Source organism: Balaenoptera borealis (genome assembly GCF_965194805.1).
Source record: "Balaenoptera borealis genome assembly, chromosome: 12".
NCBI classification, from domain to species: Eukaryota; Metazoa; Chordata; class Mammalia; order Artiodactyla; family Balaenopteridae; genus Balaenoptera; species Balaenoptera borealis.
The window spans coordinates 100,376,841-100,665,198 of NC_138869.1; the positions used below are offsets into that span (position 1 = coordinate 100,376,841).

General features: G+C 39.1%; 2 protein-coding genes and 1 long non-coding RNA gene across 14 annotated transcripts; 2 read left to right on the plus strand and 1 right to left on the minus strand.

Moving 5' to 3' along the window:
• Nucleotides 1–270: 270 nt before the first annotated feature.
• On the minus strand, nt 271–146,259 carry HIVEP1 (HIVEP zinc finger 1). Of its 11 annotated transcripts, XM_082344481.1 has the most exons (13): nt 142,154–142,673; nt 141,908–141,998; nt 141,191–141,318; nt 139,683–139,813; nt 138,981–139,123; nt 69,369–69,422; nt 68,630–68,689; nt 31,902–37,870; nt 28,558–28,691; nt 27,672–27,847; nt 22,962–23,063; nt 3,613–4,124; nt 271–2,020 (listed from the first exon to the last, which is right to left on the minus strand). In XM_082344481.1, exons 5-13 carry the CDS (start codon nt 139,018–139,020, stop codon nt 848–850), a joined length of 8,220 nt encoding a protein of 2,739 aa, XP_082200607.1. In that variant the 5' UTR covers nt 139,021–139,123; nt 139,683–139,813; nt 141,191–141,318; nt 141,908–141,998; nt 142,154–142,673; the 3' UTR covers nt 271–847. The 11 variants fall into 11 exon arrangements, with proteins under 11 accessions (XP_082200607.1, XP_082200610.1, XP_082200614.1 ...); XM_082344484.1 differs by lacking the exon at nt 141,191–141,318 and having other exon boundaries at nt 139,683–139,764; XM_082344488.1 differs by lacking the exon at nt 139,683–139,813 and having other exon boundaries at nt 141,191–141,296.
• Nucleotides 146,260–155,212: 8,953 nt separating this feature from the next.
• LOC309606874 lies at nt 155,213–179,192 on the plus strand. Its single transcript, XR_014232095.1, has 2 exons — nt 155,213–155,274; nt 155,789–179,192. It is a non-coding gene; the product is annotated as an uncharacterized lncRNA (long non-coding RNA).
• A 52,489-nt stretch (nt 179,193–231,681) lies between these two features.
• Nucleotides 231,682–240,660, plus strand: LOC309606869 (uncharacterized protein). 2 transcript variants are annotated; one of them, XM_082344567.1, is made up of 4 exons: nt 231,682–236,485; nt 237,079–237,141; nt 238,529–238,655; nt 239,167–240,660. In XM_082344567.1, the coding sequence occupies exons 1-4, from the start codon at nt 236,444–236,446 to the stop codon at nt 239,238–239,240; spliced, it is 306 nt and encodes a 101-aa protein (XP_082200693.1). In that variant the 5' UTR covers nt 231,682–236,443; the 3' UTR covers nt 239,241–240,660. The 2 variants fall into 2 exon arrangements, 1 of the variants encoding a protein (XP_082200693.1); XR_014232091.1 differs by having other exon boundaries at nt 231,682–237,978.
• The last annotated feature ends 47,698 nt before the right edge of the window (nt 240,661–288,358 follow it).

A 288,358-nucleotide genomic window follows, 5' to 3' on the forward strand; every position in this document is an offset into this window, starting at 1 on the left:
ATGTATACTTACAGAAAATGTTCTCAAGTACTGAATCTCCTCGTAAGTTAATAGCTACAGAATTATTCCTCACAAGTTGGAAAAATTGGTCACCTGGCTAAATGGATTTGAGTGAGTTTCACACAGCAGTAACACCACTATAAAGCCCCCATTTCTCAAAAATACGGGTGGAGGGGGGCGAGTGTGGAAGGAATGTTAACCTAGGGCTATCTCCCGAATGTTGGTTGCTGGCCCCTACATGACATAAAGAAAGCACAACTAAAGCGATAGTAAAGTCAGTAAACGATATTTTACTGAAACATAACACAGAAACTCTGTCTGAAGTGTAAAGTTACTGTCTTACGCAAGAAGGACAGACCCATTTTCAAAGACTAATATGAATACAATAAATATGGAGGTCACGTACTAATTTATACACAGAAACTCTGTCCCACAGCCATAAAAATTTATATTTAACAGTGCAACATATAATTTAATCATTGGATTTATTTGACAGGTTTTTTTTGCTAAACACAAATAACTACCTGGTTTTCATATACATATATAATATATATTTTATGTATATAGATATTCAACAATCTGTACAGTTTCTAAACATAAAACTCCTAAAAGGCACAATTGTCTATACAACATGTACAAAAATGGCTGGAGCTGACACAAAACAACAATTATTGGTCAAAAGTTCATGATTGCACAAAGATTAGTCATGAGTTTATGTCAGAAAAATGTGCTTTAAGGAAAGGAGGGTTTTCAAAGAAACCTGTAAGTGTTCTATAAAAAAAAAAAAAAAAAAAATTCCAGAAAACCAAAAACCAAACAAAACCCCAAACCCTCAAATAAAACGCCCCTAGGTCGCGATCACGAGCCTGTCCTCGTCCTCGTCGCTGCTCACATCGCTGAACTGCGCGGCCTGCCTCCGGGCCGGGGGCGGGGCCGGGGCTGGGGGCGTGGCCGGGGGCCGGGCCGCGGGTCCCTCCCGGTCCAGGGGGCGAGGCTGCCGGCCGGACGGCAGGGGCCCGGATGCTGGTTTGCCCGGCGCGGCAGGGAGTTCGTGCCGGGGCTTCGGGAGATTCCCGGAGGCGGCCGTCCCCGCATCCAGGCGACTGGAGCCGTCCCGCCTGGCGTGGTCTCTGGCCGGGGCAGGTGGATCTAGACCCTTCGGTGCGTTTTCCCGCGGGACTCGGGGCGAGCCCTGCGGCGACGCGCTCCCGCCGCCCGGGTGCGCACCGGCGGCCGAGGGCTGCTTGGGCGGCGCCTCCCGGGCTCTGTTTGGGGGAGCGGGCCTCTCGGGGGCTCCCTGGGCGTCCACGGTGACCTGGCCGACGGAGGGGATCAGCGTGGGCAAGGCGATGTTCAGGATCTGGAGGCCCGGGATGGGCGCCGGGGGGGCGGGGCCGCTCTGGGAGGAAGGGTTGGCGGTCACCACCTGCAGCCCCACGGCGGCGTTCAGAGCGAGCCCGGGCGGGCGCACCTGCGGGCCGAGGTTCGCGCTGGCCAGGCCCAAAATGTTGACCGTCTCCATGCTCAGTGCCGGCAGGGGCTGCAGGGCCGGCGGACTCGGGTTCTGCAGGCCCGGCACGCGGATTTGGCCGATGGGAATACAGGGCACCACGCTGCTCAATTCAGCCACTCCGGAGGGGCTGGTAGCGCCGGACACTTCTGCGGTCAAGTCCCCGGGGGTGCCCAACGTTCTGTGAATGACGTTGACAGCGGGGATCGTGAGTTGCACTGGCCCAGCTTGGATGGGTACGAACGTGGAGTACGTGAGGCCGGCAGGGACCGCCTGGATCCCCCCGACCGGAAGCATATCATATGGTGTCCTTGACTGCAGCCGGGAATGCAGAGGCAGGTGGCTGAAGAGACGCGTCTGGGGAGAAGGCAGCCCTGGAGGCGGATGGACAGTGACTTGCTGCTTCGGCTCCTGAGCGCCGGGCCGAGGCGAGGTCGCGCAAGGAGGTGCCCCTCCCGGCTGAGGGCTGCGCTCAATGCCCCGAGGAGGAAGGCTCACGGATGACGGGCCCTAAAAGACAAGACGGAACGGTCCTTGATGGCAGAGCTTCCTTATTAGTCCCTGAGCTAAAATTTTTAGCTCCCGCAAAGCCTATTCCTCCTGAGGTAAAAGTATGTACACTTGTATTTTATAAAAATGATAAGCTTGCTAAAAGTTGTATTTTGATTTAAACAATAAATTTCCAACTTAAAACCTATTACACTCTCCATCTCTTTACAAAGGTCAGCAACAAGTTTTGTAGAGTACTTTACATTTTTCAAACAAATTTCCTGGATATCATCTCAGTTATACCGAAATTAACCCTGAGAGGGGGCCATAATTCTTCTTCCATTGTTGTTGTTTTTATTATTGCTGGCACCACCAGCTCCACCCTATTTTAGAGATTAGGAGTTATTGAGAAATTTTGAGATATTAGTTGGCTATGAGTATCGACTCAGGGGGAAAAAGTAACTGGAGGACTCTTCATTTATGAAATAAAGAGCCGCCATTAACGAAAAGGTCTGCAGTTTTCATTTGTTCATTTATTCTAAGTGTATGAAATGTCTACTGAAAACCAGATTTCCAGCCATTGGCAGGTGTGTGAGAGATTTGGGGACAGAGAAGGTTAGAGCACAGGTGACTAATATGAAAGTAATGAAATGTGAGTAGAAGGGATATATCTCACCAATGCTCCCTTCCACCCAAGATTATCATATAAATATTAGCTTTTTCGTGATATATCCGTATTATAGAACTACATTAATGTATATACTAATTTAATTAATGTTACTTAAATAGGAACGTAATTTAATTAAATTATATTAACGTAGGATAGGCTACAGAAATCCAATCTTTTCACAGTCTTTTTAGTTTTCTCCAGTGTTACCCAGCAAACCAAAATCTGCCGCATTTAGAAATAGATCCTATTACAATTATCAATCCATACCAGAGGTAAAAGAACTGTCAATGAGAGAGAAGAAAGGATTCCTCACAAGCCCACCAGGGTTTGTAAAAGCAGGAAATCATTACAGCACACATGGAGGGTGACTTTCCAGAGGCCTGAGTCTGGCCCTGAGCTAGTTCTTGGGCAGGAAGCTTTCCTAAGCTGTCACAGCAATTTGATCATTCAAACAAAGTGAACTTCTTAATATGTTTTTTGGGTCACATTAACTTTGCCATGGAAACTGGTAGCTGCCTGCTAACAGGGGCAAAATGCAAAATGTTCAGATAATTTAGTGCAAATCCATCACATCGATGCCAGTGGAAGATCATCTCAGAGGAAGCCGTGGAATACGTAGGCCCCAAGACTCACATTCTCTGTTGGCACACACGTATTTTTTATTCCAAGATTTTTTTTTAAAAAAACCAAATAATAACAAATGAGTATACTGTAAATATACTGGTTCTTTTACAGACTTATAATACAATATACGAACTCTGACTGAAATACCTAACAAGAATCCGAAGGACAAAAATGTCCTTTGGCCTTAAATCAAACAAAAACATAAGGTTAAAGAAACTGACTTAGCTATAAATGAGTAATTTAAGTGCATTGATTTCTTAAGTCATTAGGTTCCCCATATTAAATAGGTTAGACGAAAAGAAAACCACCAAGTTATTACCTGTGTTAAAGCAACAGCCTTTCCTGCCACAGAACTTCCCAGGATCTCTTCGGATTCGGGATAGTCTACAGACATCTGGTGACACGGGGACCTGGGCGCAGCCTCGGGTGACCTGGCAGAGTCTCCAGGAGCGGCCACCTCACCCTCGTCCCCCGCAGCCCGCTGCCTGGTCCTCACTGGTGACCCCGGCTTCCCGCCGTAGTCTGACTGCACCGTGCTAAGCACGGTCATCTTGGTGGGCAACGCTCTCGGGAGAACATCCATCGGGTCCGTGTGTCCCCCAGAAAAGCAATCAGGAATCCTGACGTCCTCGTCAGCACCCCGACAGTCCTGGAGGCTGCTTCTGGCCGGAAGGTGCTGCGGGCTGGCCGTGGCCGAGGGGGCCGCCGACAGGACCGACTCGGCCTGGCTGTCTTCATCCTCGTCTTCGTTCTCGTTCTCGTCCTCATCTGGGCCATCGGATTCTTCAAGGTCATATCCAGACCGCTCGTAACTGAATCTTTGTTTTTCATCTGATAAAAACAACCGAGAGGGTATGTTATAGAATGCAAGTGGTCGAATGCAATCTTCTCTTTTTTATAAGCTTGGCAATACTGTGAGGAATGTTCAAGGCAAGGGCTCTACCCATAAAAAGCCTACAGTTTAGTCGAGGAGAATGACATGGGGAGGTCAGTCTGTGCAGCAGGAATCAGAGGAGTGAGGCGCCGACAGAGTGGGGCGTGGCCAGGGAGGCTTGTTAAGGATGCAGAACGTGAAATGAACCTCATGGGAGCAGACAGGCAGAGGGCGATACACAACGAAAACCAGAAATAAAGGCCTCAAATATTATACTCGTAAAACCTGCAAAAGAAGACTGAACTATATAAAGAAAATTAACAAAGAGTTCACTGCAACTCTTTTTCTGAGCTCTTTTTCTCTATCTACTTGTTTGCATCTCCCTTTTATTGAACAAATGAAAACAAAACCAAAAAAATGATGGTATTTCATATTTGCAAACAGAATAATTTTCCTTTATATTTGAATAGTAGTTTAGGCATATTTCCACTGTCCTCTGAGTAGTAATATTCTGTAATATTTAATCCTTGTACTTTTTTTTTTTTTAACTGAGAAAGGTACTAAATTTTCCCATCATTTTTTTCTATAATGACTCAACCCACTTCTCACAGGAAGGGGAACATTAATTCAAAGTCATTAATATCAGCCTTATAATGTCATGTGAGACTATGTTTAACAAGGAATATTCAAGATAATCCAGGGAATAGTTTCAAATATCTCATAAGCTCACGTGAAATTTGATTTAAAACCTTATCTATTCAAAATCTTGCAAAATTAGAGGTACTTTCCCTTAGAAAGCTAATAAAGTTTAAAAAGTTAAATGGAGGAGGAATGCAAAATCTCTACCCCAATTCATTGTCACTGGGCTATAATAAAGAAGGCATCAGACCATGTTCAACTTAGCTGTGATACACACTGCATTTATATGTTCTTTTTGAAGAGAAAAAAATGTAAACAGAGAAATAATTAATAGGTATATCTCCTGGGTTTTCCAAATGGTTTGCATATTAATTTACTACTCTTTCTATATTACAAAGATAAGTTCTTAGAGAAAAGTCTTGAAGCATCAACACCAACACATTTGAGGATGATTATTTCTAGGAGATAGAACAGACTAGAACTTTTATTTTTTTTATCTCAAGCATATGTTACTTTTATAATTAAAACATTCAAACACAAAACATACACATATAGATTCCTTTAATATGTGATTTCATGTCTTTTGATTTATGGGTTCTACTATTTTGCTGTAAAATCATACATAAAATAACACCAATCTATTGAATCCCACCAGATGCCCATGCTGGACATGGAATGGGTGATTTCCGGGTAGATGCCCTGCCTCCTGCCTCACAGATCCCTCTCTGATACCTTGTCTGATGTTTGAAATGCTAAAATTAGAGAGTCTTTCCCCCATATATTTTGAATTTGCCACATGAATGCCGAATCAGATGTATTTTTAGAGATTTTAATACGAGAAAAAATTTTTCTTTCGAAGGAGAAAGTAGAAAAAAATCAAAACAAAACAGAAGAAACCGGATGACTGACGAGAGGGAACAGGTTACTGGAGAGGGAGGCTGATTTCATCAGAGCCAACCCTGCCACAAAGCCTGACTAGGGTGAGACTTGCTTTATCGTAAAAGCTATTACTTCTTTTTTTTTTTAAAATAACAGGCCTAACTTTAAATTTATGACTTTCCTTAAACCCATCATAAGGTTGAAGTCCCAGGCAATCAAACAGCCCAAACTCTAGAGACAGTGTCTGTAGGAAGAGAGGAGACACATGCTTGTGTCATCTGGGGCAGATGCAGCAGGACACGGGTCGGGGGAGGTCAGCTAAATGGTTGACAGACTGGTTAGAGCCAAGCGTGGGCTGGGAGGGCTGTGTGACTCCTCTGGGGCTACATTCTCTTGCAGGCTCTATGTCATGAACACCATATTCAAGCACTCACAGAAAAGGGCACTAAGTATCCATTGTGGTCCAGATCCGGGGGAGAGGAGCAGCATTTAGGAGGGGCAAGGAAATCCCCCTAGGTCCATCTCCCCTCTCTCCACTAGGGAACAAACACTTGGTCCTGTGAAGAGGAGGGCAACAAGCACTGCTGCCCTTGGGACTTTGGTGAAAACTTACTGCAGTAGGGAAAGGGAATGAATAACAGAAAAAACACAACTCTACTCCTTAAGGAGGGACAAGGTTGCCAGCTGAGTCCACCACAACAGCTGAGCTAGGGAAGGAGAACAAGAGGGCCACAGTCCAGAAACCTGAGAACACGGTGCACGTAGAAGGCTGAGGCTGCATCAGAACAGAGGTGGCATCCCATCCTCCTCTTCACCCACTAATGCCAAGTTAAGGAGCTTGAAATGAGAGGTAACAGCAAAATACTACTGGAAGAGGACCAGGAGAAGAACAGAATGTGTAGAGCACCCTCTCTGAGGCATAGCACAAAGGAAAGACCTAAAACTGGAATGGAACAAGCATTTCTCTTATAATCCAACCCCCACCCCAAACAGGAAGTGACTCTATAGGAATCTGAAGCCTTTGGTGCTCTGATGGTAACCTTAACAACAACAAATCTCTCCAACCCAGTCCAACTCCTGACTAGAAAGGCTCTAACTCCCACACAAAGGGCCTTGCTAGGCATAAAAACCATTTACATTAGTCTCTATTGTCTTATGCAAGATGTCTAGCTTTCAACAAAAATTACAAGGCATACAAAAAGGCAAGAAAAAACATACACAGAAGAGGAAAAGCAATCGGAACCAGTCAGATATGATACAGATGTTAGAACTTTCAGAAAATTTAAAATAATTGACCAATATGTTAAAGGCTCTAATGAGAAAGGTGAACAACATATACTACCAAGTGGGAATTTCATCTGTGAGATGAAACTATGAAAAAAAAAAAAAAAAAAAAAGAAATGCTAGCAATGAAAAACACAGTAACAATGATAAGAAAAGAAAGAAAGAAAAAAAAGAAAAACCAAAACCAAAAAACCCCAGAATTCTATGTTCTATGCTCATTGAAAATAATTTTCAAAGATGAAAGAGAAATACAAACTTTCTTAGAAAATAAAAACTGAGGAGATCCACTGCCAGCAGACCTACTTGATGATAAACGTTAAAGGAAGCTCTTTAGGCACAGAGAATATGGTATCAGATGGGAACTCATATTTACCCCCCAAAAAAGAAAAGCAACGGAAATAGAATAAATGAAGATAAAATTTAAAAAAAATTTTAATTGCTTGTTCTAAAAGATAATTTAATGTCTACAGTAGTAAAAATGTACTATATGTTTATAGCATGTGTAAATGTAAATGGTATGACAATAATAGCACAAAGGATGAAAAGGAGGAATTGTGAATACACTGTTATATAAAGTCTTTACACTACATGTAAAGTAATGGAATATTATTTGAAGGCAGACGACTAAATTTTCTTAAAAGACACAAATAAGTCAACAGAGGAGAAAAACAGAACCATAAAAATGCTTAATTAGGGCATAAAAAGAAGGAAAAAATGAAGCAAATAGGAAACAGCTGGCACGTGATAGATTTTATTCCAACTACATGAAAAAGAAAAAGAAAAATAAAAGGAATGGTCTAACACATGAATTTAAAGGGAGAGACTGCTAGACTGGGTAAAAAAGCAAGTCCCGAATATATATTACGGATGAGAAATCCATTTTAAATATAAAGACATAATAGATTGAAAGTAAAGTTTGGAGAAAGATATACATTTAAAAATTAACTAAAATACAGCGGCAAAAACTATATGCTAATATCAGAAAAAGCAGACATCAAAACAAGGAATATTATCAAAGATGAACAGGAACATTACATAATGATAAAAGGGTTACCATTCCATGAACATACAACAATCTTAAATGTGTAGCAATGAAACCAGAACTTCAAAATAAATGAGGCTAAAACAAAAAAGCAATAAACAAATCCACAATTGCAGTTGAAGACTTCAACACTCTACCCTCAGTAATTGATGAAACAAATATATAGAAAATCAGTAGGAACACAGAAGACTTGAAAAATACTGTCAACCAACTAGACCTAGTTAACAGTTACGTTCCACCCAAAGAGCAGAATACGCTTTCCTTATAAGTGTACGTGGAACATTCACCAACGTGTATATTCTGAGCTACAAAGCCAACCTCGACAAATTTCAATGAATAGAAATCATACTTACGTTTCTGCTTGAAAACAGAATAACCTAGAAATCAGTTACTGGAAGATATCTGAACAATCCCCCAATATTTCAGAATTAAATAACACATTTCTAAATAAACCATGAGTCAGAAATGAAAGTCTCAAAGAAAGTCAGAAATATCTTGAACTGGATAAAAACCAAAATATAACATTCAAAATTCGTGGGATGCAGCTAAAGCAGTGGTTAGTGGGAAATTTATTGTATCCAACATTTCTATTAGAAAAGAAGAAAGGTCTCAAATAAATAATCTAAGTTCTCAGCTTTAGAAATTAGAAAAAGGCAATCAAACTTAAACCGAAAGCAAGGAGCAGGAAGGAAATAATAGAGGTATCTTTCAAGTGGCCAGTGGCTACGAAGCTATGGCACATCAATACGACGGAATACTACTCAGCAATAGAGAGGAATGAACTATTGACGCCCACAAAAACATGGACAAATTCACATGTATTCTGCTAAGTGAAAGAAGCCAGACCCCCAAAGCTCCTTATTTTGATTCCTTTCATATGACACTCTGGAAAACATACGAATACAGGGAGGAAAAGACATCAGTGGCTGCTAGGGGCTGTTGGGCGTGGAGAGGTGTCCATAAAGAAGTGGCGCAGAGGAATTTTGGGGCGATGGAACTGTTCTCTGTGGAACTGTGGGGCTGGACACACAATTGTACACATTTGTCAAAAACCACCAAACTGTGCACCCTAAGGTGAATTGTAGGGTGTGTAAATACAAACATAACCAGGATGTGGTGGAAATCTGAGATGAAATGCAAGCTGAGACAGATGGCTGAGTACAAATGAACTCCACAACCACGACCTAGGTAACCCTGGCAAAGGGGGTTCTGACCAGACAATGTGAAGGCTAAAGACAAAAAGAGCTGCACACAGACACTATGCTGTGATTGTAAACCTGTTTTTCACAGGTGGGTCAGCATTTCTGGAACTAGTTTATTGGTATGCTAGAGCTGAACAAATAAGTGAACATACTGTAGATGAGAACCAGGTTTCCCACTGTTGGTGAAAGAAAAAAAAAGGAAATGGAGCAGGCTAAAATAAACTCTGTGGGACTGGACCAGAACTGGAATTATCAGTGTGGACTCACGTTCTCATTTGTGTGTGTGTGTGTGTGTGTGCGTGTGCGCGTACACATACACAGATACAGAAATAAACACAGATGTACGTATATGTACGAGTTAGCATAAATATGCATATTTCCCAGCTCTATCCAACGAGAGGGGCTAGAAGCAGTGACAGGTTAGTAGCCAGAAACACACCACCTAGCGGCTAGATCTTGGTTCCTAAATACCATTCTCCAGTAAAGTGAACCAGGGGTCCCTGGGGAAATGGTGAATTCCATGGCTGGAACATCTTGGGTGTCAAAAAGTAAGGAACTGGGACTTCCCTGGTGGCGCAGTGGTTAAGAATCCGCCTGCCAATGCAGGGAACATGGGTTCAAGCCTGGGTCCTGGAAGATCCCATATGCCTAGGAGCAACTAAGCCCGTGCGCCACAACTACTGAGCCTGAGCTCTAGAGCACACAAGCCACAACTACTGAGCCTGCATGCCACAACTAATGGAACCCACACGCCTAGAGCCCGTGCTCTGCAACAAGAGAAGCCACTGCAATGAGAAGCCTGCACACCGCAATGAAGAGTAGCCCCCGCTCACCACAACTAGAGAAAGCCTGGGCGCAGCAACAAAGACCCAACACAGCCAAAAATAAATGAATAAATAAAATAAAAATTAAAAAAAAAAAGTAAGGAACTGCTTAAAGAAAAAAAAAGCAGCCGCATGTTGAAAGGGCACAGGAACAGACCTCAAAGAGCTCTCAATGGTCAATGAGAACTTGAGCTACACAATAAATAACAGAACTGGATTATAACCCAAAGAATAAAATACATAACCTTGAGTCCATACTGATGTAAATGAATGAATGGATGAATGAACTAATGGAGAAATGGTAACTTTTCCTTGCAGAAAAATTCTAATTGATAAATTAGAACACCATAGCAATACTTACCACAGGCAAAATCCATCAATGCATAAATAGGGTATCTGCATAGTTTTAAAGTATCTCCGCAAATATTTAATATTTATAAAGGGAACAACAGTAAGTTTACAGTAGCTAGTCCTGGCAGACATCACCTTAGCCAAGTAAAGAAGGTTAACATGACCAGTAATACATACTGACATACGGTACCCCCGATATGATGCACTAAGAAAAGCATAACCACCCTATGGCGCCTCCCCAATAATGTATAACCTCAATCCAGCCGTGAGCATTTATCAGAAAACCCCAAATTGAGAACATTCTACAAAATAACTGATCAATACTCTCTATAAATGTCAAGGTCATGAAAGACAATAAAGACTGAGGGGACACGCTGGAGGAGCCACGACGACTAAGTGTGATGTGGGATCATGAAGGAGAGCCTGGGGCAGGAAAAGGACATCAGGGGAAAAACTGGGAAGTCCTATGCTTTAGTTAGCAATCCTGAGCTGAGGTTAATTTCTTAGTGTTGACAAATGTTCTTGGTTATGTAAGATGCTAGCACAGGGGAGGCTGGGTAAAGAATATACAGGAACTCTACTAGTTTTTTGACTTTCTACAAAGACCAAAATAACCTTTTAAAAAATGACATCAAGAAAAAACCTATTTGCCAATGCTCCAGGACCTTTATTTTACTCTACTGACACCAATATTCTGTCTCATTCAGATAAGCCTGCACAATCTCCATCTCCCTGCTGTTCTTATTATACTCATCAAGACTTCTCTTTCTGACAAGCAATTTTTTTCTTTCCCGTTATTTAACAGGAAACTATTAATTGAAACAAATTCCAACACTTCTCTTGTTTAATTTAAAGGCACAGGTAATTTCTCCAAAATACATCCTAACACACACACACACACACACACTCTTTAAATATCTGGCACCTAACACTATTCTTACCTTGTATCTTGTACCTATTCTTGCAGTTCTTATTCGGTTGTACGTATGACGCCTGAATGCCTCTACTCCGGTTCTAGCCATCGAGACTGCGAGAGCACCCGACTTAGTACTACAGACAGACCAGCGCTATCTGATCACAACTAAAACAAGGGCTAATTAAGGACCTGACTTTTTCTCAGACAAAGATTTTTTAAAAATTAAAAAAGCAGTTAATTATTTTAAAGTGTGAAGCCCGCAGCTCAGAAGTGTCAGAGCCAAGATTTAAACCCAGGTCTCCGCATTCAGATGTCATATTATAAAAACCTAACCACAGAATGATCTGAAAGAAGGTCAACAATGAATGACAGTCAATAACCTAGCTTATAAATATGCATGAGTGAGCTGAATATTTACAGGTACAGACATTAAAAGCTTCAAGTAATTATTTCATTATGAAGAGTGGAACATATAAAATACAATCCCCAAGGAGAATGTAAATAACCTTTTTAATTTCACAACAAATACACTGTATTTTACAGTAAGTATGGAAGTTTAAGAATAATTAGTTATACTATAAATCTTTAAAGTTTTTTATTTTACATATAGATATAAAATTTCAGTGTATGCAACTTATGAGAAGGATTTATAAAGAATACCATATGCTTTTTAATGGGGAAGGGGGTAAAACGACTTGGTTGCATTTTCATGTTCTTTGGCCTTGATCGTCCCACACTTCAGATCAAGGTTTGCAATATTATGGGTGGGAAGACGCACAGGCTGGTGTCCCTGGACCTTTCTTTCTCCCTGGACAGAGCCACATGCCTACAGCTCACAGAGGACTTGAGAAGAGCTGGGATTCCTTTCTACAGTTTTCCTTCCCCAAGATAAGGACTGAATAATGTTTCTCTCTCTACGTGCATTGGGTCGTAAAACTCCTGAAGGGGAAGAACCCTGTCAAAGTTTGGGAACCTGAAAACGAATTTTGGGTCATTACATATTTGTTAAACAGGGTGGATATTCTAGAGTGACCGGAACAAGATACAATGGATAACTTAAATGAACCTAAGACAATGGCATCCTTTTAAATATCCACAGCACCAAAACAAAGCCCAGACACCTCTGCTCTCTGGATTCATGCTAAGAAAAGTCCTTTCGTATTACTGCCCTGTCCCCTTAACCCCTAGCCCCAAAGAAGACTGTTACTATCCGGTCAGAAGTTATGCAGGGTAGAAGACCCAGAAAGGAAAAGTGACCTGTCCATGACCACAAGTCAGCAAGGTCAAGAACACAGACTTGTTAACTACTCCAGAACTTGCCATCTCTGACTTTGTGACACTGCTCGTTTTGCTACAGCCTGTTACTGAGCATAGTAACTACGATGGCATGCTACGCTGAGTTCCTATTGTATCAGGGGCTGCCAAACCATAGCTGCTGGCCTCACGCGGCTCCCGCCTGTTCTTTTAAATAAAGTTTTACTGGAACACAGCCAGGCCCATCATTTACATACTGTCTATGGCAGCTCTCCTGCCACACTCACAAAGTTTAGTTGTCATGCCAGAGACTGTGTGGCCCACAAAGCCTAAAATACTGATTATCAGGCCCTTTACAGAAAAAGTTTGCCAACATTTTACTCTTTATGTTTAAACCTAACAGCCACTCGTGACAGAGCTGATACCAAACTCATTTTACACAGGAAGTTAAGAGACTTAAATACAGCTGGAAAGCATCAAAGTCAGAATTTGGAAACAGGGTTTTTTTGTATTTAGGAGTCTTGTCATTATTCCAGTAAGATATACTACATGACGATTGTTCCTTCCTTGGTTGGTACAATGTAGACTGTACTATTCCAGCAGGGTGAAGGCTGTAGCTCACCCCTCTGCATCCCCCAAGGACCCTAGAACAGGTATAAGGAACCCATACTTACTTAACAAATTCATAAATAAATGGCCTGTAAAATTTCTATTTAATTTCTGTCCTCCTAGGTACATTCCCAACACTCATTGTAAGTAAAAATTTCTACTACTCAGTACAATTTTACGTATGTGTAAAATTAATTCTTCTATTTTCTGTGAATTTAAATTCATGAGGGAAAAAGAAGGTAAACAATGCGGCAATATTGTTTTTCAAAAGTAATTTACGTCAAACCACTTCCCTAAAGATGTGTTTCAAAATCTGATTTCAGTTGGATGAACCGCGGGCTGCCCTCCCATCGCTGCCCGACAGTGACCCCTGCTGGCCGAGCCAGGCGGGGCCTCCCTCAGACAGGCTCCCCTGGGAGGTCAGCAGCACCTCCCTCTTCAACATTCTGCTACTGCTGTAATTTGTCTGCTCTTGTTTTCCTCATGTTTAGAAAAATTACTCTGAAATCCAGACAAACAAGGGAAACCTGGGGAAAAAGTCTTTTAAAGCATGCAACTACTGCAGTAATGCGTTTTTGTTTCGGGTTTTTATTAAACTATGTTTTCATCTTAACAATATAATGAGCCAGGGTTTAACGTTTGTTAACTTTAGGCAGTAAACCAAAAGGCAGTGGTATCTGCATTGTTCATTAACGACATACACACTTCTTTAACTGTAAGTCCCAAGACGTATCATGGTTTCTTACTGTGCGTGGAAGTTTCTCTTAAAAGAACTAATAATGTTTTCTGTAAACATCCCAGTGACAAAAACATATTCTACAGGTTTCATTTTGAAAGCACTTCATTTAGAAAAATTCATTAAATTTATTTTAAGGGTAAATGTGACACAGGTTTTAAATCCTGTGATCTAACGCCATCCTCTTACACGCATCATCCTAAGTACTTAACCTCCAGCGGGAACCGTGTTTCCAGTTGCACCTTGCCACACTGAATGGTTCTCCCAGTCTGGCAGTGGAGGGCACATGTTAACATTCCGAGCAGTCTGCTGACAAAAACATTCTTCGGATCAAGGCATGAAAAGCAAATAGCCAGCAGCATGACTTTTGACACAAAAGGTGAAAAAGAAAAAGTACTTACTAATACCCCAAGAACACAGGGACAAAATTCCTGAGACTATATAGTTTTGCATGGCAAGAATACAGGGACATGTGCAGCTGGCCGGAGGGATTAGACTTTTCATGAACACCTACTATAACTACAGCTGAGTGGCTAGTTTTAAACTACACGGAAACTTCTTTGAGATGTCAAATGTCCAAATTTTAATGGCTGCCTTAGATAAGTTTACAGTCCCCTCTGCTTAATTCAAAATAAATGTTTCCCAACGTCTCTAAATTTACTCCATTTGGAAATTAGAACAAGAATTCATCTGCTGAAGGACGAAATGGGCAGCCATACGGCCCACTGCTTTAAGGGCCGTGAAGAATCAAAAACTCAGGGGTCTTTGCGCCTTCATCACATCATCGTCACACTGACCTTTCATAAGCGCTCCATCCACCAGGGAACATGCACATTCTGCTGGTGAATGACATTCTGAGTATCAAGTTGGTAGAGAGTAGAAAACAGATTTAGGGCATTCAAAAAAAGAAAAAGATTGAAGATAATACCAGGAAAAGAAATACTGTAGATAAGTAGAAATAAACCTACAGTAAACCTTTGATGAAAATAAACAAAACAAGGCAGATATTAAGGAAAAATTAAATATGAACATGGAACAAAAAGACTTGGACTTTTCCCAGAAAACCAGAAGTTGACCAAGACATTACCGAATGGTAATGATTTTTCAAGAATAAATATGGTGGGATACTCTGTAGTAACACTGGCCTTTGGAGAGCCTTTAACAAATTTTGTTGAATAAATGAAAGCTCAGAGATGATATTTCTTGATGATTATGTATGTGCTACAGAAAAGATCAAACGACCAAGCCCCCCAGTTTTTCCTATAAACCTTAAAAACACTCTCCTTAGGTTTCTGGTTGCTATTCTGCAAAGCCTGGCATTTAGAATCAGGGCTCCCAAATAATATCCTTGTGGGTTTTTTTTCTTTAAAAAGTTTACCCCATTTCCCAGATGTCTGAGATAATCAAGGTGTAAATATCTGGAGCAAGTTCTTGCATATCCTGTTAGCACTGGCTGTTGAGGTGTATGTGACTTTCATACAAGTGTGATGAATCTAATAGTCCTTCCTAAGGTGCTGTAGGACTCCACTTCTGACAGAACTGCCCCGCTGTCAATGTGAAACATGAAGGTGGCTACCAAAACTACTTAAGAATTTTATTCAGTATCTAGAGAAGACTTAATGTCACAAATTTTCATATTGATCAAGACGATGTGTCAGTGTACTGGTTTCCCAAGAGACACGTGGCTCCTGAACTTGGCTACTTATTTTTCTTTAATCACCGTTATTTGGTAGCCATCTGTAATCTAGCTGCATAATTAAGTGAGAAACTTCAACTGTGTTTAGGAAAGCCTAGGTGACAAAGGAGATTCCGCTGATAAGAGTTTACTCAGTAATTTCATACCTGCATATTTCATATAGTAGATCAGTAACGCCCCTGGATAAATGCAGCCGTGGGGGCAAAATGAAAGGCATCGGAAGAGCCACTGGAATCACTACCTTTTGGGACACAGGTAAGAAACTGCTGTGACACCTAACTGCTGGCCAAACCTTAGCATTTTCCTGAATTTTTATGTAGACACGCAGCAAATGGAATTGCGGTGCGGTTTCTAACAGTGCACTGTGCAGTGGGCTTAACACCAGAGGTACATTAGATGAAGAGTACGAGAAATGACAGTAGGACCCCAGGATGCCACAAAAGCACTTGATAAAACTGCTCATCATTGAGGCTTCCCTGGTGGCGCAGTGGTTGAGAGTCTGCCTGCCAATGCACGGGACACGGGTTCCAGCCCTGGTCTGGGAAGATCCCACATGCCGCGGAACAACTGGGCCCGTGAGCCACAACTGCTGAGCCTGCGCGTCTGGAGCCTGTGCTCCGCAACAAGAGAGGCCACGATAGTGAGAGACCCGCGCACCGCGATGAAGAGTGGCCCCCGCTCGCCGCAACTAACGAAAGCCCTCGCACAGAAACGAAGACCCAACACAGCCAAAAATAAAAATAAATAAATAAATAAATAATTAAAAAAAAAAACACTAAACTGTTCATCATTAAAGGGAAAAGACAGCAAGTTATGTGTGGAAAGACCCTATATTACGATGCAATTTCATCACTTATTTTCATTAGTTGGGCCAGGAAAATAGGGAGTACACTGTCAGGCAGCAATCTCGAGCTGGCGGCTGAAGTCTCAGAAGGAACCGCTGCCATGAGCCTGATCCCGGAGAAGGGGGAGGCTTCCAGGTGTGATCAGGGAGGCGGGAAACTCCTAAGGGCAGGGAGGAAGCAGGGGGAGAGAGAACCCAGCATGTCAGATCACTCGGCACTGACCTGCTTCTGGACCCCAAGCTTCCTTCTACGAACAGATGTACACTTCAAAGATTAAAACTATGATAGCTGAAAATATTTATTCTCCCTTCTGTTTTTTTTTAAAGTTAGTCACTTCTTCTACTACTACTATATGGCTAATAATTTGTATTTTTCCTTGGAAAATTAAATTGATAGTAAAATGAAACACTTCGTAACATACGCCACTACTCCTTACAACATCCTTATGGAGTTGATAAGGGCAAGGTTTTAAAACATGCACGGAAACATTAAGGTAGGAAAAAATCAAGTCTTTATCTTTTATGATAGTCTATTCTGTGGAGAAAGTTCTACACCTTGGTGCTGCTGGGTCAGAGTAGAAATGAATTCCAGGAGAAATAATGCTCCCTAATTTAATAAATGAAGAGCAAGATTTCTAAATGAGTCATTATACATATATACATACAAAATTGGGTGTCACAAGGGAAAAATCGTACCAGACTTTCCATCCAAACCTGTAAACTCCATCTGGTAGAGAACGAGAGATGCTGAAACCTTAAGATACTTTGTTTATAAAAACACCCTTTCAGAAAAATATTTTTTTAAAAAAAAATATTTATTTATTATTTAGCCACGCCGGGTCTTAGTTGCAGCACATGGGATCTTTAGTTGCGGCATGCGAACTCTTAGCTGTGGCATGTGGGATCTAGTTCCCCGACCAGGGATCGAACCCGGGCCCCATGCACTGGGAGCGCAGAGTCTTAGCCACTGGACCACCAGGGAAGTCCCCCCAAAAAGATTTTTGCTCTATGGTATTATTTATTATTGTTGCTGCTGAATGGGACTAACCACTTAAAGGAATCATGCTTCTTTTAGTCATTATTGTCTAAATTCCCACCATAAAATAAAACAGCAGCAGCAGAAAAGAAAAAACAAACAAAAGCTCAGCAATGAAAATTCCTGGGGACACAAATAAAAAGCCCTACTATTTGTTGTTTCCTTGTTTAAAAAACATTTGAGAAAATAATCCAGATTAAAAGTCAGATGTATATGGGACTAGAGAGGTAGTGGCTTTAAATTACTTTAGATGATACAAGAAAAAAAGAAAAAAATCCCTCAGACTTTCTTAAAGGAAGGTGCTAAAACTCCCCTGCATAGTAGGACCTGTCCCCCAGCGCCCTGCCCAACTCTCTCATCCTGCCCCATTTATACTCCTGATGCCCTATTCCCCTCTCCCAACCTCTGGGTTTTTGCTCAACAATTCTCTCGGTCCAGAGTGCTTGCCCTCCTTTACCCCACCCCCTCATCAATACTTTTTCAAACAAAGCAATATATGGATCATTATATTTTGATATATTTCCTTTCTTTTCGTTCTCCTGGGATACCCTTAGTCATCCTTCTGTTCCAGACGAGGCCATCACTGTCCTTCCTAGATCCCAGCCTTGAGGAGTGAACCCTGCCAAGTCTGAGCTCACTCCAACGTCCCCACATCACAGCCACAGGCGAGGAGCTCCTGAGGGCAGTGACTGTGGACATACTAGACAGTTGCTGCGGTGCTAAATAAATAATCAGTCACAAAGAGAATAAACTCTTCTTCTCTGGAACCACTGAAAAATGGAACAGATATTTATCAGTCTGCACAGATCATTACTGAGGATGAAAAAACGGAATCGTCAGGATAACTTAAAATATCTCCCAGTCTTCTGATCTAATAACCAATAAATAACAAATTAACAAATGAATGGCCATCATCACTTTGAAAATTCCTATATCGACCACGGCCAAACCATGTAAACACTATTCACAGGTAAAGGCATTAAATACTGTATTACAGCTACCATTTCATTGTAGTGAAGGAATTTAATGGAAAACTAGTATATCATATTCTAAAAACAACAATGTTGAATGATTTCCTGACAGATTATAGGTCGCTTTTTTCCAGTCACCCACTCAATCTACAACTATTTACTATCTATGATTTGCCGCTAGCCACAATCCCAGCAAGTGCTGACGATACAGCAGTGACCACAGGGAGATCGCCGTCCTATGTTCTATTTTCTAGTTGAAAGGAACAGACGATGAATACACACACTCATCTGTAAGTTGTAAGTGGCTGTAAGTGCTGTACGGAAAAATAATGCCGGCAGGAAGAGGGTGAGGTGCTCTTTTCTCTAGGGAGCTTCAGGAAGGCCTCACTGATAAGGTGACGTCTGAGCACAAGAGCACTGAGAGATGATGGGGTGTCTTGCAGCACCTGGTGGAGGGCATTCCAAAGGGAGGAAAAGAGAAAAGGCCCTGGACAGGGGCCAGCTGGGTGTGCTGCCCACTGAGCCAGGCGATCAGGGTGGTTGCAGCTGAGGGGAAGGGGAGGAGGGAGTGGAGCCGAGTTTCAGAGGCGTGGTGCTCGCAGGGGACACAGACCACGGCTCCGAACGAGACAGGAAACCGATGGAGGGTTTTAAGCAAAGCCATGACGTAACTTTTAGAAACCACTTTGGCTGCTGTGTTGAAAGCAGGCTGTAAAGAGGCAGGGGCTGAACCACGGAGACCAGTGAGGGGCTACTGCAAGCAACTTAGAAGACGTGATGATAGCTTTGACCAGGGCTGGGAGGAACAGGTGGTTCAAAGCGGTAGGTTTCCGAATACATTTTGAAGGAAGAGCCAAAGGTTTTACTGGTGGATTGGAGCCAAAGGACACCAAGTACGACTTCAAGGTTTTTGGTCCAGCAGCTGGAAGGATGGGAGAAGGACTTCAGGGAAGCGTGCTTCTTAGAGTCACATAAGGGGTAAACCAGGAGTCTGGGGCACGTCACACTCTAGATGCCTATTAGACATCCAAGTGGAGATGGTGAGTAGAAAGATGGACATGCAAGTTTGGATATTGGAATCCTCAGCATATAGATGGTATTTAAAGTCGGAAGACTGGATGAGACTACCTGGGGAGGGAGCATAGACAGAAGAGATGAGAGATTAGAGACCACAGCCCTGGGCACTGCATTTAGAGGCTGGGGAGATGAGGAGGAGCCAGCAAAGGCGAGTGAAAAAAGAATGCCTAGAATATTCTAGGCTGGTGTTGGGCTAGAAAATGGTACACCTTGCAGACAGGCAGCATCACATTGTGGGCTTCTGCGCTTTCCTCTCTAAAAACATAGACATCTAAAGAATTGCTAAGCAAGATCCCATCTCTAACTACCATCAGTTTAATAGAGTGAAACTTCTTCCCAAAGAATAGTAAGATCCAAACTTAGGCTAGCAATCAAGAAAATATAAGTAAAGACAGCAGACTATCATCCATCAAATTGGCCCCAAACTAAAATGCGTGTAGTATCAGGTATAGTTAAAGGTGTACAGAAATAGGAATTATCCTAGAGAACGATTTAAAATTATAAAGCAAAATTAATTTTCTAGGTATCTACATACAAGGTGGTACTGTTCATGCAAATCTGGAATACAAACTTAAACAAAACCACATGCTATGTGTGGATATACACACGTATGTTAAATGAGTAGAAAGAAAACCCCTAAGTGCAGTTAGTGTTTGCCTCTGGGAGGGAGTGCGACGGGCAAGGGTGAGTTAGAGATACTGCACCTAATGTGTAATGCCTTACTTAGCTTGTTTTTTTTCAAAAATACAAATTTATGAAAATACAATTTTCAAAAACACAATTTATGAAAAAGACTTGAAGCAAATGTGAGAAAATGTTTATAATCCCCAACTCTGGTGTGAATACATGAGTGCATGTAATAAAACTCTTTGTAATCTTTCTGTATTTTTAAAAAACATCTCAAAATATTTTTAAAAACACAAAAGACAATAATAAAGGGAAAACAAGACCATTTGTTTGAAACAACGTTCGCCACATTTATGCCTATATTCCAAGCCTATAATAAAGCAGAAGTGGAGGAATATATTTTGTTGGCATATTATAAAGAACTATGAGGTATGACATAGCACTTGGCAAAATCCACCTATGTGCTATAATTTACTATTCAATAAAAACCGTGAAAAAACTTTAAGTATACTACTGATAAGTACAGTAATTTTAAAAAAATTAAACAGAAAAAACAGGTAAAATTACCTAGAGTTTTATCAGAGGATCTCATCTGAATTGGGAATTAGGCTATCAAGTTTGAGTTATAGTCTAAGACCTGCTTCAAGCGTTTCTGGAATCAGGTGAGAAATAACAAAAATGAACGGATAGATATGTAAGTCCATCAGTCAGTTGTCCAATCTAAACGATGCATGATAATTAATGGAAACTACACTTAATTCTCCTATGTAAATTTGGGATATAAACACTACCTTCCCTTGACGGTTTAGAAGATTCTACATTTTACTTAATTTTTATAAGACTCATCTTCTTATAGAAGTAAAACACCTAAGAGTATATATTATAATAATAATGCTTTTAATGTTTATACATTTTTCAGAAATTAGTATTTCATATTATAACCTCTACTTTGTGCCTTTTCTAGTCTCTGGGTAATAAATATACTCACTGAAAGCGTTACTCATTTTTCCTAGCTTTTTAATTCTGAATTGCTCAGCGTAATAGCAATAAAGCAAATAAATAATAAAGAGGGATTTTTTTTTCACTTAAATAGTTATGGTAGTTAATTTACTGCATGACTACTAAGAGCAGAAAATAAATCAAACAGACTATTTACATTAGAAGTAAATTAGTTAATTAATTTTATTAAATGTATGTCTTTATACAAAGACATCAACACAGAATTCAATTCCTAGCCATTCAAAAATCAGTTTTTAATACGTATGTTCCTAGGACAAAAAAGTTACACATATGTTAATTTGATATATACTTTTAAATCCTGATATTGCCATCCCCGATATGTATCAGAGCATCAAAGTGTCTATGAAGCACTAAAAACCTCCTGATTGTCCTAAGTTTGTTATGATTGTATTTTCCTTCTACTAATAATACATCCACTTATTTCCCAAAATTAAAGTTAAAGGCAATCCTTTCCTTGTGCTTAAAATACGAAATCATATCAACTGTAGCACTTAAGATGTGAGTCACTTCTCTTGCATATTTAGAAACAAATTCAGGCTGATTCATTTAGTGTGTTACTGGTTGTCAGGTGGAATGAAAAGCATTTGCTTTTTCTACCTGTATTTTCAAAGATGTCCTCACCATTTTCTCTTTGGAAATTTTTTCTACATCAAACTAGTACATACTAACTAAAACATAGCAAGCAGGTAAATGTTTAATTTAGGGTGTTTTTCAAAAAAGCAATAGGACAACTTTTTTTTTTTAACTTATCTCTTGTTGATAAATTCTTGGGTTAAAACAAAAAGTCTTACAAGAAAATAAGTCTATTGTCTGATTAGTCAGAACAGATGAACAGCTTTATTTCCCCTCAAAATTGGTTAGAGATAAATACTTCCACTTGTTGAGTTAACATCGTTAAGGAAACAACCAGTTAACCTTTTCAAAATAATAAACAATTTGGGGAAGCAAACAAATGTTTTTATTCCCCAAATATTTCCAGAGCAGCTGCCACGAGCAAGGCACTGCGCTGAGGGCTGCGGGCGCAGCGAATACTACTCAGGCATCAGTTCTACTCATGACCCGCTTGAGAATCAGCAAAGAGGTAAGGGAGGAAGCATGTAAATAACAACAACAACAACAAAAAAGTTATGGCAGAAAGGGATCCAATACTCTCAGAGAGTGAACTCTAAAATATTACAGGTGTTGAGAAAAGGGAAAAATTGCTTCCCGCAAGTGGTGTGGGAAGGGAAAATCAGAGAAGGCTTCATGATGGCAGTGGATTTGAGCTAGATCTTGAAGGAAAATAAGATTTTGACCAATGCAGACGGGGAGCCACGTTTGTGTGGGGATTGAGGGTGAGGGCTTTATAGGCAGAGAGCCGGATCAGTGTCATGTAAGCAGGAAATTCAAGCATTAGGGCAGGTGAAAGAGAGAGATGAGGGATAAAGGTGAAGAAGTAGGCAGGCATCAGATTATAAAGGATTCTGAGGAATTACTGGAGGTCAAGTGGCTCATATTCTATTTGGTAGGCAAATGGAAACCAATGGAAGACCTGGAGCAGAGGAATAGTATGATCAGACACATGCTTCAGGAAGATTAACTTAACATCAGTGGGGATAGATGCAAAGGAAGGAAGACAAAGGAAAGGTGAGAAAACTGATTAGGAGTCTATCACATAGTATAAATAAGAGGTAATGAAAGTAGGAACTGAGCAGCATCAGTGGGAATGGAAAGAAGAGTATGGATGCAAAGAAAAAAAAGAGTACATTGTAAATAGCATTTATGAAAAATATGGAATAAAGCCTTACCTGATTCTTCTGTATCTTGTTCATCTATTAAACCTACTGAGACGCCTAAATCCACACATTTCTTGCTATGTGTCTTGGACTTCATGTGTTTTGTCAGATTTCCTTAAGGGAAAAGAATGTTTACTAAGCTTACATAGTATTATTTTGCTATTGCATTTGTCAACACTGGCAAATTCCATTCCTATTTCAAGTGAAAGTACAGATTGTGGTTATACAATTCCAATGACTAAAATTTGCTCAAAAAAATAATACTGGTATCTATATGCTGTAATAACCTTGTTATTAGTAATAATCTCTTTTTTTCAAATCTGCCTCCTCTACTTTGATAATGTCTACTTTTGCCTTATGGTTATCATTCTCTAGTCCTTATTTATTTCTTAGAACATTTTATATACACTTAAAGTCCCTTTCAGATTGCACTATGCTCTGTGGTTTCTGAATTCTCCACCAGTTGTGTCCGCTGGCTTTCCCTCATAGTACTTTATTTCCTTGCACATTTTTTAGTTTTTATTGTAAACTTATCTTTAGCAAGATTGGTTTCCATGGAGTCTTAAGTACCCTGGGTTGTAGACACATCTCTATGGGTCAGCCTTCCAATTGCTTCTGTCTGGGACCTTAACAGTTTCATTCCACTAATTCTGGATCAGTTTGAGGTGTTTTTTTGGCATGGCACAGGTATAGGGTTTTGCTTTTTAGCAGGCAGCTTTTTCCCCACATGGTCCAAAGTCACTGGACAGGAGAGCCATGCTTATTTCAGAGGCCTCAGATGCCATTCCAGGGCCAGTATTAAACCCCAGGCCTGTGGGCATATATCTGGCAGCATTAAATCCCAGGCCTGTGGGCATATATCTGGCAGCATTAAACCCCAGGCCTGTGGGCATATATCTGGCTTGATGTCCCTATGGACTTTTTTTTTTTTTTTTTTTTTAATATCTGTTCACCATGCTAGTTTGGAGTTTCCTTATTTTTGGTGGCTGGGAATCTTTCTTTCTAAATTTCAAGCTTGGTTATCTATTTAAAACTACAGTTGGTTGTTGTACTATAAATAGTATTTCTGTGTGTTTGGAACAAGAGAAAGAATTTCCTACATTAATTTTACTTCACCATACTTACTACAAGTCTCATAATAGTATCCCTAGAGGTGTGTTTCCTCTGGCAGCTGGTGTACACCTCTGTAAGTATCACCAGATTAACTGGGAACCATTGGGCATGCTGGCCCCAAGTGATCATTAATGCAGGGGGAGAGCTCAAATTCTCTTGAGGATACCAAGCAGCTTGAGTAGATAATGCCACACACACAAAATTGCCAAGAAGGGAAAATCATCTCTTTTGAAAATAAAATCTAAATGCTGAGTTTGGCGAGCAGGGCAAATTAGTATTTCAGAATAAACCTTCAGAAGAGCTACAAATGTTTGAATCATTGGTCCAGATTTGAGTCTGTGGTAGCTGAAAGACCTGCAAAATTGCAGTATTTATAGAGCCTCACCTCCACTAAAACTGCACTAAGCCCGTGGGACTGGTCACACCCGTTTAGGCCAATTCTTGCACTAGTTAGTATGCACAGTATCCCAGAGCTTAGTGCTTAAAGGGTTCAAGTGTAAGAGAGGGACCGGACCAGATAATGTCTAAGATCCAGCAAACCTTGACCTCTGTGATTCTAGAGATAACGCCCGGCTTAAATGACTTGGCCATGTCTGACATTTACCTTAAATACACTTTAAAAATAAAATATGAAGCAAATATGGCAAATTATTAACAATTATTAAAACGTGATGGGCATACTGGTGTTCATTATGCAAATATCTACTTTTCTGTATGCTTCAACATTTTCACATTAAAAGTTATGAAGAATAGTTTTCCCATCTTATTGTGGCTGAAATTTCCACTTATTAGTCAAAACACTTTCTAGTATGATGACAATATTATAAACCAAATCACAAGGTCCACTAAGTTCTTTCAAAATGCTTTTGTTCCCTAAACAGACAGCCATGGAGGTCATTTGCTTTCTGAGAAGTTAATGTATAATTGTTAACTAGGCAAATTTGGGAATATGAGTTTTTAATAAGCATATTTTCTCATAACTTGAGCTATTACTTATTATTAACCAACTTCTTAAATAATTTATAATAAAACAATTTGCATTTCAATATGCAAAATATGCACATTAGAATGCAAATATCCCCTAGCAAGGCTGTAAGCTTTGTGCATTAACTTAACAGATAAATTTTTCAACAGATTTATTGAACATTAATATAAATCCTCTGGAAGGCATGAACGATTTTGTTTCTGGGTTCCTATAGCTATATATAAAGTCCAGCTTTCTGTGCTATAAATGGAACTAAATCCTGCAGAGATGCAAGCTCACTGACTGAGCTGACTGACCTTTAAAGCAGAATAGTGAAAACAAATCAATTAAAATTATTTTGAAAATGCATTCATAAAATAAACCGAGAGGACAACTGATGAAGTACAGACTTACAAGCATTACCATCAGAAGCATCAACTTCTAGGAGGACAGATCATTCCTTTGATAGTACCATGCTATCCTTGCAGACTCCTATTTATATAGCATGCCATTACATCACTATTACCTTCTGTTAATAACCAGACACATTCAAGAATGGGACAACAAAGTAAATCAGAGTAGGGCAAAATTTACAGCCTAATCTAAAAACAAGTCTTTTATTATTTAGCTACCTTTACAAGGTACTATGGAATCTGTTTGGCATATATTCATAAAAGGTAGACTTCTACAAGGAAGCGACCATAAAAAAGAGAACTGCCATGCCGAGAATAGGAAAATACTGAATTTCTAATATTTTCTTCACCAGTCTCCTTAGCTAGGGTAGCTTTCTTCAAATAAATATTTATCACATAATTCCAATGAATTATCTGACAAAACAAAAAATTTAATGTAAATTCAGGTATGCAGCATATTTGAGAAATGAAAGACATGAAAACTGCTAACATATACTGCTCACTCTTCAAAGATCACTATGCCCTGTCCACCATTTAACAAACATTTATCTAATATTTTACATGATGTTGGCTTGAGTTATTTCATTAGGATTAATACTTGATGATTCATAATATTTTTCTTTGCCAAGAAATCTCTGTAGTTTCATTTGTTTTCCACATTAAAATTTTCCTTCCTTTCTTTGCCCTTACTTTATAAAATATCCTGATTCCTTTTCCTCCTTCTTCTGAGAAACACCCATTTCACATCATACCTGGATCCTCTTTTGTTTGGTAACATCATTCTGTAACTGGTAATGTTTTATTTGTAATATTGGCCTATTACTGGTCTCCTGGTCTCACACTGTAAATTATTTAAGACGGACGTTTCTTAATCATAGGATCAAAACCAGTGTAAAAGCAGTAAGTTGGGTTAGAAGATCAAAGCACTTAATCCTATCAAAGCCTTCACATAAGATCAGGAAAATCATCCTGAAATGCACCCTCCATTTCCAGAAGAAGGTTCCATACCACAACCTAAGAATGACAGAATTAGGGTTCCTTCTGACTTATGATTTCTTGAAACTTTAGAAATATTCAAGGCTATCTGAAGAACAGTTTTGTTTTTTCCCCCATCATTCTTGTTTCAGGTTTTACTGGCATTTAAGGAGAGCTAATTTGAAACTATTTAGTTGCTACATACTATAACTGTTTAAATGCCAATAAATACTGGCCAAAAAATATAATAAATTTTGCTGAAGAGTTGATCAATCTTTAAAACAAAAACTGCAGAGACAACCAATATAATCAGAAAAAAAAGCAAATGTTAACTGAAAAGGGATAAAAATAATGTAGTTCTATTAAAAAAATTGATTAAATATTTTTCACAGATTTTCTCCTTTCAGACAAATAATTTTATGATTATATTGCTTTGTATTTGCGAGATTCTTACTTTCTAAAGGGTGGTATACGAAATTAAAGTCTCAAGCAAGAAATTTTTGTATAATGATTCATAAACAAGGAACCTAATGGAGAAAGCAAACATTTTATGATAGTGTATTTATTCATTATATGTCACAGGAAATTTGTAGAGAGTAAAATTACCTTAACTATAATAAAGGCTTACAATTTAAATAAAAACATATAAAGAATACAGAAATGGTACTAAATATAATTTTAATTACTAGTTCTGAGTTCCACAAACATTAAATAGTACAAAATTTAGAAATTTTTTGAAGCTGATATTCAACAGTACTTCAGTAAAAAAGCTTCATGGGAAAGAAAAAGAAATGGCTATGCATGACTAAAATTAGATAATAAAACATGAATGTAATCAGTATAACTTTACTGTAGTTATTATTTTAATTTTTTCTTTAAACTTTTAGCACTGAAATACATCTACAATATGATCATGAAAATTTCTTTTTTCTTCTTTAGCTCCAAAGTAAGTATTTTTGAAAACGTGTTAGTCATCATGTTATACAACTCTAATTTGGGAAGTAAAAGAAAAAAGGGCAGTTGCTCCGTTTCAAATGTCATATTTATTACATATATTCTAAAAGTGTGTAATTAAAAACTTTTTCTCAAGAGGTCTAGAAATATATAAAGAGATAAGACTACGATGTTGACAAGATGTAATTCATATTATTCTATTTTAGCTACTGCTTCCTTGGTCAAGGAATATGTAAAGTTGGGTCTTAGCTCTACTAACTCAATGCATATAATAAAGGACCATGAAGCGATGTCATCTCATACCTTTAGTCTTAAAGGAGAAGTTACAGTAAGTGCAGTGGTAGGGGCGGACATCTGTATGGGTTCGTATGTGTTTCTTTAACATACTAGGTTTCTTACAACGGATTCCGCATTCTTCACAAATGTACTTTCCTCTTCCCCTGCCTCGGACATATACATACTCTTCATTTGATTTATATCTAATTTAAAGAAAAGGAAAATGAATAGGGCAATTGGATACTATGTCTTTGAGAAAATACTGATGATTGAAATTCAACCTAAAAAATAAAAGGCACAATTTTTACACTCAATCAATATAAATGTTATGCACATGTAAGTAACAGAATATTCCAGCTTTTCACATCAACACAATATTCTAATAGCTAATTCTAATCAAACAACTTTATTCAATACCAGGTTTAATTTTAAAATAGTTCCTCTAAGTGACTGCTTTAAAATTTTCTTTATTGTTAAATTCAATCACAGCTATAAGTACTGAAATATTTCTGAGCTTCATTTTAACTACCGTTGGCTTTTACAATCTTTCTCACAACCGAATTCACTAAAGACATCAAACAGGCAATGATTCATCTCTTTTAGAGCAGATTTTTTCAGGTCACTCCTTATTATGAATCAACGTGAAACCCAGGGTTCACTCTGAAAACTTAGTGCTTAGCTGCCTCCTAGAACCTACAATGTTTTCTAAATAGTTGTCATTTTCTTGATCAAAATGGCATTATTTAACATAATACCTAACATGTATTTTGTCATGAAGATTCTGTTAATAAGCTGAGAAACCTTGCAACGTTTATATAAAATCGGCACTGGTAAGTCTTCATTCACATGAAAGCAAATGTACATTTAAAAAGTAAGTTTAAATGTACATTTAAGAAGGAAAATTTGTACTTGCCCTCCATCAAATATTTTAATTCTTCTTGGTTCACTTTTGATTAAGGAATTTTCTTTATCTTGCTCACTGTTAATTTCAGAGGCATCTTTATTGCTGAATTCAACTACTGTGGACTTTTGATTACCTAATGCTCTCTGAAAGGGAAAAAAAAAAAAAGAGAGAGACACTAATTTAATAAAACTGAAAACACAAACATGCTAGTGTTTCACTTGGAAATTAAAACATGGCAGAGTACAGTGCATACGGTTAGCTTAATGGAAGGCGTTTCAAGGACGTAACAGCTTTAAAGGTCATTGCTTTATCTCCTCCTTTATCTGTCTGAATCACAGCAAACTGACACATCTTATGCTACTTTAAAATCCCACCACATTCCACTGACACCCCCAAATAAAGACTCTACAACCCTCCACCCTGGTATTCCATGAGTTTAATTTTAGGAACCTTTTTTAATAAACTAAATAGTCTTTCTTATAGCTAACCAACCACTCATACTACAGTTTAAGTATACCTGTTAAAGAGTTTATTATTTAAAGATGGAAAAGAGCTAGTTACCCCCTTATGGTATAATGTCTCATACTCCTGAAAAACATGACTAACTTCCCTTCAACATCAATGCAGTGTAAAGTTAGAGCCAAAGCTCCATTTCCCAATATTTTATTCTCCCCTTCTCCCATCATTTTAAACCATAGTTAGGTTTCCTCTCTATATCCTCTCAAAAGTTCCTGAATACTGATAACTGTGAATTATAGGTCAGGTCAAAAGTTAGGTCTTGGCCTGATAATACTTAAATCTCTAGAAAAAAGTAGTGAACATCAGAATAATAAACAGTGTGTGCTTTTCCTACAGACACTCTGTAGTGACGCGACATTATGATTTTATACAACCGCACTATTTACAACCTCTTTTCTCACTCCCAAGCCTACTCTGCTCTCACATATCCTTGTGAAGCAGCCAGCACTGGTGGATCACATCCCAGTGAGGAAGGACACGCGTAGAGTTAAGTCACTTGTCCAACGTCAAGTGTTAACAGCAAGGGCTCAAACTCCAGTCCTCTGGCCAAGCCCAACACAAGGCACAACTTTTCTGATCAAGGTCCTCTTTGTTACAAACTTCCTTTAAAAATTACACCACCAAGTAGACAGCTATCATACTGCGATGACATAATAACAGTAAGTGACAAGAGAGTGTGTGCATCATGGACCCAGGGGCCTATGTGGCCTCGGGAAGAACCCCCTGGGAAGGCCCTGTCCTTACAAAGCCAGGCGTAAAGAAACGCTGCTGGCCTGAGTGTCTCAAAAAGGTGGTGTGAAGAGGTAATGACACTGACCCTGACATGTACACATGCAACTGTCTCCTCTTTTTCTGGCAAACACATCAGGTTTGGAATACACACATACCTTTCCTTGACATTACACCTCTAACAGTAATCCTATTTCTTACCTTCTTCTCAGTACCAAATTCCCACTTATCTTTTGCTCACTTTCTTGCTATCAAATCTGACTTCTATTCTCCAACAAGCTAAATGCCAAAATCTTTACTATTTCCTTAGTTTATATGCTTGACCGCTCTATACACTCTATGTTGTTGACACCTTGCTTCTCTTAGAAATGCTTTCACTTTAGCATCGACCTGTTCTCTTCCATTTTGAATTATAAATACATGCGCATTTGGGTTGTGAGTTAACAGTCAACCCAGTACCGAGTCCTCCACGGCCACCTGCCCATATAACTCATGTCTCTGGGACATTAGAACCCTTCAGTCCAGAAACCATGTTAGTCTTCATCTTTGTTTGACCTCTTGGCTTGAACAACTCTCTTTAAAATACCTTCTTCCTTTATCTGTGTGATACCACTTTCTCGTAGTCCCCCCCCTCCTTCCTTTATGAACAATCTCTCTCATTTCCTATGTGGACTTTCTTCATCCACTCAAGCCTTTGAATAGTAGGGATCTCGGGATCCATTCCAGGCCCTTCTCTCTAAAGACCTCATTAATTGCACCTATGCACTGAACGATCTCTACACCTTCCACCCGGAGCTCTCTCCCAGCTCCAAATCCAGATGTGCATTTCCCAAGGGATTTCTACCAAGGCACTTGGTACTGAAGGAGAGCCACTTTTCATAGGCACTTCAGGAACATACAAACATGAAGCGCTGTTTAAATTCTCACGCTCAAGTCTCATGTTCCATCTGACTTAGTAGATGTAGAGTCTGAGCATTTAAAAATTAAATTCTGAATGGTTTGGATGCACCCTCCTCCACTGAGAAAGTACCAAAGGCTCTCTACCACCATGCATATTCTTTGGTCTTTATCTACATTTCCAACTTCAAACTACGTCAGTGTTTCAAACTTCCAACACCTTCTAGGCATGTTGGACTCCTCGGGGCTCTTTAAATGAACTAAGTTCATTCTCACTTCCACATCACTTGACAGACTACTAAAATTTCTCACTCTTGTTTGCCTGAAAAAAAATCCCTATTTCTTTTTTTTTTCTTTTTTAAAGACTCAGCTGAAGTATCACCACTTATGGAATATCTTCCTTGTATCCATACCTCCTCCTCAAGTTACCGGCAGTGTTAGAGACTTCCTTCTTTTATTAAAGTTGTAGGCACTTCTATTATAATATTGATACTGTGATATTTTCTTATTGATAAATAAATACTTATGAACCTGTATCATGTGCTTGTGAGCCTGTAGAGATCAAGAACTTAACCTATAATTCTGAATGTCCAGAGTCCAACCTAATACCCTTATCTATTTATTCTTAATCATTTAAATGATTTTCCCCATTTTATAAAGCCAACAACTCTAATTATAGTTTTATTCCACAAATAACCCAAAATTATAGTTTTACGACCTTACTGTACAAATCCTGACCAAACCAACTTAATTATCAAGTATACAGTTATTTTGTGAATCTTCTCTCTAGTACTAAGATGATTCTCAGAGCTACACAGGAAGAGAGCTGGGATCAACATGGTGAGGGGAGAGTGGTCAGATTTGCATAAAACAAGGATGAATGGGTCTCTGCTTATATTTTAAAATGAAATAGAACAATCTCCAATATTCACACCTCTGTTCCCCTTCATTAGCAGGGATAAAGCATAAACATAATCTTCTCTCACCTAACAAGAAAATCAAATCTTAGAGGACTCTGGGTAATCTTTATCAGTATAACGCCCTGGGTAAACTTATCATTCTTTCTTTCAAATAACTGTCCACTTAGAAAGCACAATTTGTCATTCAAAATTAAAATACAACCTCCAATTGAAATCTTTAAAGGCATCCAGACATGTTGGAACTAACTTGCACAGACTATTTTTGAAGATAAATGATATTTCAAGTACCTTGCTTAAGCTGCTTTTCCATTTGCTTGAATAGACCAATAAATCTGACTTGAAATGTGTCGTTATTGCTTGACAATATAGAGATTTTCCGGTCTTCTGTTTTGAGTTCAGGAGAGAAAGAGCCACTTTGGTAGGCAAGCTGAGTGGATTTGGATCACTGGCGTTCACGGTCCAATCGGTGTAGGCCGAAGTTTTTTGGTCGTTCTGGGGCAGGTGCAGGGCCTTCTGCCTCAACAGGTAACACCACGTGAAGCTGGTGGCAGTCTTCAGGCTGGGGAAGGACGGCTGCTGTGTGTCACCGGCCTTACACGCGGAAGGAGTGGTGGCTGCGGACTGACTCTGTTCTTGGATGTTCGCTTTGTCGCCTGGATTTTTAACCCCTGGTGACTTCCTTTCTTGGTTACTGTCTACATGTTCCGAAGGAGAAATGTGAGTTTTCTCTGCAGGGGCAGCTAAATTTCTAACTGTCAGAGTCAGCGATGTGGCCGACGGGATGCTTTCAAATTCCTGCAATTCTTTTATAGGTTCTATAACCACAGGCTTGGAGGGTCCTGGCGACAAATTATCAGCTGGTGAAACATCAGTCAAATGCAGAGCCTCACTACTAACTTCAGGGTGAGAAAAAATATCCTGTTCCAATATCACAGCTTCAAGGGGCTCCGTGGTACAAACCTGCCTCACCAGAACAGGCTTCTTCTGCTTACTAACTTCAAGAGCTCCTGAACTCAGTGCTTCTAACGGTCTAGTATCTGTTGCACAAACAGCTCCATTTTCATCCTTGGCTCGCTTCTGGTGCTTTTCCATGGCAATGTCTAAACTATTTGCTGGGGACAACATCCTTTTACTTGAAGCTGAAGATTCTTGCTGGGGGGAAAGTCTACCAACAGACATTTTCTGAGTTACAGGCAAGGATTCTGATGGAGATGAATTTTGGCCCATCTCTGAAATAACATTCTCGCAGACAAGTTCTCCCTCTGGGTTTGGCAAAGCATTTCGGTGATCGTATTGCGATTTTGGCACGGAATTTTGTTCTTCGCTGATTGGCACCATACTACAATTAGCCTGGCAAATCGGCTGACTGGTTAGATCTTGGGTCACTAGGATCTGTGGCAGAGCTGTGGCTGTGGTGAAACAGTACGCTGGGACCCGACTCTGCAGATGCAAGGGCAGTGCAAAGGACGCTGGCACCTTCGGTACCTGACTGCCGAGAGGCCCGACCTTCAGTGGCGGCAGAGGACACGAATCAGACGTGGCTTCTACTAACTTGGCTGGTAATGTCAACGAGGTCGCACGATGGTTGGCCCCAGCTGGGTCTGAAAGAACTTGCTTTGGCAGAGGATGTACAGGGTTAGAAGTGCAAGGCTGGGTCGAAGGGACCACCTGACACCGAAGTTGGTACTTGGGAGCAAAGCAATCCTCACTTTTAGAAGATACATGTCCACCAGGGCTTGCATCTGGTTTGACACTCTGTGTAGACACCTGCAGAGACATCTGTGTGTCTGGGAGGCTAAGGGGCATGTGGATTTGATTTAACAAATGGATACCAAGAAGCTGTTGAACAGGAAAGATGTTTGGAGAGTTGGAACTTGAAGTTTCTGCTCGCAGGTCCTTAATCTGAGTCTGGGAGTGCAAAGTATTTGCAGGAAACTCAGCTGAAGGTGCGTGAGTGAGCTGAGGCCCCTGAAATGGCACTGTGTTCACACCAAGACGAGCGATAGTTTGGAAAGAGGATGGGTTCCCAGGAGACAGATGACTCTCTGGAGTGATGTTTAAAGAGATCTGCCGTATCAGTGGGCCTCTCCGTCTTTCCAAGAGAGGCACGTGCCCGGCGACCCCCGTGCCAGAAGGGGATGTCGGAGGCTGCAATTCAGCAAGTGGGGCTGGCTGAGGTGGAGTGATGCTTCCACAGTCGAATGATTTACTTCTGAAATCAGAGACCTCCATCGACATTTGCAGGCAGTGAATCTGTTCCGATGCGGCGCGCCTCATTTCCCGGTGACTCCCAGGAACGTTCAGGGTATTAGAGGCAGGTGGAATCATGAGAAACTCTGCTTTATTCGGAAAATCGATTTTGGGGGAGGCCTCAGTCTTAGAAACGTCCTCTACGTCTAAGGAAGCAGAGAAACTCGAAGTGTGCGACAAACTACTCTCCCTGCTTAGACTCCTGGAGAGAGTGGAGTCCAGGCTCGACTCGGCTGAGGAGTGCTCCATCTCGGCAAGACGAAGCCTCTTCTTTTTGGGCGGCAGTTTCTCCGTTGGCAGTTTGGACAAGGTTTCGCTCCGCTGAGGCCAACTGAACTTCTCGGACTTTTCCTGATCGTGGCCTTGGCCTTCCGGGTCCCTATCTGGCTCTTCTGTGACCAAGATTTCTGGGACTTGGATGTTGTGCTGCCGAACGAGTCTTGAGGGCTGTCCTAACACGTGTCGCTCACCTGAGATCTTTTTGGAACCTTCCTGAAGTTCCCCTCTCACAGCATCTGACAGTGCAAGCTCGGCGGGCTGAGACGTGTTCCGGGGCGGGCGGCCTTCCTCTTGGGAAATCCCTCTTATGTGCAGAGACCCGGGCTTCCCTGTTCTCAGCTCCTGGAAAGAAACGGGGGAAGCGCCTTCATGAGACTCCAGCTTGTCAAGTGCGCCGGGTCTGCTCAGCGAGTTCGTATGCTGGATGACGGAGATGCCGGCCCCGTGTCTCTTGGGCTCTGTCCTGTCCTGGGCAGCGGAGCTCATTTGCTCTTCCACGGCGGAGGACGGCTTCGGGTCCGGGGGCTGTTCGGGGCCTCTGGCCACAAGCTGAATCGGGGAGGTTTGCAGCTGGATATTTCTAGGCGGCTGGTCACCAGTTACGGCAGCGTTCTGCTGAGACAAACTGGGAACCGAGCCCATCGCGCTCTGAAAGCGGAGGCCCTCGGAGCTTTGGGGAGAAGCTCCACTTTCGTTTTGCTGAAGTTCGTCGTCATCTCCGACGCTTTTCATTTTCCTCCTTTTTCGTATCTGGGGCGTCTGCTCCCAGACCCCGGTGGCGCTGGCGACCCTGTAGTGCAGAATGGGAGGCTGGGCACCACTGGGCACCGGGCTGTGCTCAGGGTCCCTCAGAGCTACCTTGGTTTTTGGCCCGTGCAACTCTGAACAGTAAAATTTCTTATGGTTTTCGAAATTTTCCAGTTTCCTATACCTGTTTCTACAGGTCTCACACTCAAACATGGTCCCTCGCCCCTGATGAGACTTCTTCTTTTCCAAGTGTGAACCCGGGGCCGGGGGCTTGCTTCTTGCCACTGCGGTCTCACCAGCGGGGCTGCCTCCGTGATGGCTCTCGTCCAAGGACTGCCCGGCACCGAGAACATGATTTTCATTTGCTGAAGAGTCTTCTACTGCTGCTTGTCTGACAAGAGTGCGGGGATGTCCATTTTGGGGCACAGAAGCGTTAGGCCCTGGTACAAAGACATCGTCGTAGAAAGCGCCAATTTTGTCGTCAAAGGACTGACTTCCTCTCAGTGGGTGTGGGGGAGGGATGACGCTCGCAGGTACCGCTGAGTACCCTGTGGTAGGCATAGAATTACTTCGGGTGATGGGCAGACAGTCGAGGGAAGGTACAGACAGAAGAAACACTTGCTTTGATTTCTCTGTGGGAGTGAAAGGGGACTTTGGTATATCAGAGCTTGAACTTGTTCTCCGTCCCATTGGTTTTAAATCAAACTGGAAAGAATCCTTAAATATGTACGATTTGGGGGAATCGATGCTTCCCCGTCGTGAGAGAGAGGTTCTCCGTGGCTTCACACTATCCAGTTGCTTGTCATCTACCAAGGCTTCATTGTCTGAGATAAGCTTTGATATCCGTTCCTCAAGCGTTTTTGTCGCCAAAGGTGGGCGCATCTGACCTGGGAGGAGTGACGCTTTTTCACCTGCTGGAAGAGCCGAAGCTGCTGCTGTGCTGACACGAGGTGCAGAGGCCCCATTATTCTTGCTAGAGTCCTGCTCTGGGGCGGGTAACGTCCTGGCAAAGGGGGTCGGTGGACCCACTGTTTGGTCGGCACTTTCAGAACGTGAAAAGTAACCAGAATCCGTACTTCCTAAACTGCGAGGACTCAGGAGAAGTTTTCCTTGCTGCTCTTGGGAGTAATCGGTGGCCTGCTGCCTTTGTAGCTGGGCATGTACTGTTCCCACATGAGATTCTTGTTCTCCCTCTGGCTGACTCACGTCGCCCTTCTGATGGGACTTCTCATCCATCTCCAGGGAGGATGCCCAGGCTGAGTGGGACCGTGTACCGGTGACCTGAAGGTCTTTCTGTTTCTGTGCACTAGGAGGTTCACGCTTGGACTCCGTAACCTTCGGGCTGTCAGCTTTTAAAGGGGACACACTGATGGGGTGGACCACAACCTTTGGCAACTCTGTCACAGCCTGTGGTTCTGAAGATCTGTCCTGTAGTGAAAAGTCACCTACCGCAGGATCTGGATTGCTTGGAATGGAACCCAATTTTGGTAAAGCTTCCGAGCTGGATACCATTTTCATTATCTGCACGGGCTGCAGGTCCATGGAGCCCGGGTCGTTCTGCCTTTCGTCAGCAGCGCCCTCCTCTTCGCTCTCCCCACTATCTTCCACATCCGAATGGACACTAAGTGCTTTGGGGGACTCGTGAGACATGAACAAGCCGCCAGCATCTGGCTGCAAGACGAGACCCAGTTTGATAGTATGTGCATGGGATTTTTTGTGCTTGTACAGGTTACTTTTAGTCTTAAATGAAAACCCGCAGGTCACGCAGGGATAGGGTCGCTCTCCAGTGTGGGAGCGGATGTGCTTTAAAAGCACACTGGGCTTTGCACAAGCTCGATTGCAATACTCACAGATGTATTTTCCTTGTTTTTTTGGCTTCTGATCTTTCAGAAGAAGATTGCACATTTGTTCCACGCTGTGATTAACGACAGAGGCGACAGGAGTTGAGTTGTAAACTGGCGTGGGGGGTGACCGCGTGGAAAGGGCGGGGCTCACTGACAGGGGCGAGGCAGCATCCACTTGCTGGTTTGGAGGAGAAACCTGAGTTCTACTGGAGGGTGAAGTCACACCTACGGATGACATCACTGCTGCGTTACAGACGTGTTCAAGTTGGGCGTTCTCCTGGTTCTGCAGACTCGTGAGTGATCTGGCGAAACTTGAACACGCTGGAAGCTGCTGATTTTGTTGGCCAGGTTTAGAAACAGAGTGTTCGTGTGGATTATATGAAGGAGAAACGGCCTGAAGCGCCGCTTGGTCGTTCTTCTGAGCGGCAGACACGTGCCCGGCGTATGAGGTCCGAGGAGGCGGCTGTGATTGGGCGGCCGGTTCTTGCGGGGTCGGCTCGGGGGCATCCACTGGGCTGTTGTTCAGGTGAGAAGGGGGTCGTACAGTTTTATTTGGTCTCAGTTTTTCACTCTTAACCGCACAAGACGAGCCCTTTTGCGACAAGGTGCTCAGTTCTGGCTCCATGGCCTTCAGTAAGACATCGAACGCGGTGTTTGCATACGAGGAGGGTGGGGGGCTGCAGTGAGAGGAGATACATTCACGGTGGTCAGTCCTGCTTTTACTGGACAGAGAACTGGAGTCACATTTTCCCTCGGGGACGCTGGGCTTGGCGGGGTCCGAGCCTTCTGACCTCCACCGGCGCGGCTCGGACGGGTGCTGCAGAAACGAGGGCTTCTTCGGGGAGACAGACTCTTGCGATTTAGAGGCCTCGGCAATTATCCCAGGGGTTTCTCCGTTGTGTTTGGTAAACTGCTTCCCATTTTTTACAGGACTGTGATTCTGTTTCTTGTGGGACTCCGCCGCACTCTGAAGAATGGCAAAAGATGACTCTTCTGTATTTTGTTTGTGTTTTGCCTGAAGAGGATTTCTCAGTGGGGATTTTGGTATTTTTTTCAGGTGATTCTCAGCTACAATCTTTTTTCGTTTCACACCTTTAAGTGATTCTGAAGTTCCTTTAATACCAGCCTCTAAGATTTCTGTTCAAAAAAGAATAAAGAAAACCAATTGGTAAAATGGTATGTACACCAACTATGATTTTTTAGATTAACATTACAATCACAAGGGTGTTATGACAACTGAAGAAGGCAATTTAAAGGAAAGCCAGTTTGGATAAAACTGCATTCCTACATTCTGGCAATATTAAGAATGCTGGCCATCAACATCTGTTGAAACAATCGTGCGAAGACCTTAGTGTACATTTCTAGAACATTGTGTTCCTTTCTTGATCCCCCTATCTCACCACAGTCCTGGAACCTGATGTTTCAAAACTAATTATCCTCCCCCTTCACCCTTGCAGCTGAGGACCCTACACAATAGTCTTAAGAGAGCTGGCCCACAAAGAAGAAAATTCAACCTTTTAATGCTGGGTATTTGTCTTATCACATTTAGTATCTTTTAAAGCAAACTTCTCAGCAAGTTTCTACATAACAGTATTGCTCCAAAACAGGCAATACTGATATTCTTACGAGAACAAAGGTTACTATACAATAATTTTTAGACAAAGATACCTCAGATGATCATGGGATATTCACTGATAGAACCGTGAAGAATTGTTAATATAGCAGTTGTATCAATAAACAGAAAAATATGAAAGTAAAATAATACACTTACTTGTGGTTCTTCACCAACAAAATTTTAAAGTCATAATGTTGTAATGGCCCTTAGTTTTAAAATAAAAATCACCGTTTTAATTGAACAAAATATTCAATGGCTATGTTTCTTTGCCATTAATGATAGGTGAGTAGGTAGACAGACAGAACTTATAACAGGAGAGAAGAGATGAAACCGTCTCCATTTCTTGCTGTGTTGAAATAAATCACCATTTAAATGGCATCAACCACCACAATCTCTGTCAACTATTGTATTTTTGAGCAATAACTGCTTGCCATAATTTCGTTTGTTTTGATTTGTTGGATCCTCGGGCACGTAAACAAAAATTATTCAAGCTTATATTACTTACTTGTAGAAAAGCCAAATACTCTAATTCCTCATTATTTTCAAATAGCTGTTACAATGTACCTATTAAAAATTCATATTAGACCAAAATGTCTATACCAAAATAACCACTTTGCATTAACAGAAGAATTTACATAAAATAAAATATTCTGGTCCTCTTGTGACATCAGTTTATGTGCGTTCATGTATTAATTTAATGAAAAAAATTGCATACTAATCCACTAAAGATACATTTACCCACCATAATCAGAAGGGCAAATAAAAGGGTGTGTGTGTGGGGGGGTCTCATGATGAAACTATTTGAGCTAAAGAAAAATAGAAAAAAAGTATCAGTATTGTTGATACCGCTACAAAATGATGTTAAGCAAACCTTCCTTATTCTTCAACCCACTCATTTATAAAATGATGTTTCCCCACTGGTTTTCCCTCTTCAGGACGAATGCAATGAGGTCAGCGATGTACTTTATGCCTCTCGTTAACTATACAAGCAAGCAGGCGAAACGAAAAATGATGATCAGCATCTCAGGTGCGTAGTTTCCCTACTCACTTCCCGGGAGCTTGGAGGTGGGTAGAAACAAAAGTGAGAGCCACTAGGCTGTTAAAATAAATACAAAAACAGAGCCCAGCAGCCACCTGGAGGAACGGCAGTTCCCAACTCAGGCAACTGTCAGAGCAGAAACACAAGAGATTTTTAAAAAAATCTGCCCACGCCAAGCCCAACCACAACCCTATGCAACCAGAGCCTTGGGTGGGGTAGACAGGTTCATTTCGTTATGTTTTACACACTTTCTGTAATAAGATTTTATTTTTAGGTAAAGTTATGTGTAAAAAAAAAAAAAAAAAAATTAAACAATGGCTTACACGCCAAAGAAAAAAAAAGCAAAAATTCAACCCACAGCTGAAACCAGAAATACCACATTAAGTTTTAAAGGGAACATTCTATGTCTTTTTTTTTTTTTAAGAAGTACAATTCAACTTTGTACTTAAAGAAAATGAAGCTGAAGTGAAAAGGAAGGAATGACTTAAGATCCCTATTTCTTTATAGACATAATTCCTCTAAAGTTAAGAATTTGAAAAAACACATTTTAAACAGATTTTACGAACCATGTTTCAATTTTAAAGGAAGACGGACTCATCTCTCTTTGATGAATGTTTATAACATTTACATTCTATTTGCATAGTTGTTTACTCTTCGTTCTCTATTTGAATTTTAAGACCTGGTGCTAATATACCATTTCTTTCCTTCAAAACTTTGCACACTCCTTGAAGCTTGTAAAGAGAAGGCTGCTGCCAGCCTGACTGGTAGTTTCTCCTCCTTGAGGTGACTTGCCTTTTTTCTGCCAGCATGTCTGCAAAAACCTTTATTTTCAAAGTCTAATAACCTAACTAGTAGTCAGCTCAGAGTTAACCGCTGTACAACTTTTCATTTTTTCCCTGGAACACAATGACCTCTAAAAGGAAATTCATTTAGTTTATTTCAGAAAATTTTTCTCTTATTATTTCTTCAAATACATTTTCTGGCCAATTTTTTTCTTTGGGGTTGGCTCTTTTACTTTACTGACATCAACTGTCTTTATGGGGCTTCCCTGGTGGCGCAGTGGTTAAGAATCCACCTGCCAACGCAGGGGACATGGGTTCGAGCCCTGGTCTGGGAAGATGCCACATGCCGTGGAGTAATTAAGCCCGCACACCTAGAGCCCAGTAGCCCCTACTTGCCGCAACTAGAGAAAGACCGTGTGCAGCAACGGAGACCCAACGCAGCCAAAAAAAAAATGACCTTTATGCGGGACCACCCTTATGATGATCTAAATCGCTTCAATCTTTTTGTTTTTCTCCTTTGCTCTTTCTAGAATTATCTAAAGCTTCTTCCCTTACATCAGTAATTTGATTTTCAGGCCATTAAATTCCTTGCAGTTTCAAATTCCTTTATTAGTTTTGGACTGACGTTGCTTTGTTCTCATTTTGTTCCCTAAGTTCCGCATTGCCCATATCATCTCGTTTTACTGTCTCATACTATATTTGAACTGTTGCTTTAATAAATTTATGTTCTTATTAAGTTCAATGCTTAAAAAAAAGCTTCTGTTTCTGAGGTAATATTTCCTTTAAGGTTGAGTTTTTGGTCTGTCTTTTCACGTTCTCTCTGCTTTTCTATTGCCTGAGATCATGGGGAATCACAGGGAGTGGCATTCAATGGAGAATATGTTCCCAACAGTGTTTTTCTGAGTTGTGTTCACTCTTCTAAGATTTGTTGGATCTCCTTTATCAGGGTTCACTCCCCTCGTTCAAGGGATAACGTCCATTCCATCATGGGTGCTTGGAAGGGGATGACCTTTGATGCTGGATTAGTCTCTACAGGTAAGGAGCTTGTTGCTGTTGCTGCTATCAGGAGGGGAGAGGGTGGTGGAACAGATGAGACAGATGTAAAGAGGGAAGGTACTAGGCACATCTGAGGTGAATCCCACGTTATCATTCTAGAGGTGGAATTAAGGCAAGGTACATGTGATTGTTACTCTCCATCCCTTGGTTGGCGTGCACAGAGTGAATGGCTAAACCTTCTGGCTAGGAATCAGAGATACAAGCCTCCTCTTGGGAACCAATGCCCTGAAGTGTGAGGTAGGAGACCCTCGGGTCTTGGAGAATCATACACTCAGGATAGTTTTTTCAACTCAACTTAATCTTGATTAATTTCAAACCTATCAAAGCGTGACTGGGGTTATTTTCTCCCGCCCCCTTATGTACAGGAAAGAATGTAATAATCAAACATTGTGGCTACGTCGACAACATCTGGTATACAGTTACCATAGGCCATGGAGTTAAGAGAGGGTATAGACCAGAATGCCTCAAAGCAGAAATACAGCTTGGGGTGGAAGATGGGAGGGGAGCAGCTCTTTATCATCCAATGCTTAGGTTTTTCAATACTTTTAATGGCAATTTGTTATTTTGGTAGACTAACATGAAAATAAATTAGAGGAAGCAGAAAGAAAGACCGTGAGACAGTGGTGGAAGGCATACAAGGATGACGCCTTTTTAATATGCTCACTCTCCCACCTCCCAGTGCACAGGCCTTCCCTCTGCCTCATGGTACAAACGCTGCTTTATAGTTAGCACCGTATGATTCCAGAGCTGCTGCTTTTTACCAACACTAGGGCTGGACATCCTTGGGGGCACATAATCCTCTTTGTGCGAATGATGAAGTACAACCCTCTTTCCTTACACAGTGAGAATGCACGCTCAGATCAGGAAGTGGGTGGGAAAGGCTCAAAATCAAGGTCGACCAACTGCTGAAAATTATATTCTGGTCAGCATGCTACTGGAAATGGCTGACAATCAGGCAGAAATTCTGAGCCATCAACAGGTCAGAAATCCAAACAGGAATTCATTTAAAAGACACAAATCGCACTTAGAAGAGGGACCAAAATTGGCAGCATAGCCACTGTCAGAATCCCTGACTTGTTGGGCTTTATAAGCAAGCCAGCTCTCCATCAAGTAGGAGGTCGAGAACAGCTTGGAGAGATTGCAGAGGCCACTTGACTGGAAAAAGGTGAATGGTTAGGGAAATAGGAGCTAAAGTATGACAAAGGATATTCTCACATTTGGATATTCTCAAGTATGGTGAGCTACAATCTAACAGTGTGTTTATTAAAACCCTGTCTTGACTGAAGGTGAATCCTTTTTCCAATTGACTCCAAGACACATCAGTGTGAAAAACTTCAGATCTCTCTTAGGTCTTGGGGACACAAGGACCACCTGTTTTCTAACAATTGATGGCATACTGTGTCAGAGAATCAAGAAATCAGAGGTAGGGGGACCGTTTAGAAGGCCTTTCAGTCGTTCATGCAAGAGTTAAAATGCTACCTTGAACTCATGTAGTGACAATGGGCCTCTTAGCTGATTCAAAGCAAGAAAGCCTGAGAAAGGTTTGCCAAAGATTCTGCTGAGGTTTCCTGTCTCTCTGGGAGGACTGAGCTAGTTTGGGAGGGGAAAAAAAATCAACTCACTTTCCATTCCACCAAATCTCAAACTCAATATCCATGTGTAAAATTATAAATTGTAGCTGCAGACCCTGGATTAGAAATTTTCAATAGGGAAATGGTTAGGCTAATTATGGCAGAGCCACTTAACATTATACATCCATTTAAAATAATTACAAAGATTACACAGCAATATGAAAATTATGATATATTAAATATATATGCATATTCTTTTCTTTACCTAGAGAGAAGTCTGGGCTAGAGGCATAGATCTGGGAGTACATAGTGAGTGCTGTTTTTATAAAAGTACAGAAATGATAAGCCACAGAGAATATACAGTAGAGAGAAGTCTGGCATCAGAAGCTTGGGTAACCCCTATATTTAAGGGTGAGCTAGAAACGACAAGAAACAGGGAGTAATAAGAAACATAAGTCAAAATATGTGACAGTGAAGTGCTCAGGAAGCCAGGGTTTAGAGACTTACAAGGAGGAAGACGTGAGCAACAGTGTTAAGTATCACATTCAGATAAACAGGACGAGACACGAGGCTGCTGGGCTTGGGGGGCTGTTATCTCAGAGCAGTCGTCACTTGGGTCCGGGGGGTAAAAACCATATCACAAAAGGGGAAGGAGTGAGGGAGGGCCTGCGGAAGAGCGGGGCCAGCAAATACAGACCACGTTCTGGGAATGTGGCTGTGAAGGGAGAGAGAAAGGCAGGATGCCGGTACCAGAGGAGAGGAGGTTACAGCAGGGTTTCTGTAGGATAAGGGGTGTTGAGAGTGCTTATAAACAGGAAGTAAAAGTCAGCAGAGAGAAAGAGACTGAAAATGCAAGACAGATAACAAATAAATTAATGTGCAATGAAGAACCACACTACAAGTATAGCAGCCAGGGACCGACCCGACCACGTAAGATATGGGAACAACTGATTTCACTTAGCAAGCGACAGAAAGCCACATCCATCTCCAAGTTCTTCCCATTCCTCATGGAATGGAATTCAAACATCTAACTTGGCCAAAAGACAGCATGGTCCTCTACCCAGCTTCCCAAGCCCCCTACACACCGTTTCCCTCTCCTCACTGTGCTTCAGCCGTGGGTGAACTCTGATGCCTCAACAGGCCTGTCTCCTTCCTGCCCCTGGGAACTTGGACTTGCCATCTCTTCAAAAGCCTTCCCTACTCTCAACTCTAAATGCCGGGATCACTTTCAACCTTTAAATCCTAACATCAGTGTTACCTCCTGTCTACCTGCCTACATTAGTTGCCCCATATTGCCCAAACCCTGCTTATTTTTCATAATTATGATCACAATCTGAAATGCCCTATTTATCTACTTATATGTTTTGTCTACCTTCTGATTAGAATATGAGATTTATAAGATCTTATATTTACTATTCATCCCTATACATCCAGCCCTTAATAGGTGTTAAAAAAATATTTGCTAATGAAAGAATTCTCCGAGTAAGAGAAAATAAGGGATGAATTTAATATCAGGCAACCCATTGATATACTTCACCACATCAGGAAGAATAAATGAGAAACTCACATGACCATTCTGAATAAGAGTGAATGATATTTAATAAAATTCAACATCCATTCTTGCCTGAGGATATAGAAACTCGAAAAGCGTTGCCCTGACCCAAACAGTAAGAAAAAGCCAGAAATATCACAAAAATCAGAACTTCTCTTGAGTTCACCATAAAGCAGAATCACAAGGCAACCAAACAGCCTGAACTCCACAAAGGGATGTGTGGACCAGCTCTGCTGGGGCAAGCAGGGGGGAGAATGTGGAGGAAGACATGCCAGCCTCGCGAACGAGTGAGAAAGCATCACCCCAAATTGCAACAAACTGCTGGAGGCTGAGCATGGGGTGGATTGGCCTGGCCTTGGACACAGGGGGCTTCACACGCACACCCAGGCTCTGTTCTGTAGGCCTCCCCCAGGTGCTCATGGCGGGCATGCGGGAGGGGCTCAGCTGCCACTGCAGAAAAGGCGCCAAGCCCCAGGCCCTGCCTGAACGCTTCTCTGACATGGAGCAAAAGCCTGAAGGCTTAAGCTGCTGGGAAAAGAGCAGCAGCCTTGGGTAAAACCCACTGTGACCGGAGGGAGAGTAGATGAGGAAACCTCTATCCCAGGGGAGGTAGGAAACTGTCCCGGGACCAAAATCCCATTCCAGTACAATGAGAGGTCTGCTACCCTGGGAGAGCAGCAGGGAACATGGAACTGCCTCCGACTGAGGCTGCACCAGGATAAAGAGCAGTCCTCACCTGCCTGACCACAGCCTTGCACAGCACTCTACTACGAGCAGAGGGGCAAGGAGGGGGAGACTCCAGATCCCAGCACTGCTATAAGCACAGGGAAAGGGCAGGCCACTGCTAGAACTGGAGGCCAGCATGGTACACTGAAGATAAACACAGTGAACCAAAATCCTAACGCAGCCCCACTCCTGAGCAGGTTGCCTCAACTCCCCGCCTGATGACCTGACAGAAGAGCAGTGCCCATTTCCAGCCATTAAAAACTACTGAACTCAGTATCTACTGTGAGGCACGCACTTCCCAAAATTCAATAAAAAGTTAAGATATGTGCACTATCAACCCACTGTCAAGAGACAGAGCAACCAAAAGAACCAGACTCAGAGATGATCCAGATGTCAGAACTCTCAGACAGGGAAGTTTAAATAACTATAATTAATATGTTAAAATATCCATGGAAAACGTTGACAGCATACATTCACAAATGGGAATTTAAACAGAGTGGGAGGGTCACACAAAAACGCTAGAAATAAGACAAAGTAATAAAGAAAGCCTTTGATTGGCTCATTAACAGACTCAACAAAACTAAGGAATAAGTAAACTTACAGATAGGCCAATAAAAATAAACCAAACAGAACACAAAGAAGAAAAATAACATGGGGGGGGGGGAAACAAGAACAATACATCTAAGAGCCACAGGACAATCAATATCAAATGGTCTCATGTATAATTGGAATCACAGGAGGAGAAGAAAGAACAAACAGGGAGGTAGAAATATGTGAGAAATAATGGCCAAGAATCTTCCAAAAATAAACAACAAATCATAGATCCAAAAAGCTTAGAGAACCCCCATGGAATGAATAAGAATAAGAAAGATTAAGAATGAGGAAAGAAGGTGGAAAAGAAACAAAAAAGCAATAAAAGTTAAAAAAGAAAAAAAGAAAAAAAGAAAAGGAGAAAAACCACCTAGACAAATCATATTCGAACTGCTGAAAACTAAAGGTAAAGAGAAAAGCTGGGTAAAGGCACCCAGAGGGTAGAAAAATTATACAGAGAATCAAAGATAAAAATTAAAGCCAAATTCTCAACAGAAACTATGGAGTGACATTTTAACACCACTGAAAGAAAAAATAAACTGCTAACCCAGAATTCTACATCAAAAAATAATAGCTTTCAAACAATGAAGGCAAAGCAGAGACTTTTTTTGGGAAAAACAAAAGCTGAGAGCATTCACTGCCAGCAGACCTGTACTGAAAGGTTAAAACTTTAATGTGGAGCTATACATATAAATAAAGAGCTCTGAAAATGATAAAAACGAAAGGAAATTTTAAAAAGAATTTTAAAAATGTCATTGCTTTAAAATATAACGCCACGTAAGGTTGTAGTGCACAATACACTAGTTTGGCAGGCGAAATAATGGCTCTGTAAAAGTCCACCCTAATCCCAGGGACCTTATGATAAGCCCTTTTACGTGGCAAAGGGGACTTTGCAGGTGTGATAAGGTTAAGGTACTAAAATGGGGAGACTATCCTGGATTATCACAGGACCCCTTCAAACTTAGTCAATCGACAGAAGGGGCAAGAAAGAGATTTGAAGTATGAGAGACTTGACCTGCCATTTCTAGCTCTGAAGATGGAGGAGGGGAACCAGGATCCAAGGAACTCAGGTGAACTCAAGAGGCTGGGAATGGCCTTGAACTGAGAGGAGGAACTCAGGCGCACACAAGGATTTAATTCTGCCTGATGATCAACGAAACAGATTCTCCCCTAGAGCCTCCAGAAAGAAACATGGCCCTGCTGACACCTCGACTGCAGCCCAGTGAGACCATGTCAGGCTTCTGACCTACAGAACTATAAGATAAGAAGTGTTTCTTGAACTGGTAAGCTTATAGTAATTAGTTAGACAGCAATAGAAAACTATCATAGGGGGCCACTGGCCACATATGACTATTTAAACTTAAAAACAAAGTCTGTTGCTCAAAAAAATAACTTTCTATGTTCTCTGACCACAACAAAATTAAATGAGAAATAAACAGCCGAAAGACATCAGGAAAATCCCCAAATATTTGGAAATTGAACAACATATTTCCAAATAGCCTAGGGGTTAAAGAGGAAGTCATAGGGGAATTAGAAAAATCAAAACAAACCTTCAGAGCACTAGGAAAACACAATAAAGAATATTTACCACGCCAATGATAGGCAATACTCAAAATCAAACACAAGAGAAATCCCTAAAGTCTGGGACAACTAAAAGATTCTTGTAATAATCTCTATGATTTTTAATCATGTCTCCAGATGATCTAGCTAATACAATAACAGAATAAAAAGAAATAAGATACAAATGATGGTAAGGAAGAAAACAGCATTATTTGCTGATAGCATAATGGTCTCCTGGAGAACCTAGGAAAAGTAACTCAAACTCTACTACATCTAACAAGAGTTCAGTAAGTCAGCTACCCACCCAAAACATACATATATCAATCTTTTTGCTTATACCAAAAATAGTTAGAAGATACAATGAAAAAATATTCTATTTATAACAGCAATAAAAATAGAAAAATGCCTAGAAATAAATTTAGCACAAAATATTCAAAACATACAGAAAATTAAGAAGTCTTCTGATATGATTTCAGAAGGTACTTACAAAATGGAGAAACACACCATGCTCCTGGAGAGAATCAATATTTTGAGGATATCAATTCTTTTCAAATGTCTAAATTTTATACAATTTCAAACAATTTTTAAAATTTGCTTTTTAAAAAATATGACATGACTCTAATTTTCACCTGGGAGAATAGATATTCTAAATTAGACAATAAAATTCTGAAAAAGAATTATATAAAGAAAGAGATTAAATAGTAAAGTATTTTCTCAAAATTAATGGTTAAACTAAAAATCCACAGAAAGACTATATATGCATTTAGTATATGAAAAAGTGGCATATTTCAAAATCTTGGTAAAAGGATAATGTAGTTCTAAAATACGCAATGCAGGTTTCACAATGAGACAAAAAAGTAAAGTAGATGTTAAGCAGATACCACGTTCCAAAATAAGTTAAATGAATTCAGTGTAAGAAATAAAACCACAGAAAGAACTAGAAAAATATGGATAACTATTTAGCTAATCTTGAGAGTGGAAACACGTTTACTAAGCAAAAACACCAAAAAAAAAACACCCCAAAAAACAAGAAAAAAAACAAGCAAAAGAAAAACCACTTTAATATATAAAAGTTAAACTCTCTCAGCGTATATCAAAAACACTTCAACATAAAAAAGCAAATGGCAGATAAAAGTATTGCAACATACAGGCTGACAACGAGTTAATATTCTAACTATAATAACATCTATAAGGGACTCCTAGTAATGACAAATTAAGTAAATCAAATGATCCTCCCTGAGAACAGCAGAATAGTTAAACAAAATATGAACATTATCAGTTTAAAGGCACCAAAACATTAAGAAGGCAATGAAAAGGTACTCGGCCAAGATCTAGGGGAGGATAAAAGTCCAAAAAGTGAAATCAGCATCTGGGGCTCCTTTTGCTCAGAGAGGGTTTGCTTAACCAGAAGGAGCGAGGAAAAGCTGAGCAGCTCTTTGGACAATCTAAAGAAGTGAAGGGTATAAATGATAGAACCCAGGGCAGGCCATGCATGGAGTCCCTATGAAAACCTACGTTTCCAGTTGAGAGCCGGAAGGGCTTCATTCTAGGAACGAGAGAACTGATGTGGACCAACCTTCGCACAAACTGTAACTCACTTCCAGGGACCCAGAAAATCCACAAACCCCAAACTTGATTAAGTTGATATTGTATTGGCTAGTCCTCCTAGGAACCTGGTAGAAGCAAACTAAAACCTTCTCTGGAGGAAGATATCATCAACTTAGGCATCAAACTATTTCATTAGTTTTTCAAATAGAATGTCTAACTCATATTCAGAGATAACCAGGCACCTGAGAAGAGAATTCAACATGAAACAACCAACATTACAAACAAACTGACAGGGGTTCAATATATTGGAATTAATATAGAGACTTAAAAACAGGTGTGCTTACTTTGTTCAAGGACAAGCATACTGGAAATTCCAGAGGAGAACTGAGAAGTATAAAAAGAGTGACAACATATTTGAAAAGCCAAATATAAATTACAGAACTGAAAAAATACAATCAAATTTAGACCTCACTGGAGGGATTTAAGTTCAGAATATAACAGCTGAAAACAATAGGAAACTGAGACATAAGTCAAAAGAAACAACACGGAATAAAGTATTGGGTTGGCCAAAAAGTTCGTTTGGGTTTTTCCATAACATCTTATGGAAAAACCCAAACGAACTTTTTGGCCTACTCAATGCTAGGAGACAAAGGAATGCAAAATTCAGGAGCTAGACCTAAAACAAAGAGGATAAATTTCAAAGGCTGGAAATGGAATCTCAGAAGGTGAGGAGATAAATAATTGGGCAGAAGTAATATTTGAGGAGATAAGGTCTAAAAATTTTCAAAAACTAATGAAACACATGAATCTACAGATTTGAGAGTACTATAAACCACAAGCAAGATAAATATAGAGAAATCACACCTATGCAGCACATCACTATGAAGCTGCAAAAGTCAGAGACAAGGCCAAAAGTCTTAAGAGTAACAGAAAATTTAATTATAAAGACAGATTACCTTCAAACAAGCAATAATTAGGCTCACATGTGACAACTCAACAGCAACAATGTACTCAAGGAAATAAACTGCCAAGCTAGAATCCTATGCTTCTGTACTCAGAAAAAGTATTTTTCAAGAATGAAAAAGAAATAGACATTTTCTAATAAATGATACTTGAAATAATTTGTCATTTGAAATGTCACAACAGACCTGCACTAATGGAAAACTAAAGACAATTCTTCATGTAAAATAAAATTATCCCACATGGGAAACTAGAGACGTAAGACGAAATGAGTCCCAAAGTGATTAATGCGTGTAAAAAATGAAGATGAATAGCAACTGCATAAAAGTAATAAAAGATATATGTGGAATTCAAATACATGATAATAATAGCATGTAAGTCAAAAGCAGGGTAAATGGACACACCCATAAGAGAGAAAGGAACAAATGCTATGACTGCAGAGCCCCGAAAGCTTGGAGCCAGTATCTGACACAACAGCAACCTCTCGAAGCATCACTGTGCTTCACTAAAGGCACATGGAAAAGAAGGTCAGAGTGGTTCTTGCAGCATTTAGTGAAGAATAAGTTTAGTTTTACTAACCAAAATAGATTCAAAGCTTTGACAATATTCCTAATGGGGGAAATACACTGCAAAACAATCAGAACATAGCAGCAACTCTGAACAAGAACCACAGCCCTGAAAAGAAAAGCAGGAATGGGATAAAAGTGGAATTTGAGATCAACTCCTCCAAAGTAACAACAAGAATCATTTAGTCAAGGGTTTAAACAATGCAAGATACAACATTAAACTTTTATAGCATAACAAATAGGCAACAGAATACATTTTAAAGAACTGTTCATAAGAAATAGAAAAATAATTATGGGGTGAGGGAGGGAATCTGAATTCACCATTAACAGGCTATGATGTAGCAAAAAAAAAAAATCAGGAAACAGGAAACAGAAAAAGAATATAGGTTTTAACAGAAAAGGAAAATGTAGTAGAATAAAGACATACTAAATTTTATACATTACAAAATCTTTGTTAAAATAAAAATTTCATTAAGTTTCAAAAAAATTAAAACACTATGGGACTGGGGTTTAGAGATGGCATATCTCTGTCACCTGGAGTTCCGTATTTTTAAATTCATCATGCACAGGTATTATTCACATACAAATAAACGTGTAATGAAATACTCAACCCCAAAGCAGGTAGTTAGCAAATTAAGAACCCAACAAATAACTGCTTATTTAACAATAATTTAAAATATAGACCAAAATCTAGCAGATAGAGACAAAATAGGTACTCAAATATTTGTGTTATTAATCATTCAAAGGCAAATAAATACTGCAGAACTTTTTCATATATAAAATAAAATTTCTTAAGCAGTCAGTATAATTTCAGAGAAATAATTTTGACTATAGGAATAAAAAATAAAAACAAAAATAAAATCAGAGATAAATCAAATTGAAAAATTTTTAAATAGAATAAGTAACAACTATGTTTGAAATTTTTAATTAAATAAAAAATCAGGGCTTCCCTGGTGGCACAGTGGTTAAGAATCACCTGCCAATGTAGGGGGACACGGGTTGGAGCCCTGGTCCGGGAAGATCCAACATGCCGCGGAGCAACTAAGCCTGTGCACCACAACTACTGAGCCTATACTCTAGAGCCCATGAGCCACAACTACTGAGCCCACACGCCACAACTACTGAAGCCTGCACACCTAGGGCCTGTGCTCCGCAACAACAGAAGCCACCGCAATGAGAAGCCTGCGCACCGCAATGAAGAGTAGCCCCCGCTCACCACAACTAGAGAAAGCCCACGTGCAGAAACAAAGACCCAACGTGGCCAAAAATAAATAAAATAAAATAAATATATTTATTTAAAAAATCAATCTAATCAATAATAAATGTCCTCAGAAAGGAAAAAGGGGGGCTTCCCTGGAGGTCCAGTGGTTAAGACTCCGCGCTTCCACTGCAGGGGGTGTGGGTTCGATCCCTGGTCGGGGAACTAAGATCCTGTATGCCGTGCAGTGTGGCCATAAAAAAATAATAATAATAAAATAAATAAAATACATTTTTAAAAAAAGAAATGAAAAAGGGTAGGACATAACAACAGAAAAAAACTATTTAAAATTATAAGAGAAGGTTATACTCCATCTTAAAATATTTGGATCTTGTATAACATATAGAATATAAGAAGTTATAAATACAATCAACCCAAGAAGGCACAAACTTGAACAAGCCTCTAATTAAGGAAGAAAATAACAATACATCTACTGAAGACATATACATGCTCTTCTTCCTTTGCAAACATTCAACTTTCAAGTAACTTACAGTAAACTTTCATATTAAACATAAGGAAAACCACCCAACACAATCAATTAAGTCCTGACACATCAAAACAGATTTAACATTACAGGCCAATCTCAGTGCATGGCACAGCAATTCCAAAGCCAGAAATTATCCTAGATCCATCCTTCTCTTGTACCCAGTGATCACTGCTGCTTGTTCTTTCACCAAACCATCATTACTCAAATATGTCCCCTGGTGGACTTTGGATAGAAGAAAGTCTGGGTTTAAGTCCTGGCTTGACCACTTACTAGCTATGTGACCTTAGGTAAGTTCTGTTACTGTGCTTCATTATTTGTAAAACGCACATAATGGCACCTCATGGGGTTGTGAGGATTTTTTGAGATAATACACGTAGAAAGCATGGTGTGGTGTCCAGAACGTCAATTTTAGCTAATTAATATTGCTATTGTTGATGATATTATTATTACCATTATTATTATTATATCATCATCATCGGTTGAATTGTGATACTAGAACAAAATACGTAAACCAGTATTTTAGCATTCATTTTCTATAATACCAAACTGAATACTGAATAATACTGATTAACACTTGTATTTTAGCTTCAGTGAAACTAAATTTTAATACTCTTCTAATAAAAAATCATAAACATATATTTTATTTGATGTCTTAGTTTATAAAAGAGCTAACATTATTCTAATATGTTCCATGTATTAGAATATAAAATAAGAATTATTATTTGAAATAAACTGAACACCATTAAAATAAAGAATATTAAATGAACATAGAAAAACCAAATTATACCTCTTTCAGTAGTATATCCTTAAGAAATGACAGGGTAACCAAACTGGGTCACAAGTTTATTTTTCTGCTAAAAGTTTCAGCAGCTAAGATGTTCTGACTCTATCTTACTCAAAAGAAAAGAGATGAGAGAGTTCCAAATATATTTCTCTGGACTGTAGAACCAAATAATCCCTTTCTTGCTACATTACTTAAGGAAATGCTTTAGAACTCTATGTTCTTTTGGAGAAATTGTAGTCTTTAAAAAAATTGTTAAAGCAAGCTGTATTTTTGTTTCAAAGAACGTATTTCCAGTGGGCTTTATCTGTGTTAGCTTCCTCATGTGTAGATAGAGAATCTAGTGTAGAATCCCTTTTATCAATTTCATAGCAATGTTCAGTCTACTTGTTTTGAAAATCTTTGAATCATCTGCACGTAAAAGTTTTACTCTGCTGACCACCATAGCATCAGAAGAACTTTTTCAGATAAGTACAATTTTTGTTATTGATTTCTAATTTCATTCCATTGTGGTCAGAAAACAAACTTCGTATTATGTCATTCCTCTTAAACTTACTGATAAAAATTTTTATGGCCTAGGTTATGGCCTATCCCAGAGAATGTGCCATGTACACTGGGGAAGAATGCGTACTCTGCTGATGTTGGATGGAATGCTCTATGGATGTCTGTTAGGTCTGCTGGCTTATTGTGTTGTTCAAATCTTTTATTTCCTTGTTGACCTTCTGCCTAGTTGTTCCATCCATTATTGAAAGTAGAGTACTGAAGTCTCCAACTGTCCTATTCAATTGTCTATTTCTCCCTTCGCTTCTGTCAGTTTTATCTCATATATTTTGGGGCTCTGTTATGTTTATAACTGTTGTATCTTCCTGAGGGATTGACTCTTTTATCATTACAAAATGCCCCTGTTTATCTCTAGTAACATTTTAAAATTTAAAGTCTCTTTTGTCTGATATTAGTATAGCTACTTCAGCTTTCTTAAGCTTACCATTTACATGACATATCTTTTTCCATCCTTTTACTTTCAATCTATTGGTCTTTTCCATCCTTTTACTTTCAATCTATTGGTCTTTTTCAATCTATTGATAGTTGTGTCTTTGAATCTAAAGTTTGTCTCAGCATAGACAGTATATAGTTGGATCTTGTTTTTTTATCCAGTCTGACAATCTCTGCCTTTCGACTGGACTGTTTAATCCATTCACATGTAATGTTATTATTGACATAGTTGTATTTATCTCTGCCACTTCACTTTTTGTTTTTAATACATGTTGTGTCTCTTTTGTTCCTGCATTTCTGCTTTACTGCTTTATGTTACATTAGGTGATATTTTCTAATATAACACTTTAATTTCTTCAATGATTTTTTTTCACTTTTTTTTGAGTTATTTCCTTTGTAGTGCTTCAGGGCTTACCTTACATTTTAATTTATCTAACTTAATTCAAGTGAGACATGGAAACATTACAACTATATAGCTCCTGTCTCTTTTCCCCTATTTCTGTAGAATTATTGTTATACATATCATATCCATAAACATTACACTCCAACAATACCATGCTATAATTTTTACTTAACATAACTCTGTCTTTTAAAGATACCACTAAGAGAAGGAGAGCAAGTGCATACTTAGAGCATTTGTTATTTAAACCTTCTTATTTGCCATTTTGATAAGCACTTTCAACCTGACTTTTAAGGAGCACCTCAGAGAAAGTGGTAAGAACAACCTTGTACTTCAGAACAGGTCCTCTTTGGCTATGTTCTAGCCAAGTTAGCAAAGAAGGCAATAGAAAATTGACAACAATTGAGATGAGGTGTTACAAAATAAGTATATTTTCTATTTTTATAACTTGTTCTGATGTCTTATAATATGGTTTGTATGAAAATAGTGAGTTGAAGAAACAGAAGATAAAAATCTGAATGTTGCTAACAAGATAGCTGACACTAATAAAAACCAAATATTCTGATATATTTCTGCAGGTTTAAAAAGATTACCTGGTAGAAAGCTGATTCAGACTTTGATTCAAACAATAAATTTACAAAATAACAATCATACTTCCCTGACTAAAGAGTAATACAAATTCATATCCTTTTGCTTTGTTTTCATTGAGAAAGATTCCAAAAACCTTGGTGATTTTTCTAAGAAAGTTCCTCAATTCTTCAGAACATCACAACTTCCCACCAGGTTAACTAAAATGTTACATCAACATTATAAACTACACCAAGAGTAGTCTTAATCTTAGTGTTCAGAAAAATCAAAAGAAAGGATTCATTTGTACGAGAGGTCCACAGTCTCTACTAAAGATTAAAGAATGAAGCTTTTATTTTTGTTAGAGAGACATACAGAAATGATTTTTATATATCCCTGCAGATATATACAATTAAATTATATAGATTAAATTATGGAGATAATTTGATATAATCAAACAACTTACTTCAGATATGCAGTCTAGATTACAGCAGGAGAAATAAAATATATCCATTTAAACACACTTCAAAAACAGAAGAAAGTAAGAGTATATATTGTTTAAAAGCCATGCCTAACGGAATCCATCCTTACCACAGCCCCATCCACCCACCCAGCCATCCATCTTCATTTATTAATAAATATTTGCCAAATGCCTACTGTATGCACTAGGAACCATAGAAGGTACCAGTATATCATGTTGGGCAAACTGAACTGGGGCATTCATGAGGACACTTGTGTGGCAGCGGTGAGGGGAAGAGCTTAAGGGATGAGATCTCATAGGCTGTGTTAGGGAGCTTTGTCTTCACACTGAAGAGACACAGGAGGTTTGTTAACAGTTACTAAGTGGCTAACTTCATGCTAGGCGGTGGGCTTCAAGAAATAAACACCCATAGCAACACCCCCATTCTTGGTTCCCTTGCAGAGCTATACTTCCAATACAGTCTGTCAAATCCTCTCCTCACTAGCTAAACATCCAACTATGCACACGTTACTATATACATTTGCTCTCATTTAAATTTTCTTCAGTCCTCTTCCTGCCTTTTCTCACTCATCAAGAGAGTCTCATTTTCTTCTTCCAAATCTTTTCTTGAATGAAATAGCTACTATTGTAGCTTGGTGGTTAGTGCAAAATTCTAAATTATCATCCTTAAAATTTGATATTCTTCTTATATATAGCATAGCCCAACAAAACACACTCTGAATACTGAAACAGTAGCAAAAAAATGCCCTATTTGGGTGAAATGGTACATTGTTGTTTCCATAGCTGTTTGCTTTCAATTTTTTTAAGATTTAATTTCTAGAATTTCACACAATCGTTTACCTATCCTCAACTGATTCTGCCTCCCCCTTGCTTTTATTTTCTATTCTTTCTTCCCCAGAATTATATCCCTGACTTCCATGCAACATGTGTACTGCCTTCTCTGATCTGAGTAAACATGAGAAAAAAGAACAAGTCTCCACGTAGGCAACAAACATCTGAGCCCGCCTCTTTTTTTTTTCTTTCTTTTGCCCCATACATATGTTACAGAAGCAAAGCTGGAGAAAGGCTTAAATAAATCAACAGTAGTACACATTATCCTTTTAAGTCACCCTGCAACCCGATTCATATAAAAAATAATACAGAGGCATATGCATGAGGTCAATTATCTAAGAAAGTGAAGATGGTAAATTAAACATAATCTGGGTTTTCTTCCTTATCATTCTTCCATGAGTCCCCAAGTGAACCAACAGAATGAGACCCATTTCTTTGTTTTCCACAGTCCTGAGAGATGCTGTCCTCAAAGCAGCTCAAATCCATACATCATAATCTGAACTATTTCATATCTCTCTTGTGAAAAAATGAAGCGGTGGACATAAACACACACTTTATAGAATCTTAAACAAATGTGTTTTGAACGTTTTAATCTCCCTGAAACCCTGGTGCACCTTCCAATCAATTATAAAAGCACTGTGTCCTGACTTAACTGGCGGTGACTTTTTCCATTCCTAAATGGTGCATGAAATCACTTTGCATCTTATAATCAATAGCATTTTGAAGTCAACAGAATAGGCTATAAAACTGTAAAAGAATGCAAGCCTTTCAATGAATTCTATAAAAGTTAAATCCTGCTAACTATTTTAGCCTCTAATTTAATAAATGATTACTCTATAGAGTGTAATCAGTAACATTGTTAGGAAATATACTGAGGGTTTTTGCCTCTCATAATTCGTAGGAAGCAAAGGTTTACTTTTTGCATTTAAACACCATGAACAGAATACTTAAAGACATTTATTTTACATAAATGTACTAAAAGGTGCTTTATCATTATGCAAATCATCTTCTATAAAGCTGGCACCAGTCTAGTTGCAAAGCAATGATCTCTTGGGATTTAGTATTTTTAAATCTTGAAATATTGACAGGATTGACATATGATACCTTTAACTCATATTCATGGCACAAATAATTAAAATAATACTAATTTTCCTGTTACGTGAGCCATTGGCATTGCCTATTACACTAAAAAAGAACACTTCAGGAGACCTGTATATTTAAATTTGAAATTCCAAGTAATAGAGTATGAAAAGAAAAAAGAGATGACTTTCTTTTCTAAAAAACAGAAAATCTGTTCCTGTTTTCCCAAGGGAAATTTGTTAGGCACTGCTGCCAGACTACAGAAAACCTCATGAATTTTGATTCTCCCAATTCAAATTTTATGATAATTTGGGCAAGAGCTGAGTTAAACAGGTTCCGTTAAGGTACAGACTTCTTCTTTCCTATCTATTTCCTAGGGCTAAAAAGAATGGATGATGCATAATAAAAAATTACTGAATAAAAGAATGAACTAATAACAACTTTACAAGGAAAACATGATAAAAAATTTTTTGAGCATTTAATATTAAAAAGTAGAATTTATAAATATATTTACTTAAAATAAACAGCCATTGAGCTCTACCAACCACCAGTCCCTCCCATCAGGAAGCTTGCACAAGCCTCTTAGATAGCCTCATCCACCAGAGAGCAGCCAGCAGAAGAAGAACTACAATTCTGTAGACTGTGGAACGAAAACCACATTCACAGAAAGATACACAAAATGAAAAGGCAGAGGACTATGTACCAGATGAAGGAACAAGATAAAAACCCACAAAAACAACTAAGTTTAGTGGAGATAGGCAACCTTCCAGAAAAAGAATTCAGAATAACGATAGTGAAGATGATCCAGGACCTTGGAAAAAGAATGCAGGCAAAGATCAAGAAGATGCAAGAAATGTTTAACAAAGACCTGGAAGAATTAAAGAACAAAGACCTAGAAGAATTAAAGAACAAAGACCTAGAAGAATTAAAGAACAAAGAAACAGAGATGAACAATACAAAAACTGAAATGAAAAATACACTAGAAGGAATCAATAGCAGAATAACTGACACAGAAGAACGGATAAGTGACCTGGAAGACAGAATGGTGAAATTACTGTGGCAGAACAGAATAAAGAAAAAAGAATGAAAAGAAATGAAGACAGCCTAAGAGAACTATGGGACAACATTAAACACAACAACATTCGCATTATAGGAGTCCCAGAAGGAGAAGAGAGAGAGAAAGGACCTGAGAAAATATTTGAAGAGATTATAGTCAAAAACTTCCCTAACATGGGAAAGGAAATAGCCATCCAGGTCCAGGAAGTGCAGAGAGTCCCATGCAGGATAAAACCAAGGAGAAACACGCCGAGACACACAGTAATCAAATTGACAAAAATTAAAGAGAAAGAAAAAATATTAAAAGCAACAAAGGAAAAACGACAAATAACATACAAAGGAACTCTGATAAGGTTAACAGCTGATTTCTCAGCAGAAACTCTACAAGCCAGAAGGGAGTGGCATGATATACTTAAAGTGATGAAAGGGAAGAACCTACAACCAAGATTACCCACAAAGGATCTCATTCAGATTTGATGGAGAAATCAAAAGCTTTACAGACAAGCAAAAGCTAAGAGAATTCAGCACCACCAAACCAGCTCTACAACAAATGCTAAAGGAACTTCTCTAAGTGGGAAACACAAGACAAGAAAGGAACCTACAAAAAAAAAACCCAAAACAATTAAGAAAATGGTAACAGGAACATACATATCGATAATTACCTTAAATGTGAATGGCTTAATTGCTCCAACAAAAAGACACAGGCTTGTGGAATAGATACAAAAACAAGACCCATATATATGCTGTCTACAAGAGACCCACTTCAGACTTAGGGACACATACAGACTGAAAGTGAGGGGATGGAAAAAGATATTCTATGCAAATGGAAATCAAAAGAAAGCTGGAGTAGCAATACTCATATCAGATAAAATAGACTTTAAAATAACGAATGTTACAAGAGACAAGGAAGGACACTACATAATGATCAAGGGATCAATCCAAGAAGAAGATATAACAATTATAAATCTATATGCATAGACTGTATCCAACATAGGAACACCTCAATACATAAGGAAACTCCTAACAGCTATAAAAGAGGAAATCAACAGTAACACAGTAAGGGTGGGGACGTTAACACCTCACTTAGACCAATGGACAGATCATCCAGACAGAAAATTAATAAGGAAGCACAAGCTTTAAATGACACAATAGACCAGAGAGATTTAATTGATATTTTTAGGACATTCCATCCGAAAATGGCAGATTACACTTTCTTCTCAAGTGTACACGGAATATTCTCCAGGATAAATTACACCTTGGGTCACAAATCTGCCTCAGTAAATTTAAGAAAACTGAAATCATATCAAGCATCTTTTCCACCCACAATGTTATGAGATTAGAAATAAATTACAGGGAAAATAACGTAAAAAACACAAACACATGGAGGTTAAACAATACATTACTAAGTAACCAAGAGATAACTAAAGAAATCAAAGGGGAAATGAAAAAACACCTAGAGACAAATGACAATGAAAACATGACGATCCAAAACCTATGGGATGCAGCAAAAGCAGTTCTAAGAGGGAAGTTTATAGCAATACAATCCTACCTCAAGAAACAAGAAAAATCTCAAATAAACAATCTAACCTTACACCTAAAGGAACTAGAGGAAGAAGAACAAAGAAAACCCAAAGTCTGTAGAAGGAAAGAAATCATAAAGATCAAAGCAGAAATAAATGAAATAGAAACAAAGAAAACAATAGGAAAGATCAATAAAACTAAAAGCTGGTTCTTTGAGAAGATAAAATTGATAAACCTTTAGCCAGACTCATCAAGAAGAACATGGAGAGGACTCAAGTCAATAAAATCAGAAATGAAAAGGAAGTGACACGGACACCGCAGAAATACAAAGCATCCTAAGAGACTACTACAAGCAACTCTATGCCAATAAAATGGACAACCTGGAAGAAATGGACATATTCTTAGAAAGGTATACTCTTCCAAGACTGAACCAGGAAGAAATAGAAAATATGAACGGGCCAATCACAAGTAATGAAATTGAAACTGTGATTAAAAATCTCCTAACAAACAAAAGTCCAGGACCAGATGGCTTCACAGGTGAATTCTACCAAACATTTAGAAAAGAGCTAACACCCATCCTTCTCAAACTCTGCCAAAAAACTGCAGAGGAAACAACACTCCCACACTCATTCTATGAGGCCACCATCACCCTGAGGCCACCATCACCCTGATACTACAAAAAAAGAAAATAACAGACCAATATAAATGATGAATATAGATGCAAAAATCCTCAACAAAATACTAGCAAACAGAATCCAACAACATATCAAAAGGATCATACACCATGATCAAGTGGGATTTATCCCAGGGATGCAAGGATTCTTCAATATATGCAAATCAATCAATGTGATACGCCATATTAACAAATTGAAGAATAAAAACCATATGATCATCTCAATAGATGCAGAAAAAGCTTTTGACAAAATTCAACACCCATTTATGATAAAAGCTCTCCAGAAAGTGAGCACAGAGGGAACCTGCCTCAACATAATAAAGGCCATATACAACAAACCCACAGGAAACATCATGCTCAATGGTGAAAAACTGAAAGCATTTCCTCTAAGATCAGGAACAAGACAAGGATGTCCACTCTCGCCACTATTATTCAACATAGTTTTGGAAGTTTTAGCCATGGCAATCAGAGAAGAAAATGAAATAAAAGGAATACGAATTGGACAAGAAGAAGTAAAACTGTCACTGTTGGCAGATGACATGATACTATACATAGATAATCCTAAAGTTGCCACCAGAAAACTACTATAGCTAATCAGTGAATTTAGTAAAGTTGCAGAATACAAAATTAATACACAGAAATCTCTTGCATTCCTATACATTGACAATGAAAGATCAGAAAGAGAAATTAAGGAAACAATCCCATTCACCATTGCAAGAAAAAGAATAAAATACCTAGGAATAAACCTACCTAAGGATGTAAAAGACCTGTACTCAGAAAACTATAAGACACTGATGAAAGAAATCAGAGATGACACAAACAGATGGAGAGATATACCACGTTCTTGGTTTGGAAGAATCAATATTGTGAAAATGACTACACTACCCAAAGCAATCTACAGATTCAATGCAATCCCTATCAAATTACCAATGGCATTTTTTACAGAACAAGAACAAAAAGTCTTAAAATTTGTATGGAGACACAGAAGACCCCAAATAGCCAAAGCAATCTTGAGGGAAAAAAACGGAGGTAGAGGAATCAGACTCCCTAACTTCAGACTATACTACAAAGCTACAGTAATCAAGACAGTATGGTCCGGGCACAAAAACAGAAATATAGATCAGTGGAACAGGATAGAAAGCCCAGAGATAAACCCACGCACCTATGGTCAACTAATCTATGACAAAGGAGGCAAGGATATACAATGGAGGAAAGACAGTCTCTTCAATAAGTGGTGCTGGGAAAACTGGACAGCTGCATGTAAAAGAATGAAATTAGAATACTCCCTAACACCAGGCACAAAAATAAACTCAAAATGGATTAAAAACCTAAATGTAAGACTGGACACTATAAAACTCTTAGAGGAAAACATAGGAAGAACACTCTTTGACATAAATCACAGCAAGATCTTTTTTGACCCACCTCCTAGAGTAAGGGAAATAAAAACAAAAATAAACAAATGGCACCTAAGGAAACTTAAAAGCTTTTGCACAGCAAAGGAAAGTACAAACAAGACAAAAAGACAACCCTCAGAATGGGAAAAAATATTTGCAAACGAATCAATGGACAAAGGATTAATCTCCAAAATATATAAATAGCTCATGCAGCTCAATATTAAAAAAAAAAAACCCAATCCAAAAATGGGCAGAAGACCTAAATAGACATTTTTCCAAAGAAGACATACAGATATCCGAGAGGCACATGAAAAGCTGCTCAACATCACTAATTATTAAAGAAATGCAATCAAAACTACAATGAGGTATCACCTTACATGGGTCAGAATGGCCATCATCAGAAAATCTACAAACAACAAATGCTGGAGAGGGTATGGAGAAAAGGGAACCCTCCTGCAATGTTGGTGGGAATGTAAATTGATACAGCCACCATGGAGAACTGTATGGAGGTTCCTTAAAAAACTAAAAATAGAATTACATATAACCCAGCAATCCCACTACTGGGCGTATACCCAGAGAAAACCATAATTCAAAAAGACACCTGCATCCCCAATGTTCATTGCAGCACTATTTACAATAGCCAGGTCATGGAAGCAACCTAAATGCCCATCAACAGATGAATGGATAAAGAAGATGTGGTACATACATACAATGGAATATTACTCAGCCATAAAAAGGAACAAAACTGGGTCGTTTGTAGAGACGTGGATGGACCTAGAGACTGTCACACAGAGTGAAGCAAGTCAGAAAGAGAAAAACAAACATCGTATATTAACGCATATATGTGGAATCTAGACAAATGGTACAGATGAACTGGTTTGCAAGGCAGAAATAGAGACACAGATGTAGAGAACAAACGTATAGATGCCAGTGGGTGAAAGTGGTGGGGTGGGGGAGCGGTGAGTTGAATTGGGAGATTGGGATTGACATGTATATACTAATATGTATAAAATAGATAATTAATAAGAACCTGCTGTATTTAAAAAAAAAAAAAAGAATGGGTAAGAGGTCACAAACCTGAAAGGAAACAACCACACACACACACACACACACACACACACACACACACACACACACACACTTTCTCTCTCTCTCCCTTACTCTCTCTCTCTCTTTCTCTCTCTCTCTCTCTCTTTCCCACTAACCAGAATTTATCTCACAATTGAAGATAAGAAATATTGGGGATTAACCATACTTTTGGTTAGGTTATAAAAATAAAATAAAAAATAAACAGCCATTAATGCTCATTTAATTACATTATTTCCTGGTAATTAATTTATAAAGTAGCTAGCATTATTATAATACTGAAATAATTAAACTGCATTCCTTTAAAAAATTCAGTAGTTCAGACATCTCACTAATATATTACACTAGCCCTTCCATTGGCTCTATCCACGTGAGCTTTCATTTTATAAATTGCTAATGCCTTTCCAAATTTATAACGTTTTAAGTAACCCAACCAAGTTTTGTTTTATTGCACATACTTCCTCCCAGGCTGTTTTAAAACATTTTAATCTTATCTTATATTTAATCTTATCTTAACATTATTCATTTTAATTTAATAAAAATCAGTCCAACTTTTCCAGTATGCCACCTAAAGTTTAGTCTCACTTAGGAAGGACTTCATCATCCCTAATTATAGGAATATGCTCTTGTATTTTCTCAAGTATACTTAGCAGAATTCCTAAGGAAGAGAATGTCACTGGCATTAAAGCATAACCTTATTAACATAAAATACTATTCCAAATGAACCTTCATTTCTTTTTTTTTAATATCACATGTGCTATTTAAAAAAGAAAAAAAAAAGGGAGTATTTTTCACTTCTTGCAAACTTATTCATATTATAAGGAGCTTAAAAAAATTTAAGAAAGTAGGTGAGCAAACTCTGGCTTTCATATTTACCCACTAATTAGAGTTCACAATCTAGTTTTTTGCTCATTAGTCTGTCACACTCACTTCTGAATTACTCAATCTAGTTTTACATAGGAACCTAACTTCCCTCACGCTTCCCCAGATAACAAGAGGGTAATTCCAGGCCATTCATTATGCCTATGTTAACAAAAATCCTACTTGTCAAGTGACTCCTTGGAGCAAGTATGAATATCACAGAGTTATTTCAACAGGACAGATTCCTTAATGTATTTCTTAAGCCATAAACTGCTTATATCCTTAGGACCCATTACTCTCATATACGTGGTAAAATAGATGATTAACTGAAATTATTTTTTAAATAAAAATTTTCTGGTGGCTAGAGTATATAATTTCAGAGTGATGGCTGCTAAAAGGAAACTGTAGGTATTATGGTGGTGATTTCAGGATTTTGCTGTTTGAGACAGAATAATATGAAATATCCCAATGCAAGCTGACCTAAAATCTCCACCTTTTTCTATACCCATTGTTTGACTCCTATTTTTTCCTGAATCATTACAATATTCTTTTAAAAGGTGATCTCTTTACTCAAAGGCTTAATTTAGAACAGGACTAACTGTACTACAGATGCAACTCTCACTGGAATACAGCTCTCCTCCAGTTACGATGCAGAATAATATTAGAACAACACAGACGTGAAAAGTCCTCATGCCACTTGCTGGATGCAGTCCCTGGGATAAGGTTATTTAACAGTTTTCAACTTCAGCTTTTCCATCTTTGTAAAATGGTGAATTTATCTGTAAAATGCTGAATTCTAAATTTCTAACATAAATTCTAGGAGCATTTTTATAGAACATTCCCTGAAACTTTTGACTATACTGTATTCAGAAACAGAGAGCAAATTATTTTAGAAATACAAACTGGTTTTAAAATTAACATAACAATGCAATTAAGTCAGAAATCACTAACAAAAAAATAAATAAAATCCCCAACCATCCCCAAGGGAAAAAAATTCTATCAAGAGAGTGAAAGAAGAAACCAGCACAGAAATTAATGAAAGTAGCAAACATGAAGTCATGTTTAATATAGCTAAAGCAAGGTCTACAAGGAAATCAATAGCTTTAAATGATTCTAACAGGAAAGAATAGACTTAAAAATGAATAAGCCCAGTTTCCAACTTAAGAAATTTCATAACAGAATAAGCTCAGAAAAGAGGAAGAGATAATAAAGAGCAAAATGTAATGAAATGCGAAAGTATGATACAAGAGAATATCAAGAAACTCAGAAGTTGGTACAATAAAAGGGGACTGAAACAGACAAACCTCTGGCAAGACTAATCAAGACAGAGAGAAAAGGCACAAATGCACAATATTAACAGTGAGAAAATGGAGACACAACTACAGATCCAGCAGCAATGAGAGACAGTAAGAGAATACCATGAATGACTTTTTGCCAATAAATGGGAATAGTTAATAAAATGGATAAATTATAAGAAAAATATCTGATTGAAGAGAAAAAAGAAAACTCAAATAATCTCATATTATTAAATACATTGACTTGGTCAATTAATCTATGACAAAGGAGTCAAGAATATACACTGGAGAAAAGACAGTCTCTGCAATAAGTGGTGCTGAGAAAACTGGACAGCTACATGTAAAAGAGTGAAATTAGAACATTCTCTAATACCATATACAAAAATAAACTCTGAATGGATTAAAGACCTAAATGTAAGACTGGATACTACAAAACTCCTAGAGGAAAACATAGGCAAAACACTTTTTTTCATAAATCACAGCAGTATTTTTTTTGGATCCATCTCCTAAAGTAAAGGAAATAAAAGTAAAAATAAGCAAATGGGACCTAATTAAACTTAACAGCTTTTGCACAGCAAAGGAAACCATCAACAAAATGAAAAGACAACCAACTGAATGGGAGAAAATATTTGCAAATGATGTGACCTATAAGGGATTAATATCCAGCATACATAAACAGCTCATACAACTCAACATCAAAAAAAAAAAAAAAAAACCTGATTAAAAAATGGGGCAGAAGAACCGAATAGACATTTTCCCAAAGAGGAAATGCAGATGGCCAACAGGCACGTGAAAAGATGCTCAACATGACTAATCATCAGGGAAATGCAACTCAAAACCACAATGAGGTATCACTTCACACCCATCAGAACGGTTATCATCAAAAAGAACACCAATAACAAATATTGGTGAAGATGTGGAAAAAAGGGAACCCTGGTACACTGTTGGTGGGAATGTAAATTGGTGCAGCCACTGTGGAAAACAATACAGAGGTTTCTCAAAAAACTGAAAATAGAACTACCATATGACCCAGCAATTCCACTCCTGGGTATACGTCCAAAACACCAAAAACACTAATTTGAAAAGAAACATGTACCCCAATGTTCACAGCAGCATTATTTACAATTACCAAGGTATGGAAGCAACCTAAGTGCCCATCAACAGGTGAATGGATAAAGAAGATGTGGAATATATATACACAGAATGGAATACCACTAAGCCATAAAAAAGAATGAAATTTTTCCAACTGCAAATAATATTTTATTTTTAAAGCTCAAACTCAGACAAAACTAAAAAGGATATTGTTTGAGAATACACAATTATTTTTAAGAAGCACTAAAATGATGATGTAAACTTAAGAACAGTTAAATATCTCTACCAAGCAGATAGTGGGATGAAATGGAGACTAGCATGTAGGTTGATACAACAGTACCTATTAGCAATGTGCCAGTTCTTAAACTGGGTATTGGAATCAAAGATTACCATGTTATTCTTATGATTTATAATAATGCATATTACATATACTAAGTATTATGTATTAAATGTACATGATAATATATATTACACATTATATATATAATAATATATGATACATGTGATAATATATGATATTACATATTACATATGTAATAATATATATTACATATACTTACATATATTATTTTATGTGTCAAATATTATGTGATAAAAATTTAAAACAAAGTATTAAAATTAAAGTTTATTCATGAGACAGCATATAAAAGCTTTCCTAACTGATCTATTTATTTCTTCCCAGTTTATTTCATACATATTCATCACTACATCTGTGACATTCACTATTTATTTTATTTAAATCTCGTGCAATAATTTTAGAAATAGTGTCAAGCACAGTGGATGTTAAGACCAAGTAAATAGTGCTGTAAGGAAGAAAATAAAGACATTATAGAGAATTGTATGAATGCTGCATGCTATATTTATCCCCAGATTGGTTAAAATCAAAATAAATCACATTCTAGTCATCTGACTTTCATTCATAAAAAGAGAGAAAGAATAAAAAAATACATTACCATAATTTAGTGCACTTCTTTATTCTATTGGTGTATAATGAGCCAAGTCAGTTTCTTTGCCACTGTATTATACTAAACAGATGAATCCTTCCTTAAAATGTGAGAAAACAGGAAAGATATCTTTTTTAATCTACCAATAAGCAAGGTTTGTTTTCCTTAAGAGCCTACCGGTATGCTAAATGCTTCTGAAGATAAATTAGTTACTTGTCCTAATGGTTAAAAAAAGAAGAGGGGGGGAAAGAACCTTGAATAGGTTAAGGACCACAGCATCTTCAATGGAGGTGAAGCCTTAGAAACATGAGCAATGTAGAAAAAAAGGCAAATGTAGAAAAAGTTAAAATTTCAGGGGAAATAACCAAAAGCATGTTGGAAAAAATAGTGGAAATGTGGTCTATTCTAGATGACTTATCTTAATCAATAAAAACAATAAATAACTCTAAATTTTTAAAGTATATTCTTCAAAAGAAGAAATGAATTTCCTTTCATCAAACAGACAGCTCAGCAAGCAAAGATCTGAGAAATCTCAAGACGTTTATTACTCAAAAATTTTATCTCATGTTGTTAAAGACGAACTGATGTTACTCCTCAATTATATTTTGGAGGAAAACTATTTTATTTTTAATTTGCCCAGAATGCGTATGTAAAAATGAAAGCTGAGTAGAAATTCTAGGCAGTGAATTGCACAGAACACCGCTCACTTGGTATTCATCCTAGGTCTTAAATAAGTGTAGCCTGCCAAATGCAGCCCACTGGACTATTTTCAACCTCATTATCCAATTTCTTTTTCTAGAATCTCTGTTCCATTTCCTCCTTCCTATCAGACATTTAGTTCATGGTTTTTAAAGCTCTTTGCCACAGGGGTAGGAAAGAGGGAAAAGGAAGACAAGAACACATTTATTTTCCTAACTGAAGCAGCTCTAAACCATCAGTAGATGCGGAAAAGATTGACCGTGACAAAGAACTTTAAATTGTTAGGTTCTTATAGCCTGAGTGTCTCAAATGCTTCATGATTTCAGCAATGTGGGAAGGGATATTTAGTCAACCTTTCAAAGGAACGGTGTGGCTGTGGTGACTTCTCTGCTCTTCTTAGACTTGTGTTTCTGCAAGAGTGTCATTAAAGGGTCATATTTGATATGGGCCTCCCAGAGATCCCATGGTGGGTGAGGGGAGAGAAAAAAGAAGGAAGACACTTTAAGGTGTCCGTGCATCACAGCGTCACTACTCAGACCAACCCCAAACAACCCTGGAGACTTCACGGGCTGGTCCAAGGGATAGAGAAGCTGGACAACCGGAAATTATTTCCACTAATGATACCTAGTTAGGAACCTAACTAGATTTAAAAAAAAGACTTTCCATTGGAATCCTACGTAGCTAAATTACTCTGCCAAAATATCCCACTGTAATTAGAAGATACAACAAGGATAAAGCAATAATAAATCATGAAATCTAAATGTCATAAAGAGAACCGTAGATCCTTCTATTCAATTTTACACATTAACAGAGTGTTGGAACTCTACCCACCTTCCTTTCTTCCTCCCCTCCCACAGGCTGCTGTACATCGAAAGCATTTTTTCATATTACCTGGGAAAATAATCAGTATGCTTTCTGTGATGAAAACCGATTTTTGCTTTTAAGCTTTTTATTCTTTACACAAAATTTACCCATTATAACAAGTGAAAGAACAAAATCCAGATAAATAAAAGTTAATCACCTTCCTCTGCTCCTTTTCTCACCATTGCAACAAATCACCACAGTCAACTGAAATAATTAACATTTTTTAAAAGCTGCATAACATCCCAAAATATGAAGGTACTACAATTGATGCAATTATTCCCGCAATGACTAACATTTGGGTTATTTTAGTTGTCTTAGGTTTTTGTCATTTCAGAAAGAATACTGCACCACGTGAACACACATATGCACACACATATGTGAACACAGTACCATCAGTACCCATTATACTGGTAACTTGATTGCTATGGGACAGTCTCCCAAACAGGACTTTCAGAAAAGCTGCAACAATCTTTCATATTCCCACCAGCAAAATAGTAATATGTGGGAAACAGTTACAGAATATGCTATGCAGTTAAAACATTTCATAAAGTAAAGTCCATAGACTTTTAGGTATTAATCAGTTTAAGGTGATTTTTAACTTTGGGATATGTTTACACTGATTCATTTAGAGAGGTTGCAATAATAAGATATTTATACAGGAATCTCTGCAAGAATAAAGCCTATACTGGGGTTGATTTTAATTTACCTTTTTTTGACACTTCTGCCCCATTGAGTTCTTTTTGTGCTTCTTCAATTTTGTCTAAGAAAAACAGCAACAAAAAATTATAAGTCAATTCATCATACACAAATAAGAATACAGTAAAACAAATATACTACTTATAAACAGTACCTGATGCATAGCAATAAATATTTGTTGAATGAATTATTTGAAACAAATATGTGTAAACTGTTAAAGTAATAATAAAGTCCTTTTAAAAATTATACTTATAATTTTAATTATGTCTTAGTCACAAGGACTGCTTCCAATTGTTTCCACAATGCAAGTAATTAGTGCATTTTAAATACTGAACCATAGTTTAAAAATGTTTAGCTGATTAATTAAAGTATGTAAACATAATTCTTTCTTTATGAAGACACACAGATTTTATTAGAGAGATAGAGCAAATGCCTACTGGCTTAGAAACAAGTCTAAGCAAAGTTCATAGATGGCCTCAGACCTAAGCCAAACATGGAAGAAATAAAAGAAAGGATGGAAAAATGAAGGAAATGATGGGCTGAAGAGCAGCAACCCAGTACCCATCACTTTTGCTAACCCCTGATTACAGAGCAGTTATCCATGAAGTGTGAGGGTAGAACACTGCATTAAAGATACCAGATAAAACTAATGACTACAGAAGTGCTATATATGCACGCAGTTTTGAAAGAAGCAATAACTAACGAACAGTTGGGATGGCTGCCTCAGGAGCGGATGGGAGAGGGAGGTACGTGGGCCCAGAGCCTGTAGGTCTCCCATGTGAGCTTTGAGCACAATTCGATTTTGTAAGTAAGCACATGTTCTACTTTGGTAACAATTAATTTAAATTTTATAAGGATATATATATTTGACGATTATGACAGCAACCAATTCCAAATTTAATACAGTGGTCTAAGTGCTAATTATAATGGTAAAAGTAACAAAATTCCTAGGGTACTATTTTCTACTGAAATGAATACAGTAACCATACTTATGCAACCTTTTAGATAGTCCCTTGGCGTATAGTTTAAATGCTTTCAAAACATTGGTATGTCAGCCATTCATGCCTCCCAGCGTCCACCAGCAGCTCCCAAAATGCTCTCCACTGGCCGTGGAAGATGCAGCCTCCAAAATGGCATCCTTCCCCAACTAAATAGGGCACAGATCCCACCATATGCCCTTCAAGCTCTGGTTCTATCTGCCTTTTCCCCATCAGCCTTTCCAGAAAAGCCAGAAATCCACAGAACCTTCGATTTACTGATCAAACTTCTTTCAGTTGCATATCGATCCATCCAGCCTGCCATATCAAGGGGGAGGGGGAGCATTAGAATAAAGGAAACAAGCAATGGTTAATCGTAACTACAGCTTCATCCTGACAAACGCACTCCCCACAGCAATGTCCTATTGGCTTCCTGCTAATTACCAGGTCCAGGATAAGATTTGAGGGGAGAAGAGACAATCTTTGGAAATAATACAATTTTTTCTCATTTACAAACTTTAGTTATTTCTCATGAAATGATGAGTGAAATTGGAAAACAGTACTGAAAAAAAAAAAACCCTTATTAAATGCAGAAAGTAGATCCTGCACTTAGCAGTACTTTTACTTCAAAAGGAGAATTCCAAATGTATGGATGAAATCTGTATTAATACAAGTAACAAAAAGACAAGGCCCACTTTTTCAAAAAATAAAATGCACTAAGTACATTGGAGACATTCAAAATGTAAATAAATATTAAATACACAGTCTTTGAGAAACATAAAAATGAAAAGCACTATTATTTCTATGCCAGCAGTTTGTCCAAACTTGAGAACCATAAATAATATATACATATATATTATATATATTCATAGTAGTAATGACTGTGTTTAAGAGTTTATGCACACATAATTTGGCATTATACAATAAAACAACTTTTTATTAATAGAACCAACTGGGGCTCAAGGCAGCAAAAACTCATGACTTGACATATATTTAAAGAATAGCTTCTATTTAGTATATTGAGGTTTGACCACCTTCTGTTTGTACTTTAACATAACAAATTCTTGCAAAAATGACCTCAATTTATATTTGTGTATAAATCAGTAGATTTAGGATATCTAGTGTGTTAGGTATAGGCATCTACTTAAATGCCTTTACCTGGAGCTCCAGTTCAATAGGTAAATACAACCTTCAGTGAGAGAGCTTATAATAGCCATTATAAGATTTTGCCTCAATTTTTAGAAAAAGTCCTGTTTATAGTTAACCTATGTTTTATAATTCTCCTGGTAAAATATGATGTTTTAAAGACACTCTCAAAAACTACAGAGAAAGTACTCATTTATTATATGCTCTTAATTGGTTCAGACAAGGCAATTTACTAGTATTTAAAAGCAACATTTATCATTTTTTTCACTATGACCCAGAGTAAGAAAGATATTTTTATATTCCAACCAATTACACATGTGTATCTATATATATTAAGTGTATACATAATTCAGAAACCAACTTACCCACACTCTAATTTCTATCCTTTCCTAGTAAAAATGGAAAATGCTGCCTTGCTCAAATACACTGATTTCACAACCCACTGCTGGAGCAAACCTGCAGCTTGACACTCACGGATAGAAAGGGCAGTTCTCAACCAAGGGCAACACTTCCCAGCCAGGACATATCTCATTGTAAGCCCTGATTGGCAGGGGGGTGCGTGTGGTTTATAACGGGATCTCAGATTCTGAGACATCTTCCGTCATGCCCTCCCCAGTGTCACTGTTATCTGAGGTAATAATTTCACAAAGACTACACATTCAGAAATAAACAGTAGTTTCTCTGTTGCTTAATAATAAAAACAGATATACATGCAAAATTGACATTCACACCAGTGGTAAATCTAAAATAAGTAACATATTCTTACTGTAATGAGTTCTTACCGTATTTAAATTACGATGTAATTCTAATTAATTAAGTTTTTACTAAATACACTTGGAGTTGTTGCCTGGAAAAGATCCCAGCAACACGTGAATGGATCCATAATTGTCCCTAAGATCCAGAAGGGCCCGTGGCTGAAAGAGTGGCAGGCCGAGAGGAAGGGTACTGACAGTGTAGGTTAGATTTTGGCTCTGCAACTATTAAAAATGTACACCCTCTTACAGTTTTTCTTCTCTGGTAAAGCACAGAAACTATTTGTTAACGGTAAAGGCTATGAACAATCTTCTTCAATGCCTTACATATTTTAAAACTCTTGTTTGTACAAGAAAACAATGCAAAACATTTTGTTTTCATCATAGGTAAATAATTGTAAATAAAGAAAAAAATGTTGATTTGTGAAGCATAATCTGAAACCACTGAGCCAAAAAAAAAAAAAAAAAGTCCTGGAGCCCTTGGGAAACCACCGTTCTTTTGGGGTTCTGGGAAGAAGACTAGATAATTAAAAACAAATCATTTAGAAAAATAAAGCAATCTTCAGATGAGCAAGCGCCTGCTCTCTGACCCTTTGCACCCTGCGGTGAAGCGGGGGCGATGGGTCTCCTGTACCATCTCAGATCCTCGACACCACTCCTCAAGAGCCCTGTGACTCAGGACATAACATCATAGCTTTGGGGACCAACCCATTAAATTGTTAGGATTTCGTTCAACAACTGCCGAGGGTTTTATATTGCACTGAATGTCCACCTGGTGTCAGGTACAAAAGGAAGAACCAGAAATGTAAAGCTAAAAGAATGGCTCCCCTGGAGGAGCTTACGGATTATTCTACCTCTTAAACAAGCATTTGAACATCAGTTTGATGGTAAATATAAAGCCTGATCCCCTGTGCAGCGAACACAGGTCTCTGGCATTCATCCCAGTCCCTCCTCTGCAGCTCCGGCCACGCCCCTGCGCAGGCTCCCTCGGGCCCCTGAGACTCCTCCAGCTAGCTGCCCGCCCACCCCATCCCTTCAGGATGTCACCTCCTCTAGGAAACCTGCTCTGACGCCCTCCTCAGAGCCACTGCTTCCTCCTCTGTGCCACCACCCCTGCATGTAGGATCCGTCTCTCCACAGCTATGTATCTGGTGATCATTAGTAACAACGACAGTAAGGCGGACTGAGTGATTTACTGGTCTTAATAATGCTGACGATAACCTGCCAAGTGACACACAGAAGCACGCGTGCATTCTGAAAAAAGGGAAAAAGGAGTATCTGCACACAAACTGAAACTGGCATTAGGTGGTTTCATGTAAGAGCCTGGCGTTTTATCTTCCTTAATGTTATAAATGATTTCTACATTTGGGAAATTGCATCAGTGCACTGAAAGCACCTGAATCAACTATTTATCACTCCATTAGATTATCAAGGAGTTAAGTGATCTCTACTCTAATTCTAGTAGCTCATCCTTCTCTCCTGCTGTTCTGATAGGCACCCATAACTTCTGCTCTGACACCTAGAGGCTCTCCTTCTTCACTGAGCCCTACAAACATAAAGTGGAAACACTAACAGTAAATTTTATGAAGTAGATCCTAAAGAACTGTAAAAGGCACCTCTATTTACTGAAAGAGATACCATCTGATTGAAAAAAGATCACCATATGTGACTGCACTATTTTTACTACTGAATAAGCCTAACTCCCATGTCCCTCATCACACGTCAGTACAAGCTCCCTATTCTCACTGGTAACTGCTAGAGCTATTTCAATTCGACTAAATATATGACAATGACGTAATGTTAAAAATGCATCCAATACCCATAACCACGTATGCATGGTCGTCTAAATGATGACCCCAGTGTTCACTACTAAATCAGCTAAGGAAACCTACCTTTGTTAAGTAACACGTTTTAACCTGTAAGTTACACATCTTTCTTATCTCTAGACCTATGTCTTTCAGGGAGTCAGACTCTACAATAATGCCCAAAATGATTGTCTAGACTAGTAATATTTCAAACTGAAAAATATTGCTTGAAATAAGTAAAAAAAAAAAAAAAAAAAAAAGGAGACTCAACTCGGCACTAATGAATTTGAAAACTGTGATTTACTAGTAAAAATTCTAGAAAAAAATAAAATTACTCAACTTGATCCAGAAAGAGAAAACCTCAACTAGAATAACAAGGGGTGATTGAGAAAGTTACCAGAGAATAACACAGAATTACTTTTTTAGAGGTTAAAGGCCAAGATGGTTTTATTATCAAATTCTTACCAATTTTGAAGAATAAGGCATTTCCTAAACTGTCCCAGAGCACAAGCTAACACAAAAGGTGTTCTAAATCATTTTTAAAAGCTGCTATAACCCTGATATCAAAATGTGACTGAAGGGGCAGAAGAATCAACACTCCACACAAGCCTCACAAATGAATATGGATGTAACAATCTACATCCAGAAGTACACTCCAAAATTAGAAAGCCACGTCCAAGTAGGGTGTACAACGAGCATGCAAAGACATTTCAGTACTAGGAAGCATGTTGTTATCATTTGTCACAGGACGGGGGTGAGGGGAAGGTAATTTAAATAATGTCCAAAATGTACTTGATTAAAACACCTATCTCTAGTGTAAACAAAAACAAAACAAAATACCCTCCACGATAAATAAAAAAGGATACGCTTCATCATATTAATGAAGTGGTATTCTAATGAACACCCTAAAACAGAGAAATTAGCCAATAACCTATCACTTCCTTTAGGAAGCCTTCCCTGACCCTTCCCCCAGGCCCTGGTCTGCGCCCCCAGCACAGTGTTCTAAGGCCCAGAGCAGCATTGATCACGGGATATTCCGAGAGCCTGCATGCTCACCCGCTTTCTTCATTAAAACTATATCTTATTCAACAGAGTGCATAAGTGCTTAGATCACTAGAGCCTCAACACATACTTGTTCAGTAAAGGAATCGCTACTGCTGTATTTACGGTAGCATTTATGTTAAATTAATTACTTGCGGACAATTTTACATGTAAAACAATAAAGGACTAGTTAAAGAACTATGGTACTTCCATACAATAGAATATTATTTAGCCATTAAAATGTTTTAAAAATACTTATTGATAGAAAAAATGCTCAAAGTGTATTACGTAAGAACATTTTGTGCCACACAGATGTACATGTACATATACATACACACACAGATCTATAAAGAAATAGGCTCAAATGTAATGATTATCTGATTATTAACAGTTTTAATGTTATTTCTATTTTCTTCAATTACTAAATTATCTATAATAAATATTTTAATATAAAAATAAATATTATTTAAATTTAATAAAAACTAAAAACCCTAAAAATGCGATCAAATTATTTTTTAAAGAAATGTCGGCTGGCTATAGGTTTTAAATTCCAAATTTCCAGATCATATGAAAGACCCTGGGTAGTTTCTAAAACATAAATACATTAATACAGTGAATGGTTCATTCAGTTCAGAATATATTTATTAGCTCCTGTGGGCTAGCACTAAGGATACACAAAGATGAATAATCTTATAGGTAGGAACTTATAGAAGTAAATGAGCAATCCCTCTACACGCGGTAACTGTGTGACTAAGTCCATGGGGTATTAGGGGAACACTGAAGGGTGTGAATGCAGCTGTCTCGGAAATAGGAAGACTGGTCCTGCAACACCTTCATGGAAGAAATAATACATGGGCTGAATACGCAGAGAAGAAAAGGAGAGATCTTGTCTAGAGGAGGAGGAAATTCAGGGAGGGGAGCGTGAGGAGGCTGGAGAGGCAAAGACGCAGAAAACAAGACAGAGTCAGGCACTCCCAGCAGTTTGCAGCATAAATCCGGAGACAACAGGTCTAAACACACAGGATCTGAGAGCTACCGTCTTACATAACTGGTTGCTAAAACCATACCACAGGGTAGGTGGAAGCAAAAATATAACTATTCTATGAAGTAATTTGGCCATAGGCATCAAGATCCTTGAAACCCATCTCTGTATTTTAATATATTGATTCAACTACTGGAAATCTAGACTGAGGCTATGAAAGGAGTGGAACAAAGGCTATTCATCAGAGTACTTTTCATAACAGAAAAAAACCTAAATAACCGATGGCACCCAGAATATAGTAGATGCTCAATAAATATGTGTTGAATACTTGAGAAATGGTTAAGTAAATTATGGTACCTTCATATAATAGAATATCAAAGAACAACTATATTATAGGCTTCTAGAAGGACCTACTGAATCAGAAACTATAGGAATGGTGGCCCAGATTGTATAAGTTTTGAAAGCTTTGCCAAGTGGTTTTAATGGGCCACCTACCCTCCAGTTAAGAATCCTTGGGATGAGAAGTAGAGAAACCCAAGAAAAAGACAAAAAAGAAAAGAAAAGAAAGGAAAAGAATGGCTGAAAAAAAATTAGGAGAACCAGAAACAATTTGGCCACAGAAGTCAAGAAAACAGTGTTTCATTATCAAATCAGTAGATGATGCAACTGATAAAGACTGAAAAAGCTTCCACTGGATTGAGCAATTAAGAGGTCCTGGTGATGCTTCCCGGAGCCTGCAGTGGAATGAGAGGGCGGAGGGCAGAGGGCTGAGAAAGTGATGGGACAGGAGGTGGAGGAGAGAACAGAGCACAACTGTCTTTCAAAACACTCATCAAAAAACAAGAGAGTGAATTTGGGGGCCAGAGAGAAACACAGGGTCAAGGGTGGGTTGTCTAATTTGATGTGTTTTTCAAAGATGTTTATAAACCCAAGGGAAGGAACCAATAAAAAGGGAGTAAAGATACAGGCGAGAGTGTGGGATGTGAAGGGCAAGGCACTGAAGAAAGTGGGGGCCAGCGTCAAGTCTGGGCGGAGGGCTGGTTCTGAATAGGGAAACACCCAGGGCGATTCCCTGAGGTCAGAGGGAAGAGAAGGAGAAGGATGTGTTGGGTAAAGTCTGCTGATGAGAAGGATGAGTTAGAGGGAGTTCATATCCAACTTTCACAATTTCATTGAGGTAAGAGGCATGGTTGTCTACAAGAAAAAGGAGTTTAGCGTTTATGTTAAGGGGTCTTAGAGACTGGTAAAAATTAGACAAGAGTTATTGATGGGAATGGAAGAACAGACCAATATTAAGGACAAATAAAAGCATTGATAAATAGCAACTAGGGATCCATGAATGTAGAAATCCACATTCTTCCTTGAGCCCCTCCCACAAATTTAGCAGACATAATACAGTCATTATCTGATGCATAGCTACGGGCACCTCTCATAGTTGTCTTTAATTTTATCTATTTTGTCTTATTTTTTCTTGTAAATTTTTATTTCAAAGGGCATTCTGTATTTCAAATCTACAAAGGTAGCTTGAAAGCCCTAAAGAAAGCCATAAATAGAGTGATGTTAGCCAACAAATGCATGTTCAAATATAATCTGATGATACCTAAAGAATATCTGGAAACTTAAAGCCACCAGTTAAAACAATTCTTAAAGAAATCTATTTACATATTTGACCATTTAAAAATGAACCAATAATGAAAAATTCTACAAGACGAAAAACCTGGTTTCTTTGACAAATAATCTTCAAAGAAAGAGAGAACTGGAAATGGTACTTATAGATCAAAGAAACATAAAAGACATATCAATCTACAGAATATGTGGACCTTATTTGCCCCAATTCTAACAAAATGTTTAAAAAATTGTATCACTGCAGAGAACTGGAAATTTAAACACTGATAGGATAACTGATCATATTAAGGAAATACTTTTCTTCAGTTTCATAAATGTATTGTGATTATGTGAAAAAAATATTCCTTGTCTTTCAGAGCTTATATAATAAAAACATATCAATGAAATGCTATATCTGAGGTCTTAAAACACTATGGGAGGGGACGTGCCCAGAGGAGGCAAGGAAACCAGACTGGCTATCAGGTGTGAACTGCTAAACTGGATGATAGGTAAGCAGAGGTTTATCACACCATTCTATTTGGAATCATTTTGAAACTCTCATAATCAAAAGTATAAAAAAAGGACAAAAGAAGGAGCCCAATCTGAAAATTTAAAAAACTAATTACCAAAGTATTCTTTACATATTGTTAGTGTTATAGTTCAAATAATAATCACAAGCCACAAATAATATAGAACAGTGGGAAGTAAATGAAGCTAAGTAGCTAATGGCCGAGCATACAGTAGGCCTTTTAATCAAGGTCACTGCCCCCAGACATAATTGGAGCCAAGGGGAAATTAAATAATTTCTAAGCTACCACTAGGAGTCCGGTTTGTACACACCAAAGTTGAAAAGGATAATAAAAAGAATAAATAATGATTTCTAGAAATATGATCTCCAGTGTTCTTAATTCCTTTTGGTGGGGCAGGGGGAGGGTAAGAATTTGAAGATTGTAAAGCTTTCCAAGATACAAAGTTAAAAAAAAAACCAAACAAATCAAAAAACAAAACCTAAGGAGCAGAACAATGTATACAGTATACATCTATTTGTGTCAAAATATAAAAATGGGTGTGTTTGTGTGTGTGTGTCTGTGTGTGTGGGAAATGATACTTAAATCACTCACTGCTGCTGGTGTTTACAGTCACCCCTGGGGAAAGGGAACCAGGTGAGAAAGACATATATTTCACTGTACTTTTTTACTTTCTTTTCTGTTTGAATCAGTTAACATCGTGAGATTTACTTTAGATCTGAAATTTAAACAATGATATACGGTACAAGAAGGAAACAGTATTTCAACCAAATTAACCTGAGCATACTGGCACCTTAGGTTCCAAGTCATTTTTCACATTTGTGGGCACACACACGCATATACATACACATACAAATACATACACATGCACATACAAACACATACACACACACTTCATACACACATATACACACCATACACACCCACACACATAAACCCACACACACATATACACATACACACCCACATACACATAAACCCACACACACACACACACACACACATCACTTTCTAAAATAAAATGACACAAAAACTATATGGACACTGTCTTTTTTTGTTTTAAAATTAGAACATCTCCAACCTATTCCAATACTGTTCCAATACTGATCCATCACTTTTTCAATTAAAAAAAGAAAAAGCTAGTTTACTAAGAAGAAAATGAAACTTCAAAATGTCTCTATTAAAAAAAAATCCATAATGACCATGTGTAGCCTCTCCTAGGAAGTGAATGATACACACACAAACACACATGCCCTTTGCACACAATCTTAGGAACCGTAGGATCTATGGAGACCCTAAATCCAGGTTCTGATAGAGACTTGATCTACACTGTCACTGTTCTTCTGCATTCTGGACGAGGATTCGAAGGTACATTTTCACAGTAATAATGAACATGTTTTAATTTTTTCAGTTGTTAAGTTTCTTAATTTCTCCCCAAATTATATAACAATGTATCTCTTACTAGTATAAACTTACTTTAGCCACATGAAAAAAAGAGGGGGACAAGTAGGTAATTGGAACAAATAATCTGTTCCTTTTCCTCATTTACCAGCCTGATTATATTTAACAACAGAGTGGAGGAGAGTAGACAAGAAAGAAAAAAGTACTGGTATCAATACATAGGCATTGTGCTCAGCACACTACATCTCATTCCATCCTTAGCACCTACCATGTGCAAAGCTTTGAGATATATGCAGTGTCTTCCCTTGACAACCCAGGCTCTAGTGGAGATGAAAATACACTAATGAAATAAAATATATTAGCGTATAAGTACCTCTAATGTACAGTAAACAATGATACCCTCCCAATAACAAAAGGAAGAAAGGACAAAGAAGCAAAGCTCTCATAGTACGTACCCCGCCATAATCAATCTACTTCTGCTCACAATGGTGTACAGTGGAAAGCACCGTAGTGGTGAGATCTCCCACTGGGCGTCCGTCATCCTGGGATAGCAAACTCAGGAACCAAAGGATCAGGGCGCTCTCTGATTCCTCCACCTTACCAGCCTGGGAGGCTTCCCAGAGTCTCTTAACTCTTTTAGACAACCATCTGCTTAACATTATAAAAACTTCCACTGATAGCAAGAAGGTATTATCTACTCATTTAGAACTTCTGGCTTCTGGTAAGGGCAGAGTGGCTTATATGGGACTCTCATAACAACACAATAAAACTGTGCACAAAATATTTAAATAAATAAACAGGAAGGTACTGGAGAGTGACCAAAAGCAGGCAAAAATTGGATGGGATTTGACCCTAGAGGGGTGAGAAGCAAATGACGTAAGACCCACATTTCAATGACTCTTTCCAGAAGGGCAGTCACCAATCTGTGAAGAGCACGCCTCAAGTAGAAAGCAGCAGGTATACTGGGCTGAGGAGGCAGAGGGAGAGTCTGGGGTGCTGCAAAAGCTGCAAATTGAGTGGAGAAAATCCCAGAAAAAGGGAGGCCCAGAGGAGAGTCCAGAATCTGGGAACAAGCCCGTTAAGTCTTTGGCTGAGTCTTGAACTGCTTGTGTGGAGGGTAAGACTCCAAGGAACTTGAGGGAAAGCAAACACAGGCAGGCTGAAAAAACTGAGCAAAGTATCAGCAGAAGCTTTCAGTATTGGTACAGAGAACACAGAATCTGGTATTCAAGTCTGGCCACGATAGACAGACCAGGTAAAAACCTTGTTATTTCCACTGAAATCTCAGAAGGCCACACCTTAAAATTAACATCTCATCCTGGAATCAGGGCAAATCAAACAGACTACTCTGAAAACCCTAAAATCAATCTTCTACAAGTTTCAGAAGCTCTAATAGTAATTCAACTGTCTGCTAAAACAAAACTCAGCAATCTTTAGATGAAGATGACAGAATCCAGAGCCTATAAAACATAACCAACCACACTGTTCTTTATATAATAAAAAATTACTAGGTGTGTGAATCATGAAACTGTGACACACAGAGTGAGAAAGCAGTAAAAAGAATTAGACCTGTACATGACAAAGATGTTGTAAATAATGACAAGAAATTTAAACTACAATATATACGGTAAAGAACCTAACAGAAAAAAAAAAAAGATGGATTTTGTGAAGGATAAGAGTAGAAGAATTTCAGAAGAAATATAGAAACTCTTAAAAGAATGGAAATAATATAACAAAAAACACAATATCTAAAATAAAACAACAAATGAAACAGCAAATGAAATACTGCAAAAGAAAAGATTAGTGAACTTGAAGACAAGTCACTAGAAATGATCAAACTGAAGCCTAGAGAGAAAAGACTGAAAAAGAACATAGTTTCAAAGACCCATGGAACAGTATCGAGTAATCTAACACACATGTAACTAAAGTCCCAGAAGGAGAGGAGAGGGAAAACTGGGGAGAAAGAAGAGCTGAAGAAATAATAGCTGAATTTTTCCCAAATTTGACTAAAAACATCAACCTACAGATTCAAGAAGCTTTGTGGACCCTAAGGAGGATGAATACAAAGAAAGCCACACAGAGACATGTGCAGAATACTTGGGGATGGGGGGTGGTGGTGAGGGGCAGCAACAGATTTTTAAACTGAAGAGAAAAAAATGTCAAACTAGAATTCTGTATCTAGCAAAATCATCCTTTAAAAATAAAAGCAAATAAAGATATTTTCACATAAACAAAAGTTGAGAAAATCTGTATGAGCAATGCTAAAAGTGGTGATTTAGGCCTGAAGGGAAATGACAACAAAATATGTATCTAGACTGGGGACCAGCAACCTATGGCCTGTAGACCAAATCCAGCTCATGACCAGTCTGTGTAAGGCCTGTGCATTATTTTAAATGTTAACAAAAGGAAAAAAAAGAACAAGAAGTACATGTGATGGAGATTGTATGAGGCTGCAAAACCTAAAATAGTTACTATCTGGCCTCTTCCAAAATAAAATTGCAAACCCATGATTTATGAGAAAGAAGAAAGAGATGGATGAAGGGAGGGAGGGGTAAGACAAGGCAAATAAAAAGGTTTTATTTTTCTTCAGTTTTTAAAGACAGTGGACTGTGCAAAGAAAAAAAATCCAGTGTATTATAGAGTTTATAATATATGTATAAGCCAAATATATGACAAAAACATCTACTTACCTAAAAATGTCCCCAAGCCCAAGGTCATCCCTAAATAATGAACTCACAACTCTGAATCTTAGTACTTTCAAGTTATTTCATATTATTTCAAATAAATCTTAAAGTACTAGATTGAAATGATTATTTTTTAAAAAACACAAAACTGAAATAGATGATTGTTTTTCCCCAGTCTACTCTCTAGTACACATTACAAATAGCAAGCAAATTATCAGCTCTGAAAATCTTCTGAAAAGCTGAAAGCACTCTTCTTAAAGTTCTTTTTAAATAAATTACTAATTAGTTCATCCTATTAAATACTGGCAAAGTGTGAGAGTTGACATAAACTCCAGGGGAAGTGAAAAGGCTTCTGTGAGGAAAGAGCATGAAGAAAGTTATAAAGTAGAACTAAACATATAATATATGGGACACCATGAGTAGGTGTTACATGGCAGAAAGTAAATATGCAGAGTGAGAGGAGAATGTGGTAAAAAGTCAGCATACTGAGTAAGAAATCAGAGAGTCTAAAATGACATGGGTAATTCAGGTTTTGATGGCTGGACCAAAGATGGTACTAGTCTATGTGACATAAAGGCAAATGACCCGCTTTCACCACCATGTATTCACACCTAGCACAACACACACATACGACAGAGTGAGCATTTTATTAACATTTAGGAATCATTCAATCACTTACTATATGAACAAATGAATAAAGAACCAAAACTGGTCCTTTAGGGATGAGAAGTCCATCTGCAGACGTGATACTGAATTTGCAACATGAGACCGAAGGGATTAGGGCTTATTCCAGGAAAGATGCTTAAAGAGAAGCCAAATAGAACACGATTGACTGGTTAAGGCTGGACATACAGATTTGGAATTGAGTCTAGACTTCTTTTTATTTTAATAGATTCTGGTTTGTGTTTTATCATGTTTGGTCACTAGAGAACACTGAAAGTGCTTTATTCTCATACTATTTCAAGTGCATTCTGTAAATAACACTATTATCAGTGAAAAAATTAAAAATCGGCAATAAACAGAAAAAGACACTTCTGGGTGAGAATAACTGGGTACCTAAAATCACACAAGAGGTTTGGGTGGAGCCAAACTTTATCAGTTCACTAGTAGACGTTTTTCTACGGTTATGGATTTTGCTTTCAATTTTTGCTTCTAACTGTGGGGATTTGGGCAATGACTTTTTGGAGTATGAGAATCTTAAATTTTAAAAAAGATCAGGTTCAGGTCAGTAGATATTATGTAATTCAATTTTTTGTGGACATGTGTGCATATTTTTAAAAATGATGTTGCCATGTCTGCATAAACACTTCTGAAAAAAGTGACATAATTAATATGGGTGGTTACTTCTGAGAAGAGGATAAAGAGCGGGGGCAGGAAAAGGGGGAAATGCTCATTTTTAAAACTGCATATGCTTCTACACGAGTTCATTTTTGAAATTAAGTTTATTACTCATATTGAAGAAGATGTATTACTTCCTCATTTAAATATATATGTATGTATAAAAATGTATGTATGCATGTATAAATATGGGTAGCCAAATCAAAAATAAAACTTGAATGCCTCAATTCCCTAAAAGTACATAAGTGCTTACTTACTTATATGCTTAAAAAATACACAGTATTACTTATGTGTGTGTACATATATATACACACACATATATCTGTAGATACATATGTATACATATGAATATATATGCATACTTTCAGATTCTTTTTTTCAATATTCTCACTTAAACTTTGTATTCTTTCAAATTATTTGATGCCTGTCTCCTCCTTCCAAATTGAGGCTATTTTAACATTTACCAAACAGCAATAATACCATTATAAATACTGCAATCCACTATTCTTTACACTTCAATTTATCCAATTCAACATGTTAAGTCAAAATATTCTGAGGTCAGTTACGAAGTCTGTTTTTTTAACTCAAAATAGTCCAATCTGCATCCCTTCTAAAGGGTAATTCCCTAACCAGCAAGAATCAGAATGTAAAAGGCTATGAAAAATTCGAAGTAGGTGGTGGAGGGGAAACAAAGTGAAAACAGACAAAGTCTAACAGTTTTAGTCATCACCCACAGATACGATCTTTATGGTGGGAATTACAGTCAAAATAAACTAAAACACCCTCACATTCTGTCGTTCATCAAGACCCTGTCAGGGGCCACTGCTAAGTAATTGTGTAGCACCTTACACTGTCCCTGCCACTGCGGTCACCTCATTTTACTGTGAGCAATTCTTGCTTTAAGGTCTGATTCCTCACCAGCCCAGCAGGCCCACGAGGGCAGGGCAGGTAGGTGCTAAGCACTGAGTCCGCACATCATGCTGGACACACAGCAGGTAAGCTGTCCAATACTCTTAAAACTGGCTTCAGATAAATGTCTTAAGTCCTAACCACTCTATACCTTATAAGGCTACTCAAAAGCAGGGAAGAATTAAAACTTGATAACCACAAGAAAAATAGACCTTAAAAAAAATCCAAACTCAAAAAGTTTAAATTAACTACATCTTTTAAACAATCTTCATTATCTCTTCTGTGCTATAGGTTAATAATTGGCCTAGAGGAACTTAGTTCCCCAACTTTTCATAGTTTCACAGAGAAAAACAGAAATAGAAGAAAATATATAGCATATAACTATTTCCAATTACTAATATTCTATGCTATAATTTTACATGTAAAAGATATGAACTACTGAGTGACCTAGTTCATCACAAAGACAAAATGTAAAGAAGTGCAGAAATCTATAGGTGGTCACCTGTGTGACCCACAATATTAATGGCCAACCATGAACTTAAAAGTTAGCTTTTTATCACTGACCAACACATTCAGAGAGAAAGTCCCTAAACTGATCTTCAGAAACAAATAACACTTAGAAAACACATCATTAAATCTGCTGATTACATTATATTAAATTTTATTTTAGGAAAATAAATTATTTAGGAACCATTCACATTACTGTTTGAGGCCATTAGCCTAAATAATCAAATAACAGTTCATACAATTTTGTATACGTGTGCAAGTGCACGTTTATAATGGATGTGTGTGTTTGTATAATATATAGTGTGTATGTATCTATTACCTGGTTGAAATATACCCACCACACCATTATATGTGTACATGCACATGTCCTCTATTTGTCTTCACTGTTACCTAGTATAAAAGCTCACAGAAGATAATAATAGCATTGGGCCCTTAGTACAGTTAAGTGGTTACGAACAAACATTTATTTATGATAAATTTTACAATGCATAAAATTCCCAATCTGCATCTCTACAAACCAATCAGTAAAAAAAAGCCCATATGTTTTCAGCAATCATCACGACTGAAACAATGAACAAATGTCATTTTTTCCACAAAGGAAGTACTTGGCTATACCTCCCCCACTGGCAAGGACTCTGGCCAAAAATAACAGTGGTTAGGCTTGTAACCTAGTATGTATGGATCTGATCTGGTCAAGCCAAAAATAGCTCTGGTCATTTATCATCTGCAGGCATTTGTTTTAGAGGCTAACTCTATCATACAGACCAAGTTACGCAAATTATGGTGAAAACACGCAGAAATATAATTGAGCTTGAGAAAACTTAAAGCTCTTTTCAACATGATTGAAAGCTCTTTTCAGTAACATTGTAGCACATGAGAATACCCAGGATACAATTATTTTGGACAGCGGATAAGGTTAACTATTTCTTAAACTCCCTAAAAGATATGTTAAACAAACCAGCAAAACAGAATTAACACGTTTACGCATTTCTGAAAGCTGGGGGAGAAACGACAAGTTACGCGTCCGTTACCTGTCCCGACGCATGGCTAGAATCCTTCCCCCTGAAAAGCTTCTTCTAAGAGGAGAAGCAGCACTGCCTTTGGGGGGCGCCCACCTGCCACCTGCCTGCCCCCAGCGCTGCTTCAAACTCGCGGGTTCCTTCAGGGACCCGCCTCCCCATGCTCCCCTCACACCTGCCTGGGAAGCCCTCATCCTCCTTCTGACCCTACCGGGGAAAACTCTATCAATAACAGCTAAAATCTAAGTGCTTGCTGTGTGCGGGCACTGCTCCAAGGACCTGACAGTACTCGCTCATTCAGCCCTCCCCAAAAAACCTGCCCAGGAGGGAGGAACCGCCCTTGAACTCTGACAGAGGAGCGAACCATGGGTCACGGAAGCAAACTTCACAGAGCTAATACGGGGAAGCCTGTCTGCCGCGTTTAAACCCAGGCACGTGGCCTCCAGGATGTGAACTTAACGCTACGCTATACTACTTCTCCGTATTATTTGAAAGGGTGTCCTGCCTGAGCTGGCAATTCCTCATCTTTCATGTTTGAGCTTGAACACCACGTGCTCTTGAAGCCTTTCCTGATCCCCCGCGGGGGCCACCCCAGTGTGTGCCAACAGCACCCTGGCTCCTCTTGCATTGAGTGTATGTGCCTGCACGTGTGTGCATGAGGTTGCTCCTTTCAGGCCTGTATCACCTGCTAAAATCATAAACGCCATGATAAACATCTATCACGGTCACCCAACATCCTGGCCTGCAGTATTTATCCATACCTTTCCAATTTTTCATGACCAAGCTTAAATCCCAACTCTCTGAAACTTCTATGCATAAATCCAGAAAAGCAACACTTTCTTACCTTCCTACACATCCCACAGAAGTTCATCTATTCCATACTACTGTATGGAATAAAGCATCTATTTAATGGTATTTAATTGTATCCCGTTTGCCCGTTGTTACTTGTGGTCTCACTTATTCCTTAAATTCTCGTGTAAATCTCTCTTCCATCTCTGAGATGTTTAAGCTACCTAATGGTAGGAAAAGGGAACCCCACATCACAAATGCAACCCTAGAAACACAGCACGTGTTCAAACGTGGTTGAATTCATATCTTTCAGAACAAGTGACCAGACTAAAAACGTCTCGACTACTTTTACTCAAGCCCACTGGGAGGATGGAAACTTGAGTTGAAAATGTCTTTTCCCAGAGGAAAATGAAGCAGCCAATAACTGATCTAACTGATCAATAGAAGTGGAGTAGGGGAGTGGAGGAGGGGAGGGGGGCGGAGAAACAAGACTCCAGGAAGCTGTCAGGAGACGCAGCCTCTCTCTCCTCTCGCCCCTTTGTCCTCCCTTGGGCTACAGACTTCACAACCGACAGGCCTCAGTTCTGGCTCAAAAATGAATTTCCATTTTACCGCGGTAGAAATCCCTGACAGACACACTCAGATACACACAATTTCAACAACCTAATTTCGTGGGGGAAAAAAAGGTCTTATCATCACTGCTGAGGAAACGGGCATTACAATCTTGTAATACTAACATTTAAGTTGCAACTACAAGTCAGCGATTTTACTCACTATTATTAACAAAAGATCATTAAATTACGCTTATGACGATCTTACTAAAATAGCACCATTAAACAGCCTGTTGAAGTTACCTGCTGTGGAAAGAGAGGAATTCCCATCAGGCTTCCCTCCATGCTGTGCCACAGAAAGGGCCTGGAATGCTCTGTTCTTACCACTCGTTAAATTTGGGGCATACACTGGAGCCACCATAGAGATGCACTGCTTTAAGGAATCTGTAAACTGCACAACTGTGACTCAAAAGCAAGATAATCATTTGCTGTCCAAAGAACTGACTGCGTTACAAGCGGCTGCACTTGGAGGAGAAATCTCTGGGGCCAGGACACAAGCCCAGGTAGGGACGGCAGGGGCGGGAACCCGGGGAGAAGCAGGAGCACGCACGAGGCATGCCACAGCCGAGCGCGAGAGCTCTCATCTCTCTCGAGAGCACATCTGCTCGGTGAAGCACGGCAAAGCGTTCAGGTTCTAAATATGCAGTCATTTGGCAGTCACAGACGGTAAGACTCATGGTTTCCAATATTCATGAAGGTCTAGGACATTCAGTAATTTCTAACTTGGCCGAGAAACACACGTGAGTCCCGTGCACAGCGAAGCAGGCACACAGGGTTCCCTGGCCGGTGAGTCAGCCCGCAGACTGCCCTGCGCCCACTCCTCAAACCTTATCGCTCTTCACCCTTTGTTGTTACGGGTGCGGTATTCCAGCAAACCCCGAGCCCTCTGACTCTCCCTTTAAAAACCTCTCTAGGGGCTTCCCTGGTGGCGCAGTGGTTGAGAATCTGCCTGCCAATGCAGGGGACACGGGTTCGAGCCCTGGTCTGGGAGGATCCCACATGCCGCGGAGCGGCTGGGCCCGTGAGCCACAACTACTGAGCCTGCGCGTCTGGAGCCTGTGCTCCGCAACAAGAGAGGCCGCGATAGTGAGAGGCCCGCGCACCGTGATGAAGAGTGGCCCCGGCTCGCCGCAACTAGAGAGAGCCCTCGCACAGAAACGAAGACCCAACACAGCCAAAATAAATAAATAAATAAATAAATAAATAATCCTCTCCAATCTATCAAAAAAAAAAAAAAAAACCCTCTCTAAACTGTCCACTGTCACCAGCGGGTCCAAGCCTGCGCCTCTCCCTGAGACCTCGGCCACAGCCTCCGCTCAGGCCTGCGCGCCTTTCACGCCCCTCCCTGCTGGACTCCACATGCAGCCACACCTGCCACAAATGCCAGTCTGCTCCCTCACTTTACTCTCAGTTACAGCATCTTAGTCTTGTCTATTAGCGCACTCTGTAATTACATTATGTTTACTCGTTTGATTAATGTCTACACAGCTCTAGCAGTGGTTTTCGGCCAGGGATGTTTCTGCCCCTCAAAGGGTATCTGACAATGTCTGGAGACTTTTTTGGTTGTCACAGTTGAGGGGGAGGGCTTGGCGTCTAGTGGGCAGAGGCCAGGCATGCTGCTACACATCCTGCGACACACAGGACAGTCCCTCTCAGCAAAGAGTTATCCAGCCCAAACCATCATCAGTGCCGAGGTTGACAAACCCTGCTTTAAAATGATACATATTCGTATGGGTATCTGAAAAAGGTTCAATATTACTTTAATCATATTCTCTACCCCTCTTTTATCCTAGTAATTATTTCCAAATGAAGTAATAAAACATAATTTGGATTACTATCTTATATTTTAACATAATGAATGATAATACATTATAACAGTAACTACTACCATGGGGGTGAGGGGAAGCAGGCCTCACATCTGCACTAGAACTAAAGTACTCACATGTATTCTATCGTTAAGTATCTATGAAAAAAACCCAAGGCACGGAGAGGTGCAACTTCTGCTATCACTTGGCTAAGGTGTGAAAAGCTGGGATTCCATCCCAGGATACCTGGATGGAAAGCTTTTCACACTATTCCAGGCTACAGTTTTAACATGCAACAAACAGTGTGGTGGTTAAAAACTTTCATGGGTTCAAATCCTGGACCACCCCTTCTTATCTCCATGACATCAAATTACCCTCTAGACGTCAGTCTCCTCATCTGTGAAATGGGTAAAAACAAAACAAAACAAAACCACCCGCCTCGCAAAGGTGTGTGAGATTCAGAAAAGACAACAAGCACAAATGCTTAGTACTTAGCTTGTAGTTAACATTCATTAAAAATTACCTATTATTATCTAACGCATATGCAAATATTTTACACCTCATCGCCCTTTGGCTTCCACGAGTACTCAAGAAAACTAATTTTGGTTTCCTGTTGAATAGGTGTACCTGGAAATTAATTTAAAAATTAGAAAAAATAAAGAAAATGTCAACTCCGTCAACATCTGTACCTAATAACTTATTAACTTTTATGCCTTTAAATATTATATTTAAAAAGTAAGGAAATCTATTCTTAATATATAATATTCCAAACACAAAAGAAGTAGAAGGTTTTAGTAAGCAAAATAAGGTTATCACTTAAGAAATAGTTATATATATATATATAATCTCTACATTTAGTGAACAATTTCTGAAATACCTTAATTTGAAGTGATACTTTCCAAGTAAATTCAGTAATAAAGCTGTACATCTTACAAACCTTTACAGTAGTACTATGTACCTCTATGTATGACACTATGTCTAGATTTTTACATAAATAACACTATCTTTATTAAAAAAAAAAAGACTTGGTTTGGCATTTCCTTCATGGATTTAATTAGGCAATTGGTTATCCTTCTTAAAATAAGTTGCAATATGCATTAAGCAATCGGTGACTATCACAGCCGTACAATGTATATTCACGCAAACCATTTCTGACTCAACTACTATAAAACAATCATTCAGATTTCATCAGAAAAGTGGGATGTCAAATCAGTTTCTTTATATTTGGTAAATTTAACATATTATAGGATTTCCTCAAGAGAAACATATTTTTATTTAGAAATATTTTAAACAGCAGCTCAGAGTTTAAAGCTAAAATTACCAATCGCATTTGTTTTTAAACAAAGGCGTTATCCACAATGATAGCCACGAGAAATCCAAAGACTAATATAATCATCATATTCAATTTACCACTGATGTCAAGAAAACAAGCCAGTAAGACCCCACAAAATGATCATACTACAAACTCATTAACAAGACTTTTCTATTTGACATAAAACTATTCCCAAAAAAATCTATTAACAGCAATGACAAAATTCCTAAAATTCATCTCTTAAGATACAAGCATATTTATCTATAAAACACACAACTGATTTTCTTCTACCTGTTACACAGAAAAATACTTATAACTTTCATTGTTCCATTTTTCTCATATTATCTAGCTACACGGCTCTATAACATCCGTTCACTAATGATTCCAGGTTAGTAACACATTCATTTCTGGTAACAGTCTCACCTACCATATTAGATCTTTCTGAGTGTATTATTCCCATCAGCATTTATTTGACTTGCTGTTATGTCATTTCTTCTTATAACAAGGGCATACATTTGGTTTAATATGTTTACACTCTTTTCATCAAATCTGGAGTGTAAGAAATCATGAAGGGTGGGAATACATACAACATTACAATCCTTTCACTTCACACAGAGAATCCACAGGCACTTCCACAAACGTGTCTGTCACCCCCAGGGGTCTCTGCACCGTCACGTTACCAGCCATGACAGGTCAGCCAGCCCCCATGATCTGTGCCGCTGGCACACCTGAGCTCCCTGCCCTGCGCGTCACATTCTGGAGCAGCAGCGCGGAGACGGAACTGCTCGCACAGGCTGTGGTCCTGGGAGTCCTCCCCCACTACCTCTCCATGGCAACGCAGCTACAGACAAGCCAGTCCACCTCTTACGCAAATGAAAAGAGGCCACAAATGTCAGCAGTCACAACATTCACCTCTTCCCTCCCTACTTAATTTCCTTCTTAAAGTAACAGCAGTGCATTCTTCTTATTTTTTATTTCAGAACACCTTCCACTATTTAATGGATGGGAAAGCAATTTAGGAAAATCAGAGTTAAAAATCCATCTGTATGACCACTTACATAACGTAACTGAGAATCCAAAGACGGTTATGATTTGCTGAGGTTCATTTACCGAGGCAGTACCTCAGCGAGCGCCCTTTTGTATCTGGGCATCCTAGTATTTGAGATAAGCATCCTTTAAGATACGAACTATCCTGTAATTTGGCTTCCTTAGAGAGAAAGACAGAGAAACAGGGAAAGAGAGAGGGAGACCATCCATTATGATTACCAGGAAACACTCAGCACTCAATATGCATTGTTTCTTCTGCAAGTTCATATTTATTTAGAAAAATTAAGGTTTGTTTTTACCTTTTGACCAAATAGTCAATTATCTATTAATAATGCTACAGAAGGGAAAAGCTGAACAGATTATCCTTCAATTGTTATCAGGTTTAGCTTATATTGTAATCCAACAGTTTCCTTTCCTAAATATATTTTAAAGAAAAAAATATATAATGGCTAGTTTACACTTCATATGGCTACAGAGATTGGAGAACAGAAGTAATTCTTGTCCATAAGACCATGACTAACAGCAACTGATAAATTTTAAAATACATGTTTTAATCCATAGAATGCAACAAAATATCAAATTCTGTCAACTGTCATCCAACATGTGATTATTTATTAATAAGAATTCCAACTGAACTTGCATGGAGCAAGCTCCCATTGGTGGTTGATGAAGAATAAAATGTGATTGCTTTAATATGTATTTAAAAGATGCTTTAATATGTATCTAAAAGATGTATTTTCCAAGGAAAAACAATACAACAGAATAATCAGTAAAAAATTTTAAATACACCCAGGTATGTGGAAACACTTTTACTGTCTCATGAAAAAGGCAGTTTTAAAACTTTTTTTTTTTTTTTCCTTTTTAAACATGAGGCATTTTCACGAAGGACCACTCTGGGGTGGTCAGTGCTGTCCCTCAACTAGACCGGCCCAGGGTTCTGGAAGATTCCCAAAGGCGAAGCTCTCGGAAAGAGGTATGAGTCCACAGCAGAAGTGGAGTCAAGAGGTTCTGGGCAAAGCATGAAGGCTGGAAACAGCACGTCAAATCAGCTGAACCACAGGCAGGTAGGCATTTAGCCTTTCTGAAGTTCAAGTGCAAAAGAGGGATCACAGAGAAGGATGTGGCGGCAGTAGTAGGCAAGATCAGGAAGGACTAAACGCCACAGAAAGGACCTGAGCCTTGATCCTGAGGTATATGGTCAGAGTACAGGATTTTAGAGAACACATGACATGATCAGATTAAGAACTACTCAAATGATCACTCCAATTGCTTTTGGTTCTAAATGTTTAGTGGGAATTCCTCCCCCATCCAAAAAAAAAAAAGTGTGAGATAAGAACATAGGAATGTCTATGCATCTCAGTGAAACAGCTGTTAAGTGCACAGAGCAAGCTACTCTCTGTTAGGTGCACAGAATCACCAGATTACTGATTCCTGGTGCTAAGTGAAATTTTCTTTTTCAAAGCCTAACAGGTCAACCCAGGGTGAAGCAGATCATCAGACGTGTGTCAAGAGACCAGGAATCCAGACTCAGCATGGCCACCACCACTACATCACTCCGGAGCTTACGAGCCTGGGCTGTCTGCCCAACCGCCGGAGTGACACCCACAGAACCTGGGAAATCCACCTCCAGCCTAAAGGTTCCATTCCATAACATACTATCCCCAAGTCAGCTCTTGATTCAGGTTATCTGTCTCTCAGGCTAGACTTTACAGGCAAGAGCCGTATTTTATTCATTTTTATAAACTTAACATCTAACAAAATATTTGCTCCATCAGAAATGTCCCAAAATATTTTGAAAAAATACTCTCCAGGTTCCTTTCAGCTATTAAGAGCAATGATCCTAGAATTTTATTTGAGAAGCAACCTCAAAAGAGCCAGCCAACTTGCAAGTGGGCCTAAAATGTAATTACGTCACCAATTGCTTTCTTTCACCTTCTTTTGACTATCTGTATTTCACTAAACACAGGACTGGGAGAACGCTATTTTCAAAAAACTAAAATTTTCAGAATTACTTGTAAGCACTTTATAAATGCAGTAAACGAAAATTTTACACAATGTTTTCCAACTCACCAGCAATACTGACAACTAGCACATGCTCCCAGATCAAAACCCCCTACGTTACAGCAGCATTTTGCTTTTAAATAATCTTCTTCCTACAATCCACGCATTTGGCTTATAGATTCTGTAAAAAGGGGAAAGGAATATACCCAGACATCGCAGAGATACGGAGGCATTTTTAAAAACAGACAAAATAGCTGTGAGAATATATCTGATGATATAGATTCCTTCCTTCCCACACTAAAAAGACATGACAATCCAACATTCGGGCTTCAGGGAGTTATTAACTCAAAACCTAATATTCTTCACATTTTACAACTACTATGTAACGACTATTGATTGTTAGGAAGGATTCTGAAGAAATACCAACACCCTTCCCATCCTCCAAAAATAAATTTCATATTCACAATTCTAATCTACTTAGAAAAGATAACTGAGATAACCTCTTAAAATCCCTTTTATGTCTGAGATTGTAGGATGTGCAGATTAACTTTAAGACCATCTTCTAGACAACAGACTCATAAGCAAAACTACCAGGATGAGGAGGGCAAGGGTGAGCATGAGACCTGCTTTTAAGTTCCGAGATTACTGATTCCCAACCATTTCGAGTGTGAGGACCCTTTTTTAACAAAAAATTCTGTAGTTCTCCCAGTGATCGTAGTTATACTTTTACTATCTGGTTGCTGTTGGAATCTTATCAATGATAAAAATATACAAAAGCAACTCTTAAATGGATCTGTATTTCACTAGTCACAACAGCATCTATATTCACTGATCTAATTAAAATAAAGTAGCACCAAAATATATTAAATGATCAAAAGATCATCACACCAAGTTGGATTTATCTCAGTAACGTAAGGATAGCTTGATATCAGAAAAATCTATCCCTACAATTCACTACACAGAAATAGTAAGGAAAAATATCACCACAGAAGTCAAAACAGTGCTAAAATTGCATATCAATTCCTACCACAAGGCCCAGAAAGTTATAATTAGAAGATAATTTCTGAAACTTCATAAATAATATGCACAAGAGGCTAACTGCAACCACTGTATTTAACTGCAGACTATCGGAAGCATTCCCATCTAAGTCAGAATTCTATCAGTGATACTATTTACTACTTTGACTAGAGGTCCTGGACAATTCAATAAAATAAGAAAAGAAATTTTAAAGAGGCATGAAAATTGTAAAGGAAGAAACAAAATCGTTTCTTTGGAGCTGATACGATAATCTAATGAGAAAAACTAAGAAAAGCAACTGAATTGTAAGAACGAGTAAGAATTCAGTAAAGTGGCCATATTCAAAGTCAACTCACAAAGACAGATAGTTTCAATGTACTTTCAAATGTACCACAAGCAAAACCAAAAATAGTACAGATAGAGAGAGATAAGGCAAATATGGCAAGATGTTAACAGATGAGCATTTGAGTGAAGGAAACATGGGGATTTAAGTAAATTCATCTTATTACTTTTTTTTTTTTTTTTTAAAGAAATTCACGTTCTTTTATTTATTTATTTATGACTGTGTTGGGTCTTCGTTTCTGTGTGAGGGTTTTCTCTAGTTGCGGCAAGTGGGGACCACTCTTCATCGCGGTGCGCGGGCCTCTCACCATCGCGGCCTCCCTTGTTGCGGAGCACAGGCTCCAGACGCGCAGGCTCAGCAATTGTGGCTCACGGGCCCAGTCGCTCCGTGGCATGTGGGATCTTCCCAGACCAGGGCTCGAACCCGTGTCCCCTGCATTGGCAGGCAGATTCTCAACCACTGCGCCACCAGGGAAGCCCCATCTTATTACTTTTAAGAATATCACACTCCTTCCGTGCAAGGTTCCGTACAACATGGGAAGTTTAAATTCAAGACACTTTCTTCCTCCTCAAATCTTCCCACGTTGCCCAGTTACCCTACTGGCAGTTTATTTATCCTGTTTTACCTCCAAATAAATCTGAGGGCATTTAAACTTATTTTCTGCTCTGTATTCTTCACTCTGGCTCTTCATTAACTAATCACTCTAGGTCTCAGCTTTTCTTCCAATTTTTGCACAAGATGGAGGTTAAATCTAATCTGGATCCCTAGAACCTCCCACAGTCTTTCTAATCCAATACATGACTTCTGTTAACTAAACTGCTGAGCAATCAAATTTATAATAAACCAAATGTTAAGTCATTCTTTCCTGAGTATCCACAAGGCACAGTTCCCCTAAAAGATGTACTGAGACCTCCACGTCTCACTGCATTACCTTTATAAACAGCACTGGTTTAATCGGATCCTCGCCTTAGGTACGTGTTTATCTAGGTCATTTTGCTCATTTTGTGTTTAATTTACTTTGTAAGCAGGTCAACGCTTTTTAATCATGATGATGAAATCTCATACTTCAAAACCACAATGCTGGCTGAAAGAATTCAACTTATACCCTGAAATTTGCTAACTCAGAGAATATTCCAGCTCAGAAGTCAAATACGCAACCAGAAGGATTAATGATTTCTTCTCCCCCAGACTGGGTATTTGGTGAGAGGAAAACACATAAAGTGTCTGCATTGTATCCTCTGGTTTGTGGCAGCTCCTCAAATCAAGAGGTTTTCTATTTTAAACAGAAGCCACAAAAGATAATAAAATTGGGCTTCCCTGGTGGCGCAGTGGTTGAGAATCTGCCTGCCAATGCAGGGGACACGGGTTCGAGCCCTGGGCTGAGAAGATCCCACATGCCGCGGAGCAACTGGGCCCGTGAGCCACAACTACTGAGCCTGAGCGTCTGGAGCCTGTGCTCCGCAACGAGAGAGGCCGCGATAGTGAGAGGCCCGCGCACCGTGATGAAGAGTGGCCCCCGCTTGCCACAACTAGAGAAAGCCCTTGCACAGAAACGAAGACCCAACACAGCCAAAAATAAAATTAATTAATTAAAAAATAAAAGATAATAAAATTAATAAGAATCATTTTAATTGAAGAATTCTCTTTTCTTTCCAGTTCAGATTCCTCAAGTGTATGTTCTAATAGCCCACTGTGACTTTTGGTCTGTAACATTTATTACAACTGTAATTCTATAATAACTTAGGCAATTACTTCATACTATACTTTCCCACCAGGCAATAAGCTCTACAAGAACAGGAACCTTGTCCATCTAGTTTTGCATTGTAGTCTGACTACTTGGCATGAAGACACTCAATCTGTATTTCATGAAAGAGTGGATGAAAGTACAATAGATCAAATGGAAACTAATAAAGATAAGTTTCTAAAACAGGTATTTAAAATACAAAGTATTTTTCTTAAAATTACTGCAGGATAAATACAGAAATGGAATACTACAGTCCTGAATCAGCTTCTCAAATGCTCAGACTTTTTAATGAACAAGAAGCAAGACATTTTTGATCAAATAACATGCTATGTCATGAAACCATGTTAATTAGAAAAGTGAAAAAAGAGGTTCCAGGATAATGATTAGATTAAATGGAAATAAACCAACCACAGAACAGCAAGAGAATGTTAATTATGGCAAAGTAATATGATGCAATATCATGTTACCATTTGAAACAATGTCTAAAAGGAATACTGATGACATTGAGAAATACTAGCAACAGATACCATTAAAGGGGAGCACCACAGAATACATACTATGTGATCCTAACTGTGTTTTAAAAGTTACACATATATAATTATATGTTCATAGCATACGTGTGTAAATGTGCATGTATAGAGTCTAGATACATGTATACAAATACACATATGAAATATATCAGATTGTTAGTAGTTATTTCTGGATGATACAATTATGAGTGACTACAATGTGTATCTTTCAAATTTTCAGCAATAAACATATCAACAAATAATATTTTTTGCTAACTCTACCTACAGAGGGAGAGAGAAAGATGGACTACGTTCTGTTCTTCCTATCTTGATTTCCACAGCAGAAACACTGGTATCAATCTAATTATTTACAGAGTCATCAGTCAAATGTGTGAACCAAATATATAATACTCTAAGATACCTCACCCTGGCATCACAACTGACTAAAGGAGCATCAGATTAAAGTTAACTGAATACAGAGCAGACACTTTATACTTGCTGCTGAGAGCTAAGAGCTCTAAGAGTTTGAAAGCTATTAGCTTTCAAGTATAGTAGACTCTTCTTGCAATGCAGAAAGAAAGATAACCCATTTTTTCTGATTTTAACAAGATGTAGCTCTTATTTCTAATGGGGAATGATGAAAATGTACACTCTCCTTCTGTTCCCCTACTTGTGAGATTCTTCCCTGAAAAAAAGTAACCTTGAATATGGAATCAGCACTATGCATCCACATATTCATCATATTTATTCTGGAAAAGAATGGGAAGCCACCACGTAACAGAGCTGTGTGTCTTTATCTCTTGTGTTCTTATGTCATCTCTTGTTTTGTTTGCGGTTTGGTAAAACAGGGAAAGGAAAACTGGTGTTTTATTTTCTCTCCAAACGTATCCTGGCTGAAGCAGTACATAACCCTCACACTCATCCCCCTACTGCCAACACACTAGTTTCAGTTAAGCCCTTACCTAGAGCTGTAATAGTCTGAGAATTCCCTACAGGGAATTAGAACATCTCCCCAGGGTCTGAGAACATGTCTATTGGTCTCTTGCCCTGAGACTTGCAGCATCTATTTATGTTTTCTGTTATATCCAAACATTTGGGTGAGTTTATAATTAAGAATGTTTTCCTATGATAATCTTTTTTTTCCAGAGCTTATAACACATTTCTATGCTACTTCTCTTATTTTTACCCTTGGTAAACTTTATCTTCTAACTTGACCAGGAGAAACCCTCACTCTCTTCTTTTAAACAAACCATAAATTGGTATCAGGAGATCTCAACGTTTAAAGAGCAGAAAATAAAATCTGACTAGACCTGCCATAGAAAATTCCAATCCACACACAAAAAACCTAGCACATTAGAAAGTATTTATAATAATTTTGTATCTCATCACAGGCAAATCAGTATTCTAAAACGCCATATACTTGAGACACATATCCTTTTAGATTTTCCCCAAAATGGGTATGTGAATTAAAGCAGTTGCACAGAAAGTCTTGTGATCTAGGGAAAAATTACAGCTGTGAAGTATAATGGGCACATGACCTAATTATAGGAACTATACAGCTTTTCCAATAATGAAAATGAAATTACTTTAAAAACTAGATTATTTTAAATATTATTTTTAAAATGAGAATCCCCACCTCTCACTCCAAGAAACTACTGTTTGAGTATTTGTTCCAAGTCTTCATGTAACATTTCCTAACCATTTTGCATGGTTTTTAACAACTGTTACGTCAACTAAATTTCTACCTAACAAGCAGTTACCTAATCTTAATCTGGTGAAATGAGATCCTTGGGTCTCATTTTAGGACAAGAAAGGAAAGCTGAGGCAACAGTGTGCCATGGGAATAGTAAGGGTTTTGTTTTCAGACAAACTGAGGCTCTATCCTGGCTCTGCCACCCACTGGCTGTGTGACACCAGGCAAGCAACTCTACACCCAGCCCCACACCTCAGCTTTTCCATCAAAAAACCAAACTAAAACCAAAACCCCAAAATTAAATAGTACCATCTGCCTCACAAGATGGTTTTAATTCCTGAACGAGATAACTGATGTAACATACCAGCCACCGAGGGGAAGAGCAATATACGTCAGTCAGCTCTTCCTCCCTTCCTCTCAAATACACATTTTATAAACTGTCAAATAACTTCACAAGCGTAAGGGTTAGACAATATTGAAACTATCTGATGTACCACGGGCAGTATATTTAGAACATTAATTTTTTAAAATGATGTTTCAGGAAGTTAAAAAGTATTCATAAAAATCAACAAATATTACATCACGCTACACAAAGCTATCCCTTTAAATATCTATCTGTCCACTTTGGGTGCTCCTGGTCAGACACATTTCATTACTCAGACCAGTGTCCTCACTAGGCAAAACAAAATCTAAAGGAAAAGAATAAACAAACACATTCATAATCTGAATGGATACGCCGTGGTTTTGTTACCATCAGAAGACAGTGCTTTGTTCTAAGAGGGAAGTTTATAGCAATACAATCCTACCACAAGAAACAAGAAAAATCTCAAATAAACAACCTAACCTTACATCTAAAGCAATTAGAGAAAGAAGAACAAAAAAAACCAAACTTAGCAGAAGGAAAGAAATCATAAAGATCAGAGCAGAAATAAATGAAATAGAAACAAAGAAAACGATAGCAAAGATCAATAAAACTAAAAGCTGGTTCTTTGAGAAGATAAACAAAATTGATAAACCATTAGCCAGACTCATCAAGAAAAAAAGGGAGAAGACTCAAATCAACAGAATTAGAAATGAAAAAGGAGAAATAACAACTGACACTGCAGAAATACAAAGGATCATGAGAGATTACTACAAGCAACTATATGCCAATAAAATGGACAACCTGGAAGAAATGGACAATTCTTAGAAAAGCACAACCTTCCAAGACTGAATCAGGAAGAAATGGAAAATATAAACAGACCAATCACAAGCACTGAAATTGAAACTGTGATTAAAAATCTTCCAACAAACAAAAGCCCAGGACCAGATGGCTTCACAGGCGAATTCTATCAAACATTTAGAGAACAGCTAACACTTCTACTTCTCAAACTCTTCCAAAATATAGCAGAGGGAGGAGCACTCCCAGAATCATTCTATGAGGCCACCATCACCCTGATATCAAAACCAGACAAAGATACTACAAAAAAAGAAAATTACAGGCCAATATCACTGATGAACATAGATGCAAAAATGCTCAACAAAATACTAGCAAACAGAATCCAGCAGCACATTAAAAGGATCATACACCAGGATCAAGTGGGGTTTATCCCAGGAATGCAAGGATTCTTCAATATATGCAAATCAATCAATGGGATACACCATATTAACAAATTGAAGGATAAAAACCATATGGTAATCTCAGTAGATGCAGAAAAAGCTTTTGACAAAATTCAACAACAATTTATGATAAAAACTCTCCAGAAAGTAGGCATAGAGGGAACCTACCTCAACATAATAAAAGTCATATACGACAAACCCACCACCAACATCGTGCTCAATGGTGAAAAACTGAAACCATTTCCTCTAAGATCAGGAAGAAGGCAAGGTTGCCCACTCTCACCACTATTATACAACACTGTTTTGGATGTTTTAGCCACAGCAATCAGAGAAGAAAAAGAAATAAAAGGAATCCAAATGGGAAAAGAAGAAGTAGAACTGTCACTGTTTGCAGATGACATGATACTATACATAGAGACTCCTAAAGATGCTACCAGAAAACTACTAGAGCTAATCAGTGAATCTGGTAAAGTAGCAGGATACAAAATTAATGCACAGAAATCTCTTGCATTTGTATACACTAACGATGAAAAATCTGAAAGAGAAAAGAAGGAAACTCTCCCATTTACCACTGCAACAAAAAGAATAAAATACCTAGGAAAAAACCTACCTAAGGAGACAAAAGACCTGTATGTAGAAAACTATGACACTGATGAAAGAAATTAAAGATGATACAAACAGATGGAGAGATATACCTTGTTCTTGGATTGGAAGAATCAACATTGTGAAAATGACTATACTACCCAAAGCAATCTATCGATTCAGTGTAATCCCTATCAAACTACCAGTGGCATTTTTCACAGAACTAGAACAAAAAAGTTCACAATTTGTATGGAAACACAAAAGACCCCAAATAGCCAAAGCAATCTTGAGAAAGAAAAACAGAGCTGGAGGAATCAGACTCCCTGACTTTGGACTATATTACAAAGCTACAGTAATCAGGACAGTATGGTACTGGCACAAAAACAGAAATATAGATCTATGGAACAGGACAGAAAGCCCAGAGATAAACCCATACACATATGGTCACCTTATCTTTAAAGGAGGCAAGAATATACAATGGAGAAAAGACAGCCTCTTCAATAAGTGGTGCTGGGAAAACTGGACAGCTACATGTAAAAGAATGAAATTAGAACACTCCCTAACACCATACACAAAAATAAACTCAAAATGGATTAGAGACCTAAATGTTAAGGCCAGACACTATAAAACCCTTAGAGGACAACATAGGCAGAACATTCTATGATATAAATCACAGCAAGATCCTATTTGACCCACCTCCTAGAGAAATGGAAATAAAAACAAAAATAAACAAATGGGACCTATTGAAACTTAAAAGCTTTTGCACAGCAAAGGAAACCATAAACAAGACGAAAAGACAACCCTCAGAATGGGAGAAAATATTTGCAAATGAAGCAGCTGACAAAGGATTATCTCCAAAATATACAAGCAGCTCATGCAGCTCAATATCAAAAAAACAACCAACCCAATCCAAAAATGGGCAGAAGACCTAAATAGACATTTCTCCAAAGAAGATATACAGATTGCCAACAGACACATGAAAGGATACTCAACATCACTAATCATTAGAGAAATGCAAATCAAAACTACAATGAGGTATCACCTCACACCAGTCAGAATGGCCATCATCAAAAGGTCTACAGACAATAAATGCTGGAGAAGGTGTGGAGAAAGGGAACCCTCTTGTACTGCTGGTGGGAATGTAAACTGATACAGCCACTGTGGAGAACAGTATGGAGGTTCCTTATAAAACACCAATTTATGAGAGTTAAATTTTGTTGCCTTTGTAGAAATTTTTTTCTGAATCCTAGTACTCTATTAGAGCCCCAAATGCCCACTCCATTCTCTGCCTTTGCTGTCCTTTACTTAAAATGTGGTTTAGTTTTTATCAGGTTCAAGTTCTTGATTATTTTTCTATTATAAGTAGTATGATTAAATAATCGTAATAATCAGAATAACAATAATTAATAATAATCAGAATTCTCTTAAGTGGGTTTATGATCAGTATTACTTTATTAAGAATTACCTTTCATTTTCTGTTTACGTTGTTCTTTCTGTTGTATAGGTAATATTTAATAGATTGTTATCCATGATTTCATTTTAAAATATTTTATTTATTTTAATTGATATGATGCATATATATTATATAAACATTTGAAAAGGTAACAAATATAGAGCAAATTGTTAACGTAAATAGTTGGTGCTCACTTGCATTTATGGCTTATTATCAGAAAGCAGTTGATAGATTTTACATCTTTGATACAAAGCACTGTCATATTTGTATTTTAAAAGAAATTTAGACCTGTTACGTGTAGCTCAGATTGATGACATTTTTCCTAGTTTGTGTTTTTATGTTTTATTTAGATTTTGCTTTTCTGAGCTGTCTTTTTAACTTCTAGCAAATCTTTTTAGTCATCTTTTATATACTTTTACCTCCACATGAAATAAATAAATGTTGTTCTTGTTAAAAAAAAAAAAAAGAAGAAGACAGTGGTTTACTCAAGCGCACCGCACACCTGGCAGGTAGAGTTTCCAAACGTGTCCTAACCCCAGAGGTTGCTTCCCAAGCGAGGAACAGCTGTGCGGCCCCCAGGGCGGGGCTGGCTGACCACACACGCTACGCTCACCGGCAAGTCCCCCCACGTGGGATCTGAACTCATTTGCACAGCAGAGAGGGCAGTTCCTCCTATAACTCATCTGGGCAAGTTTAGAAAAAAGGACAATTTTCAGAAAGCCACAGAGGTTCTCTCCCAAGGCTGCCGAAGTGTAATTATGGGCAAGGGTAGTGACGGAAAGAGAAGCGAACCACAGGAAAGAAAGAGCCACTCGGGAAGGGTTAGGAAGGCTAAAAACGAACAACAACAAATAAAGGCTTCGGTCCCTCTAATGAGGTGACTTCAAAAATACGGACTCATGCACTCCTCCCCCACATCGTGCCTTCCTGCAGGAAAAACAGACAGATAGACAGACAGCACCAAAAATGGTTACAGTCTGCGTGTTAACATGTGAAGTGTAACTAGGCTCGTTTCCTCTCCTTCGGAAATACAAAGCATGGGTCAGCGTACACACGTATATACCTACATTTTTATATTTTACCTATAAATTTTATAATATACACACAGTACAGACAAAAATGGAAGAACAAACCAGAATATTTTTGAATGGCTACTTACTGCAGGGGGAGGACACAGATGAGAGCTGAACTTCTGTGACAGTAGTAGCTTGTTTTCTAGTTTACACTTGGGAACCACGTAAATGTTTCATGTAATTACAAAAGAAAATTTTAAAATAAAACCATCCCCAAAATTCAAAGACAAAATGCAACAAATAAATTTCAGGATGTACTCAGTTGTGGCATAACCATACACAGAGGAACCAGCGATATCAAGAGACAATACATCAACGACATACCCCTAGTGATAGGTACCCTGAGGAAAAAGGAAAATGCAGAAACATGTTGATGGTGGTGTTGGCGTCATTATTCTGAAACTATCCTGGGTACATCGTGGGATAAAGCAAGTATGTAATTTTACCATTCCAGGAGTCACTGAGAATCAGGTTTCTCCTTGTGAGAGAAAGGAGATATAGACCTAAGATCAAAGAGGATAAGTAAAAACCCTACAGCCATGATTTTTGTCTTACACTATATACGTGTAACTTGTGTGTGTACACACACACAGAGTCTACCGAACAGGCCTGGGAACAATGGCCAGCCCGGCAGCGATGAACACACCCAGCACCCAGCCTGCGGCTCCCAGAGACTCCACCTTCCACCGCGTCTGGGGGTCATCAGCAGAGCATTTCAGCCGCTGGAGCCCAAGGGCAGGAGCACAGCGGACGGAGGAGAAGGACGAGCAGAGACTGGAGAAACTGAAGGAACACAGTCTGTCGGATGAAGCACGTAGCCCTGCCCGGCCAGAGGGTGTGGAGGCGAGGGCACTGCAGTGAGGCTGGTGGAGGGGAAGAACGTGGGACGGCCTGAGCTCCGGGACACGCAGCTCAACCCAAAGGGAAAAGGGGCGGGAGGGAGGGAGGGAGGCAATTCAGATTCAGCGAATACTCACCCACTCATTGTGCCGGCTCCTTCGAGGAACTGTAGTGTTCAACCCGCACCTGTGGCGGGCGGGACCCTTCCCGTTCACACACGAGGATGCTAAGGCGTATCTATCACTCGGACAGTAAGTGGGGGAAACGGGGATCCAAGCCTGAAGATTCCTGAAGACAGGGCTGTTCCCCCTGGGCTGGTGGGCCAGGCGCCCCGCGTTCAGGGCGGATAACGGGGTCACTGTTCGCACAGGCTATAGAGGCGAGAGGCCCAGGCAAGCTGACGGGACAGGAGGCTTCAGGTTTCTCAGGAGCTACGAGGCCACAGACGCTGAGGGTGTCCTGAGCTGCGCCCTACACCAGGGAGCTCACTGCACCCGGCGACACCCCACCCTGAGCACCCTCGCCACGGACGCCTGCGCTTACGCCCCCATCTGAACGTCACAAACCAGGCCATCAAATTTCAGTTTTCTCATTATAACAGTTACATGTTAAAAAGGAAGCAAAATTTCACAAAAGAAATGTTCCCTCATTACATAATAAAAATTGTTGAAATCCCAAATAGGGCACGCTAGAAAAAGGAAGTTTATTCAATAGAACTACTCAAACTTGCCGGGAAAGTATATACTTCTTAGTTAGACAACAACAAATTTAATTTGTTTTTAAGTAACCCCGAGTCATCTGTAAATCATACTTCCATCTTTTTTTTTTTTTTTTTCCTACATGTAAGTGGTATTTCTCACCCGAGGGAGCAGACAGAAAAATATCTTCTTTAGCTACTTGTGTTGATTTCTTTTAACAGAGAACTGGGTGAAGTTTATATATCACAAAGCACTTGCTAGATTTTTAATAGTCTACAGTCAGTGAAAGAGAAGCAATTCAGGCAGAGCAACCGACATGATGGTCTGTGAAAAGCCTTACGCACGCTCCTCCAAAGACAGAAAATGAGCACAGTCACCCCACAGCTGCCTGAGGACCTCAGATACCACTGGCTCCTCTTCCCCAGGGTGATGACCCGCCCACCATGGGAATCTGAGGGGGGGGAGCACAAAGAGAGCCGCTGCTCACGGTGAGGGGCGTGCACCAAAATCGCCTTTCACCTTAAAGACAAATGGATTCTGCCATAATAAGTGTCATGAATCCCCAACATCCATATACTGAAAAGATTCCTATATTTTAGCATCTGGTTCGAGGGTGCTCCTATTATCTGCTAATCTAACCCCATAATGAATGCTATGGTTATAGATGGTTTTGAGAGAATCACCCACCCCGAGCCACACACACCTTTTTTTGTATTCTCACCTCTGCCATCCTCCTTTGGACAACCAGGAGTTGGCTATATGTTCGAATCCAGAATCTTAAACACAATGGATAGCTATTTTAACATCCTTTTACTGACATTCTTGTTAAAATGCAGTAAGCAGCCAGTAGGCATCACATAAACACTTCAAGGCTTGATTCTGGTTTGAACTGAGCAGACAGACTACTGCTGAGAAAATAATACAAAAATGTTCCCAAGCAGGGAACTATATTCAATATTTTGCAACAACCTATGAGAGAAAAGAATCTAAAAAAGAATATAAATATATGTGTGTGTGTGTGTGTGTGTGTGTATATATATATAACTGAATATACATAACTGAATATATATATATAAAACTAAATCACTTCGCTGTACACCTGAAACTAACACAACGTTCCCAGTACCTGGGAAGAAAGCGTCACAAAGCAACCCCGGGTGCCGGTTTCTCAAAGACTGGGGACATTTTTATTTAAATAATATTAGAAAGGAGAAAAATCTGTTTTTAACTTCTAGAGTTCTTCAACTCAACCGGAAAGATATTTTGAAAAATAAGCATTCTATTTTGGACCCTGCATATTGCCTTTTCAGATAGAGAGGGTATCCAGGTTCCATAAACAACAGATTCAGATGCATGTTTTGAAACATGCTGTGAATCACAAGTAACATCTTGACGACTAAGAAAAAAACAGTAGGAATTTTGGGAGGGATGGTGGACATTTCCGGTTGGAAGTAGGCCAAGAGCTGTTTGTAGAGAGAGGAAGTATTGGGAATATAAGCCACCTCTTCCAAGTACTAAATGCTCATTTAATGTCTGGGTGACAAAGTTCAGAAAAGTATGATCATAATTCTTTATTAAAGCAAATTTTCATACCCTTATGGAAGGAAGTGGAAAAATGTGGACTCTTGGGCCTCTGTAATATGCTCTTCTCAGGAACAGTGTTGAGGTGCCTTCCACGGCTAGTCACACGCTCTGCACAGCCCACCTGCCCTCACCAGTGGACCCCGAGGTACCCAGAATTCGTGACTTTTAAGGGAAACAAATAACTGCCCCAAATGGGGGTGCCTGCTTAACAGAGAGCCTGGGAAAGGCTTAATACAGCCATGGGCACAACAGCTGGTAAGAAAAGGAAGTCCCAGGTGTATCATGACTCCTAAACGGGAACGTGAAGGGTAGGCCGGGCTCAGGGATAAACTCAGAGGGTCTCCACCATACCCCCAACTACACGAACTGCTCAGTTACTCAGGTGCAATGAACCTAAGACAGGGTCTGAAACTCTTTCCCGGCTGGCGCACTGAGACAGCTCCGAGTTTCCCTTGGCTGCAGGTGGAGAGAGCAAGTTAAAATGCTGCCTCCTTGGTGCATCCATAGGAGTGAGGCGGCCCGCGTGGAAGGACCCACAGCTCCATGAACTTAGGGGTGGAAACAGAAGGAAACACGTCCTCAGACACCGCCCCCAAAGCAGAGTGAGGGAAGGGCGGCCTGGGCAACAGCGATCAGCAACGTGACAGATGGAGAAAAGGGGTCTGGGGGAGACGCCTTCGTCTCTAACAATCCCGCCCGCCCGGCGCCTGAGGGACCTGGGACAGGTTCCCGCCACTGCCCAGGGCGGGGAAGAGCCTGCCTCCTCAGCACGGCGCCCGCACGGCGCGGGCGGCAACACGACCCACCTCCTTCGCTCTCCCAGGGAGGCCTCCCCAAACCCGGCTGCACCCACTGGCCAACTGTGCAGCTCCCTGATTCCTTTGACAATGATCTTGGCAAAGTGCCTCCAATTGTTTAAAGCTGCACTGTCTCTTGGCATCCTGGTACATCACTGCACGAGGGGTATACTGTATACCAGCACGTCCCCAGACTTAAATCTTATAAGACGTACACGTATCTCATAGGCATTCAGAGTTATGTCACTACTATGTCATTTATATATTATTGCAAGAAGTATCTGAATAGCATTTTATGCACTTAGAAGTGTGGCAGCAGTAAGATGAGGGACAAGGCCTTGGGTAGGACGGACCAGAACTCTACCTCCTGTCTCTGCTCTGCCACTCAGGCCCTCTGGGGGCTGCGGCTTCTTCCTCCTAAGCACCTCAGTTTTCCTCTTTCTCAAATGGTGACAAGCAAGTACGAACTTGCTACAAAAATTTCTTGTAGGATTGAATGAGGTAATAAGATTAGGACAGGTCTAGAAATACAGTAAGAACTCAATAAATGTTGGCCACCATCCCTAACAACATACACAAAATATTATTACCATATGGTTAATTTTTAAACTACTACTCAAGTTTAGAATACCTAGGTGTTTGAAAGTACATTTTAAAAAATTTAACACAATCCAGAAGTCTATAAAATCTACAGAAGTAGTTCAGATACTCAGCGCAACCAAGGAAAAATTTTTCTAGTTTCTATATGGCTACAATTATTTCTAAAAATCTTCTCCTAGTGAATTCTGGGTAATTTAAATTACTGTATGTATTTCATCTCTTGGGTCAATGTTTCACAAAAGATACTTAACATTCTTTTGAAAAATCACATTCATTCATAAAAAGAAACATCAAGTATGAAGAATACAATTAACTGCCGGATTTCAAATTGGTAGAATTTAACAGACAACTATAAAGCAGGGCTTCCCAATTTCTGCAAATGTTACAATCAAATTTTTATTAGGGATGCTTGCACCACTACAGGTGTTATAGAAAGCATTTAATAGGCATGCACTGTAAAAATCATAATGCATGTTTAACTGTTGTTTGAGAGGGGATGAAAAGGTGTTTACACGCTATGAACACACCCTCGGAGGCTCGGGTGGGTCAGTCTCCACTGACCACGGGACACACTCACTTACCAAGCATTAACTCAACATGAATTTACTGAAGAAATTAAGGGGCTACTTCCAGTCCCTGCCTGCTGCACAACCCCAGGGGGCACCATCCCCACGGACTTCTGGAGTTGACAGCACAGTACCCCTGGGACACCTTTCCACTCTGACAGCAGCTTGAAAAATGCGCCCAATTCATGACACGTTAAAGGATGTATACAAACCAAACAAATCTCCCTTAACATGTCAAATCGATTCAAACATGCTCCACCTTCCTTCCAGATTAATCGAACCTGTCAGGAACCAATTCTAACGTGGAGCAAATCTCCTGCTCCTCCCTCTACCAGGCAATTCATGGGACCCTCCCAGGACCAGGGACCAAGCTGCTTGTCTAAGACGGATGATGACAAATTTATTTGGATCCACACACACATATTCACACAATCTAACTTCTGACCAATGGTAGGTATAAAAATGCTCAGGGGACGACCAGGGTTAGGAACAGAGATGAGTGTGCCGAGAGCCACACAATGTCTCATCAACCTGGTGACCTCTCTAGTCTAGTTCCTGACAACTCTCCTAAATAGCCACAGAAGCCCTAGAACCAGAACATAAACGCTCCATAGACACTGACAGGTAAGCATCAGAGCGGAGGCTCCAGAACGACGGCACAGGAGGGGTGTGTCCAGTCTGCTTGGAGGGAGGAGGGGGGTGTGGACAGGGCAACTGAAACTCCACTGTCTGGAGTCAGAGATGTGTGGTCTGAGGGGGCGCTAGTGGGGCTGGGGGGCTCAAGCTTCCGGAGGTACGCTTTGGTGCCCCCACTGAGGCCCTAATTAAAATGCCACAGTTTCAAAGTTCAACTGAAAATCTTTTTGTTTAGAAATTCAAATATAGAGTCCCTCCCATCAGGAAACTTGCACAAGCCTCTTAGATAGCCTCAGCCACCAGAGGGCAGACAGCAGAAGCAAGAAGAACTACAATCCTGCAGCCTGAGGAACAAAAACCACATTCACAGAAAGACAGACAAGATGAAAAGGCACAGGGCTATGTACCAGATGAAGGAACAAGATAAAACCCCAGAAAAACAACTAAATGAAGTGGAGATAGGCAACCTTCCAGAAAAAGAATTCAGAATAATGATAGTGAAGATGATCCAGGACCTCGGAAAAAGAATGGAGGTAAAGGTCGAGAAGATGCAAGAAATGTTTAACAAAGACCTAGAAAAATTAAAGAACAAACAAACAGAGATGGACAATACAATAACTGAAATGAAAACTACACTAGAAGGAATCAATAGCAGAATAACTGAGGCAGAAGAATGGATAAGTGACCTGGAAGACAGAATGGTGGAATTCACTGCTGTGGAACAGACTAAAGAAAAAAGAATGAAAAGAAACGAAGACAGCCTAAGAGACCTCTGGGACAACATTAAATGCAACAACGTTCGCATTATAGGGGACCGAGAAGGCGAAGAGAGAGAGAAAGGACCCGAGAAAATATTTGAAGAGATTATAGTCGAACACTTCCCTAACATGGGAAAGGAAATAGCCATCCAAGTCCAGGAACCGCAGAGAGTCCCATACAGGATAAACCCAAGGAGAAACACGCCAAGACACATAGTAATCAAACTGGCAAAAATTAAAGACAAAGAAAAATTATTGAAAGCAGCAAGGGAAAAATGACAAATAACATACAAGGGAACTCCCATAAGGTTAAGAGCTGATTTCTCAGCAGAAACTCTACAAGCCAGAAGGGAGTGGCATGATATACTTAAGTGATGAAAGGGAAGAACCTACAACCAAGATTACTCTACCCAGCAAGGATCTCATTCAGATTTGATGAAGAAATCAAAAGCTTTACAGACACACAAAAGCTAAGACAATTCAGCACCACCAAACCAGCTCTACAACAAATGCTAAAGGAACTTCTCTAAGTGGGAAACACAAGAGAAGAAAAGGACCTACAAAAACAAACCCAAAACAATTAAGAAAATGGTCACAGGAACATACATATTGATAATTACCTTAAACGTGAATGGATTAAATGCTCCAACCAAAAGACACAGGCTTGCTGAATGGATACAAAAACAAGACCCATCGATATGCTGTCTACAAGAGACCCACTTCAGACCTAGGGACACATACAGACTGAAAGTGAGGGGATGGAAAAAGATATTCCATGCAAATAGAAATCAAAAGAAAGCTGGAGTAGCAATATTCATATCAGATAAAATAGACTTTAAAATAAAGAATGTTACAAGAGACAAGGAAGGACACTAAATAACGATCAAGGAATCAATCCAAGAAGAAGATATAACAATTATAAATATATATGCACCCAACATAGGAGCACCTCAATACATAAGGCAACTGCTAACAGCTATAAAACTGGAAATCGACAGTAACACAGTAATAGTGGGGGACTTTAACACCTTACTTACACCAATGGACAGATCATCCAAAATGAAAATAAATAAAGAAACAGAAGCTTTAAATGACACAATAGACCAGATAGATTTAATTGATATTTATAGGACATTCCATCCAAAACAGGCAGATTACACTTTCTTCTCAAGTGAACACTGAACATTCTCCAGGATAGATCATATCTTGGGTCACAAATTAAGCCTCGGTAAATTTAAGAAAACTGAAATCATATCAAGCATCTTTTCTGACCACAACGCTCTGAGATTAGAAATCAATTACAAGGAAAAAAATGTAAAAAACCACAAACACTTGGAAGCTAAACAATATGTTACTAAATAACCAAGAGGTCACTGAAGAAATCAAAGAGGAAATCAAAAAATACCTAGAGACAAATGACAATGAAAACACGATGATCCAAAACCTATGGGATGCAGCAAAAACAGTTCTAAGAGTGAAGTTCATAGCAATACAAGCCTACCTCAAGAAACAAGAAAAATCTCAAATAAACAATCTAACCTTACGCCTAAAGGAACTATAGAGAAAGAAGAACAAACAAAACCCAAAGTTAGTAGAAGGAAAGAAATCATAAAGATCAGAGCAGAAATAAATGAAACAGAAACAAAGAAAACAATAGCAAAGATCAATAAAACTAAAAGCTGGTTCTTTGAGAAGATAAACAAAACTGATAAACCTTTACCTAAACTCATGAATTAAAAGAGGGAGAAGACTCAAATCACTAAAATTAGAATTGAAAAAGGAGAAGTTACAATGGACACCGCAGAAATACAAAGCATCATGAGAGACTACTACAAGCAACTCTATGCTAATAAAATGGACAACCTGGAAGAAATGGACAAATTCTTAGAAAGCTGTAACCTTCCAAGACTGAACCAGGAAGAAATAGAAAATATGAACAGACCAATCACAAGTAATGAAATTGAAACTGTGATTAAAAATCTTCCAACAATCAGAAGTACAGGACCAGATGGCTTCACAGGTAAATTCTATCAAACATTTAGAGAAGAGCTAACACCCATCCTTCTCAAACTCTTCCAAAAAATTGCAGAGGAAGGAACACTCCCAAACTCATTCTAGGAGGCCACCATCACCCTGATACCAAAACCTGACAAAGATACTACAAAAAAAAGAAAATTACAGACCAATATTACTGATGAATGTAGATGCAAAAATCCTCAACAAAATACTAGCAAACAGAATCCAACAACACATTAAAAGGATCATACACCATGATCAAGTGGGATTATCCCACGGATGCAAGGATTCTTCAATATATGCAAATCAATCAATGTGATACACCATATTAACAAATTAACAAATTGAAGAATATTACACCATATTAACAAATTGAAGAATAAAAACCATATGATCATCTCATTAGATGTAGAAAAAGCTTCTGACAAAATTCAGCACCCATTTATGATAAAAACTCTCCAGAAAGTGGGCATAGAGGGAACCTACCTCAACATAATAAAGGCCATATATGACAAACGCACAGCAAACATCGTTCTCAATGGAGAAAAACTGAAAGCATTTCCTCTAAGATCAGGAACAAGACAAGGATGTCCACTCTCACCACTATTATTCAACATAGTTTTGGAAGTCCTAGCCATGGCAATCAGAGAAGAAAAAGAAATAAAAGGAATACAAATTGGAAAAGAAGAAGTAAAACTGTCACTGTTTGCAGATGACATGAAACTATACATAGAGAATCCTAAAGATGCCGCCAGAAAACTACTAGAGCTAATCAATGAATCTGGTAAAGTTGCAGGATACAAAATTAATGCACAGAAATCTCTTGCATCCCTATACACTAATGATGAAAAATCTGAGAGAGAAAAGAAGGAAACACTCCCATCTACCACTGCAACAAAAAGAATAAAACACCTAGGAATAAACCTACCTAGGGAGACAAAAGACCTGTATGCAGAAAACTATAAGACACTGATGAAAGAAATTAAAGATGATACCAACAGATGGAGAGATATACCATGTTCTTAGATTGGAAGAATCAATATTGTGAAAATTACTATACTACCCAAAGCAATCTACAGATTCAATGCAATCCCTATCAAATTACCAATGGCATATTTTACGGAAATAGAACAAAAAAATCTTAAAATTTGTATGGAGACACAAAAGACTCCGAATAGCCAAAGCAGTCTTGAGGGAAGAAAACGGAGCTGGAGGAATCAGACTCCCTGACTTCAGACTATACTACAAAGCTACAGTAATCAAGACAATATGGTACTGGCACAAAAACAGAAACATAGATCAATGGAACAAGACAGAAAGCCCAGAGATAAACCCACACACCTATGGTCAACTAATCTATGACAAAGGAGGCAAGGATATACAATGGAGAAAAGACAGTCTCTTCAATAAGTGGTGCTGGGAAAACTGGACAGCTGCATGTAAAAGAATGAAATTAGAACACTCCCTAACACCATACACAAAAATAAACTCAACATGGATTAGAGACCTAAATGTAAGACTGGACATTATAAAACTCTTAGAGGAAAACATAGGAAGAACACTCTTTGACATAAGTCACAGCAAGATCTTTTTTGATACACCTCCTAGAGTAATGGAAATAAAAACAAAAATAAACAAATGGGACCTATTGAAACTTAAAAGCTTTTGCACAGCAAAGGAAACCATAAATAAGACGAAAAGACAACCCTCAGAATGGGAGAAAATATTTGCAAACGAATCAACGGACAAAGGATTAATCTCCAAAATATATAAACAGCTCATGCAGCTCAATATTAAAAAAAACAACCAACCCAATCCAAAAAGGGCAGAAGACCTAAATAGACATTTCTCCAAAGAAGACATACAGATGGCCAAGAAGCACATGAAAAGCTGCTCAACATCACTAATTATTAAAGAAATGCAAATCAAAACTACAATGAGGTATCACCTCACACCAGTTAGAATGGGCATCATCAGAAAATCTACAAACAACAAATGCTGGAGAGGGTGTGGAGAAAAGGGAACCCTCTTGCACTGTTGGTGGGAATGTAAATTGATACAGCCACTATGGAGAACAGTACGGAGGTTCCTTAAAAATCTAAAAATATAACTACCATATGATCCAGCAATCCCACTACTGGGCATATACCCAGAGAAAACCATAATTCCAAAAGACACATGCACCCCAATGTTCACTGCAGCACTATTTACAATAGCCAGGTCATGGAAGCAACCTAAATGCCCATCAACAGATGAATGGATAAAGAAGATGTGTTACATATATACAATGGAATATTACTCAGCCATAAAAAGGAACGAAATTGGGTCATTTGTAGAGACGTGGATGGATCTAGAGACTGTTATACAGAGTGAAGTAAGTCAGAAAGAGAAAAACAAATATTGTATATTAACGCATGTATGTGGAACCTAGAAAAATGTTACAGATGAACCGGTTTGCAGGGCAGAAATTGAGACACAGATGTAGTGAACAAAAGTATGGACACCAAGGGGGGAAAGCAGCGGGGGGTGGTGGTGTGCTGAACTGGCAGATTGGGATTGACATGTATACACTGATGGGTATAAAACTGATAACTAATAAGGACCCGCTGTATAAAAAAATAAAATAAAATTCAAAAATTAAAAAAAAAAAGAAAAGAAATTCAAATACATTTTCCGTTAGAAAAACATTATCCATGTTGGTTGGTGTGTTGATCAGCTCATGAAAAGGGTCCATAAACTGGGGGCAATAATGAAAATTGAGAAACACTGATCATGCCAAATGAGTAGAGTTACAAATATAATAATATCAAAAAAGATCTTATTTAATGAGTTCTCATCTAAACTTGAGACACACAGCACAGACCTTGAGGCCATCGAGTTGGCTTGGACTCTTTCACCTGTTGTTAGGTATCAATTAAAACCGTTACTAGCTAGCTGTTGGTATAAACATCTAAACTATCAAATAATCAAATTCAAATGTTAAACTACCTCTGAACTATTAAAAATTAATCTCAGTGTATATTTTAAGCAACTCTGTTAAAGGCAAGTCTATATATCACTTAAATTTAGTAAGTATATTCAAATACTTTTCCCCAAAATATTCAAAACATGTCCAAACTGAAAATTTTCCAAGTTTTTAAGACAACCTTAAACATATTCAAACTGAAAATCCACTGTTGCTTGTCTTTACCCTGAGAATGAAATATTTACACTTTGCAGACCACGACCTACCCCCCACCTTCTTTCTACGCCACACTGATGGAAGATCAAATCAAGGGGCCTCTCCGTTCAGCAGCGTTCCCTCCTGTGCTGATTACAATCCTACTTGTCATTTGAGCCACATTACAAGACAGTTAAAGTGTGACATGTCTGTTAAGATACCCTTTAATCTTCAAAAATTTAAATCATACACATTTTCTGTCAAGCAAAAAGTTATAAAAATTGAGTGTTTCTGTCTTCTTAAAGAGCATGAAACAATCCGTATATTGAATTTATTACTACCTTTTCCCAGTTTTCATATTTTTTTTCCTAGAAAGAACAAAACAAAATAGTGTGTTACAGTCTCAAAAATCTATGGAAAATTTAAAGCAATGGCCAGCATTTAAAAAGTTATATAAATCCACTTATTTCTCCATGAAAGACAGAAAGAAGGCAAGAATCAGATCAACGATCCTTCATTATGTCGTAGAACTAAAGTCTTAAAGAAAGAAAATGATTTAATTTAAAATTTTTCTTGTCTTGTAAGAAGATTTAACTTCTGTGAACATCATAAAAGATTTGCACCACCTGGTGGAAAAGCAAAGATTCAAACACATTAAATCTCTTTATTATAGAGTGTTTCTTGGCGGCTCTTGGATCAAAGGCCCTTTTAGGACTCCGATGAAAGCCGTGGGTCCTCTCCTCTCCGAAAGCAGGCACGTGCATGCATACTCAGAGCAGGTACAGACTCAAACATACAAATCAGAGGCACTTTCAACAACCGCTGCATCCAGCAGTAGAAAACATTCGTCTTTCTTTTTGTCTGTACCTCCCCTTAGCTGCCCAGCATCTGAATCCTCACCCCACGGTTGGGGAATCCACCACTGGGTGAGGTCCTCCCTCCCCTCTCCAGGGCTACAGGGCCAGGTGCCTTGCCTCCCTAACTCGGGCTGCAGGAGCCCACCATGGGCTCCTGGACGCTGCACCCGCTGGGGCGCTCATTCACAGGGTCTCCCCACCAGGCTCTGTCCAGGGTCCAGGAGTGCCCTGCGTAGCAACCTCGTCACGCTGCTCCTCGCCGCGACCCTGCAGGTTCTGGCTGCACACACAGCTTCCCACCTGTCTTTTAAACACAGCTATCCGCTTGTGTGGGTGATTATGTGAGCAATCCAATATCCTCCCAATGAATTCCTTCACTGACTTGGAATGTGCTTCTAACCTTTGCAATCAAGAACCCTGACTGTATACTCCTACTTTATCATAAGCCTATGCCAGCCTTCCACCCAGCCACAATCAACCGATCCTATGGCCTTTTTACCAACTTGGAGCCAAAGGAAAAAAGAAGGCCTAAAGAGCTATTGGAAATGAAGATAAGGGAGAGAGGGTGACCAGTCCTAAAATGCAAGAGTATGGTTGTTGGAACTGAAGTGGGATTCCTACAACCCACCCCAAAGACAGGCTTGTTTACCAGGATAACCTCCATATCGCTCTAGCTGGTATTTGAGGCAACAGGCATGGTTTCAACCAAAGGTGACTGGCAAACATCTAATGAAAGAAAACTGGTAAAGAAAAGCCAGGTGGTATAGAAGCGAAAAATAATGCTCACCTGTCTTTAATCAACAAAAGAAAGATGTGTCTTCTTCCCGTTAGGGGTGTCACACAGAGACATGTACATCATTCCAATTTGAAAAAGGCAACCCTGGATTTCAAAATAATCTCATAACTTTTTTAGTTGAAGTAGAAAAAGACAAGTCTAAATCCATTTAGTTTAGAATAATACATAACAAAGACCCAGAAATGATAAGGAATTTGCCCAAGGACACACAGCTAGTTTCTGGTAAGAGTTAGGACCAAAGGTAACAACATTTCTTCTATGTGCCAGTTACCCCGCCAGGTATATTACATCTGGCATCTGTTTTAATCCTTATCAAAACTTGTGATGTATGTATCATGCCCATTTTGTGATGCAGAGAATGAAGCTCAAAAGTTAAATGTATCCCAGAGAAATGGAAATAAGAACACAAATAAACAAATGGGACCTAATGAAACTTAAAAGCTTTTGCACAGCAAAGGAAACCATAAACAAGACCAAAAGGCAACCCTCAGAATGGGAGAAAATATTTGCAAATGAAGCAACTGACAAAGGATTAATCTCCAAGATTTACAAGCAGCTCATGCAGCTCTATAACAAAAAAACGAACAACCCAATCCAAAAATGGGCAGAAGACCTAAACAGACATTTCTCCAAAGAAGATATACAGATGGCCTACAGACACATGAAAGAATGCTCAACATCATTAATCATTAGAGAAATGCAAATCAAAACTACAGTGAGATATCATCTCACACCGGTCAGAATGGCCATCATCAAAAAATCTAGAAACAATAAATGCTGGAGAGGGTGTGGAGGAAAGGGAACACTCTTGCACTGTTGGTGGGAATGTAAATTGATACAGCCACTATGGAGAACAGTATGGAGGTTCCTTAAAAAACTACAAATAGAACTACCATATGACCCAGCAATCCCAATACTGGGCATATACCCTGAGAAAACCATAGGTCAAAAAGAGTCATGTACCAAAATGTTCATTGCAGCTCTATTTACAATAGCCAGGACATGGAAGCAACCTAAATGTCCATCGACAGATGAATGGATAAAGAAGATGTGGCACATATATACAATGGAATATTACTCAGCCATAAAAAGAAATGAAATGGAGGTATTTGTAATGAGGTGGATGGAGTTAGAGTCTGTCATACAGAGTGAAGTAAGTCAGAAAGAGAAAAACAAATACAGTATGCTAACACATATATACGGAATCTAAGGGAAAAAAAAAAAAAAAAAAGGCCATGAAGAACCTAGTGGCAAGACGGGAATAAAGACACAGACCTACTAGAGAATGGACTTGAGGATATGGGGAGGGGGAGGGGTGAGATGTGACAGGGTAAGAGTGTCATGGACATATATACACTACCAAATGTAAAATAGATAACTAGTGGGAAGCAGCCGCATAGCACAGGGAGATCAGCTCGGTGCTTTGTGACCACCTAGAGGGGTGGGATGGGGAGGGTGGGAGGGAGGGAGATGCAAGAGGGAAGAGAAATGGGAACATATTGTATATGTATAACTGATTCACTTTGTTATAAAGCACAAGCTAACACACCATTGTAAGGCAATTATACTTCAATAAAGATGTTTAAAAAAAAAAAAAAAAGAAAGAAAGAGAAAGAATGGGGGGGGGGGAGCAAGAGAGTCAAGGAATCATTTCTGATTCACTCCACAAACATTGATCGAGTTTTACTAGTATGGACAGTTGTAGCTCTGGGTGTGAGACAGGAAGGGTTTAATCTCTTCCTGAATGAGAATAATAATACCAAAAGCATTATTTTGGGGGGATCTTCAGCCAGATCAAAATAATCAAAATGTCCCAGAATTTTAAAACTTTCTAAAGACAGTGGTTTCTTTTCCCCCAAAGCCCCAATATAAAGAAGTCCTAAGGAGGAGATATGGGGATATATGTATATGTATAGCTGATTCACTTTGTTATAAAGCAGAAACTAACACACGATTGTAAAGCAATTATACTCCAATAAAAAGGTTAAAAAAAAAAAAAAAAAAGTTAAATGTATCGTCCACATGATGAGGGTCATAAAAGGCAGAGTAGAGATTCAAAACTCTATTTGTTAATTTCTATAGCTCATCCTGGTCCCTTCTGTTCCTGGCTTTGAGATTTGAGGGATTAGGGGGTGGGGAGTTCTTAACGTTTTTTGTGTGCTGTACACAACTTGCAGTCTAGTAAAATCTATAGACTTCTTCTCAGAATGCTTTTAAATGCATAAAACACATAGGTTAATAAAAAAAGAAACCAATGATATCAAATATTTTAAAAATTCATTTGAGAAATTATAATATCTTTATGCTTCTTTATGAAGATGTTATATAAGCTCTAACAGAGCACGTAATAACTATTGCTATTTGCCTTCAACAGAAAGGACATCAATAGCTCAAATCATTAAAACATAATGAAGTTGCCTGACATTAACGCCTAAGAGATATATCATGTTCCTTAATTTTTTCTATATAGGACACTTTTAAAAAAAGAAAAAGGAAAACAGTAAATGTCAGAACATATTAGATATTAATGTTGAAGAATATTTTTTAAAAAACAGTGAAACACTCACTGCCTATTGCGTACACAAAATTCCTTCCTATAATATCCAATAAAACTTGTTTCCCAACCACTTAAAACCACATGATCCACAAATATGTTTTAATTTAGCTATAACCGATTACTCAGCAATAAACGGCTAAAGGGAATCAGGAGTCAGAAGATCTAATTTTTGCCACTGATTCACGTACAGTCTCAAGAAAATTATCAGGGCTCAATATAGGAATGACCGCAACAGTAAATACACAAAGAAACTTACACGGACAAGTATACTTTGATTCTGTGCACTTCACGGTATTTAGCAAATAGCCAGACAACCAGAAGTTCAACACTTAGGAGCATGGGGCACCACTAACAAGACAGGTTGCTCACGCTATACTCAGAAAGAAGAAGGAGCTGGGAGGTGAAAGTGAGGCAGTCCTTTCCAACCCTCACGACATATACACACCTTCCTTGGCCGGGTCCTCCCCACCCACTGCGTGCCCTCTGCACCGCTCCTCACTGTTAAATTCACCCTGGAGACAAGACGGTTTCTGCATAAGTACGCATCCCCCACGAGCTCCACATCACACCTTCATCTACACCCCTGAAACCTACTCCATGTCACCAACAGCAAATGATTACACCTGTTCCACACAACCTCAGGAGACCTAGGTGTTATTTTTTTTAAATACCAAATGCATTGGTAAGTAAAAATTATCTCTATCCCATTTTCACGTTTTATTACTGAGAGTAACTTTTCCAGATATTACTTTATCATTTCTAGTTTCCTTTGTCCATTTACCTATCATAGTTTCTTACGTATTAGAATAAGCTACCTTTAACATTAACTTTGTCTATCAGCTCTGAGATAAATATTTTATACTTTTATATCTGTCATGCTTTTCATTTGAATTCTAACTCTTCAAATCTGAGACTGCAATCTCTCCAGAGGTCTGACATGTTCTTCTACATTTCCTACTTTTTTTTTTTTTAATATATCTTGATTTTCTACATGTCCACTCTTTTAAATGTTGACTTGTGGGGTGAAGTTTCAGTACCTTCCCTCCCAAGCACCTTCTCAGTTAAACCCAACATCATTTTTAAATGATCCTTCTCTGTTTGTGTATATGCATTTATGTGTGTATGAAGAATAATTCCAAAATTGTAAATGTCAGAAAATAAGATGCATTTTAGAAATAGGTTTTAACACCCACTTTGCTGATATACACACGAGTCCACAGAGCAAGGGATACATGAAAAGCAAAATGTACTGTATGTAATTTTCCACTGAAATTACAGTCTCCTAGATTTACCTGTAAATGGGTCCTAACACTCTACTTCTCTGAACTGTCCTTATTATTTCATTAAAAAGGAAGGAAAAAAAGCATGATTGCAATCATGCCCATACATTTGAAAAGGGTAAGGCATTATTTAAATACTACTTTGTCTCTACTTTCTCCTATAGGCAGAATTCTGTAGAACAAATCCGGATACTCTTGGAAAGATTAAGCTGTGATTCCACTGAACAAATATACTACAATTTATTTTATTTTTCAAATAACTTGGGAATATACTGAACTGCCTTCATTGTCACTGATTAAACTCACAGATCAGTCTGAGCCAGGGCCACAGTGTCACACACAGATAGAATCTGCTACACACACACACACTCTTTATGCAACTGAAAAAAATAATATCCACATCCATGAGGTGTCAGTAGTTCTTCATACATTTGGTACCAAGGGCTTGATTCACACAAACGGTATCGAGTTGTTTTTCCAGGGTATTTGTGTTGAGATCCTGCACTTACAGGGCTTTTCCAGTGACATACACGTCATGTCAGACGCCACATGCAGCCTGGCCCATCAAGTGGAGAAACCACACCAAGCGTCCAAGCTATTCTCCTTAACCAAGTCTCTCACCACTGAATTCCTCTTTCCTCTCTTTCAGGCTCCCACAATGAAAGGAAATTTAAAAAAAAAAAAAAAAAAAAAAAAAAAAATATATATATATACACACACACACACATATATATTTATATACATATATATGTGTGTATATATATATATGTATGCATGCAGGTTTTATGCACTAAAAGGGACTTGGAGAATTAGTTCGATCTGGACACAGGAGGTAAAGGGAATTCTTGGGGTTCGGGGGTAGCCTCCCCTCTGAACCAGAAAGCACTGCCTCCCTTCCCAGGCTCCCCCAGCAGCTCCAGGGGCCCATGGCACTGACCACTTTGCACCTGTCTGCACAACTGGGGGCCGGTCCTGCCACTCCTCTTGAGCCATGGGGGCTGGGTCCTACGGGCCAGGGTCCCACTGGAACCCGCCACAGTGCTCAGCGGGCCAGCACCTTGCACGCCTATTCATCAAATGGTCACTGAGCGCACAGGACAGAACATCCAATCTACACAGAACAGAAAGTCTAAACTTTTACTTCATTTAATAAAACTCTTCTAAAAATTTTTTCACAGACACTGTTGCCAAAAATATGGTTTCTAAAGCCTGAAGGGAAAAAAAAAAAGTAATCATTTTTATAGACCTGTCTCCAGAGACACGTCTGTATCAGTGTTTAACAGGAGCGACGTGAATATATCACTCTGTCCTTTACCCCTGCAACAGATGCAGACGCTAAAGGACCATTTCATGTTTACAAAGCCCATTATTTAACTCTAGAACTTGGGCTGTATCACGTATGTCACAGGCACGTATGGGCTGTTAAGTCAGAACTCATATTCCAGGCAGCACACGGCTGCGTCTGTCAGCGGGAGGGCACTACCCATCCGGTGCCTGCCTGACCCTGTCTACCCTGTGACCAGCGGCTCCCTGACTTCACTTTACCGTGAGGGAGCTCTGAATCCTGGTTTCCTGTGTTTCCAAATCCTGCAATGTCAATATTGAAAAATTTATAGTTATCCAAGTAGTTTATTTCCAAGAATTACTCTTGATAAACACATTATCCATAACCAACATTCTTCAGAAGAAAATTAAAGAATTCTAAGAAGAGGCAGTGTCTAGAAATTTAATTTTAAAAAATTTAATAAAAAGCATTACAAAATATTCTGGCATAAGGTACTCTGTCAGAGCTAAGCAGAATGTTACACAAGAGGAATTGTTAACCTCTCGGTTATATGAATCATATGAAAGTACGGCTACTATCAAGAGGATCTGGATATGCCACAGTCCAATCACATCCTCTCTAAAACCAAAGACGACACTAAAACCTGATGTAACCAAAGTCACCACTTCCTCCGTATTAACAAAAATGTCACAGGACAGAGCCTCTGAGGTTGAACAGAGTGAGCTCTGGTCCAGCAAGATCCAAGAAAATTTCTCTGTAAAGGTCTTTGATACTCTCTACTAGAGACCTTGTTTTGCCCTTTCCAATCATGTCCTGAGAATGTCTAGATAATGATCTACTTTCTTTCATTTTATAGACCTCCCCACAAGATAAGCTTATATATACATATATATGTGTGTGTATATATATATATATATATGAGCTCATTCACAATAAAGCGGCTGTAAAAAGTTTCATGGTCACTTATAGACACATAAAGTTTAGATTTTAGAAAGGAAATCACTATGAAACACTGGGAACATTTCGATATCTGGAAAGAGCATTCAACCAAAATGCACTCTGAAAAAAATATATTGTACATTTCAATTACCATATAAATACCAAAATTATTCAATAAAAGGAGAAGAAAACTTAAGAAGCAAAGCTAAGTAAAGCAAGAAGCAGATAATCTGATAAAGAAAAACCTACCCAAACTACATTCCCAAGCACAAACCTGTTGGGTAGGAACAGTAACATTTACTGGATACCTACTATGTACCAGACCTTCTATCTGTATCATATTTAATCTTCACTATAACTCATCAGATAGGTACAGTGAGCCACAATTTAAGGTGAGGAAACATAGGCTCAGAGGGATTAAACAACATTCTGTAACTCATGGACCTAGTAAGTTATAGAATTAGGAGTCAATCCAATTTCACAGCCCCAAACTTGAAAGCCCTTGCTTTTTTTCCCCCCCACTAAACCACACTTTCAGTGATAGAAGCTTTGATATAAAAGTTATCAGTGGGCTAATATTTATATGAGTAGTATGGATTTAAAATATGAATAATGGCTGCAATAGTATCCTAAAAACACAATCATCTCCCTTTTTCTGTCTTTTAAAAAGCAGTTAGATTTTCAGCCAACTAGCTGGGTCTCTATGAGCAGTCAAGTAGAAGCTGGTTAGATTTTCAGCCAACTAGCTGGGTCTCTATGAGCAGTCAAGTAGAAGCTGGTTAAAACACATTGTGTGACTTGCCCAGGGCCCAGGGCAGGGCCTGACATGGGGGGACACTTAGAACACCTCCAGAGGAAATGCAGTGTCAGCAAAATGAGGAGGACGATAAATTCTGTTCCTAAACACAACTTTTGAAGCAAGACAAAACTCAAAACAACCAGTTCAGCACTCTGGTAGTCAATGAAAGCCATACACAAACAGAAATGCTTCTTCGTGAAAAGCACTGAACTTCAGGTAAGACCAGCACAATGCAAGCCCACGGCCGTTCTGCTCCGGGCCGCTCCTGTCCCCCTGCCCTCAGCTCCTATGGATGCAACAGTTTAGCCAAGGCGGGGTCAGTTGAGAAAACCAACAGCTTCACTGCCACTGCAGGCGAGGCTCACTAGATACGGGCACTGTCAGCTAAGGAGGTGATGCCATTAGCAAGAGAACACAAAGGCCTGAGGCTCAGCTAGCCTGAGGCTGAGGTCAAGGTGGGTCATGGAAGAGACCAGCAGACCAGCCAGGATTTCACGGGGAGTTCTGGGAGGTGAGGCAACTCTCCACAGACGTCCCAGGCTGACCAGAGATCCTGCACACACATCGCAGATGCCAGAGTGGACACATCCTCTCCCTGCCCCACATCCCCTGCTGGCACCTACACACACAAAGATGCGAGGGGGTCTGGCTGAAAGTAAAAGCCAGGCCGAGAGGATAATTGCCTGAAATCTGAAGGTGCTCCCTGCCCACACACGGATCCATCGGCAGAGAGCAAAAGCTTTCCTGACTCTAGGTCGACCTCTGCTCAGTCTTTGGCTGAACACAAAACTATGCTGCCTCAAGGGTGACCCCTGGGGAGCTGGGCTTAAAAGTAATAACAAGAAAAGAAACAAAAAAACAAGCTGAACAGAGGCACCAGCAGTCACACAATGTGGGAGCGAAGCTTTCGCAGATTGACTGCAGGCAAGTCACTAAACAAACCACTAGGGAAATGACAACTCTTGAGAAGACAAGAATTAGAATCCAGAGTTGCTACAATCTATTGTCTGAAATGTAAGATATTCAACAAAAAACTTGGAGACATGAAAAGAAACAAGAAAGCAAGACCCATACTCAGGGAAAAAAAAAAAAAGCAGTCAATAAAAACTATCCCTACTATCCCCAAATGTTGGATTTAACTGGTCAAGACTTCAGAGTAGCTATTATATGAAATATATATTCAAAGAACTGAAGGAAATCATGTTTAAAGAATTAAAGTATTGGGCTTCCCTGGTGGCGCAGTGGTTGAGAATCTGCCTGCCAATGCAGGGGTCACGGGTTCGAGCCCTGGTCTGGGAAGATCCCACATGCCGTGGAGCAACTAGGCCCATGAGCCACAACTACTGAGCCTGCGTGTCTGGAGCCTGTGCTCCGCAACAAGAGAGCCAGCGATAGTGAGAGGCCCGCGCACAGCGATGAAGAGTGGCCCCCGCTTGCTGCAACTAGAGAAAGCGCTCACACAGAAACGAAGACCCAACACAGCCAAAAATAAATAAATTAATTAATTTTTAAAAAATTAAAGTATTATAACTCAACAAATAGAGAATCTCAAAAAAAGAGATATAAATTGTAAAAAAAAAAAAAAAAAAAAGGGAACCAAATGGAAATTCTTGCATTGAAAAGTACAATAAATGAAATGAAAAACTTACTAGAGGGTTTCAACAGCAAATTTGAGCTAGTATAAGAAAAAATCAGTACAGCTGATGATAGCTCAAAGAAAATTAACCAATCTGAGGAACACAGAAAAAAGATCAAAGAAAAATAAACAGAGCCTCAGAGACTTGTGAAACAACATCAAGCTTACCAACATATTTGTAATGGGAGAAGGGAAAAGGGTGGAAGAAATATTTGAAGAACTAATGGCCTAAAACTTCCCAAATTTGATTTTAAAAAAAAACAAACAAACCATTAATCTCCACATCCAAGAAGTTCAACAAAACTCCAAATAGGATAAACACAAAGAGATCCACACCTAAACGCATAGTACTCAAGCTGCTGAAAGCCAAAAACAAAGAGAAAAACTTGAAAACAGCAAGCAAAAAATAATACATCATGCAGAGAAAACCAACACAATAAACATCTGATTTCTCATCAGAAACAATGGAAGACCGAAGGCCGTGGGATGTCCAGAGTGCTGGGGGGAAGGGGAGCTACCAGCCAAGAATTCTATAACCAGAAAACCACTCTTCAAAACGGAATGAGAAAAAAAGACATCCCATGACTTTTCGAAAAGATAAATTTATTGTTAGAAGATCCGCCTTACAAAGACGCTATATGAGTCCTTCAGGTTGAATGGAAATGACACAGACAATAACTCAAATCCCCAAGAAGAAACAAAGATTGCTGGAAGTGGTAAATAAGACTCTATTAATATTTTTTTCTTGTTTCTTACATTCTTTTTTTTCTCATTTCTTCCCTTAAATTCTTTAAAACATAGAAGATTGTATAAAGCCATAATTTAACACTGTATAGCTGGGTTTATAACATACAGGGATCACACATATATGACAATAATAGCATAAAGGGAAAGAAAGAGACAAACTGGAACAAAGTTACCATTGTTCAGTTAGCATGATTCTCAAGTAGACAGTGATACATTAAGATGCATATTATAATCTCTGAAACAACCAAATGACTTGGTCAAAGAAATGGACTCAAAATGATAATAACAACAACAATAAAAGCAACAGAGAAATCAAAATTGTACACTAAAAAATATTTAACACAAAAGAAGACAGTGACATAGAGAAAAACAAGATTATGAGACAAACAAAAAAGAAATAACAAAATGGCAGACTTAAATCCATCAGTAACAATTATTACATTAATGTAAATGGAATAAACACGACACTCAGAAGACAAATTGTCAGACTGGATAAAAAAGCAATTCCAACAACATGTCCACAAGAGACATAGCTTAGGTTCAACAAGCCAAAGAAAGGTTCAAAGTAAAAGGACAGGGAAAGATACACTACGCAAACAGCAACCCAAAGAGAGCTGGAATCAGAGATAATTGTATCAGGTAAAACATGTTACCAACTTGACCTAAGTGGCATTTAGAGAAACTCCAGCTAACTGCAGACTTGGGGATGACTGCTTACAGCAACATTATTCACAATAACTAAAAAATGAAAACCAACTGGTGAATGGGTAAATTAAATGTGATCTAGTCGTACAACAGAATATTACTTAGCAATAAAAGGTAACAAAAAACCAGATACACGTGAAATTCAAACACTTCATGCTAGTTGAATGAAGCTAGACATAGAAGGCTGTAAATTGCATGATCCCATCATATTAAATGTCCATGAAAGGCAAACGTAAAGAGCCAGAAAGCAGACCAGGAGCTACCTGGGGCCAGGAATGGGAGCAAGGACTGACTACTAAAAGCTCAGGGAAATTTGGGGGGTAGGATGGACATGTTCTATAACTGGATTGTGGTGAGGGTTGCACAACTCTATAAATGTACCAAATATCATTGAACTGTACACTTACAGTGGGTGAATTTTACTGCATGTAAATTATATCTTAACATATCTGTAAAAAAAAGTATATTGTATAGTGGTTTGACTGAGGCAATTATAAACTATTGTCTGGAGACTGACAAAGGCACCCTTTCCATGAAAGAGCATCAAATACAAACAATGCAAACTCTGGCTCGTCCAGGATGTTAGTGTGAACGCTAGGCATGTAACTTATCACTCATATGGCATTAATTTCATCAAAACACAACAAATCAACTTAAACTATCAACAAATAAGAGGCCAAATGATGCATTTAACCCTTGTCACATAGTCACACATCTGCTTATGTATGTTAATTGAGTATTACTTACATATTCACTCATCAGATGTTTGCACAGCTGTCTGAACTTGCATGTGTAAGCCATTACGGTCTTTAAATGTCTTCAACTATAAATTTCCCAGAAGACAGGGGCAGAGCTGTTGAACTCCACAGTGTGTCCCACACATCACAGCAGGGCCTGCAGAACTCCAGACAGAGGCTTCTGGGTCACTTCATGACCCTACAGGCTCTTCCTTTCACCGAGAAAGGCAACGCGTTAACAGTTCCCGATTCTCAGACCATTTTTGAGCCATGTGCTAACATCAGCTGGTACCAGAGTAAAGAGACTAAGGTTCCAATGTGTTTGTGGAGAATTGACAGTGCTTTCAAAAGCATTTCTCAAACTACTCAAATAGTTATTATGAACTCAATCGAGCCTATCCTTAACATAGAGTATTTAAACGTAAGCAAAATAAAATGAAACCAGAACACAAAAATACCATTTCATCTATTCACCCTCATCCTACTCACTATCCCAAACCAACAGAAATAAAGAATCACTTGGAGATTAGAGAAAGTGTTGTAGGGAATACCGAGAATTCAGACCCACCAGGTATTAATCATGTTCTCAAACACCCAAGCACAAAGTGCAATGCCTCACGTGTTAGTACAGTCATTGCTCAGATGACCTGTCCCATCCCTAGGTCCACTCACAAGTGGCAGGACTGCCTTTTCAAGCCCATTTTTCAGAAGGCCCTCCTCTCACAGACAGCTCTGTTTCTCTGTGGAGCAATCCTTCACAAGATGTACAGCACTGGAAATCGTTGCTTATGGTGTTTTTCTACTCTGTGAGTGAAACACAGTGGTGACTAAGGGGAACAAGACAATCAGAGAAAGGACAGTGCTCTATCTGACACAGCAGCTGGCTCCCGCCCTGACGACCCAGGCCTTTTGGGTGGGGACCCACGATCTTGGCATCAGAACATCAAAAACAACAGAATTTTTCTGGCAAGACCAACTCAGCCTCTAAGGCTCTCTTCACCTTAGAACCACAAGCAAGGGGACTTCTTCCCAAACAGATGTGAAGCGGCAGACCCTGACATGCTCATGCAGCAGCCCTGAGTCCCCCTGTGATTCACTCCTACAGCAGAACTCTACGGAAAGATGGAGCTTTCGGACTTACTCCCAAACAGAAAGGGGTTTATAAATAAATAATCTACTTCTCCTCTCTTTCCTGGACAGGGGTCAGCAAACGCTTCCTGTAAAGTGTTAGACGGTAAATATTCTAGGCCTTGTTCAGCCATTTGCAGCTCCTCGCTTTCGTAGCAGGAAAGCAGTCAGACAACATGTAAATGAATGGGCATGGCGCTGTTCCAGCAACAACGTTCACAAAAACAGGTGGAAGGCTGGATTTGACCACTGGACTGTAGCTTGCTGACCCCTGCCTGGAGTAACAGCTGTTTACAGCTAAAAAGTAAACTACAGATCAACATCACCCTGCCCCCGACCCCTGCCTACTCCCATGCCGTGTTCTCAATGAAGACACGAAATTCAAGTTATTTGCTCGAGGTCACATATTAGTTTTTGCTGGTTTGTTCGTGTGCATGAAGATAATTTTCTGAAATAAAAGAGAGAGAGAAGCAGGCGGGGGGAGAGAGAGAGAGAGAGACTCATTCTTTTAACCTATCACCCTATCTCCTGGATATCAACAAATCGTACGGACCTAGGTGGAGGCGTTTTTGGATTTTTTTTTAAATACACTTTTTTGGAGCAGTTTTAGGTTCACAGCAAAATTAAGCAGAATGTACAGAGATCTCGCATATATCCCCACACATGCTCAGGCTACCCCCCCAGCATCAGTCTCCACCAGATGGTACATTTGTTACAGATGACAAACGTACACATCACATCACCCAGAGTCCACAGTTTACACTAAGGCTCACTCTTGGTGTGCAATCTATAGGTCTGGACAAATGTAGAGTGACATGTATCCACCATTACAGCATCATACAGAAGAGACTCACTGCTCTAAAGACTCTCTGTGGAGAGGTTGTTTTTTAATTTCAAGGTGTTATAAAATTGTCCCTAGCCTTCTGTAAATATTCAACTTAGTATAAAAGAACTCAACTTGGTAATTGTACAATTATCATAAATAGGAACTACACATATCAAATCTAAAAAGTTTCCTCTCTTCTTCTTCATTAAAGTTTCAAGTTCAGTGAGAAATCCACTCTAATCAGGCAAACTAGACCAACAACCACTTCTGTATCATTTCCCCCATTCGTTCTTCCGCAAAAGCCTCAAAACTTACTTTCTCTGTCAATCTATCCTTCTCTTCTCTAAAACCCATCTCAAATCTCTGCCTCCTTTAGGTTTTCAAGGAGAACAAAGTTAACTTCTCCAAAAAGTATATTCTGATTGCTTTTATCCCCTTCAGATTTTTCTTTTGCTCCATTTTCCCTTTGAGAATTCCATACTGCTTGTACCATATTCATCTGAAATTATATACGTGTTGCTTTATATTGCCCTTAGATCTTTTTCATGTGTTCTAAAACTCTCTGAAAGAGGGTAACAAGGTTTATTGTTCACTGTTAAAATGAAAGACTAATAAAATCTCCTAACCCTGATCTCTCACCCCTAAAACTGGTTCTTTATTTGCCTACATCTGCAATCTGGATATAGGTCCACATATATCTAAAACAGTACATCTTTTCTATATTCTTCTGTACCTACTGCATGAGAAAAAAATATAAAATGTTTTGTTCTTTATTTTACTTAGAATTTTAATGTTGTCATTAATTTTCCCAGAAGTAGTTTCTAAGCCTTTATGTCCGAAATTTCAACCTTTATGCTGAAACTCCCGTTTAAATACTGCCACTCTCCACCTTAAGCAAGACATCTTTACTTTCAATTACATCTTACTAAGCAAATCATGTAAGTAAACATCTCTGATGGAACAACTATACTTTCTCTCTTGAAGAGCTTGGAAATTCCCTTGACTGTTTGCAATAGCAAATCCAACTTGGACTACGGTCTACACAACTCCGAAATGGATTTCCAACAGTTAAAGAGTTAGAGTCGGGAAAAAGGTCCTTCAAATTCTGACCTGCTGAGTAACCTCAGCTCTATGTGCTAAGCTTGACAAGCTTTATTTTGTAACTGGGATGGAGAGCATTTCTAAGCTCTTACTCTAATCAGGAAAGCTCTTTCTGCTATCATTGTGAACAAGCATAACCATGATAGTTAAGAGTGAAGGCACTGGAAACTCCTAGCTGTGGGACTCTGGGCAACCAGCAACTTCTCTGTGCCTCAGTCCCACGTCCATGAAATGTGAGCAGTAACAGCAGCCATTTCACATGGTTGTAAGGATTAAACAAACAAACATGTAAAAAGCGCTTTGAATACAGCCTAGTACACAGACCTGTGAACAGGCTAGCTCGTCATCATCATTTTTATCATTTTATCATTTATCATTTTATTTTTATTTATTTATTTATTATTTATCATTTTTATCATCATAAAAATGATACAGCACAACCTCCCTCTTGCTACCGGCCCACAACAAACTGTAACTATGGGAAGCAATATGATAAGAAAAGATTTTAAAGACTATTCCACAAACATCATCTTGAACAAGACACAAATAAGCTGCTCAAGATCAATTCACCTAAATGTCTCTGCCCAACTTTCTGATCTGTAAAATGAGGAAGATGAACTAAATACCTCAAAGGTCCGTCCTTCCCAGCTGTAAAACTTGGATAATTCTCTTGGAGAAGTGTATGCGAGACTAGCAACTGGAGAGAGAACTCCTTGGCACTGTTAAACCAGCTTCCAGGTCCCTGTGTAGCAGCTCAGTTCATTTTTATTGATTTTTAAACTATCAAACACTGCCCCATTGTAGCAATATGCTTAATCAACTTCTATTTGGATACTGTAACATTAAGCAGCTACACGCTGACTGTATCTTTTTCTTCACTGGAGAATCTGAAAGAGTTGGAAGATAAGCACATATAAATAAGCACGCTTCAAAATACAAACTTGTAAATATGTTTGAGCAAATTCATACTCTAATCATATAAGCACACACAAATAATATACACACATGAACACCTAAGTACAATAAAAAATCAAGTTTTGTATCAATTAAGCAGGCATAACTCTTAAACTACTATGGTTCCACCTCACATTTTGTGACTGCTCTTCTAGTTAATTACACAGTAGCCAACTATTTTGTGATCACTATATATTTTTTGAATATTTTTGCATGGCAGCACAGCCTCAGAATATTTTCTAGAACAAAATTCATTATAGAAAATGTCTAAGAACCTTCTGAAAAGTCTTCATTTTAAAGTTATTTTAAAAAAGGTCAAAGTTAATGCAATATTGCACCAAGTATAAGCTCTAAGCCTAATGGTCAAAAAGAACTTCCTTCTAACATAACGATTTGAGTACTGAGAAGAAAGGACCCTAACTGGTGATACGTTTTTGTGCTATAGTGAAAGACGGCTAACAGTATTACAAACATCCAGTGCTTTACAAGAACAGCTTTGCATTATTTGTAATTGGCACATTATTAATATGCAAAAAATACTGTTTAAATATTTTAAAAGAATTCAATATATAAATGAAAAAATAAGGCACTTAATTTATTTATAAAATATTTTTTCAGATAACACAAGAGTCAACTTTAACCCAGACTTACTCACGTTACACTGCATTCTAAAATGTGCAGCTTTAACAACTATGCATGTGACCAGGGGTTTTATGCATATTATGTATTTTTCTAGTCTATGGTAAGATAAAATTATACCATCAGAACATATTTTCTGCAAAGATGTTCTAAAATAAAGTCATTACTCTGATTAATCATATTATTACATTTTGTATTTGCTTTTAAAAAGAAAAAAGCATTTGGTTAATGTTAATAAGCATTCAAAAGGCATCAGATAAGCTCTCAACAGGAGCCAAAAAACAATTATCTGGAATAAAAAAAAAAAACCGAGGCTTGCTATATTAAGTCTATTCTTCTATTTTCATCCTCGTCAAACTAAATAATATCAGCTACTTACACAATAGTTCCTAATAACTGCAACTGCTTTTTCACCTTTGTCATCAAAACTATATTTTAATTTATTACTTACTTTATTTCTAGCTACAGTCACATATAGAATTTTTTTTTTGTAACACATGGGGTGGTTCTCCCAACAAAATTTCTAACTTCTCAAATCTTAAGGCTGTGCTAACCTAACATTCAAATGTGAAAAGCAATGCATAAGCAGCTGGAATTCCATCTGAAAATCATCAAAATTAAACCTATTCTACAGATAAGCTCAACAAGATAATCCCCACATAACAAGAAAACATAAAATTATATTCACAGTAAGATTTTACAAAACAATCACTGGAGTAGGTTCATACACTGATAGCAAATGAAAATATCCACATTAATGAGATTACTTCTGAAATCCCAGCTGGGTTCCTGGGGTCTCACACAGGAGGGGCCAGGGGATGGAGAGACGGTACCATATAGCGATGACCAGAGCACGTCACTTCTATCCCACGTGACAGTGATGTCAACATTTTTAACAACAGCTCAATTATAATAAAATAGAAGACCTCACAATCAGTTTCCTGAGAACTCTATGCAGACAGAACAAATAACATGTTTTACTTCATTCAACACTGTCAAAATTATGAGGCAAGGTTTGAAAGAGTTGAGTGGCAGCGCCGCTAATTGGCTAAGAATTTTCCTCCCCAAATGACTGTCCGCACTGACCTCTCTCTTCCAAATCCCAAGCCTTGAGGAGTCAGGACTAGGAGGAGGCAGGTCAGTAATCAATGCCGAGCACAGAGGCAGCTTCCGTTATGCAGCTATCAAAACGCAGTTAAAGGCTTCACAGAGGTATTCCTCGGTGTCCTCTGTTTGCAAAGAACATGTAACTCAAGAGTTGGACACAAACCAGTTTTTTACCAAAAGTAACAAACAGGTCTCTGGATTGAGTGTCTATCCAGTGTCAGGCATTGTCCCAACTGCCTACACTTGCCATATCATCTAATCTTCACACATTGTCTCTATTTTACAGATGAGGAAACCAACACTCCCAGCTTGCCCAAGGCCACACAGCTAGTCCGTGACAGCATAAAGCCCAACTCTTTACCATTATATTAACTAAATGTACCAAAGGGATAAACTCTAGGAATCCAACGGCGAAACCTCACATAAAACAAAAGTTAATTATAACTACTTGGTTTATCTGTTTAAGGCGATTCAAACTTTATATTAGAATAGGTTACTTAATCAGAGGCGGCCAAATATCACAAGAAGCATTTGCTACTTAAGGTTCAAAAACGTAAACAAATTTCATGAGTACAAATCATCTTTAACCCTCTAGTTGGCTAAAAAGCTAACACGAATGTTATTTTGTTGAGCACAGACAGAAGACTAAAACAGTCTCTTGTGACATAATTTATATCCAGCTAAGATGATAGATCTGTAGAATAATCATGATGCAATAACAAAGCACAATAAGGCACCTGTGGACACAAGCAACAGAAGCCCACTGTATACGGGGGGCAGGGGGGGCAGGGGGGGCGGGGGGGGCAGGGTACAGGGGGAGAAGAGAGGAGGAAAGGGGAAAAAAGTCAAAGAAGTGGTGAAATCTTCTTTGGCAGACACACCTCCCACACAGAGTAAGAAAACAGAGTAGAAGTGAGGAGGGGGAAGAGATACTTTCCAGAAAGAAGAGCAACACAGAAATGCTGGGCTTGCACGCTGAGCTCCTGAAATGGCAAATGACTATCCATCAGATACACAGTAGAACAAGAAGGCCAGAGCGAGGCAAGTGTGTCCCAGCTAAATTCACGGCTTTGGACCTCATCTTCTAAGGCGATGGGCATCCACAGACCCCACGTGTGGATCTCGGCTATGCTCTGATCACCCTCCCAAGTGTTACTTCTCACGTTATAATAAAGCTGGCTCTCAGAGGGAAAAAGAGCTCTCGTCTTGCACAATGTGTTCAGAGCCAAATGCACTCAACCAACAAAAATGAAAAACAGCCACACCAAATTCTCAAAATACGTTTTTGCAAAGGTTAATACTTAGTATTTTCCACACTGATTTCCAATCCTAAAGCCGATGAATCTTTGAAACCCTAGGCCCAAATACAACCAAAAATAGGTAACACCCATTTTCTTTTTTTCCAAAGCTTTGCAACTTTCACAGTGACGAATGGCAAAGCACAAAAACAGCCCTTTGTCTTAAAATGACAGATGGAACCCCTGCAAGTCCCCAGTTCCTCCATTCCACGTTACCCAAGAGTCCCAGCAAAGACCTGGGAAGGAGGCGACGGGTAGGGACTGCCTCCTGGGGAGGAAGGTGCCACCCTGCTGCATGCTCATCAAGACCACACGTGGAGCTGGCCCTGGAGTTTGCCGCACGGTGGCCAAGAGCCCCTCTCTGGGGAACCTAGGACAACACGTAAAGCCTTTCTTCTGAACACCAAGCGCTGCTCTCATGCTCTTCAGAAATTCCTATTCAACCTCACAAAGGAAATGCCACTGTTAGACGCTACCCACCCACAGTGTGCAGGTGGGCACCAAAGACAAAGGTTCTACCTGGTGTATGTGACCAAGGGTGAGGAGACCAGAACTCAGCAAACCTCACTCTCACAAACTGTACAAGTCACCCATCAGATCTAACTCTGACTCAGTTATGCCCCAAATTCGTGTCCTGCCCTTGACATACCAGTTCCTCTCATGCTTTTCCACTAAAGAACCTCTAGCATCAGAGAGGTGTAAACTCCGCCTCCTTATGGGAGCACAGCCTGTGTGCCTAACTTAAATCCATACTAACTTTGTATGCTCCTCCATGATAGAGGCCTGTATGTATTTTTTCTACACTTGTATAATACTTTAAAACACGAACACACACACACACACACACACACACACACACACACACACACACATGCGTGTATACATATGTTCCCCCAATCCTTCCACATGCCATGGAAGCATAATAAACATATGATTTCAGATTTAAGTATAAAGCTTTAATTATTGACTTGATGACCAAGCACAAGACAAATACTTCACAGGATATTTTCTAAGGAAGACTAAAAAGAGGCAACATGTTTAATGGAAACCCCTAAGATGACAGCACACAGAGCTGGTCTTCTGACTGTGTCTCTCCCCACGGCAGAGCTAACTTTATGAGATAGCTCTTCTACAAGACAAAGCAGTGGGTCACAGGTAAAGCCAAGCAAACATGATACTCCAACTGCATCACACAACTGAGATACAAAATACAGTCGTTCCTCGGTATCCATGGGGTGTTGGTTCTGGACCCCCATGGATACCAACATCCACGGACGCCCAAGTCCCTTAAATAAAATGGCCTAAGGCAGTTGGCCCTCCGTATCCAGGGGTTGAGCTTCTGAGGATTCACCCAACCTGTGGTTGAAAAACATCCACATATACATGGACCTATGCAGTTCAAAACTTGCTGTTCAAGGGGCAACAGTAAATGGTAAAAAATTCATTTTAGTAGCTGTTGTTTCCCTGCTTACTTTAACCCCCGAATTGTGCCTAGGGATAGAGTCCTCATACATTTTTAGAAGGAAAGAGGAAATTGTAAAGGTGTTCTTGCCTTTGTCCTTTGCTTACTTGGGTTTTTCCAATGGGAATAGCTTGGCCCTCACCCTTCTCAGCTGAGTGAGCTAACTGGCTCAGACACCACCCCTTCCATGAAGTCCCCCTTCCCCTGTGCCTGGCGAATCTGCCCATCCGCCCACATGGCTTTAGCAAAGTCGCTTTTGTCATCTTGTGCTAATCTACTTTGATCCTTTCTTTAGTGGCTGAGAGTTCATAACTGCCTTACTCAAGCAACTTTTTAGACTCTCACCAATGGGCCAGAACCCAATTTATCACAAGTTCTCTTCAAAAACTTTCAAAACATCTTAATTTCAGAAAACAAGCAAGTTTTCCTATTAAAACTTTTCACTTTGCATACTAAATTTAGACCCAGATTTCGTGATCTTTATAATCTGACTCCTCCAAATTCTCCCACTCCAATCTCCTCCCTCCCTCCCTCGTTTCCCCCCTGAGTAGAGCTTCTGATGCTCTGGTCATGGGTGGTAACTTAGAGGAGCTTGGATTCCCCAAGTTGCTTCACAAGCTCCTACCCCAGGATGAAATGCACTCATCCTGTCTTGTCAGCTTCCTGGGTAATCTCCCAGCCTTAAGAACCCAGTTCAGATGTTATCTTTCCTTCCCACCCTGCCCCTCTCCAAACCAGCCCCTGCAAAACTGGAATTAACATGATCCCCAAACTCCAGCACAATCTCTAAACGTCTGCTCCTCCCTCACTACATTCTCTTTGCAGCATCCATGTCTGATTATCATTTCATCCCTGCCACGTGGAACGGCAGCACAGGAGGGCGTTCAACAAATACCTGCTGGACTTCCCTGGTGGCACAGTGACTGGGAATCCGCCTGCCAATGCAGGGGACACGGGTTCGAGCCCCGGTCTGGGAAGATTCCCACATGCCGCGGAGCAACTAAGCCCGTGCGCCACAACTACTGAGCCTGCGCTCTAGAGCCCGCGAGCCACAACTACTGAAGCCCATGCGCCTAGAGCCCGCGCTCCGCAACAAGAGAAGCCACCGCAGTGAGAAGCCCACGCACCGCAACGAAGAGTAGCCCCCACTCGCCGCAACAAGGGAAAGCCCACGCGCAGCAACGAAGACCCAACGCAGCCAAAATTAAATATAAATAAATTCATAAAAACAAAAAACAAAAAACAAATACCTGCTGAGTTGTACATTTATTTGATACAGAAAGGAAAAGTCTATGGCCTAAAAATCTGCATTTCTCTGGATAGCCATGTCACCTAGAATACAATAAAGGATATATTTTAAATATGGAAAACATTTAGTGTCTATGACCTAATCAATGATACTTTCAGATCAATCACACATTCATTCTTTCAGTGAGTATCTGGGCTCCTAATCAGCTGCCAGGAGTTGTGCTGGGCTAGGGCCCCTGCCAGCCCCAAGGCTGCCTTTGAGCGCGTGGATCCATCGGCACAGGGCACCCTCTCTGGACAGATGAGTTATAAAAGCTGAGCCCAGGACTCCAAATGCCCGCCGCAGCTGGCTGTGAGCATGGAGGCATTGCCTATAGAAGTAAATGAGAGAAAGTCCCGACTTCGGGGGCTCAGATTCTAGTAAAAGAGACAGGCAAATACAGTCAGTTTCCAACATTTTCTACGTGACCCTGAAAATCAGACTTCGACATATGACACTTAACGCACTCCATCTAAATCCTCATCTCATTGCACACCGGTACTAAAATCATCAATTTGAACTCAGGCTGAGGCATCCACCTGTGCCAGCAGAGAGTTCTAGTACGCTTAGGCAGGAAATGAGCACTGTTTGCAGATTCAAGTAGGCCACGTAATTGGCCACATTTTCACTTACCACCTTACAGGGACTGGCCAAATTATTTTACCAAGGAACATTTTCAATTAAATTTGTCTGATTTTTAAGTCATTTCTTACCTTGCGTGTGCTTGAGAATATTTTTTCTGTAATTGTAAATATTTCATAAGATACTTTACTCAGTTTGGAATTATTTGCTTTAACAGTTCTTTGCTTAACACTGCTACACACTTTTATCTACTAAGTTAAATAGAAAGATAATTACCGTTCCCAGTGGATAAAGCACATTAGAATAATACAAATCTTTTAAAACAATAAGCTAAAAAAAGTTGACTTTCCTAATATTAAAATATCTCTTCACATTTAAGAGGAAATGCTCATATTTTTTTGTTTTATATGAAATGTATATTATATACATATACATTTTTAACCAATTGCTTCCCTATGGAAAATAAATCAGTATACCTACTTCCTGAGTAGTTCTGCAAACAGTGGTCTGAGTTAATGTCAACTACAATTGTCTTCACTTCTTGTTAATCTAATGTACAGACTGGTACAAAAATAAATCTCAAAAGAAGTATGGGGGAGGGGTGAAAAATAATTCACAGTGATCCAGCCGGCAAAGAATATCCAACCATTTATTTCAGATTCTTCACTCCAAACAAGGTGCCTGTTAAGAGACAGTGAATCTCAGACTTTAATACCCACACTAATGGTTGGGAAGGCATTGTAGTTTTGTCAGATTCAATTAATTCATTCAACAAATATTTACAAAGCATCTCCTGAGAGACAGAAATTGTGCAGGGCAAGAGGAAGTGAACCAGAGAAAGAGAACAGGGGTCCTGGAGCCGCCAGACCATGGAGCAGGGTCACCATCTAACAAGCTGCCATTCCTGCCACCAATGAGATACTTGATTAAAGACTGATTGTAAACCCTACTTCTATCTAATGCAGAGCCTTACCTCTTAGGTTTCTGGGATGAATCTGTTTAGTTCGAGGCATCTTCTTTGATTCAGGGGCCCCTTTTTCTTCTTAGAAACTGTAGCAAGAGCAGGTCACAAAAAGGTAGCTCCATAAACCCAATGTCCATCAATTAATCCATGTGCTGAAAAAGAAAAAAAAAAAAAGTCACATTTCACTACCTTTTACTACCTTCAAAGGAAAAAGACACTTCAAAAGTTATGGCTTAATACAGCACTAATCTAAACTCAACAAAATCTCAACTAATCTAATCAAGCTGAAGGCCACTGCAAAAGATTACCTACTAACTTTTAATTAGATGTAGGACACATCATATTGCCACTATCTGGGCTTTCCTATGAAAAACACAGGGAAAAAAAAAATCACTGTACCTTTATCAAAAGAGAGTGAAAAAATTCAGTGAATTCTGTTTTAAAGCAATGTTTCCAGGTGCAATTAAAGTACAACATCAGGCTATAAAAGGGTTTTGCTGTATATAGTACAAGTCTGCCCATTTATAAATTCTTTAGGGCATGGACCATGTCTCATTCATTTTGTCTAACTGAGTTAATTCAGTTAATACATGTGGTTGCTTTTGAGGCTGTTCCCCAATTATTCCAGTTCTCTCTTCTAGGCTCCTTTAGGACTGTTCTTTCTCCCTTCCTGTGTTTAGCTAGAATGCATGACCAGTTCTGGCTAATTACCTGCGAGTGGAAGAAACAGGCATCGCTTCCAGGGTGGAGCATTTAGTTATCAAAGCAAGATGCCCCCAGTGCTCTTCTTCCTCTGCCATGAAACAGGCACAGTTCTAGACAGCGAGTCTGACAACACAGAGCTGAGCTCCCGCCAACCCAACGGTAATCACGGAGCAGAAACATAAAGGAGATCTTTGTTGTTTTAAGCACTGACGTTTAGGAGTTATTTGTTACTGCAGCATAACCCTGTCCTGACATATACATTTTAAAAACAGCTATTTGAAATACAATGTGTCAAAATAGTAACAATCCAAAACTTAACCATCTCTTTCCCCCATGAGATCCTCAAGGATCCTTGAGCTATAAAATCTTAGTTTTAACTTCCTGCAATAAGGCTGATAAGCAAAGCCCATGATGATGATGTTAAGCATGAAATTATGTTTAATCACTAAGCAAAGACACAAGAATGGAATAGGAATGCTTTAATTCTTTTAAAACATCCAGTACTACAGAAAAAAACAAGAGCACCTACTGTGTGCCTATGTACTTCCTACACATTACCTAATTTAATCCTAATGATAACTGCTTAGGTAGCTATCATTTATCCATTTTAAAGAAAAGAAAATTAAGACAGGAAGAGGTTAAGGAACCTGCCCACGGCCAACAACTAAGAAATGTGGCACCACCTGACTCAGGTACTCTCAACGCTTATTTCCTGGCTGGAAATAGTACCTGCTCTGGGGGTTTTATTCAAGAGGCTGCATAGCACAACAAGTCATGACTACATATTTCGGTGTCAAATCACACTGGGTTCAAGGCTTACTGTGTGGCTTTGTTCAAGGTACTTAACCTCTCTGAAGATCAGATTTCCCAACTGTACAACTAGGAAATAGTATCCACCTCACTGGGTTGTAAGAACTAAACAATGCAGGTGCTCTGCTCACTGCCTGGCACACGGAAATATCAAATATTAATCCTCCTTAAGAATGCCTATATGGGACCATAGGGCTGTATCTAATAACCAGTATAAGGTTTTAGAAATTTATGGTTTCAATACAGCAGAGAAGCAGCAGAAGAAAAGAAGGCTATGATTAACTTCAGTATTTTAACCCCAATAAGGCTGCATGTGGGCACTGCATAAAAAATATTTGCAATTTTTTAACTGCATGGTAAAGAATATGAAATATGAAGGTTCAATACCATGTACTTCATCTAGCACTGTGCTAAATGGTCTATAAAAGATATAGTTCTCCAACTCCCTGCACGAAAAACATCCACCATCCAACTGACGGAGCTTCCGATTCAAGAGAGAATGTAGAGACGTCAGGGCCAAATAAACTGTATGAAGGCTTAACTCCCAACTTAACGCTTTTAAAAGGTCACGATATTTAGAAGTTTTTCAAGCGACAACTCCGACTGTAATTCAATCACGTGACACCACAAGATCCGGAGCCTGCACATAAAATATGCAAATTCCCAATCAGTAACAGCTTTCCGCTACCCTGTTCTCTGCCTACCCACTGTCCCTAGCTGTCCATCCCATGTTTAAATCCTTGTAGGGGGGGAGTGAGTCTTTCCAACGACCGCAGCATTGTAGCGATGAAGACGAGTGATGAACCGTTCCTTCACAGGAAAGAAATAAATACTACATGGAGCAAAAAACATGACACGATCAAAAAGCGTAAAGACAGTTGCAAGGAGAAAAAACATGAATGAATGTGGAGGGCGGAGCCTGGGAAAACCCCTCTGCAACGCTGCACTGAACAAAGCGCTTCGCATGCCAGGAGGAGGGGGGAATGGAAGTGCCAGCTCAGGAAGGAGCCCAGAGTGAATGCGGAGAGCAGGAGGAGGAGGAGGAGGAGGAGGAGGAGGACGAGGCGAGGCGAGGCGAGCGCGGCAGCCCTGAGACTCCTCCTCGCCGCCAGCTCCGCCGCCGCCCCCTCCCCTCTCCAGCAGCAACTCCTTCGCCAGCCCGACCCCAAGGCGAGCCGGAGCCGACCCGCGCCCAAACCCACCGCCCTCTTCCCAACTGCTGCAGGCGCGTACTCCCAACCCGGAAAGAAACTACCCAGGTGGCTGGGAGTAAACAGGCACTTAGAGCAAAGAACGAAAGGAAAAGCAAGCCACAAAGCCGGGAGGTTGGGAAGCCGAGGCCTGGCCTCCCTCACCCCCCACCCTCTTGCAAAATGCGTCTGCGGCTGGAACGCGGGCGGGGAGGCTGGGTTCCTCCGTACCTGCTCGGCTCGCAGGACCGCAGCTCGGACCGTTCGCGCGCGGCGAGGGCGCCCAGAAGTGGCAAGTGTCTCCCGCACGCAGCCATCCCCTCTGCAAGGTCTGCGGTTGCACACACACACACGCACACACACGCGCGCCCGCACGCCCCCCGCCCGCGGAGAGGGATGTGGTCCTGCCCGCCCCCCACGCCGGCCCCCCGCCGCCCTCCCAGCTGCAGCGCCCCCGCCGCGGATCCCGCGCCGAACCTGCTGCCAGGACGCCCGGCGGGGCCGCTGCCGCTGCAGCCGGCCCTGGAGCTGCGCTGCTGATGGCGGCGGCCGCAGCTCGAAATCTCCTCGACCCCCGCGCGGCGGCGGCGCCTGGGATCCCTCCTTCACTTGACAACCCCAAACACAAACATAACCTCCTCCGGCTGCTGCTCCCGGTCCCCCCGGCTCCGTCCCCCACCCCGCCGCCGCCGCCGCCGCCCCCAGCAGCAGCCACACTAAAGGCCGGCGACTGGCACTCTCACCACCCAGCGCTGAAATATTAAACAGGGGAGCCGGCCGGGGGGCGGGGGGGCGAGCGCGGGGCGCGCGGGCGGGGGCCGCAAGCGCCGAGCGGGAGAGGCGGCAGCGCTCGCCGGCGCCCGGGGCCGCGGCATGACCGCTGCCGCCGGGGAGGGGGCGTCCGGGGGGCCGAGCGGCGAGGCCGGGAGCGCGCACCGCGGGAGGCGGGGCGGGGCGGGGGGACCCCGGGGTCTGGGGCGAGGAGGGCAGGCGCGGGCTTTACCTCTCCCCGGGGCAGAGTAGGGCACGTTTAGAGTCTTTAGGGGCGACGGGAGAAGCGCGGGCCGGGCGGCGCGAGGTAGGGAGAGCGAAGGTCGGAGGCTTTCCCGCGGGTAGGCGGGGCAGCAGGGGATCCCCGGGGGCGGGAGGCGGGGAGGCCGTGGGCTGCAACGCGGGGGCGGGGGAGGGGGCGTCCCCCGGCGGGGACCGAGGCGGGGGCTTTGCGGGGGGAGGGGCGGGGTCACCCCGGGGGCGGAGGCCCAGCGGGACTGGCGCCGCCGCTTGCCCAGCCCTGCCGTGAGGTAGGGGTAGGGTGGGTGCCCCGGGTCCGGGCTCGCTTGGAGCCCGGAGTCCCGGGTCTCCCTGGCGGGGCGGGCCCGGGACCGCGCCTCCCCCCGCAGCCAGCCCGCGGCTCAGCCCCGCCCGGCCGCCGCAGGGACGGGAGGGGGGACGGAAGGAGGGGGCGGTGCGGCCCGAGGGGGGAAGGGGCGGGGTTAGGGACGCGAGGGGCGGGAGCCCGGGGTCGCGCCGGTTCGGGGACTGGCGCCCGGCGTGGGCGGAGGGGCGGGCCCGCCGGTCACGCGGCCCAGGGAAGGCCTGGCCGGGTCGCGCAGTTGGGGGCGGTTGGTCCGGGAAGAGGGGCGGGGACGGGCGGGGCGATAGTTTCTCTTTACCGTCTCTTTACTTTTTAAAGCAGGATGTGGGCCGGCCCGGTGACGTCATGGGGTCTCCCAGCCCCGCCCCCCGCCCGGGCCGAAAGGGGGAGGGGAGAGGGAGAAGGGCGGGCCAGGGTGCGGGGGGACCCCAAGGGGGTTTCCTCAGCAACGCGTGGAGGGAAGGGGAAAGTCATTGTGAAACTTGAAACTCATTAACTTTGAAAAACAACTTTATAAAAAAACGGGAGGGGGGCGGGGTGTTGGGTTGAAGGGTGGAAGGGGACATATTTTTAACCCTGAACTGAAACTACTTTTTGGTGGCGGATGTTCTATTAAAAGATTGAGGAAAGCCAAGGTTATTCCAGAGGCCACTGCAATGCCCACTGGTGGTTCCCAGAGCCGGAGCAGCGAGCGCAGTTAACCCTTGCCGGTCCGCCTGACAGCTTGGGGCAGGGAGGAGAGGGCTCTTTGGCGTCAGGAAAAGGGGGTTGCGGGGCTGGGCAGCGACCTGGCCGCAGGGTCGCAAGGAGGAGAGAAAGGGGGAAGAGGGAGTAATTACCATAAACCAGAGTTTGACCCCGGCTGCTAGAAATCAACAGAGGAAGCAAGGAGTGGAAATCTATGGAAAAGAAATCAGGAGGGGCTGGACCAGGGTAATGATGAAGGTTTTCAGGGTTAGACCTAAATAAAGAACGTTAGAAGTTTGGGGCTCAGAAATTCCACATGTACACCTAAACAAGCAGGCACAAATGACTGGTTTAAGGAGCCACGCTGAACTTGGGAGGAATAAGGTGAAACAAAAATTTTGATGCAGAAAAAATTCTCATATAAAAACCAAAGTGCTTTCCCCTTTTAAGGAATAAAAATGCTGAACGACCGTACACCCACTCTGCTGGCCATCTGCGCAAACTTGAATTGTTTTGTTCCCTGGGGCTTCCATAAAGAGATCTAGGTTTTTCCTCCTAGGGTTGACCCCTAAAATTCCCCTGAGGAAATCCTACCTCTAGCTCATTTGAGCTAAGAAAAGCTTAATGCACCAGAATGCGAATGATTAAAAATGGAATACTCAATAATGGCGAGCTTGTAACCAAAAATAATGTCATGTAAAGGGGGGAATATGCCCATTAAAAAGTAGATTTGGTCATAAAAGCGAAGATCAGCCAACAACTGCCTAAATTTGAAATAATGTTTAGCACACTATGCTTCCAACCTTGCAATGAAATAATGCAATTTTTTTCATTTTCGATGTGATAAAATCATCTCTGGTATGAAATTAAATGACACCTAATGGACTGCAATCACAAAACGTATGTAAATGTAACTTTACAACTTGAATTAAAAAAAAAAACACATAGTGGGAAGCAGCCGCATAGCACAGGGAGATCAGCTCGGTGCTTTGTGACCACCTAGAGGGGTGGGATAGGGAGGGTGGGAGGGAGACACAAGAGGGAGGGGATATTGGGATATATGTATATGTATAGCTGATTCACTTTGTTATACAGCAGAAACTAACACAACACTGTAAAGCAATTATACTCCAATAAGATGTTAAAAATAAATAAATATTTTTTTTAAATCCATTTACATGTGAAAGTACACCTAATCTGTCAGACGATAAAGATTAAGGTAGGCTGATGATAACTGACTCTACTCTGTGTCACCTGCTAAGTCAAAAATGCTAACTGAATACATTTTTAACCCAATAGTTGTTACCATAACACATACATAGTGTGAACACAAGGTTTATATGGGGTTTGGCATTGCTGTGAACTCTCTAACAAATTAAACATGCAATTTGGAGTTGTAATAGATTAATTTTGTCATTTCAATTTGTTAAAGAACTTTTTTCTTAAATAGACTATTCACAATTTAACTATCTTGAGCATCAAATTAATATTAATCTTTTTTTGAAATATATACAATACCGAACATTTTCCCATTTTCAAGTTCCGAGTTTTCCAAGTGCAATTTCTTTTCCCAATTCTGCCTACAATTCTAACTTCCTAGGTATCAGAATGCAGGGGAATCCAACTAAACTATAAAGTGGCTAGTTTCGGCTTTAATTATTTTGTGGCAAGTTGAATACAATTTCTCAAATTGTATCTTATAAACGGAATGTGGGGAAAAGCTTTTTTTTTTTTTTTTTTAACCACAAGATAAATGGGAATGGTAAACAGCAGTTTGAACTGTCAAAAATTCTGCAACACTGGGGGAGGTGACCGTACTCTGAAAAAGAAAAAAAAGAAAGGAGGGGGCTCCTAGGGCCCCCTTCCTCTCCGGCTGCACCCTCCCGGCCGTGTGAGCGCTCTCGGGGAGCGGGGTTCACGCGAGGGCAGCGTCACAGAGAGGCTCCGCACACATTTTCCTCGCAGGGCAGTTAGAGGCCAGCACAAGTCCTCCGCGGGGCTTCGTCGGGGGACCCCGCCATCCCGCCGCGTCCACGGGGCTCCGCGCCGCCGCCCGCGCGCCCCCTGCCCCGGTTCCCACGCGGCCGCCGGGCCCGCCCGGCTCGGGCTCCCCCCTGGCGCGGCCCCGCGGCCCCGGCCCTCCGCCCAGCGCGCGGCCCGGCAGCGCCTCCGCCACGCGGAGATCCCGGAGGTTCCTCCCAGCTGGCGGCCGGGTCACGCCGCCGCCCGTCCCTCCCCTCCGCCCTCCGCCCTCCGCCCTCCGCGCGCGCTGGGCTTTCCCGTCCACCGGCCGAATCCCCTCCTCCTCGGGGCGACCCGGCGACAAAACCTGCCCCGCACGCTCTGCCAACTGTGCCCCACGCCCGGGCTGCTCCCCAGCCTGACGCCAGACAAAAGAGCCGAGGGAAAACTTACCCGAACTGCCACGCCAAACTCTGATCCAAAGCTTCCTGGGTTTAACTTTTAATTTTAAAAACAACAAAAGCAGAAACCAAAAGCCTCCTAGGTTGGAAGTGGGCGTGAGAGGAAATGCTAGGGGGAGGCGCTTCATTCCCTCGGCTGCTTTTGCCCCCCCTTTTCTGGCCCCTGCCTGGGGCTTTGATGTTATCTGGTGCACCGCCTACGTTGGGTTTATACCGTGGGCTCGGCGCCGAGAATGATACACAGATATTTGGCACTTTACGTGCTGGGTTGAAGAGAGGGAAGCAGGTGGTCACGGTAAAGTATTCCCACTTCTTAGCCCCGCAGTGAGAAGGGAGCATTTGCCCCGCTTCCCTTTGTTACCTGGACTGAAATGAACAATCCGCCTATCTAGTAATCCTGGAGCGCTGGACCATGTGGCATTTTCTGTTAGACACACAGAAAAGAGGCCTTCTCAGTTAGATTCATTTTCCCTCCACTCAGCACAAGCTTAGAACAAGGTGGTACTGTACGTTTTCTGAGGCTTTGTTTGGTTTTTAGATCTGTTTTGAAAGTAAATATTATTTCCCTTCTTAGACCTGCAGCCCTGAAGAGACAAGATACCTCTGAAGAAAACAAATTCCGTAATAACATGCCTTTCATATACCATTCTTACAGGTCAGAATCTCCCAGCACCCTCCCCCTCCCTTTATGGAAAGCTTGTAACTGTTGATTTTATCTTCCTTAACTGGACACTAGCAGAAACTGGATATATTTTTACATTAGATTAGCAGGCTCAGGACCATCACAAACAAAGCACTAACAAAGCATGCTTTTTTTTTTTTCTTTTTTTTTTTTTAACAGATCAGTAATCAAGAAATAATGCACAGTCTAACACTCAGCCCTAACTGTCCGTCCACTTTATGCCAACACCAACCTGTGTTCAGACCTTGCCCTCTGGGAGTTTACAAATTAATGGAGACAGAATAAACACATGGAAAAATACCTAGAGGGGAAAAGATACAAGAAGCAACTTATAAACAGAGCCAATTAAAGTTATACAGTTACTTACATGATTGCTGAGAGCTTTCTGGATTGGGTGGAAGGCAGGATTATCAGAGAAAGTTCCATACTGAGGGTGAGTTCTGAGTAGGATTTTGAAGGAGAGAAAGTTCGTGATTTGGCAATAGTCTGAGAATAGCATTCCAGGTAAGGGAAATAGCTTGAAGGTGAGAGAGCAAGTAAACTGTGTGTGATGGTTTTTCTGGCTAGAGCAGAAAGTCAAAGTAAATGTGGAAAAAAAGAAGGGTGGCCATATAAATGCAGCCTCCAAACCAGGGCACTTTTGAGAGGAAGTGGGAGGCCATGAATAACTATACCCAGATGAGAGGCATTCACCTCTCCAGTCCCGGCCAAACAGGACGAATGGGTTCTCTAGTAGTGAGCTGTGAAGACAGAATGGGCTGGGAAAAGCCTTCTTGGCCATCCTTAAGAAGGAATTAAGACATGATACTGCATGTCATTTGGAGACATCTGGACTGAGACTGATGTTTTTAAGGAAAGTTATTGTTACTGATGGATTTAGGATCTGTCACAGTAGTATTTTTACTGGCAGTAGTAGTAATAGTAGTATTTGGATCAGCAGAAATAGTGATAGCACAGATCTTCCTTGATTTACAGTACTGTTACGCCCAGTAAACCCATCACAAGTTGAAAATATCGTAAGGCAAAAATGCATTTAATACACCTAACCTGCTGAACATCAGAGCTTAGCCTAGCCTACCTTAAATGTGCTCAGAACACTTAACATTAGCCTACAGTTGGGCAAAGTCATCTAACACAAAGCCTATTTTAAAATAAAATGTTGGCTATCCCATGTAATTTACTGAATACTGCACTGAAAGTGAAAACCTGAATAGCTGTATGTGATTGGTTCTTTCCCATCCGGGTGCTGTGTCTGCCTGGGAGGTGTGGTTTGCGGCCACCGCCCAGCATCCCAGTCACGCAACCTGCTAGCCTGGGAAAAGGTCAAAATAAAATAAAATAGAAACGTAGAGGTATGATTCGTATTGAATCTTGCTTTTGCACCATTGTATAGTGAAAAAACATACAGTCCAGGACTGTCTGGAGGGTCTGTATCAGCAAAAATAGTAATAGGAGCATTTGCATGGGCAGTAATAGTAGCATTTGTATGGGCAGTAATAGTAAATAGCATTTATATTGCAGAAGTTGTTATAGTAGTATTTATATCAGCGGCAGGACGAATAGAGCAGTAACGGTGGTGGTAGTAATTGACAGTTATTGAGAGTTTATGATTTACCAGGCTTTCCTGTATAAACTCATTTACTCCCCGACCCCCCGACCCCCCCCCACCCCCCCCACCCCCGTAAACCCATACCACAGATGAAGAAAGAGAGGCTTAGAAATGCTAAATAATCTGCCTGCAGCCATAGAGCTAGTAAGTGGTAGTGCTGTGACTGGAACCCAGAGAATACTGAGATGCTAAAGCTTAAAGATCATATTTTCTGAAAAACATTACAATAACTCTATAACGTTGTACCTCTCTGGAACAAAGAAAAAAAGGGAATGAAAAAAAAAAAAAAAGTCCACTGTTTCAAATTTTGAGAACCTGGTAGATTGTGTGATGAAAATGGGGAAGTTGGTATGGTGTGATGCTTGAGGGGGAGAAGAGAAAATGACTTTAAATGTAACCATGTCGAGGTTTAAGAACAATGACTTAATTCATATTAATGCCGATATTGATACCATTAACCTTACAGGATACACTATTACAAGGAACTTAGTCTCTAACTTCATTTAAAAGCACCTAGTTCAATGCCAACTAGTAGAAGAGTTTAATGAGTATTATTTGGTGTCCTATCAAAGAGGTGAAAAAGTACTAGAAGTGATTGATAGAGGTGATACTTGTGGTTCCTAAAAGAATTCCTCATAAGCATTGTTGACAAGTGCATACTAGGGAACACTAGAAAGAGCAAACAGCATTCAATTAAAACAATACAATCTTATCCATGATCTAACAATGTGGAAACAAACATATTCTTAGTGAGGAACGGAGGGGAGAAAACAACTAGTTAGTAATACCCCTACTACACTGGAGAGAAGTCACCAGTTCCAGGATTTACTACTAATGAGCAGCGTGTATTAAGCATTTGTGGAGAAAGGCAACCTAAGATTAAAAGCATGAACTTGGAAGCCAGCCAGCCTGAACTGAATCCCAGCTGTGCCAGATGCATAATCTTGGGCGATGGATTTGACCTTCCTGAACCTCAGTTTACGCATCTGTGAAGTGGATATAACTGGAGTCTTCATGGAATTATCACGAGGATTAGATGAGTTGGTATTTCTAAAGTGTTTAGAATAGTGCCTGTCATATAGTTATAAATATATATATGTGAGTGTTGACCAATTTCTTATTGCATGCCCAGCACTCTACTAAGTGTTCTTTAACATTAATTACCTTTTAAATATTGAAAAGAGTCTCTGGAGACTGGGGAGGCCTGATAACTAAATGGAACATGGTGCCCTGGATGGGATCCTGGAATAGAGAGAGGTCATTAATGGAGAAATTAGGTAACATCCAAATAAAGGCTGGAGTTTAGTTGATAGTAATGCACTGATGGAATTTTCTTGTTTTTGATCAAAGGTACCATAGTAATATAAAAAAAATGTTATCAATGGATGAAACTGGATGCAGGTATGCAAGAGCTCTCTGTACAGCCTTGATAAATTTTCTGTAGATCTAAAATATTCTCAAATAAAGGTTATTTTAAAAATAATAACTGGCAGCTGCAAGGTGTTGGTACCCACACCTCACTGATAAAGGAACTCAGGCTTAGAGAGGTTAAGTAACGTGTCCAAGGTACAGTCACATCTGGCCTTACAGGGACTCCCACCACGTGCAGGGCAGACCACCTCCTGAAGCCCCGCACCTGCTGCCTCCTAGGCAGTCTGAGCTTCCTTTACACTCTCACCTGGAGCCGTCGCGGCGCAGGGAGAGCACGTGGCACCTAAACACAGTTCTGCAGCAGACAGTGTTTTTTTCCAAGTTCCCTTTCTCCTCTTTGAGATTTAATTCCCACCTTGATGGTCTATCTAGTAGAACCTGATTTCACATTTAATATACATATTTTTTTTCAGGTTTAAAAAATATATTTTATATCTCAGGTTCAAAATATGCCGGGTTATTAGGTTATTCCTGGCATATTTTCATTGTAATGGGGGTTATATCTATAATTATGGAATTTCAGCATCAACACAGGGGTACACTAGGTGTGGGGGCCAGGCTACAGGACAGGATTCAACACAGCGTTTAAGCAGTTCAAGTTTCCCTTGGATGTCATTGATTATAAGTAACCTTTTCTTCCTGTAAATAAACTGCCAGCACCACAACTCCAACCCTACCAGCTTTAAGGCGCCCTCTTTCTCCAACACGTGTCCACTGCCAATGTATACTTACCTGCTACACTACCATCTCTGCCACCCCAAATCTTATCAGCTCCCAAACTCACCAGGTTCTGGCTTTCTACATATGTCGTCGGGCTCTAAAAAGTTTTCTCTACATGCCTGCTCCTTGGATGAAGTTTTGCAAGTGAATTGCTTCTGGTGAACAACTCTTAAACCTATCGTTTTTTTTTCTTCCCCCTAAACTCAGTGCTGTACTACTCTATACTATTTCGTTTAATTTTGTTCGTAAACGCTCATGGTTTAATTTACAGTTTGGAGTTTATCGGTATCTTCTTTTCATAGTAGTTCCTGTTATGCTGAAATGTCTATGGGTATCAGTGCAGTGGGGCCCAGGAATCAAGAGTCAAAGTCCACATTGGGACAAGGCAGGGAAAGAGCAATAGGCAGAACTGACTGTATAAAAGCCGAGGAGAACAAAAATAATATTGGTACCCAGATAAGTGATCAGCAAGGAAATGAACGACAAGAGTTAGCCACTAATAAGAGGACAGTAACAGTTCATGGTAAACTTTAACATGCTTTTTAAATTTCCGCTCTTTTAATTCTGCAGGAGGAGGTGGAGCTTAATTTATAGTGGAAGATAGGAAACGGAACAAGGGCTATAATAAGTCATCTAAATAAGGCTGTGTGTGTGTGTGTGTGTGTGTGTGTGAATATCGGCCAGAGTGCCCAACCTAAAGAAGGTGTCGATATTATTTGTAAGATTTTTTGCTACTCGTGGATTACGTCCACACGAGGTTTGGTAATTATGAAAAGTACTGATGCAAGCAGGAAATCTTGGCACAGTCGTGGTATGTAGTCTCCGAGCAGGAGTAACACGACACACATTTGTCTTCCACTTGCTACTCATACAACTGTCGTTCCCAACTGTTGTGGAGCCTTCTGGTTGCAAGATTCTATCCCTCACATGGTAACAAGAGAGTCAAAGCAGTCCCTCCCTGAGCTCTGATCACACAACAGTTTCGTAAGCCTGCTCTCTCAGCAAGTTCCATGACCCACCCCTGTGGAACAAATAAAATGGTTTCCAGAAAGGTAAACCAGACATTTCCCTAACAGTAGCTCTTCTCTTATTTGTCATATGCTAAAGGCATAGTTTTCTATTACCCTAAAGTCTGTTTGGGGGAAGGAAGGTGGTTAGCTTCTGAATCTTCTTCAAAAATATATTTCTTTACTGTCGCAATCATCATTCCTTACAAGTATCTAGTCTGAGCATCTGATGATCTTGTATCCATTTTGGTACCATTAAAACAAAATCACACATTTCTTTTTTCACTCAAATCTCTGATGAAATTTCTTATGAAGAAACTTTGCATTTTCTTATTTAGGAAAAAAAAGTCTTGTCCAAAACCAGTTATTATTCAAAAAAGTTTCCAAACACAAGTTATTTTATGACAGTGGTCTGTGATTCACATTCCCAAAAGGCCAAGCTGCTACCCTGCAACAAATCACAAGAAAATATTTCGTTTGTGTCTGTTTTCACAAATTCAAAGAAAGCCACAATAAATTTGGGCAGTACTTATAAAAGAAATTCTGGGATGCTGCAGAAATATTAGCAGATAATCATGAGTATGGATTTCTTGCTACTAAGATATCCTTGACGTTTGCTTGATTTTTCTGGTAATCTAAAATATATGGTAGTACTGAGATGTCATCATGGGATACTGACCAGTTGTGTAGCAGATAAATCAAAGGAACCATTCTTCTAGGTTAAACTAAAGATCCCAAATAACAGAAAGAAATATTAGTGTTTCTGATCATGGCCAAATTACTATTTAGATGCTTTGCCAATCGGCAACCTAAGGTTAATGTGCTAAAGCTTTAAGGGGCATTTTACAGTGTCCTCATCTGTAAAATGGGGTGATAATCACAACCTACTTTCTAGGGATGCTTTACAAAAGAGCAATGACTGCTTATTAAGTAATCTGGATGTATCCACTTCTACAAAAGTATCTATCTAAATAGTTCCTTCCCTTTATCCTTCACAGTGTGTAATGTCTTTTATGTTATCCTTCCATGTCTCTTCATTGTATCCTCCTTTCTTTCTTCGTTTAGGTAGTACATAATTGGATTCCTTTTTAAGTAAGCATTTATTTCCATACTTGTAACTACTTGCCATTCTACTGCTCCTCTTCTTTGCTTCTGAATTTGAAGTGAATGGCTTATTCTTAAACCCAGGACAATATTATTTTTAGGTTCTATGAAGTCTGTGAATTGGACATTTGCCCTCTTAAATTCAATTACAATTACTCCTGTTAATATTTACAAGTGCACTGAATTCTTTGGATGAAGATTACTGCACAATCTCTCTTCTTCTTCTAGTTTGTTTTGGCCTGACATCAGGCTTCTCGAATATAGATCCTCTGACTAATTAAAATCAGAATTATCTCTTTACAACCACCCATAACCCGCAATTTTGACATCATTTCCAACCGCATTTTCGAATTCCCTCAATTTTCTCTTAACCAACACCCTCCTGCCTGTTTTCCCAACACTAACTCCCTTTCCCCCCACACTTAGAAGACTTGGGATTTCATCATTATCATCCTAAGATGTAGAGGTCCACTGTGATACATTAAAAATTTTTTTTTGCTCACCCTTTTCTTCAAAAGATTGCTAAAGATGAAAAGCAAGTATTTGCTTTTCTAGTTTTGCTTAGACTCAGTTTCTCAACCCTGTGAATATCCTGTTTCCACTCTTAAGGTGTTCTCTTCCTTTGTTCCACTCAATTTATCCTGCCATAATGTGTTGCGTTGGTCAAAAAATTCATTCGGGTTTTTCCATAACATCTTACGGAAAAAATCTGAATGAACTTTTTGGCCAGCCCAATATTTAGATATCCTTGAAAGTTACCTGATACCCTTTAGACAACAGGTAAAGGATTTTTTTTAATTTCTGATTTTACTAATAAGGAAACTGATGTTCATAAAAGAATTTCTGTGACTCGTCAGGATTTTCACACACATTAAATGACAGCCTATATTACGTTTAATAAGAAGCCTCTCAATAGTAGATTAATTCAGTGGCACTCCAGTGTTGCCAATGTTAACATTGGAGTCTGGGGAAAAAACACAGTTGTCCATCATGAAAACAACTTGGAAAAGACAGGGCTAGAGTCCAAACATTCCCAGCTTCACTTAATCAGGCACTAATAATCTCCTAAAAGTAATGCTTTGATCACGTAACTCCTTGACTAAAGAAACCCAGTAGCTCCCCTCTAACTACAAGATGAAGCCCATATTCCGAGCTGGCTTTCAGACCACAGTGTGATCCAATTTCCAGCGTTATCATCAGCTGCTTCCCTAAATAAAGTCTTCATTTCAGCTAAATGGTTCCACTTGCTGTTTCTGCAATAAGTCTGATGCTTCCTTTTTTCCCTGTTTCCAATCACTGTCACTACAAGGAATGCCTGCCTTCCTCCCCTTTGCTCATCCAGACCCTACCCATTCTCTAAGATCCAGCTGAACTGTAGCCTTCCTGTGACCACTCCATGAGACCAATGTGTGGGCCAATAGACTCATATAAAATTGGCATACTCTCAATTAGGTAGTTAATCACGTCTGCAACACTAAGTGCCATTGTTTAACTTTTTTTAGGTTTCTATCTTCCGGTCTAAATTGTTTAGAATAGACAACTCTTATAATTCCACATACCCCCCCACCTTTTAGTCTTCCTTATTAATTAATTAATAACCGACTCGATGTTATCCGTGAAGCATCCTTACAGGGAAATGAGATCCACAGGCTATTACTTTTTGGGTCCAATACTTTGTGTGTGTGTGTGTGTGTGTGTGTGTGTGTGTGTGTGTGTGTGTGTGTGTGAAACATAGGTAGGTAGTGACTTTCATCATTAACATTGATGCCTCATTGGGTTTTAGTTTTTACCTGTGAAGTGACTGTGCTGGACGAGCTCACTAAAGTCCACTCTAGGGTAAAGAATCTGCAGTTTTGTTGGTTCTACTTCAAAGACTGGTGAATTTTCTAATCAGGTCCTTTGTGATAATAATCTTTAATCGTAAGCCTCACCTTCTTAGACTTTCTTTAATACAATTAAAAATGGTAGATTAAAAAGCTATGGGTTCCACAGAACGGTACAACACAAGGAGTGAACTCGAGTGTAAACCATGGACTTGAATTAATAATAATATATCAATATTAGCCTGTCAATTGTAGCAAATGTACCAGCCAATGCAAAATGTTAATAAGAGAGGAAAATGAGGCTGGGAGGAGAAGGAACACTCTGGTAAACCTAAAAGTGCTGTAAAAAATTAATAGTTTTAGTATTTTTAAAATGTGATGGGTTCTAATAAATGTTGAAAGAACTGCATATAAAACTCTTACCTTCTCAATGCAATCTATCCCCTAATGTCTTTTAAAGAAAGAGCACAGTACTTTTCTCTGTCTTGTTAATTTATCCAGGTTTTCACTTTTTTACTCTCAGCTGAGATCCAGAAAGGCTTCCTGTTCTCCAAGAGAGAATTTCTTCTTTTTCTTCTTTTTTTACTTTTTTGCAAATCTTTCTAAACTTAGGTGTAAACTCACCTTCCTTTACTCCAATTTAACTATGATTCAAGTATGAGTAAGTTAACATTAAACGCCATTGCTTTCAACATCTCCTGTCCTCAAGGTGTGATTAACCACAGAAGCACTGCAAAGTAGAAAGATGACAGTAAGATTTCTGTGCAAACATGAAATCCTACATACATTTAGTACCTAGTTGGTTTTAGTATGGTCTCTTTCAAAACAAAACTTTTTTCTGTCCAATTGTTAGAAGTTTGTGTTCATTCATTGCAAACATATACATTGTATAATACTAACCCCCCCCCCCATATATTTGGGGCAATCTTGACTTTATCTCAGCTCTGTGAAGCTTTCAACTTTCGTGCTGACCAAGGAACTATCCAACTAACAACACCTATTTCATAACTTAAATAAAGTGATTTCTTCCTGGTAGTGACCAAATATGATTCTTAAAATTCTTTTAATGTGATACAAGAACCTACTTGCCCATGTCATCTTGGGCAAGTTATTTTTTTCTCAGCTTCAATTTCCTTATTTTATAGTATAGTGATAGCATATAAAGACTAGTGAGATAATACGTTTTTTAAAAAATCTGTTCAAAAAGCATGTTATATAAACTGTAACTGCAATGCATACGTACCCTCAGAGTTACTGCGGGTTCAGGGCCAGACCAGCATAATAAAGCGAGTCACACAAATTTTTGGTTTCCCAGTGCATATAAAAGTTATGTTTCCTCTCTACTGTAGGCTATTACATGTGCAATAATAGCATTATGTCTAAAAAGAAATACATACCTTAACTTAAAAATATTTTATTGCTAAAAAGTGCCAAAACAATTACAATGGTAACATCGAAGATCACTGATCACAGATTACCATAAGACATAATAAAAATGAAAAAGTTTGAAATATTGTGAGAATTATGAAAATGTGACACAGAGACACAAGGGAGAGAATACTGTTGGAAAAATGGCACCGATGGACTTGAACCACGCAGGGCTGCCACAAACCTTCAAGTTGTGAGAAACACAATATCTGCGAAGCACAATACAACGAGGTATGCCTGAATATTAATTTGGTTCTTTGGTCTCAACGAGCTTGGTGAAATTATACTTGACAGTCCTTCCCACAGCTGGCTCTGTATCTTGCCTCTCAGGACTGGAAACTTTCCTGCTCCTCTCCAACTCTTAACTCCGACCCTGAGCCACCCATTTATCTTGCTTTTAGCAGAAACCCTCGACTAGCTTGGTGGAGAAAGTTAAGATCATTGAAGTGAGAAGTCCCTTAACCCCTGATACTCCACAATCTTTGTGACTCCACCTTCTCCTGCTCTTCCGCATTCCTGGTCCTGAGGAAATGGAATCTATTCTCTACTTAAGGTCAATCTGCTGGCCCACTGACTGTGCTTCCTTTGATCTCTTCCAGGGTTCCACCCATCAGTTTCCCGCCTATTTATTCTATAGCTTTCCTGCTCTTCCGCTACACATCTGCTCAAATACCTCCTAGATTCAAAAAAGCTTTGCTTAGACTCAGTTTCTCAACCCTGTGAATATCCTGTTTCCACTCTTAAGGTTTTCTCTTCCTTTGTTCCACTCAATTTATCCTGCCTTAATGTATTGCGTTGGTCAAAAAATTCATTCGGGTTTTTCCATAACATCTTACGGAAAAAACCTGAATGAACTTTTTGGCCAGCCCAATATTTAGATATCCTTGAAAGTTACCTGATACCCTTTAGACAACAGGTAAAGGATTTTTTTTAATTTCTGATTTTACTAATAAGGAAACTGATATTCATAAAAGAATTTCTGTGACTCGTCAGGATTTTCACACACATTAAATGACAGAGACAAGTTTTAAACTCAGATTTTCTAACCCCAGACTTAGTATATGTACATAAAATCACTGCAAGCTTCTTCAATAATTGTTTCTTCCCTTCTACTTTAGTGGCTAATGTATATTATTTAGTCCTTTATTTCTCATTTCTTCCCAACTAACCTGACATCTCTCATGTTTCCAATTTATCCTGAATTCAGCCATCAAAATTAGAACTCTGAAAATCTTCTCTTCAAATATTTTCTTATTCCACACAGTCTAAATTTCTTAACATGGCCTCAAGGCCCTCCGCTACCAACTCTTAATTTTTCTTTCCAATCCTATCAAGCCACTCATTGGGCAAATGTTTATTGGGTATCTATTATATGCCAGGCAATGTTCTAGGTGTTGAGAATGATGAACAAAACGCACAAGTCCCTGCTCTCTTGGAGTTAACACTGTCATTCCTTGTTCTCATTATATCGAGTAATTTGCAATCATCCCAACTGGCTGAAACATTTCCTTTCTTTATGATTTTGCTCATGTTAGTATTATCTGGTCTACCTCTTTGCTCAGTGTTCAACTCAAATTGCCACATCCAACAGGAAAATGTCCCAATCTGTTTCTTTTATACTGTCACATATAGTTTCCCTACCACCACACTAGTCTTTTTTTCATTTATTCATATAAACATGTAAAAACATGTTTCACATCTTTCCTATTGTTTTCAAGCAACATGAGGAAGGAAATCATGTAGTATTCCTTCCTATTTACGTTTTCCATGGTATCTCACATGGTACTTCGCACAAGCAGTCATTCAACAAATGTTCATTCACAGCATCACTGTATGAATGAATTAAGAAGTAGGGAGGTATGGTCTTCGTCAGATAAACGATCCACTTTAGCCACATCTCCAGGAATAATTCACTCAAAGATTTCTGGAGTATATTTTTTAACCTGAACTTTTTTTTAAATTAATGTACAATTTTTCATCAAAGTTTAAAGTTTAAAAAGTCAAATATTATAACGCATGTTATGAAAAAAAGCAGATTTCTATCATCTCCATTCTCATATCTTCCCACTCCTTAGACACAAATATTCTCAATCCTTTTGGCCAATTCTTTAATATTGACATTTGTAACTATAAGTAACAAATGCACATTGCTAATTTTTGACCTTTCAATTTAGACTTATCTATTGACTTCTCACTCTGAAACATGAGCCTTTATCTCTATCACCACCACTCTCTCTATCCTGCAGCACGAACGGTTACAATGGCCACCCCCCTTTTGCCCCACAGAGATTATCATTTTGCTTGGACCAAAAGTGTTTACAGATACATTATCACATGACTACGTGTGTTATTATGAACACTATTCACAGCTAAACCATATCACATACTACAATGCTTTCTCTTTTTATTTCCCTGGTGAAAATAATTGCCTAATTTGTGCATTTGCTTTGTATTTGTTAATTCATTCTAAGATGGGTAAATGCCACCTTAATACATTCAAACTTACTCAGTACAGCATTAATTTGGTCTTAGTGACTAGCTCTGTCCTGGAGCTTCTTGACTTGTGTTCTGAAGAGTGACCCCGAGGCCTGACGTGTCACTGTTTTCCTGGGGGATCCCCTCTACCATCATCCTGGGGATTGCCTTCCCTTGGTTTCTCAACTGGGGCACCATCTCCTGGATTTCTTGACTTCCTCTTAGTTGACTGCCTTATTTGGGTGGTGCCCACCCTCCAGGGGGCTTCCTAAGAAAGGATTCATAAAAAACAAAACTTTTTGAGACTTGGAACATCTGAGAATGTCATTATTCTACCTTCACACTTAATTTATAATTTGTCAGGATAAGAATTCTAGGATGGAAACGATTTTTGCTCAGAATTTTGAAGGCATTAATTCATTGTCTTCTAGCTTCGAGCATTACTGTTGAGAAATGTCCTGCCATTCTGAATCTTGATTCTTCTTATGAAATCTCTTCTTTCTAGAAGCTCTTGGTATATTTTGTGTCTCTAGAGTTCTGAAATTTCACAATGATGTATCTTAGTGTAGGTTTATTATTATCTCTGGTGCTGGGTTTATTTTGATCTAAAATCACATGTCCTTGTGTTTGGGGAAGTATTGAGTTATTTCATTGGGCGTCGTCTCTTCTCTATTTGCTCAGTTTTCTCTGTGGAACTCCTATCAGACAGGCGTTTGACCTCCTGGACGTGCCCTCTAGTTTTCCTATCTTTCATCCTCTATTTCCCATTTTGGCTCCACTTCTGGAAGATTTCCTCTACCTTATCTTCCAATTCTTCTATTGAATTTTTTATTTCCACAATTCTGTTTTTAATTTCTACGGGCTCTTTATCCCCCAAATATTCTTTTTCTAAAATAGCATCTTTGGGCTTCCCTGGTGGCGCAGTGGTTAAGAATCTGCCTGCCAATGCAGGGGACACGGGTTCGAGCCCTGGTCCAGGAAGACCCCACATGCTGTGGAGCAACTAAGCCCATGGGCCACAACTACTGAGTCTGCGCTCTAGAGCCTGTGAGCCACAACTACTGAGCCCACATGACACAACTACTGAAGCCCATGCACCTAGAGCCTGTGCTCTGCAACAAGAGAAGCCACTGCAATGAGAAGCCCACGCACCACAACGAAGAGTAGCCCCCGCTCGCTGCAACTAGAGGAAGCCTGCATGCAGCAACGAAGACCCAACGCTGCCAAAAATAAGTAAATTAAATAAATAAATTTATAAAATAGCATCTTTTTCTTGTCTTCTACATGCCATAGCTTCTCTCTGAGTGTATTAACATTAGTTTTCCAGTTTTATTCTCCCCGCAGTCTCTCCCATTGCTGATGATTTGTTTCAGTCTCTCTCATAGGAGAATTAGATCCTGGTGATGCTTGTCTGGACGTTCACACAAGGACTGCAAACTGAAAGCTCAATAGATGAGTGCGTGACTAGTGTTTATTCACCGGGGACTTCATTGTATGCTGACCTGGTTTTGCTCTTCCTGGCGGAGCCCTCAGTGTCAGTATTTTCAGATCTTTTCTCTTAGGCTGGTCAAATTCTCTAGAGAAGACTTCAATCACCTGCCTGGATGAATGTGCACATGTGTGTGCGTGCATGTCCACCAGCGTTTCAGACCAGAAGAGGAGAAGGAAATCCTAGCACTCAGTGTGTAAGCTCAATCCTGCTGTTTTTAGGACTGTACCCTCTGCATGTCTGTCTCCAGGAAATCATTTTCTCCAGTCATCTGCTGGGGTTGGCAGTTGACCCGTTGCATGGAACAAGGGAGGGGATCTGGAGGTCCAGCTCCTCCTTAAACAACCTCACTTGCAACAGAACTTCCAGAGGTACCTAATGATGCCCATTCCTGGATCTTTATTTGAAAAAATTTCCCCCAAATCAGGCTACTTCTCAACTTTTCCCGTAGCTGACTTAGAATTTAGCTTTCTCAGATCTGTTACCAGCTTCCAAATTTTTGTTGCTGTTGTCTTCATTCTTGTTTATTCTGTCTTCATAGATTTGTGCCTTTCAAAATATTATTGTCATTTGAGTGGAGGAAATGAGCTAAATGCTAATGGTTAATCTGGGGGAGGAGCAAGATGGGGTATAGGATTAACTATGATGTTTAAAATAAATAAACAATGAGGATATATTGGACAGCACAGGGAAATATAGCCATTATTTTGTAAAAACCTTAAGTGGAGTACAATCTATGAAAATACTGAATCACTATGTTGTACACTGGAAGCTAATATAATATTATAAATCACCTATACTTCAATAAAAAATAGATAAATTAAATACCATAGGGTATCTATTCACAGTGGAATAAAGATCCAGATTAGTTTTTAATAATGAATTATTTTTTAACATGAGCTTTCATAAAAACAGAACTTGAAGAAACATATATTCTTGTAATTTCCTTTGGGTGGGGGAATCTACTACGCAGTTAGCATAAATGAGTAAAAATTTACGAAAAAGAAACAAGTTTACAAACTTTTTTAAAACCAAGAACGTATTTTTTTAAATCTTAAATTTTTGATAATAGTTTAAAAATATGCCCTGAATCTTGTTTTAGTTAATTTGTTCCCTGTTACACTGGGCCTTCTGGGTCTATGGCCTTTAAACTGGCTGGCATTGCTATTCTAAAATATACCTGTGCCTATGAGGTTCCTGCAGGTTAGTTTTTGCTGCTGAGGAAACTGCCATTACTAGCACTGAATTTCAGTAACTTCCTGCAGGCAAACACCTGGAGGCAATTACCTGTACTTGTCTGCTAGCAGACACAAATATGCTTTAGAACCGAGAAACTATATGTCTGATTTTTGGAAAAAAAAAAAGACCAGCTCCTTTGTGTAATGTTCAACTTGTGTCTGAATGAAATGCTAGGTTATTCAGTCTTAGGAATTTTATCCTCTACCCTAGTACATGTTCATCAATCCATTTTTTTTCAGCACAGAATTTCCAGAGACTTTCTACTACCCTTACCCTCCATCTGATGCCACAGCTCTTTTGCTCTTAACAGGATATGGGTCAGTGACAGTGGGTGAAGAAGGAAGAAAAATCAATAACCTACTTTTTAATGGAAAATGACAGCATTTTAACTTGAGATGCTTTAAATAACAGACTTCCAAGTCTATTGAAAAAAGGTCAGGGTTCAGGAAGGAGTTCAGGAACATGTCAAACTGTATCCTACTTTATTTTAATATACATGTGGACTCTATTATTTAATATACCTAGGGGTGGTGTCTAGAGACAATCTGGATGATGACCACTATTTTAGCTAAACCATAAAAGTTTTGCACTTGAAGGTAAATGGAGATTTAATTACACCTTTAGAGGTATCAGAATACCATCAAAATACTTTTTAAATGTTTAAAATTATATGTACTGAAAATAATGTTTGAATATATTTTTATGATTTTATACACTACTGCAGTCAGGGTAGATTATTAAATCCTTATGCATGCAAGTATATCTCAGTTCTTAATCAGTGTAACTTCAGAGTTCCACTTCTTTCTGCTTTTTTTTTTTTTAACATCTTTATTAGAGTATAATTGCTTTACAATGGTGTGTTAGTTTCTGCTTTGTAACAAAGTGAACCAGCTATACATATACATATATCCCCATATCTCCTCTCTCTTGCATCTCCCTCCCACCCTACCTATCCCACCCCTCTACGTGGTCACAAAGCACTGAGCTGATCTCCCGGTGCTATGCGGCTGCTTCCCACTAGCTATCTATTTTACATTTGGTAGTGTATATAAGTCCATGCCACTCTCTCACTTCATCCCAGCTTACCCTTCCTCCCCGCCCCCGTGTCCTCAAGTCCATTCTCTACGTCTGTGTCTTTATTCCTGTCCTGCCCCTAGGTTCTTCATAACCATTTTTTTTTTTTAGATTCCATATATATGTGTTAGCATACGGTATTTGTTTTTCTCTTTCTGACTGACTTCACTCTGTATGACAGACTCTAGGTCCATCCAATTCACTATAAATAACTCAATTTCATTTCTTTTTATGGCTGAGTAATATTCCATTGTATATATGTGCCACATCTTCTTTATCCATTCATCTGTCGATGGACACTTAGGTTGCTTCCATGTCCTGGCTATTGTAAATAGAGCTGCAATGAACATTGTGGTACATGACTATTTTTGAATTATGGTTTTCTCAGGGTATATGCCCATTAGTGGGATTGCTGGGTCGTATGGTAGTTCTATTTTTAGTTTTTTAAGGAACCTCCATACTGTTCGCCATAGTGGCTGTATCTGCTTTTATTCTTATTCAGACAAAACTAAACATGATTAACAAACTCTGAAGCTTCCTTTTTAGCATAATCAAATTTCAACAAAAATTTCATTTCCTTTTCTAATTCCTCTTTCTATAATCAGTCTCATTTTTACACTTAAGGTATCATTTTATTTTTTTAATCTTTTTTTTCTTCCTAGAGCCTTTAATCCTTATTTTATAGATATACCTAACAATTCAGTTCCCTCTCACACATTTTCCAATTTCTACTGTACACATTTTTAATGCACAAAGTTTGTGTTTTGTTTACCATAAGGCCTTCCTAGAGCTCCTGTCAGAATATATTGTTGCAAGGCAAATCATATTTTCCATCATTTTAGTGTTATAATTAGCTATTGCATTCTCAAATGAGGATCTGATGTTAAATAAATCAAGAATGTGACCAACAATAGGCTGTGAAAGTGAAACTATGACTACAACTCTTTAATGACTTAAAATACAACGGTGTTTTGTTCCAAGCCCTTCAGAATTTTAGAATTGGCAGGAATTTTAGACATCAACTTTAACACCTGAATTTCACAGGAGAGAAAATGGAAACCAAGACTTCGCGACTTTGTTGGGTCACATAGCTAGTTTTCCACTTCCTGCTTAGTCTTCTGTCAACCTTCACGTTGCCTCCTAAATATAAGATCTATGGACTCTGATTTAAGGTTCCTTCTTCAGTATCTGGGCTGATGTCCTTCCCAATGCTGAAAGAGCCTCCATCTCCTCCCACCCCTCGCTGAAGTCATTTCTTAATCCAAATCTTGCTTTTCCTTCAAGATCAGATGACTCCCCCTTGATGAATCATCAACTGATCCCTACTTTCCACTGAATTCCTGTGGAATTCACACTTCCAGATGGTACCCATTAATTCTGAGGATGTAGTACCATTATTAAAACATTATTAAAATAATATTACCATTATTAAAATATTACCATATTAAAATACTTGCCTTACTCCCTACTAGGCCACTTCTTCCTTGAGGAAAGCCCTCACTGAGGCCATACTGAGGAAATATCTGATTTATTATGATTATTTTTCTAGCTCTTAAAACTATACCACAAGTATTAGGCATTCAGTAAAACATCTTGGCTTGAGTGAGTGGCTCCAAACTTTTGTCAGACTTTTCTACTGGATTGCATTGTAGAGATAACTCAGGCTTAAGGGGCTTGCAGTACAAAGAATCATCATTTGAAAGTTTCTCCTATTTTTTTGTTCTTTTGTTTGGAGGTCCCATGCTCTTACATTCCCTTGATCTTGCTAGCACAATAGGTCAAATCAAATACATGTATTAGTTCATGCTATGGATGTTTACATGGAGGGGCGTGGGCTTCCTCAGAGGCCACAATGCTATAGAAACAGCCCTCTGGCCCATTGACTTTCTCCTGATTACCACTTGATTAGTGCTAGTTGAGGATAAGGACTACCATGGTTTATAGATCACCTAGCACCATGTAGTCTTAGCAGGTCACTGAAACTCCCCATCCACATGACCACCTCCCTACCTGACAGACTGTTGGATGCCTAAGCCTCCAAATTAAAACATGAGAAAATAAATCCAAACTTTTTTTCCTCCTTTCTTCTGAGTCTAAAAGGTTTGAATAGGGATTTGTGCCTGTTAGCTTTTGCTGCATAACAAACCACCCCAAAATTTAGTAACTTAAAATATTTCTTTAGCCCACAATTCTGCAGGTTGGCAGTTTGGCTGATTTATCTAGGTGGTTATTCTGGTCTTGGCTGGGTTCACTTATAGGTACTGTCAGCTGCTGGGCTGGCTGAGGCTGGTTGATTTAGGAAGGTCTCAGCTGTGATGCCTCCTGGTCCTCACATGGCCTCTCATCCTCCAGCAGGCTAGCTGGCCCTTTATTTGGTGGTTCTGCCAAATTCAAGAGAAAGAACCAAAATGCACAAAACCTCTTGAGGCCCTGGCTTGGAATTGGTACATGAACCTGCCATATTTTGCTTGTCAAAGAAAGTCAAAGGCCAGCCCAAATTGAGAAGTAGGGAGATAGACTCCAAACCTTGATAGGAGAAGTTGAAAAGTCGTGTAGCAAAAGGATGTGTACTCAGTGAGAGAAATAGTTGCTTCCATTTTTTATACAATCTACCAAAGCAACCCACAGAGCTTCCAATAAAACCCATCTAGACTACCAATACTGGACAAATAAAAAGACCTTCCTCTATAAGGAAGAGCTAAAAAGAAACAGCAACAAATCACCAGACATACGAAAAGACTTGGAGGTTCAGAAAAGGGGATGAATTTGAGACAAGCAAGTCTCCTTTCTTCCTTACCAACTTCTTTATTTACTGCAAGAAACAAAAGGCTATTTTAAAAATCTCTGCTCTATATTCTCAGTATGATCTGAGCAACATCACAGCTATTAAAATAAGAGCAGGTAGTAATAAAAAGGGAAGAGTCTGAGAACAGGACAAATAAAATGAAAGTGTTGTAATGTTCTTGTATTTTCCTGAAAAAGAATAAAAGTTATAAATTAGTATTAGACTTTGGTAAGTCAAGAATGACTGCTCTAACCTCTAGGCCAATCCCTAAAAGAATAATTAATGAGTGTACTGCTTCCAAACTAGTAGCGGAAAAACCAAAGAATAAAAATAATTAGTCTAAAAGAACTTAAAAAATGGAGGCTAAAAAGGAACATAAAGTAGATAGGACAACTAATAAAGCACTCAATAAGACAGTAGATTTAAAAGAATACATTAGTAATTACATCAAATGGAGATGGACTAAATGATCCAATTAAAAGGTAAAGATGTTAAACTGAATAAAAATGTAACACTCAGCTGCTTAGACAAAACACATCTAAAACATAAGTGTATATAATGGTTGGAGATAAGATGATAGAAAAAGATACACTATATAAACTGTCAGTGCAAAAAACTAGTGTCCCTAGATTGATATCAGTCAAATGAGACTTTAAGGCAAAGTCTAATCTCTTTACTAGATATGAAGAGATGCACTTTAATGATAAAATTTCAATTAACAGGGAAGATACAAAAAAATTTAAGCAGACATATACCCAATATTGCTCCAAAATATATAAAGCAAAATTGGCAGAACTGTAAGGAAAAACAGGCAAATCTTCCAGTGTACTCAGAGATTTTAGCATGTCTCTCAATGCCGGATAGAACAAGCAGACTAAAAGTCCGCAAGAATACAGAAAATTTGAACAACACAATCGAAAAACTTGACCTGATGAAACATATGAAACACTGGGATCAAATGACTAAGAACACACATTCATTTTAAACACGTGGAACATATGCAAAACTTGACGATCTAGTGGGCCATTAAGTAAGACTTGAGACACTTGGATTGAAATAACACAGTGAATTTTCTCTAACTCAGGGCAGTTAAGTGGTAACACAACCCAAAAAGATAAACAGAAAAAACTTATGTGTTTGGAAACTAAGAAATTAAGAAATACAAATCTATTTAACACATGGATCAAAGAAGACACCACAATAAAAATAAAATACTATGTATCAAACTTGTGGGATGAAGTTAATGCTATATTTAGAAAGAGTTTTACAGCTTTACATACATTAATTAGAAATAAGAAAGGCTGAAATCAATGAGCTAAACATCTACCTTAAGAAGTTAGAAAAAGAAAAGGTAAGTTACACGAAAAAAAATACAAAAGGAGGTGGAGTTCAGCAGTAATAGTCATAGAGGTCATGAAGAAGACTTTTTTGGTAACTGTGCAAACACAAAGATCATATCCCTGCCCTTTCCTTTCTCCAGTGAAAAGGACACTCAGTTGACTGATTCTAGGGTTGGAAGATCTGGCTTTTAAAGAACCTTGCTTTAATCAAGCTTGTTTTTGTTTCACCTTTGGTAGAAGGACAAGAACCTACTCTTGTGGAAGTAGACAAAATATGTCTAGGCTACCCCAAACTCTATCTACTTCCCCTGCTCTGCCCCAGCTGTACTGGACTGTTTAACTGTGAATGAATGATAAGGGAAGGTGAATCTTCTTTCCAAAGACAGATTTGGGTTGGGTCTTGCCCCAAAGCTAAATAAAAGCCTTTGGATCCCAGTGTGTCCAATGCAACACTGGACCCAGTCATCACTCTTCATCTTCAGGATTTCATAACTGTTCCCTAATGGCCCAAATCCCAAAGGTCACTGAAGAAATCCAAGCAGAGTTCCAAATTGCTGGATAGAGTCCTGCCCTCCCAGAGCCTCTCCGAATGGAGATGCACTGCAAGAGATGAGCTCACACCAAACAGGCCTGATGTGGGGTGGGCTGAGGGAATGCACAGCAAGCAGCCTGGCTCGTGATCCCAGGGCTCCGTGGGCTCCATAGACTTCCCTTGAAGGTGTTCTTGTCCCTCCCCGTCCTTACCTTCCCAGTGTCACTCTCACTCCATCTCCAGAGCCTCTCCCTAGAATTTCCAGGATAACTGAATTTTAAAAATGTATTATTTATTCTCTAATGTTATGGGGCCCTTATTTTCAGAATCTTTTTATATTTAAATTTAACCTTTTGCTAAAAAAAAAAGTAGTGCAATAATAAAAGAGAAGATATTAATGATAAAAAAATACTATAAGAAAATCAAGAAATCCAAAAGCTAGTTCTTTGATCAAGAATAAAAGAGAGAAGGGAGAAATAACCAATGTCAAGTAAAAAAAAGATAAAATTATTTACTTAATCCTGAAAAATGTCAGTGATTGTAAAAGTGTTAAGAAAAACATTATCCCAATACTTTTGAAAATGTAGATGAAATAGACAAATTCCTAGAGAAAATATGAAATAGAAGAAGAAATAGAACATCTTTGCAATCCTTTTTCTATTAAGAAAATTGAATCCATAATTAAAAGCCTTCCCATAAAGAAAACTCCCAATCATTTAGGGGAAAAAAAAGACATTAATTTTACCAAAATTTTAAAAAGAATAGAAAAAGGGAATATTCCTCATTTTATAAGGCCAAAACAACCTCGATCCAAAACAAAACAAAACGAGCAAAAAACTACAGGCTAATCTCACTCATGAACATGGAGAAATGTAAGTTCATCTTTAAAGAAACTACTCATAGAATTAAAGTAAGTTATATACTTTGCAAATGTTAAGCAGGGGCAAAAAACAAAATTAAATAAAAAGGAAAAGTTCAATAGAAATATTCCAGAAAAAGAAAAATGGAAGATATAAGATATAAAGCAGAAAACATTAAACAAGATGACAGAAACAAGTGAAATTCTATTAGTATCAAAATAAAAATGTGAGTGGATTAAACCGTTTTGTTAAAAAGAAAAAAAATACAAAGATTCTCAAATTTGATAAAAGACAATGTAATCTTTTACTGTTTACAAGACACCTAAAACACAAGGATTTTACTGGGGGTAAAAATAAAATGGTAAATGTATGCTAGGCAAAGATCAATATAAGAAATACTATTTGGCAATAAAAAAGGCATAAAGTACTGATAAAAGCTACAATATGGATAACCTTCAAAAACATTACGTTCAAAGAAGCCATACAAATTGTATGATCCCATTTATAGAAACGTCCAAAAAAAGGCAAACAATTTGAAACAGAAACTACATTATTTATTGCTCAAGACTGGGGATGGGAAGGGGGAATGATGGCATGAGGTTTGTTTTTCGGATGATGGCAACGTTTTAAAGTCATGTTTTAGAGATGGTTGCACAACTCAGTAAACATACTAAAATTCATTATATTGTATATTAAAACAGATGAACTTTATGATATGTAATTATGTGTCAATAAAACTATTCAAAAATATCAGTTTAAGATGTTAAGCATAAGGTGAGATCCAAATAAATTATTTTATACTGATACAACGAAAATTTTAGTCAAACTTTTATATGCTAAGCTAAATAGCACTGCATATTATACACATAAAGAATATCAGAAAATTTTAACTTCAAAGAAAATTGTGGGATTCATATCTATAGCATGATTCCATTTAAAAAACATTGATACTTGTTTGTATGTATTTGTTAGAAATGTGGAAGAGCATACCTCCAAGTTTCTAACATTGAGTTAATACTTCAGGAGGATAGGAGTGGAGGGGCAGGGGTAAAGAGGTTTCATTTTCTATAATTTCTTATTTAACTTTTGCAATGAGCTTTATTACTGTTGTAATTAAAATTCTCAACTCAGTCTTTGAGTTGAGGAAAGCAATAACATCAAGTAGGCAATGATGTAAGAATAAATATGAAAACCTAATAATATCATTAGTAATGATGGTTTAATGGATATAAATAAAACCTGTCCCTTAGAAAGAGTGTGTCCCTGCTTTTCTAGTGCCCACAGAATGGCAGGACATTTATATCAATTATGGTGAATCAGGTCCCTGTAGTGATCTGGTAGGAGAGAAACCCTGGGCTTGTTGAGTCAATGCTCTTTCCCCCATGCTGGATGTTATGTAACCAAGGATCTCCATTACCTACTTCCTAGCGGTACAAAATAGATGTAAAAAATAAAATAAACGTTTCTTTTATAATAAGTTCATAGAATTTTTGAGTAGGTGTGTTTGGAAAGCTTGTATTTTTGTTTCCTTTAGCAAAACTGATTTTGAGAATATTCATGCCATGTGTAGGCTGTATTACCTTCCAGGCCAGGCCAGTCTGACTCTGGTCACAGCTGGGAAGGCATTATCTACAGGTGGGTGAGATGACTAAGTAGTACCGTCAGGTCTGTGGTACCAGTCATCAAGACTTAACCCCATTTCTCCACCCCCCAACCCCACTGGCTCCAAGGTAAAAACAAAACAGCCTGGCACACAGCGAGGATGTCCACACTGCTGTTTTTCTTGGCTTCTCAGCCAATCGCCAGAGTGACGATTCCAAGGAAATCAGGGGCTATCCTGTCCTGTTCCAAGAAGCAGAAGAACCCATTTTCCCATTGCTGATTGTGTTTCTTTTGGGAATGGAAGTTTTCTTTGAGGGTGATCTCAAGAAATTATAGTAAAGCTAATTTGCTATTGATCATGAGAGTTTTTTTGTTAAGAATTATGCCCTTCCTAGACCTAGTAAGAAAGGACTAGAGATTAAATACAAAATCCAGGACCCTTCCCACCAAACCCACGACAACCAGTTCCCCAAATCAATAACTGAAAACAATCTTAATAAACTCCCCAAAGCAGAATGGTACAGATAGATTTTTTTTATCATAGTGCTCTAAATGCAACCAAAGATTTAAAATTGAAAATAAAAGCCAAAATCCTCCTTCTTTCTCTAAGTCCAACTAATTGAAAGTATTAAAACACCTATCTAAATATCATTTGAGTCAAAAAAAAAGAAATCAAATGCACTATATAATTACAGATTTAAACATTATGAATATAATTAGACATTGACCATAAGGAAAACATTTATTACCAATACAATGAAAGCTATACTCTAAGTGAAAATATAATCATCTTAAATGCTTTCCCCGCAGATTTACTGGGGTATAATTGACCAATAAAAATGGTATTTAAGGTTTCGAATGTGATGATTTGCTATGTGTATACATTGTGAAATGATTACCCAATCATGCTTATTAACACATCCATCACGCAACATAGTTTCCATTTTTTCATGTGGGTGGTGAGAACAGTTAAGATCTACTCTCTCAGGAAATTTCAAGTGTAGAGCACAGTGGAGCCTCAGAACTCATTCATCTTGTAAATGAAGTCCTAAATATATTTTGATCACTAAACCAGAAAAAATGAAACTAAAAAAGTATTTAACTCAAGAAGCTAATATAGCTCACCACAACTAGAGAAAGCCCACACACAGCAACGAACACCCCACACAGCCAAAAATAAATAAAATAGATAAATAATTTTTTTTAAAAAGAAGCTAATATCACAATAAAATAAACTTAAGAAAAGGAATACCAAATAATTATTAAATATAAAAGTGTAATAATAAATAAAAAAGAAAATCGATCAATACAAAAGACCATTTCCTAAATAGTCCAAAAGAACTCATAAATACCTGACCAAGTCAATTAAGAAAAACAAGAACAAAGTTACAAATGCCTAAAATTAGTAATGATAGAGAATACTTAACTACAGATTAAAAGAGATTTAATTTGAATTTAGGAGTAAATATTCTCAATTTTCTCTCATGTGATGTGGATGTATCCGTAAGAATGATCAATAGTGTTCTGCAAAGAAAATATCGGAAAATCTAATTTCAGGTATTTTATCTAAAAAAATGAAAATAAACTTTCCTAATGCTGAAAGTAGTATATAACAGAGGATCCTCACTTTATATGTATGTCAGGCCTGTGTCTTCTTGGTAGGCGAGAGCGGAGGTGAGGACTTCACTATGCTGAGGTGTTGACATTGCTGCCTTTGGTTTTTCTTCACTTTCAGTGTACTGGCACAAACCTGGTTAATATATGCTTAGCTAAGTGGGGTTCAGACTAGATTATTTAAAATAATAGAGTCTTCAGAATTCTCTGAAATGAGATGAGGAATTATCATGAATGTCTTTTGTTTACCATAGAGATTCCCCAATTACCTTTTGGAAAAGTATTTAAAATATGTGTTTTATTAACTGATGGTCTATCTTTTAAAAAGGGCATACAATGTGAATAGTTTAAAGGACTCAATATGCAGAGCACAACTTTGATATATCTTCTTCCTTAGTATAATATGGATTCTCTTCTTTCTTATCTCCCCTTTCAAAAGAGCTTTGTCCTACATTACAAAAGAAAGTTGAATTGGTCAGGACGCTCTGGGAAACAAGCCACCCCAGAATTTCAGTGGCTTAAAACAGAGATGTTTATTTCTCATGTACGCTGTACATTCAACCAGGGAAGTTTTGGGTCTTTGTATCATGTTGTTCTTACTCTGTGACCCAGGTAGTCATTGGATGGAAGGTTGCCAATCACCATGGCAGAAGGAAAAGATAGCTCTGGAGGGTCTTGCAGTAGACTTAATGCTCCAGCCTGGAAAGGACATACATCATTTCCCTTTACAATGCAGTAGGCAGAACTAGTCCATTGGTCTCATTGAGTCTACCATGAGCCTAGAAGGTAAAGAGCTTGGATACGTTCAGTGAACAGCACTAACACTATCACGGGAGATTTACCCCTCAGCCGTCCTGAACTTCAGCTTGGTGGTGTATTGTCCCATAATGAAAGGAAACTTCAGGGCACCACACCAAGGGACTTCTGGAAATACCATTTTCTTGAAAGCCTCCTTTTATGATTAGTCCATGGATGAATAAAAGTCCATAGGGCTGCTAGTATTTCCCTCTCTCATACACAGCTGGTGTATTGAAAACAAGAGTTTTTTGCCCTTGGTAGGTTGCTCTGAAACCCAGCCTTTCAGGGAGAGGGGAGTGAGGGTTATTTCCTTTTACAACCTCCCTCCTTACTTCTCACAAGGATTGTCACGAAGTGCATTGCACCCTGAGGGAGAGTTTAGTGTGGACAAAGCAAAGGGGACATTGATTAGACATATGGATGCTACAATGACTGTTTCTTTTTTCTTTCATTTATTTAAACACAAGCAATTTTCTTCAGCTGCTCCCAACACCCATCCCTAGGATGTGTCATTGACTGGAAAGAGAAGCACATTCAAAGAACAACAATAGATTGATAGTACTATTTGCTTTTGAAGTAATTGGGGTCCAAATTTTTCAAGTTATACTGTATTTTCTTCTTTTTAGACTTGGTATATATTATTCAATTATTGATTAAAACTTGTTTTATCAACTCATGCCCTAAAAATACTTTTTCATCGTCTAAATTGTTTACTTTTTTCTACCTCCTATTAAATTTCAAATTAATAGGATAGTTGCTAGAATAATTAACTTTTAGGAGTATATAAAACTTCTTTCATTAAATGTAGAAAATGTTTGCTCATGAGGTGAACAAAATTAATAAAGCTATTTTTGTATTTTTACACATGATTTAGTTAATTATTCCAAAAGTGAAATGTCAAATTCCTTACATGTATGCACACATTTAATAAATACCATGTTTTTATTATATTTCTCCCTTCACAATAACATCATTTTAGCTATACATTGCCCTGCATTATTAGATATTAAAATATAAAAAATAGTGTACAGATTTATTCTTGCTTTTTAACTTATAAAGCAGATAAATTCATCATATTGAATCTACACAATTATAACCTTAATCACTTTTAGTAAACTGTATTACAAAACGTGTTCCAGAATTTATTTCACAGTGGTTTTTAAATAACACTCTTTGAAATAAATATTAGCATATTTCTTTGAACTGAAAAATGCAGTGAGTGTTTTTCTGATGCAAGGTAAATTTGATTTAGTTGATAGATTTGAAAATGAGAAATGACTTAGCTAATTAGGTTTCAGAGTAGACATTTTCCATAGGTTGAATGTCTTAAATCTACAGCTCTAAAGACATTAATAAAATACATATTTAAAGCTGTGGTAAATTTTAAAAGATCCTTATAAAACTCTTGCACTGGAAAAGATTTCAAAATAAAAGAGAATTTGTTTGTCTCATCTCCTTTTTTTAAAATGAGCTTTTATTTGAAGTATAACATACTTACAGAAAAAGTGCACAAATCATGAATGTACAGTTCAGTGAATTATCACCAAGCAAACTCATCTGTGTATCTACCACCTGAGTAAAAAAACAGAGCATTTACCAGCATCTCAGAAGCCTGCCTCATGCTTTTCTTAATCTACCAACACGTTTTAATATATTGTTTTGAGCAAAGTTACCACAGAGCAAAAATTAAACCCAATATAAAAACAAACAACAATAAAGAAGCAGCTAAGAGGTGTGGTAGACTAGATTATTGGTTAGCAAACATTCACTCCTCTACCCCAGGCATCCATGATAATAATATTCATGGTCACCTGATTTTCTTTGGCCAATGGAATGTGGGCAGAAGGGGAAGTGTGCCAACTCTGAGCCTAGGGTTTAATATGCACCACCTGCTTCTGACCGCTGACATGAGGAGGTCATGCCCACTGTGCCTTCATACTGGATTCCAGGAGGAGGAACACGGAACAGACCAGAATTGACCCCCTGCGTGAACCAGAGTTGTCCCCATTGACCTACATACTTGCCAGGGAGAGAAATAACTGCTTTTTGTTATATGCCACTAAGACTTTGCTGGTTACACAGCAAAGGCTGACTAATATAATCATCATTTGGTAGATCTCAATAAAGCTTAAGTGAATGAATTCTAATGACTGGGTAACATATCCATTCTTTGCTTTCAACAAAGTTGAAGAATGAATTAGAATCATCAAAAGATAATTAGAAGTAATTTCATCAGTAGGTGATTTTTTGGCATATGATCCAGAAGTGGTTAAATAAATTGAGCAGCATTGCACTAACAAAACCTCCATTCCTATCTATTTATATGAACAAGGTTTCTCAGGGCTCACATACAGAAACATGAAACACGTGAGTAGAACTGATGTAAGCCCTGTCTCATTCAAGCCATAGGCAATATTTATCCATGGATACATGAAAATAACCCAACCTCATTCATTCCATTAAGAGTTTTTTCCCAGTAATTAAAAAAATTTTGTTTAATGATTATTTATGGAAATTTGTAATATAGTTAAGTTGTTCTGACCAATTATGTACTACTAACAATTGTAATGATAGTTCTACCCAAGAGGCAATTAACACTTAGAGCCTTATGTTCACAGGTAATTACAAAATTAAACATTCAATTTATATGCATATTCTTTATTGGAGAAAATAATGGTGATTAACATAGAGTTTCAAAAATAAACATGTATTAAAATAAATGCTCTGGGGGAGGAGGTAGTGGAAGGAGGATAGTAATATAGGGAGAAAAATGATGAAGTACAATTTCCCATTGTTAAATAAGATCTGATTCGTATTTTTTTAAATTGAAGTACAGTTGATTTACAGTATTGTGTTAGTTTCAGGTGTACAGCAAAGTGATTCAGACATGTATGAAAAAAATTTATGTATATATTTTGTATTATTTTCCATTATAGGTTCTTACAAGATATAGAATATAGTTCCCTGTGCTATGCAGTAAATCCTTGTTGCTTATCTATTTTATGTACAGTAGTTTGTATCTGTAAATCCCATACTCCTAATTTGTCCCTCCCCCCTTCCCTTTCCCCTTTGGTAAACTTTGTTTTCTATGTCTGTGAGTCTGTTTCTGTTTTGTATATAGATTCATTTGTATTACTTTTTAGATTCCACATATAAGTGGTATCATATATTTGTTTTTCTCTGTCTGACTTACTTCACTTAGTATGGTATTCTGTAGGTCCATCCATGTTGCTGTAAATGGTAATTTTTCATTCTTTTTTATGGCTGAGTAATATTCCATTATATATATGTATATATATATATATATATGGCACATCTTCTTAAACCAATTGTCTGTTGATGGGCACTTGGGTTGTGTCCATGTCTTGGCTATTATAAATAGTGCTGCTATGAACATTGGGGTGCATATATCTTTTTGACTTAGAGTTTTCCTTTTTTCCAAATATATGTCCAGGAGTGGGATTGGGGATCATATATGGTAGCTCTCTTTTTAGTTTTTTAGGAACCTCCATAATGTTTTCCACAGTGGCTGCACAAATTTACATTCCCATCAACAGTGTAAGAGGGTTCCCTTTTCTCCATACCCCCTCCAGCATTTATTTATTATTTGTAGAGTTTTTGATGATGGCCATTCTGACCGGTGTTGAGGTGATACCTCATTGTAGCTTTGATTTGCATTTCTCCAATAATTAGCGATGTGGAGCATCTTTTCATGTGCCTATTGGCCATCTGTATGTCTTCTTTGGAGAAATGTCTATTTAGGTCTTCTGCCCATTTTTTGATTGGGTTGATTCATATATTTTAAAAAATGGATGGTGGTAGATATCAAATTATTATGCTATTTGGATGCCATTAGATATGATGTGATTTGTTTTATTTTTAAAATGTTGATAGTTACCAAATGCCACAAATCATATATTTGCAAATTTATGAACTTTTGATGGAAACTATAAGATGTCAACCTAAAAACTGGTGGGATTTCACTTCCTCTTAGAGGACACCTGAGATTTAAATTTGAGAACACAGATTTAAACTATCAGTGAATCATGCATGTTTCCTTTATTGAGACAAGTATTCCAAATTCGCTGACCATTTCTGCAAAGGTAAATGGCCATCAGTTGTAGCAACTCAAAAGTCACTGAAAAACATATTAGCACAATCTACCACTCAAAAGTAAACATGATGATGTCTTTACAAGGAAATAGAAAGTGACTGCTTTTGAAAGAAATTTCTGCTATGGAGACAGCATTTTGTAGAATCAATGTTTGGAAATGTTTCTACCATTATGTAATTTTGTTGCTGAAAACAGAATTTGTTACTTATAATATTTCTTATATCTGCATACTCTCAAAACCTGGACACAAAATGACCTAACGTGCTTTAAAATATTCAAAATATACAGTCCCAGTGGTTTGTAAATTCATTTGTTAAAAATATAAAAATTCAACAACTTCTGATTATTTTAAAAGACCAACTGATTGGTTTCAGGAGAGGTGAACATTTCCTAATATTTTAACCAATACCTATATAATTGTATATAATTAATTCAAAAAGATGTATATAATGATTTAGTAAGCTTGCCAATGATGTACTTATTTTTTTCCAATTTGGACCGATGTGTTTCTGTGAGGTATCTTTGTAGCTAGGACAGCTTTTTAAAAATAAATATCAAAATAAATTGAATTTAGAATAAAGATATTTGATCACTGTATCACAAAGTGTTAAATCAAGATTTTTTTTAAAAAGTCTATTTAATCACATAACTTGTACTAAGATATTAAGCTTACTTTATGCTGGGGGCTGGGGGTGGTGGTAGAGGAAATGGGGACGTGTTGGTCCAAGAGGGCAAACTTCTAGTTGTAAGATGAATAATTCTAGGGAGCTAATGTACAGCATTGCGGTTATAGCAAATAATACTGCATCATATATTTGAAAGTTGTTAAGTGAGATCTTTTTTTAAAATAGATTTATTTATTTATTTTGGCTGTGTTGGGTCTTTGTTGCTGTGTGTGGGCTTTCTCTAGTTGCGGCGAGCGGGGGATACTCTTCGTTGCTGTGCGAGGGCTTCTCATTGCGGTGGCTTCTCTTGTTGCGGAGCATGGGCTCTAGGCACACGGGCTTCAGTAGCTGTGGCACGTGGGCTCAGTAGTTGTGGCTCGCGGGCTCTAGAGAGCAGGCTCAGTAGTTGTGGCGCATGGGCTTAGTTGCTCCACGGCATGTGGGATCTTCCCGGACCAGGGCTCGAACCCATGTCCCCTGCATTGGCAGGCGGATTCTTAACCACTGCGCCACCAGGGAAGCCCATTAAGTGAGATCTTAAATGTTCTCACCACAAAAAAAGAAATGGTAATTCTGTGATGGGATGGAGATGTTACCTAATAATTTTGCAATATATGTGTGTCAAATCAACACTTGTACACCTTAAATTTACACAATGTTATATGTCAATTATATTTCAAAAAGCTGGGGAAAAAAGGAACTATTTTAGAGGAGCAAAAAGGTTTGTTTTTTTTTTAATTCTTTTATGGAGCTAAAAAAGCGAAAATTATTTCAAAATAGTTTATTTTACCTTTATCTTACCCTTTAAATTTTTCTATTACCAAGTTTGTTTTATAATGAATGTAATCCATGAGTAAAGTGGTAAATATATACAATTCTTAAATAGGTAAGTTGTGGTGCTTACTGAAATATTTTTAATTGATAGGGTACATGGACAAAACATTGGGAGACACTTCATAAAACTTTATGCAAGTGAGTTAGAATATCATGATGAAATACATTGTCAGCATGGAATATATAAATAACCAAAATTGGCTCAATATGTTGAAGATCCACCATGAATAAAATTGAAAAAGATGATAATTAGCCCCCAAATTTGCCAAAACCAGATGATTTTATAGATGTTATTTTAGACTCTGAAATTATAGAGTTCTTCTGCAATTTAAAATATCCCAGAGAATAAAGAAAGATGGAAATCTTCCCAGTTTATTTTAACCTTATACCCAAACCTGATAAAATTATCACAATGAAAAGAAAACTACAGCTAAATTTCACTTATGATTATAGAGGAGAAAAAATTCTAAATAAAATATCATCAATCCAGATGTATTAAAAGAACAACAAATTACTACCATAGTAGGGTTTATTCTTAGGATGGTTTAGCAAGAAATCTATTAACGTAATAGATGCAAATGATAAAAATAAAATGATTATATCAAAAGATATCCTCCCAAAGTGCCCAGTTTAGTTCAACATCCATGGTTGATAAAGTATTTAAGGAAACTAGAAAAAAATAATTCCTTCAACATTTCATACATATGTGTGACTATACATACATACATATACAAACATATACACAGATACACAGATACTTAGATGGATCTCTCTCTTTGTCTATCTCTCTGTTTCAGAAGCATTCCTATAGAAGTCACAAATACTTGATGTAAACAGTTTATTACTACTTTGTGATGTTGGAATCTTAGCCAATATAATAGAAAAGCTAAAAAAATTGTAAAATATTCAGATGAAAGAGTATCATTGATAGCAATGTTTGCAGCTGGAAAATTCTCTAAATAAACAAGAAAGTTCAGTAAAATGGTCATTTACAACACACACACACACACACACAGACATATTAATTACAAAACAGTTTTCCAATAATAACCAACAATAACCAAGCAGAGAGCCGTTCACAACAGCAATAACAAGAGTAAATCATCTAGATATATACTTAATTAGAAATACATAGGATCCACAGGAAAACATTTACAACATTTTCCAAGGAACATGGACAACTACAAAAAATAATGCTCCCAGATAAGAAGACTCAATATTAAGATATCAGTTTTTGCTAAATTAATTACAAATTTATCAGAATTATAATGAACTTTTTATAACACATGACTTGAGTGTTTTCAAAATTCAACTAGAAAAATAAACAAACTGTAATAACCAAGAAAGTTTTGAAAACTAAGAAAGAGATGAGATTTTCTCTCATATTTTTCAAAATAAATTATCAAAATATAATAATTAAAACAGTGGGGGCTTCCCTGGTGGCGCAGTGGTTGAGAATCTGCCTGCCAATGCAGGGGACGCGGGTTCGAGCCCTGGTCTGGGAAGATCCCACATGCCGCGGAGCAACTCAGCCCATGAGCCACAACTACTGAGCCTGCGCGTCTGGAGCCTGTGCTCGGCAAGGAGAGGCCGCGATAGTGAGAGGCCCGCGCACCGCGATGAAGAGTGGCCCCCCCACCGCGATGAAGAGTGGCCCCCGCTTGCCACAACTAGAGAAAGCCCTCGCACAGAAACGAAGACCCAACACAGCCATACATACATACATACATACATAAAAAGAATGTAAGCAGACAAGAATAGCATTAAAAAAATAAAAAATAAAAAATAAATTAAAAAAAAAAAAAACAGTGGTACTGGAATGAAAGAACAATGAACAGAATAAGAATCCTAGAATTTCAAGCATACTTAAGAATTTAACATATGCTAAAGTGACTTTTGTTAGCAACAGGAAAAAAATACATATTATTTTAAAATGATGTTGAAACAACTGGTTAACCATTTTGAAAAAAAGACAAATTTCCCACCCTGTACCATAATCGAAAATAAATTCCTGATAGATTAAAGGTTTTGAATATAGAAAATCATGTTTATAGTCAATAAGAATTCTCCACGCATGATACAGAGGTTGTATCCAAGTTTTGTGATGCTTCAAGCTTAATCAATTTTAGAGTTTTCATTAAACAAAATAATGTAAAAATGTGAATGCAAAATTAGGAACAAAAATGAATACCTGTATGAACAAGAAATCAAAATTGATAAATATCATAGACATCACAAAATCTGGAAAAAAGTAAGATTTTTATTAATTAACTGCTTGACACAGTCTGTAACACCTTTCTCTTACATTTTTTTGGTTGTATTGCCTCTTCATATGCCAATAACTTTTAAAATATCATTTTCTAAAGAAAGAAGAAAAAGATAATCCAGTCTTTTCATCATGGCCGATCAGAGCGCTTTCCTTAAATTGATAGGTTAGAAAAATTTCTTATAGCTTCATAACTCATAATGGATAACATCATGCAAATTTTTAGTATTGTTGAATTTGGGAAAACCTTTAACAAGTTTATTTCATATATAAATTGGAAGGCATGGGATATTTCAAGTTTTTTTCTGTAGGGTATAATCTAAAAACACTTTTTGAATTGGTTACGCTCATTTAACCAATTGTACTTGATGGCATTGTGGTGTCATATTATGTTATCGTCTTAATGTTAGTATTTCCTATAGAAACAGCAAAAAACATAAATCTTTTTTCCAATTTGTTAATATTATTCACTTCTCTTCCTTAACCGGAACAATCCTAGGGCTTATTCACTACTTCTATTTCTTTGTGTTAGTGAATGATGTTTTTAATATTAACTGAGTTTTTAAAATTACAATTTGCTTCTTAATGTCAGAATAATTTCTATTGATATCATATAGAAATATACAACACATAATTTTATTGCCTGGACTCTTAAAATTACATATTCTGCATTATCAATTTTTAATTATTTATACACATTACCAGGAGAAATTTTCTGTTATGACCAGGCACTGCTGAGAACCAAACTCGGTGCTTATCATTTTACGTGGAAGGATGTTCCACGGACTCGTTCCTGGCTCTGTACATTTCAAACATATTGTGCCTATTCCTGGAAGCCATTCCTACAGAGACACAGTAGCAGTAACAAAACTATACTGAGAAATGAGAGCAAACCACATAAACACATTGAGTCCTGCTGAGCTCAATGTGTCCGGAACTCAACTTTCCTTGGTTGGATTCCTAAATGTATATCGTCTCTATGACTGCATTTTTGACATGAAGTTTACTGTATGTAATGGAGAGGAAATGAGAGTGAAAAGAGACTGAATATGATTAATGCATTTGATTTTTGAAAAGTTTTATGACCATGTTAACATATTATTAGGTTCCCTTCCAGAACTCTGAAAAGGACGCACATATAAGTGAGGAGCCTGAAGCTTATAGCTTCATGGCAAAGCCTTCTCTATGACATAGAGGCAAGCCAGTAAAGAATAGTATTCATCAGTTAAATAACACAAGCATTATAAATAACTGTAAGTCAAGTTCGCCATTCATAGTTATAAGGCAAATTTCAGATGGGAAAAATTTTTGCCACCTATATGACAAGTTATAATTCATATCATAACATAATATTGAATATAGATCATATAATTCAGAAGAAAACACATCAATTAAAAATGAACAATTACTTCATATAGATTACTTGTTCTCCAGTTTGATCATTTGATTATATCTATATCCATCTATTTGTCTATCTAAACTAACGACAAACGTAAGAATTTTAAAAGATCTTAATATATCTTTAGATCTATTATATTGTATCATAATAGATTACAATTATCTCTTAAAAAAAAAAGGTATGTTGCCTTTAAAACTTTAAATTACTTGAGGGCTTCCCTGGTGGTGCAGTGGTTGAGAATCTGCCTGCCAATGCAGGGGACACGGGTTCGAGCCCTGGTCTGGGAGGATCCGACATGCCGCGGAGCGACTGGGCCCGTGAGCCACAATTAGTGAGTCTGCGCATCTGGAGCCTGTGCTCCACAACAAGAGAGGCCGCGACAGTGAGAGGCCCGCGCACCGCAATGAAGAGTGGCCCCCACTTGCCACAACTAGAGAAAGCCCTCGCACAGAAACGAAGACCCAACACAGCCATAAAAAATATATCTATATCTATATCTATATATATATATATAAATTACTTGAGATATTATTTTACTAATTATTTTTCCCCAGCTTTATTGAGGTATAATGGACAAAACTGTAAGATACTTGAAGTGTGCAATATGATGATCTGACATACATATACATCGTGAAAGGATCCTCCCATCGACTTAATTAACACAGCATCACCTCACATATCTACCTTTTTCTTTGATGAACACATTATTTCTTGAGCAACATGTATAAAGTAATTGGTAAACTCTGTATAAAGATGCTTGAACTCATTATTCAAAAATGATGTATAGAAAATTCTGAGTTTTCCAATTAGTCAATTTGAAATAAAGAAAGCCCATTATCATACACAAAACAACACATCGAAATTGAAGAGGAAATGGACAAAGTCACATAGAGAGAATGACAGAAAATGCAATTCAGGAACCTGTAGAGAAAGACAATCAGAGACTGAGAATTGAAGCAAGAACAGGTGTACACCAACCAAACTCGTTACTGTGCTGTCCAGGCTTGGCCAGGAGAGGTGTGTCTGATGGCAGAGGGAAGGCCTGGCCTAACCAAGAGTTGTCTTGTGATATGTATCAGAAAGATCCTCATACAAAAACTAAAGGGCAAGTTTTGGAAAAAGACAGGACCTGAGCTGGAATAAATAGTAGCATGCTAGTAATTATTTTCTTTTTCCTTTCATCTACGTTTCTTTCTTTTCCTGATATTTGCTTTCTGTAAATCACTGATTCCTTCCCTTGGTTTTCTCTTTTTACTATATATCCTTTGGTATATTGTAGGGTGTACAACTGCTGAGATGTAGGGAGTTGGAGTACGCCTCTCTGGTACTGCATTGTCCACCGTCACTGGTCTGGTAATGCCGGTGATAACACTTTCCCCCACAGGGGGTTGACAGGTTTGAAGAAAGAAGAACACCGGCCAAGTTACCCTTAATTAATTCAATTAGTTCCATCCCATTCCACAAATGCTTATTGAATCTATGAAGTGTCAGAGCCCTTGCTGGTTTCTGGGGGTACATAGGACAGGTCTCCCTGTCCACGTGACGGTCACACACAATAACCACGATCCCGTATGATAAGAACTATAATGGAGATATCTTGTCAATGATACGACAACTCGGATGAGGGAAAGGGAGAATGCTTTCTAAAGGGCCGTAGTTGAGCTGCGTGGTAAAAGAATAAGGTATCACATGCCCACTAGGAGGGAGAAAGGCACACAGGAAGTGGAAAAATGGAAGTGGATGACCATAGTGCACTCAGGGAATGTTCTAGAGTGGACAAAACAAAAAACAATGTGAGCTAGTCTTACACTCATCTGAGTGGTTATCCTCTTGACTCTAGAGAAACCAAGGGCACACTGAAGCCACTTTCAGAAAATCAGTGGAGGCCAGAGAACAGTTTTTCCTTCTCAGAGTGAAATTTCTTAAACCTGCTTCTTGTGTCTTGGGGGGAGAGGAACAAGGGAAAGAGGAAGACTCTGTCATTTTCTATCCAAAACCTTTTGGGGCTTTTCTTTGCTTTCAGAATACAGTCCAGCCTCCTGGACTCAGTTTACAAGTTCCTTCATAATGTGAGACTAAGGTAGTATCTACTCGCTGTTTTTTCCAGATTTATTATGGCATGAGAAATCATCATTTCAAGAACTTCTTGGCAGAAGCTAAGGTAAAAAATAACTTTTATATTTGAACATGCTTGCCTTTAGTAAAAACATCAAATTCAGAAATAACATGTAACAAAAGTTGCATGTTTCAGAAGTTGAGGCATTTGAAAACTTCAGACTTCAGAAGTGACTGAAATTGGGAATGGCCAGGACAAAACCCCCAGCCCACCCGCCCTGGAGGCAAGAGCCAGGGGCTGAGCGCTCACAACTTGCAACTCTCAACTCACTGAGCAGAGCAAGAGCCCTGTTGCGGTGACAGGTCCCCTGGAGCACTGTGGTTGATGGTGATATTGAGAAAAACCTATGTGTATTGGTTTGTGCGTTAGCTTGGAGGCCAAGAAACATTACTGAAGATTTGGCGAGAAGCAGGTCAAGAAAAAAGATGACTCAGTAGAGAGCTCAAGAGATAAGTGGTTACTTTAGCTAGCCCTGGCAGCAACTTAAATGTGGTCGGGGAGCAGTAAATAGACGGTACTCTGACCACAGAGGAGATGACAACCTTCGATGAAGACACAGAAGTTAGAACAGCTACTTCGTACTCTGAGGGGACAAACAGCCACCTGCACTGAACTACAGACACAATGTCCTTTGGACAGGAGTAATGTGTGACTGTGTGTGACTGTGTGTGTGTGGCGTTTGAGTGACTACATTTCATTTTATAACAATAAGTCAAATGCCCAAAATGCATGCTAACATCAGTGACTTTTTCAATTTTAGGGCCACTCTCAGGGCCATATATCCCACACTATCTTCGTTGTCATTGACAACAACTCACAAATAAGCTCGTTATCATCCCCTAAATTCTTGTTCCTTGTGGAGCGTTCCCATTCCCTTCTCAGCAAATGGCTCCACAATCTACACAGAAACTTGGACTAGAAACCCAGAGTCCTTCTAGATCTTTCTCTCTTTTGTACCTCAACTCTAACCTCTGGACTATTTTTAACTTGTTTTCTATATACATATCGTTATCTACTACTTTCCATAAAAAACTGATACTATGTCTTCTCCACTGGAGTGTAGGATCACTGAGAAAAAGCCTAATTCCCATTTTTGTTTGTCCAATGTTTATGCATTGCCTTAAACGCAAAACAATAAACGTTTTGTGAGCTGAAATAATATTTATATACCTTTAAAAGGGTTAATTATATACTACATAATGTATTTAAGCATTCAAACACTTTCACATTATGTTTTTTATAAAGGTCAAGGATTTAAAACGTCAATGCTCAAAGATCAACGAAACCGGTCTCTATGTACGGTTTGTTCCCTAACCGCTGTGCAGAGTTCAGCTCTACAGGACTCTTTCTGGTGCTCTAGTGAGCTCTCCTCTGCTACACTGTAGGCCACATGGCCACATTCACAGGCAGGTAACACCCCACAGTGTCATCCTAGCCTGTGGATGGTGCCCCCTCAAGTTGGGATGTGTTCAGACCATCGACGATCTCAAACACATCCATTCCAATAATTACTCAGCACTACGCATAAGAGGGCAAAAACTAATCAATAACTCTAGGTTAGGGTAAAGAGAACTGCCTCTAGATTTATATACCAAATTTCTCTGTTAACATATAATAAGTAAATTATAATCCTTGGGCTCAAGAATCTTCTGCTCTAAAAATAGATGAGACAGGCACACCTAGAGATAGGTAAGAGCGTAGCCAAACAAAATGAATATTTCTGACTTCATTCCAATGGAAACATTCCCAACTAAATTCAAAACTCCTCTCTTCTTTCTCAAAGCTTTGTTGTTGTTGTTGATTCGTTTTCATGGACAGAAAGAGAATCATTTGTTTTAATTTTACCTTTTATCTTTTCATTAATCCCATTCTTCTTCCATCATTCTTTTTCCTCCATTATTGTCATGGCAGAAAGAGATTAAGTGGAATTTCTCAGTGCAAGTGAGGCTGTGGTAATTTTCCATCTAATTTTGACTCTTTTTTTTTAACTTTCATTATCACTTGGAACCATCATTTATTTTCATTAATTAATTAATTAATTAATTTCTGGCTGTGTCGCATCTTCGTTGCTGCGCGAGGGCTTTCTCTAGTTGTGGCGAGTGGGGGCTACTCTTCATGGTGGTGCGCAGGCTTTTCTCATTGCGGTGGCTTCTCTTGCTGCGGAGCACAGGCTCTAGGCACACGGGTTTCAGTAGCTGTGGTGCATGGGCTCAGTAGTTGTGGCTCACGAGCTCTAGAGCGCAGGCTCAGTAGTTGTGGCGCACGGGCTTAGCTGCTCCGGTGCATGTGGGATCTTCCCAGACCAGGGATCAAACCCGTGTGCCCCGCATTGGCAGGCGGATTCTCAACCACTGCACCACCAGGGAAGTTCTTATCCCTTATTTTAATTTTCGTTGCCTTTGTTCCATTGTTCATATTTCCCCCTTGAAATAAACTTACTTTGAGAAAACAAAAGCACTAAATATCATTCTGGAATCACTTTATTGTATTTGGTTTGAGTAGTTGAGTCTCTTGTGAGTTTCTTGAGCCAAACTTCCTGTGTTTAGCATAGATTATATATAGGATTCCTGAAACAAGAAAGCATGTCCCCTCTCATCCTACATAAAGTTTTGGATGCCACGTTTCTGTAGGGTGAATTGCACATGACTGCTTATTAAAGGTAAGTGTGCAACAGGGTGTTTGCTTGATTGTTTATGATTGATTAACTTATAAATAATTAATCATTTAGACTAGAACCGGCTGTACTGGAGTGTAACAAAATAATGTTTTCATGATTTTCTGATGAGTTCATTGTGGTTTAATGAAGTGAAATATTCCTTTAATAAAATCATTTTTAACATACATTTACTGTTTTATTTTCCCTTGAATGCTTGGTTTAGCTCAGTAGTAGTACACGGGAAATACATTGTATAACCACTTATGGTGCTCTTAGTACCAATGAACAGAAACTCAGGGGTGGCTTCCTCAGAAAGAGAGGAAACAAGTTGCCCTTTAGATTTGTTCAGCTTGCATTTCATTTATTCTGTAAAGAGCCAACAAGGACACATACACCTTAGTTCCAATTTAATTTATGCTGTTTGTGGTTTAAAATTTCAGTGTCTGTTCTGTTTACCAGGGCCTATTGCACAAGGCTGGCCAGTTCCTTTTCAATCCCAGTACTTCCATACTCTGGTGAATTATCCCAGAGTCATATTTGCCCAATGTCCCATTGTCAAGGCTGTCCATCCCTTGATACTCCAACAAACATCTGGTATGAGGATACAATTCGGTTAAAAACAACAAACTGGGCAGTAGCTGGCTTGCAATTCCACTTTCATGTTTGTCAAATGTCTTAGTTTGGGTTCCCCAGCACAGCTGAGATAAGAAATTGGGGGTTATTTACGGAGTCATTGCAGAAGGTACAAATGAGGGTAAGGTGAAAGGGAGAGATTGAGCAAGAAAAGAGTGCAGGGGGAGAAGTAATTTATCCCCTTATTCCCACCCCTGAGTGGTTGAGTTTCCCCCGGGGGTGTTACATCCCCAACATTTCCAGCTGCCTTGCATGCCAGCTGGACAAGCTGGCAGTTTGGGCATCTGAGAAAGTCTCCAGCAGACCAGCTAAAAGAAGCTGTCAGGAGCCCAGGAACTGATCACTGCAGATGCAGATGAGCTCAGGTACACTGAGGATAATAACCTTCCTCACAAAAATCTTGGGATTATGACGACTACTTGGAAGTCATTGCAAAATTGGATGTTAGCTTAACAAGGGTACTCATCTAAGAAACGCCTGTCCTGTCTGGAAGGAAAAAGATAAGGGATTCGGCAGAGAAGACCATTGCATCCCTGGCAAATGACAGACACTGGGGAGAAGCAGTGTGGTCTAGTGACTAAGCCCAAGGCTCTGACCACTTGGCCGTGAATGCCGACTTGAACACTTGCTCCCTGTATGATACTGGGCCAGTTGCCTAACTGCTCTAGTCCTGTGTCTTCATCTGTAACATGGAACTAATCCTAGTATTAACCTCTCAGAGCTGTTGTGAGGACCAACAGAGATCTCAAATATGAAGCTCTTAGCACACTGACCGGCACACTCACGTACATGTTAACTATTATCATGATGACAAAATAAAGTGTTCGGCTGCTTCTCAACTGAAGGAATGTGCAGTTGAGGAACTGGTGTTAGGGACTGGGGTTATTATTAAAAGCATATTTAGACAATCACAAAAAGACAAAGACTGTGTGATTCTACTTTTTCTACTTATATGAAGAATCTAAAGAAGTCAAATTCATAGACGCAGAAAGCAGAATGGAGGTGGCCAGGGACCGGGGGAGGAGAAATGGAAAACTATTGTTCAATGAATACAGAGTTTCAGATTTGCCAGATGAAAAAGTCAGGGAGATTGGTTGTACAGCAATGTGAATGTACTTAACACTACTGAACGGTATACTTAAAAAATGGGTAAGATGATAAACTTTATATTATGTTTTTTTTTTTCTAATATCTACTGAAACCTTGATTCTGCCCAAGGAATTTGTTGCTTTGTTGTTTTTTTTTTAAAGGTGTAGGCTTATTTATTTATTTATTTTTGGCTGTGTTGGGTCTTCGTTTCTGTGCGAGGGCTTTCTCTAGTTGTGGCAAGCGGGGGCCACTCTTCACCACGGTGCGCGGGCCTGTCACTGTCGCCGCCTCTCTTGTTGCGGAGCACAGGCTCCAGACGTGCAGGCTCAGTAATTGTGGCTCACGGGCCTAGTTGCTCTGCGGCATGTGGGATCTTCCCAGACCAGGGCTCGAACCCGTGTCCCCTGCATTGGCAGGAGGATTCTCAACCACTGCGCCACCAGGGAAGCCCTATATTATGCACTTTTAACCACAATTAAAAATAAAATATTTTTAAAAAGTGTAATGTTGATAAGCTCTCTCATTCATCATTTAGATATTTTATCTATCAAATGAATCCACGGCCTGTTGCTCTTGTGTGGAGGACATCTACTTCATCACTGAAATCTACAAGACATATTTAGAGCATCCTTATTTTTAGAATCCATGTCCCCCAAAATGCCACTTCATTTTGGACTCTAGCCAGTAAGAAAGCTTTACTCCCTGCCAAAGACATCAAAGCATTTGTCTCTAATATAAACACTGCCTCTAAACAGCAGGCTTCCAATAGGGACAGGAAGTTACAAGAAAAAACGTAATTCAGAGGCTTTGCCAATCAACACAGATAACTGATTTCAGCTCCATGGGGGCAGATTCAATTTTCTGATTGCAAATTCAAGGATGGGGAAAGCCAATTCTCTAAGAAGAAAGACCGTTGTAAAAAAGATGTCATACAAAATCAACAAGTGTAGTCTAGAAGCTGTACTCTTTGTAGTTCCCAGGGTGAGAAGCCTCATGATACTCTAAAAAGTTAACGTGGCTAAGGAAGGAGTTATTTCAGTCATGACCTATTTACTAGTATGCCCACTCTCAAAGAATGTTCTCTTAGGGCTTTTTGCAATTGGCAAAGTCACAATGCTTTCATAGAAAGGGGCCGAACAATCTCTTCGATGATGGTAATACTGGACATTGTCCCCTTTCCCCAGGTTCTGGTCCTTAGCTTCAAAATCTAATTTCTTTACCACTCTTTTAAATCTAGGGACCAGACCCTGGGATACAACTATGCCTAAATTTTAGCCTCTTGTAGGATTTTTCCTAAGTTGACTTCCAATTTAATAAATTATCTAGAATCCAGACCCCAACTTCTGATACTAAAGTTAAAATATTAATCAAACATTGCTGAGGTACATGGAATTAGAAATTTTAAAAGTGGGGTAATTTTAAGAGAGACTTCTTATGGACCAGGAAAAAAATCATCTTTGTATCCCAGTGGTTTACATCTCTCTAAATGACTTAAATCTCTGCCTCAGTTGGCTGTATTACATTAACACTAACAAAATGATCTCTATTATAATATTTTGTTGTTAAGCTCTAGTCAGACCATCTTCTCATTTAACACCTTTGTGCAAACTGGGTATATTGATAAGCTTCCAGCTTTCACAGTTACAATCCTATTCTTTCCCTGATTTTTTAAAAATTGAAGTATAATTGCTTTACAATGTTGTGTTAGTGTCTGCCGTGCAGCGAAGTGAATCAGCCATATGCATACACACATCCCCTCCCTCTTGGACCTCCCTCCCCTTCCCCATCCCACCCAACTAGGCCATCACAGAGCACGGAGCTGAGCTCCCTGTGCTATACAGCAGGTTCCCACTAGCTATCTATTTTCCACGTGGTAGTGTATTTATGTCAAACCTAATCTCCCAATTCATCCCACCCTCCCTTTCCCCTCCGTGTCCACACGTCCATTCTCTGCGTCTGCCTTTCTATTCCTGCCCTGCAAATAAGTTAATCAGTACCATTTTTCTAGATTCCACATATATGCATTAATATATGATATTTGTTTTTCTCTTTCTGGCTTACTTTACTCTGTATGACAGACTCTAGGTCCATCCACATCTCTACAAATGACCCAACTTCATTTCTTTTTATGGCTGAATAATATTCCATTATATATATGTACCACATCTTCTTTATCCATTCATCTGTTGATGGGCATTTAGGTTGTTTCCATGTCCTGGCTATTGTAAATAGTGCTGCAATGAACATTGGGGTACATGTGTCTTTTCTTTTTAATAGATCTTTATCGGAGTATAATTGCTTCACAATACTGTGTTAGTTTCTGTTGTACAACAAAATGAATCAGCCATATGCATATATATATCCCCATATCCCCTCCCTCTTGAGCCTCCCTCCCACCCTCCTTATCCCACCTCTCTAGGTCATCGCAAAGCACCAAGCTGATCTCCCTGTGCTATGCTGCTGCTTCCTATTTTACATTTGTTAGTGTATATATGTCGATGCTACTCTCACTTCACCCCAGCTTCCCCCTCCCCCCACCACGTGTGCTCAAGTCCATTCTCTATGTCTGCATCTTTATTCCTGCCCTGCCACAGGTTCATCAGTACCATTTTTTTTTTTAGATTCCATATATATGTGTAAGCATACGGTATTTGGTTTTCTCTTTCTGACTTACTTCACTCTGTATAACAGACTCTAGGTCCATCCACCTCACTACAAATAATTCAATTTCATTTCTCTTTATGGCTGAGTAATATTCCACTGTATATATGTGCCACATCTTCTTTATCCATTCATCTGTCAATGGACACTTAGGTTGCTTCCATGTCCCGGCTATTGTAAATAGTGCTGCAATGAACATTGTGGTACATGCCTCTTTTTGAATTATGGTTTTCTCAGGGTATATGCCCAGTAGTGGGATTGCTGGGTCATATGGTAGTTCTATTTTAGTTTTATAAGGAACCTCCATACTGTTCTCCACAGAGGCTGTATCAATTTACATTCCCACCAACAGTGCAGGAGGGTTCCCTTTTCTCCACACCCTTTCCAGCATTTGTTGTTTGTAGATTTTTTTGATAATGGCCATTCTGACCAGTGTGAGGTGATACCTCATTGCAGTTTTGATTTGCATTTCAATAATAATTAATGATGTTGAGCATCTTTTCATGTGCCTCTTGACCATCTGTATGTCTTCTTTGCTGAAATGGCTATTTAGGTCTTCCACCCATTTTTTAATTTAATTTTTTTTTGATATTGAGCTTCATGAGCTGTTTGTATATTTTAGAGATTAATCCTTTGTCCGTTGTTTCATTTGCAAATATTTTCTCTCATTCTGAGGGTTGTCTTTTCGTCTTGTTTATGGTTTCCTTTGCTGAGCAAAAGCTTTTAAGTTTAATTAGGTCCCATTTGTTTATTTTTGTTTTTATTTTCATTACTCTAGGAGGTGGGTCAAAAAAAAATCTTGCTGTGTTTTATGTCAAACAGTGTTTTTCCTATATTTTCCTCTAAGAGTTTTATTGTGTTTGGTCTTACATTTAGGTCTTTAATCCATTTGGAGTTTATTTTTCTGTAAGGTGTTAGGTAGTGTTCTAATTTCATTCTAGCTGTCCAGTTTTCCCAGCACCACTTATTGAAGAAGTTGTCTTTTCTCCACTGTATGTCCTTGCCTCCTTTGTTGTAAATTAGTTGACCACATGTGCGTGGGTTTATCTCTGGGCTTTCTATCCAGTACCATTGATCTATATTTCTGTTTTTGTGCCAGTACCATATTGTCTTGATTACTGTAGCTTTGTAGTATAGTTTGAAGTCAGGGAGCATGATTCCTCCAGCTCTGTTTTACTTTCTCAAGATTGCTTTGGCTATTCGGAGTCTTTTGTGTTTCCATACGAATTGTAAAATTTTTTGTTCTAATTCTGTGAAGAATGCCATTGGTAGTTTGATAGGGATTGTATTGAATCTGTAGATTGCTTTGGGTAGTATAGTCATTTTCACAATATTGATTCTTCCCATCCAAGAACATGGCATATTTCTCCATCTGTTTATGTCATCTTTGATTTTTTTCATCAGTGTTTTATAGTTTTCTGAGTACAAGTCTTTCTCCTCCTTAGGTAGGTTTATTCCTAGGTATTTCATTCTTTTTGTTGCGATGGTAAATGGGATTGTTTCCTTAATTTTTCTTTCTGATTTTTCATTTTTAGTGTATAGGAATGCCAGAGATTGCTGTGCATTAATTTTGTATCCTGCAACCTTACCAAATTCATTGATTAGCTCTAGTAGTTTTCTAGTGGCATCTTTAGGATTTTCTATGTATAGTGTCATGTCATCTGCAAACAGTGAAAGTTTTACTTCTTTTCCAATTTGTATTCCTTTTATTTCTTTTTCTTCTCTAACTGCCGTGGCTAGGACTTCCAAAACTATGTTGAATAAGAGTGGCAAGAGTGGACATCCTTGTCTAGTTCCTGATCTTAGTGGAAATGCTTTCAGTTTTTCACCATTGAGAATGATGTTTGTTATGGGTTTGTTGTATATGGCCTTTATTATGTTGAGGTAGCTTCCCTCTATGCCCATTTTCTGGAGAGTTTTTTTTATCATAAATGGGTGCTGAATTTTGTCAAAAGCTTTTTCTGCATCTATTGAGATGATCATATGGTTTTTATTCTTCAGTTTGTTAAGATGTGTATCACATTGATTGATTTGAGTATATTGAAGAATCCTTGCATCCTTGGGATAAATCCTACTTGATCATGGTGATCAAGGATCCATCATGATCCTTTTAAAATGTTATTGGATTCTGTTAGTTAGTATTTTGTTCAGGATTTTTGAATCTATGTTCATCAGTGATATTGGTCTATAATTTTCTTTTTTTGTGATATCTTTTCCTGGTTTTGGTATCAGGGTGATGGTGGCTTTGTAGAATGAATTTGGGAGTGTTCCTCCCTCTGCAATTTTTTGGAACAGTTTGAGAAGGATAGGTGTTAGCTCTTCTCTAAATGTTTGATAGAATTTGCCTGTGAAGCCATCTGGTCCTGGACTTTTGTTTGTTGGAAGATTTTTAATTACAGTTTCAATTGCATTACTTGTGATAGGTCTGTTTATATTTTCTAATTCTTCCTGGTTCAGTCTTGCAAAATTGCACCTTTCCAAGAATTTGTCCATTTCTTCATGGTTGTCCATTTTAATTGGCATATAGTTGTTTGTAGTAGTCTCTTATAATCCTTTGTATTTCTGTGGTTGTGTTTTCTCTTTTTTCATTTCTAATTTTATTGATTTGCATCCTCTCCCTTTTTTTCTTATGAATCTGGCTAAGGATTTATCAATTTTGTTTATCTTCTCAAAGAACCAGTTTTTAGTTTTATTGATCTTTGCTATAGTTTTCTTTGTCTCTTTCATTTATTTCTGCTCTGATATTTATGATTTCTTCCCTTCTACTGACTGGGTTTTCTTTGTTCTTCTTTCTCTAGTTGCTTTAGGTGTAGGGTTAGATTGTTTATTTGAGAATTTTCTTGTTTCTTGAGGTGAGCTTGAATTGCTATAAACTTCCCTCTTAGAACTGCTTTTGCTGCGTCCCATAGGTTTTGGGTCATTGTGTTTTCATTGTCACTTGTTTCTATGTATTTTTTTACTTCTTCTTTGATTTCTTCAGTGATCTCTTGGTTATTTAGTAGCACACTGTTTAGCCTCAGTGTATTTATGGTTTTTACAGTTTTTTTCCTGTAACTGATTTCCAATTTCACAGCGTTGTGGTCAGAAAAGATGCTTGATATGATTTCAATTTTCTTAAATTTTCTGAGGCTTGCTTTGTGACCCAAGATGTGATCTATTCTGGAGAATGTTCTGTGTGCACTTGAGAAGAAAGTGTATTCTGCCACTTTTGGGTGGAATGTTCTATAAATATCAATTAAATCTATCTGGTCTATTGTGTCATTTAAAGCTTGTGTTTCCTTATTTATTTTGTCTGGATGATCTGTCTATTGGAGTAAGTGGGGTGTTAAATTCCCCCACTATTATTGTGTTACTGTCGTTTTCCCCTTTATAGCATTTGCCTTATGTATTGAGGTGCTCCTATGCTGGGTGCATAAACATTTATAATTGTTATATCTTCCTTCTTGGATTGACCCCTTGATCATTATGTAGTGTTCTTCTTTGTCTCTTGTAACAGTCTTTATTTTAAAGTCTATTTTATCTGATACGAGTATTGCTACTCTAGCTTTCTTTTGATTTCCATTTGCATGGAATACCATTTTCCATCCCTTCACTTTCAGTCTGTATGTGTCCCTAGGTCTGAAGTGGGTTTCTTGTAGACAGCATATATATGGGTCTTGTTTTTGTATCCATTCAGCCAGTCTGTGTCTTTTGGTTGGAGTATTTAATCCATTTACATTCAAGGTTATTATTGATATGTATGCTCCTATTACCATTTTCTTAATTGTTTTAGGTTTCTTTTTGTGGGTCTTTTTCTTCTCTTGTGTTTCCTGCTCAGAGAAGTTCCTTTAGCATTTGCTGTAAAGCTGGTTTGGTGGTGCTGAATTCTCGTAGCTTTTGCTTGTTTGTAAAGCTTTTGATTTCTCCGTTGAATCTGAATGAGATCCTTGCTGGGTAGAATAATCTTGGTTGTAGGTTTTTCCCTTTCATCACTTTGAATGTATCCTGCCACTCCCTTCTGGCCTGTAGAGTTTCTGCTGAGAAATCAGCTGATAACCTTATGGGGATTCCCTTGTATGTTAATTTTTGCTTTTCTCTTGCTGCTTTTAATATTTTTTCTTTGAATTTAATTTTTGTTCGTTTGATTAATATGACTCTGACAGTGGTTTTTTGAGCTTGGATCTTGCCCAAACTCTCCAGTCCTGTATTTACTGGAAATCTCTTGGCTTATTTTCACTGATCCCATTCAGGCCAATTTGTCTACTTTCACTTTTAGAGGGGAACAAGTCCTCAGGATACCTCCTTTAAAGATTTTGAGACCATTTAAGACCATTCTCAAGTTTGTAAAGGCTGTCCCCCAGAGCAAGACAGCAAGGAAACTAGCATAGTTATAAACCAAGAGTACTGTTTCATTGCCTTTGGCATTTCTGGTATTTAGCACAGTGCCTGAAGCACAGTGGTGGTCGGTAATGCTGGATGTGTCTTTATTGTTGCTACCATATTCATAGAGCTCACAAAAATCCCTGTTCACCATTAGTCCTTCTCTATAGTGAGTGCCCACTAGACCATGGATGACAGAGCAAAGAGAAGCAGATATCTCTAGCACTGTGTATAGTGCCTGGTATGTAGCAGGCACTCAAGAAACTTTACTGAATAGAATTAGTATAATTGTCATGGATTCAGGGCTGCCTCTGTTAAACAATGGAGGCGCCATCAGGAAACAGCAAGAGAAGGTTATGCCAATTGAAGTCACATGAATTCTAATTCTAACTCTGTCACTTTACTAGGGATGTGAGCAAAGATAAGTCATTTATCCATTCTGAGTCATCTCCATTTCTGCATCTGTAAAATTGAAATGATGGTACCTAATCTTATAAGGTGGTTGAGAAGAAAATGCCTATGCAAAGAACCTGTGATGATACTTGGTAAGATGTAGAAACTCAATAATTATATGAAGTCCCCCACCCTAACTTCCTGTGGTTTTTCTCAACTGTCCCATGGTTCCCAATCTTTCCAGCCCCCCTATGTTGTTGGACCCTGGTAAGCCAGCTCAGTGGCTCTCAGCATTGGACAGCAATTAGGCACGCTACTGCTATTCTCGTTCCTCCTGCCAGGCCTTCATCCAGCCCTGGCCTCCTTATCCACTCATAGAATATCACAAATGGAGGCGCTGTCTTCTTGTGACTGCGGGTGTTTCCTGCCCAGGCTCCACCTGCCCCTTCTTCATACCTGGTTGATCTTGGCAGTAGTGAGTGCCTTGCTATGCCACTGCCTCGGGTCAGCACTGTCAGCTGCTCTACCTATAATCTACAGGCTTCTCCACTGGGCCTATTTCTAGCATAGCCCAGTGGGAATGAAAAGACCCTATAACTTTTGTATTTTATAAATACCTAAAGGTCTATTTCTAGGCATGGAACTTAAAGAATTTCTGTCATTTCAAAACATCAGACATCCAAGGTAAAGAGACAAAAATGTGAATTTGCAACATCCAATATCATCATTTTGGGCTCTCACATCAATGCTGTTGGTATTAATTCCTTTTAAAGTATGGAAGAGGTGAGCCTAATTCAAAAACCGGAGCAGAAGTTCCAGCTTTGCAAGGGTACTGCATATCTGCAGCGTTTTCCTTCCATAAAACTAAGCCTTGACCAGTCCCACCCGTCTCCCCCACCCCCAGACAAACAGGAACCCAGTATGCTCGGTACAGATTGGGATTCAGAGTTCTAAGAACATTAGCCTGGTCCTGGGGTGGGAAGTGGCAGGAGCGGGTTGGTCGTTGCAGGTAAGGGACTAGTCTAGTCCTGGTGTGAAAAGTGCAGAATCAAGAGCGACTCAAGGAGTAGCAGCCTCCACGTGAGAAATCAAAGCCCAAACACATAAAATGTCCATCTCGGCTAATAGTCAGAGGAGCTAAGGTAGAGGGGGGGCTGTTAACTAGGGAAATAGGACCACAGGGACTGAGGGTTTGGAGTAGAGGGCAAAAGGTGGAATCTGCCTTTCCCAGAGGCTGCAGGGATATTCTGTAGCTACTTTCTACAGGCTACCCACCTTGTCTGGGAGGGCATTCTATGGCCTAATTGCCAAGCACCTCTTGCTATCAGCCAATGGCATCTGTATGTTTTCTATTGCTGTGTAACAAATTATCACAAATTTAGAGGCTTAAAACAATACCCAATTATTAGCTCATAGACTGTAGTTCAAAAGTACAGCATGGCATAACTTGATTCTCTGCTCAGGGTCTCAGAAGGCTGAAATCAAGGTGTCTTACCAGAGTGAGTTCCCATTTGGAGGCTCTGGGTAAAAATCTGCTTCCAGGTTCATTCTTAGTGTTGACAGAATTCATTTCCTGTGGTTTTATAACTGAGGTCTCTACTTCCTTGCTGGCTGTCAGCTGCGGGGTCACACACAGTTCCCAGTAGCTGCCTGCAGTTCTGAAATAAGGCCCCCTCCATCTTCAAGTCAGCAACAGCATGTCCATGGACTCTTTCTTGTGTTTCGATTCTCTGACTCTTCTTCTGAGACCTGCTGAGGAAAACTGTCTGCTTTTAAAGGGCTCATGTGACTGGGTCAATGCCACCTTGATGATCTCCCTTTGTGAAGTCAATTGTGCCATATAACATGACCTCATCATGGGAGTAAAATCCATCATCTTCACAGTTTCAAGGATTATGCAGGGGTACATACACTGGGGAGAGAGGGAGAAATCTGGGGGACCATCTTGGAATTCCGCCTATCACAGCAACTCATGTGATTTGTTTCATCAGTAAGATGCTTTCATCTGTTATTGATTGATGAGCCTGGGCTATATTCTGCTAAACAATTATACATTTATTTCTTTATCAGTGGTAATTTACTCTGCTGTCCTGAATTTGTGTTTTACCACAACATCCCAGCTGTCACTGAATGTATCTATTTCCTTTTGAGGGATGACGGAGGAGATCCAGGCCAGTACATTAGCCAAGAAAGTCAGGGGCTGGGCCTGAAAGAGCTGGAAATAGTGCAGGTCATGCAACTCTCAGGAGCTAGTTGCTATGGAGAGGAGTCCTGGCCAAAGTTAGTAGGGAGTATTGAAATCCAACCAGGGAAACAGGATCCAAGTGCCAATTCTGAAGGGCCAAAAGATGACCAAAATTTGAGATGAAGACCAAGGGCAGGAGCTTGGTAGCATGGAAATGGAATAGAAGTAGCTTAGAAACCAAACACAGAGAGGGTCCTAACTGATTGCTTCAAATGCCCCTGTGGTGTTTGTCTTTCTGAGACAGTCAAGGTGAAAACATATGTGCCCTTTGCCTTCTCATGAAGGAAAAGGTTGCCTACGGAACAGACCTCTGAACACATCAACAAAGGAGCATTTGAAGTTACCAAAGGACAAGTTCCACAACAACATTTACTTCTGCCTGCTCTGACCCTGTAAAGGCAGCCAGCCCTTCGACAGCATCACAGCAGTACATCAAGTGTTACAGGCAGCACATTTCTGCAGTGTTACTGCCCTTCACCACAGCTGAACTGGCCAAACTCCTCTGTAAAGATGGCCCTTCTTCTCCTGCACTAAATCCCATCTGCTCTGATCTACTCCAGCAAGTCTCTCTTCTCTCGCTTCCAACATCATTTCCCCCTTCCACGGGGTTACTCTGCTGTAATTTCTTCTCCCTGACAAAAGCTCCCTCTTCATCTCCTCTCTTATCTATGGTCCTGTTGGTTTGCTCCCCTTTGCAGCAAAACTCTTTGAGTTATTGTTACTTACTGTCTTCCATTCCTCTCCTCCAGTTCCCTCATTACACATGCAACCAGGCTTTCATCCCACAACCCCACTGAAATTCCTCCTGTCGAGGTCACCAGGGGCCTCCGCGTTGCTAAATACAATGGTCAGTTCTTGGGGCTCTTTCGACTTGATGTCTCACCAGCATTTGACACTGTAGATCACTCCATCCTGATATGCTTTCCTCACTTGCTTTCCAGGACTCCACACTCTCTTGTGTATTCCTTCCATGCTCCTAATTGCTCTGTCTTCTTCTTTGCTGGTTCCTCCTCTTCTCCAGGCCTCTTCCAGTTGGGGTGTCCCAGGGCTCAGCCCTTGCCTCTGTCTCCTATTCACACTCACGCTTTTGTTGATCTCATCTAGTGTCATGGCTTCGCCCTCTACATGCTGATGGCTCCCACAGCGTATTTCCAGAGATTTGTTATAACAAATGCCTACTTGACATCACTACTTGGATGTCTAATAAAGACATCAACATCAACATATCCAAACATGAACTGATCTTTGCCACAAACCCGCTCCCTCTCAGTCTTCCCATCTTAGCTGATAATAGACTCCATTTCTTCTTTCATTCCCTACATCTGATTGTTCAGAAAGTATTTTCGGCTCTATCTGCAAAAGACATTCAGATTCTTACCACTTCTCACCACCTTCACGGCTACCACCAAAGTTGAGGTACCATCATTTCTCGCCTGAATTACTCAATAACCTCCAAACCAATCTCACTGCTTCTGCTTTTGCTCCCCTAGAGTATTTTCTCAATCCAGCAACTGGAGTGATCCTTTAAAAGTGAGGCAAGTTCACATCTCTCCTGTGCTCAAAACCCTACAAAGACTTCATCAAATGTTCATTGAGAGAAATGTTGGGATATGGAGATGAAAAACATAAAACAAAGTTCCTACCTTCATGGAGCTTACCAATTTCAACAGTCACCACCTATCTCAACCAAGAAATTATCTAGTTCAGAGTTTCTCCATCTCAGCACTATTAACATTTTCGACTGGATAATTCTTTGTTTTGGAGGACTGTCTTGTGCATTGTAGGACATTTAGTAGCACCCCTGGACTCTACTCACTAGATGCCAGAAGCAGCCCCAAGTTGTGATGACCAAAAATGTCTTCAGATCTAGAGAATGAAAACACAAGCTACATATATATTGGGAGAAAATATTTACAAAAGACATATCTGATAAAACTGTTATCCAAAATATGCAAAGAACTCTTAAAACTCAACAATAAGAAAACAAAACACCCAATTAAAAAATGGGCAAAAGACCTGGGCAGACACCTCACCAGAGAAGATATACAGATGGCAAATACGCATATGAAAAGATGCTCAGCACCATATTGCACTAGGAAATTACAAATTAAAACGACAATGAGATACCACTACAACCTATTAGAATGGCCAAAGTCCAAAAGGCTGACAACACCAAATGCTGATGAGAATATGGAGCAACCGGAACTCTCATTCATTGCTGGTGGGAGTGCAACATGATACAGTCACTTTGGAAGACAGTTTGATGTTTAAAAAAATAACCTAACTATACTTTTACCATACGATCCAGCTATCATGTTCCTTGGTATACATTTACCTAAATGGGTTGAAAACGTCCGTCCACATAAAAACCTGCACATGGTTGTTTATAGCAGCTTTATTCATAATTGCCAAAACTTGGAAGTAACCAAGATGGCCTTCGCTAGGCGAATCGATAAACTCTGGTTCATCCAGACAATGGAATATTATTCAATGCTAAAAAAAAAATCAGCTATCAGGCCATTAAAAGACATGGAGGAACCTTAAATGAATATTACCAAGTGAAAGAAGCCAACCTGAAAAGGCTATATACTGTATGATTCCAACTATATGACGTTCTGGAAAAGGTAAAACTATGGAGACAGTAAAAAGTTCAGTGGTTTCCAGAGATTATGTAGGAGGAGGGATAAATTTGTGGAGCACAAAGGATTTTTAAGGCAGTGAAACTGTTCTGTATGATACTGTAGATCATATGTACAGTGGATACATATTATACCTTTGTCCAAACTCACAGAACGTACCACATCAAGAGTGGACCTTAATGTAAACTATGGACTTTGAGTGATAATGATGTGTCAGTGTAGGTTCATTGATTGTAACAAATGTACCACTCTGGTGGGGGATCCTGATCCTACGAGAGGCTGTGCACATGTGGAGGTGTGGGGTATGTGGGAAGTCTCTGAGCTTTTCACTCAATTTTGCTGTGAACCTAAAACTGCTCTAAAAAACAAAGTCCATTAAAAAAATATAGTATGTTTAAAAAAAATATCTCCATACATTGCCAAGCAAATTTGCCTAGGGTGGGGCTTCCCTGGTGGCGCAGTGGTTGAGAATCTGCCTGCTAATGCAGGGGACACGGGTTCGAGCCCTGGTCTGGGAAGATCCCACATGCCACGTAGCAACTGGGCCCGTGGGCCACAGCTACTGAGCCTGCGCGTCTGGAGCCTGTGCTCAGCAACAAGAGAGGCCGCGATAGTGAGAGGCCCGTGCACCGCGATGAAGAGTGGCCCCCGCTTGCCGCAACTAGAGAAAGCCCTCGCACAGAAACGAAGATCCAACACAGCCATAAATAAATAAATAAATAAATAAATAAAATTAAAAAAAAAAAATTTGCCTAGGGTGGAGAATCACTGATTTAGGTATAGACAAGTGAATAAATAGTGATTACAGATAGTGATCAGCTGGTGAAGGAGATAAGCATGTGATACGTAGGTGGTCAAAGAAGGCTTCTCTGAGGAGAGAACAGATAGCTGAGACCTGAATTCTAGAATGAGTTCACCACAGAGAAGGCAGGAGAGCAGGCATTCCGGGCGAAGGAAGAACACTTGCAAGGGTTCTGAGGCAGGAGAGAGGTTGGTATGACTGAGGTACTGAAAGAACAGAGTGACTGTAGAACAGTGACGAATAGGGCAGCAGGAGACCAGGCCAGAGAGGTGGGCCTGAATCACATCCGGTTGAGCCTTTCCATCATGGTAGAGAACTGGGAATTTAAGCTGAGGGTGGTAGTAAGCCTGAGACAGTTTTAAGTAGAGGAATGACATTATCTTATTTTAAAAATGAAGGATTTAAGTTGAACGCTTGGGGTGAAGGTCAATTTTGTATCCCTGTGGCTAGGCTACGTTGCCCAGTTGTCTGGTCAATCACTAGTCTGGATGTTGCCATGAAGGTGTTTTGTAGATGTGATTAACATGCACAATGATCTGACTCTAAGTAGATTACCCTCCATACAGTGGGTGAGCCTCATCCAATCCTTTGAAGGCCTTAAGAGGAAAAAGTGAGGTTTCCTAGAGCGGAAGAAATTCTGCTTTAAGACTCAAACATAGAAATTCTGCCTGCGTTTCCAGACTGCTGGGCTGCCTGTAGATTGTGGACTTGCCAGTCCCCACACCTGCTAAAATTAAACCACTTTACACATCCATCTATATATCTCTACATCTCTATCTCTACTATCCTCTACCTCTATCATCTCTACCCCTATCCCTATCCCTATCCCTAGCTCTGTCTTTCCTGTGGGTTCTGTTTATCTGATAAACCCTGACTGATAGGCTTGGCTACAATGAAGTTGTGGCCAATAATTCAATTTGATGACACCTTTGAGGACAAGGCCGGTGGTTTGTTAAGTCACCAAATTCCACTTGTTGTCTCAGCAACTTGAATAGAAGCAGCTGGCATTAACGACTGGATTCTGGGAAGGCCTGGGGGATCTAATATTTGATGGCTAGAGGCGTGTAACTCAGATGTTCAAAGTTCATAGACTTTGTGAGATTGTGAGCCAGCCATGTATCTTTGGGCCATGCCCCTCCCTCATCCACCTCGCTGAAGTGGGATTTTCCATAGCAAGGCAGGTCTAAGGGAAACCAACTTCCAGCCCCAAAGCTGGTCCATGAAAGAACCTGGCAAACCTGCAGCATCACAGACTCATCTAACATCTAGTTATTTCAGTGGGTGGCTAGGCACAGTCGTTCCTTACACTGGGTCTGCATTTACTTTAGGCGTGTGATCATTTATTTACCCATTCAGTCATTCAACGTATTTCTTCGGTACCTGGTATTTTGGGGGTTTTAGTTTAGGTCCTCAAGGGTCAGAGTAAACAGGAGAGAGACAGTCTCTATTTTCATAAAGCTTCATCCTAGTAAGGGTGATAGGTAGAAAAGAAGTAAACTGAAAAGACAAACAAAATGATTGCAAGTTGTGCTAAGTGCTGTAAGGGAAGCAAAAGAGAGGCTGGGTTAGGGGTGTGCATAAAGAGCGGTCAGGGAGGGCATCTTCAATACGTAAGTTGAAATCTAGAAAACAGGAAGGGATCGTCCACGTGAAGGGTTGAGGAAGCATTCCAGGCAGAGGGAGCAGGATTAGAAAGCATCCAAGGGAGGAAGCAGCTTGTCACAGTGAAGGGTCTTGTGGAAATAAACAAAGACCAACCAAAAGACAACAAGCGAAGGCCGTTTACTCAGAGCTGGCTATAGCGAGGCAGTCAGCCATTGTCACTTATATTTTGGCAGAGATTCAAAGGCTATCAGTTCTTAACAAGTCTTGGTTGTTTTGGTCTGCCTGTTGAGGGATTATTGTTTGGTTTCCTGGATCAGTTGTTCTGATCCAGAGAGTGGTCTGACTTCCTACCAGTCTGACTTACAGATAGCAGGCTGGCTTCCTGGGCTGGTTACTGCAGGCTGTGGGTCAGAGTTCTATTTTTATAGACGGTCTGGCTGTTATCCATTTGTATATTCCATCTCTCAGTCTGAAAGCACATGAGTGTACTGGGGCATCCAGAGTGTGGGAAAGGGGCTGCTGATGAGACTGGGGAGGTGGCAGGGCCCAGATCACACAGAGCCTTGTGAACCACGAGTAGGGGGCTGGATTTCCTTCTAATGTAATGGAGAACCACTGAAGGGTTTTGAATAGAGGAGTGAGGTGACTGGATGTATGTTTTAAATGGAACACTTTTGCTGCTGTGTGCTTCACAGATTGGAGAGGGGGACGTACAGAGAACAGGAGACTGTTGTAAGAATTCAGGCCTAAGACGATGGTGATGGTGCCTCTGTAGCATAAGTTATTTGTGGCCAGGAATCTTTTCTGAGCTGCAGTTATCATCTGGATATAATTTAGCTACCTGACTCTCTCCTATGGAGAGTGATGGACAGAGCTAAACAAGGGTTGAGAGTCAGGTTAACTTGATGGTTATACTTTCTACTGTAAGTTAATGAGTTGGCTTTGTAATGTACACATAAATCTGACATGGTTTACTCAGTATGAGTCAGTTGTTAATCACCATGGGTGCACTGATAAAATTATTTCTAGACCCAGTAAGTGAGAAGCAGACATGGCGGCTACATTGAGCTCCTCACACACTCTCTGGGCAGCCATTTGCCTTCCCTAGAGGAGGCTGTATCTATTCCTGTATCATTTCTATCTTTAAATCACACAAATAATAATTATTTCTATCAATCTTCATCTTCTTTGGTATTTCCATCCCTTCAAAATATGTCCGGACATGATTACGCTAGCTTGTTTAGCTAGTCATTTATTGAACACACACTGCATGCCAGGTACTAAGTGAGGCACTGGGAATATAGAAGTGAATGAAGTAGACATAGTTCCTGCCCTCTTTGAATCTATATGGTGGGGAATATGTACATTAAACAGGCATGTATTTGAATGAACATATAATTACACATTTCTGTAAGCACTGTGAAGAAAAAGATCAGAGGCCAAAATGGTGGAGGGGGGGTTATTTCACATTGTGTGGTCAGGGAAACATCTGTTGGTAACTATCGTTTCAGTTGCGGCCTGAATGGTGAGAAGTAATCAATCAGGCAACAATGTGGGGAAGGAGAGCATGAGGGCCCTGAGGAGGGATGCAGGGAGAGAAAGGAAGCAAGACTGGCTTAGTGAACAAGGAGAGAGACTTACAATGAAGATGGACGGGTGGGGGAGGGGAGCATGGCAAGTATCTGCTGTCTTGAAGGTCACAGGGGCAGACCTGGTAGGTAAGGAGTTCTAAACAGAAAGGGACAGGACTATTTAAGTTTTTAAAGGATCACCCTAGTTGTTATGTGGATGGGTTGGTAGGACAGGAGTGCAGGCTGGGGAACGGTTAAGAGGTCACTGCAGTTGTCCTGGATAGTGGTGACACCAGGGTGATGGCACTGAAGGTAGAACACAGAGGGGAGATTTGAAAGTTATTTTGGATGTTGAATTGATGGGATTATTTTTCTTGTAGTAATGAATTGGATGTGGCAGTGAGAGAGGGGAAATATCAGAAATGACCTCTAGTTTCTGGTTTGGAACAACTGGTTGATGGCTGGAAAATTATGTTTCTATATTTCCTCCATAGGTTTACTTACATTATCAGAACTCAAACAATTGTTTTAAAATGGTGTAACTCATAGCTTCATCATTCATTCGCGGCTTCTCAAGTATCTCCTCTAACTTTGTTTTGGTTGTATAGTCTTACTCTCTTTCATATTACCCAATAGTTTTTTTTACACCTGGCTGTGTAGACCTTATATCTTTTTCTTTCTTCTTTATTCATCCTAACATTTATTTCCATTAAGTATAAGAAATACATTCAAATGAGTAAGTTTGTTTTGCTGTTACCATTCTAATTTAGTGAACTCTAAGAGTGAGGCTGTACTGGTCCCCAGAGTACACTGTGTGAACAGCCAGGCTATTAACTGTAGCTGGGGAGATTCCTGACCTTCTTCCTGATCTCATCCTCTGAAATAAAGATGCAAAAATATTCCTTCCAACAACTTATCTGACCTATAGCTCAATGAGTTGTGTTTAGGAGGAAATCATTCACATTCCCAACCTTTACTAAGAAAATCTATGCTTAGGTTAATCTCAGGAATACATATTTTTGGTTGAATATTCTACTTCTGGCCCATTTTTTTTTCTTTTAAGTGTGACCTTAAAAGTTGGACAAAATAAGTATATTTACATTAAGCTGCTCTTAATCTTATGGAAGCTTATTTTTTCATTTTATATTTTTAGCTACATATGTCATAAATGAATATATTCCCAATGTAGAAATTCAAACCAAGAATTATATGAAACAACTACAGGTAAAATATGTAAATTCTCTTTCATCTATCTATCTATCTATCTATCTATCTATCTATCTATCTATCTATCTATCCATCTATCCTCTATCATACTCTTTATCGATTGCTATGCAACCTGCTGCTATACATAAAATGTCTTGAAGATCTTTCCATGTTTATACATCAACACTACCTCATTCTTTTTTAATAACTGGAAAGCATTTCAATGTCTGCGTGTTCTATTATTTTTTAACCATTCCCCTTTTAAAGGATGTTACGACAGTTTCCAAGGTTTTGCTTTTACAAATAATTCAAATGTTCTTTTGTATACATGTTTCTTCTGTACACATTTATTTTTGATAGGTTCATAGAAATTAAATTGTTGAGTCAAAAGATATGGGCATTTCATTACACCAACGGTCTATGTGAGTTCTTGACTTCACATCTATCTAACCATCAACACTGGGTATTAATAGTCTTCACAACTATCTGCCAAGTTTGTGAAGATAAACCATTATTGTTTAAATTTTTATTAATTTCTTTAAGGGGTTGAGCATATATTTTTGCCATTATCCTTTTTTTTGTAAATTGCCAGTCATATTCTTTTCCCACTTTTCTATTGAGTTGTCTTTTTGTTTACTTATTGGAACTTGATATATTTTATATTCTAATTCATCATTTTTATACATGTAAATGTTTTCTAGCCTGCCCCAATTCTTTAGTTTGTTTATGGTATCTTTTATCATGCAAAAATCTTAAGTTTTATGAAATTAAATCTTTCAAATTTTCCCTTTATGGCATATAGATTTTCTATCCTGTGCAGAAAGGTCTTCTCTCATATTTTATATTAATATTTTTATAGATTAAAAAAGAGTTAACTCTTTATTAACTCTGGAAATCTATTTTTGTACGTGAAGTTGCTCAGAGAACTAATTCCTATTTCTAAAACATGTAGGCATTTAAATATTTCTTGAATGAATAAATAAGCCTAATTTTTTCCCAAATGGATTCTAATAACCCAGTGGAAATTACTGACTAAATAACCTTTTCTTCACCAGATTAAAATATCATCAGTTTCATACACCACATTCTCATGGATGGATGAGTCTGGTTCTGGTCTTTTATCATGTCCATTGATCTCTTCTTGTCACATCACTTCTTATCACACCACTTTAATTACTACTGATTTAAAATTTTTTTTTTAAGTTTTATTTATTTATTTGTTTTTGGCTGTGTTGGGTCTTCATTGCTGTGTGCGGGCTTTCTCTAGTTGTGGCGAGTGGGGGCTACTCTTTCATTGCGGTGCACGGGCTTCTCATTGCGGTGGCTTCTCATTGCAGAGCACGGGCTCTAGGCGTGTGGGCTTCAGTAGTTGCAGCACGCGGGCTCAGTAGTTGTGGCTCAAGGGCTCTAGAGCACAGGCTCAGGAGTTGTGGCGCATGGGCTTAGTTGCTCCACGGCATGTGGGATCTTTCCGGACCAGGGATCGAACCCGTGTCCCCTGCATTGGCAGGCGGATTCTTAACCACTGCGCCACCATGGAAGCCCTAAAGTTTGTTTTTATATTTGTTAGAGCAAGTTATTAAAATGTCCTTAGATATTCTTGCGTATTTTATCTTCTGGATGAACTTTAGAATTAGCGTATAATCCCCATAAAATTCTGTTGGGATTTTTTTATTTGAAACACATAGATTTGTAAATTAATTTGAAATATGTTTATTCTTTATTACTCTTGTCATAATACCGTCATTATAATTAGAGATGTTTGGTCCTAATTTCTGGAAAAATAAGAATTCTTGTTTTAATATTGGTGATTAAGAATTACTTAAAATAAGTGGAAATATATACATGTGTGTGCGTGTGTGTGTACTTTGCATCTTTAAATGTCTCTTAGTATGGTGTTTGGCACTGAGAGGTCATTCAATAAATATTTGTTAAATGAATGTCATTATCATTTAAAATCTGTAAACTTCTACAACTGTGTCATTTTTCTAGCTTTTAAAATTAGAATGATTTCAGACTTACAAAAAATTTGCAAAGAGTTTCTATATATCAATACCTTTGCCCAGCTTCTATAAGCATTTTACATAACCATAGTACAATTATTGAAAGGAGGAAATAACATTGATACAGTACAATGAACTACTTCACAAGCCTTATTCAAATCTCACCAGTTTTTCCACTCATGTCAGTTTGGGGTCCAGGATTCAATCCTGAAATCAACATGTCATTTAATTGTCATGTCTCCTTAATCTTCTTCAATCTGTAACAATTTCCCAATCTTTGTTTTTCATGACCTTGACATTTTTGAAAGGTACTGGTCATTTTTTCGAATACCTCTTAATTCATATTCATCTGATATTTTCTCAGGATTAGATTGGGGTTATTTATATATCTTTGGAGAGAATGGAGAAGTGATTTATGCCCTTCTCAATGAATCATATCAGGGGGTACATGTTGTGGATATGTCTTATTACTGATGACGTTAACTTTGACCACTTGATTAAGGTGGTATTTGCTGCTTTCTCCACTGCAAAATTAAGATTTTTCTCCTTTTAATTAATAATTATCTTGTTGGGAAATACTTTAAGGCTATGTAAATATTCATCTCAATGTCTCATCATAATTTTGCCCACTCATTTTAGTATTCTTCCATGGCTCTTGTGTTTGCCTAAGTTGGTTGTAGTCTATCTACCTCATTTCTTTCATATTAATTAATTGGAATTCTACTGTAAAGAAGAGTAGTCTCTTCTCCACTATTGATTGATTGGTTGATATAAGTATGGACTTGTGGATATTTATTTTAGTCTATGGGTTATAATTTGATACTATTATTATATATTTTGTCACTCAAATTATTCCAGCTTCGGCCATTGGGAGCTCCTCCAAATTGGCTCCTGTGTTCTTCTGACATGGCCCCATCATTTTTTAAGCACATCTTTACTTTTTGGCACCACAAGATGGTCTGAGCATGTCTTATATGTTCACTGCCACAGGCCTGGAATCAATATTTTCTGCAAGGAGCCTTGGTTCCTTTTATTAGAAGATAGTATTTAGAACCAATATCTGAGCTCTAGGTATGCTAATTGCTACTGGGTTGTCATTGCTTCTAGGCCCTCTCAGCAGACAGAGCTGGGAAACATGTCTGTATACTAACTTATGCATGTGCACATATCTATATTTCTTTGTCTATCCATCAGTATATATATTAAAAACCATTAATTCATACTAACACCTTCAGTTCAATCCAACACCACAGAGTCTATTTTTTTCTTTCCTTTACTTATTTGTAACTTTTCTTTTTCTCCAAAAGTGAAAAACCTCGCTCTCATCCACAATATATTTATGTATTTGTTCAATTCTAGTATAAATATAAGAGGTACTACGGACTTTCTTGGTTAGAAAAACTCTTGGATATTATTTGGTATAATTCCCTCATTTTACAAATAAGAAAATCCAGGCCCCTGGATTTAAGTTGCCAAAGGAAAGAAGCAAATTACTAGAAGAGAATTATAAATGTTAGGATTTAAAATTTTAATACTGTGTATATATCACAGGAGGATTTAGAAAGGACAGGAAATGTAATGTCAGGTAACTGCTAAGAAGAAGCATTAACTCACTTTTTTCCCCCACTGCTGATATACAAGTAAAACCATCCTGGCTAAAATAGTGAGACATTTGGTCAGCATGGCTTGTGTATATATTATGGCCAAAGGCCAGGAAAATAAGACACAATACTCATGTGGTGTTAAGACAGCCTCTGGAAAATGGAAGAACCAACTGTTCTATTACCATGTCTAATTTCTACAATTATGGATACAGCCAAGTCCTCAGAGGTTATTGAAGTTTATAGATCTTATTACATGAAGTAGATGTAAACGAAGGATTTTACTTCTTTCTGTTATGAACGTCATCAATATTTTGTCTTTTGTGACTGTATTTCAGTCACAGGAACTGAAATTTCTAAAGTTGAGATGAACAGACTATTAAGCTTCCTGGAAAACCACTTGTTTGTAAGCCTGAAAATTGATAATTATATGCCACATGTTGAAAACCGATCATCAAACCCCTTCAGTGTTTTGTCTCCTCTCTGTAATGGAGATTTTAGACGTCTGTGTTACTGATCCCTCAGAGTCTTGGTTTTTCTTTGAGCAGCCCAGTGCTAGACTGGAGAAGAGGAGGAGTTTGCCCTCATCGTCAAGATGGCAGTGGGAAAGACGTGCCACCTTGGGAACTGAAACATGGGCTTCTTTTTCTGTAAAACAATGTCACGTGTGATGGTCAGGGTCTAAGGTTCATTAGTAATACAATATATGTATGTTGTACAATAAACCTAGATTCTACATATGTTAATTCTGCAGGCAAATATTTCCAAGCAATCAACTTGGAACTGAACTCACACGTTGGTGACACTCTGTCGAGCTCTTGTGTCTATAGAAGGATCGAATTGCTAAGCATTGTATTTGTTAATTATTGAATCTTTATTCAGACTCTGAACACACTTCACCCTTGCCTTGGCTAGAACAAGCCCTAGGAAATGGCAAGTTGAGTCACTGCCTTGGGCTTTGATGAGCTAAGCAAAGCTGGTGAGTAGGATTCTTATTCTGTGGGAAGAAGAACATAGGAACCCAAGTGAAGTTAAAAAACTTCATGCATCTACAGTAATCTCACAAATTATCTTCAAAGCAACTACTTCTTCCATTTCAGACCTCCATAGTTGCCCTTCTAAGTTTTTTTCTCCTTCCATTTGTACTTGATATATATTTTATCTTCATTTATAATCAAATATTTAAATGGAGATCAGTGTGTAGAATGATTATAACCAAGACCACACTCTGGGGACATGAATTAGGCATATTCTTTTACCTTGATTCAAGATGTTCATAGATATTAAATTAAGAGACGTGGGAAGTATGTGCTTGAGTGATTTAAGCAACTAGAAATTATTTCTGAATTGTCTGATTGAAAAAGAGATCTATGAAATTGCCATCTCACAAAACATTGATGGGTTTACTTCTTAACTAATCATGAAACAAAAAGTCTTACCATGGAAGAAGCACTAGCATCCTCAAAGACGATCTTCATACTGCAGAAGACATTAATGATAAAACTTTTTTAGAAAATGTACTAATTTTTCATGTTTGAATTTTTACTGAACTCTTTTTCTTAGTTATCAAGGGCAAAAATATTTCTCAGAAGATGTCTTTACTTTCAATCCAACAAAGTCAAAACATTTATAACAAAAGAAATAAACTTGCGACAAAAAACAGATACTTTTATTTTGAGGAATCAACCAAGACGAGTTGTGGAGGGTGATGAAGAACTGATTCAAACACATATATTTTCACTCATGGTGAAAAAAGAATAGTCCCCAGAGTATGTCTAAATGACCTTCTGAAATGAGTCCTAAAAATCTTACGGTATCTTATTTTTGATCTTATTTTTGATCCACTTCACATTTGAAATGAGAAATTAAGTTAGAATAAAAACATCTGTAAAAACAGTTTACCTGTTGATGGAGTATAGATCCTTAAAAGAGCTAGAGCTGATAGGCCACAATTAATTGAGCATATTCAGGAGGAGACTATTTCAAGTCCTAAAAGGAAAAAAAATTTGACCTAAGAATTAAAATCCTGGGGCTGAGAAATCAGGTGAACATTCTACATTTTTTTTTTTCATATCATCTTGTTTAGAATGTTTCTTAGAAATTTTCTCTTCTATAGACCTAAGTGAGTGAACCTTAAACAATTTATATGAAAAAGGACTTGCCAAGATTCTAACATTTTAAAATAAAACCTAATTCACTATCATAATTTTTCCATATTTTAAAATGGTGCTCTCTGTAAATATGAATATACATGCAGGGTTAAAATGACCTATGAGAAATCATTCCTGAATCTGGATATATAGTCTTGGTGGTTCAAGTGATTTTTCCTATGAGTGTTTTATTTTTATATGTGTTTATTTTAATGATAGTCTAAAAAGTGACTATTCAATAACACCTGGATGACTTTTTTAATAACCAAACATCCTATGTTAACCTAGTGTTTCTATTTATATTTAGGACCACATTAGAGCCAAGTAGTTCTGCTTTGATTGTTAAAAGCAACTGAAGACAGGCCATAGATGATGCATTCAGGGCAAGTGAAGTCCAAGTTGTACATAGGAAGGTTTCTTGAGAAGTGGGGCTAGGACAGAGTCACCAACAATCTACAATGTAAAACTTGAAAGAATCCAGCACCTTCTGGTTCAAGATGGTGGACAGAGCTCACCTGAGAGCCTATTAAAATGGCAGTAACAGAGTTGGGATAAAACACCGTTCTCAACCTTCAAAAACAGAATAAAGGGGCAACATTGAAGTTAAGATATTTCAACAAAATTTGGAAAATTGTATGAAGAGCGCTGACTGATGATGGAAGGCAGAAGAAGCTACAACCTAAAGTGCATACAGATTAAAGTATGAAGAAGGCAGGGAACAAGATATAAGGCTGAAAGTAGGGTGATCAACTGTCCAGTTTGCTTAGGACTGTCTTGATTTTAGGGCTGAAAGTCCCATGTCCCAGGAAACCACTCAGTCCCAGGCAAACTGGGACGGTTGATCACTCTAGCCAAAAGTATAGGGTGTTATGTAAAATTCACACATAGATTGAACTGCTTTCCCACTTCCTCCTTCCAGAATCATGCATTTAAAGAGAAAAAAGAAATACACTAAACTGGGCTGGTCTCTGAGTTTTAGATGTTTGGATAATTTTAATTGGTTTTATATCCCGTGGTATTTTATAATTTTTTAAAAAACTATAAGATACAGATCTATGATATAAATTGTACTTTAGTTTTTATAATAAAATGTAAATGTTTAATTATGTACAATTTTATTATCTATGAAATGTACATATTTATTATATAAATATAATAAAATGATTTATAAATAAGTACTTATAAAATATAAAGCCATCAAAACCTTCAAAATCAGGGAGAAAAGCAATCTTGTGTCATAGCAGTTAGTCATACAATCATGTTAAAGCAGTGATTTAGCATAACAGCACGTGCAACTTAGCAAAAGTATTTCAATTTTAATTTTATTGATGCATTTTTCATTTTTATTTAATTACTACATTTTTCTAATTTTATAGATGGATTCAAGATATAAACCCTAGGGACTTACATGTACTTTTATGTACATATTTATACTTACATATACTATAAATATTTAAATAACGTTAGAAAAAATTTAAGTATATGCTGAATTGTGTGAGTTTTTTTTAAAGGAGCTTGTGTATTACCTAAGCTTCAGAAAATGAGGCATATTTTTAGGTTTGGGATTTCAATGAATTAGGGTAAGCAGGGAGCTGCTCAATAAAATTATCTGTGTTGCTGGGAGCTTACAACACTTAGTGTTATTCTGACTGCTAGGTACTATTTAAGTAGTCATGCATTAGTTTTCTTGCAAACTTGAAGCTATTTTAAGAAAATTAAGAGTAATGTAGTTACAGAAACAAAATTGCGGTAAGGTATTATACAACCTGCTATGGACTGAATTGTCTTCCCCTAAAATTCTTATGTTGAAGATCTAACTCCCAGTGTAACTGGATTTGGAGAGAAGGCTTTAGGGAGGTGGTTAATGTTAAATGAGGGCATACGGTGGGGTCCTAATTTGATGGGAGTGGTGGCCTTATAAGGAGAGGAAGATCTCTCTCTCTCTCTCTCAGCCATGTGAGGACTCACGGAGCAGGTGGCCATCTGCAAGCCAGGAAGGGAGTTCTCACCAGAAACCAAATTGGCTGGAACCTTGATCTTGGCCTCCTAACCTCTAGAGCTGTGAGAAATAAATTCTTGTTGTTTGAGCCACCTATTCTACGGAACTTTGTTATTGTAGGGTGAGCAGAGTAACACACCTTCTTCAACAATATTTTCAATAAGCATCTAGGACTAGATTTAAAATACTTCAGACCCAGCTTCTACACGTCCATATGCAATTCACAGATGACAGCGTGGGGACCAAACTGTGATGCGGGCAGAGTTGGCTTTTGGAGCCATGAAGATCCAAGTTCTTTGACCTTTTGTTTCCATTGTGTCTCATTCCCACGTCCCATGAAAACAAGTGGGGCTCTGCTACCGACAATTTCCACTTAAGTACAAGTAGCTTTCTAACACTGGGTTTTCTTTAAGTCTCTTAACTCCAAATTTATAATGAAGGACCTGTCCAATATATGATATTAGGATAACAAAATGGTGGGTGTAAAAAATTTTTTTTTCACAAGCAGGGTGTTTATACCATTTGTTATCCTGAAATACCACTCTTACTTACAGGGAGGACTTCAGGTTAATCCATGGGTTGTTTTAGAGTGGTGGGGATACTGGGGTGTCAGAAGAAATGGTGCTTATTTCCATATGCAGCTCTCCCCTTGCTCCTCCTGGAAGAATAATCTCGGTTCTGGTCCAGCTGGATTTATTGAAAGCCTATTAATTGGATTGACTGGAGTGTGGAGGTGTTGCTCGATGTTTCATCTATTTACTTTCTAGTTCCAGCCTCAGGATTCAGAGACTGCTTTACTGTGTAGAAGTCTCCCTGCACTGCCAGATTTTTTTCACCTTTTTTTCCCAAGCACAAGACCAACCACCTCCTTTTACACTTTTCTTCCCTTCTCCCCTAAGACTCAGATTCCATCAATTAAAAACCCATTGTTTTAGTTAATGTCCCCTCTTATCTTTCCTTTCCTTTTTTTACCGAATGGAGCTATTACAATTTTTCAAGGATCAGATCATCCATTGCCTCAAGCCCGTTGACATCTTGGACACTAGAAAACGGCCCCCTGAATGATACTAAACCACGATGTTCTTGGGAGAAAAGACTAAGCCTTACTGATTTCTCTAGACCCAGTACTATGGTACGGAGCTTGTGGGAAATATTTGTTGACAGACTGTTTGAATGACTGATGATTGAATAAAGTAAATGGGTGGGAAACAGATAGATGCTGCCTGAAGACCCTCAGGAGTGAGGTAGAAGTTGGAGAGATAAGAAAATGAGTTAAATATGAAGAAACACAACCTCTCTGGAACATAAGGTACTGTGGGTGAACAGAATGTTGACAGCTATAGAATCATATCAGACCCCAGGTTTTTTCATGAAGTGTGGATGTGTATGGATGTGTGCACACACCTACCTATGGATTATACTGTACATGATATGAGAGAAATGAGTATACAAAAGCAACCCTAACAAAATGAGGATAGACTACAAAATGCAGTTTAGATGAGTTGAGTTATACTGATTGTAGCCACTTAAGCAACTATTAATCTTGAAGCATAATATCATTTATGTAAGTCAGCAATTTTATTGTAACTGATAGAACACTAAGTTAAATTCAGGAATACGTGCGTTTTATTATGTATTATATAGGTAGCATGGTTTTGTGCCATGAACTTAAAAATTTATATGGATAAAACTGATGATAAATTTCACATACCACAGTGCCTGACACCTAGTAAGTCTAACTATTTATTGTTAAGTGAAGTTGTAGGTAATCGTACAGAAATCTTCAACTGTGGAATTTTAGTATCAATGAACTAATTATATGCTCCCTTATATCCCTAACAAAATCACTTTGAAAACATTCACATTAGAATAGGTACATTTTCCAACAAGATTTTTATTTTTGTGTTCTTCTTGTCTATAACAAATCCATATACATATTTGTAATATATACATTTTTAAAGGACAAAGCCTGATGATCAGCCTAAAGCATAAGTTTGATTATCATCAACAGTGGCCCAAAAAGGGTAGAGATTTTAAAAATATTCAACAGAATATTTTTGCAGTGTGTGTAATATTTGTTGGTCTTTTCAATTTAAATCAGAGAACAAATATCAAAAGCCTACTAAATGAAAGGTGCATATAAGGTCATTCCTGTGCTTATCTGGGTAAAGAGACTTAAATACATAAAAAACTAATAATAAGTAATTGCTAAATGTGAAGGGCTGGAGGTTCAGATTGGAGAGTTGGACCTAGGTCACATCTGAATCAAAACAGTGGAAGGGCCACACTAAGCTAGGAGAATAGTTGGATTCCAGCCAGCATGAATGGGTTGACAGACACCGAGAGTAGGAAGTGTACTTTAAAGGCATAGCATTGAATCACAGAATTTAACATCCTCACCACCTTCCTCCTTTCTCCTAGCAGATGACCTTCCTTGTACTATATGCCACAAAGAACAGCTATTACATGGGAGCACCTTCAGGGTCTTGTCTATTAGGATCATTTTGTGTTCCAAACAGAATGAAAAAGACCCACAACTAGGTATGTAATGATAACATTTAAAAAATTTCATAGATAAAGAAAACAATGCCATCAGTATGAAAGCAGAAGAAAAAATTCCAGGTAACATACTGTATTCATCAGTGTTCCCCAGAGAAAAAGAACAAATAAGATGTATATATATAAACAGACTTATTCTAAGGATGTAGCTCACATGATTAGGGTGGTGACCAGTCTCCAGGACAGCTGATGTTTCACTTTTAAGGCAGTCAGGCAGAAGAATTCTCTCTTACTCAGGGGAAAGTCAGCCTTTTTGTTTTATTCAAGCCTTGAAACCATCGGATGGGGCCCATACACATGAGAGTATCCAGTCTACTGATTTAAATGTTAATCTCATCCAAAAATATCATCACAGAAACACCCAGAATAATGTTTGACCAAATATCTGGGTGCTCCACTGCCCAGTCAAGTTGACATATAAAATTAACCATCATATATCCAAAGGCCAACCTCATAATTTTTCTCCACTATGCTGTGTATCAGAAGACGATAGCTATAGATTAGTGAGGGAAAAAGGTTGTGGTCCAAGAATTCTATACCCTAACAAGATGTCATTCACATGTGATGGCAACAGAAAGGATATTTTAGTTATGCAAAGGCTTAGAAAGTGCCCCTGTAAGTGTCCTGATAAACCTACTTAAAGATGTATTCCAACCAATGAAGATGCAAATAAAATCCAAAAACTCAGCAATATGAAAACAGAGTGAAAAAAGTACTATATGAAAAAACATTACAGATAAATGGTTAATGTTCTTAAAGGTACAGAAAAAGACTTTGAACATCCATAAGAATGGCACCAAATCTTCAAAATAAGAAAAAAAAAATTGTCCATAAAGACCTAAAATGATATTTAATGTTATAAATAATCAAAGAAAGGCAAATTAAAATACAGAGCCATTTTTATATGTCAAATAAGGACAATTTAAATGTTGTTAACCCTCAAATATTGTGAAGCAAGACCTCTCATTCACTAATTACGGGAACATCTTTTTTGGAAAGAAACTTTGCCAAGTGAATTAAAAATCATTAAACATGTTCCAATCTTTTTACTCAACATTTTCATTTTTAGCAATTGATCTTAAAAAATTAATTCAAGGTATGCCCAGAGATGTATGCACAAGGATACTCATGTGAGGATGAAAGATTAGAACCAACCTAACTTCCAATACAAGAATGATGATTTATAAGGGCCCATTCGTGTAAGGGAATGTTATGCAGCTCTTGAAAGCCAAGCCTAATTAATGAACTGATACACCATTTGCTCTACAGTATTGTATGCAAAAGACAAAATATAAGTTAGTCCAAATAAGTAAGATCTCAATTTTGCTAAATATACTTAGAGGGAGAGAGAGTTACATATATACAATGGAATATTACTCAGCCATAAAAAGAACAAAATAATGCCATTTGCAGCAACATGGATGGACCTAGGGATTATCATACTGAGTGACATAAGTCAGACAGAGAAAGACAAATATCATATGATGTCGCTTATATGTGGAATCTAAAAAAAAGGTACAAATGAACTTATTTACAAAACAGAAGTAGAGTCACAGATGTAGAAAATAAACTTATGGTTACCAGGGGGCAAGAGGGGGAGGGATAAACTGGGAGATTGGGATTGACATATCCACACTACTACATATAAAATAGATAACTAATAAGAACCTACTGTATAGCACAGAGAACTCTACTCAATACTCAGTAATAGCCTATATGGGAAAAGAATCTAAAAAAGAGTGGATATACGTATATGTATAACTGATTCACTTTTCTGTACACCTGAAACTAACACAACATTGTAAATCAACTATACTCAAAAAAAGAAAAGAAACTGGAAGGCTATATAACAAGATGTTACCAGTCCTTAATTATAAGAAATAGAATTAAAATTATGTAACTTTTCTTCTTTGCATTTTTCTATATTTCCCAACACTTCTTCGGTGAACTTTTATTAAAAAATCAAACAAAAGTTATTTACCAAAGATCATTTATAAAAGGTTTATTAAGATTTTATTTTATTAAAAAATACAGCAAAGATTATTTATAAAAGCAAATAATTTGTTCCACTGATAAACCTATAAAGGAGCAGAGATTATTTTACACTGTTACTGAACAAGGGATGAGAGTGTAAATTAGCAAAATTTTTGTGGAAATTAATCTAGAAATGTATAAAAAAATAGCTTCAAAGGAGTTTATTCTTTTTGATCTAGCAATTCAATGTACTGGACTCTATCTTAAAAGCATAAAAAAAATGCACTGAAAGATTTAAATACTTGGATGGTAATTGCAAAGCATTTGAAACAACCCAACTGCTAACAGTAAAGGAATGGTGAAATAAAAAATAGTGGATTCATTTCTTGTAATACTGGTCACTTATTAGGGATCAGGTTGTCAAAAATTATTCAGTGACCCTGGAAGATAATCACAGTATAATAGTAAGTAAAAAATACAGGCTACAAAATTGAAATAGGATAAAAAAATTTTAAATATGTAAATAATACAAGAAAATACTCTAGAATATATTTAAGTAGTCCTTTCTGGATAGTGAAATTATAGGTAATTTAAAAAAATCTTCCAATACTGTCTACTTTTAAAAGCATATATGTAAAAAAAGAGCAAGACCAAATCTTTAACAATGTTCAATGGCTTAAAAGATATCCCCAAATGCCTCACCATGTCACATGGGCTCTGAATAAGCTCCAGACGAGTTCCCCACCACTGTCCAATGGTACTTAGTACTATAACCACACTGCTAAGTCTGCAGTTTTCTGAGCAAGTTGGGTTCTCCTGTTTCATGCCTTTGTGTTAAGTTGTTTTTGCCTTCGAGAATAACTTCCATTCTTTCAACCTTCTGGTTAATGGTTAAATAAACACATTAAATATCAGATTAAGTATCACCTTCTAGGGAAGCTTTCTAGATCCTTTCAGATAGATAAAATGCCCTTAGTCTTGGCTCTAATATTGCAGTCTTTCTTCTTTTTCAGCACTAATCACATTGTCTTAAGATTACTTTTTTGTCTGCTTCTTTCACTAATATGTAAAAAACTTGAAAAAGTAGGATGAGGGTCTTCTGTACATCCTATAGCAGCTTGTAGGTACTGCATGTACTCAGTTATAGGAACTCAATTAAATAGTTTTGAATTAATGGATTACTGATTACCCATACTTTAAATTCCTAAAAACATAATCCCTCATCAAACCTATCGCCAACAAAAACAATTCACAAGGATTCATTATTTGACTAGAATTTCTTACAATATGCAGTGTAAAGGTGTTGTCAGCTTCTTCTCATTTGCTTTTGGCCTCTGTCTCCTTGCTGCTGTTTGGGGCCCCTCCAAGGTCAGCGCCAGGAGAGGATGGAGCATGAAAGTCGTACTTGATCATCTCTGTGACTTCTAGCTCTCATAGACACCAAATGCTGACTCTTTCACTTAAGGGTTGTTCTTTGGGATTTATTGGAGACTCCCCGCTCCCTGCCAATCCCCACCTATCTCTGAGGATCACTCACCAGTTCTCAGCCTGGTGATGGCTTTTCTAACTGGCTACTTGCAGTCAGGCCCTTCCCTCAGCTCCTGCATCTGATGATTTGTTTCCAGCCTCTATCATGCTAAGATTATCTTGTCCCTGGCAAGACATGCTCTTAGGCAGAATCCTTTTAAAGATAACCCATGGCTTGACCTTCTGTAGGTTCCACATCTGTCTACAGGACACACACACATAACTTTCTCTCTATAGGCAAACCCCTCCTGTGACAGTCCTCTTTACTCTGGCAGCCCAATGCTCCCCTCTTTAGCCATAGCCTCTTTCCTAGAGAATGAGTCAAGTTAGTCTCTGTTATTCTCTGACGAGTCAGATGTTAGTCTCTGACTCTACCAAACTCCGGGGTAACCGTGCTTTTCATGTGGTTCTCTTTCAGGCACCAGGGAAAAACAGTTAGCAGATTTTAACATTCTGCTTTTGTCTATATCTCTGTAGTTCAGAACGATTGTGAAAGTAAAGCCCTTTGTTACAGTTATGGTTAAGAATATACAAGATTTCCTGGTGGTTAGTTAGTGGAAATGTGTGGAAAGAAATAAATTCACTTTACCAAAGGCAAAATCAGAACAGAAACTCACAGACAACAATTTATTTTTGAAATAGAAGGGAAAACGATAACGCAGTAGAGATGGTAATACTTATCATATGTTACCTGGGCTTCTGTGCCTTTTCCATCCTCTCTTTCAATTGCGCTGGGGCTATGTGACTAGTTCTGGCAAATGAACTGAAGGCAGTTAAGAGTGGTGGAAACAGTCCACGCTCTTTCTTCCCCTCATGTGGCTCCACTTTGAGAAAACAGCATCACGAGATGGTGAAATGCCCATTATTCTTCATCTGAATGGATCTGTGGGACAAAGTTCCCTTCCAGTAAATACTAGATATATAACATGAACCAGAAATAAATCTTTGTTGTGCTAAGCTATTGAAATATGGGGGTTATATGCAACCATGCATATCTTATCCTATCTTGACTAATTAGAGTAGAACTAGTGAATTGGTCTTCATTCTAATAGTAATTAGCTAGAATTTGACCTGTTTGCCTTCCTTGTGTTTACATCAGCTCCCTCCCGTTTCTTTTTTCCTCCCTTCCTTCCTCTTGAGATTGCATTGACTTATCTTTTTCTCCTTCATGGTTTTCTCTCAGAAGTCTAATCATCAAGACCCATCAAACTCTTATGAACCATTCTTGATGATCCTGCCACAGTGTTTACCATCTCTTTTTCATAATGCCTAGACGTTCCTAGATAATGCCTAGCTAATTCCTCATCAATCCATTGCCTTGTTTATCTTGTGGACTACACCACACAGCTTTGATTATTTGCTCAGAAACTTATCGCTCACAGACCTATTACTCATGAATGTAATCTGAACTCTCCTTAGGCTGACATTCAGGGTCTGTTATATCAGTTTTGATGACTCTTTGCAGTTATAACTATTGTTATTTCCCTACAAGTCCCTGCTGCCTCAAATCAGGCTGATCCTCCCCCATAAGCTACATCATTTTATGCCCTTGCTCATATCAGATGCTCCCTGCCAGTCTATCCAAACTCTCATCCCTCAGAGGGCACCCCCTTACTAGGCCTTTGTGGTCCCTCCTTCTTCTGAACTCCTTGTATGTACATCTAAAGCACTTACTTGATTACTTAACTGTGTGCTGCTTTTTCACATTTTAGGGTTCCAAAACCTGCCAAGGAAATTGTGGTTTTTGTCTTTAATAAATCCTTATAGATGTCTGCATTCAGACTCTAAGGAATAATCATTTCATCAATCCTGTGCTTTAATAATAGTCCCAAGAAATAAAGTATGTAAATCAAATCTAATTTTCTCATCTTAAGCATCAATCAACGATTTGGAAAAAGTAGAAGCCTGTAAAATAGTACTGAATTGTAAATGTTCATTACAATGTTATATTTATTATTTTAATTATGAGCATGGTTTTTCTTTTAATTGCTCTATTAGATACCTAAAATTTCAACCTTGTCAAAATAGTTCATGAATTGATCTCTCTGAGTAAAGGCAAGGCCTACGAACTTACTTACTTAAAATTCACTTGTATCATTGTCAAGTTACTAAGAGAAAAGTGTTCTTTAAGTAACCAAATGCTATGGGTTGACTTGTGCACCCCAAAAAGATTTGTTGAAATCCTAACCCCCAGTCCCTCAGAATGTGACTTTATTTGGAAATAGAGTCGTTGAGGATATAATTCATTAAGAGATGTAAGGTGGGTCCTCACATTGGATTAAGGGCCCTTAAGGTGGGCCCTTAATCCAATATACCTGGCCTCCTTATAAGAGAGACATACAGAGAGAAGATGGCAATGTGAAGACAGAGGCAGCTATTGGAGTGATGTCATCCAACAAGCCAAGGAATGCCGAGGATTGTCAGCAACAATCAGACTCTAGGAGACAGCCATGGAACAGACTGTCCCTTGGAACCCTCATAAGGAACCAACTCTGCCAACACCTTGGCTTAGGCTTCTAGCTTCCAGAACTGTGAGAGAATAAATATCTGCTATTTTAAGCCACCCAGTTTGTGGTACTTTGTTAAGGTAGGCCCAGGAACCTTGTATTCCAAGTAGTCAACATAATTCCATTTAAAATAGATTCTCTAACACAGGGGCCAGGAACTATGCACCAAATCCTGGCCATTTCTTGTTTTTCTGAACAAAGAATTATTGGAACATAGCCATGCACATTATGCTTTGTCACACCTGCTTGTGTGCTCCAGTGGCAGAGCTGAGTAATCGTGGAGAGACTTTCTGTCTCTCAAAGCCTAAAATATTTACTGTTTGGTCCTTTACAGAAAAAGTTTGTCAATTCTTGCTGTATCCTACTAAGCCTTTAATTAAAAGACTAAACACATCTAACTCTAGATTTTTATTTAACCTTCAAGACTGAAATCCATTCTTATTCTCTATATTAGTCAGGGCAGGCTGTGCTGCAGTAACAAACATCTCCCAAATCTCAGCATTTTAACATGGTAAACGTTTATTTTTCACTCACATAATATCCACTTGGGTCTGGGAGACGCTCAGTGCAGTGATTTGCAATGTAGGCTGCTTCAATGTCAAGTCTTCACCTCATACTCTTCTGTCAACCCTGCAGATTTAGAGAGACTGGAGAACTGCTCAAGATCTTTCATGCCCCTGGCTAGTAGTGACACACTTCATTTCCTCTCACACCCATTACACGGCGCTAACTGGGAAAAGCTGGAGAACAAATAGAATATTTATACGCGCTACTGCCTCCATCATACTAACACTTTGATAGTGTATTAATCACATAAGATTAGCACTTCAGTGACTCCTGGAACCAAAAATATATACTCTTATTAAATCAATATTGTTGAAGAGTCACAGATGAGTTCTACTTATAATAAGGTAATTCCTTAGGAATCTCTAGTTGCCATTCATAAACTTGTGATCTTTATAAACAGTGGGACTGAGATTTTGTGAAACACCATAAATGATGTGTTTTTTTTTTCTTTTGCCATTGCCAGATAAATACCCTGTGCAATTTACAGTGCATTAAAATTTACAACTCAATGAAGAAACATAATCATCTGAATACATGCAGCGTGGACACCAGGCTGCACATGTGTTTAGGCACTATTATTAATCTCTGCCTTCTTCATTCATCTGGAAGGAACTGGCTCACACTTTGGTCATATATGTAGAAAGAGAAATTATGTATGTAGTTATGTAGTTTTTTCCATATGGGTGTGTAGGGTTTTTGTTGGACACAAGCAAGTAGATTAAAGAAAATGAAATAGCACAAAAAATAAATCTTTGTAATCCCAGCTATTACTCCCTCACTGGAAGAGTGTCAAGGAGTGAAATGAGGGGTCAGGAGGGTGTTAATCAGTCTACCCCTTGCCCTGTAGAGAGTCATCAACAAAAGAGGGCAGTGGGTGCTTGGGAGGGAAAGAGCCTTGAACAGAGTTTATAGCCTTGGTGTCCGGATACCACGACTGCTGTGCTTGTTCCCCTGTGGTGGCAGCGCCTGTTTGGGGGTTCTGAGGACAAGGTGATTCCTCATTCCCTTGCCTGCCTGCCTACCTGCCACCAGTTACTCTCCAGTCCTTCATGCCCTGTCCCAGTTTGTGCCTCCGCCGGGTTGGGACTGCTCTCTTGTTCTTCCCAAGGGCCAGCATGGCAGATCTGGAAGGGACATTGTGGTTCCTCCTCCAGTATTTCTCCCACTCTCACCAGCATTCCTTTGCTATGTAGCCCAAGGGGACAGATGGGCTGCTTTGTGATCTTTGCCTTCACTTAACAGGTTCCTTTTTGTTTGCCCACTGAGGCCGATTATTTCCTTCCAGTCACCTTCGTGACATCTTAGCCCTGAGGTTTATCTGAAATGTGATTGTTGCTGATTGATTGCTTCTAGACAAGTCGATGTAGCTATTTAAAAAGTTAGTGAGAGCCAGGGTTTTTGTTTTGTTTTGCTTTGAAGATAGTCAAATCAATTCACTTAAAAACATAAGTATATACTCCTATTTTCCTCATAAAAACCTCAAAAGCATGGTGTAATCACTTGAATTATTAAATGATATAAACATGCTTATCAAGGCCTAATGTAAATAAAACCAAGAAAAGAATGTTCTGGAGAAAAGAAGCAGAACTTCATCACACATAGAACAATCCTGTGTGATGATAACACATAAATACGCATTAAATCTATAGCTACCCACTGTGTATTCATGTTTCTCACAGAAGGAGGGCTTTTAAATAAAATCAAATTCTGTAATCAGTACTGCAGTACAGATTTATTTGAACCACTGAACTCAACAGATTTTTTAAAAATGTATACATTTATGCAGCAAAAAAAAATTCAGTGTTTTTAGCAGTAGATGAAATTAGTTACACTTACATGAATTTGACTAATCACACTTGGGTCATTATAAGAAATCAACCACTTCCCAACTCACAAACTAACTCATGTTAATACTGGAAACTACAGGACCAAAGTTGTATCTCTACAGTTTGTAGAGTTTGTTCACATACATAATCCCACCTATTTGCATTGATCCCTACAATAATCTCATGAGGGAGGTATTATGATCTTCGTTTTGCAGGTTAAGAAACTGAGGCTTAATAGAGTTAGTGACCCCCTAGGAGCACAGGACAGTCAGTGATCCTGGAGCCCGTCTCTGACTCTGAAGTGTTCAAGAGGCTCAAAGAAATAATAGGAAAAACAACATGACTGCCCGTTCTTAATCAGCGATCAGAGCTCTTAGTTAATCGAAATGTTTAGCTATTTTCCCCATCTGAGTCTTCATAAGTGGCTCTGTTTACTCAGGTACAGCACTCCTTGCTGAAAACGCCTCAGACCTAATGCCCATGTTCACTCTAGGGATGCGCCCACCTGACTGCTCCAGGTATTTTGATCTTGTCTTAGGTAGGTTTCATTGGTAGAGGACTGGGGTAGGCTTTTGATTTACTTTCGGCACATTTTATGTGTAAACTTTGTAATCTCAAAAAGAGTGAAATAACTAATCTGATCATTTTTAATGAAAAAGGCTAAGGAAGTTTCATTTTGGAAAAGATTAACTTTTATTTTGTCATAAGATTATTTGATGTTTTCCATTTTTTTCAAGTACCTAGTGTATGTAAAAACAAAAAAGTAAATTTTTCTATGGAATCAATGTTAATTATCTCAAGAAAAATGTATAGTTATAATCAGAAAATTTCAGAAATGTAATAAAATAATAATAAAATGTTTATTAGTATCTAAAATATATAAAAATCTAGGACCCAACATCTTTGAATCTACAAGCCCAATTTCTGATGTATCTTGGCAAATTTTTCTTTAACCTTGGCTATCAGGAAGCTTAGAGTCTAATTTACAATCTAATTTGCATTAGCTATAGGCTAATGCTCTTCTCCATTTCTCCTGCAAGATTTTACTGATACTTTGAGTTTTATGTTGATGAGACACGTTTTAATTATAAGTTGCCTCAGTTTCATTATGGAAGTTGATGTGATTTGTTTAACATTATCTCAGTGTTTATTGAGCACTTACTATCTATTATATCTGCAGATACAAAGGTCAGTAAAACATAGCTTCTACCCTCAAGCAAATTATGAACTCACAAGTAGAAAAATAAGTAAATATGTAAATAAAATACAAACATAGGTCCAGAATCCTGCCTGAATCAAATATATACTAGCTGTAAAGAAATGAACAGATTCTGCATCTCACAACAGGGTAGGTACTCAACAGATATTTATTTGTTGAGTGAGTGAGTAAGTTAAGGCATGGCTAGAAAAATAATAAAATATAAGATATAAAGAAATAATTAAAAACTAAAATTTTAGAGAAAAAATGTTAGTAGATGTTAAAAATCTGGGAGAAGATATAACTAATTCTAGGGTGATCTCAAGAGAGACAGACATAGAGTTCTCACGTGCTCCTTGCCCCACGGTGCCTACAAGGATGAGCCCTTGTGGAGAGCAGACCACTTCACGGTGCCGCAGGGTCCCTCCCTACCTCCCCGCAGTGGACATAGGCTAGGATCCCTGTTATGCTGTGGACCGCACTCACCTTGAGCACGTGACGTGAAATCTGGAGAGAACTCTGAATAACCCAGAAGAGTTCATCCTCAGGCCACATTCAACTAGGTCACTATATACGGCACTGGTGCACAATCCTTTGCTATTCCATGAGGACCTACCATGCGAAAGATCCTTTGAGATGGGGGGGGGGGAGATAAAAAGAGAGATAAAAAGTAATTCGGCCTCAAGTGAGGCATGGGTGGTTCTGACCCTCTGGATCACTAGCGTTGCATACTTTTACAAAAGTAGTGATGTCTTCCAGATATGTGAAGCACGCTAAGAATTGATTTGGAAAGAAAAAAAGTGTTTACGGAAGATGTCTCAGAATGCTTTCAGAGTATCTACTGCTGAAAGCACAGGAAAGGTTGTTTACTAAATAGAACTGATGTAATCGAAAGCATATTCTATCTTCCAAAAATGAGCAAGGGACTTCTTTCTCAGCACTAAGGCAACGAAGAAGGAATTACGCATTTCATCAGGCATTCTATAATCCTGCAGTCCATCTTCTGAAAGACCTGTACAAGGGAAGTAGTTTTTTTCTTTTCCTTTCTTTTCCTATCTTATCTTGAGAATGGGGAAGGTTGAGGCAAAGAAAGCAAAGAGCTTTGCAAAGGCACCATAGGTTGGACTAAATTGAGCTCCTCCTACCCCTGCTTGTTATCAAAGCTGCCTACGGTACAAAAAGTGCTCTTTGCCACACAGATTTCAACTTGTAACTGAGCTGCAAAACTTGGGTAAGACTGGCTAGAATGGTCCAATCTTGTTGGGGCAATAAAAATAAGTGAAGGTTGAAAGTATTCAGGCAACCAAAAATCATCCCAATAAATCAGATTTTACCCTGTTCACCATCCCTCCCAAATTCATTAGGCCTTTGCTGAAATGCAAGCTTATCTTAAAAACCATCAATATGTGAATGGCCTAATGTTCACAGGTCATTCAGGTACAGAAAGAGCCAAGGAAAGAGATGCCAGGTCAAACGCTTCTTTGAAAGAAACTTGAATTGAGGACAACTGGAAAGATCAGAGAGGGTTAGGATTTAGCCCCTGGCTATACCTCAAACTATTTTGCACTGAAGCTTCACTGACTCTAATTTGAGGCACTAACTAACAGCCAAGAAAAGATTAATAAAGGCCATAAATACTCTCGGGTCATTTCTGAATGGGTTTTTTATAACGTGCCCAGCAAAGGGTAATGGTAAATAACCAGGCTGAGCATCTTCTTCCTCTGCCTCCTGCTTCCTGCACCCCGAGCTGGAAGAATACGCAGACACGGGATTTCTTCTTTCAAACACCCTCTGTAGGTGAAAAGGCTTTCATTTAGATCTGATTTTTTCCAGGCTCACTTCAGTGCCTATTTACATGATCTTTTTAGGTCTTATTTATGTGATCACTCTTTCCGGCTTTTTAAATTCTCTCTGTTTATACTTTCGGAGTCTTCATCAGAGCCAGACTTTTGGGGACTTACCAAGTCTGCATTGGCTTTTGACTACACCAAAGCTTAGGGCTGGCTCTAAGCAAAATTGTGGGTGGAAAATGATAGTTCAGCATTCTTGGGCCCTCACTTCTGGAACCTCCCTCTTCATCTCCCTTTCTTTCTCTTCTTCTCCATCAGTCACCATGCTGAACCCAAATACTCCCCCCAAGGCTCTGCGGCACCTGCCTCTCCTCTCCTTGCTGGGCCCGCGTGTGCCTGGGCGCCCCACCCTGGCCTGATTTCACTGGCAGGTGTTGGGAGCTGCCCCAGCCAAGGGCTTCCCTGTATCTCAAGGCACATGCCACCTGCTTTGCGCTCCTGTGTGGAGGGGATGCCCTCACCAGGGACCCTCCTCTCTTTTCTGGGTGCCCTGAACCTCAACAGTGGTCTCCTGGAGACTGTATGCCAAGGATCACGGGGAGTGATTGTCAAAGAGAACTGACGTGCTCCTCTCAGCCCTGGGCTTTTGATTCCTTAGGTCTGGATTGGGGCCTGGAACCTTTACATTTAAAATGTGTCCCAGGTAATTCTTATGCAATCAGAAATCAGATACATATTTTGGATGGCTGCTTTTAGTCCCAGGAGAGCTCAAACAGGATGAGGTTTAGATAGTCAGACAGAGGTGAAACCCCTTTGGTGGCATTTGCTTAAACAGCTAAAGCTTCAGGACCCACAGCAAGTCTTTTCCAAGCATCACTCACTGGGGGGCTGAAGGCCCCCCACGCCCGTTCTACGTTGTTGACCTAAAGGGAGCTATAGAGGATGTTAGAGATAAAGTGGGGCGGAAACTAGCCCAGGTGCAGCTAGCTGATAGCCAGTCAAGAGGCTTCTACATGGAAAACTCCTCTCTGAGTCACTGAACACATCTTTTTGAAACATTGTTTTGAAAAATGTTTTGGAGGGGAGAATGTTTCCAAATTGACAGTAATGTACCCACCTATTTGTATAGTTTAGCCCTTCTCAAACTTTTTGGTCTCAGGAAACCTATGCTCTTAAAAATGATCAATGACCTCAAAGAGTTTTTTAAAGTGTAGGTTGTATCTACCAATATTTACTCTATTAAAAATTAAAAACTGGGAAAATTTTTAAATATTTACTTAATTCATTTAAAATAACAATAATAAACCATTTCATCAACATAAGTAATATATTTTTATGAAAAATAACTGTCTTTTCCAAAACAAAAATAAAGAGGGAGAAGAATAGCAATGTGTTCTGTTTTTACAAATCTCTATGTCTGGCCCAAGAGTAGAGAGCTGGATTCTCGTATCTGCTTCTGCATTCAGTCAAATGAGATGATTGCAATATCACAGGTCATATAGCCTTTGGGAAATATCACCATACACACACAATGAAATTTACAAAGGTGAATAACATCTTGGTATTATTATCAAAAGAGCTTTGACCTTGTGGGTCCCCTGAAAGGTCGCAGGGATGCTTGGCACACACTTTGAGAACCACTGGATAGTTTGTCCATCCCTTTGCATCTTGATTCTTGGTTTTCATATGGACAGGATTTTATGTAGAGATATACTGGAATATTTTTCTTTGTGAACAAAATTTACCGATAGTGGTTCTTAATACTGCTTTTAAGAATGTTTAAAAAGAAACATGTTGTTGAAGCTGCATATGAATAGCCTTCTTTTGCAAAAGTTCGTGTGTTAAATAATCTTCATGAATTGAATTTAGTCTCATGTTTATTCTTTCTAGGCAGCATTTTATTTCAAAAAGCCTGCACCTTACGGGAATAAAGAAAGGAATCTAGGAATTGGTATGGGTGGTGGTAGCAGAATGTGCGACACTGACTACCTGGGGACACGATTCACTTTGGGAAACGGGCAGCTTTGATGAATCATTGGGGATGGTGTGTCATGAAGAGCAGCTGAATTCAGCTTGTCAAATAAATGTCAGATACTGATGAATGTCCCTTATGGAGTGTGCACTGAAGATTATGTATAAAAAGGTAAAAGAAGCCTGTCATTGACTTTGTGGGTAATAGAAAGATTGTGTGAGAACAAGTACGTGTGTGTGTGTGTGTGTGTGTGTGTGTGTGTGTGTTGAAGGGTGGTGATGCAGTGGTATGCAGTACTGTGACATATTCACAGATAAGACCTTCCAAAGTGGGACGTATGGGTTACATCTCTGTGTAATTTGCTGTTCACAGTTATGTCTGCCCCATCGTAGCCCATAAATGTCTGGAAAGGGTTAAAAAACCTAAATTCCAGGTTCCCTCACTGAAAGTGGGGCTGTGTGTCTGAAGATATAGTCCTGAAGCAACATAAAGGGAGTCAGTGATCTTTGTGAAGTGGGGGAGGTTATTTTTTTAATTACAATAAACATTTTACAGAGTAAACATTGTAGGATAATGAACTTCCTTAAATTCCAACATGCCATGGATTTGTATAGTTGCAGATTAGAAATAACAATACATGCAGCTCTAGAAAACCCAGCACAATCCTCAAAGCGTACACAATCAGTTAACTGTGTGAAAAATCTCTGTACCCATTGAGTTATTTGCCCAAGGAAATGACTATTTCAGTCCAGAAGAGCATAGAGGGTAGACCAAAGGAGACAGAGAAGATAATGGGGAGTTAAAATGACAACAGAAAATGAGGATGCAGTTAGGACCCAGCTGGAGACTTAATCATTCTTGGGTAAGGATTTTGCCAATAGCATAGTGCAATTTACTTTTATTTTATTTTATTTATTTTTTATTTTTTTAAAGATTTGATGAAAAGTCATAATAATGCAATTGACAAGGAAATTTAGTTATTTCTGAGATATACATTTTAAAGTAATAACTAGAATTATGACTTATAACATTATACCAGAACATATAAGATTTTTAGAAATTTCATGTAATGTCTGAAACATTTATATTAACATATTTCCATACAAATAACCCAAAGAAAGTTTAGTATTAGTTGTTTTTTGGTTTGTTTGTTTGTTTTTTTATACTGCAATATACTTTTAAATTTAACAGTTTGTACTGAATGTGGATTATCAATCGTTACTCACTTCCGTTCAGTTTATCGAGTACACACTACTTGGTTCATGTAATGCATTAGATATGGGGGACGAAGGTGCATCAGATGTCCCTCCTGCCCTCAGGGAGTGCAGGTGCAGTAGAAAGGAAGGACTACAAGGCAGTGCAGTGCTATGGCAGTGGGAAGCTCAGAAAGGTCAGAAAGTAAAGGGGCTACTCGGTTCAGCTTGGAGTTAGGCTGGCAGACAAATGGGGAGAACTGGAGGGAGGATGGCCAGACTGAGGGCCAGTGGGTACCGTCAGCTGGGGTGTGGACAGCCTGCTGGGGCTTTTACTGCAAGTAAGTTAATGCTGCTGGTGCCCAAGGTATGGAGCAGTAGAAGGAGTGGAGGGTGTAGGGGGCAAAATCGGCAGGATAACTGCGACATGTGGCTGGGGGATAGGTAGGAAGGGGGTGCCCGGGGGCCTGGGGATTCTAGCTTGTGTGCCTGGGTGAATACTGATGATGTGACAGGATGAGGCAAGGAAAACAGAGCAGAAACAGGGGAATGTGATGATTATTTCAGTGTATTTACTAAGATTCGTGATAAAATAACTCTTTTTATGCCTTACATAAAAGTTACCTAAAAACAGATCTGAAAATCAAATATGATGAAGTCAAACCAGAGGCTCCTCTGTTAATAAGGTAGCATTATTCCCAGAGAATTAAATTTCTAAAAATATTTAATACTACTTACCTTTGAGATACGATGCTTGATATTTCCAGGATGTAATTCTTTTGTTTTTTTTTTCTCTTTCACAACTGAATGCAGTCAATCAAGGTTAAAATCTAGTGAATAAAGAATCAAACTTTTAGCAGGCTTGGCAATCTTCATCTTCATCTCTATTGTATTAAGTATATGAGAATTAATTTATGTATCACTATCAATGGTATCCATTTTCATCTGTATTTTAAAGTTTATTTATTATTCTTTCATTCATTTGCAGTAAGGAGAACACTTCATTTTTTTCTTTCTGAACACTGCCTTGCTTAGGTATTCTTTTTTAAAAAGAAATTATCTATTACACATATATATTTATATAGATACAGGTAACATCCTCTATGTACCTAATCTCATTTCCCTCCTTTTTGCCCCTGAGATAACCACTATCCTTAAGTTCATGTCTTTGTTTCCCCTGTACATTTTTATACTTTAACGACAAATCTCTGTATGCACACTTATTATTATTATTATTATTTTTTTTTTTTGCTTTATATAAATGCTATGGCATTGAGCCTACCCTTCTGTAAGTTGCTTTTCTTACTCAAATATTGTATTTCTGATATTGGTCTATATTAACCCATGTAGTTTTACTCATATTGACTGCTGTACAATATTCCATTATATGAATATACTAAAATGTTTTTATACATCTGATTTCAGTACTCTTTCCAATTTTTACTAATTTTAAGTAGTAAAAGTAGCTATTTGAACATTACAAAATTAGCTTTAATGAGCATTCTGGTACGCATTTCTTTATACACGTGGGCTAGAGTTTCTCTAGGGCAAACATCTAGGAGTTGTATTGCTGAGCTTAGGATACAAGCATCCTCAACTTGACTCAGTATCATCACATCATCTCTAACGTGATTGATCTAGTTATACTCCCACCGGAAATGTATGAGAGTCCTCTTGCACTTAGAATGGTCAAATATTAATATTTTACCAGTCTGATGGCCATGAAAGCTTACCGATTCTTCACCTATTCTTTCCTGCTCCTTCAAGCAGCTTTCGGCCATTCAAAAAAGTTTTCTTTCCATCTGAAGAGAAAAACACACACACAACAAACAATCCAGGCTAGTATGTTTTCAAGACTGACACTTTCTCTCACTGCTAAATGCAGTGTTCATCTTAGTGTTCCAATGCTATACAATGCATTCTTTTTATGACCGATTATTGAAATGATATGTCTTTGTGGGTGCAAATAGCTACCTTCCAATGAGGCTTTTGCATACTTCCAAAAGATGGGAAAATGTATTCTGCAACCCCTGCCTTCAGCTAAATACATGTATGAGCCTTTCTTGAAGCATCATTTACTGCAACTAATTTAAGCTAGGATATACTGTGCAAAGCTGGAGAACAATAAAATATTCAGGAATCTGTTTTATAGTAAGTTGAATAACTAATTAAGAAGAGTTTTGAAAATATAATGGCCTCAAAGCACAACAAATGGCTACTGAATGATAACCAAACAAACTTGAGGCAGCTACATTCAGGGTAACAGCAGATACATCAGCGGCACAGCAAGTAAATATTCCTAAAAGAAGAGGGGGCTATTTTTGGTAACTTAGGGCTGTAAAACAATCTTTAGGTCAGACAATAAGGAAAAGGACCTTTGGTGAGGAAGTATTTGTTGTTCGCTTCCCCCAAGCTAAAGCTGTATACATGGGTAACAATTTATCAGCAGTTGCATATTTAATTCCAAGGAAAAAAAAACCCACAAGCATTAAATGTACACACATGGAAGATACCTGCATAATTACCTGCACAGGAAATAAGCTGATTTAAAGCAAAAAGTAAAAACCTTAAAATAGTAAAAAATAACTACTGGGCATTTAATTAATTGCCTTTTCAAAAAGAAAGGCAGAATTAAAGATTAAACAGTAATGTAATTCTATTCCTTGTTAAATATTTCAGTAAAAGAAAGCCTTAGTGATTCTTAACTATAATTTATAAAATAAAAAGCAAGATGAATATCCTGAAGTAGTTACAGTAGTTATGTGGTATTCACCACCAGCCCTACCAATATCATTACATAATTCACACATATGCAAACACATAATCTAATATACCAACATCATTACTGCACACATGCACGTGCACACATACACACACACACGTACACCAATGTACCATGATATTTTGGAGGGAAAAAGCAAGGAAATAGATGCACAAATTCTCACACTACAAGACTGATATAGCTAGAATGGTGAGCTAGTTTATTCAATTACCATTGTGTATCCACTAATACATTACACAACTTACTTCAGACCATTTTTAAAAAATTGCTAATTAAGTTTCATTTCTTGATATTTCATCCATGTTTCAATCTGCTTATCTCGTTATCCACCCTTCTTCCTCCCCCACTGCTTGTATCATCCATCTAAAATTATTTTTTTTTAAATAATCATTATACTTTTATAACATTATACTTTTTATTTTCTATCATGGTACATTTACGTCAATTTCTAGCCTTACTAGGAAGAGATTTAATATTTTCAAGGTCAAAAATATTGCCTGGTATGCTAATGTGAAATCTATGTCATAATGCTCAAAAATACCTTCTTTCAATTTAAAAAAATTGAATCTAGTGGTTTAAATTCAAAATGAAAAAGAAATGTCTTCCATGGACCCTTCACATATGATATTTTAAATATACATATATTTTATCCACAAAGAATTTTTATATATGGTTACGACAGAACAGTTTTGTCTAATTTAACTAATGTCCTACAGGTCAATCAAGTTTCCCTAACTAGGTGTGCTTTAGAATAATTTGTGTAGCATTCATAAATGTATTAAATATACACATACACATATGCATTTATATATGTACATATCTATGAATCTGCAGCCTATGGTCAAAATTAAATGTTTCTATAAGAGTTCCTTATGTGGAAGAAAATGATATTATTCCTTGTTTCTCTTTTAGACTTCATGAAATGTACAAAACAAAAAGTTACCAAAGTTTCTCATATAATTAAAATAATAATATGATGTTTCTAAAACAGTTCTAATTTGAAAAATTTATACTGTTTATAAACTTTAAGATCTGTTTTTACACGAAATTGAAGAGCTAAAAACCTAACCCCCAGAAGAGAGAAAAGAGACTAAAAACTAAAGGATGAGGAGACAGAGTTACAAAAATACCCAACTGTGTAATTTGAGAGACTGCCATGAAAATCAAGTGAAACCAGGAAAATACACAGAGAAGGCTTTAGAAAAGATGAAAACATCCCAGCAGATTAAAATTGACCACAGTGCTAATAAAGCTTAAGCTTGAGAGCCTCCCCTTGCAGGGATCTCAGTGAGTTCCAGAGCAGCAGGGCGTTCCAATTGCCTAAATGGGTCTCTGAAAAAGGGGAGTCAAATCTCCAGGTCTCTGGTAATTTGCTGTGATTTCTTTTCTGATTCTAATAAATATTCACTTTTTTCTTAATTCTGTATTCATAATTTTGTGTCCTCTTACTTACTGTGCTTGCCAAATGCAGTTGTTAGATGTATTAGACTGCTAGGGATGTGTCAACTGAAAAAAAAAATCACACAACCTGAGTTGAGAGTCATGTTTCACTTAGGGACCTTACTGAGGACTGTAGCTCAGGATACAGCCTCTCAGACAGCTCTGAGGAACTGTTCCCAAGAGATAAGGGAGGAGCCGGGATACACAGGAGTTTTTGCTGGAAAAAAAAAAACCCCAAAAAACCATTTAGTCAAACATAAAGAGATTACTGCGAATCACAAAAACCAGACATCTCAAGTTAACAATTTTAGTGCTTCCCTATATAAGGGAAGATGCAAGCGTCTGGGCTCATTGAAATTATTCCTCTGGTATGAATCTTAACTGTCTAGGGGCAGTATCCTGTTTTTCTCCATCCTGAATTCCCCTCAGGGCAAACCATAGCGGGTAGCTGCAGTGGCAGGTGGTTTGATGGCAGGCAACATTCATTGTTTACTGACATGGCAGGCAGCATTCTTTGTCCACAGATGCCATAACGAATACCGCAGACCGGGTGAGACCCGGTGGCTTACACAACGAAAACTTGTTTCCTATAGTTCTGGAGGCTGGACGTCTATGATCAAGGTGTTGGCAGCATTAGCTTTTTCTGAGGCCTCTCTTCCTTGGTTTGTAGATGGCCTTCTTCTCCCTCTGTCTATGCATGGTCTTCCCTCTGTATGTGGCTGTGTCCAAATTCCCTCTTCTTATAAGGACAAGTCATTTGGATTAGGGCCCCTCCCAATGACCTCATTTTAACTTAATTACCTCTTCAAAGACCCTGCCTCCATCTAAGGTCACATTCTGAGGTACTGGGGGTTAGAACTTCAACATATGAATTTTGGGGGAACACAATTCAGCCCCAAACACCAGATTTAACAAATAAAACTGCAGAACTCCCAGTTAAATGTGAATTTCAGGTAAACAGTGAGTGGTTTTTTTTTTTTAGTATTTGTATGTCCCATGAAGTATTTGGGACATATAAAACAAAATCATTCATTATTTTTCTGAAATTCACATTTAACTAGGAGTCCTGTAGTTTACTTGGCAACCCTATCCAAATTACATAGGCTTGGCTTCAGGCAGGGAGAAGTATTCAGTGAAGAAGAAATACTCAATGAGGAAAACCTAAGAAATCATTAGAATGCTTTTACTTTAGAATAGAAAGAAACTTAAGGAATCATTAGAATGCTCTTACTTTAGAATAGAAAGAAACTTAAGGAATCATTAGAATGCTCTTACTTTAGAATAGAAAGAAACCTAAGGAATCATTAGAATGCTCTTACTTTAGAATAGAAAGAAACTTCAAGGAACCTCAAGTGTAATCCCTTTGTCTAGAACTCAGCACCTCGGAGGCCCAGGGTTACACCGAGGCTGGGAGTCCTGAGGCTTCACTCTCACCCCAGGCCAAGTCCTTCCTGGGCTGAGAAAGTTACTGGAACCTCTATCTGTGCAATCCCTCCAGGGCGGCTTCCAAAAGCAAGCTGAGTCAACAGGGGAGGGTTTGGCTCTTGCCTTGTCTGCTCTCACACCGACACACCACAGCAACCCTGGCCCTATCTGACGGGGCACCCATCTCCCCACCCCTCGCTGGAATACACTCTGGGCTCTCCCCAGGCCCCTGAAATCCACTATACTTGAAAGAGGCTGTGGGGGACTGGCTCTGGGTTGCTGTTTCCACCATAGCAGTTCTGCCGTTTCAGAGCCCTTTGAGAATCCAGTGAAAGCTATGGATCTTGCAGCCCCCAAAGCTCACAAATGCACCAAGACAATTGTGCGTCTAAGTTTAGGCAAATTATAGCACCCCCGAAGCCCCAGTTTTGGACACACAGGTTAAGCACCTCTGCATTATGCCGTGCTTACACACAGGTAGGTCGCTGCCCCACCAAAACAGTGAAGTGTGTGTGTCCCGAGGAGCCCAGGACATTCACCCCACGATGGGGTGTGTCTTGGAACACAACACAGTCATGGAGGTGGGGAAGCATTACAAGGCACTTCTGGAGCTACTAAGTTGCATTTTGAATAAAGGCAATTCTTAAGAAACCGGAGAAGTTCTCTAATGAGGAACTTCAGGCCTCAAGAAGGGCTGACTGGGAAAAATCTCTGTGAGTGGAGAAATTTCCCGGTACTGCTGAAAGCACATCATGTCAGGAACCCCCCACGCAGGCTGCTGCTAATAATGAGAAGGACGGCAAGCATTCAATGTGTGCCTGTAATGTGAGGCACCAGGCAACGTACTTTGACATCACCTCTGCGAGGCAGGTACTACTGTCATCCTCTGTATTCAAGTGGGACGATGGAGGCTGAGAGTGTAAACGACTTGCTCGAAGTCCAGCAGGTCGGTTCCTGGGAGGGTAGGAAGCCACCTCACTGTGCGCCGGCTTCCACGAGCAACCCCATCGTCCTTGGAAGGAGTGATTCCAGCTGCCTGGGTTCTGGACAGCAGGCTGCCATGTCTGCTCTGCCCACTCGCCACCCTCCTTTTGTGTCCTCTCGGCAAACATCTGGCAGGGGGAAAACTCCCGTGGCTGCTTTAGGGCTTAGTTCTCAGAGCATTCGGGAGGAGGTTTAGGGAGATGCTCCAAAGCCTGGTCCAAACAGAGGAGTCTGGGTCTACTTCTTAAAAGGTATGTGGAATTTACACAGCTTCTTCTTCTCCGTAATTTTCTTTAAATAAAAAAAAGAGATGTGTGTGACTGTCTCAGTGACAGATGGGAGTGAACAAGCCCTAACATTTCAGGACCTTTTTTTAAAAGAAAATCACATACATCCCATCCTTTGGAGCAGTGACCTAAACCAGCTGTTTAGGAGATAGAACATACTAAGCAAACTGTGACTTGTCTTGATTATCTAGACAACAATGTGATCCAGCAGTAAGGCAGTCCAGCCTCACTGAGCTAACCCATTTTTCATCTTTCTCTCTCCTCCCAGGCAACAACCTCACATAATTGGTTCTTCCCCTACAAGGGTCCTCTGCAAGGATTCCTGCCTTGTGTAAGCAACAGAAAAACCCAACCTCTACTCGGGGTCCTCACATGAAAAAAAACAAAACAAAACAAGTTTTAAACCTTCTTTGTCCTTTGGGGAATTCTCTGGTTAAAACCCTCTGTTTATGACCATTCCAGTGTACACATTGTGAATTTAAACTATTGTGAGTTTAATGTGGTCTAATGAGCTTTGCTTAGGAAAAAACTGGTCTTGGGTCACAGAACCACATTCATTGCTGTCACCAGCCAGCTTTTAATTACATGCTTTTGATTACCAGGGCAACGAGGGGAGAGACTGGGTCCTCTGGGTGACCTCATCGCCACCAATGGAAAAACAAGGAAAATAACAGGCATTCCATCTTAGATGGAGCATTACTTTTATCCAGTAGGACGGCACATTTAGAGAATGACTTTATCTTGATAATGTTGCTGGATGGCAACTGTTTCCTAATTGACTCCTGTCAATTAGTGAACCACTTGAGAAGAGACTAAATTCTCTTCTTTGGAATTCTTTGCTCTGGTAACACACATACAACACACACACACACACACACACACACACACAAACACACACATGCACGCACTCACATTCCACATTACCTAATACACTACATTATGCTAAATTACGATTTCTTCTTCCTTAAACCCACTGACATAGAAATTGCAAATGTTTCAGGAAAGAAACAGGCAACTTAGAAGCTTCAATGGATCAGGTGTAGGGAAAAAGGTTTTAATCTCTAGGGAAGCAAGGATTTGCCTTGGAACACTGAGATCACAGCTGGCCAATTGGAAGGACTAAGTGTTGACAACAGAAGCAGTAGAGAGCGCTGGATTCAGAGGAAAGGTAAAAGCCCCAGTTTGTCAGAAGGTCTATGGTGTCCAGGAAGCGAGAGTACCCAGTGCAGACAGGCTGCTGGTGCCCTGCCCACACCCCTGTACCTCTGCCACCTCAGCACACACTGGCCAGACGTCCACAGGCCAAGAGAACTTGTATTTCTTTTTCTGAAATGATCTCTAAGTAAGTGAAGCCTGCTTTGCCCACCTATGAAACAGGCCAGAAGCGCCAAGAAATTAACACCCCCTAAGAGCAACTCTTACCCAATGACTGACCAGAGTTGGTACACATGTCAGGTAGCCAAGCTTCCTAAAAAAAGCCCAGTCGCTTTGTAAAACAACAGTGTTTATTATTGTTTCTCATGACTCTGCGGGGGAGGAATTCAGGCAGGGCTCAGCTGGGCGGTCTTCAGTTCTAGGTGACCTTGGGGCCCTCGTTCCATTGCCTTCAGCTGGCAGCTAGAGGGCTGCAAGGCCAAGAAGGCCTCCTTTAAGTGACTGGCACTTGGATACTCCTCTAAGTGGCTTCTTTCTCATTATCCACACGTCTCATTATTTAGCAGATGAGCCTAGATTCTTTACAGGATGGCAGCTGGCTTCTCAGAGAGCATGAAAATCGAGGTTTCTGCGTCTCATACTGGCTCAGAACTTGCCTGGCCTCACTTCTACCACCTTTCATCGATAAAAGTAAGTCACCAGCCAGCCCCAGTCTGAGGGGAGGAAAAAGAGACCCCACCTTTCAATGCGAGGGAAGGGGAGGCCTGCAGGGCTGAGAGGCCATCTGCCTCGGGTGTCAATGTCTAGCTCCCTCACCTGTCTGAGCTTCAGGTCGTCAGGCTGGGTAATGGGCAGGTGACTCCGCAGCTTGAGTAAGAGTGTGGGAACTCACACGGCCTCCCTTGACTGCATTTCCTGGGATCACCTCCCAAGTAAACCCCTTGAACTCAGTGCCTTTTCTCAGGGTCTGCTTCTGGGGGAACTCGAACCTAGACACTGGGGATGGAGGATACTGAAGGCATAAATACCAAGTGCTCGTATTTCCAGTTGGAAGCTGAGTGGGAATCGGGGGCAGATAAGAGAAACTTAGAACAATTTTCTCTTTTCCCCTATTTTACAGCCTTAGGATAAACCCAGCAGGTAAGGGTGAGGAACTTAAAAGAAGAAACATTACCTGTGTCTCCTTGTCTCCCTGTGACAGCATCCTGGGCACCGGAACGCTGGCAGCATCCTCTCCACAACCAGCTTTGGAAACGACACCGTGAGTCACTCTAAGAAGCCGTGCAGATTCACTACAAGCCCTGCTCTTATGTATCTTTGGGTTAAAACACGTGTCTCCTGGGACTTCCCTGGTGGCACAGTTGGTTAAGAATCCCCCTGCCAATGCAGGGGACACGGGTTCGATCCCTAGTCTGGGAAGATCTCACACGCTGTGAAGCAACTAAGCCCGTGCGCCACAACTACTGAGCCTGTGCTCTAGAGCCCACGAGCCACAACTACTGAGCCTGCATGCCACAACTACTGAAGCCTGCGTGCCTACAGCCCGTGCTCCGCAACAAGTGACGCCACCGCAGTGAGAAGCCCACACACCGCTAATAAGAGTAGACCCCGCTCGCCGCAACTAGAGAAAGCCCTCGCACAGCAACGAAGACCCAACGCAGCCAAAAAATAAATTAATTAATTAAAAAAACAAAACAAAACAAAAACGTGTCTCCTATCCAGAGCACGGTGACTAATAACTTAGATGTGTGATCCTTATGACAGGGACTTGTTTTATTGTTTTAATCTCTGAATTGGGAAATTTAAATAAAACCCAATTGTACTATGCTTAAGAAATTGTTGTATTTTTCATATTTGAACAAAGTTTTATATAAGAAATGAACCTCAATCTTAAGTAAACTAGCTGTGAGTAGATTCGGATGTTAGCTCTCGGGGACTTTGTTCAGTTCCCAGCTGTGTTTTCAGTGCTAGAGCCAGGTGCTAGTACAGAGTAGGCACTCAATAAATACTTGCCAGGTAAATGAACCCCTGTATTTTGGGGAGGGGTGACTAATGACACAGATAACACTTCTGTAGTTCCTTATCACTCCCCTCATCATTTTCCAGATAATATAGTAGGGAATAAAGGTATGCTAAATAGGAATAATCATTTTCTGGCACTGACGGATGACAAAGTATAGAAAAAATGGACATCTACATTATTGAGATACAGGAAATAAACTATTAAATATTTAATGTAAAAAATTTGAAAGTAAAAAATTAGAAAAGAAAGGACGAGAATATTTTCAAAAACTATACATAGCTAATACAAATCTAAAAGGAAAGTTAAGAACCACCACTGTTGAATAGATTCATATTTTCTTTGACTTTGATCATTAGGATTCTACTCTGTTAAGTTTAATTCACTTTTCATAGGAGAAGGGTAATTGTCATCCTGAAATTGCATAGCAGGAAAAACTAGAAGTAATATAGGAAGAAAAAGTGACAATGATCTTTAAAAGATAAGGATGATATATATTTCTCTCAAGTAGTTCAAACCCAATATAAATCACAAAGTAGGTTATTCTACCCCCCCTCTTTCCACCAAATTTTTTCTCTTGACTCTTCTTAATCCTTGAGTATTTGGCCTTTGTCTAGGGTGCCATTCATTCTACTATAATTCATTGAATATTATCGAATACTTACTATGTGCCAGTCAGTGGGCCGGGCGGGAGCTGCTGGGAGTACAGAGGTGAGTCAAACAGAAGTGATCTAACTCTCATGGAACTTACGACCTGGAAGAGAAGGTAGAGAATAATCACAACTATGATATTACACAAAATAGATACCTACAAACTGCGATACATATTGTGCCCGGTTAGGAGTTGCAAAAGTCATTTGTCTCCTTTCAACATTTAAACAAACATGTATTATATACATACTAAATTAAACATTATGTTTTATGTATTAAAACATTAAATATTTTAAAAACCAGTCTTGGCTATACCTACCTACCTGCCATTATAGTTCCCGGACAGGTCTAGCCAGGTAGCATCCAAAGGACTGGCCATTATCATCCAACTCCATCAAAATATCTTTACTGTATCCCAGTCCCTGAGTCTTCTATACTGTGATAATGGAAACTATGATAAGTCATTACTGGCCGATAAAGAGCTATTTTGTTGACCCTTATCCAGAGAAGCAATAACATCAACAAAAAGAAATGAATATATAAAGGACTTGCAGGTTTTAGCTGAGAACCAGCCAAAGGTTATTTTGGGAGGGGAAGAACTGTCTGACACCCTTGAAATAACATCATTCAAGTCGATATGGACTCAAGCCTACCTGCAAGACTTACACCATAATGCAAAACATTCCTTTAGTGCTCCCGCTGTACATTAAGTAATATCTTTGTGGTCTGAAAAGAGACAACACGGGCTTCCCAAAGGATTTGCTTATGTGATTTTTCTGAGTGTGATCTCTCTCCACAGTAGTTTCTGTACTATGAATCTGCCAAGGCATCTTAAGGGAAGTATCACTGCCTGACAGAGCTCGGCTGCAGACTTTGGCAGCATCCACGGAATAGAGAGACATTTCACATTTATTCTTTGGAAATCCCGAGGCAAAAATATTCTTCTTCCTTCCTTTGGGCTCTATGAAATATCCTATTTGACTTCCTCTCCAGCAAGCTGTCTAATTCACACTTTTAAATTCACCTCTCACATCCATTTCCTCCAGAAAGCTTTTCCTGGGCCAAGATAAACTCTCCTGAATTGTGTTAAACTGTGCTCATTACTCCAACATTGCAGTTCTCAGATGTCATGTGTTATTTTCCCCACAAAAATGGCCTTAATCTCCCCAATGTGATCTGCTTGCAGGTGTTTTTGTGCTTGTATATTTAATTTCAGTTTAAAGTTCACTTACTACTGCTGTTTCTTATGGTGCTGAACACATATTGCTACTCTCAACAAATTGTAAATTAATGTTTTTGCTATCATAAATGATTATTATGCAATTCACCCATCATCATCATTATCATCTCTGAATGGAGGTGTAATCATAGGAACCCTTTCAAACTCCTCAGCCTCATTTGTGCTCACATACAGTTTCTTATCATATTCTTTTCTTTTTAAAAGCTTTATTGTTTTTGTAAAATTGCTGAATGTTCATTGTTAAAATTCAAGCAACATGGCAATACATAAAGAAAGTAAAAATTACTCTAGATTCTGCCATTCAGAGGAAACTATTATTAAAATTTCAATGAACATTCTTCTAGACATTTCTCTATTTTATATACACATGTCGATATATGCATATTTTTTATATCAACAGAGCATAACTATTCATACTCTTATAAATTTTACTTGTAGTCAGTATTGGATATCTTTCCATGTTAATACATTTATAAATAGTCATCATTTTTAATGTTTTCATAAATCCTTACACATATGTCCTACGTATAACCCTTTGCTGTAAATACTTATGCTGTTTTGCAATTTTTTCTAATCTAAACAATGCTATAGGGAAGACTCTTGTGCATATAATTTTTTGCACTTGTGGTATATCTCCTTGGGGTAAATTCCTAGAAGTGAAAATATCTGGGGTCAAAGAGTATACACAATAATACATCTTGATACATATTTTGATACTCATTGACAACTAGTTCTGATCAATTCACACCAACAGCATGCGACAGTTTTCTACCTCATCCTTTCTCATAGTATCGTCACCGCGCCTAAGAATATTTTGGGGGAGCTGCTGATTTCCGAGCTGAGCGAACAATAAATTAGCAGCAGTTTTTAGACATTGCTTTTCTTGTCAGCAGTGTGGAGGTTATCACCTTCACTTCTCTTGTCACTATTCTGCTCCTTTGTTTTCATCATGTGAATGAGATGATTTCACTGAATTAGCACACAGAAGTATTTTATGACAGTCAATTTATGTGAGCACCTGAACCCATTATACAGCATAATTCATACTTGATACAAAGTGGCAGTTGCTAGCAGATTGCACTGGCATTTCTTTAGAGAAGACAATTGCTCAACAGAAATCATTCTGAATCAATTAATCGAGCCACAGCTCAGCTGTAATGCTGTGACATTCTGACACCAGGAAAAAGGAACTACTTGTGCATTCTTTGCCATACCTTTGCCCATGTAGTTTTACATGGCTGAGCTCGTTTAGGCCATTAGGTCCTTGACAGGAATCTTATCCATCTAACACCCTCAGCCTGCCACAGTGGATTTGGGAAACTTTTCCTTTGATTTTTATCTGCTAGAGTGGGTGTAGTGAATTTAAATATATATATATATATATATTTTTTTTTTTTTCTGCGATAAGAATATAATTGGATGAGTGTATAGTAATTCATGAAAAATAAAAAATCTACTTCTGGTGTAATTATGACCTTGGGAAATTAGGATATGTTAATTAGCTATGAAATCTGCCATTAGGGTCTCAGAAAAATGGGATTTGAAAAAATATACAGGAGTAAAGAGATATATTTTTAGAAATGATGGTGGGGATTACAGTAAGGACATAGACCAGGGTCTCACAGTTCAGTGGGTTTTTCTCCCCTCTTATGTCAGATCCAGTGTCTTCTTAATCACTGGCTTTGCCTATACAACCTTGAAACTAATCTTTACGTTATTAGTCCAGCCAACTCATCTCTATGGACCGTCCATAGTCCCAGTACTAATGTCTGGGTAGCCCCCTCAGAGACTCTGAATTCACTGTTCTGGACTGTGGCCTAGGGAGCCGCATTTTTAAAAGGTGACATGACGTCAAAATTAAGAAAAACTGATTTAGATGAAGAAAGATACTCAACATAAATGATTAGATGCGAAGTATTTTTGAAATTCTTTCAGTTTTTTCTGTATCTTATTCAACTCAACCAGTTAAAAATCCTCCCATTACTCAAAATACATACCTTTTACATTTAAAAGCAGCTACATTACCCATAAATTAAGAGAACAGAATTTTTACAGTGATAGGAAACTATTACATAGGTAATTTTCCTGTTGCTACTGCTGACAGGATAAATCTAGGGTATGAGTTCTCATACTTCACTATGCATATGAATCACCTAGGGAGTTTATTGAAACTGAGATTACCAAATCAAACTCCTAGAGATTAGGATTTCGAGCCTGTGAGGGAGCTCGGTAATCTGCTTTTGTAGTATGTACCCCAGTGATTCTGAATTCCAGGGATCCTGAACCACACTTTGCAAACACTGAATTGTAGGGTCTACACCTCCTGCAAACTGGATCGTGGTTCCCCATTTGGCAGACTTCCTGAAGACTTGGAACAGCAATTTAAGAAATGTGAAAAGGACTTCAGTATGCTTTCTTTCATTTTCAGCAAACAGGCTCATACATAACTTCTCACCTATTTTTAGTAGCCTTCAGATAGCTGCCTCAAGTTCACTGTCAAGGAAGAATTACATAGAGAGAGGAAAAAGAATCATACACAGCTCAAAGTTTAAAAGGGTAGAGAATACGAGAATGAAGGAAATAATGCAAACAAATATGGGACATGTAAATGGATTAGAAGAGATACAGAGAAAGGGAAAACAAACTTCTTTGTTTTATTTGCCAATGGCAGGCAGGAAGGTAAAGTTAAATATAACTCAGATGTTTCAGGGGGCACACAACTGATGAAACACCCATTCAAAACTGGCTTAAGCAAAACTAAATGTATTGACTCAATGACCAGGAAGGCTGACGGGCAAAGGTAGCTTCAGGCATTACCTGCTTCAGGCTTTAAGAATGTTACTTTGCTTCCTCCAGTGGCGTTCTCACCTTTGAATTAGTCCTAATCCAGGCAGTGTGTGCTGCTCTCAGTAGATCCAGGCTTTCTCCAGATGGCTGAAGCAGCTACAAGTGCTAAATCCTCATGCCATTAAACCTAGTGGAAAAGAGAGTTTGGTTTTCTATCTTTCCCAGTAGACTCACCAAAACGTATTATTGGCTGTGAATATGAACCAATCACTATGGCCAGGGCATGGAATTTACTTATTGGCCTAAAGGCCAATGAGATCCCATCACTGGAGCTGGCACAGGACTCAACTCCATTTGGAAGCAAACCAACTTATGCGGGAGGGGAGTGATTTTTCCAGAGGAAAACCTGTTAAGCAAAGAGCAGGCAATGTATGTGGTCTACTCAGTGACCAAAAACCTTGACTGTCCATTGGACATAATGTTCACTGCAAATCGTTTTCCCTATGGTGGTCGGTATACCTTACACATGGAACCATCTCTGAGAATTTAAGGAACAGGAACTACCGCGAGACTTTTCCTGCACAATAAAGGGTGAGAACTGAAGTAAAGGATTATGGGCTGACAACTCATCACTGTAACTTGGTTTTGACCTCCCAGAGCGAATGTGGGGTTAATTAAAATTTAACAAAAGATAGAACTTACAATAACTAAAGGTTTCCTGTTCCTCAAACCCCAGAAAATATAAACTGGCATTTCCATTGACATTTTCAAGCATAATGTGGGCACAGAAGAGTGAGAAGTGATTATTGTGTCAGAGAAGAGAAGTTTACAGAATTCCCACACATTTCCTGCTCCCTCAACCTCCCAACTTCCAAAGTGTTTCCAGAAGACAATTCAAAACAATGCATCTTCCTAATGTATTTTCAATGAATCACTTTAAATAGTGGCTACAGTACAAATCACATTTTTATGGGTTTCTTCATGCACTTTGGCTGTCATTTCAGGCCCTTTTTTTCATCTTGTCTGAGTTACTTCTCGTTGGTTTTAAAATTTTCCTTTTGCTGACAACCTCTATAGTTAGGAGTTATTTGTTGAATTCTATTATTATTTGTTCTAAAAATGATTTATAGAGACTTACAGAATATGTATTTATTTATACTTATTAATACATTAAGACACAACAAGATCAAAATAAATGAGAGTGATCTAGTAAAATAGGAATAAGCATCAGGAAAGTAAAACAAAATCAAAGGAGAGGTCGGTCTACAGTAGGTGGGCCACTAAGATTGGCACAGTTTTCAGAAGACCAGGGATATGACTGTGAACTTTCTAGCAGCCATCAGAAAGAGAGGAAATGTGATTATGTACCTGATTCATAAAATGCTTAAAAGCTCAAGACACAACTTTTCCTGCTACTATGTCCTGAAAGAATTTCCTCCCAAGGGTCCTCGCTGAGAACTTGTGTGATGATTCAGTGGATGGAGTCCTCGGTTAGACCAAGAAAGCACATCCAACACCAAATTTCACAGGTTTGTTTCTCACAATGCACATACAAGCAGGTTAATGCCATAATCTCAAAAAATGGTCTATTCAAAGAAGTCCTATGATGCTATGGGAAAGGCAAGAAGAGTAGAGTTCAACCTTCTGATAGTCTGGCTTAATCCTGGAGAAAGTTTAAGTTACTTATAGGACAGAATAAACTGCAGGCAACCCTCAGTAAATATTATTTCTCTTCTGGAACTTTTGACTACGTTGAGTAGCAGTAATTTTGAGGTTAGCTACATTATTAATCTCCTCATAAAAGTCCTGGAATGTCTTAATTATTAAATATAAACCTATGTACTTTAAAAGACAGCCTAGTTGAGGGGTGGGTTGCTATCTTCTATGAACTTTCAAAAGTCTATTGGAAAGCTAGCTACCTCCAGTCTACCTTTGTGAGCCAGAATACTCCCTGAAAAATATTTTGGGTGCCAAGTTTCTTTCTATTGATATGAACTTTTTGACAAACTTAAAAGAAAATTTTTATGCAATTCATGGACTTTAAATTCAGTTTACAAATATTATTCTACTTTGTAAGTCTAGCATATTTTATCAGTTACTTGGAAGGGATCTTCGAATTCAGTTTGGTTGTGTTTAAAGACTTAGCTAAAATTTTCAAACCTTCAAACATTTTAAATTACATTTATAAATTTGATGTGTTTAATTTTGTCTTAAAGTACATGTATTTCAATTGTCCCAACAACCGACACTGGACAGATGAGATCGACAGCAGGTTGTTAGTCCCATATACTCACAGACTGAGGGAGGAGAACACTGTACACCATACAGGGCCATGGGGGGGGGGGTTGCACTTGGGAACAGAGTGAAAACTAAGGGCTGGAGGCAGGCTTTGTAGTATCAAGAGGATGAGGTGCCCCCTGGTTCCCACAGGACTATGTGGTTAATTTGAATAATTCCACAGCTGGCAGGGAACTGAAACCTGCTACTCAGGGATATGCAGGAACTGCAGCTGTTCCCCTAGATAAGGAGGGTTGCTTGGCTAGGGGACTTATTGAACAATAGCAGAGTGGGGAGGGGAACTTGTGGTTAGACCAGATGAGGCCTTCTCAGTTTCACCAGATGTCAAGGCAGCACATAATATTGGGCCTTAATCTAGGTCCCACACCACAGTTTGATTATTTTAAATTTATTGAGGTTTGTTTTATGGCTCAGGATCCAGTCTATCTTGGTCTGTGTTCCATGGACACTTGGAAAGTGTATTCTGCTGTTGTTAGGTGAAATGTTCTATACAGGTCAATTCGATTTTGTTAGTTGATAATATTGTCAAGTTTTTCAATCCATGTTGATTTTTCTATCTATTTGTACTATTAATTGTTGAGACAGAAGTGCTGGAACCTCCACCAATAATTGTGGATTTGTCTCTTTCTCCTTTCAATTCTATCCATTTTTGCTTTGCACATTTTACAACTTTGTTGTTTGGTATGTACACATTTAGGATTATTATGTCTTCTTGGTGGGGCGAAACTTTTATTATTATAAATATCCCTTCCTGTCTGGTACTTTTCTTTGTTCTGCAGTCTACTTTATCTGACATTAATATAACCACTCCTGCTTCTTTTTGGTTAACTTTTGCATGATATGTATTTCTTACATTCTTTTTACTTTTAACATGACATATCATTACATATGAAATGACTTTCTTGTAGACAGTATATAGTAGGGTCAAGCTTTTTTTTCTTTTTTTAATCCATTCTGCCAATCTTTGTCTTTTAATTGGTGTAGTTAGACCATTTACATTTAATGTGATTATTGATTTGTTAGGTTTCAGTCTTCCATTTTTAATTTTGCTTTCTGTTTGTTCTCTTTGTTTTCATTATTTTTTTTTTCTGGCTCCCTGTGTGTTACCTGAACATTTTTAGAATTCATTTTTATTTATTTATAGTGTTTATGAGTGTATCTCTTTGCAAAGATGTTGAAGTGGTTACTCAAGGTATAAAGTTATAGGGGAATTCCCTGGTGGTCCAGTGGTTAGGACTCAGTGCTTTCACTGCTGAGGGTGGGGGTTTGATCCCTGGTCAGGGAACTAAGATCCCACAAGCCACGAGGTATGTCCAAAAAAAAAGTATAAAGTTATATACACATAACCTATTTCACAGTCTACTGGCATCACCATTTTACCAGTTTGAGTGAAGTGTAGAAACCTTGCCTTCCTTTACATCCCCTTACCCTACCCCATTTATAATTGTCTTAAATATTTCCTGTACATGCATTTAGAACCATATGAAACAGTGTCATAAACAAAACAATGTTTTGTTTCAGTTCCCAAACATGATTTAGAGAATTTATACATTTTGGGGTACTTCTGGGAAGGGGAGGATTGCATTACTGCTCCCCATGTGACCTCCACCGACAGCATGGTGGAGAATAGCCTCATTACCACTAAGTGGTGGTGAAAGTCCTGATTCTCCACTAGGCCTCCTCAGACACCACCCCATCAGGAAGGAGGAGGAGTGCCTTGTTATACAGGATGGGGATGAAAGTCCAGGATCTCCACATGGTCTACACTGATACCCCAAGAAAGGCACTCATTACTGCCCACTGGAGATGAAAGTCCTGGCTCCCTATTCAACTTTCTCTGCCACCACCCTTGCAGGGAGGTTGGGGCATCTCATTACAACTTGACAAAGAGGGAAGTCTAGGTTTTCAACTTAGGCCTTGCTGGTGTGGGTGGGATGTGGCCACAGATTTTTTTTTTCCACCTTGTGATGTTTGACTCTAGCAGTGTTTTTTTCCTAAAAGTTTTCTATCTTGCTAGACTGTCCCTTTTCTGGTCCTTTGGCTCAAGAGATTACACTTTTGTAGGGGCTTTTTGAAATCTGTGTTTGTTGACATCTCTGGGTTGTTGACTTCTATAGCACCCAGTTTCGGATATATGGGGCAATGTAGGGAACTTAACACAACATCAATCCTTGGGTGCTGAGGTTCCTAGCTTGTCTGCCTTTTTCTCCCTACATTTTAGAGTCTTCTTATGTTTGTTTCACATATAATGTCCAGGGTTTTTAGTTACTTAGTGGGAGGAATAGGGAAAAGTATGTCTACTCCATCTTTCTGTGAGTGGAAGTGCCCCCGTCAAGTCCTTTTGATTCTACCACCTAATTAGAAGAAATCCTTGATTTTCATGAGCATTGGGCTCCCATGTAAGAAGTCCCTAATTCTTGAACACATAATAATTTTAAATATGTATGCTAAAAAATATATCTACTATTTTCAACATATTTTATAGTACTATATATTATATATACAAAATACAATAGAATATACTATAGAATATATTTTATCTCACACACACACACACACACACACACAAAATAATACAAAATATACTATTGTGGAAGCCATGAGGTGCTGCTGAGGTCTCCTGCCATGGGGAGCATAATGTGTGATGGCTCCAGCTGCCACCCTCTGGATCCACCACCACATGCAACCCAAGTTCATGCTTCCTGTGGGCCACTCCCAGCCAGTGACTGAGCATAATGGGGATACTAATGCAGGCTCATTCCTGAGATCCTTGGGAGTTCTCTGATTGGTGACATTGATTCAAAGACTCTTCAACAGTCTGACTGAATCCTTCTTGGAACTTTGCTGCATTCCAAGACTCTTCCTACTCAGTCTGCCTTCCTTCCTTCCTCTTCCACAAGTATCATACCTGCATTGTGGTCTGAAGGCTTTGTCTGCCTATTCTGATTCTCTCCTCCTTTCTTCCTCACAGGCATTCTCCTCATGAACAGCTAATCTCACCTAAACATATACGTTTTGGAGGACCCAAGCTAATACAATCATCAGGTGTTTTATATATCTAAATCTAAATCTATAATCTAGATCTAGATCTACATATAGATATAGATGATCTATAGATATATAATACTATATGATAGATAAAACTTTGTATATAAATACATGTGTTATGCAGGACAATTTGATAACTACCAATATCACTGATATGGCAGTTCTGGAGAAGGGGGTGGGGTAATGTAGCTTACCAACAGCCAAGTAACTATCTCTCATATATCAAACCACAGTATGGCTCAAATTCATGACCCTGCAACAGTACAAATTCTCGTGTCATCAAACTTCACAGTTAATCATGGATTTTTGAAAGAACAAAGGCCTACAGTATTGCCCAGTAGAACTTTCCACAAAGGTAGATATGTCCTATGTCTTCGCTGTCCAATAAGGTGGCCACTAGCTAAGTGTGACTACTGAACACCTGAGATATGGTCAGTGTGACTATGGAATTTTTAGTGTTACTTAAAATTTTAATGTCACTTAATTTTATTTAAATTTAAGCAGCCACATGCGGCTAGTGGCTACCATACTGAAGAGTGTGGGCTGTAGTTCCCAAATCCTTACCCTACCTCCATCCCAATAATTACTGACCAAAGTCAGGCCTTCATGTTCACATGTCTGGACTATTATACACAATAGCTTTCTAAATCTTTTCCATGTTTACCATCTGGCCTTTAAGTTGCCAACAGGGTGTTTGCTCTAAAACACAAAATCATGTCAATTCCCTGAAAAAAAGGTATCCCAGAGGCTTGGGACTGTGACTTACTCGATTGTTGCATTCTCTCCCTTCCCCCTACACCTAGCACTACAGATACCTGGCAGCTTTTAGGCCTGATAAATGTCTATTGGGAGAAAAAAAGAACATATATTGACAGTGGGTCATTCTGGAGATAGCTTGCCTTAAATTACCCTATTTTGGGGAATTTAGGCCCATGTGGCAAGGTAATGAAAGAGTATTTTGGGAAGGTGACCTAAACAGGTGCCTACCCCATGCCCTCACCTCCACTCCCAAATACATAATCTTTGTGAGACTTATTACATGTTGGTGAGCAGACCCTCTTTCCAAGCATTCATCCCAGTGAATTACCAATGCAGTGGTCAGGGGAAGAAACACATTTCTGCACCTCCCCCAAACATGACCCTCTGTGAAACACTACCATGGATAAATGCTATGGAAATAAGATTCTCAAGAAGGGGAAAATCACATTTGCAAAATATTAGATGCCATTTTTCAACCCAGCAAATCATTTCCCTAATAAACCTATTGTTTTCCTTAGTAAAGCTTTTTCCTTTCTTCACAAGGCAAAACATGACTCAAAGGAATACTGTCAATAGCAAAGCTTATTTAATTTAAATGTGATCTTTGCCAAAAAAAATATTTTGAGTATTAGCAGTATTTCCATGTCTCAGGGACAATCACACATACAACCAGCCTTGAATGTATGTTTGAATACAGAAGTTCCTCAGATTAGCACATGCATTTTTCTCTCCTCCTCCCCTCCCCTCCAACATCTTCCTGTTTTCATTCCATCAGTGGGTGTTCCCACCAGACAACACCCCCTCCCTCCAATCACAGTTTTCTCTATGGGGGATGTTCTTGGTTCTCAGTTCAGTGAACTCTCCCGTTTCAGGGAGGAATATTTAATTGCAGGGTTTCACGTTTTCAAAGAAAATGTTTAGACTGGGAGGGATCAGCCATATTAGAGAAATGTGGCTTGCTCAAAAATGAGTGGCATAAATCCCCTGCCTTTCACTGGCAGGGATCTCAGGAATAATCTTTGGCTGTTATTGAAATAATCCGTATTTGATTACTTTTTTTTTCAAACAAGTGCTTGATTTTCTTGGAATTCAGTTGTTAGCCTTGATGTATGGTCAAATAAGTCTGCAATTGCATACATGGTTCATGTGCATGTGATGGGATAATCCCATAACTTACTGGCTGTAAAGTCAGCTCCTAAGTATTTTTGCACACAGCCATAACATTTAATTATTTTGTAACTTGCAATTATGACTCTGACTGTTCTAAATCCTTTGCCTTGCTTTATCATTAGTGACAAAGTTGTACTGTTTTAATTCAGCTCAGGCATGAACGATGATTTATTATTATTATTATTATTGCTATTACTATTATTATCCTTTCCTTGACCAGAGGCTAAGGAAGTCACTTGTCTAATAAAGCCAACTACAAATGGCAGGAAGCAAGATATTACCTGCAGGGGCCTGTTTACTGGGAACACACCAATGTAAAGTGGGAGGAAACAGTACTATCTGCAATTATACATCAAGCTCTCATTTTCCATTCTGGTACGTCAACAGTCAACCAATAAATCTCACTTTCTTGTGCATTTCACCAGCTTTATGCTTCAGTTCAGAGAGCAGAATTCTCCAACTTGGCCTCCCACCATCAACTTTTTGTTGTAGCTGCATAGCAAAGCTTGTATTATCTTCCTCCTTTAAAAAGGCCCCGTGGAAGTTCCTTTCCCCATCTGTTAGAAACCGGATGTGCTCATTGGCAGGCTGAAGCATATAATGCAGCCATGTATACATTTATTTCCAATGTGAGTATTTTTACTTGACACGTTTTGAGGAGAGCAAACTGGGGCAGATTAATGATTTCCTTGTCAACGAGATAATGATGTAAAAGGCTGTAGTAAGTACATATTTGCAAAATCTCAGCATACTTGAAAAAAGCCAGATATAAAAGAGTACATACTGTCTGATTGCTTTTGCACAGGGTTCAAAACAAGAAGAAAACAAACCAACCAGGTGTTAGAAGTCAGGGTAGTGGTTACTCCTGGGGTCTAGACTGGGAGAGGGCATGAGAGGGACTTCTGGGTGCTGAGTGTGTCCTGTTTCTTGATCTGAATTATGGTTACACAGGTGTGGTCACTCTGTGAAGATGTACTGAACTGTACACTTACAATATGTGCGCTTTCTGTTTGTAGGATACACTTCAACCAGAGGTTGACATTTACACTAAACCACACTAAAAATACGCTAAAACTGTTCTTCACACAGAGCTTCAGAATAGTAAGTATTTGAAGGTTTGGATCTAAGAGGACCTGCCTTTACAGCACAGGATGTTCTTGCTGTTTTCCTCTTTACCATGTCTCATGACCGTTAAACACCAAAACGAGACGCTCTAAGTGACCAGTGACAGTTCTTTTTCTGAGAACATAAGCCGACTGCTTACTTTCTTGGTACATAAACATGAATAAAATGCGATGAATTTTCTAAAAAGTACTTCATGGTTCAGGGAGCTCCAGGAATAAACACCAGGGCCTCTGCCCACCCAGAGAGCCATTTTAAAGAGTACTCCCAGCCACCCCCAACCCAACTGCTACCAAAAAGGTTGAGCTAAAGGGGAAAAACCCACGCGCACTCCAAAACCCGAGAGCAGGAAGTCAGAAAGCATGGGTAATGATATTTACTCAGAGCCGGATTCACATCCTACTTAACTCCACAGGAATTCTCAACAGTTGGTCTTGACAACTCTAGCAATTCTGAGCTTCATTAACCTATTTGCAGGTGCTCTGCTTTCTGAGCTGCCTGTGTTCAGAGAAAAAACATTTTCAAAATTCTCTGATGCAGCCTGCCCCCTCAGTTCAGAGGCAATTATGATGTTTTTCAGGGCTTTTAGATAGGAAATGAAAGCTTTGGGTGATTCTAAAGTGGCGAGTTTTAAAATTAGTAATCCAATCAAACATTTAATGTGAAATGCATTGTAATTGGAGAGAGACATAGTAGGTAAATAGTCTTCTTGAATGACTGGGCAAACCTGCTGAGGCTGCTATTTATGAAATTAAGCTGTGTTAAAAACCCCAAATATCTAAACCATTGAGGATAGACAAGAGAGAACCAGAGCATTTCCTCATGTCCTTCCTTTATTTCTTAGGACATATGTCTGTATTTTTCTGCTGAATTGCAAAGTGGGATTCCTGAGTTAAATGGTTCTGTCCAATCAGGCTAAGCCCTAGGGAGCAGGGCAACTCTTGTTCAGTGAATTCTATTACGGGTTGCCTTAGAGAATCACAGTATTTCTAAAATGCAAGAACTGCAAAATATTTTGCTGGGTACACTCCTTTTGGAGACATTTCAGGATTTGCGAATTTCCCTAAACTCTTTTCCTCGTAAAAGAAACCTTGAATTCACCCTTCGTAGTGGGGTCTCTGCTATACCATAACTTTGTTATAACAAGGTCTTTCTCAGGATTCGCAGGAATGAGCTTCTTGGACACAGGCCAAGACCAGCCTGCCCTACGCTAACTTCTGTGCTGCCCAGACAGGAGTTGGAGAGTCTCTTGGCTATTAATCACCATTCTGCTCTAGTGTCCAAATACGTCCTTACTAAGAATCACCTTACAAATAACCTCTCTCTCAGGAATATTTAGGCGCTAACTCTTTTGGTATCTTAAAGTACAAAGCTTTCCCTGAAGGTGTATGGGTAGAAGCTTAGACTGTCCAGGGCAAATGACTGGACCATATTTTTGTGGACTTGGAGGGAGGGTGGTCAATCATGCTCTCTTTTCTTGGAGGAAAGATGGATTCTATTTCTTAGCAGAGCAGGGGCTGGGGCACAGGTCTGCTGATTCTTACTCCAGAGATGTTGCCACCAGATCAGACCCCATCTTGTCATATATATTTATTGTTGCAGAACCAACCTATGTTGATCTTCCGAAAGCTGGAATAAATGATCTACAGATCCCGACCAGTCACAGGATTACAGGGGTTACAGGTAGTGACGGGTATAAAGGTAGCATTGTACGGAGGCTTGGCATTTTTCTGCTAATACCCTGCAAAGATTCCTTGGTGGATTAAAAGAAACACTGGAAAGCTAGGAGGCTATTCTTTGCTGCTATGCCTTCATATTGGTCTCTTAGTGCTATTTTATTAATCTAACACTGACCCTACATCCTGTTCAAACAGCTTTTAATTTATTTAGTAGTAATGAGTAAAGTTAAAGTAGATGGAGAAATGTTTACCTCACCAAAAGAGATAGCTTTTGCTTTGTTCTAGAGGACGGTCTGAAATAGACTGCATCAGTTTTGCATCTGAAGGAGTATAATTTGACTTTGATGGTTCAGATGTAGCTTCCATTAAGAAGAGTAAAGTTCAGGGTCCATGCGGAGGGGAAAATAACTGTGTATACCTGGGGCTGCCTAGCCTAGAAAGAGGAGAGAAATGAAGTGTGTGATACTGTGATTGAAGACTGTACGCCTAAGGAAGATGGCTGCCTACTTAAGGGCCAAAAGCCATGCCTGGCTGAACGAATCAGCTATTCCCACCTACCTGAGCTAACTGCCTCATTTGTGACATGAACTACAACTTTTGGGTCTTTGGCCACTTGTAACATAGACTGATTATTATCTATCCTTTGGATCCAATGAATACTTAGACCAATCTAAAGTAACTTGGACAAAAGGTAAATTAACCATTGCCTTCAGATGAAACAACTTTTGTTTGAAGCTCAGACAAAACCATTCAGCTCTCTCAGCATAAAAACCAAAGTCCTTATAAAGGCCTACAAAACAGCATGTAATCTAGCCCAGGTGACAGCTCCCATCACACCCTTCCTTGCTCACCTTGTCCTGGCAACCAGATTCTTTTTAACTTTTCTCTTTAAGAATACTCTCAGATAATTATTTCTATTTATTGTATGAAATATAAAATTAGATATCACGAAGTACTAAAATTACTAGATTATTAAAAATTTGCTTAAATTGTTTTAAGTACATTTCAGATAGAATGGCTAAATATTTTCAATGTTGGCTAGATGTTAAGATTTTTAAAGTAATGTATTTCAGTTTGCTATTATTAGCAGAGATGCAGCTTAACATCCAAAAAAGGGGAAAGTTCATTGAAAAAAAACAAATAAATGAGTTCAGAAAATGAAAGGATTGTCTTTCGGCTGGAAGTTACAATGTTATTTAGGCCAGTCAATGACTTGTTATGGATATACCTCTAAACTTCATGTGTGAACATTACTTAAAATAGACAAAAAATAGTAACAATAAAATAAAAGCCACTAAACACACACATATGTATAAATATAAATACAAATAAACTATATATGTATATAAAAATTCTTTTTCTGGGTATATTGATTACAAACACAGTAGACTTAAGTCCCATATTTCATCATCCAGAAAATGTCTCCATATACCACGAAAAGACCTTGAGAGAGTCATCCAGAACGTCTGATTACCTGCAGGTGCACCTTGGATGTGCTCTTAGAATCGTGAGCCATCTAACAAATAGCATATTACCATCAACTGAATCGTTTAAATGATTTCTGAGGCCATGGTAGTGACCTTCAAAGGAACATATTACATATTTACTTATTTGTATTAATCCCTCTATATATGTATGAGATAGCTTGACCCCTTTCTGAGTATTAGGGTAAACACACACGCATCTGTAGATATACAGACAGAGATATGTGGACATGATTATATAAATATTAGGACACACACACACACATATAGAGATATGTGTACATGAGTGTATTACTTTTAGTTGTTACCTAGCAACAGCTTGGCATATGATATAACAGCCTTTAATTCAAGCAGCCTGTGAACATAATACACAGATGTACATACAGAGAATGCAAATTATTTAGGATAATAAATTATTTATGATGATTTCAATAGGTAGTTACACTTTATTGTGTTATAAAATTAACATTTTTATTTTTTACCTTAAAAGGTATGATGAGGTCTTTCAAAATATAGCCATGTGCTTACTTCTAGCATGGCAGTCATTGCCTAATATGATTGACAGCTTTCTCAGTGCCTGACTCATAGCTGTCATTCAATTTGTGCAAAGAAAGGAGAGAAGGAAGAAAGGAAGGGAGTGAAGAAGAGAGAGAGAAGACAGAAAAAAAGAAAAGAAAGAAAGAAACAAGGGAGAGATTCCCAGAGTGAACAATTTGGGTGTCTTGTTTAATAAAAGGTGAGAGTCCCATGGCTAATACAAAACATAAAGCTATTATCTTATTCTGTTACTTCTGAGCAGCACATTTTCCAGGCTGTGTTGTTAGTAGAAAACCCAAGTGAGAAACACACCGTGTTCTTCTTCACCGAGACTTACAGACTGACCTCTGCATTAAACTGAGAGTACACAGAGAATCAAATTAGAATGAACCAAAGAAGGCCACTGAAACAATCTCTATGAGGACTCTAAAAGAATTCTGGAAGGACAGTCTAAAGCATGACTTCAATTTAATGGGACAACTAATTGGTGAGCACTGTGGCATCAGGCAAGCAAATCTGGTATGGGATGGGCATCCCATGTTGAAAAGGGATTGCTGAGCCCACTGCAGAGTTTTCAGTTACATCCTTGTATGGAGGTGGTTCCTACTTAACATTACTATACTGTGTCAAGTGATTGGACAGGATAAAGCAGGAGTGACCCAGTCTGGCACTTCATGTATACAAGATGCATTCACTCTGAATTTGATAAGTCTGCCGGAGCCTTTCAGGAATTGGGTTGATAAAGGCAGTTTTCACAGACCAAGGGAGGCATATCCTGGGTTCCAAAGGCCAGTATGTCAGTGATGAAGGACCCAGGCAAAGTTCCTGGGATATAAGGAGTCAGGAACCCGGCAGATGTTCTGTGTGACAGCAAAGGGAAGCAAGGCCAGACTCCACTGTGAGCCAGAAGCAAAGCCTCCTGGTACCTCCAGGAATCTTCCTGTGGTCTTGATGGTGCATAAGACGGACCCCTGCTATGAAGGCAAAGAGGCCTATATGGCCAGTGAAGAGTGAGACCACCAAAATGAAGCCCTTCTGAAAACCGTATTGATGGGATCATCTCTCAAGGTAAAGATGGGGGGAGCTATAGGAAGAAGGGGAAATTAAGCTACTTCTAAATTTGTAAACTTTTTTCAGTCTGTTTTCAACCCAGAACTAGTAAGATGTAGACACTTCCACAGTCATAGAGACGCTGAACCAGATGCAGCCCTATAACAGCAATTCTTCATGACAGTTCTCTTGCTTTATACTTGGTCCAGCAATCAGACTTGTGGAAAGTAGGCCATGTAGTTCTCCCTCCTATTAATAGCAGGTCTTCTTTCTACGGTACACCTTCAACCCTTTAAGATGTATGGTGGTATCCCATTAGAGTATAGGCCAAATCCCACTGCAGCAAATTCTCAGAGATGTCCAAAAATTTGGTTGCATCAAATATTCCTTGAAACAAGAAAGCTGAAGATCAAGAATCTTCTTATGATGAAGGCATCTATCTTAACGTCATTTGACCTGTGTTAAGTTCGTGATTAGGCAAAGAAAACCTTAAAGATGATATTTTATGGCATCATTTATTGAACCTGGCTAGATTTAACTTTATTCTTCCTGCATTCAGGGCTGGCACTTTGACTTCAGATCAGATTTTCTTTGCAGTTTTTTCAAGCACTGACTCTTGCTATAGTGTTTGGGTTGCAAATATTGCAACGGAAGGCAAAACACAAACAAACTGTCTCACCAATTAAATGTCAGAGTGTGGTTTGCTTCCTGAAACTCAGCGAGAGGATCCAGAGGCCTGGGCTCTGTGCCCAACTTCTCCAGTGACATTCAAGGTGACCTTGGGGGGAAATGATTTAACTGTTTCCTGCCCCGTGGGCTGTGAAACTTGGGGGCACTGCAAACATATCCCTGAAGTTTGTGGGTTCTTTGCAGAGTTTTGGCTGATGATTGCTTGGAGCTGCCTGGGGTTCTTCTCTCTTTCCTCTGTCCAGTTGTCTCTATGAGCACATGAAGTCCCCTGGGAAAATGGGTGCTAGATAGTAGGTAGTTCTGCTATTAATGGCATCAGTAACAGCACCATCTTCCAGAAAAAAAAGCAACGAGTGAACATAAACAATGCTTTTTCTTGTACATATCATTTTCAACCCATTTGCAAAAATATCTATTTTTTCCTGTGAAATAAGCCAAGCATGCCCAAGGCATGTAAAAAGCACCATTTCTCCATCTCCTGTAGTATCACATAGTGAACTGGATAATAACTTGAACTAGAGTCAGACTGCTTGCGTGACCTTACTTTGGCAGGTTACTCAACATCTTGTGCCTCAGTTTCTTCTTCTTCAGTAAAACTGTCCAGGAAAACTGTATCCACCTCCTAGGCTTGCTATGAGGACAAATTAGTTCACACATTTAAAGTGCTTGGAACCATGCCTGACACTTAGTAAGAATTTGATAAATGCTAGCCCTCATTGTTGCCATTCTTGTTGTCATTAATATGATTAGTCCTAGGAGAGAGCACACGCTGCTAAATTTTGGAAAACAAAGAATTGGTTGTCCAAGGTGGAATAAGAAAGTCAGTTACAAAAAAGAAAAGTGTTGCTTTAAGTCAGAAGAAGGTTGGAAGAGGCAATGGATCTTGGTCAATGGAGCAGGAACCAATCCATGGTTAGATGCCCTCCAAGAATCATATGGGCAATGTGAAGCATTTCATGATATGTGTCACCTAACTCTGTATTCAAGGCAGCAAGTGTCTTCTGCATTGCTGAAAGCAGGAAACTCAGCTTCAAGCAGGAGAAAAGGTTTAATCCAGGCCAGGGCTGTAGCCTAATCAGGCGGGTGCCATAGACGTAGTGAGCCAGGCCCACTGCCATCAGATGTCTGTGCAGCTGTGTCCAGACAATGGCTGAATGTGTGCCCTGCTCCAGTTAGATCAGGACCGGTTGTGGGGACTTTGCTCCACAGTATAGCTGCTCTCCCCACAGCTCGACTCATAACCCTAAATATCCCTTTTCATGACTGACACTGCCCGTGCCTCAGGCAAACGCTTCTCAACAGCTCTGTCCCATGTCCTTGAAACAGTAGGTGTGTGTATCTGAATGCTGTGGAGATTTGGGGGTTGCATCCCTGCTATCGACAAATACTGCTTTTCTCTGTAGGGAGAGTTGAAGTGCTGGAATCATTTGGGGGAGAGAAAAGACAAATTAATGAACCTGTCAAGTTCTTCTATTCTTGCACAACAAAACACTGTTTCCCAGGGTTGCCCAGTATCCATTTTCTTACTTCTCCTGCTCCAATTTGTGGTTCTGGAGGTACTCAGGAATCAGCAAAGCCTTTTCAACAGTTGCACACAGAGGCTATGAGACACTTTTCTATGTTAAACAATTCATATTTATTTATATGTAAATAAGTATAAATTTATATATAGGTCTAGATGTAACCTGGGCACTATCAACCAGGGCAATCTGGGTGCGGGGTGCTCTGTTGGCAACTTAGATGGACATTTTTTTAACCATTTTTTGTGAAGTATAGTCAATTTACAATGTTGTGTTAGTTTCAGCAACTTAGATGGATATTGAAAGCTAGAATTAATTATAAGTAGTTTTTATAAAAGTACCTACTACATTTAAAAGGTCAATTTTATTTAAATACTTTTTATTAAAATGTGATATTGATTACTCATAATTTCTATTTAAATAATTTTTATTTTACATTTTGGTTTTATAAATCATAACTTCCCTTCTTTTAATTTTGACAGATAATTTTAACTATTTTAGAAGAAAAATAAAATATATGAAAATAATTTTAATTTTTCAACTTAAACATTTATTTCAATTTGCTTTTAGATAAAAATATATTGCTATTTTGCATACATTGCACATATTTCATTTTTAGTATATTTTAATCAATTTTTAATCCTTCGGTTTATTCCTGACCATAGAACAAATTATATAAAAGTTGTTACTGTAACAATATTATTAGTGTCTTTGCTGAAATAAAGCCAAAAAAAATACAGAATACATATATAATAATGCATGAATTATATATGTCTTTATTGCTCATCCAAACATTACCAACCTAACTGTACGATACCAAGACATCCACAATAATATGAATTTCATTTTCTTTCATATTTCTTTTGATATTTTAGATGATAATGTTTAGCCATCTAAAAACCATCACTTTGCACATCTTCTTTTATTTTGTCATTTTGAATGTATATTTGTTAAAGTAGAAGGCTAGTACAGTCAATTCTCATTATTCGTGGTAGTTTTTTTATTCTATGAAGTCCCCTAGGACACTGACTTAGTGAATACCAAACTATTGCTCTAGGGGAAAGAGATGGTTAGGTTTCTGTGAGCCTCTGGTCAAAACATTTTCATCAACCAATTAATACATAACCTTGCTTTATGTGTGTTTCTGTTTAAAGACACTTTATTTACTATATATTATTGATTCATTAGCATTGAACTTACCATCGACACCCTTACAACTCATGCCTGAAAGAAGTTCAGCAAACACACGTAGTTGAGGCCCATCGCAGCCTTCTTGCACTTAGAACAACAGATAGCACTTTAGCACTGTGCTTGAAAGCCATTTTAAATAGAGAAATTATCAACAGAAAGCATAAAAATGTGAAAAACATGGCATTAAATCGACCATGAAAAGAACACTTGTTTACAGTATGAGAGCTGAAACAAGATGGCAAAGTGTCACCTTGTTCAAGCTCAGCTGGGAACGCACATGTCAGGCAACTCAAATTTTTTGCCTCTCTGTGTGTGTCCATAAATGACTGTGAAAGCATTTTGAGCACTGATTTGGGGTTACAAATAAATTTTAAACAGTAGGCAAATTAGCAAGTACAGACTTTGTAAATAATGAGGATTGGACATATAATTTTATGTAATAGTTTTTTGTGCTAGCTTGATTTAAAATTTTGTGTTTAGTCAATGTGTATATAAATTTCTGTTTGTACTCTTTGGGCCCATAAAAGTGAGGAATGGGACTGAATTAACAGAAAGTTCCTAGATAGGGAGTTATAAAACAAGAGAGGGGGTGGGGGAAGAAAGGGCTCAGTGTGTGGGTAACTGGGGGGCACGTCCTGAGAAGATCCTGGTAAACCCCTTTATGTATTACTACTACATGATAACAAACGACTAAATATCAGGATTCAGCAACTGGAACACAGCATTTGTTGCTGAAGTTACATATTTTGGTATGTTTGATAAATTTAGATGAATATCGTAGAGAGATAATTCATTTTAGCATAGAGTTTTTAAAAAGAGATTACTTTAAATGCTAACAAAAATCTGCTGCGGCCAATGCTCTAACAGAAAGAGTTTTAAAAGAACCAAAAATTCACTTTGTTGTTTTTTTCAACTGCATCATAAATTTCAATATTAATAAATATGTCTCTTGACACCAGTAAAATAAGGTGTTTTGTACTTAAAACAGGGAGACATATATTTGTTACTGCATTTCAGATAATTAGAAGCAGTTTTATGCCCTGGGCTGAGAGAAGATGATTCTGGATGCATGGAATGGACTCAAGAGATTAGGCAAAAATAACTAGAACCAGACAACTCTCTAGGAGCGGTCTCCAAATCTGACCCCAGAGAACCCCAATTTCTCAGTTGATAGCAGTGAAGAAAGAGAGTTGCAAATCAGCTAGCTGTTTAGATGCTAGAGGATGTCATAACCATGATAACCATGGATGAGTGTGTGTTTGTGTGTGTGTGTGTGTGTGTGTATGTGTGTGTGAGAGAGAGAGGGAGACAGAGACAGACAGAGAGAGAGGGAGAAGATGGAGAGTAAAGTCATCTATAGACCTTTTTTTGCTTTTGGTGTCTGTGCTTTTGGTGTCATATTCACGAAATCTTCTGTACATCAAAGGGAATAATCAACAGAGTGAAAAGTCTATCTACAAAACAGGAGAAAATATTTTCAAATCTTCAAATACCTGATAAGGAGTTAATACCCAGAATATATAAAGAACTCTCACTGCTCAAAAAACAATAACAAATCAACCTGATTAACAAATTGGCAAAGGACTTGAATAGATATTTCTCCAAAGAAGATACTCAAGTGGCCAACAGCATATAAAAAGATGTTCAGCATCACTAACCATTAGAGAAATGCAAATCAAAACCACATTGATATCACCTCACAATCATCAGGAAGATTGTATATATATAAAAAAGAAAATAACAAGTGTTGGTGAGGATGTGGAGACATTAGAATGCTCGTGCACTGTTGGTGGGAAAGCAAAATGGTGCAGCCGCTATGGAAAACAGTGTGTTAGTTCCTCAAAAAATTAAACATAGAATTACCATATGACCCAAAATCCCACTTCTGGGTATACACTTAAAAGAACTGAAAGCAGGATCTGAAAAGATATTTCCATACCCATTTTCATTACAGCATTATTCACAACAGCCCAGAGGTGGAAACAACTTAAATGTCTATTGACAGATAAATGAATAAACAAAATGTGGTGTATAAATACTATGGAATACTATTCAGCCTTTAAAATGGAAGAAAATCCCATCATGTGCTACATATTGGATAAACTTTGAGGACACGATGCTAAGTGAAATAAGGCAGGTACAAAAAGACACTGATTCCATTTATATGAGGTATCTGAAGCAATTAAACTCATAAAAACAGAAAGTAGAATGGAAGTTGCCAGGGTCTGCTGGGGGAGGGGAAAATGAAGGGTTGTTAAAAATAAAAGTCATTTTTTATTTTGTTATTAAAAATAAGAGTTTTATATAAAAAGGATACAAGTCATCTGTAAATGACTAGGTAGTATTGGCCCCCCTTCCATCCTAATCTTTATGAAATGAAATACATCCAGAAATCTCATTGACCCTTAGAAAAATTTTCCTTACATGAAGGAAGAAACAGTTTCAGTCAATATAATAAAAACTGAGTCATTGTTTACTGGGGATGGTCAAAAACAGGCTAAAAGATCAGTTAGTAGGAAACTTGTAAGAAGGATTTAGTCATGAATGGATGATGGGAATCTGCAATCTTTAAGATCAGCATCATCATCTATAATAATTCCGACTTTAAGTTTTTTCCTTCATTTTTTGGCATAGTATTCAGAAATGGTCTTAATACTAACTTATTTTTCATAATGACATCAAAGCAATGCCAATTTATTTAAAAGAAATTAAAAATTGCTATACAATCTTAGTCTGCAATGTCTTACTACCAACATAGTACTGTTTTCTTCAGAGAAAACATCCAAGTACTTAGTTAGGTCCCTGTTATCTGGAAAAAAAAATTTCTTTTGGCCACGACACACAGCTTTTGAGATCTTAGTTCCCCGACCAGGGATTGAGCCCAGGCCTCGGGCAGTGGAAGCACGGAGTCCTAACCACTGGACCACCAGGGAATTCCCTCTGGAGAAATTTTAAAGCAATGCCAATAATTAGAATTCTTGTCTTTCTTCAAAATAGTGACATTAAGATAATCTAAAGTAACTCTCACTCTTGGAATAAATTTCATGAAGCTAATTTCTATGTGTCAGGAAAATATAATCCTAAGAAAGAATCAGGAAAATTTCATTCAACTGGCTATGCTTAGGAATCTAATGGCTCAGGTGGGTCATGGTTAGTTCTTTACTATTTGCCCTCATCCTTGGCAATATTAGTTATCTATTGCTGCACAACAAATTACCCCAAAATTTTGTGGCTTAAAACAACATTATTAATTCACAGTTTCTGTGGGCCAGGAAATCCTGGTCCATAGCTTAGCTGGGTTTTCTGCTTCAGGCTGCAATCAAGGGGCAGCTGGGGTTGTTGTCAATTCAAGGCTTGACCGGGAAGGATTTGCTCTCAAGGTCACTTACGTGATTGTTGTAAGGATTCAGTTCCTTGCTGGCTGTTGGATAGAGATGCCCTCAGTTCTTGGTATGTGGGTCTCTCCATTAGGGCAGCTCACATGGGAGGTGGAATTATCAGAGCCTGAAAGAGAAAGCCAGGAGATGGAAGTCATAGTTTTTTACACCTAATCTTGGAAGTGCAACCCATCACTCTTGCTTTATTCAATTCATTAGAAGCAAGTCACTAGGTCCAGCCCACATTCAAGGGGAAGGGATTATACAGGGCATGAATACAACTGGGAACCATTTTAAAGACACCTACCACACCAGCTTTTACACAGACATGTTTTAGCTGGGCTTACGTTTCTATCTGATCTCTAAAGAAGGAAAAAGATTTGTACGAGGTAAGTGGAGAATCAAAGGTATATCCACGGAAATGGGCTACAGACCCAATGCATGCTGAGAAAGGAGAGCTTGTGGGATTCAGGAGTTACTGGAATTCTAGCCATTGAAAAAATACGGTCCCATGGAGAAGCCTTCTCAAGGCCTAGAGAAGAGACATGTTGTTGGAAGGGATATATTAATGGTTTTTAAATGTCTTAAATGATATCATACAGAAGAGAAATTATATTTTTGTTTTCTGATTCCTGGAAATAAAAACAGGACCAATGGGTGGAAATCACTAAGAGGCAAATTTCCAAACTTTGTAAGGAAGTATTTTCTGGCCAGGGGAGCTGTTGGTCAGTGGAATGGGTATCCCAAAAGTGGGATGCCCGACTGCAACAGATTTGTTCAGGTGGAGGCTGGGTAGCTGCAGATGGAGTTGGGGGTAGAAGTGAAATTTGGAACCCTATTCCTGCTGTCACTTTCTCTGGGCCTCAGCTTCCCTACCAGGGGAGCTACCCACACAAGGGAAAACAACCAGAAGAAAGGAGGGATTGACTTGTTAATGGCTGAGCAAGGACCCCATCATGCTCAAGGCAGAGTTGCTTTGACAAGTAATCTTGGAGCACGAGGCATACAGTAAATGAAGCGGTCAGCTTTCCCTTCTCTTTTCCCCAGTAGATGACTGAGACTGTAGGGCAGGGGCAGGGCATTTAATTAACCAGCCCCACAAAGACCAGAACTGAGAGCACTTCTCTGGAGGCCAGAACGGGTAAGTCTATACATTGAAATGAGGGAAATATAGATCTACCTTATTCTTAACTGTTGCTGCTTAGTGTTCTGGTGTGTGGACGTTTAATCAATCTACAATTGATGAAGGTGCTTTTAAAATACTGAAACAGAATGAAGTAGTATTTGCATATAGAAAAAAAGCAAATTACAAAGGTGATCTGAGGGGAAATTCCAGATCTTTCATATGAATTTATTTATTGATCTTACTAGGTAATTAGGTAATATATTTACATAGCTCAAAAGGCATACTTTTGAGTAGTCTCACTCTTACCCCTGCATCTTTTACCCTGGTTCTATAGGTAGCTATTTTTTTGTTGTGGTGAATATATGTAACATGAATTTACCATTCTAAGTGTGCAGGTCTGTGGCATTAAGTACATTCACGTTGTTTTGAGTAGTGTCACTCTTAGCCCTGCATCTTTTCCCCTGGCTCTACAGGTAGCTATGTTTTATCGTGGTGAATACATGTGACATGAATTTACCATTCTAAGTGTGCAGGTCTGTGGCATTAAGCACATTCACGCTGTTTTGCGGCCATCAGCACCATCCATCTCCAGAACTCTTTCGTCACCTCAAACTGAAACTCTTCATTAAACCATGAGTCTCCATTCCCCCCTGCCCCTCAGGCCCTAGCATCTTTCTGTCTCAGTCCCTATTCTGCTTTGTGCCTCAATGAATTTTTGACTATTTTAGGAACCTCGTCAAAGTGGACATGGAATCATGTCCCTTTGTGTCTGGCTTATTTCACTTAGCATAATATTTTTAAGGTTCATTCAGGTTGCAGCTGTGTCAGAATTTCATTCCTTTTTAAGACTGAATAAATTTCTACTGTGAGAATATACCACATTTTACTTACCCATTTATCCATCAGTGGACTCTGGGTTGTTTCCTCCTTTTGGCTACTGTGAATAAGGTTGCTGTGAGCACTGGTGCACAAATATCTGTTCGAGATTCTGCTTTTAATTCTTTAGGGTGTACGCCCAGAAGTGGAATTGCTAGGTCATATGGTAATCCTATGCTGAATTTATACTCCTCACTGGCAATAAAAGAGTTTCTGTCATTTCACATAGTTACCATGGATTTCAGATTTTTGCTAATCTGCTAGATGAAAACTGGTAACTCAGTATTGTTGGAATTTGCATTTCTCTTATTACTAGTGAGGCTAAGCAATGGTTCATGTTTAAAGGCTTTTTTATTTTTCTGCAAACTTCCTATTAATATCCTCTGGCCATTTTTCTACTGATTACTGGCTGTTTTCTTGCAGCCATCTAGGAACTCCTTAAATACGTGGGAGATTAGCTGTTTGTGAAATGATTTAGAAATATTTGTCCCAGTTTGTCATTTGTCTTGTGACTTTGCTTACCACTTTTTACACTGAAAAAATACTGACTTTTTTTAGAGTTGAAATTATTTATCATTTTTTTGGTGCCTGTATTTTGAGTCATAGTTAGAAAGGGCTTCTGAGTTCCAAGGTTATAAAGGATACTGTCTATATTTTCTTTTAGTACTTTAATGGATGATTCTTCTTCTTTTTAACATTTCACTTCTAGACCACCTTTTTGGACTTATCTGGAATACAGTGAAAGATACAGATTCTCTGTATCATTTCAGATGGCTACTGAGTTGTCCCCAAAACATTTGTTAAAAAGTCCTCCCTTACTCCATTCATCTGAAATATCATCTTTACCATGTACTAATTTTAGGATGCATTTTGGACAATGTATGAGTCTCTGTTCTTTTCATTTTGTCATTCCGTATTCACACCAGACCACCACGCTGTTTTAATTATTGAAGTTTTATACTGTACTTTAATACTTAGCATGAACAATAACTGCTCTTCTTTATCAGAATTTTTCTGGCTGGATGTCATTTTTATTTGTATCATTTTATATGTGTAAATTAACTTTGGTGGAATTGACATCATGATGTTGAGTCTTCTAACTTAACACATTAAGTCTTTGTTTTCACTTTTGTATCCATCAGGAATTATTTAAAAATTTCCTCATAAAGATTATACATATTTATAGTTAAGTTTCTTGGTAATTTGACTTCTGTTATTTTTATAAATATTTATACTTTACACTTTGTCATTTTTATACTTTATTAAGGCAATTGATTTCTGATATTTTCTACTAACTTACTGAGCTAATTTATTGTTTGCAATAGTTTTTTTTTTTTTCTTAGAAGATTCTCTGGGGTTTTACAATTAGATAAACATGAGATCTACAAATACTGATAGTTCTTAGACCTCCTTTCCTATTCACACCTCTAATATATTTATCTTATCAAATTGCACTGTTTAATGCCTCCAGGAAAATATTAACAGTAATAGTTAAAGGGGATCTGTATCAAGTTCTGTAATTCTATATTTCTTGAATTACCTATTTCAGACCGTATCTATTGATTTCTATCATAAAAAATTAAGACTTTTGCTTAAACACACTATCTTGCTTAAATGTACTGTTTCATGACTATCTTTTGATGAGTCATGTTATCTTTTATTGCCAAATAGTAACCTTTAATTAAGTCTTACATACTTCGTTAGATATTTATTCTAAAAGAGCAAGTATTATGATTATATAAAGGCTATTCACGAAGGGATCAGTAAAAGAGTAATACGATCCTGTGCCACTAATTTTTGCTGCTCCAAAGACAATGTCCAGTTAACAATGATTTCTTTTCAAATTTGCCTCCAGCCTTGTTCAACCTCTTCTAGGTCACACTTCATTGTTATTCTGTCTTATGGCTCACGTTATTCTCTTTTGAAAATTCCTTGATGTCTGAAGTAACCCCTCAGATAATATTTTCATATGGGATGTATGAGTAGTGTATTTTTTGTGTCATTGCATAACAGGAAATGTTTCTATTTTATCCTTGTGCTTTACTGATTATTTGGCTGGGTATATAATTCAAGGACCACAGTCAATTTCCATCAGAACTTTGAATGCGTTGCCACCTTGCCTTTTAGAGTCTCCTGTTGCTACTGGAAAGTCTGATACCAATTTGATTTTCATCCCTTGGCATGTGGCCAGTTTTTTATCCTCTCTTGGGAAGTTTTTAGACTTTTCTATTAGTTCTTTGGAATTCTGAAATCGTTCATCAGTTTGGATCCAGGGGTGGTTTTTGTTGTTGTTGTTCATCCACCTATTTAACCCTCAGCAGATAGTTTTGATATGAAGACTTCTAACTTTTTTCAACTCACAACAACTGTGTAAAGTATGATTACTATTCCCAATTTACAAATAAATTTAGAGAGATAAACCGATCTGTACCAGATCACTGCCTGGTTTCTCCACTGTGTTATACTCATAGTGACTTAAAATATACCTGAATGCCATACTTGAGATTACTCTTGGCGCAAAGTATAAAACACTTTGGTTTTAGATTTAGAAAGCTGAATAGCTGTTGCCTTGAAATTTTGGTGTTCATGACAATAAATGATTAATAAAGTGATAAGTTCATATTTGTAAGTTCTATTTACTATTTTTAAAAATGCGAAACACTTGAATAGTTACATCCCCATGGGACCCTTGCCTGACTATACCTCAAGAAAATCACTTCTTCTGTAGGGCCTTAAAGGTGAGAAGGAAGTAGAAGTAGTAGAAATAGGATTTGCTGGAGAAAGCAACAGGATTAATAGAATTTGGGGTTCCTCTTCTAATCAAACCTTCCCTGTTGGTAGAGGGAAAAGGTAGGCTAAAATGTATATTATATATGTCAAGAATTCATAGCTGATTTTTAAAAAACGAATTAGAACAAGAAACTGACAGAGGCAAGACCACGTGCTCTCAACATGTGACAGATCATCAAGAATTTATGAGTCATAATGTTTTCAAGCCAGGGATCTCCCCAAGGTCATGGTGCAAACCAGTGGTAGAGTAAATAATAAGTATTTTTTCTTAAATATCAAATTCCTTTCCCATCATATCAACTGAAGACATTTCCTTGCCTCATTTCTCCACAGGCAGTCAGGAAAGTTGCCATGACTAACAAGGAAAGCACCAAATTCCCTTTCATCATACTGAGCTTTTTGAGCCATAAGTAATATGAGCTAGAGTCTCCCACTCCAACTGGTGGTCAGCTCCCTGACTAGACACACGCAGAAAGAGGAGATGTTGTATACTCAGAGCAAAAGGATCATAAATCCAAAGACCGCTGGTAGTCGTTCTGGTATTATTATGGGCGGAATTCTCTATTGGATGGAATAAAACGTAGTGTCATGATACACAACCAAGATATTCTATACCAGGGTCCCTGAGCCTCGGCACTATTGAAATTTGGGGCCAGGTAATTCTGTTCTGTGGGAGGCTGTCCTGGGCATTGCAGAATGTTTTGCAACACCCCTGGCCTTTACTCACTAGATGACAGTTGTGAGAACGACAAACGTCTTTCAGATGTGCCAAATGTCCCCCCTGGTGGGGAAAACTGCCCCTGGTTGAGGACCACTCATATACACAGATTCAACAGAAAACGTTTTTTAGTAAATAACTCTGGAAAATACATAATAAGTTTTCTAAAATACATTCTGCTTTTCACACTGAAGTCTTGTGAAGAGTATGTGTTAAAACATAAACATTTCAGGCTCTGGAAAGAGGCAAAGAATCTTTATATAAATACAGTGAACTGTTGGGACCATAAGATAGCAATACTGAAATACACAAAATAAAATTCTGTGTGTGGCGGGAGAAATAATTTTCTGAGCAGATTATTAATCTCAGCCTGTGTTACTAATAACACAAACACGGCGATTAATCTTTCTATTCATGCCTTTATGCTACATAATGTCTAAACATGATTTGAAAACATATGTTCTTACTTTGAAAATAGAACAACTATTTGTAAAGACGATTCAGTCAGCAGGGTCCTCTGGTTGGCGCTCCCTAAATTCTATTTTTGTTGAGAGGAGCGGCTGCCTTAAAAAAGAGACACTGAACTTCAGAAAGTGTTAAACCAGTTTTGCTGCACATTTTTGCTTGAATAAATTTGCTTAATGGTCATAACTTATGCCCTGAAAAACAATCTTGCGCCAAATGTTTGGAAGGTGAATGAAGGAATTACTCAGTGGAACCAGGAGGCTGAAATAGACAACTTCCAGAGAAGCATTTGAAGTTTTTGACTGTTGCCTAATACTGATATTGACAATGGAATGTTGCCTAGGATGCCTATAAAAGGAATTTTCTGTTATTTTAACACTGACCCCATCTATCTTTCCTAGATGGGAGCGTGGTGGGGGGCAGGGGGCGGGAGGGGCGGAGGAAGCAATAAAATGTAGAAGGTTTCTAGTGAAAGAAGGGGAATCTTTAAGTGAAAATGGCTATTTGTAAGCTCAAAGCTACATCAAGCTTTCTAAGAGCATTAGTTCCTTACATATAAAAAAGTGGATGCATATGCATATAAAAGTATACACGTATATAACATATACACACACACACACACACACACACACACACACACACACACACACACACGGGTATGTATATATTTGATCACTTTAACAATACCTAGTGCTGAAAAACCACCATTACAGAGCGCCATGGAAGATGGACATTGTTTAATTTGTGGGGTAATGGGATTGTAGGTAAAACTGTTCTACCTGTTAATTAATACTTCGATAGCACTTCCATAGTGCTATCCGCTAAGTCAGGGGGTCAATCAATTCATCAGTCACCCAGTCGGCCTCAGAGGGCCTGCAGGTCTGCAGGAGAACAAGGCTCCTGAGCTTCCTGAAGGAATATGTGTCCAAAGCTTATTTGGGAAAAAACCCACCAACCCAGGAATCAGGATTAAAAGTCTCTTCTTTGGCTGGCATTTCGGAACATTTATTAGAGACTCCTTTTTAGAGGAGAGATAAACAAGGAATATGTATATTCCCCAAGAGAATGGAGAAAACACAAAAAGCACCTTTCTAATAGCAGGACAAAGAAGATGAGAAGCAAAGTAAGGAAGAAAGCCTGCGCAAAATGAAAGGAAGGGGTGCCTGACAGAAGAAGTTCAAGGCTGTGATAAACTCCAAAGATTCCATTTTCAGTCCCCTGCCCTGCCTAACCTGTTAGAAAGGGAAAGGGCATCCTTTCCTTTCTCTCAGCTCAGAAAACAGAAAATTCAAAAGGAAACTTGAAATGAAGCAGCAGCAAAGGTTATACTCCTTCTTTCATAATATAGTAGCTTCAAGTGAAGCCTTGTGAAGGAAATCCAGAAATGTTCCTAAAAATAAATAAATAACATTTCCTTGAGATGCTACTGCACCAAGGAAAGTAGACAAAGGAAATAGTGTGTTTGATATTGGTCTTTCAAACTAGAGCTGTCTGAGAACCCTTCAAGCTGTCTTCTGCAAGCCACGAAGGGAGAGCACCTTACTTCCCCGCCCCGGGGAGGTGGAGGGCAGGGAGGAGGGGGATTCACCTTCATCTTTTAACCCTGCTCCCTCTTCTCCTTCACACCCACTCAGTACTGCTGCAGCAAAACAGAAGGAATTTGATTCTCTCTGGAAACCCCAACTAAAATGCATCTGTTTTACACACCTCTAACATCCTAGTGCGAAATACTAACTATAAATATATGAAGGAACGGATGTAAAATGTTTTTTAAACTAAAATGTGCTATGCAAAGTAGAGTTATTAATATCAGGAATAACCCACCTAAAAACCTGATAAATGAAAGTTTAAATCTGCCTCTTATCATTAGTGGGAAATGCTTCTGAAAGAAACCCAAAGATGCAGCACATTTTCTGTGTGTTCATGTCTTTGGTGATTGTTTTCAGTCATGCAGTCATCTGGATATTCAACCATGTAATCGATTATCCACATCTATAAATAACTTTAAAAAATCTTTAGGTCAACAGAATTCTCGCTGGTCCTCCCATATTTCCCAACACTCCCACCCCATCTCAACCCACCACTTTCTCTACACTGTTAGGTTAAGAGTAGATTCCATCTTGGACTAAAAAAAAGAACAATGCTCAGATTCCCTCTTGAAAATACTTTGTGAATCAAACAAACAAATATTTCAGGAAAAGCAGAGTATAGCCTATGACCTACCAGTTTTTTACTGTTATAAACCCTCCCCAAACTTAGCTGCTTAAAACAGCAATCATTTATTAGCTGATGATTCTGACGCAGCAGTATGGGCTGGGGTCAGCAGAGCAGTTCTGCTAGGCTCATCTGGGCTCACTCATGCACCTTTGGTCAGTGGGCAGATGGTGTAGAGGCTGCTTGGTCTAGGATGGCCTTACTCACATGTTGCTTACTGGTGCTCACTGTAGGCAGGAGTGAGAAGCTCACTGGGTCAAATGTCTCCAGCAAGATAGCCTAGGCTCATGGCAATTTCAGGATTCCCAGGGCAGCAATAGAGAAAGCCCTGATAGGCAAGTACCCTTCAAGCCTCTACTTTGGTCAAAGGAAGTTCTGTAGCCATGCCCACATTCAAGAGGTTGAGAAATAAACACTTAATGGGAGATGTTGCCAAGTCATATTGCAAAAGCATGTGCACAAGGAATGGGAGAAGATTTTGGCCATTTTTTGCAATTTACCACGTATGGTTACTGGTGTGTTTTCTTAAAACGGAGGCTAGAAGGACATTAGAAGTTCTTTCTGGCCAATCTCCCATCAAAAGATTGAATCAACAATATATACTAAGTGGTTTTCCAATCATTGCTGTGATTATTGTAAATCCCTTACTTATAATAAAATGTGATTGTATCTATGTAACGTCCAGCTATTTGTCTCAGCTCTACCTGTGAGACAAGACAAACGGACCAAGCAAGGTCTCACTTTCATATGACATCCCTTCTGATGGGAAAGATGGCTGCCTTGGCCCTTGGGCTATCCCTTTTACAGGCTGTTCATCTCAGGTCCTTCCACTGTTTTAAACTGGATATGGTTGTAACACCTTAAATATTCTACTTGCTCTCCTCCACCTTTGCCTCAGCTTGAAAATTGGATGCCCACCTAAGCCAAAGCAGTAGGCCAGATGTGATCCACCAGCATGCAGAAAAGGGGACTATCCTTTTCTTCAACCCACATTCTTTACTTCCATTAAGGAAGCCTTCGATCACTCGGTTAACTCAGATTGCACGGGCAGCCACAAGTTTCCCCAACTTACATACAGATACTGCTGTGGAAGAAGATACAGATCCGTATATTCTTGTTAAATTTCATTTTACTATATTGACCCCACTTTTCCCTATTGCTGAGTCCTTTCGGGATCCTTATGATGGCTTGCAAAGTATTTTGATGACACAGATGGAATCCATGAATTCAGTCAATGTGCTTTCTGGATTTTAATTCAAGTGTTGGATAAACTTTTGAACAGAACAGGGCTGAGGACAATATTCTAGGGGAGGCCACTAGGAACTTACTTTGCAACTAACCGGCACCAAGACAATTGGTCTAATGGTGCCGCCATCTTTTGTCTATCTTTTATGTGTCTACCTCACTCCAGTGTGGAGCAGTGGAAACTTTGTCAACTTCATCACTAAAATCTAGTTACATGGTGTCTATCTCATTCTTTCATTCACCAGTCTACTTAACTTGCCCCACAAGAAGTGAGATCAGTGTGATTCCTGGTGAAAACAACTTCTTTTTACCAAATCTTCATAAGATAGTCCTAATTATTTCTGAGATTGACATTAATCTCACCAGTCTATATTAAAAACCATGGTACTTATCTGATTTCCTTGTACTTTCCCTGTGCTCCACAGTTTATTCCCCAAAGAACACTGACAATGGGTTCAGATGACTCTTCATTAAGCTCTCTCTCTATCTCCTGGGAAATATATTATTCCTCTACGCTAACAGACCCAGCTATTTTTCATTAGGCAGCTATATGTGCTCTTTGCTTAGCTCAGATATCAAAATGCACATACAAATTCATTACTCCATCCAAGTTGCATTTATTAAACACCTACTATGTCTTAGGCACTGGAGCCTTTGGCTAGAGGGCCATTTGTGAATGAGCATGCCTAGAAATAAAGCCAAAGAATTGCTTTTTATGCCATGCTTTGGCGTTTGGAATTCTATACAGAGTGGAGATCTGATGACTAGTTTCAAAGTAGGAAAGTGATATAATCAAATCTTTAGGTTAAATAGATCTCTCTAGAAGGAGTTCAGAGGATGATGTAAGGGTGCAAGTGAGAAGACTCTTGTAGTAAACTAAGAGACATATAGTGAAGAGCTGAATTAAAGCAGTGGCAGTGGAGACAAAAGTGAGACCCATTTAGCAATGGAATACATTTAAGGATGGAAAGATCTTGGCAACTGATTGAATGAGAGTGAGAAACAAGGTTCTAGGATAACTGTCCTTAGTTTCTGGCTCAATTAATTGGATGGATGGTTGGACATTTACTAAGAAAGGGAATAGGTTATTGATTTTATGTTACAATTTTCCAGGTTACACATATTTTATTAAATTTGAATTATTTTGAGAATTTCCTAGGTAGTCACAATAACTTCCTATGTCTCATTTTTTCTTACTACTTGGCATCTCTTCTGATTGTATAATCAGGTGAAAATATTCTAGAATATCCTAAAACTCTTGAATTATTTGCCCCTTTAGTATCTCATTTGGTTGATATAGCTTAATATTTTTCTTAGAAATTTTAAAGTCTGTCTTTCACTTGACCATCTTCTACCTTCCTCACCCTGGTTACCAAGAATTCACTTTCTCTTAAAGTTTCCATCACATTCACTTAACTGGTAAATTTCTCTAAATCTGAAGAACATATAGATTACCTCCTTCCTAACTTTCTAGGACATGAAATCATCAGCAGCCAGTCTGGAATTTCTCAGATGCTGTGCCTTTTTGCTGAGTGAGATTCAGAGCTGTGCTGATGCTTAAAGCCCATCATCACTTGCTTATGCTCCTTGCTTTTATGTCAATTTTATGATTTATTTCAAAAGCACATTATCCATTCCCTACACCTGGCCAAGAAGTCTGTGGGATACAATTCTATCACTTATATATCTGGGGGGAGACACTGGATCAGACTTTTAGAATTTCAGGCCAAGAAAGAACTGGAGATTCCACCTAATGCTCCCTTTGCAGTTAAGTAAACTAAAGTCCAGAAAGATTATGTGATTTGTGTAAGGCTGCACAACTGGTTAGTTAGGGGCATAGCCAGGGCTAGAACATATGTCTCCTGACGTTTAGCCAAAATATGTATTATGTTTTTCCCTTGGCAGGAAGTCAGACACTAGGACTTAAGTAAAGAATTTAGGGTATTCCACGTCCAGCACTGCAGGAGCCCAATGACACACTAAGAATATAACATAGAAGTGTATGATTGTGTGATGCTGTGAAGATGTCCTTATATAGTAATAGGTAGATTCTTGGGTACTGATGTAGCCAGCTACATTTTTCAGTCTAAGGAGCCCACAGCTCTTTGACCCAACAGCTTTCTTAGGGGTCCTCAGAGGTTGCACTGACCACCGGAGAGAACTATGTGAAAACCCATGGTAGCACTGAGAGCTGTGTCCACTCACTGCCTCATTGATCGTGTATGTTTCCTTTGGCACTGCTTTATCTGGTTCAGTAGTAAACTAAGAGAAAGTGACATTGAACCAAGCTCAAGTTTTTATCCTTGTTCATATCTAAACTTGAACCAGTGCTTTGTGGTCAGGTCTGTTTCAGGGGAGTTCCGGAAAGTCCCCTTTCACAAGTGCTCCCTGGAAGCAAGGTACCAACTGTATCTAGCAAAAAAAGAAAGAGTAGTAAAATAAATAAATAAAAATAGCTCCAATAGAGAAAGGGGTCCCATAGAGCCTGTGCCTGGCAGTGCTTGGTGTAGAAGCCATTGAGCCTTCAGCAGGTGGGGTGACCCACAAGGTGATCCACGAGCCATGCTCCGGCCTGTCACTGGTTGCGCTATGAGTACTGCCAAATGAGCTGTCACACCCAACCAGGCTGCAAGGGTGCCTTCCAACCACTGTTCCTGAGGAGGAAGAGCCCCATCTAGAAGACACCAGCCCCCTGCCTGAAGGAGATGTTGTAACTGACTCTGACAGGAGAGCTCTGAGTTGGCCATGCCACTGGAGATCTTGGTCCCCAGAGGGCCAGGAAATAATGTTAGGATCCAGTATCCGGATGTGATGCCAGGAATCATACAGATTGCCCTCTGTTGAAGCTCCTTCGCTCTGGGACATTGGAGTATTCTTGTGGGACCAGGAAACACTATGGCATTTCCATACGCCCTCTGCAAAACAGACAGCAACTAGTGAGTTTCCATCCTTTAAGTGTTACTTCCTTATTAGGACAACTGAAATGAAACAAGCTTGGCTCTCTAATGTGAAGAATTATCCAGATTTGGGAAGGGGGAAATGTGACACCTCCACCACTTCCCCCACCCTCACCCTGTCACCTAGGATGTTCTTGCTGTAAGTGATTTGGTATTAGAGCCAGTAATTTGAAAGTGAGAGTGGAAGTGGGAAGCTAGGGTCCTCAACTCTTATTTCCTGCTCTGCTGTTGGCTTATAGCCCCAAAAAAGGTTCTCTGACAAAGACATCTGAATCCAGATGCCACAAGCCACCTGCCCCATTGGTAAAGGGTTGCAATACAATATTTTTCCTTTTGAAAGTGAATACATCATTTTTTAATGTTGAAGAGGAGAGATAAATGTTCATGTTACTCATCCTTCTACCTCACAGTAGCGTTTTAGTTCTTTCAAAAGACACAATATGACAACACCATACACATTGCAAATTTATTTCTTCAAGCTTGTTTTAATCTCTAAGGAACTACTGACCACCTCAGGTTTACCAGTAGGCTGCTCCAGGTCTATGTCCACATAACCTGAACTTCTGAAAGTATTGTATTCTTTCATTCTTTCTCAACAGAACTGGTCCTGCCAGTCAAGTTCTTTGAGGCTGTAAGGACAATGCACCCATATATCACACAACTGTAAAATGAAAACTGATTTAGAATATCCATGGAAACATGAGATAGAAGGATAATTTTCCATCTATTGTCACTTTGGATTTTAGTCCTTCTCATCCTGGGGTCTGCAGTATATTTTAGATTCTACCAAGATAATATCTCAGGGTTGCTAGCGAAATAAACTTGAGCTCAAGTGGCCGGACCTTTCTTTGCTCACCTTGCACTTGAACTTTCCCCAAAATTAATCAGATTAGATGATCTCAGTGTCAAATACTTTTATTGGCTGGTTGATGCTGACCACCTACCTATAAAGTAGCAGATATCTCTCAAGGCTAGTGACTTTGGCAGCACACTAGTTCTCATCCAATTCTAATCAATTGTGTCCAGAGAACACATGTAACTGATTTTACTTCTCAAGCCAAGGATTTGTGCAAGTCAGAACCACTGAGACAGGACAAAGGATTTAGGGCCATTTGTTCTTAGAAGAGGGTGTGTCATGCAGGCACATCCGGCTTCATGAGCTCTTCCATGGTGCATCCACTCTCCCTGCATCCTACGTGACCACCTGCGTCATTCAAGACCAGCTGCTATTTAAAAATCCCCTAAGCCTAGACTCCAGAAGTGATGTCTATGATTGCAAAGTCTGCTCTTGCTATACATTTTGAAAAGAAGGTCATCAAAGGATTTACCTGTTAGAGCACCTCTCTGAAGTCCAGCAGAGAAAGTTTCAAATGGGCTTGTGATTTCCCAGATGAAAGAGATGACAGAAGTGCAAATTATGGCATTAAATGGGAAAGAAGAACATCAGAAGATCAACTGTAGTTTGGGGGGAAATTAAAACTAAGAACAAAGGAAAGGAAATTAAATTCAGGTCTATTCCTTAAAAGGATGGGTTCTGATTTTGATCTTGAAAAAAAAAAAGTTTTCGAGGAAAAGCTGTTTCCAGTACTATCCATCTTCTAACCTTTTATAACATCTTTCATCTACTGGATGATTTCGAGGGAAAGAGGGCGTTGATGGTGATGAAGCAATCGTTAGACCTAATATTTAAGAATAACAAGCTTGTTTATATAAAATAATGGCAGTTCTACAAATCTAGGTCAGTGCAAACAAAGAGCAAGAAATATAACTTGCAGAAGTATAACAAAATAGCAGCAACAAATTTATCATTATTATTCTAATATTACTCTTCTGCCTTTTATCTTCTTTATAATGATATAATGTTTCATTTCAGGTAGAAGATATAAACTGTGTAGGCATCAGGCGCGGTGCTGTCATAACTGAATTCTTTCAAGAATTATTGTGTGGCTCTCCCTCCTTTCCTCTTCTTTTCAGCCTCGCTGGGGAATTCCAGGAGGGACCCTGTCAGCCAGGTTGACAGTTACACGTAATGGAGCGATAGTTTAGGCTGCAAGCTGGCTTTGCAAGAGTGTTATAGTCAATGCCCTCATTAATAAAAATTGAGACCACTTCCCTGAAAGCATTTGCCTAGGAAAAATAAAATATTTTTTAAAATTCAGCATTGGTCTTAACAAATGGAAGAAAAACACAGTTTTCCCTAGTGGTCAGAGCACAGGGTTGTGAGGCTGAAGACCCATTCCCCTGCCTCTGTTTTCCCAACAGTAATGCAGATAATATCACCTGCCCTGGGTCTCTCCAAAGTGCAAAGAAATTAAATAAGGGGAAAAAAGTAATGATTCTCTGGAAATTTTTAATTAATACACAGTTAAGAAGGGTGAACAGCCATAATACTTTTGTGTCTGTAAGACTGCAATCTGTGATGAAGAAACCCATTCTGGATGCTGGAATGACTACAAGTAGCGCCAGCCTTAGGCCAAGTGGGAAGCAATGAGGCATTATTTTGGGTGTCACTTCTGGAAGGCTTCCTAGTGAGAACCACTCACTCCACTCTGCCCCGCCACACACAGAGGCAGCAGTATCTCCCACTCATCGGCCCCCACTTGTCCCTGTTGCCCTTTAAAGCTTTGTTTTTCTCAGGACTCTTCAAAGCAATTTGAGATGTCGCGATAATGGTTTCACATGTCATTCTCACCCGGGCCTTTTTTTGCATCTTAACATGGAACAGTGTCTTAATCCATAAGAATGACTCTAATGACAGAGATCCTGGGTTCCTATTCATTCATTCATTACTGTGTTCTTCAAGCTTTTGATCATTGATTCAACAAATATTTATTGAGTGTTGACTACGTGGCCAGGTAATGTGCTAAAATCGGAAATGGGACTGAGAACGAGAGGAGCGTGGTCCGGGCCCTCATTAAGCTGACTTGGAAATAGACGTCCAGATACAGGTGGTCCATCCATGTGATGCAGGCTTTGCCAGGGCAGCCTGCCATGCTGTGGGAAGCTTCTAGGTCTCGGGACAGGCTGTTTGGGAGACTCTGGGGGCAGTGTGTAGGTTTGATGCCTACTTCCTAGGAGAGGGATGTATTCATCTATAAATAGGGCTGGTTTTGTTCAAAAGAAACTAATTGGGAAAGGAGAAGAAGTATTGGATTGGGAGTCAAATGCCCTAAGTGGGGTCTCAGTTCTGCTTAACCAATTATGTGTCTCTGGAGAATTCACTCAACTTTCCTGAGCCTCAGCTTCCTCCTCTGCAAAAAAACAAGGGCAGAATAGGTGACTTCTGTGGTCTTTATCAGTTTTATACTTTTACACCAAAGTGTTTGTCTAATACCTCAGTTAACACTTTCAAGTCTAAAGTCCAAAATGCAGTTTTCCCTGAATATTTCCAAAGGGTGAAGTTCATTGCCTACCTATTTTTTCCAGGAAATTTATTTCTTGGCCACTGGTCACTGCTGTACTTGTAACTTTCTTGGGAAATCTGATGTAAGGGCCTTGCTCAAGTGAATATAACCCTGGGTTCTCTGTTGCTGTCCCACAGGCACTGAAGAATAGGCTGATAACCAACATGGGAAGCTTAACACAGCCAAGCTCTTCCTGTCAGATGTCTTATCATATCAGGATCCGAATGCCTAGGTCCGTTGCACATGGCAAATTTAATGAACCTAGCCAAGGGGTGGGTAATGCGAAACATTAAAGGAAATAATAATTCTAAAACAGAAAACCACACTTTGTCATGCAAACTTTCCTTGTTATCCGGCTTTAAAAAACATGATCCTAATAGAACCAAATCAAAATGACAACTTCTCTCAGGCCTATCATTATAAAAAAGGAAAGGCACTTTAGATGTCATTTGATCCAATGCCTACACTCCAGAGATGAGGAAATTGAGGCTCAGGTAGGATAAAATGTTTTGGCCAAGAACCCTCAGCTGGTTGGAAGCAGGCCAAGACCAGATTTCAGATTCTCTGATTCCCAGGCTCTGGGGCTCTCTGTCTCCATCACCTTGTTACCCACCCCAGATTGCACCATTTGTCTTTAAGCTGTACATATTCCAAAGCGACCCCAGTCTCTCTTGCAGTCTGCTCTGGTTCCTCACTTCTGGAGAGGAAGGAGGATTTCCTTACTCATCCTTACGTTTACCACCACGTCTTCAGGTCACTTAGCACTCACTCTGTGGGTGCCTCCCTTGCTGGACGGCCTCTGTTCCTGGTCTCTGGAAATCCCATTTCTTTTACTGTCTGGTTTTTTTTTTTTTTTGGCCTAACAGTGTCCTTGCTTTCATTCAACCAAATGCATCCAAGTTCAACACAAAGCAAGAGTGTTGAAGAACCAGTTAGGAAAGTTGTTTCCTCACCATATGTTATTTTTTGGTGTTTTCAGGCATCGCTTAAGATTTGGATGCCATCTCTGTGGAACAAATGTCAGAGCCATCAGTGGAGTCATGATGGCCAGAGACAGTCCCCTGTGCTCAGCTGGTAATGTCTTTGGTTGAGCTGGGGCCTGGCCCAGCCCTTTTAATGTTTCCCTGCTCTTAAGAGGGCATGCTGAAAGACAGGCATGGAAGGTGACCAGCCTGCAGCCTGAGTTACAGCACCAGCTGCCTCCTCCAACAGCGAATGGTCCACCCACAAGAGGGAAAGCCAGCGCTGCTCCACCTATCTTCTCCATGCACGAGGGGCACAGATTTTAACTAAAATGATTTCTGGAAAGTCACCCTCATTTTCTGAGAAAGAGAAAATATGGCCATGGTTTGCTTTCTCTTAAGAAGATGAAGTAGCAAATACCTGGTACCTACATTATAGAAAAAAAGTCAATAAACTACAAGAAGAAGAAGATAAATGGATGATCACACCGATCCAAATAGAATAAAGACAGTTTCAACCCCCGCCCCCAAAACACACTTACTTTCAGGAGTTTTTAACTAATCGGGATGCGGACACTTCTTAAATACCTATTGAATGACACTACGCTAGCAGTTTTTGTGATATCTGAATTCCAAAATTAAGGTGGATTTACAAGTAGAAAAATGTGGTGCTATCTAAGCAAGAAGAGAAAGTAAGCAGTAATGTATCCCATGCATGCTCTGACACAGTGTTTCCAAAGGCCAGGTCACCCACCTGTTGGTTATTTTAGGAAGGGGGATTCTGGCAGCAGCTGGGACTCTGCCATAAATAACTTGCACACCAATGTTCTAACATTGAGCCCTTCTTGTCACATCATTCTAAGAGACCTTGATTTGGGAAATGCCTCAGGTGACCATACTCTCCAGAGCCAAAGAAAATGACAGAGGCTGCTTGGTGGTCACCATCACTTTCTTCCCATTAGCCCTTGCCACTCACAAGCTGGCTATTGGCTTCAAAGGACTTTCTGCTGTTGGAGGGTCAGAAGAACAGCAACTGCACAAGAGTAATCACTGTGACCATCGAGGCCATTTATATAACTCTATTAAATGATTAAACCCACCCACATTTCAAAAATCTTCCAATAGCTCCTCATTACCATTAATTTCAACCTCAAAAATCCTAATCTTGGTATCTGAAGCTCCACCAAAGTTCCCAGCCTCCAACCTCCTGCAGCTGCGTCAGCTCCTTCTTGATTGTATCTGACTCTTGGTCCACCGACCAATGGCTTTCTTATTACCAAGATGAGCTCAGCATTGCCTTCCTCCCCACAGGCCTCCCTATCATGCATACTGGAAGAATCTGAACCTGGATGTGCATTATACACCCATATGTTAGGTGTGTATATGTATGCATGTGTTTTCTATGCCATGGCCATTTGTAGGTAGGCTCACCTGCCCCGTGCTAGAGAAAACTCGAGTCATTCAAAGCCATGACATGAATGAATCCACCCTTAAGACTAGCATTAAAACAGCAACACAGGCTTCCCTGGTGGCGCAGTGGTTGAGAATCTGCCTGCCAATGCAGGGGACATGGGTTCGAGCCCTGGTCTGGGAAGATCCCACATGCCGCGGAGCAACTAGGCCCGTGAGCCACAACTACTGAGCCTGCGCGTCTGGAGCTTGTGCTCTGCAACAAGAGAGGCCGCGATAGTGAGAGGTCCGTGCACCGCGATGAAGAGTGGCCCCCACTTGCCGCAACTAGAGAAAGCCCTTGCACAGAAACAAAGACCCAACACAGCCAAAAATAAATAAATTAATTAATTAAAAAAAAAAAAAACAGCAACACAAACACCCACATCCAGGTGAGAGTTTCAACTGCTGCCCTAATGACTTGCCCTAACAAGTCAGCAAAATAAGGTTCTTTCAGAAGGAGGCTCAAGTATCTTTTATTTATCTCTTTTTTTTTGAGATATAATTGAAATATAACATTAGTTTCAGGTATATAACATAATGATTTGATATTTGTATGTATTCCAAAACGATCACCACAATGAGTCCAATTAGAATTCATCACCACACAGATTTTTTCCTTGTGATGAGAACTTTTAAGATCTACTATTTTAGTAACTTTCAACTACACAATATAGTATTAATAACTGAGTCACCATGCCGTACACTGCATTCCCATGACTTATTTATTTTATAATTGGAAATTGGTACCTCTGACCACCTCCAACCATTTCACCCATCCCATCTCACACCGCCTGCCTCTGGCAGCTACCACTTTGTTCCCTGTATCTGAGTTCTTTTTTTTGTTTGTTTATTTTTTTTTTTTTAGATTCCACATATAAGTGAGATCATATGGTATTTGTCTTTCTCAGTCTGATTTATTTCATTTAGCATAATGCCCTCTATATTGTTTACCTCTCAGAGTTGGAAAACTTTGTTGCTAGAACCCTTTTCAGAAAAAAAAAAAAAAAGTGTCAGTGTACAACAATTTGGGGGCTTTGATTGGCATGTTTCTCCCAATATGGACATTTGCAGATAAGAAAACCAAAACACAGAAATGCCTTTACATATAAGCTCAGGTACCATTTATACCCCACTTCTGTGAATAAGATTTAATCACTATATATCAAATCTTCAATAAGATTCGTATCATCTTTAAATTATCCTAGTACAGAGTCTTGTTCTTAAGAAGGTACTCAACAAATGTTTGTTGAAGCAGTCATGGAGAATTTAGCTTACAGGAAATCTAAGTGATTACCAACAAGCATAGCAGACCTTAGTGGGAACCGTTGCTTGCTATTTGATTTCCCAATAGGAAATACAAATTCAACCTCACCTTGGCTTTCTTCTTCCATAGATTTCAGGAAGATCTTAATGGCTTTGGAGTTTCAGGTTCAGTCTTTTTTTAAATTGCTTTTCTTTTATGCTGAACATACATTTACAGCTTTAAAAGATACTAAGCATATTCACACTACCATTCTACTTGACTTTATATAAGAAGAGAATTATGGTCATGGAAGTGTTTTTCCTACTAACAAAGTGCAAGGGAGGATTTTCTGATAATTGTCTGGTTAACCAAGGGTCAGTGAAACAGATTAACTGTGCCATTGACTCTTGACATCGTAGAAACATGTATACTTCTGAACTGGGGCCCTACATCCTTTCTTCCTAGGAACAAACAACTAATTTCCAAAACTGGTTTTAAGTAGTATTTAACAGTGATAGTCATTATTTTTAGGCAGAATTTTTGATGTTGTTTTGCTTTCAATTAGTTCAAATTAAGTGCATCTATTCCTTGAGTAGAAGATGAAAATCCATGAATAAGAGCAATTAGCGTCAGTTTAGTTTGAGCGTTTATGAGGCAATCAACTGAGAATCCCATGAAAATCTGTCATTAGACCGTGAGTACCATATCCCTTGTTTTTGTTCTTCCAGTGTCTCTTCTAGACACAGACACATATGTTAATGGGCTTCTACACGCCACTTATAGAACGGGATGGTTCCCATGGAGTGTTGGGCTTTTAGCAGTTAAGGGAGGTAGAATGTAAATTGCCAGTTTGGCTGCACCAAGTTAACAGTTCTGAGTAGCTACTATGAGGGTAGTGCAGACCTTCCAAGTACAGAGGAGGCGCTGGGGACCCTGACCACAGCCCTCTGTGACCTCCTGCCACCTGCAGAACTCCTAAGAGGCAGAGACTTCCAAGACACTTTCCCCTTTGTGGCAGCCACACCTGACCTTCACGGAGGAGAGGTCCTTGTCCTTGTGTCCACCTGGACGACAGAGATCACCAGCAGGACCAGAGCAAGGGGTACTCAACTCGACGCAATTAAAAAGTCAGTTTACTGAAATATCAGATCACCAACTCACATTCCCACACCACCGATTCTACTGAACTACACAAGGACAGTGTCTTCTTGCCCAGGACTGTACTTTAGCACCCAGTACAATGTCTGCTGCAGACAGGCTCTCAGTAAACAGATTTCAACCGGATGACTTGCACGAGCTGTTGGGGTTAGGAGTAAAGAAACTCCAATATCTTATTTCCACAGCTGCTAAAGTTCCCAGCTGTCAGGTCCTTAAGCTCCAAGGTCAGCCCTGGAAGGGCAGCTGGTGGAGGCTGCAGTATTCACCCAGGCTTATGCTTATTAATCTTTGGCCATTCCCCCTAAGTCTGTCGCTGAATGGAGCGCCTTCTAAAATCTTCCACAGATATCTGTGCGCTTAGAATTGTCCAGTGCTTTCTGCTAAAGCTAGCGTTCCTTGGTTAACGCTGCAGTGTACTTTGGCTTGGATTGATGTCTATGCCTAGTGTGGTAACATGGTAAAATGTTGGCTCACATCTTCTTTTATCTTAACCTTTTTCAGGACCCTCTTGGGAGTTTACTATTTTATGACGTTGTAAAAGCCAGTTGATTTTCCTCTTTTACTAGTGGTGAATAGGGTGAATAGTGGTGAATAGGGTGAATAGTGGTGAACAGGGGATATTTCCTCATTCACATCACTCAAGCCAGAGTAAATAGTCATTTTTAGTTGTGTATTAAAGTTATACTATTGGTGTGAATCCAGAAAAAAATTTTTAAGTTCAAATATGTCTTTAGTAGTATACAAATGTATATATTAGGAATTTATATGAGAAATACTATGAAGCATCTATCTAGTGATTAAGTCAGAGAACAGAAATCAGAGAACTATTCAGTATGTTTATACACACTAGAATAGCTTGTGATCTTTGGCGAATCAGTGTCTCAGTAACTTTTTGTTGCAAAGGTGACTAACCATTTAATCATTCTTATGGTTAGTAGATTAAGACTACCCTTTGCCCACCTGAGAGCTCTGCTCTGAAGAGAAGCCACTTTTCTGGGTCCCAACCCATTGGGCTCTACGAAGCAAGAACTCTTCTGTCCTGTTGTTTAGTGGGAACACGGTGCGTTGCACAATGCCTGGCCCGATGTTCAAGGAGTATCTGTTGAATCAGTTAACGAATGCTGAAGGTGCTCTGTATGCCTGAGAGATCTTCCCTTATTCTACACAGAGTTACACAGTCTGTTCTACTCAAACAAGTTTGTTGTGGATTCTGTGGGAAGGAAAATAATGTCAGCACAACAGATTTTTTTTCCCCCAGTGAATAAGGGAAAAAAGTTTTTTTGTAGTGTAAACAGGCAAATACAGACATCAAACACTATTAAACAAAATTCAATTGTCTAATTTAGTTCAGTCAAATTGTTTCTCACTTTAAAAATCAGAGAACACTTCTTATTCACTTGGCAGTCACTTTCAACACTTCAGAAGAAATGACTGCATTGACAGAAAGAACCTCAGAGAAACGCATAGGGAAATAAAATAATTGAACACCGTCACGTCAAATTGACTTAAAAAATCTATTGCCTATTCTTTCCCACACTGTGCTAATTTACTGTTCTAATCGCCTAGAGTATGTATTCAGCAAATATCATAGCTGCGTGCGTCACGAGCTTCATTTTCCCTGACACTGACCTTGGATTAACCCTTCACCTTTTACTCTACAGCTAATTAAATCCAGTGACATTTCGGTGAGACACTCTCCGCTGAAATATTTAGTGAGGGTCTTAAATTCCTTCATACTTGTCCCAACCGCTATATGCCTACCTCCCCATCGTACATCTGCTTCAGTGTCACAATATTGTGTCAAAAAACTGTAGCACTGCCATGGTAACATCATAAACCTGTCCCTCGCCCAAGTCTTCAAGGAGTTTATAAAAATGCAGCTGTAAAAGTTGGCCATCCGCTGTGTGAGCTGGTTCTTTTATGTGTGATAGTTAACTTTTTTTCCCTTTCTTTCTTCACCACTCCCACTCCAAAACCACTCATTTAAAAATATTTACAAAGTAATTTAACATTTATTTAGCCATCAAAGAGGAAATTGACGTTGGGCTCAAGTTGACTTTTCTTACTACTATACTGCTTTCTAAGGTTAAAATTGTCACTTTCTTTTTCCTTTTTACCATCTGGGTGAGCTCCGCTGAAATCAGGAGTTCTTTTTTCATCCCCCTCTCATTTCCTCTTTCTTGGAAGTCTTCACTTCCCTGAGTTCCTTTTGAATTCAGTGAGAGCCCCATATATAGGAAAAACACAGAGGCATTGAAGGGAAAGGGAGCAGGCATGGGAGGAACAAATCATTCCAGCACAGTTAATCTCCATTTTACTGAAACCCACTTAAGTCCACTTGAAATAGGGTGAAGTTGTTCCTTTTATTTTTTTCTTCACAGCTAGGTTACCTAACATATCTGTTTCTCCATTGTTCCTAATGGTCCCCCTGCGCTCCACTAGTTTGGGCACTTCTGTGGAAATTCCATTCATCCTCAAGTTTTAGATAAGGTTGAGTGAGGTTACGTCACTCATAGTGGACAGAGTTGACACAGGGAACTCTGCATCTCCTAAAGAAAGGAAGGTTTTTAAGTGTTTTTTTTCTTTTTTTCTTTTTCTTAAATAAAATCAAACTTGTTAGGCAAAGAGAGAAACCAAAAATCCAAGAAACAGTCAACCAATATCTACTGGAACTATTTTGGGTTAGATTCTCTGAAAGAATGTAAGTATATAAGTACAGAAATGTTAATTATATGACATTTGGTAAGTTTGATGCCTTTGAGCAAAATTCAGTTGGAGGTTTTGATACAATTATCACCTAGGCTAAATTACCTCAGGACAAACATGAACTGTGTGTAATTAAACAGTTCCTGGTGAAAGGAGCTTGAATGGTCAGAATTGCATATCTAAGTCGAATGTGGAGTTAGGCTGCCTTCAGGCAAACATAAGCAGGGTCTATACTGAGGCTGGCAAGCTAAGGGGTGTGTGTGTGTGTGTGTGTGTGTGTGTGTGTCCAAGATGCACATGGAGTGATCCTGAGTAGAATGAACAGGCGGCCCAGACACAATCACCTCACTGGTGAGGTCCATGAGCTTGTGTTGGGACCTTCCCATCTTCTGTTATCCCTGCCTCTCTCCCTCACTTATAAGCACAATGCTCGATACCTAGTACAGATGCTCAA

Bases quoted from the DNA above. Each gene is read 5' to 3' on its own strand.
- HIVEP1 (XM_082344487.1), bottom strand. From the start codon at position 139,020: ATGCCTCGAACTAAACAGATTCATCCCAGAAACCTAAGAG. The intron at 69,423-138,980 runs GTAAGGCTCTGC...TGTTTTTCTTAG, and splicing joins TCATCCCAGAAACCTAAGAG to ACAAAATTGAAGAAGCACAA. The intron at 23,064-27,671 runs GTATGAGATGAC...TTTTCCCTTAAG, and splicing joins CTTCTCCTTTAAGACTAAAG to GAAATCTGACAAAACACATG.
- LOC309606869 (XM_082344567.1), top strand. From the start codon at position 236,444: ATGGAGGCTGAGAGTGTAAACGACTTGCTCGAAGTCCAGCAG. The intron at 236,486-237,078 runs GTCGGTTCCTGG...CTCTCCTCCCAG, and splicing joins ACTTGCTCGAAGTCCAGCAG to GCAACAACCTCACATAATTG. The intron at 238,656-239,166 runs GTAAGTCACCAG...TCCCTGTGACAG, and splicing joins ACCACCTTTCATCGATAAAA to CATCCTGGGCACCGGAACGC.